Source organism: Oncorhynchus masou, chromosome 5, assembly GCF_036934945.1.
Source record: "Oncorhynchus masou masou isolate Uvic2021 chromosome 5, UVic_Omas_1.1, whole genome shotgun sequence".
NCBI lineage: Eukaryota > Metazoa > Chordata > Actinopteri > Salmoniformes > Salmonidae > Oncorhynchus > Oncorhynchus masou.
In genome coordinates, this window is record NC_088216.1 from 65,123,023 (window position 1) to 65,378,946 (window position 255,924).

The 255,924-nt window shown below is 43.3% G+C and overlaps 3 protein-coding genes and 1 pseudogene across 3 annotated transcripts; 1 reads left to right on the top strand and 3 right to left on the bottom strand.

Annotated features, from left to right (window-relative positions):
• Window positions 1-4,305: 4,305 nt before the first annotated feature.
• LOC135540104 (membrane-associated guanylate kinase, WW and PDZ domain-containing protein 3-like) lies at window positions 4,306-182,864 on the bottom strand. Its single transcript, XM_064966482.1, has 21 exons — window positions 181,872-182,864; window positions 67,645-67,761; window positions 53,001-53,120; window positions 40,797-41,003; window positions 38,317-38,485; window positions 36,801-36,880; window positions 28,737-28,794; window positions 27,264-27,370; window positions 24,824-25,015; window positions 19,238-19,855; window positions 10,224-10,255; window positions 9,479-9,641; window positions 9,144-9,238; window positions 8,820-9,012; window positions 8,497-8,682; window positions 8,065-8,250; window positions 7,821-7,917; window positions 7,512-7,620; window positions 7,112-7,249; window positions 6,817-6,955; window positions 4,306-6,207 (listed from the first exon to the last, which is right to left on the bottom strand). The coding sequence occupies exons 1-21, from the start codon at window positions 182,176-182,178 to the stop codon at window positions 5,171-5,173; spliced, it is 4,350 nt and encodes a 1,449-aa protein (XP_064822554.1). The 5' UTR covers window positions 182,179-182,864; the 3' UTR covers window positions 4,306-5,170.
• Window positions 182,865-185,425: 2,561 nt separating this feature from the next.
• LOC135540105 (leucine-rich repeats and immunoglobulin-like domains protein 2) lies at window positions 185,426-205,879 on the bottom strand (annotated as a pseudogene).
• A 7,301-nt stretch (window positions 205,880-213,180) lies between these two features.
• Window positions 213,181-223,467, top strand: LOC135540106 (protein-arginine deiminase type-2-like). The gene is made up of 16 exons (XM_064966484.1): window positions 213,181-213,457; window positions 214,530-214,698; window positions 215,258-215,327; window positions 215,497-215,558; window positions 215,963-216,080; window positions 216,428-216,580; window positions 216,736-216,926; window positions 217,034-217,137; window positions 217,342-217,453; window positions 217,693-217,800; window positions 217,907-218,058; window positions 218,515-218,662; window positions 218,914-219,007; window positions 221,951-222,030; window positions 222,139-222,267; window positions 222,487-223,467. The coding sequence occupies exons 1-16, from the start codon at window positions 213,363-213,365 to the stop codon at window positions 222,718-222,720; spliced, it is 2,019 nt and encodes a 672-aa protein (XP_064822556.1). The 5' UTR covers window positions 213,181-213,362; the 3' UTR covers window positions 222,721-223,467.
• Window positions 223,468-245,648: 22,181 nt separating this feature from the next.
• LOC135540107 (rap1 GTPase-activating protein 2-like) lies at window positions 245,649-250,625 on the bottom strand. The gene is made up of 3 exons (XM_064966485.1): window positions 250,353-250,625; window positions 249,880-250,009; window positions 245,649-246,884 (listed from the first exon to the last, which is right to left on the bottom strand). The coding sequence occupies exons 2-3, from the start codon at window positions 249,928-249,930 to the stop codon at window positions 246,708-246,710; spliced, it is 228 nt and encodes a 75-aa protein (XP_064822557.1). The 5' UTR covers window positions 249,931-250,009; window positions 250,353-250,625; the 3' UTR covers window positions 245,649-246,707.
• Window positions 250,626-255,924: the final 5,299 nt, after the last annotated feature.

Sequence of the window (255,924 nt, forward strand, 5' to 3'; positions counted from 1 at the left end):
ATGGCTCAGTATGACTACATACAGTATACATACAATATATATACAGTATATACATATATATATATATATATACACACTACCGTTCAAAAGTTTGGGGTCACTTAGAAATGTCCTTGTTTTTGAAAGAAAAACAAATTTTTTGTCCATTAAAATAACATCAAATTGATCAGAAATACAGTGTAGACATTGTTAATGTTGTAAATGACTATTGCAGCTGAAAATGGCTGGTTTTCTTTATGGAATATCTACATAGGTGTACAGAGGCCCATTATCAGCAACCATCACTCCTGTGTTCCAATGGCATGTTGCGTTAGCTAATCCAAGTTTATCATTTTAAAAGGCTAATTGATCATTAGAAAAACATTTAGCAATTATGTTAGCACAGCTGATTGTTCTAATTAAAGAAGCAATAAAACTGGCCTTCTTTAGACTAGTTGAGTATCTGGAGCATCAGCATTTGTGTGTTCGATTACAGGCTCAAAATGGCCAGAAACAAATAACTTTCTTCTGAAACGCATCCGTCTATTCTTGTTCTGAGAAATTAAGGCTATTCCATGCGAGAAATTGCTAAGAAACTGAAGATCTTGTACAACGCTGGGTACTACTCAAATCAAATCAAAGTTTATTTGTCATGTACGCCAAATACAACAGGTAGACCTTACAGTGAAATTCTTACTTACAGTCTCTAACCAATAGTGCAAAAAAGGTATTAGGTGAACAATATGTAAGTAAAGAAATAAAAACCACAGTAAAAAAGACAGTGAAAAACAGTAGCGAGGCTATAAAAGTAGCGAGGTTACATACAGACACCGGTTAGTCAGGCTGATTGAGGTAGTATGTACATAGATAGATGTAGATATGGTTAAAGTGACTATGCATATATGATGAACAGAGAGTAGCAGTAGCGTAAAGAGAGGTTGGCGGGTGGTGGGACACAATGCAGATAGCCCGGTTAGCCAATGTGCGGGTACACTGGTTGGTTTGGCCAATTGAGGTAGTATGTACATATGTACATGAATGTATAGTTAAAGTGGCTGTGCATATATGATAAACAGAGAGTAGCAGCAGCGTAAAAGAGGGGTTGGGGCGTGGGCACACAATGCAAATAGTCCGGGTAGCCATTTGATTACCTGTTCAGGAGTCTTATGGCTTGGGGGTAAAAACTGTTGAGAAGCCTTTTTGTCCTAGACTTGGTACTCCAGTACCGCTTGCCATGCGGTAGTGGAGAGAACAGTCTATGACTGGGGTCGCTGGGGACTTTGACAACTTTTAGGGCCTTCCTCTGACATCGCCTGGTGTAGAGGTCCTGGATAGCAGGCAGCTTAGCCCCAGTGATGTACTGAGCCGTACGCACTACCCTCTGTAGTGCCTTGCGGTCGGAGGCTGAGCAATTGCCATACGAGGCAGTGATGCAACCAGTCAGGATGCTCTCGATGTTGCAGCTGTAGAACCTTTTGAGAATCTCCGGACCCATGCCAAATCTTTTTAGTTTCCTGAGGGGAAATAGGCTATGTCGTGCCATCTTCACGACTGTTTTGGTGTGTTTGTACCATTCTAGTTTGTTGGTGACACTACAGCCCAGTCAATGAGAATGGGGGCGTACTCGGTCCTCCTTTTCCTGTACTCCACAATCATCTCCTTAGTCTTGGTTACGTTGAGGGAGAGGTTGTTATTCTGGCACCACCCGGCCAGGTCTCTGACCTCCTCCCTATAGGCTGTCTCGTCGTTGTCTGTGATCAGGCAGTTATCGTTGTCGGTGTCCCTTCATAGAACAGCGCAAACTGGCTCTAACCAGAATAGAAAGGAGTGGGAGGCCCCAGTGCACAACTGAGCAAGAAGACAAGTACATTAGAGTGTCTAGTTTGAGAAACAGATGCCTCACAAGTCCTCAACTGGCAGCTTCATTAAATAGTATCCGCAAAACACCAGTTTCAATGTCAACAGTGAAGAGGTGACTCCGGGATGCTGGCCTTCTAGGCAGAGTTGCAAAGAAAAAGCCATATCTCAGACTGGGCAAATTAAATACAAATAAAAGATTAAGAGGGGCAAAAGAACACAGACACTGGACAGAGAAACTCTCGAGTTTCAGAAGAAAGTTCTTTGTCTCTGGCCATTATCAGCCTGTAATCGAACCCACAAATGCTGATGCTCCAGATACTCAACGAGTCTGAAGAAGGCCAGTTTTATTGCTTCTTTAGTCAGAACAACAGTTTTCAGCTGTGCTAACATAATTGCAAAATGGTTTTCTAATGATCAATTAGCCTTTTAAATGATGAACTTAGATTAGCTAACACAACGGGCCACTGGAACACTGGAGTGATGGTTGCTGATAATGGGCCTCTGTACGCCTATGTAGATATTCCTTAAAAAATCTGCCGTTTCCAGCTACAAAAGTAATTTACAACATTAACCATGTCTACACTGTATTTCTGATCAATTTGATGTTATTTTATTGGACAAAAAAATTCTAAGTGACCTCAAACTTTTGAACGGTAGTGTGTATATATATATATATATATATATATATATATATATATATATATATATATATATATATATATATATATATATATATATATATATATATACACAGTACCAGTCAAAAGTTGACACACCTAGTAATTCAAGGGTTTTTCTTTATTTTGTACTGTTTTCTACATTGTAGAATATTAGTGAAGACATCAAAACTATTAAATTACACATGTGATAAACAAATGAAAATATATTTTATATTCTTCAAAGTAGCCACCCTTTGCCTTGATGACAGCTTTGCACACTCTTTGCATTCTCTGAACCAGCTTCACCTGGAATGCTTTTCCAACAGTCTTGAAGGAGTTCCCACATATTCTGAGCAATAGTTGGTTGCTTTTCCTTCCCTCTGCGGTCCAAATCATCCCAAACCATCTCAATTGGGTTGAGGTCAGGTGATTGTGGAGGCCAGGTCATCTGATGCAGCACTCCATCACTCTCCTTCTTGGTCAAATAGCCCTTACACAGGACGGAGGTGTGTTTGGTCATTTTCCTCTTGAAAAACAAATCATAGTCCCACTAAGTGCAAACCAGATGGGATGGTGCATTGCTGCAGAATGCTGTCATAGCCGTGCTGGTTAAGTTTGCCTTGAATTCTAAATAATTCACAGACAGTGTCACCAGCAAAGCACCCCCACACCATCACACCTCCTCCTCCATGCTTCATGGTGGTAACCAACACATGCGCAGATCATCTGTTCAACTACTCTGCGTCTTACAAAGACACGTGGTTGGAACCATAAATCTCTAATTTGGACTCATCAGACCAAAATAAAGATTTCCACTGGTCTAATGTCCATTACTTGTGTTTCTTTGCCCAAGCAAGTCTTTTCTTCTTATTGGTGTCCTTAAGTAGTGGTTTCTTTTCAGTAATTCAACCATGAAGGCCTGATTCACACAGTCTCCTCTGAACAGCTGATGTTGAGATGTGTCTGTTACTTGAACTCTGTGAAGCATTTATTTGGGCTGCAATCTGAGGTGCAGTCAACTCCAATTAACTTATCCTCTGCAGCAGAGGTAACTCTGGGTCTTCCTTTCCTGTGGCTGTCCTCACGAGAGCCAGTTTCATCATAGCGCTTAATGATTTTTGTGACTGCACTTTAAGAAACTTTCAAAGTTCTTGAAATTGTATTTATTTACCTTTATTTAACTAGGCAAGTCAGTTAAGAACAAATTCTTATTTTCAATGATGGCCTAGGAACAGTGGGTTAACTGCTTGTTCAGGGGCATGACAACAGATTTGTACCTTGTCAGCTCGGGCGTTTGAACTTGCAACCTTCCGGTTACTAGTCCAACGCTCTAACCACTAGGCTACCCTGCCACCCCATTGATGAGGTGTAGGAGGTCAACACACATCTTCATGTCTTCAAGCAATGATGGACTGTCATTTATCTTTGCTTATTTGAGCTGTTCTTATCATAATATGGACTTGGTCTTTTACCAAATAGGGGTATATTCTGTAAACCACCCCTACCTTGTCACAACAAAACTGATAGGCTCAAACGTATTAAGAAAGAAAGAAATTCCACAAATTATCTTTTTTTAAGGCACACCTGTTAATTGAAATGCATTCAAGGTGACTACCTCATGAAGCTGGTTGAGAGAATGTCAAGAGTGTGCAAAGCTGTCATCAAGGCAAAGGGTGCTAGTTTGAAGAATCTCAATTATAAAATACATTTTCAATTAACACTTTTTTGGTTACTACATGATTCCATATGTGTTATTTCATAGTTTTGATGTCTTAACTATTATTCTACAATGTATAAAATAGCAAAAATAGAGAAATACCCTTGAATGAGTAAGTGTGTCCAAACGTTTGACTGGTACTGTATATCTATATTAATCTATAATTTCAATAAATTACACATAGGTTATCATACACATGGTAAACAATATCTCAAACCACAAGTTTCTGGTCTTTTGTAATGATATATTTTGTATTCGCGAATCATGTCTATTGTCTTAGAACTGTCTAGAATCCTTCGTAAAGCTAATGCTTTCTGAATAAAGTCTGAAATCTCTACATGGTGTTAAGGTCAGAACTTCGGCATCAGTATTTTCACATCAGGTGAACGGATCATACTCAGTGGAGTGGTAAAGGCGTGCAATAAAATAAACGTACGGACTGCATGCAGTTGAGCAAATCCCTTGGGAAAAGAGTGCCATGTGAAAAGGCCAATCCCAAGGGGCTTGCTGTAGATACCCAACATGAAAATAAAACCTTTACTGACACCTTAACTTTGTGTGTGTTAAAGACCTTTCTGCTTGGTTGCATATGGGATAATAATTGCATTATAATGGGTGAAGTATGGTTAGTTTTCATTCCACAAGATGTCCAAGAATAGGCCCTAAACATTCCAAACATGCGTATGGCCCAGATCAGAGATGTCTGAAGCAGCACACGAGGCAGGAAGAGAGATGAGTGTTGGATTACACGCCATTCCTAATGTCAAAGGCCAATAGAGCTTAAAAAAGTCCTCTTCACGGACACAGATGGACATGACACATGGCCGATAAGGTTGCCTGCCATTCCTCGTCCATCCATCTCATTGGAGAAAGAAACAGACCAACAATATACAGCATGGTGTGGTACAGCTCAAGTCTGTGTATTATGTGTCCACACAGTGTTGTCCATACTGTATCAGTAAGGGGGATTACGCAGCACCTCAGCCTGGGAGAGGATTCTGGCTGAGCTGGGGACTTTCCAGGGGCCCGGGCTAATCTGACCCTTTTGGTTCAGAGTATCCTGCTGAATGGCATTTGGAGAGGCCTGTGTGTCTTTTATACTCTTTTCCTCTGTTGTAGAGGCCCCATAATATTTTCTAGTCTTTCCCTCTTTTAAGGAAGCCCCTATGTATTTTTTGCTTGTCTGTTCTTTGCGTTTTTCCTTTTCTCCATCTTGAGGTTTACTCTTCTCTAGAGTAACTTTCAGAATATCTCTCCATGCCCCTGTCTCCATAGGGGTTGGCATGTGATGTCCTGACTCTGTCCCCACTTTCTTTTCAATACTGACCTGGCCATGGGCAGCCTTGTTCTTTCCTGTTATCCCTTCTCTCTCCTGTGTGCTTTTCCTGCCCTTTGAATCTCCCCTTTTGCTGTTTTTGTTTTCATCAAAGGGCTCCTTGCTGGAAAGCTCCTTTGATGTGCTCTGCTGTACCTGCTGTTTCTTTACATGCAACTGGCTCGAGGCTTCCTGTCTTTTTCGAGAAGACTTCTTGGGGCTAGGTGACCAACTTCCTTTCTGGCAGTGGGACTTCCTGTTTTTGCTTGGCTCTGCTTCCTGTCCCTTCCTCTCAGATTTTTTGGGACTGTGCTCTTTGGCTTTAGAGAACGTTTCACCTGTTTTCTTTGGGCTGCTGGGCTCCTTGGAGTCTTTAGACCTGGTATGACCTGGTTTGACCTTATAGAGGTTGATCTGCTCAGGGGTGATGGGAGAGAGCATGTCAGCCTGCCTGTCTGCCCACTCTCCATTCCACTCCACTGAGCCAGTGCCCCTGCTGCACTGGGGGTGGAGCGTTCGGTGGGGCAGGGAGTTCCAGTCAGGGGTCTCACTGGTGAAAGAGGAGGAACCTGAGGTGAAGGTGCAGGTGGAGAATGGAGAAGCGAGAGGGGATGTCTCTGAGACAAGCGCCTCTCTAGGAAAGCTTGTGGATGAAGTGACAGTTGGATCCAATTTACCTAGAAGTAAAATAAGTGATTACACAGATGTAAAATATTTATAGAGTGGCTCACATATCCTTATGAAAATAACAAGTAACGTACAAGAGCAAAATTCAGATGAACTAGTTTAGACAGATGAAAGGAGGAATCAAGAAGTAAATGATAGGAATTACCAAGGTAAAAGAGGACAGGCCAGTAAAAACAGTGAAGTGGTTAGTGGTGGTGCTCGTTTGAGTAATAGCACACAGTAGAGGGGACGCAATCACCTGCAACAGGGGGAGGAGAGGAAGTGCCAAGAGTAAGCAGTTATATATAGACAGCAGAGGACTCCATTCATGAAACATCCCCAACACAGTTAGGCACTCAGTTTGGGGGACATTTCACATTAAGGGTACAGTACTTTAATTAACATAAATGAATGAAGTAGCCAACAGAGATAGCTAAATCATTAATTAATGTGTTTACAAGGCATTGCTGCGTCAGTTCATGTTAATTAGCGCACCCTTGTTAAATGCTAGTAACATGTTATAACTCGCCCAACAAACAAGGATATTCAAACACCCTGCATCTCATACCACAAAAAAGGTCAATATTATCTTCTAGATCTAGACTTCTGTGTGTACTTACTGTTGTCTTGTACCAGACCCTGCCCTGGCCTTAACAGGAGCAGCACTTTGCTGCCTCCAGCCTGGATCAGCTCAATGGCGCGGGTATGGGTGATCCCCTGGGTCGGCTCTCCATTGATCTCCACTACCTGATCCCCCACCTGCTCATACAGGCACAATCTAGATGATCAACTCCTCGATGGCAACAAAATATGTAATTAGTCATTTATAAGACATGACAGAAACTTGATATCATGAATAGTCTAGTAACAGTCATCTGTGTGGATGTTTCCTAAGGCACCGGGGGTCAGACTTACATGGATCCTGCTGTCCAGCAGGGCAGGCCCCTCCTCAGCCAGTCTCAGGATGTACAGGCCCATGTTGTACTCTGTCCCTCCCCTCAGACTGAAGCCAAAACCCCGGGACCCCCGGTCCAGCTCCACCGTGATACAGCCCTGCGTGGCGCATGCGTACACACACACATATGTACACACACACACACACGCAAGCATGCAAACACACACACTCACATGCACGTAAGCACATGCACTCACACACACGCACACAATATGAACACACACACAAGCACGTACACACACGTTATAACTTAAGTTATAACTTAGTGCAGTTTTTTCTGAGTCATATATTATTTGATTGATGGAAAATCTCTAAAACACCAGATTAAAACAATGACAGTAATAATGGTATGAGCCTTGCCTGTCTGGGGCCTGTAACACACATTGTTCCCTGTTCGCTCAGAGGCAGAGTTTTGTAGTCGGCCCAGGTGACTCCCTCCCTCTTCTCCTCCTCCAGATCTAGGTTATAACTAGAACAGACAACAGCATTCAGTAACACTATGTTATATCTTCAATAATGTACAGTAGTGTCTCCGCTGGGGGCACAGAGAACAAAGCAATTTTAATCATTAAGATGTTGTGTCAGACATAAGTCTCTGGGTTGTTCTGCTAAATGCTGAAGCAGGGGTTTAATCCGTGTCTTGGTGTAGTAGTGAGATCAGGACCTTACCGCTCGTCATGCATAGCTGACCTCTGACCCATAGCTCTGTGATGAGGGGCGGGGCTCTGCTTGGCTGAGCTGGCACCAGAGGGAGGGCCCTTGTATTCTGGAACAGACAAAATACAAGTCACAACATTATGATAACACAAACACAAAACAACCATCCCACACAGAGATCATTGGTATATGACTGAGAATACTAGGAAAACCAACACAGTCCCATCCCATGGGTGACACTTCTGGTGAAGCTTACCGTCCTCGGGAACCACAGTAAGGGTGACAGCATTGCCAGCATCCTTGATGAGCTGAACGATGTCATTGTGAGACAGCCCCACGATGGACCGCCCGTTGACCGCTGAGATGCGGTCGCCTACATTCAGCAGGCCACAGCGGTCAGTGGGGCTGCCTTCGATGATGCGTCCGATCTTATGAGGGATCACTGCAAACAGAGAGATATCTAATAATAGCACACCCATCCCACCTGATGGATTCAGTCAGAAATATACAAATGGTATTTAAGGGACTATATTACTCAATAGTAAAGAAGTAATAATCTTTTCACAGGAAGAACCTTCAAACTCTGTTCCTGGATAATTTGGGTGATGATGCTATAGAGGAGAGTGGTGTGTGTGTGGTTGTGTCTGGGATAAGCAGTGCTAATGTTGGACATCAGGTCCATTCTCACCCCCTAGCGGGGGCTTGCTCTTGGAGGTGAGGATGACGAAGCCGAAGCCCTCGCTGTCCTTGCGGTGGAGGGTGATGTCGAAGGACTCGTGGTCCAGCACACTGGGCATCTGGATACGAGGGAGTCTGGGGGAGCCGTTCACCAACACTGGAGGCATGTGGAGCCCTGCCTCCTCCTCAGTCATATCTGATTGAAAAATGCATGGAGAGTATAGACTGAAATCCAGTATCAAATACATAGATGGCGTGTGTGTACTGTATGCAAGTGTGTGTGTGTGTTAGAGATCAAGGTGTAGAGGTTCCAGGCAGTCAGTGAGTGCTCACCTCTGTAGATGACTTTCCGACGCACAGTCAGCATGACCTGACCATTGCGGGCAGCGTTAGTCATCAGGTCCAGAACCTGCTTGTGGGAACGGCCCTTGACCATGATTCCATCGATGCCTATGAGCTCATCACCAGCCCTCAGGCGTCCATCCTTCTCAGCTGCACCAAGGTGCACGATGGCACCAATATACACCTGTCAGAGAGAGTTACACTTTGAGTCAGAAACACTGTCCATAGAAGACACAGTAGGCAATAGGCTTTCCTGGGTGTTGAAAATTAACAAAGATAATCTAACAGGGAGGAAGTTCATACTTCGGTACTCACTGGCTGCTCTGGACCTTCTCCTCCCAGAACACGGAAGCCAAAGCCAGTCTCCTGGTCCCTCTTGATGAACACATCCAGGTCTTTGGTGTGAGGCTCTGTGGATAGGGGTTACTGTGGTTAGATAGGGTATCATCTGGTCAGCAGGGTGAACTCACAGGCTTATCTTCCAGCTCACATTGATACTGTATTCACAAATGTAGGATGACCCTTAACAGATGGTCACGAACTTACAAATGAAACACTGTAATCCATTACAGAGCTATGGATGGAATAACTGAGCATAGGAGTACTAGGCCTCCTCAGTCTGTATGTGTTGCTATAGTATGTGCACTCACGCTTGCTCTCCAGCAGGGCCTTGGACTTGAGGTACATCTCTGTGGCGTCTCGTTTGGGGGAGTTGTTGCGCAGGGTTGAAGTGTTGGAGTGGAAAGGGAGGGCCTGGGGGACAGAGTCTGTGACACAGTCCAGAGTCTCTGTGCTCGATGTCATTTCCTGCCTCTGATGGGGCCACAGGGCCACAGACAGCGCAATTAGAGCACATTAAAGACCACACAGTCTACGTACATCTCATTACCCAGACACATAGCACAGGATGTAATGGTGATTGAATACTAAAGGAACGAAAGGTCATTCCACCGCAGGCTCCCGCATTGCTTTCACATTACCACCGCAAGCTCAATAGTAAACCAAAGGCCGATGGAATTTTGAATGTAATTTACCATTCACAGGCTAAAAAAAGAGTTCCCTATGGCGCTGACAGGCCTATTCTGTTGAAAAGGCCAGCTTCATCTAAAGCTGTCATACTAATATACAATATTATCTAAATAGGCTATGTGCTTCATTACCATTAAAATCCCCAGACAAAAAAGGAATGCTGAATAGAAGTAATTAAGACAATTTTCAAAGCAAACATAATCAATATTCAAATGTATAGTTATCATTTAATCTGATGCATTGGGGCTTGCTGGTTAACTGCTTTCCACTCAAGGACAAAATACTTGAATAAGAAAATGGGGGATAAGCGTCTGGGCACACAATAGTAAAACACAGAGTATTATAGAAGTGTTTTCTTTTACTCACAGGTTTCAGGCTCTTCACAGGAGATGTCTGACCTGTGAAAAACACAAGGAAGAGTCATGGGAAGGTTTAAAAAAAAAATACTAATGAGACATCAACCAGTAGATGGCACTGTCAACCTAACAGAGAACGGGAGCAGTGAAGGAATAACAGTTTCAACAGTCTAGACTCAGGAGGTTTAAAACAGTGTTGTAGCCTAATCCATAAAGAAGTATGACATCACTGTGTTATTAAAGATAAATAGGAGATATGTACATTTGAGAGAGGGGACCTACATGAGAGAGGACTAGCATAGTGAGCGAGACAGAGAGAGACAGAGAGAGTCATGCATAAAATCCAATGAACAATAATGTTAACTGTACAGTACACACACATGTTTCATCTCTCACGCTCAGATTGTTCCCACTGTTAATATAGCTCCAGCATTAAATTGATTCACGAGCATGCACCTCTCTGGAAGCCTAAAGGGGATGACGGTTCAGTCTGAAAAGTGTGATAGGGTTTATGGACCCTGATGTAACCAGGAGATCTAGCTCAATTCTTTTGTTCCGATGTGAAGAATCTAACCCAAGGACTGTCATCAAGAACATACAGTGCCTTGCGAAAGTATTCGGCCCCCTTGAACTTTGCGACCTTTTGCCACATTTCAGGCTTCAAACATAAAGATATAAAACTGTATTTTTTTTGTGAAGAATCAACAACAAGTGGGACACAATCATGAAGTGGAACGACATTTATTGGATATTTCAAACTTTTTTAACAAATCAAAAACTGAAAAATTGGGCGTGCAAAATTATTCAGCCCCTTTACTTTCAGTGCAGCAAACTCTCTCCAGAAGTTCAGTGAGGATCTCTGAATGATCCAATGTTGACCTAAATGACTAATGATGATAAATACAATCCACCTGTGTGTAATCAAGTCTCCGTATAAATGCACCTGCACTGTGATAGTCTCAGAGGTCCGTTAAAAGCGCAGAGAGCATCATGAAGAACAAGGAACACACCAGGCAGGTCCGAGATACTGTTGTGAAGAAGTTTAAAGCCGGATTTGGATACAAAAAGATTTCCCAAGCATTAAACATCCCAAGGAGCACTGTGCAAGCGATAATATTGAAATGGAAGGAGTATCAGACCACTGCAAATCTACCAAGACCTGGCCGTCCCTCTAAACTTTCAGCTCATACAAGGAGAAGACTGATCAGAGATGCAGCCAAGAGGCCCATGATCACTCTGGATGAACTGCAGAGATCTACAGCTGAGGTGGGAGACTCTGTCCATAGGACAACAATCAGTCGTATATTGCACAAATCTGGCCTTTATGGAAGAGTGGCAAGAAGAAAGACATTCCTTAAAGATATCCATAAAAAGTGTTGTTTAAAGTTTGCCACAAGCCACCTGGGAGACACACCAAACATGTGGAAGAAGGTGCTCTGGTCAGATGAAACCAAAATGGAACTTTTTGGCAACAATGCAAAACGTTATGTTTGGCGTAAAAGCAACACAGCTCATCACCCTGACCACACCATCCCCACTGTCAAACATGGTGGTGACAGCATCATGGTTTGGGCCTGCTTTTCTTCAGCAGGGACAGGGAAGATGGTTAAAATTGATGGGAAGATGGATGGAGCCAAATACAGGACCATTCTGGAAGAAAACCTGATGGAGTCTGCAAAAGACCTGAGACTGGGACGGAGATTTGTCTTCCAACAAGACAATGATCCAAAACTTAAAGCAAAATCTACAATGGAATGGTTCAAAAATAAACATATCCAGGTGTTAGAATGGCCAAGTCAAAGTCCAGACCTGAATCCAATCGAGAATCTGTGGAAAGAACTGAAAACTGCTGTTCACAAATGCTCTCCATCCAACCTCACTGAGCTCGAGCTGTTTTGCAAGGAGGAATGGGAAAAAATTTCAGTCTCTCCATGTGCAAAACTGATAGAGACATACCCCAAGCGACTTACTGTTATGAACTTGAGTGAAGACCCAAACGCGATTTTAACAGAAAACAGAGTTCTTTAATAAAAAACAGGAATGGCATAAATCCTCTTCCAACGTAGTCAATGGAACAAAAGAACGTAGTATAATGCAGGTTGCACCTGCCATGCATGCAGACTCCGACAGGACAGGACAAGGTGGAAGCAAACGAGACGACAGCTTGCTTCTGGCATCAAAAAACACAAACAAGAATCAGACACTGAAAGTAGCAGGAACAGAGAAAGAAATAGAGACCTAATCAGAGGGGGAAGAGAGAACAGGTGGGGAAAGAGAGAATGAGCTAGTTAGGGCAGATGTAGAACAGCTGAGGAATGAGAGACAGAGAAGGTAACCTAAAAAGACCAGCAGAGAGAGAGAATGAAGAGAAAGGACAGGAACAGACATAACAAGACATGACAGTACCCCCCCACTCACCGAGCGCCTCCTGGCGCACTCGAGGAGGAAACCTGGCGGCAACGGAGGAAATCATCGATCAGCGAACGGTCCAGCACGTCCCGAGAGGGAACCCAACTCCTCTCCTCAGGACCGTACCCCTCCCAATCCACTAGGTACTGATGACCACGGCCCCGAGGGCGCATGTCCAAAATCTTACGAACCCTGTAGATGGGTGCGCCCTCGACAAGGATGGGGGTGGGAGGGACGAGCGGGGCGCGAAGAACGGGCTTAACACAGGAGACATGGAAGACCGGGTGAACGCGACGAAGATAGCTGGGGAGAAGAAGTCGCACTGCGACAGGATTAATGACCTGGGAAATACGGAACGGACCAATGAACCGCGGGGCCAACTTGCGAGAAGCTGTCTTAAGGGGAAGGTTCTGAGTGGAGAGCCATACTCTCTGACCGCAACAATATCTAGGACTCTTGGTCCTACGCTTATTAGCGGCCCTCACAGTCTGCGCCCTATTACGGCAAAGTGCCGACCTGACCCCCTTCCAGGTGCGCTCGCAACGCTGGACAAAAGCCTGAGCGGAGGGGACGCAGGACTCGGCGAGCTGAGATGAGAACAGCGGAGGCTGGTACCCGAGGCTACACTGAAAAGGGGATAGACCGGTAGCAGACGAGGGAAGCGAGTTGTGGGCGTACTCTGCCCAGGGGAGCTGTTCTGACCAAGACGCAGGGTTACGAAAAGAAAGACTGCGTAAAATGCGACCAACAGTCTGATTGGCCCGTTCGGCTTGACCGTTAGACTGGGGATGAAAGCCGGACGAGAGACTGACGGAAGCCCCAATCAAACGGCAAAACTCCCTCCAAAATTGAGACGTGAACTGCGGGCCTCTGTCGGAAACGACGTCAGACGGAAGGCCATGAATTCGGAAAACATTCTCGATAATGATCTGAGCCGTCTCCTTAGCAGAAGGGAGCTTATCGAGAGGAATGAAATGAGCCGCCTTAGAGAATCTATCGACAACCGTAAGAATAACTGTCTTCCCCGCTGATGAAGGCAGTCCGGTGATAAAATCTAAAGCGATGTGAGACCACGGTCGAGAGGGAATGGGAAGCGGTCTGAGACGGCCGGCAGGAGGAGAGTTCCCAGATTTAGTCTGCGCGCAGACCGAACAAGCGGCGACAAATCGACGCGCGTCACGTTCCCGAGTGGGCCACCAGAAACGCTGGCGAATGGAAGCGAGCGTACCCGAAGGCCGGGGTGGCCGGCTAACTTGGCAGAGTGGGCCCACTGAAGAACGGCCGGACGAGTAGGAACGGGAACGAACAGAAGGTTCCTAGGACAAGCTCGCGGCGACGGAGTGTGAGCGAGTGCTTGCTTTACCTGCCTCTCAATTCCCCAGACAGTCAACCCGACAACACGCCCCTCAGGGAGAATCCCATCGGGGTCGGTGGAGACCTCAGAAGAACTGAAGAGACGAGATAAAGCATCAGGTTTGGTGTTTTTTGAGCCCGGACGATAAGAAATAACAAACTCGAAACGAGCGAAAAACAGAGCCCAACGAGCCTGACGCGCATTAAGTCGTTTGGCTGAACGGATGTACTCAAGGTTCCTATGGTCAGTCCAAACGACAAAAGGAACGGTCGCCCCCTCCAACCACTGTCGCCATTCGCCTAGGGCTAAGCGGATGGCGAGCAGTTCGCGATTACCAACATCATAGTTACGTTCTGACGGCGATAAGCGATGAGAGAAAAACGCGCAAGGATGGACCTTGCCGTCAGAGAGAGCGCTGAGAAAGAATGGCTCCCACGCCCACCTCTGACGCGTCAACCTCAACAACAAACTGTCTAGAGATGTCAGGTGTAACAAGAATAGGTGCGGATGTAAAACGATTCTTAAGAAGATCAAAAGCTCCCTGGGCGGAAACGGACCACTTAAAGCACGTCTTAACAGAAGTAAGGGCTGTGAGAGGAGCTGCCACCTGACCGAAATTACGGATGAAACGACGGTAGAAATTAGCGAAGCCCAGAAAGCGCTGCAGCTCGACGCGTGACTTAGGAACGGGCCAATCAATGACAGCCTGGACCTTAGCGGGATCCATCTTAATGCCCTCAGCGGAAATAACGGAACCGAGAAAAGGGACAGAGGCGGCATGAAAAGTGCACTTCTCAGCCTTCACATAAAGACAGTTCTCCAAAAGGCGCTGGAGGACGCGTCGCACGTGCTGAACATGAATCGAGAGAGACGGTGAAAAAATCAGGATATCATCCATGTAAACGAAAACAAAAATGTTCAGCATGTCTCTCAGGACGTCGTTAACTAGTGCCTGAAAGACAGCTGGAGCGTTAACGAGGCCGAAAGGAAGAACCCGGTATTCAAAGTGCCCTAACGGAGTGTTAAACGCCGTCTTCCACTCGTCCCCCTCCCTGATGCGCACGAGATGGTAGGCGTTACGAAGGTCCAATTTGGTGAAAAACCTGGCTCCCTGCAGGATCTCGAAGGCTGAAGACATAAGAGGAAGCGGATAACGATTCTTAACTGTTATGTCATTCAGCCCTCGATAATCCACGCATGGGCGCAGGGACCCGTCCTTCTTCTGAACAAAAAAGAACCCCGCGCCGGCGGGGGAGGAGGAGGAGACTATGGTACCGGCGTCGAGCGAAACCGACAAATAATCCTCGAGAGCCTTACGTTCGGGAGCCGACAGAGAGTATAATCTACCCCGGGGGGAGTAGTTCCCGGAAGGAGATCAATACTACAGTCATACGACCGGTGTGGAGGGAGAGAAGTGGCCTTGGAACGACTGAACACCGTGCGCAGATCGTGATACTCCTCCGGCACCCCTGTCAAATCGCCAGGCTCCTCCTGTGAAGAAGAGACAGAGGAAACAGGAGGGATAGCAGACATTAAACAGGTTACATGACAAGAAACATTCCAGGATAGGATAGTATTACTAGACCAATTAATAGAAGGGTTATGGCGCACTAGCCAGGGATGACCCAAAACAACAGGTGTAAAAGGTGAACGAAAAATTAAAAAAGAAATGGTTTCGCTATGATTACCAGAGACAGTGAGGGTTAAAGGCAGCGTCTCACGCTGAATCTTGGGGAGAGAACTACCATCTAAAGCGAACAAGGCCCTGGGCTCCCCTAACTGTCTGAGAGGAATGTCATGTTCCCGAGCCCAGGTCTCGTCCATAAAACAGCCCTCCGCCCCAGAGTCTATCAAGGCACTGCAGGAAGCAGATGAACCGGGCCAGCGGAGATGGACCGGAAAGGTAGTGCGTGATCCAGAAGGAGAGGCCTGAGTAGTTGCGCTCACCAGTAGCCCTCCTCTTACTGATGAGCTCTGGCCTTTTACTGGACATGAGGTGACAAAATGACCAGCGGAGCCGCAGTAGAGACAGAGGCGATTGGTGATTCTCCGTTCCCTCTCCTTGGCCGAGATGCGAATACCCCCAGCTGCATAGGCTCAGCATCCGAGCCGGCGGAGGAGGGTGGCAGTGATGCGGCAGGTGGCAGTGATGTGGAGAGGGGAGCAACGGAGAACGTGAGCTCCTTTCCACGAGCTCGGCGACGAAGATCAAACCGTCGCTCTATGCGAATAGCGAGAGCTATTAAGGAGTCCAGACTGGAAGGAACCTCCCGGGAGAGGATCTCATCCTTAACCTCGACGTGGAGACCCTCCAGAAAACGAGCGAGCAAAGCCGGCTCGTTCCAGTCACTAGAGGCAGCGAGAGTGCGAAACTCAATAGAATAATCCGTTATGGATCGATTCCCCTGACATAGGGAAGACAGGGCCCTGGAAGCCTCCTCGCCAAAAACAGAACGGTCAAAAACCCGTATCATCTCCTCCTTAAAGTCCTGATACTGGTTAATACACTCAGCCCTCGCCTCCCAGACTGCCGTGCCCCACTCACGCGCCCGTCCGGTAAGGAGAGAAATGACGTAGGCGATGCGGGCTGCGCTCCTGGAGTAAGTGTTGGGCTGGAGAGAGAACACCACATCACACTGAGTGAGGAATGAGCGGCACTCAGTGGGCTCCCCAGAGTAACACGGCGGGTTGTTGATCCTGGGCTCCGGAGACTCGGAAACCCTGGAAGTGGGCGGTGGATCGAGGTGGAGTTGGTGAACCCGTCTTGTGAGGTCGGAGACTTGGACGGCCAGGGTCTCAACGGCATGTTGAGCAGCAGACAATTCCTCCTCGTGTCTGCCTAGCATCGCTCCCTGGATCTCGACGGCGGAGTGAAAAGGGTCCGGAGCCGCTGGGTCCATTCTTGGTCTGATTCTTCTGTTATGAACTTGAGTGAAGACCCAAACGCGGTTTTAACAGAAAACAGAGTTCTTTAATAAAAAACAGGAATGGCATAAATCCTCTTCCAACGTAGTCAATGGAACAAAAGAACGTAGTATAATGCAGGTTGCACCTGCCATGCATGCAGACTCCGACAGGACAGGACAAGGTGGAAGCAAACGAGACGACAGCTTGCTTCTGGCATCAAAAAACACAAACAAGAATCAGACACTGAAAGTAGCAGGAACAGAGAAAGAAATAGAGACCTAATCAGAGGGGGAAGAGAGAACAGGTGGGGAAAGAGAGAATGAGCTAGTTAGGGCAGATGTAGAACAGCTGAGGAATGAGAGACAGAGAAGGTAACCTAAAAAGACCAGCAGAGAGAGAGAATGAAGAGAAAGGACAGGAACAGACATAACAAGACATGACACTTACAGCTGTAATCGCAGCAAAATGTGGCGCTACAAAGTATTAACTTAAGGGGGCTGAATAATTTTGCACGCCCAATTTTTCAGTTTTTGATTTGTTAAAAAGGTTTTAAATATCCAATAAATCGTCGTTCCACTTCATGATTGTGTCCCACTTGTTGTTGATTCTTCACAAGAAATACAGTTTTATATCTTTATGTTTGAAGCCTGAAATGTGGCAAAAGGTCGCAAAGTTCAAGGGGGCCGAATACTTTCGCAAGGCACTGTATAAGATGATTAGATGAATTCAGTATCTTCAGTCGCTCTTTCAATTCAATTCAAAGGGCTTTATTGGCATGGGAAACATATTTTTACATTGCCAAAGCAAGTGAAATAGATAATAAACAAAAGTCAAATAAATAATACAAATTAACAGTAAACTTTACACACAAAAGTTCCAAAAGAATAAAGACATTTCAAAAAATTTTATTTTAAATTTATCTTTATTTCACCAGGCAAGTCAGTTAAGAACAAATTCTTATTTTCAATAATGGCCTAGGAACAAACAGTGGGTTAACTGCCTGTTCAGGGGCAGAATGACAGATTTGTACCTTGGGGTTTGAACTCGCAACCTTCCGGTTGCTAGTCCACTGCTCTAACCACTAGGCTACCCTGCCGCCCCAGTCTTATGTCTATATACAGTGTTGTAATGATGTGCAAATAGTTAAAAGTACAAAAGGGAAAATAAGTAAACATAAATATAGGTTGTATTTACAATGGTGTTTGTTCTTCACTGGTTGCCCTTTTCTTGTGGCAACAAGTCACACATGTTGCTGCTGTGATTGCACACTGTGGTATTTGACCCAATAGATATGTGAGTTTATTAAAAGTATGTGTCTATAATATGGTCATACATTGGCAGGAGGTTAGGATGTGCAGCTCAGTTTCCACCTCGTTTTGTGGGCAAGCCTGTCTTCTCTTGAGAGCCAGGTCTGCCTTTGGAGGCATTTCTCAATAGCAAGGCTATGCTAACTGAGTCTGTACATAGTCAAAGATTTCCTTAATTTTTGGTCAGTCACTGTGGTCAGGTATTGCTAGTTAGCAATTGCACTAACTCTAGTTAGCAACTTCCTTCAAACTGCACGCAGAGACATAAATATGTATCCACAAGTTCATCTGACTATGCGAAAGCAGAAAAAATACTTTATTGTCAAAATCCCTAAGTGTCCATTTAAAGGGCCAAGGATATAGAAGCATGCAAAAATTCTCCGTGCCTCCGATGATGATCAAAGCAAATCCAAGCTCATCGACTTGTGTACCATTTCCCCAGGGCGACTGGAGATGGATGTGTGAGATGTTTGAAGGGTGCTTTCCCCTCCCTCTCTCCCCAGGAGCAGAGCAGACAGAGGACCGTGCTTATGCAACTTCCCTTCCCAGGCCTGCAACAGACTGCAGTATGAATGCCTGACAGAGAGCCTTAGTAGAAGCTGTGAAGCAGCCTGAAGAGATACAGTATATATCCTGTAAAGGGAGATGTGGTAGAGATCTGTGCATACAGAGAGGTGTTTATGGGAATATGTGAAAGGTATATTTGACAGGAGAGTTGGGTTGCATAAGGTGACTCTACAATTGTCATTACTACGTGATAATTTATGCCAAAAAGGCAACAGTCCCTCATGTGTTCACCTATTGCAGACATAGTGACATCACCAAGATACCATACCATAGTGTGTGTACATGAGCGGTAGTTGATCCGATCTCTCATCTCCTAGTATCAGCACATTGACCTGACACACCAAGGACACTGAAGGTCACATTGAGAAATCACTGTATCACGCTAATGCTGCGGCAACAGTGATGTCGCAGCAGTAGGAACAGGCATAGTGTTGGTTTTAATGAACCACAAGGCAGTGTTAAGAAGACACTGTGACTCACCTCCTCTGAGCACCAGCACGTTGACCTCGCTCCCCACCTGTAGGTCTTTGAGGATGTCCACCACCTGGGCGTGGCTCAGAGTCTGAACATTCTGACGGTTGATCTCCTTGATCACGTCCCCTTTAAGCAGGCCGCGGCACCACTGGGCGTCTAGGATCATCTTCACCTTCTGGCCAAGGGGACAGTCTGCGATGGCAAAGCCAAACCCTCCCGGGCCCTTCACCAGGGGCACGCTCACCAGCTCGGGCTGCACCAGGCCTGTTCCCCCCTGCTCAGAGAGCCTCCCATTGGGCAGCGCGGCCACCATGGGCCGTCCACTGGCGTCGGTGGTGACGTAGTGGAGCTCCTGGGAGGAGCCGTGCAGCACGTCGCCCTTCACCAGCAGGGGCTGGCCATTGATGAGGGGCACGGCAGTCACCACCTCGCCCCCCTGCAGGGGCGGAGGAGGTGGGGGAGGGGGGTTCTCGGTGTCCTCCGCCACGTCTGGGGGCAGCGGGTAGCCACGGCACAGCACCATATCAACATACTGACTTACTGGGATGGACTGGAACATCTGCACCACCTCAGGGTGGGTCTTCCCCAGCACACATTTCCCGTTGATCTCCACGATCACATCGCCTGGCGGGGAAAACCACAGAGGGAGAGAAAGGAGAGGAGAGAAAGGAAGAAGAGAGAAGGGTTGGAGAGAGAAGAAACAAGCCAAAGCAAACAGTGGGAATATACAGACATATCCATGGGCAATGTAATGCTTTTTTATGGCAATATAATAGCTTGATAGCTAGATGAGTGTCCTGTTTGTGACGGACTGAATTGACCAGTTCGCTAAGCACAGCCCAGAATTGTGGGCAACCAATCGCAGAGCTCCAATGGATAGCAACTGTCGCCGAGTCCGAAACCTCCCACTGGCTCAAGCTTAAATTGCATGATAGCCAGTGAGGGCTTACCAAAAACTGTGTTTTATTCAAAATATAAATGTTTAAATGGCTAAATAATTTAACAGTGCACCAGGAGTACTTGCTATTGTGATTCCTGAAATGCAGAGCCTGTTGGAGTATTTTTCTAATCCAAAATTGTACTTTTGTTACATTGTTTGTTAGCTCAGCAGTTTAGCTAGCTCTCAGTCTCCTTAAAAAAATAGTCCTTTAGCAGACCCTCTTATCCAGAGTGACTTACAGGAGCAATTAGGGTTAAGTACTTTGCTCAAGGGTATATCAACCAAGTTTTCACCGAGTCGAACCAGCGACCTTTCGGTTACTGGCCCAACGCGCTTAACTACTAGAATACCTGCCGCCCATTGACCACCAAACGTTGCCAACACTAGCTAGCTAGCCACATAGCTAACTTGTTTTCTCAAAATGTATGTTAGCTAGCTAAGTTAGCAATGATGTGAATTCTCCCATCTGCTGTCAACCTCAGGATACATTTTGAGAATACTACAGTCAACTCCATCAGTGATTATAGCTTTGACTGCAAGCTGAGAGTGAATTCAGAGCCATTCGGTGGTAGCTACACTAGCTACAAACATAATTTTACCAGGTTTCTATATAGCAATTGTAATGACAGTCCACCACAACATACCCAAGAGTTTCCTGATTAGCAAGTGGAAGTATGTGTTTCATTTCCTTGTGTATTAGAAACACAGTTTGAGATCATTGTGATAGTTGCCACCCCATATTTTCTTCACGTTCATTCATCCTCCCATCTCTCCCAATCAGGGGTTTGGCTCAATTCAGAATTGAATTGAGAATGACTCAAATTTCTATTAAATTCTTGAATTTGAATTTAAGTAGGTAATAGGATACAGAAATGCAATTTGAATGAAAGGAAATGTAATATATAAACATATAACATATTGAATTCAGTGAAATTCAAATGCCTCTTCTATTCTATATTAGGTGTAGTCTATACAAATATTAAATCAAATTGTATTAGTCACATACATATATCGCGGGTGTAGTGAAATGCTTATGTCCCTATCGCCAACATTACAGCAATGCCTAACAATACCTAACAATACACGCAAATACCAGAAATCTAAAGAAAGGAATCAAGAAATATAGAAATATTAGAACGAGCAATGTCAGAGTCTGTGATATAAATATATATGTATATGATGGTGTGTATAGACATTATGGACAGTATATGTGTTCAGCATTAGTTATAGAGGATGAGCCTTGACAAGAATACAGTATATGCATATGAAGCGGGTAAAACAGTATGCAAACATTATTAAAGTGATCAGTGTTCAATGACAATGTACATAGGGCAGCAGTCTCTAAGATTCAGGTTTGACCGGGTTGTAGCCGGCTAGTAACAGTGACTAAAGTTCAGGGCAGTGTACTTGGGCGGAGGCCAGCTAGTAGTGACTATTTAACTGTCTGATGGCCTGGAAATAGAAGCTGTTTTTCAGTTTCTCGGTGCCAGCTTTGAATGACCAGTACTTTCTCTGCCTTCTAGATGGTAGCGGGTGAAGAGGCTGGTACTTGGGTGGCTGAGGTCCTTGATGGTCTCCTTGGCCTTCCTGTGACACCGGGTGCTGTAGATGTCCTGGAGAGCAGGCAGTGTGCTCCCGGTGATGCATTGGGCTGACCACACCACCCTCTGGAGGGCCCTGTGTTTTCCATACCAGACGGTGATACAGCCCGACAGGAAGCTCTCAATAGTATATCTGTAGAAGTTCGTGAGGGTTTCAAAGGCCAAGACAAATTTCTTCAGCCTCCTGAGGTTGAAGAGGCGCTATTGCTATTGTGCCTTCTTCACCACACTCTCTGTGTGGATGGACCATTTCAGGTTGTCAGTGATGTGCACACAGAGGAACTTGAAGCTTTTCAGCCTTTTCATTGCGGCCTGTTGATGTGGATCAAGCCATGCTCCCTCTGCTATATCCTGAAGGCCACGATCAGCTCCTTCATTTTGTTGACGTTGATGGAGAGGTTATTTTCCTGGCACCACTCCACCAGGGCCCTCACCTCCTCCCTTGTACATTAAACATATTGTACTGTAAAGATCTTGTACATAAAACATCAAACATGTTGTTATATCAAATACTGTTTACATTTTTGTATTAAATTAATGATCAAGGGAAACAACCTGTATGCTATTATATCTCATTTATCACTTACATTTTGTTTAAAATGGGGGAAGTACTACATTTCCCAGAGTGCACATTAGTTTAACCCTCAAGTTGACCCTGAGGCCGTCAAAACGAAGCCAAACAAATTAAATGATTGGTGGGACTGGAGCAGAATGTGGATTTCTGAGGAGGAATGAAGGTGGAAAAAGAGTAAGAATAGGTTGAAGAGAATGATTAAAGCAGAGGGTGAAGTTATGTTTGAGGAAGATGGCGATAAAAATGGAGATGGGCTGTCGAAGAAGATTGGTGTCAAGTGCAAACAAAGTGAGCCGAGCGCCAGACCGAGTTCTGGAGGTGAATTGGAAGTGAATGAGGGCTAGCTACGTGAGGTGGAAGGCGTGCTGAAGAGCTCGGAACCTGAGCCTGGCATTGATGGACGTGATAAAGTAGAATCTGGTCCAGTTGGAATGACATTTTTGGAGAAAATGGATTCTTGCCTTTTGGCAGATCCGTTTGTGGTTTCAGAGTGGGTGGGAAAGGAGTTGGCTGCAGTTGAATCAGTCAAAGTAACCTGTAGTGGACTTCTGATATTTGTTTGTGCTCCATGTCACACCACTTGGATTGAGATCTGTTTCTTGTTTTGTGCATAGGAATATGGCACCATTGAAAGGAGTGATTGAAGTTGAAGATTCCTGGTGTTTGTGATGCCCCCGCCGTTTGGTGCAACGCAGCAAGTAGTGAGCATGGTGAAACAGACTCACTGTCAGTCCTTCTGAATTTTTACCTATTAGAGTTTTTACCTGACAAAGTCATGTTTGGATATATCAGTTATCCTATTAGAGATTTTATACTGAATCCACTTCTCTGTTTCAGTTGCAATATTTATGGTCATGTTGCAGCAGTGTATAGGAGGGAGATTCCAAAATGTGGGAAGTGTGCAGGAGCGCATGGGACAGGGGACTGTGTCATTTCGATGGATACAATTATGTGTGTCAACTGTAGGTGTGCCCATGTTGCTGGGAATCGGAGGTGTCCGGTACAAGAGCGGCAGTTTGAGGTGGCCAGAGTAAGAATAGTGCAGAAGGTGTCGTATGCTGAGGCAGTGAAGAAAGTAGAGATGGATGGATGAAGGGTGAGGGGATCTGGAGAGGATCCCTGTGAGTAGTAGATCCGTGCCAGCACAGAGGGATAGGCCAATGACTGATATATGCTTCAGTAAGGTTGGATTCTTAGCATTCATAGCAATGGTTATCAACTGAGAACGTAAATCACAGTTGTGGTGGCAGCTGCAAAGTAGTATTTGGGTATACAAGATTTAACTTCAGAAGAGTTACAGGGTGTGTTGAGTGGTGATGTCCCGTCCTCGCTGGCAGGAGCAGATAGGGTCAAAGTAGTGGAATGGGATAGTGGGTTTTTAATTATTATTTAGTGGTATACATTTTGGTATCACAAATGTAACGTGATTGACTAAACACTACCGCACAATAGGTTGCGGCATGCACAAACAAAATGTACGAATGCCATGGTACCAAAGAAGAAGAAGAACTGATTGGTGGAAATACAAATGGCTATTCTAAGAACTAAGGTTAAGATAGTATATTAACATTGTTTCCAGAGAAAAGTGATATATTCTTTGGTATCTGGAAGTGTGACCTGTCAGATTCAATAAAATTCTCATATTTTATGACTGAGTGGAATTTCTTTGAATTGCACTGAATTAAATTCTACTTCCTGCCAATCAAACTAAAATTCTATATCATGTGGAGTGTGGTCAATTCAAATTTTAACTCATGAGTTGAATGGGAGTCAATTCCATAATTATTGAGCTCAACCTTGCTCCCCATCCCTTTCAAGGTCCTCCTTACCTTCTTCCTCCCTGCCTATTCCCTCTCTCCTCTGCTCCCTCTCTCCATTGTTCTAACAGACTTCAATTTGTGGTGCTTCTAGCCAGGCAAATCATTATTGGATGTAGGTGAGAGCTGTATCCTTTTACATCTCACCCTGACAGCTGGCTCAGAGAACAGCAACCGCCAGCCCCTCTCAGCTCACACAAGAAAAGCTGCTGAGGATGCAGAGCCCCAGACAGCATCAAAGCTAAAGGAAGATCAGAGTGTGCAACAAAGATACTGGGCTACACACAGAATGCACCATAACCTGTCTCTCTGACATAGCCGCGGAAAGTCGTTAGGGGTTGTGGGGGGAATGTTTGCAAAGTTCACTACTTTTGGGAAAAAAATTAAATTAAAAAGATGTATTAATAATAAAAACAAATATATATTTCAGGGGGTGCTACAGCACCCTCAGCAGCAATACTTCCAGCGGCAATGCTCTCTGCCTAAAATGATCACCTTGAACAGAATTTCTGCTCTCCCTTTCACTGTATCTCTTGGGGAAGTGTTAGGGTAAGTACAGCCCCTCTATAGGGACCAACCAGGTTTTTATTAAGTAGCTGCCTTTTGAGCTGGTAAAAGTGTGTGGCTCCGCACAGGGCAGTGCAGCAGTGTACTTCTCACCGGAGGAAATCTTGTTGTCATGGGCAGCAGGGCTGTCACTGAGGACGTTCTTCACCTGCAGGAACTCGTCATGGCGGTCGCCCCCTATGATGGTAAAGCCAAAGCCCTGGGAGCTTTTCCTCAGAGCAGTGTGGAACATCTCCCCCTGCAGCTGGGACGGGTCTGGGGTGAAGCCTGACGCACCCCCCTCACCTGCAACGTAAGTATGTCACAGTGGGAAAGTTAGAGGAAGTTGCATAACTAAATAAGGCATTAAAACATCAACATAGTAACAAAGTAACAACCTTAAGACCAATGTAGTCACAATAGTCACATTTGCTTTGACTAAAACACTGCCCTGTATGATAACTAAAACAGTAACAGACAAAAGATTATAGCGTTAGTAGCTACATTATTTGTCTGATGTTCATTGTGGGATTCATTAACATGCTGTGGATTCAAACAGTGACATAACACCTCTGGAATTGTTCAGTAGGCATGAGGCCCTTTCGCATTTTCTCCCTATAGAGCCAGTGAGTCAGAAAAATAAGTTTGGAACAACATAAGGTCATTGGCAGCATACATACGACAGTGGACACACAGTCCAGTAAATAACAGGCTGTCAGAGGTATTCTGCATTAAATGGGCCAGCTGAGCGTTTCCCTCTCTGGCTTTACTGTCCTATCAGCACTTTATAATAGAAGCATACCATCTTTTCTCTCTGCTTGACTGTCTCTACCTCTGTCCAGGCTAAGGTGGATTTGAGACACATTCCAGTCCTATATGATGTAGCAAAGCAGCCCTGTGCTGACTGTATGGTACTGTATGGCCCATAGAGACGTTGAGTGGAATAAAATACAGTGTGGATGGACTCTAGCTGTTGTGTTCAATGGATCAAGAGAATCTAATTTACATATTCACAGTCAAATTGCTTGTCGGGTAGGGTGTTTAGCGTGTTTATCCGACTGGATAAAAATATATATAATTACGTCCGCCCCACTTCTAAAACCAAAGTTGCGCCCCTGGGTCAATCCAAGCTGAGGTATGATGAAATGGTCTCCACTCAGCTCCCTTGGATGGTAGACACTGCAGATGAGCCTCTGTGTTGCATTAGATGCTCTGGGAATCTGTGGGCTTGGAGTATTGTAACTCGGGAACTCTAGCCTGAGGTGCAACTGCTGTTGTTTTGGGTACATCATAGCAACCGTCTGACAATAGTCTGGTGCAATCACAGGGTAGATGACTATCTCAGTCCCTCCCCACCTGGCTAGCAAGTAAGCTAGTTGAGAGATGGCCCTAAAGATGTGCTGTTCCAACAGCTGTCACGATTTCTAAGAGCCGCTCCCCTTCCCTCCCTCCTCTCAACCAACCCATATGTGTAAGCCTCGGCAGCAAAACATGACTGTCAATCTGTACTCCCCGCACTGTAATGTATTATACATCCACTGCAATGAAAGCATATTTAATTCATATGGTTTATTATGGCAGAAGAGTGGCTTGTCAGGGTGGGGCAGTGGTTAAGCTGTGCCACCAGAGACTCTGGGTTCGCGCCCAGGCTCTGTCGTAACCGGCCGCGATGGGGAGGTCCGTGGGGCGACGCACAATTTGCCTAGCGTCGTCCGCGTTAGGGAGGGTTTGGCCGGCAGGGAAATCCTTGTCTTATCGCGCACTAGCGACTCCTGTGGTGGGTCGGGTGCAATGTGCGCTAACCAAGGTTGCCAGGTGCACAGTGTTTCCTCCGACACATTGGTGCGGCTGGCTTCCGGGTTGGATGGCGCTGTGTTAAGAAGCAGTGCGGCTTGGTTGGGTTGTGTATCGGAGGACGCATGACTTTCAACCTTCGTCTCTCCCGAGCCCGTACGAGAGTTGTAGCGATGAGACAAGCTACTAAGCTACAAGTTACTAAAAAAAACAATTGGATACCATGAAATTGGGGAGAAAAAGGGGTAAAAAGAAAAAAAAAGAAGAGTGGCTTGTCCCCAACCCTGGTGTGTGGTGGAGAACTTGTCCTCAGAGTTGATCATACATGGCTAGCTGCAAACAGCTATTTATGCATGTTGACACTTGACATGACTCCCACAACCTTGAGCAAGGAGATGGCTGCTACATTTTTCAAACCGTTTTGACACAACACATAATTAATTGTACCTTTATTTAACTAGGCAAATCAGCTAAGAACAAATTCTTATATTCAATTATGGCCTAACTGCTTGTTCAGGGGCAGAATGACACATTTGTATCTTGGCAGCTAAGGGATTTGAACTTGCAATCTTCCGGTCACTAGTCCAACGCTCTAACCACTAGGATACCCTGCCGCCCCATTAATGAGGTGTAGGAGGTCAACACACAATCATGGCATTGTTGAGTGTGTTTTCAATCTGTCTGAATAACAGCCTTCTGAAAGCTATCCAGAGCTGAAGAAAGATGGAGGTAAAGAAAAAGTTAGGTGAGCAGTGTCTACCTGGAGGTGGTGGTGCCCCCTGCTGGATAGAGACAGTAGTCTCCTGGCTCAGCTTCCTCTTAGCCTCCAGGACTGGGTTCTCAAACTGGGTTCTCTGGTTGATGTGACTGAAACAGAAACAATCCATTGAATGATTTACATTTTTGACACCAATTTACGTACACAGACACATACAAGTTACACAGACACATACAAGTTACCATGAGGGGCGGCAGGGTAGCTTAGTGGTTAGAGTGTTGGACTAGTAACTGAAAGGTTGCAAGTTCAAATCCCCGAGCTGACAAGGTACAAATCTACAAAGCTTCAATGTTTTACACATAGTTAATTTTGAACTGAAACACTGGCAGCAATAAGTCCCCATCCATTTGTCTTTGACTCTCCTTGTAAAAACAAACATTTTGAGTTCTTCTCTCTCCCCCACGGCCTCTACTGAGGAAGGACTTTTCTACAATACCAGTAATAAAAGAAAGAGTTTCCTTTTCATCAAAACAGACTCCTTTACCTCTCCTAGCACCTCCTCCCCCTTCCTCATTGATAACTCTCACAACCCTCCTCCTCTCCCTACTGCTGCTATAATGGCTTGGTTTCAGAGATGTCCTGCTGGAGCTGGCTAGTACTGGCTAGTACACACACACACACACACGCACGCACGCACACACGCACACGCACACACACACACACACACACACACACCTGTGTTTTCACCTGGGTAAATGTCATGTTACCAACAGAGCTTTAGTTTAGCACCCACTGAAAAACCAATACAAGCCTTGATCATGGAATAGTACTGTTCTCAAAATGTCTAGTAACACTTTGTATTCCTGCTGTCTATATACACTGAGTGTACAAAACATTAAGAACACCTTCCTAATATCGAGTTGCACCCCCCCTCCTCCCCCTTTTGCTCTCCGAACAGCCTCAATTCGTCTGGGCATGGACTCTACGAGGTGTCGAAAGCGTTCCACAGGGATGCTGGCCCGTGTTGACTCCAATGCTTCCCATAGTTGTATCAAGTTGTCTGGATGTTCTTTGGATGGTGGACCTTTCTTGATACAAACAGGAAACTGTTGAGCATGAAAAACCCAGCAGCGTTGTAGTTTCTTGACACAAACCAGTACGCCTTGCATCTACTACCATACCCCATTCAAAGGCACTTAAATATGTTTTCTTGCCCATTCACCTTCTGAATGGCACGCACGCAATCCATGTATCAGATGTCTCAAGGCTTAAAGTCTCCTTCCCTTCATATACACTGATTAAAGTGGATTTAACAAGTGACATCAATAAGGGACCATGGCTTTCAGCTGGATTCACCTGCTCACTCTATTTCATGGAAAGAGCAAGTGTTCTTAATTTTTTGTACACTTAGTGTATAGTGTACCTATGGTTAGTTTTTGATCTATGGTATTGCTGGGGAATACGGGTTTGTGGTATAGTATCTCTCAGATGTACAGGCAGGCTGAACAGACTTACTCTACATAATATGTTCCATACTGTGGGTCCTCTATCTCCTCCCAGCCATACGGGAGCTCTGTGGATACAGGAAGAGACGCATTGTGTTCAAGTACTATCACACAAAACATGCAAATGTACAGCACTGGATAACAGGATAACAGGGCATAGTGATGAGAAGAGCCCAGCAGACACCAGACACAATGATTTGGTTGACATTTTGCAGTTTTCGCAGACAGGCAGCCTGGCTCTTCACGCAAGAGAGAGCTTTGGAGCTGCTTTTCAGAGGCAGCACACCAACTAGCATTCTGCCTGCCTTTAAAAATCCATTAGAAACAGCGGACCAGAGCCCTGTGTATCCCCAATACCCCCCACTCTCTCCCTGCACTTAGCCCACGTCACAGCCACACACCCTGGGAATGGACAGGCAAACGAGTGGGCACTCTTGGTACTCCTGGCACCCCTGGCATTCAAGTTAATCAGTCAAGCTGATTAACTCATTGTTGAATAAAAACTCAACATATACAGTGCCTTCAGAAAGTATTCATACCCCTTGACTTATTCCACATTTTGTTGCGTTACAGCCTGAATTCAAAATGGATCAAAGAATTTTTTTTCTCACCCATCTACACACAATACCCCACAATGACAAAGTGAAAACATGTTTTTAGAAATGTTTGCACATTTATTGATAATGAAATACAGAAATATTTACATAAGTATTCACACTATTGAGTCAATACTTTGTAGAAGCACCATTGGCAGCGATTACAGCTGTGAGTCTTAATGCATGCATCTCTTAAGAGCTTTCCACACCTGGATTGTGCAACATTTGCCCATTATTCTTTAAAAAATTCTTCAACCTCTGTCAAATTGGTTGTTGATCATTGCTAGACAACCATTTTCAGGTATTGGCATAGATTCTCAAATAGATTTAAGTCAAAACTTTAACTCGGCCACTGAGGAACATTCACTGTGTTCTTAGTAAGCAACCAAAGTGTAGATTTGGCCTTGTGTTTTAGGTTATTGTCCTGCTGAAAAGTTAATTAATCTCTCACTGTCTGGTGGAAAGCAGACTGAACCACCTGTACTTAGCTCCATTCCGTTTCTTTTTTTCATCCTGAAAAACTCCCCACTCCTTAACGATTCCAAGCATACCCATAACATGATGCATCCACCACTATTCTTGAAAATATGGAGAGTGGTATTCAGTAATGTGTTGTGTTGGATTTGCCCAACACATAACATTTTGTATTCAGGACAAAAAGTGAATTGAACTGAGTTAGGAAGGACGCCTGTATCTTTGTAGTGACTGGGTGTATTGATGCACCATCCAAAGTGTAATTAATAACTTCACCATGCTCAAAGGGATATCCAATGTCTGCTTGTTTTTATTCATACCCATCTACCAATATGTGCCCTTCTTTGCGAGGCATTGTATGTACTCCTGTGTTTCTACACCTGCATTGCTTGCTGTTTGGGGTTTTAGGCTGGGCTTCTGTATAGCACTTTGAGATATCAGCTGATGTACAAAGGGCTATATAAATACATTTGATTTGATTGGAAAACCTCTCTGGTCTTTGTGGTTGAATCTGTGTTTGAAGTTCACTGCCGGACTGAGGGACCTTACAGATAATTGTCTGTGTGGGGTACAGAGATGAGGTAGTCATTCAAAAATCATGTTAACCACTATTATTGCACACAGAATGAGTCTATGCAACTTATTATGTGACTTGTTAAGAAAATGTTTACCCCTAAACCTATTTAGGCTTGCCGTAACAAAGGGGTGGAATATTTATTGACTCAATACATTTCAGCTTTCATTTATGAATTAATTTGTTAACATTTCTAAAAACATAATTCCACTTGGACAGTATGGGTTATTGTGACACAAAATATAAATTTAATCCATTTCTATATACCACAACATAATGTGGAAAAAGTCAAGGGGTGTGAATACTTTCTGAAGGCACATGATCCTGAGCTGGGGGCATTTATTAAGGAAAGTATCATCATGTCAGAAGATGTTATACAATCCTGTCTGTATGGGAACGTAAAACTCATAGGCGTCTATCTCCTGTTTCTGTAGTGAGGCAGCTTGATGTATAAGTACACCCCCTGGACAGGAAGCATGCCCTACCCCCAATCTATCTCCTTAATGCTGAGTGCCAGGTCTTTGGTATGACTCAGCCAGGTATCAAACTCCCACCCTTCCAATCTCAGGGGCTGATGAGCATAGCCATGTGTAAAGCTCCATGTGTGTTCTGCAAGAACTTGATGTATGTATGGTCCATTTATACCCTACAGAGACAGAAGTTTCAGAGCGTAGCGCAGTGTCGCAATGCTGTTTTTCATCACAAAAGGGGTGGCTCGTTGTAGTGCGCTCCGACATTCAGTGTGCTCCCGTGCCACATGCAATTTGTAAAGCCTTGTTCACATTACCCATATGCACTCCGTTGCGGTGTGCCAGATGTCATGCATTTCAATGGTGACATCCACAACGGAGTGAAAACGCAAGCGTTAAAGGCTCCGTTGTGAGACGGACACCACATACTTTTGACTTTTTTCAAACTTTGAGGTCGACTTCAGTCCAGCCAGAGTCCGTTGAAGAACAGGAAGTTTCTAAAACAGTGAAGTAAGATGAGAATATGTAGTTTTCGGTGAAGGCTTTATGTGATAGTTAGCAACTTTTACCCATTCATATAAGTGAGTAGTAAACAGTATATTTTAATAGTAATGTTAGATCATACACAATGGCTTTTAGGTGGAGGTCGCTAGCTCCGATGGTATCTTAAACCTAGCCTAGCTTTTAGTTCTCTAGCTAGCTGCTCTACACTGCAAGCTAGCTTTACCCGCAATAAAGTTAGAGAATGAAGTTGAGGTTACTCAACAAAACATTTTATATATGCCTATATATACAATATATGTATCCTGTCTTGAATGAAAAGGTCATATTTTGCAATTTCCCGAGAGACATGCTCTCCATCTTGCGTTACAAACATTGGACTGGTCCATTCAGGACCAGGGAAAGACTGTGAAGATGACGTACAGCGTAATGAAATATGACGTGAACAGGGCATAACGCGCCATATCATTCCTATGAAGCTCGCTTGGTAATGAAGCTTGCTTGGTTCCTTGATCTGATCTATAGGCTCTATATCAAAATAGCCTACTTTGCATTGATAAGTAAATATAATTTCAGCAACTGTTCAAACAATAAACCAAACAACATTGTAGCCTTACTAGAATCCCCCCAAAGGTATTTTGTTTTGAAAAAAACAACAATTTATTCCAGGCTATTGGTGAAAACAGCGAAAGATGTGCAACCAAAACATGATGAGGTTCTATTTTTAGCTGATGGGAGTGAATACAGTCAAGCAGCATATCAAACTGGGATAACATTGTAGGTTAGGTTAAATAATATTTATCAGGGCATATTATTTAATTATAAATCTGATTATTTCACATCGAGAAGTGGGAAGCTGAAAGGCTAGCTAGCTTTCAGCTAAACAATAAACAAAACAACATTGTAGCCTTATTAGAAGAAAAACAAAACATGAGCTGGCGCACACCCAGAACATAGTTAGTGTGGGGGTGCTGACTAATGGCGAATAAACTATAAACAATCAAAATAAAGAAAGTAGCACTCTCCATGTATAATCTGCCAGCAATTTAATGGGTATTTACCAATGACTGTGCCTTCCTCAGGGTAATGTCATAAACACTTGAACCAGGTTATGTAGACATTAATGCAATTAGTGTAACCAATGACAGTGGTGAGGGGTGTGTCATAATGATTATGTTAATAAAAATGAATTAGTGAAACTGTTAACAAAATAGTATATGACATATTAAATATATTATGCTATTGTTATCATATAGAAACATAATGGAATATTGTACATCATAGGCTACCCATCACTAGTACCCTGGGGCGGCAGGGTAGCCTAGTGGTTAGAGCGTTGGACTAGTAACCTGACAAGGTACAAATCTGTCATTCCGCCCGTGAACAGGCAGTTAACCCACAGTTCCTAAGGCTGTCATTGAAAATAAGAATTTGTTCTTAACTGACTTGCCTGGTTAAATAAAGGTTTAAAAAATATATATATGTACAGTGGGGCAAAAAAGTATTTAGTCAGCCACCAATTGTGCAAGTTCTCCCACTGAAAAAGATGAGAGAGGACTGTAACTTTCATCATAGGTACACTTCAACTATGACAGACAAAATGAGAAAAAAAATCCAGAAAATCACATTGTAGGATTTTTAATGAATTTATTTGCAAATTATGGTGGAAAATAAGTATTTGGTCACCTACAAACAAGCAAGATTTCTGGCTCTCACAGACCTGTAACTTCTTCTTTAAGAGGCTCCTCTGTCCTCCACTCGTTACCTGTATTAATGGCAACTGTTTAAACTTGTTATCAGTATAAAAGACACCTGTCCACAACCTCAAACAGTCACACTCCAAACTCCACTCTGGCCAAGTCCAAAGAGCTGTCAAAGGACGCCAGAAACAAAATTGTGGACCTGCACCAGCCTGGGAAGACTGAATCTGCAATAGGTAAGCAGCTTGGTTTGAAGAAATCAACTGTGGGAGCAATTATTAGGAAATGGAAGACATACAAGACCACTGATAATCTCCCTCGATCTGGGGCTCCATGCAAGATCTCACCCCGTGGGGTCAAAATGATCACAAGAACGGTGAGCAAAAATCCCAGAACCACACGGGGGGACCTAGTGAATGACCTGCAGAGAGCTGGGACCAAAGTAACAAAGCCTACCATCAGTAACACACTACGCCGCCAGGGACTCAAATCCTGCAGTGCCAGACGTGTCCCCCTGCTTAAGCCAGTACATGTCCAGGCCCGTCTGAAGTTTGCTAGAGAGCATTTGGATGATCCAGAAGAAGATTGGGAGAATGTCATAAGGTCAGATGAAACCAAAATAGAACTTTTTGGTAAAAACTCAACTCGTCGTGTTTGGAGGACAAAGAATGCTGAGTTACATCCAAAGAACACCATACCTACTGTGAAGCATGGGGGTGGAAATATCATGCTTTGGGGCTGCAAAGGGACCAGGACGACTGATCCGTGTAAAGGAAAGAATGAAGGGGGCCATGTATCGTGAGATTTTGAGTGAAAACCTTCTTCCATCAGCAAGGGCATTGAAGATGAAACGTGGCTGGGTCTTTCAGCATGACAATGATCCCAAACACACCGCCCGGGCAACGAAGGAGTGGCTTCGTAAGAAGCATTTCAAGGTCCTGGAGTGGCCTAGCCAGTCTCCAGATCTCAACCCCATGGAAAATCTTTGGAGGGAGTTGAAAGTCCGTGTTGCCCAGCAACAGCCCCAAAACATCACTGCTCTAGAGGAGATCTGCATGGAGGAATGGGCCAAAATACCAGCAACAGTGTGTGAAAACCTTGTGAAGAGTTACAGAAAACATTTGACCTCTGTCATTGCCAACAAAGGGTATATAACAAAGTATTGAGATAAACTTTTGTTATTGACCAAATACTTATTTTCCACCATAATTTGCAAATAAATTCATAAAAAATCCTACAATGTGATTTTCTGGATTTTTTTCTCATTTTGTCTGTCATAGTTGAAGTGTACCTATGATGAAAATTACAGTCCAACCTAATTTTTTTAAGTGGGAGAACTTGCACAATTTGTGGCTGACTAAATACTGTTTTTGCACCACTGTATATTAGCGTCAACATACATTATTGTTTCATTCAATTTCACAATTTCGTATTTCATTTTTGTTACATGTAATATTGGTTCAACCTTAATATATAATGAACATCCTCAACAGGGGGAACATATTAGGTGTACGCTAACAAGCTGTAAAACTAATTTTTACACTTATAAGACTTGTTCATAAAGGAAAATGTGTTCATAAGAAGGGCCTGAGATCAAAGTCAATATTCAGACCATTAGGGGTCAATGTTTTTAGATAGGATATCCAGTAAGCCTCTCTTTGTAGTAGTGGGATCTCAATGTTACCTCCTCTCCTTGGTAGAGCAACATGCTCAATGCCTGTGTATTTGAGAGAGGAGATGGGATGGTTCGCTTCAACAAAGTGAGCTGCTACTGGATAGTCAATTTTCTAATAAATCAAATCAAATTTTATATGTCACATACACATGGTTGGCAGATGTTAATGCGAGTGCAGCGAAATGCTTGTGCTTCTAGTTCCGACAATGCAGTAATAACCAACGAGTAATCTAACCTAACAATTCCACAACTACTACCTTATACACACAATGGGATAAAGAATATGTACATAAAGATATATGAATGAGTGATGGTACAGAACGGCATAGGCAAGATGCAGTAGATGGTATTGACAACAGTATATACATATGAGATGAGTAATGTAGGGTATGTAAACATGTAAAAGTGGCATAGTTTAAAGTGGCTCGTGATACATGTGTTACATAAAGATGGCAAGATGCAGTAGACGGTATAGATTACAGTATATACATATGAGATGAGTAATGTAGGGTATGTAAACATTATATTAAGTGGCATTGTTTAAAGTGGCTAGTGATACATTTTTTACATCAATTTCCATTATCAACGTGGCTGGAGTTGAGTCAGTATGTTGGCAGCAGCCACTCAATGTTAGTGGTAGTTGTTTAACAGTCTGATGGCCTTGAGATAGAAGCTGTTTTTCAATCTCTCGGCCCCTGCTTTGATGCACCTGTACTGACCTCGCCTTCTGGATGAAAGCGGGGTGAACAGGCAGTGGCTCGGGTGGTTGTTGTCCTTGATGATCTTTATGGCCTTCCTGTGACATCGGGTGGTGTAGGTGTCCTGGAGGGCAGGTAGTTTGCCCCCGGTGATGCGTTGTGCAGACCACACTACCCTCTGAAGATCCTTACGGTTGTGGGCGGAGCAGTTGCCGTACCAGGCGGTGATACAGCCCGACAGGATGCTCTTGATTGTGCATCTGTAAAAGTTTGTGAGTGCTTTTGGTGACAAGCCAAATTTCTTCAGCCTCCTGAGGTTGAAGAGGCGCTGCTGCGCCTTCTTCACAACGCTGTCTGTGTGGATGGACCAATTCAGTTTGTCCGTGACGTGTACGCCGAGGAACTTAAAACTTACTACCCTCTCGCCTACTGTCCAGGCAATGTGGATAGGGGGGTGCTCCCTCTGCTGTTTCCTGAAGTCCACGATCATCTCCTTTGTTTTGTTGACGTTGAGTGTGTATGACCTGATTGAGCTGCGGTGTTAATAGAATCCCCTCAAAAGTTTTTTTGTTTCGAAGTGATAGCGTTATTCTAGGATATTTTGAAACATAAGAACAGATAGCCATGGGCATTAAAATTATGTTTCGCCCATAGACATTAAAAGCGCTGATGTCATCCAAGTGTTTCTATAAAAAAAAACTTCATGACACATGAAGCCGAAAGAACTTGAATTTGAAGCTCGCCATATTGTTGAATGGGACTGAATGGCAACAAAATAATGTTAAAGTGGCCGTAACTAGCAAAGGATCATAGTCGATGTTGTCGTTTTCATCCCTGAGGGAGTTAACCTTAATGTCTATGGCATGAGCCTCATTGTAGCCTGCCGGCCTGTGATTTGTCTGTGTCAGCACGTGGTCCTATGTGACAACAAATGTAGTAGTCAGAATGGATCACTATTTCATTAAATATCATGATTTGTAGAAAACTTTAAAATAATTAATCGTGGGGATTGAACTTGATCATAATAAACCAAATTTAGAGCCCAAAACAGCCTTTGGGGCAGTTAGCGATCGTCATTTACATAGGCTTTATAGGTCAAACCAGGGCTTTTGGCACCGCTAAGTCGCTAATCAGTAACCGACCAGCAGAGCTTGTGACTTCATGCTCCAGACTGGACACTGGGGGCCTGGTTTAGCCAACTTGCTTGCAAAGGAAGACAACAAGACAACAAGAGAGACTCTTCTTTAGCTTTCACCACAAATGAGAAGACAAGAAAACCTCTGTTACCCCATTGTGAATGTTGCTATTTGGGAGTCTGGACCGGCAAGGTATCATGTTACCAAAAGATCTATGCACATGAAGCTTGTAGAGGCCCAGAAGCCTTACCTCCATCCTCACACTTCTCTGGGGGCTTGGCCTTCTTGGCCAGGCGGGGGTCCAGCCAGGTGGTGGTCTTGCTGTTGTGACTGTTAAGGGCAGATAAGAGAAACATTCAGAAACCTGAGCCAGCTACTGACACTGGTATTTTCATGAGAGTAAAGGTAGACAGTCATGTACCCACCTACTCTATATTCTGTTATACTTTCTTTGAAAGCTACACAGGTCAATAACTGATTGACACATTTATACATCCTGCTATGCATTCAAATGAAGGAAAACTGAAACAGAGTATTCATTATGATATTGTGGCTGGAAGTAGATGCCGGCGACGTTCAGGCCCTACCTTACCAAGGCCCGATTGCTTCTGCCAAATTCAAGGCCCGGCCCTGTCCAAAACCCGAAATAACTTCCATCTTTAGTAAATTCATTAGCTGTTCTTCTCAGCCTATCACTTGGCGCTCTGAGTATCCATAGCAATAGCTCTACTTGGGCTGCTCATTGAATTTTTTAAAACTTTTATTTAACTAGGCAAGTCAGTTAAGAACAAATTCTTAGTTTCAATGACAGCCTAGGAACAGTGGGTTAACTGATTTGTACTTTGTCAGCTCGGGGATTTGAACTTGCAACCTTTTGGTTACTAGTCCAATGCTCTAACCACTATGCCCTAATGACAAGACATGAGAGAGCTGTTAGCTACTTTTCGTCACTCTAAACTCCAAAACTCAAGGAACACTATTATTTTCTGTGAAATAATCTCTCGGTCTTACATTTGACGAGGTTGAAGCACTTCTGACACCATGTTATGATCTTAGTCAGATACGACTGCACTGCTCAGCAGAGCATGAGCAAACGGCTCAGCTTCAAAATGTTAGTGATCAATTTAGTGATACCCGAGCCCTACCCATAGCTAGTTATTGATGGAAAAAACTGCCTTACCCGGCCCTAACACGTCGGGCTCGGTTCGGGTAACAGAGATCTAGCTGGAAGCCAAATCTGTTTACAAAGAACTCAAGGGCTTCTGAGAGCTATATATAGTAAATTGTTCCCAAAACACAGTATTGATTTGTCAGGAAGTTGTCTTGAAGAGAACCCATCAAATTCATTAGCTTTGACCTGAACCACTTTTGGAACAATCATGTAGGCTAGGGCTGTAAGTCAATATAAGTAGATTTTAAAGAGTTCCACACCAGTCCTAAATCCTCTGTCTGTTCGGCATGGCTTATGTAACACCTGTGCTATGTGCTTCACTAATCTAATCAACAATGTCATGATACTTTGCATGATGCTGATCAGATATAGTCATCCATGCATAACCTGTAATGTACATAACATTCCACATTCAGTCTCGAGTAGAAATGCATGTTCTGCATTTGAAACATATTAAGCTCATATTAATGAGCTTTGAACTCAGGAGTTATCTATGCGCGTACAGTGTCGTAGCACTGTGTAACCAACCAGGACTAAAATGCTGTCTCTTTGCCCTGTTCCTGAGTAGATATACAGGAGCTGGTGCAGTACTCACTCTATGAAGTAGACCATGCCCGTCTCGGTGTAGGCCATCTCCCAGTTGAGAGGCAGGGGTTCCAGGCTGTCATCGCCGGGCAGAGTGCTCCACATACGGAAGTCCATGGCTCTGCTGGACTGGGTGTAACTGGGCACCGCCTTCCTCCACGATGCCCCTTCTTTGTGCTCTGTAGCCCGAGAGAGAGAGAGAGAGAGAGAGAGAGAGGTTAGGTTAGGTTAGCCTGCATGGACACCTCCAGCCTCCCAGCATGCAGTGGAAGGGGGGAGGGTTTGATGTTGCTACAGGATTTGCATGCAAGAGATGGTGTGTTCTGTTCACCAATACTCTTTTTTTCATGTACGTGTGCATGTACGTGTGAGCGTATTTATGCATATGTGGTACCCTCCCCCTGGATGTAAATTATACAAGTAGCTGAGGTGGATTCATAGTAAATAAAAAAGGCCATTTGAAGCAATTTTGAAACAATAATACTGTCCCACTGCTATTTATGGTTATTTCTATGTTAATTAATTTAATGAGAACTGCAATAAAAGCACACCAATCAACTTAGCACCCAATTGGTCCTTGCAAACTTCGGGCCATAAAAAGCTGCTAATGGAGGGACTGTTTGTGTAATGCTAACCTCTGCACAAGCTTATTCTAGTTTATTCCCCAGAACTGATGCAGCTGATAAGCGTGTCAAATTTGTGCATGTGATTCTGTATTTCAGTAAATACTACACTACTGCATCCACGACTTGCTGATATTTACAACATATCCCCTATCTACTTGAAGAATGGGGAGGAACTTGCAAACTTCTCACACACACACAGTGGATGCTTTGACTTGCCTCATGTAAACATGCACAATGGGCAGCCTTGGGGCAGCTCCTTGTGGAGAGTTCAGAGGGCTGCGAGCCTGACAGCTCACACCATACTGACTGCCCTAGACCAGGGCTCTCCAACCCTGTTCCTGGAGAGCTACCCTCCTGTAGGTTTTCATTCCAACCCTAGTTGTAACTCACCTGATTCAGCTTCTCAACCAGTAAATTATTAGAATCAGGTGAACTAGATTAGGATTGGAGCGAAACCCTACAGGACGGTAGCTCTTCAGGAATAGGGTTTGAGAGCCCTGCACTAGACACATACAGGAAGTCAGCCAGAGGTCAGGGTTTGTCTTTCACAGAAAGACCAGGGAAGTTTGGGCATCACGCTTAATTTTTCCATGAACCTTCTGATCCGTTCATAACTGTTTCCATCTATGGTTGGTTTAGAATGAAAAGTTCCTAACACCCCCACATTGCTGCAGTACAGCAGACATGTGATTTATTTGACTTAGAAAGACTTGTTCTTGTCCATCTTGCATGCCTGATAATAAAACAGCAGCAGGCATACTGTAATCCATTTCTCTTAGAGTCAGGCTATCCTGGGCACATACTTTAATTTCTTATTTAAAAAATGTTGTTATTGTTTCTATTTTTTAAACTGCATTATTGGTTAGGGCTTGTAAGTGTAAGCATTTCACTGAACCTGTTGTATTCGGCGCATGTGACAAATAAAATGTGATTTGATTTTGACTGCTCCTTTGAGAGAGAGGTCCTGATTGATAACACACACGTGAGTCTCTGGTCTCTGGGTAAGAAGTCTGCTGCCTTCAAGGTAACCTGCACTCCAGTAGAAAGTGTTACTGATACTGAATGTGCTTGAGGCATAACCTTGAGATGGAGACTGCGGGAAGTGGCTGGCTATACAGACAGAGCATGACAGATAGCACAGACTGGGAGTAATGGGGAAGATGATCAGAGCTCCATCGGTCAATATATATAGAGCAGAAATGTATAGAGCAGAAATATATTATAGAGAAAAAAAATGATATTGTCCATAGCAGGGGTTGGAACAGGTTCAGGCAAAATAACGAAAAACTGGAAAATAACAAAAGAATTCTGTAGTGTTCCGGAACAGAATCGTTATTTTAAAATCTTGAGAATCGTTTAATACTGTTATTTTTTGTTCCAAAAATATTCAGAATATCTTGTATATATTTCTGCAATTCAGTGTAGTTCTGATGGTAATAATAGCCTAAACACATTCCAATTCATGTCAGGTAATAATGTTCAGCGCTTCATGCCAAGCCCCCTACATGTCCATCCCTCTTTCTCACTCTCTTCCCATCTCGCGCCTGCACTTGTATGACCAATCAAACATGTAAACAACTAGCTTCCCCATTCCGTAGCAAGTTTCTCTATCTACTGTAAATGTAAAAACTATTCTTTGTTTGTAGGTTCAGAACTCTATGCTGGTCGGAAACACAGGAATGGAACAAAGAAAATAGGGGTTCTGTTCGTAGCGGAACAATTGGAAAATAATTTGTGTTCCACCCCTGGTCCATAGTCATCATAATGTAGAGCTAAAAGTAGAACATGAGAGACAGATACTGGGAGAAATAGGAGGAAAGAGAGAAAGGGCAGGAGAGGGGTTTTGAGTATGAGATGTACTGACCTGGGAGGCCGTTGGCCAGAGGTGGCCTCTCATCATCGTCTTCTTCCTCAGGGACCACGCTGTCCTTCCTTTCCATCTTGCTGACTGACGTGGTGCGTTTTCGCTGGACCTCGTTGTCATAGTCCTCATCAAACAGCACCTGATCCACCAGGTCAGGCTGTACCAGGGTGGGCTCCGCTGGGGGCTTTGGGGTCCCATAGTAGTTACCTAGAGAGAGAGACAGAGACAGAGAGACAGAGAGATATATGAGTGTCTGACACGTTCCCTATTCTTAACCATACCTGTAGCTGGCATGGTAAGATGGTAGGATATTGCCATTTATTGTGCATTTAGGCTATCTGAAAAATAACTGGTTAAGTAAGGGGACCACAATCTTGGAATCACAGTACTGTAGCTTTCATGAGGCTTACACAAGTGTATGGTGGCAATTCCACCATCTTCAAACTCATTTTCATTATCTCCAGCACAACACCAGTGAAAATGTACATCTACATTTTACATCTACATTTGTGAAAATTGAGCTTTTCTACATTTTACATTTTTTTAACTGCCTAAAAATATTCTGTGAAGATAACAGAGCATCATTTGCTAATTTAGGTCACGGATGGATCAATCTCTGACTAGCTGCTGAACACTCTGGGTATCTAAATTTATGCAGAGAAAATATAATTATTCAACATTCATTAAGATAGTTGAACACCGCCATTCTTTTAGCTTTCATGAGGCTTACACAAGTGTATGAGATCCTTAAGAGCCTATAAGAATACCAATGTTTGGATAGTTACCACTTTGATACATTATGTAAATAATACTATTATTAGTATTATTATTATTATATTAAAATATATAATGTGCAAAAATATTCAAATATTCATTTTCATTTGCAGCATACAAACTTAAAGGGCAATTCCACCACTTTTCAACCTAATTTTCATTATCTCTAGCACAATACATATTTCTACAAATGTAGAAACACAGTACCAGTACCAGTCAAAAGTTTAGACACACCTACTCATTCAAGGGTTTTTCTTTATTTTTGCTATTTTCTACATTGTAGAATAATAGTGAAGACATCAAAACTATGACATAACACATAAGGAATAATGTAGTAACCAACTACAGTGTTAAACAAATCAAAATATATGTTATATTTGAAATTTTTCAAAGTAGCCATCCTTTGCCTTGATGACAGCTTAGCACACTCTTGGCATTTTCTCAACCAACTTCATGAGATAGTCACCTGGAATCCATTTAAATTAACAGGTGTGCCTTGCTAAAAGTTCATTTGTGGAATTTCCTTCCTTCTTATTGTGTTTGAGCCAATCAGCTGTGTTGTGACAAGGTAGGGTTGATATTCAGAAAATAGCATATTTGGTAAAATACCAAGTCTATGTTATGGCAAGAATAGGCAAAGAGAAATGACAGTCCATCATTACTTTAAGAAATGAAGGTCAGTAAATATAGAACATTTCAAGAACTTTGAAAGTTTGTTCAAGTGCAGTCGCAAAAACCATCAAGCGCTATGATGAAACTGGCTCTCATGTGGACCGCTACAGGAAAGGAAGACCCAGAGTTACCTCTGCTGCAGAGGATAAGTCCATTAGAGTTACCAGCCTCAGACATTGCAGCCCAAATAAATGCTTCACAGAGTTCAAGTAACAGACACATCTCAACATCAACTGTTCAGAGGAGACTGTGTAAAATCAGGCCTTCATGGTGAATTGCTGTGAAGAAACCACTACTAAAGGACACCAATAAGAAGAAGATACTTGTTTGGGCAAAGAAACATTAGCAATGGACATTAGATCTGTGTAAATTTGTCCTTTGGTCTAGAGTCCAAATTGGAGATTTCTGGTTCCAAACGCCGTGCCTTTGTGAGACGCAGAGTAGATGAACGGATGATCTCCACATGTGTGTTTCCCACTGTGATTTATTTAGAATTCATGGCACACTTAACCAGCATGGCTACCACAGCATTCTGCAGCGATAAGCCATCCTATCTGGTTTGCGCTTAGTGGGACCATTCTTTGCTTTTCAAGAGGACAATGACCCAACACACCTCCAGGCTGTGTGAGGGCTATTTGACCAAGAAGGAGAGAGATGGAGTGTTGCATCAGATGACCTGGCCTCCACAATCACCCGACCTCAACCCAATTGAGATGGTTTGGGATGAGTTTGGACCGCAGAGGGAAGGAAAAGCAGCCAACAAGTGCTCAGCATATGTGGGAACTCCTTCAAGACTGTTGGAAAAGCATTCCTTATTTAGCTGGTTGAGAGAATGCCAAGAGTGTGCAAAGCTGTCATAAAGGCAAAGGGTGGCTACTTTGAAGAATCTAAAATCTAAAATATATTTTAATTTGTTTAACACTTTTACTCCATGATTCCATATGTGTTATTTCATAGTTGATGCCTTCACTATTATTCTAAAATGTAGAAAATAGTCAAAATAAAGAAAAACCCTTGAATGAGTAGGTGTGTCCAAACTTTTGACTGGTACTGTATATCTATATTAGGCGCTTTTCCACGTTTTGTAGAAAAATATATAAAGTAAAACATTTATGCCTCAAAAATGAAAAAAATTGTGATTTTCAAACACTTTGAGATTCACAGTGACATGTAGATCAAGAAAATACCCTCCTTCTGCCTTGAAAATCATTGCAGGTTTTGAAAATCACAGTTTTTCTTACTTTTAATCCTACCCTGTGATGTCACAGAGAAGCACTTTATTCTTATCTTTTTAACCACAGATCATAGAAACACACTGTTTTCATATATGTCGACATTGGTATGGTGCTGGAGATAATTAATGAGGTTGAAAAGTGGCGGAGTTGTCCTTTAATATGATGAACAGGAATAACATTTACTCTCACGGGTGGCCAGAAAATAACTATATGTAAACTACGCCCCTGAAAATAACCCACGCCTCCTGAAAATAACCTAATTACATTAAAAATTACCCAGCTGCTGGGTCAAACCAGCATGAAAATGAATGGGCGCATTTGAGTGGTAAGGGTAAAACTAGACCAAAGTCTGGGTAATCCCACATTTGGGTAATCCCAACAACCCAACTGGATGGGTCAAAATAACCCAGTGTGTGTTCTGTCCAATATTTACCCAGCGTTGGGTTACCAAATAACCACATTTTTAACCCAGCATTTTTTTGGTGTAGTGTTCACATTTCATCTAAATGTTGTAGCTACATAAAAATATTAAATAAACAATTTATTTGGGAAATATCCCATCTTTGCTCTTTTCTTCATTAGAATCCTGATGATTTCAAGTTGTATTGGATTTGTTTTGATCTGTTAAGACATTGAATACATGTTGTTTAGTGTATTTGGAAATGTTTTGTATGTTTAGTTTACTCTGTGAGAAGCAAGTTCTTTTAATGTTATATGTGATTTGGTTTATGTAGATACAACATTTCAATGTTGTTTATACACAATGTTGCCAAAAACCTGATTTAATATCCATATTCATAATGAGTTTGCAGCATTTTTTTAGCAATCAGTAGAATGTTCACCACAAGTTTCTCAGAATTGCTTACCAGAAGTTTGCAAGTCTCCGCAAATTTGCCGCAACAGTTTGCCACAAAACTAAGTTGCATGTGAAAATATGATCTTGCTGTAAATTTGCATCAAATTGGGCCAAAGATTTGCCACAAATGTTTGTCAGAAGCCTGTCTCCCCACTCCCCACTAGGGATTTTTTCAGCAACCAATTGCACTGATCATTGAAAATAGCAATGAACTATCTATGAGAGTTTTTTCTCCTGATGAAGAAAAACCTTGTGACACAGCCTATAAATATTTTGTGAAGATAATAGAATGTAATCTGCTAATTCAGCTCATGGGATGATCAATCTCTGACTAGCTGTTGAACACTGTGTATAAAAATGAATGCACAGAAAATGTAATTATTCAACATTCATTAAGATATTTTTTAGATATTTTTTATGTGCACACTGATTTGATAGGCCAACAATATTTTATATGTACTTGTTTGCTAAACATGTGAATATGTTCATGGGAGTAATATTGAATTATATTTAGGCAATATTATATTTTAAGGTCAAATACTTATATTGCCTTACAAAAAGTACCAATTACACAGAGCCTATTCAGTGGAAACATGATTCATAAGCAGCTTAATTAAAGAACCGGGAAAAGATGCCACTGGGAAATAGGGTTTTCAGCAAAATAATTACCCTCTGTAAAATTGATCTCCTTTTCATTTGAACTGTGCTTATTCTCATCTTATAAACATTTTTATCTATCTCTCCACCTATTAAAATGTAAACATTGCAGGTACGTCCATTATAGAAGATATGCACAAACTCAAAACACAGCTTTATTAAGGTAACAAAGTGGAGAAATAGGACAAAGACTTAAAAAAAGCAAATGCAGCAAATACAACACAATGTCCCTGCCATTCATCAGCCAGATGCTGTAGCACGTTGATGAATTACTTTCAAAAACATATCTCTGGGTAAATGTGTGTCATAAATGTGAAGGATTGTGAAAGCGCCCAGTCAGGGGAGATTTCTGCTATAATTTGTTATTTTAAACTACGGGGAGGCCTCATAAACTGACAAGCATAGGGGTGGCTTGTTTGACATCACTTAAACATGGGAAATGCCAAGAGGTTGATGAGTCACTTACTATATAATTTCATATGTACACTCATACTGTATGTACTCACAGTTCTCATAGGAATCAGAATCATGAACACAGTGGGATTCCCTGGCCCAAGAACATTTGACAAGAATTTGAATTAGACAGACTCTCCCATTTCCTGGTAAAAGTTATGTCAGCAGCCCCAAACCATGTGCTTTGTTAATTTCTGGGCAGCTGTCCCTGTGCTGTGCTGCCTGACCCGACCTGAACCACACAGAAGAGCAGCGCCAGAGTGAGGGCTGAGCCCAGACGGACTCCCTCTCACAGCCTGGCACAGATGGCTGTGTCTGCTTGGCATGAAACCTGGGACCCTGTGGGCCACCCTGGCAAGAACTGCATCCCAGCAGCACCGCCTGGGAGAAGGAAGAGGCCTCAGCTCACTGGGCGGGGCAGGTCTGGCATTGCACTGGGTGAGTCTGTGTGACAAAGCCCCTCCTTAACTATGGGGGATACACAGTGCCTTGCAAAAGTATTCATCCCCCTTGGCGTTTTCTATTTTGTGGCATTACAATCTGTAATTTAAATGGATTTTTGTTCGGATTTCATGTGATGGACACAAGTGACATTTAAAAAATAAATTGTTTTAAAAAATAATAAAAATATAAAACGTAAAAGTGGTGTGTGCATATGTATTCATGCCCTTTGCTATGAAGCCCCTAAATAAGATCTGGTGCAACCAATCACCTTCAGAAGTCACATAATTAGTTAAAGAAAGTCCACCTGTGTGCAATCTAGGTGTCACATGATCTGTCACATGATCTCAGTATATATACACCACTTCTGAAAGGCTCCAGAGTCTGCAACACCACTAAGCAAGGGGCACCACCAAGCAAGCACCACCATGAAGATCAAGGAGCTCTCCAAACAGGTCAGGGACAAAGTTGTGGAGAAGTACAGATCAGGTTAAAAAAATATATATCAGAAACTTTGAACAGAGCGCCATTAAATCCATTATTAAAACATGGAAAGAATATGGCACCACAACAAACCTGCCAAGAGAGAGTCGCCCACCAAAACTCACAGACCAGGCAAGGAGGGCATTAATCAGAGAGGCAGAAAAGAGACCAAAGATAACCCAGAAGGAGCTGCAAACCTCCACAGTGGAGATTGGAGTATCTGTCGATAGGACCATTTTAAGCCGCATACTGCAGGGAGCTGGGCATTAAGGAAAAGTGGCCAGAAAAAAAGCCATTGCTTAAAGAACTGCCAAAGGGGGCGGAGTTAGCCTGCAGAGTTCTGTCATACTATCCAGGTCTGTGCCCAAAACAATTCAGCTTCTACATTTTAAAAATCCACCTTCTCACCCCAGCTGTGCCCTGGACACCATATGTGGAATGATTGCCCCCCCATCTATTGTCAGAGCTCATACTGTTAGGTGACCTAAATTGGGACATGCTTAACACCAGGGCCTTCCTACAATCTAAGATAGATGCCCTCAATCTCACACAAATTATCAATGAACCTACCAAGTACAACCCCAAATCCGTAAACACTGGCACCCTCATAGATATTCCTAACCAACCTGCCCTCTAAATACACCTCTGCTGTCTTCAACCAAGATGTCAGCGATCACTGCCTCATTGCCTGCATCCGTAATGGGTCTGCGGTCAAACGACCACCCCTCATCACTGTCAAACGCTCCCTAAAACACTTCAGCATTTTAAGCAGCCCTTTCTAATCGACCTGGCCCGGGTATCCTGGAAGAATATTGACATTCCGCCAGTAGAGGATGCCTGGTTTTTCTTTAAAAGTGCTTTCCTCACCATCTTCAATAAGCATGCTCCATTCAAAAAATTAGAACCAGGAACAGATATAGCCCTTGCTTCACTCCAGATCTGACTGCCCTTGACCAGTACAAAAACATCCTGTGGCGTACTGCATTAGCATCGAATAGCTCCCACGATATGAAACTTTTCAGGGAAGTTAGGAACCAATATAGACAGGCAGTTAGGAAAGCAAAGGCTGGCCTTTTCAAATGGAAATTTACATCCTGTATGTTACGTTCCCCAGTTTGTGTTGTAGTTTGTGTATTTGCATGTGTTTATTTCAGGAAATGGCTTCCTGAAATCCCTCAAGCAGTTGATTTAGCCATGGAGTCGACCATTGGAGAGCTGACCCCGCCCCCTCGTCAAGACGCAGCTGTCTCCAGTTACACATTCATTCTGAAGCTATATAAAAGCCAGTGTTCTGTTCAGGATGTTCTTTGCTGGAAGGTCATTGCAGAGAGTTTGAATGGGATAGAGAATCTTTGCTGAAAGAGGAGGCTGATGGCTAATTTACTAATTTACTATGTTAGTTGTTGGTATGTTCAGTGAGTTTGTTGCTCAGATAGAGCTTATTTGATGTCTTTTGTTTCTTAGTTTGTTTGAGAAATTATTTGTTCTCCTGTTTCATTTGTTCCCACGGGGGAAGGGGAAGGCACCTAGGGAGTGCTTAGGCAAGAGGCCCGCGGGCATACATATACCCGTACCTTATTCACTGTCTAGGCACACTAGGTAAGACCTGGGCGGACCACCCCTGTATTTTGGTTAGCGCACCAGGTGGTGCTAAATTAGGTAAGTATGGGTTAGGCAGGTAAGATAGGAGAGGGGGCTTTGAGATTTACTTTCTTTGCTTTGGTTCCGTCCAGCCCCTTTTTCCCATATTACCGTGTAAAGGAATAAAGTCCTTGTAAAAGATACCACATTCTGCCTGTTGTCATCCTTGCTTACGTCTACAGTCCATACCTTTTTCACTTCACCGAGAGTTTAGTTGTAGCAGGGTGTTGCGTTCCCTCTTCATAGAGGCGTGCGTAACACTGTAGCAAAAACTCCAAAAAGTTCTGGGACACTAAAGTCCATGGAGAACAAGAGTACCTCCTCCCAGCTGACCACTGCACTGAGGCTAGGAAACAGGCTTTGCGAGGCTAGGAATATCCGATAAATCCACGATAATTGAGAATTTCAATAAACATTTTTCTATGGCTGGCCATGTTCTCCACCTAGCTAGCCCTACTCCGGTCAACACCCATGCACCCCCCACAGCAACTTGCCCAAGCCTCTTCCATTTCTCCTTCACCCAAATCCAGATAGCCAATGTTCTGAAAGAGCTGCAAAATCTGGACCCCTACAAATCAGCCGGGCTAGACAATCTGGACCCTCTCTTATTAAATTATCTGCCGCAATTGTTGCAACCCCTAATTACTAGCCTGTTCAACCTCTCTTTCGTATCATCTGAGATCTCCAAAGATTGGAAATCTGCCAGAGTCATCCCCTTCTTCAAAGGGGGAGACACTCAAGGCCCAAACTGTTACAGACCTATATCTATCCTACCCTGCCTTTCTAAAGTCTTTGAAAGCCAAGTTAACTAACCTCCAGACGAGCTTCAATGCCATACAACTTTCCCTCCGTAGCCTCCAACTGCTCTTAAATGCAAGTAAAACTAACTGCATGCTCTTCAACCGACCCCTGCTTGCACCTGCTTGGACGGTTCTGACTTAGAATATGTGGACAACTACAAATGCCTAGGTGTCTGGTTAGATTGCAAACTCTACTTCCAGACTCACATTAAGTATCGCCAACCCAAAATTAAATATAGAATCGGCTTCCTATTTAGCAACAAAGCATCCTTCACTCATGCTGCCAAACAGTAAAACTGAATATCCTACCGATCCTTGACTTTGGCAATGTCCTTTACAAAATAGCCTCCAACACTCTACTCAGCAAATAGGATGTAGTCTTATCACAGTGCCATCCGTTTTGTCACCAACGCCCCATATACTACTCACCACTGTGACCTGTATGCTCTCGTTGGCTGGCCCTCGCTTCATATTCGTCGCCAAACCAACTGGCTCCAGGTCATCTACAAGTCTTTGCTAGGTAAGCCCCGCGTTATCTCAGCTCACAGGTCACCATAGCAGCACCCACCCATAGCACGCGCTCCAGCAGGTGTATTTCACTGGTCACCCCCAATGCCAATTCCTCATTTGGCTGCCTTTCTTTCCAGGTCTCTGCTGCCAATGACTGGAACAAATTGCAAAAATCACTGAAGCTGGAGACTCTTATCTCCCTCACTAACTTTAAGCACCAGCTGTCAGTGCAGCTCACAGATGACTGCATCTGTAAATAGCCCATCCAACTACCTCATCCCCATACTGTTATTTATTTTGTTGCTCCTTTGCAGCCCAGTATCTCTACTTGCACATTCATCTTCTGAACATCTATCACTCCAGTGTTTAATTGCTAAACTGTAATTATTTTTGCCACTACGGCCTATTTATTGCCTTACCTCCCTTATCTTACCTCATTTGCACACACTCTATATACAATTTCCTATTGTGTTATTTACTGTATGTTTGTTTATTCTGCTTTGCTTTATCTTGGCCAGGTCGCAGTTGTAAATGAGAACTTGTTCTCAACTGGCCTACCTGGTTAAATAAAGGTTAAATAAATGTTTTTTTAAAGAAACAAATAAGCAAATATGTTTGGTGGTTGCCAAAAGCCATGTGGGAGACTCTCCAAACATATGGAAGAAGGTACTCTGGTCAGATGAGTTTAAAATTAGCTTTTTGACCATCAAGGAAAACACTATGTCTGGCGCAAACCCGGCACGTCTCATCACCCACGAGAACACCATCCCCACAGTGAAGGGTGGTGGTGGCAGCATCATGCTGTGGGGATGTTTTTCATCGGCAGCGACTGAGAAAATGGTCAGAATTGAAGGAATGATGGCTGGAGCTAAATACAGGGAAATTCTTGAGGGAAACCTGTTTCAGTCTTCCAGAGATTTGAGACTGGGACGGAGGTTCACCTTCCAGCAGGACAATGACCCTAAGCGTACTGCTAAAGCAACACTTCAGTGTTTTAAGGGGAAACATTTAAAAGTCTTGGAATGGCGTAGTAAAAGCCCAGACCTCAATCCAATTGAGAATCTGTGGTATGACTTAAAGATTGCGCTTCACCAGCAGAACCCATCCAACTTGAAGGAGCTGGGGAAGTTTTGCCTTGAAGAATGCACAACTGTATTTGGGGAGTTTCTCCCATTCTTCTCTGCAGATCCTCTCAAGGTTTGTCAGGTTTGGTGGGGAGCATCGCAGCACAGCTATTTTCAGGTCTCTCAAGAGATGTTCGATAGGGTTCCTGTTCGGGCATTGGCTGGGCCACTCAAGGACATTCAGAGACTTGTCCCAACGCCACTACTGGATTGTCTTACCTGTGTGCTTAGGGTCGTTATCCTGTTGGAAGGTGAAACTTCTCCCCAGTCTGAGGTCCTGAGCGCTCTGGAGCATGTTCTCAACAAGGGTCTCTCTGTACCTTGCTCCATTCATCTCTCCCTCGATCCTGACGTGTCTTCCAGTCCCGGCCACAAAAACATATGCTGCCACCACCAGGCTTCACCTTAGGGATGGTGCCAGGATTCCTCCAGATGTGACGCTTGACATTCAGGCCAAAGAGTTCAATATTGGTTTCATCAGACCAGAGAATGCTGCTTCTCATTGTCTGAGAGTCATTTAGGTTCCTTTTGGCAAATTCCAAGCAGGCTGTCATGTGCCTTTTACTGAGGAATGACTTCTGTCTGGCTCTATCATAAAGGCCTGATTGGTGGAGTGCTGCAGATGTGGTTGTCATTCTGGAAGCTTCCAGAAGGACAACCATCTCTACAGAGGAACTCTGGAGCTCTGTAAGAGTGCCCATCAGGTTCTTGGTCACCTCCCTGACCGAGGCCCTTCTCCCCCGATTGCTCAGGTTGGCCAGCTCTAGGAAGAGCCTTGGTAGTTCCAAACTTCTTCCATTTAAGAATGATGGAGGCAACTGTGTTCTTGGGGACCGTCAAAGCTGCAGATATTTTTTGATACCCTTCCCCAGATCTGTGCCTCAACACAATCCTGTCTCGGAGCTCTACGAACAATTTTTTGTTCTGATATTCACTGTCAACTGTGGGACCTCATATAGACAGTTGTGTGCCTTTCCAAATCATGTGAAATCAATTGAATTGACCACATGTGGACTCCAATTAAGTTGTAGAAACAGGATGATCAATGGAAATGGGTGCACCTGAGCTCAATTTAAAGTCTCATATCAAAGGGTCTGAATACTTATGTAAATAAGGTATTTCTGTTTTGAATGTTTAATACATTTGCAAACAGTTCTAAAAACCTTACATTGTCATTATGGGGTATTGTGTATAGATTGATGGATAAAACAAATATTGATTCAATTTTAGAATAGGGCTGTAACATAACAAATTGTGGAAAAAGTCTGAATACTTTCCGAATGCACAGTATCTACCTCCATCACTCCAGTATCACTGCACATTGAAAATATCGTATTGGAACTGTATATTTCCTGTATATACTATACTTACTTACTTTATTGTGTATTTCAAATTTCTTATTTTACTTTTTTTCTAGTAATAATGTACATTATTGAGTTTTGAGTTGCGCATGAAACTTGAACTTGAAACTGTCAACAGTCAGGACCTGCCAGTGCCAAGCTCCTTCAGAGACCCTGTGCGTCTGGTTGGTAAGACTCTTACTTCAGATAAAAGACAATGGAGAGAAGGATATGTGATATGGGTCAATCACTAGACCAGAGGTGCTCCTCTAACATTCAAAGCCTGAGTCCATTCCATTCTGATTCAACAGCAGGCAGCTAGGATTTGGTGTATGAAAGACTGAGCTTAAAGAGAAGAGATGATCATGCTATTGCCATAATCATTGGACAACGTGAGAAAAATCCTCGGCTCCAATTCTTCATGACATAAATACTCTGAGACTATTCAACCCCATAATGCAGGGTGAGTACTTAATGTGCCATTGAAGTGCTATTAAAAAGTAAAACTGTAAAACTGATTCAACTCATTCAACTGTGAGTGACCACATACAATAGTAGGAAAACCCATAAACAGACATTCTTGTGTCAACACTGCAAATAAAATATATATGTATTTTACTATCTGCTGCTATAACATTTGCTATGTTTACATACAGGAGTTCACACCACAGCCAAGTTCAGCGTGTCATCACCAAGGCACAAACTAAACAGATTTTCCTTTATAAAGAGGGCACCTCTTTTGCTGGAGAGGATACCGCAAGGATGGGAGGCCATATAAAGACATCTGGTAGCTGCCAGTAGTTTTTGGAAGCATGCGACCTCATAGGTAGAGAGGGCCATAAATACATGAATAAACCATAGATAGCTTCTCCTCTGCCTCTGCAGTAGTGGAGTCAGCTGGCCAGACACAGGTCAGCAGGTTAAAACATCTATAGAGGATCTACTGAGGTTGGAGATCAGGTGGGGCAGCCTATCAGCACATTGCAGCTCTATAGATTAAAGGAGTTCTTAATGGAAAGAGCAGCTCAAGGGCTCTTGAGTATCCTCGCCTCCTTGTGATCGAAGGTTTCAGTTCTAACAAGCCTCTTAATAATGTTTGCTTGATAAATCTATTTAGCCTTGGCCAATGCAATTCACTCTTGGCAGCTGTAATTAATTCAACAACTGACTACTAAGTTTATTAATCAATTATTGAACGCTTCTTTAGTGAATCCTCACCATCGTAGGTTCCACTCTCAAGCAGAAGGCCACTCCCCTCCAGGATACGGAAGTCTCCCACACTGATGAAGTTGTAGTCCACACCCGGTACCTCCCTTTCTCTGGGCAGCCGCGTGGTGCCTGTTAATCACACAAACAAATACAAACATGAGCATATGAGAATGCAATAACAATTGAATATAGAATGAGCCCATGAACACTGATGCAAAGGGTAGGAAACATATGGAGGGAGGGCCTATTTCATGCTCACTGGTATCACAGATAGATCAAAGAAAAGGACATGGGGATTGTGTGATATTAGCATTAGGGGGTTCACAGCATTCTCTCATTAACAGGATGTCTGTTTCTGTCTTCTTATGCCAGCTTTAGTCCCTGAAAATGTCCCCCATAAGGCAATTACTGAGGGCACCGCTACATGCCAAGCCTCTATCTCACCTGCAGCATCATTTAGATGTCACACCAATATTGCTGCTACTGTAACCTTTCCATTGTCAACTTGTTAAGGGAAACATGAAGATGATCTGTGCTTTGCTTTGAGGGTGCTGAGTATCTACTTGGGAGCAGAGAGTCTTTGAGCACACTTTTAACTTTTTACCCCCAACACAGTCAATATAGTAATTCCATATGAATTTAATCACTTTCTCCTCCACCCATTTTAATTTGAATGAAATATTAAATACATGTTTGCTAATGGTAGAAGTGATGATACAGTTACTATTTGGACCTGAATGTCAAAACATTCAGGAGATGGAGGTGTTCAAAGTTGACCCATTTTGCATACTCCACCCTACCATCAGATATCCATGTCTTCATCAACTGTTGAGTTTGATATGATTTGAAAGTTTACAAAACAGGGTTGTCAATCTATTTAATGATTAATAAAAAAAATAATATATATATATATACACTAAAATAACACATCCTAGATCTGAATGAATGAAATATTCTTATTAAATACTTTTTTCTCTACATAGTTGAATGTGCTGACAACAAAATCACACACAAATTATCAATGGAAATCAAATGTATCAACCCATGGAGGTCTGGATTTGGAGTCACACTCAAAATTAAAGTGGAAAACCACACTACAGGCTGATCCAACTTTGATGTCATGTCCTTAAAACAAGTCAAATTGAGGCTCAGTAGTGTGTGTGGCCTCCACGTGCCTGTATGACCTCCCTACAATGCCTGGGCATGCTCCTGATGAGGTGGCGGATGGTCTCCTGAGGGATCTCCTCCCAGACCTGGACTAAAGCACCCGCCAACTCCTGGACAGTCTGTGGTGCAACATGGCGTTGGTGGATGGAGCGAGACATGATGTCCCAGATGTGCTCAATTGGATTCAGGTCTGGGGAAGGAGCGGGCCAGTCCATAGCATCAATGCCTTCCTCTTGCAGTGACTGCTGACACACTCCAGCCACATGAGGTCTAGCATTGTCTTGCATTAGGAGGAACCCAGGGCCAACCGCACCAGCGTATGGTCTCACAAGGGGTATGAGGATCTCATCTCGGTACCTAATCGCAGTCAGGCTACCTCTGGCGAGCACATGGAGGGCTGTGCGGCCCCCCAAAGAAATGCCACCCCACACCATGACTGACCCACCGCCAAACGGGTCATACTGGAGGATGTTGCAGGCAGCAGAACGTTCTCCACAGCGTCTCCAGATTCTGTCACGCCTGTCACGTGCTCAGTGTGAACCTGCTTTCATCTGTGAAGAGCACAGGGCGCCAGTGGCGAATTTGCCAATCTTGGTGTTCTCTGGCAAATGCCAAACATCCTGCATGGTGTTGGGCTGTAAGCACAACCCCCACCTGTGGACGTCAGGCCTTCATACCACCCTCATGGAGTCTGTTTCTGACCATTTGAGCAGACATATGCACATTTGTGGCCTGCTGGGGGTCATTTTGCAGGGCTCTGGCAGTGCTCCTCCTGCTACTCCTTGCACAAAGGCGGAGGTAGCGGTCCTGCTGCTGGGTTGTTGCCCTCCTACGGCCTCCTCCACGTCTCCTGATGTACTGGCCTGTCTCCTGGTAGCGCCTCCATGCGCTGGACACTACACTGACAGACACAGCAAACCTTCTTGCCACAGCTCGCATTGATGTGTCATCCTGGATGAGCTGCACTATGAGTGGGTTGTAGACTCCGTCTCATGCTACCACTAGAGTGAAAGCACCGCCAGCATTCAAAAGTGACCAAAACATCAGCCAGGAAGCATAGGAACTGAGAAGTGGTCTGTGGTCACCACCTGCAGAACCACTCCTTTATTGGGGGTGTCTTGCTAATTGTTGTCTATTCCATTTGCACAACAGCATGTGAAATTTATTGTCAATCAGTGTTGCTTCCTAAGTGGCAGTTTGATTTCACAGAAGTGTAATTGACTTGGAGTTACATTGTGTTGTTTAAGTGTTCTCTTTATTTTTATGAGCAGTGTATATACACAGTACCAGTCAAAAATTTGGACACCCCTACTCATTCACAGGTTTTTTCTTTATTTTTACTATTTTCTACTTTGTATTATAATAGTGAACACATCAAAACTATGAAATAACACATATGGAATCATCTAATAACCAAAACAGTTCTAAACAAACCAAAATAGATTTTAGATTCTTCAAAGTAGCCATCCTTTGTCTTGATGACAGCTTTGCGCACTCTTGGCAATCTCCCAACCAGCCAAATGAGCAATGCTTTTCCAACAGTCTTGAATGAGTTCCCACATATGCTGAGTACTTGTTGGCTGCTTTTCCTTCACTCTGTGGTCCAACTCATCCTAAACCATCTTAATTGGGTTGAGGTCAGGTGATTGTGGAGGCCAGGTCATCTGATGCAGCACTCCATCACTCTCCTTCTTGGTCAAATAGCCCTTACAGACTGGAGGTGTCCTTTTGTCCTGTTGAAAAACAAATGACAGACCCACTTAGCGCAAACACAATGGGATGGCGTATCGCTGCAGAATGTTGTGGTAGCCATGCTGGTTAAGTGTGCCTTGAATTCTAAATAAATCACTGACAGTGTCACCAGCAAAGCCCCCCCACACCATCACATGTCCTCCACCATGCTTCATGGTGGGAAGCACACATGCGAAGATCATCCATTCACCTACTCTGCGTCTCACAAAGGCATGAAGTTGGGACCAAAAATCTCAAATTTGGACACATCAGACCAAAGGACAGGTTTCCACCGGTTTAATGTCCATTGCTCGTGTTTCTTTGCCCAAACAAGTCTCTTCTTATTGGCGTCCTTTAGTAGTGGTTTCTTTGCAGCAATTCAACCATGAAGGCCTGATTCACGCAGTCTCTCTGAACAGTTGATGTTGAGATGTGTCTGTTACTTGAACTCTGTAAAGCATTTATTTGGGCTGCAATCTGAGGTGCAGTTAACTCTAATCGTCTACAGCAGAGGTAACTCTGGTTCTTCCTTTCCTGTGGCGGTCTTCACAAGAGCCAGTTTCATCATAGCGCTTGATGGTTTTTGCGACTACACTTTAAGAAACTTTGAAAGTTTTTGAAATGTTCTGTGTTGACTGACGTTCATGTCTTAAAGTAATTTTGAACTGTCGTTTCTCTTTGCTTATGGCTCCCAAGCTTGGGGCTCCCGAGTGGTGTAGTGGTCTAAGGCACTGCATCTCAGTGCAAGAGGCATCACTACAGACCCTGGTTCAATTCCAGGCTGTATCACAACCGGCCGTGATTGCGAGTCACATCGGTTGGCCGGGGTCGGCCGTCATTGTAAATAAGAATTTGTTCATAACTGACTCGCCTAGTTAAATGAAGGTTACGTTTTCTTTTTTTAACAAACATTTAGCTCTTCTTGCCGTAATAAGGACTTGGTCTTTTACCAAATAGGGCTATCTTCTGTATACCACCCATACCTTGTCACAACACAACTAATTGGCTCAAACACATTAATTTGTGAAATTTCTTTCCTTCTTAACTTTTAACAATGCACACCTGTTCATTGAAATCTATTCCAGGTGACAACCTCATGAAGCTGGTTGAGAGTATGCCAAGAGTGTGCAAAGCTGTCATCAAGGCAAAGGGTGGTTAAGAATCTCAAATATTACATATATTTGGATTTGTTTAACACTTTCTTGGTTACTACATGATTCCATATGTGTTATTTCATAGTTTGATGTCTTCACTATTATTCTATAATGTAGAAAATAGGAAAAAATAAATAAAGACCCTGGAATGAGTAGGTGTGTCCAAACTTTTGACTGGTACTGTATATACACTACTGTTCATAAGTTTGGGGTCACTTAGAAATGTCCTTCATTTTGAAGAAAAGCACATTTTTTGTCCATTAAAATAACATAAAATTGATCAGAAATACAGTGTAGACATTGTTGTAAATGTTGTAAATGACTATTGTAGCTGGAAACGGATGATTTTTTATGCAATATTTACATAGGCGTACAGAGGCCCATTATCAGCAACCACCACTCCGGTGTTCCAATGGCACGTTGTGATTGCTAATTCAAGTTGATAATTTTAAAAGGCTAGAAAACTCTTTTGCAATTTTGTTAGCACAGCTAAAAACTGTTGTTCTGATTGAAGAAGCAATAAAACTAGACTAGTTATGTAATCTGGAGCATCAGCATTTGTGGGTTCGTTTACAGGCTCAAAAAGGCCAGAAACAGAGAACTTTCTTCTGACACTCATCAGTCTGTTGAAGGCTATTCTATGTGTGAAAAATATATATGTCACGTTTTACGTCAATTATCAAAAAATGCATAAACTCCAATTTTTTCATGTTCATATACTATATTTTGTATCTTAGACCCTATTTTACATACTCTAAGGTGTTTGTGTTGTGCCCGCCATCTGTGGAGACACAGCATACAAACTGGGTGTCATAATTTGGCTAATATATTTACTAAAATGTGAATTATATTGAAATGTCTACTTTTAAATGGTACAACAAAGATGGTTGTAGATCCACACAACAGAGCATGCTAACTTATCCATTGTTCTAAATTAAACTGTCCATCTTCCATAGGAATAAATCACATAAATATAGATCATAGAATAATAGAATAGAATAAGACAATGGTGTACCAGCTATTGCAGTGGTCTGAAGGGATAGGTTCATTCTATGAATTATATTTCTATGATTGAAATGACACCCACCCTGTATTCAAGAGTATGCTGTGTCTCAACTGATGACGGGCAGGGTATGCAGATTGGGTCATGGGTCAGGTTATAGATTAGGTAAGGTTTAAATGATGAAGTCAATCTCAATGTGATTTGGATTTTAAATGATTAGCGCCTAGACTGGTGCAAGAAATATTTTGGACCAATCACACATGAAGCAATTACACAACAGCGCCTCTTCAACCTCAGGCGACGGAAGAAATTCGGCATGGGCCCTCAGATCCTCAAAAATTTCTACAGCTGCACTATCGAGAGCATCTTGACTGGCTGCATCACCGCCTGGTATGGCAACTGCACCGCCCTCAACTGCAAGGCTGTACAGAGGGTGGTGCAGATGGTCCAACACATCACTGGGGCATAGCTCCCTGCTCTCCAGTACATCTACACCAGGCGGTGTTTGAGGAAGGCCCGGAAGACCAGCAAGGACTCCAGTCACCTGAGCCATGGACTGTTCACTCTGTTACAATCTGGCAAGCGGTATCCGAGGAATGGGTCTCAGACCAACGGTAGAACACAATAAAATGTATGTTGTGGAGAACGTGGACAGAATCATGAAATCCAGACATTAGAATGGAATTTCAGCAATGTTAACAAAATTAAAACTTATTAGAAAGTGCATTAATTTGGCCAATATTATTATAAGACATGAACAAACTGCATCAGTGATCCATATTTTCCTTCAATTTCTGAAGAGGCAAAGGCATAGGAATGCCCCTGTCTGTGTGTGAGTGCTTGTCTGCCTTTTTGTGTACTCGTTAGTGACATTGCTAATGTAATGACAACAGACTTCTAGTAGAGGGAAAGGTCCCCAAAAACCTTATCAATTAAATGCTAACTACAAAGTAGCTATGCCTACCTGGCAGAATGATATCATGATTATTTTCATCAGTACAGTGGCCATTTGTTTTGCAAACACTGCAATCACATGAGCGCTACAGAATCATCGCTAACCAAACAACAATCTCTGGCTAGTGTGAAGTTGAATTAAGGGCCACTACACCTAAACCTCAAAAGGGGTCTCCTGATGTGGTTTAAGCATTGTTGAGCACTTAGAACATCCAAATGGTCTGTTTTTCTATTTAAAAAGTGTGATTTTCAGACCCAAAACCATGAACAACAAAACACAGAAAAACGAATTTGGGAAAGAAATAAACGGAATCAGGCAAAAAAGCATAACTGATTTTATATGGCCCTACAACATGCTCCGAGACAGCTTCTACAACCAGGACATCACTGCTGAACAGCTAACCCTATCTGTCTCCCTGCACAGACCTGCACCTTAGTGACTACTTGCACCTAAGAGACTATTTGCACTCTCTACACATCCAACCCTTACACACAAGCACACACACCAGAACCAGCCCCAAAACAAACACACAGAAACACACACACACCACAACCACCCATAAACACACAAACACAAATACAAACATACACACATACACACAGCAGAGGAGCTATTGTAATGGCCAGAGTGGAATAAATGGAATGGTATCAAATATATAGAAACCATGACTCTGACCCATTTATTCCATTACAATGAGCAGGACCTCCTATAGCTCCTCCCACCAGCCTCCACTGACACACACACACACACACACACACACACACACACACACACACACACACACACACACACACACACACACACACACACACACACACACACACACACACACACACACACACACATATATATCCACAGGCAACAATGCTGTTCTATTATACCTACAGTATCAGATTTCTATTCTGTTAGCAAGTGATAGCTAGTGATAGTGATTCACAAGCTCAACCTCTTTGAAATATCGGCAACACCTGGCATCGTTTGCCGGCCAGATTCAAAAACTTGAAAACCTTATTAGAAGAAAAAAAAGAGCTTGAAAACCCATTTTGATTTTTTCCTACAGTTTAGGGGGACCATAATTCATGATGGTTTTTATTTTAGTTAGCTTTGCAGTCAAATAAAATAGTTTCTGTATAGTTTTAGTTTTCTAAAACTGTTTTGTTAATTATTTTATATCAGTTTATAAAATAGTTTTTTCATGATTACTTTTCATTTTCATTTATTATAATAATCTTGATTCACATGGTCACGTTCATCTGAAGCAAGCACTTCTCCCTCAGCAGTGTAATTCTTGGCAATGTGTGTGTGTGTGTGCTCCTGTGTGTGTGTTTTGTACAGTATGTGTGTGTGAGAGAGATAATGAGAATGCATGAACATGTGTCTACCTTGGTCCCAAATTGGCACTCCATCAAGTCGTTCATAATCTCTCCCTTTCATATACTGCGGTCCTACTTTTTTAAGACCTGGCGAGCATCGATGCCACAGACACAGACAAAGAGTGACGCCTCAGCAGGGACATCAGAGGCGGTTTCACTCAGAAAAAGAGGACCAGAAATATAACATGGCCTTTTTTTACATTATTTCATCTTGGCACTTGAAAATTCCACTGGGATTCGTGTGTCAAATACAGAGGGGAAAAAGTATTACAAAAATGAGGAGCCTCAGTGCTTTTGTGGCCATAGCATTTACTTTGAAGAAGAGGAAATGGGTTAAAGATACATTTTTTATAAGTGTGCAGGAATTTAAAACAGCTTATTCAAGAACTGTCCCACTGGGCACACACTGGTTGACTGAACGTTCTTTCCACGTCATTTCAATTAAATTACATTGAACCAACGTGGAATAGATGCTGAATTGGCGTCTGTATCCAGTAGGGTATTACGTGAAAACACAAATTCAGGAAAATCATGTAATTCAAGGCCATGGCATGTCTCTTATAAAGATCTCAGAATAAAACATAATTTTGCATGGCACTGAACTATATTCATGCCAAAAACTAAACTCAATGGTATTATGTCACCAAGAGCACAATCAGCAGAGCCAGTTGTCTTTCGACAGCCTAACTGATGCCACACACTGGCGGGGTACAGTACTGCACTCCCCTCTCACCAAGTCTACATAAGCCAGCAGAAAAAGAGAGTGCAGTTGAAAGGGGGGCTCAGGAGGCTGTGTCTCCTCAGGGAAGGGAAGTCGTACTGGGACTGAGTGCGACCAAGGGCCCTTTTCCCTCTCGGAGACTGCCTCCCACCTTTGTCCTCTTATGAGCTCTTAAGAGCTTCCTGCTGCGCCTTTGTTATATTGGAGGATGTGGAGGCAGTCTGAGGTCCAATGAAGGAGACTCAGGGATTACCATGGCATGCGGTAAGGTCCTGTGAGCACTCTTTCTCTCTTTCTTTCTCCAACTCTCTCTCTCCCCTCTATCTCTCGCTCCCCTCCTGATTGTCCCATCTTTCATTGCCCTCACAGAGCCCATAATACTGCTGTGCCATGGTCACGCCAAGGGGAGTGGGTAATGTTTGGGTTTTATAACAGAGCATCATCTTTATTATCATCCCAAAGTGATAGAAAGCTAGCTCTCAAAAGCACAAGGACAGAGTAGCCTTCCAGGACTGTATACTACACAGATGCAAAGGACAGATAGATAGATGTTTCTGACCAACAGCACTTAGAGCTGTGGAACTAGGTCATTGGCACAGTGACATGGGAGCACACCACATTTACTACCATCCCATAAACCAACACAAAAGGTATGATGGTTTGTGTGGTAGCAGTGTATTCTTGATGCTGGAAGTATAGACATGAATAAAATGCATGTTTGAGTGAGGCTTGTTGATCTCTGACTTCTATTAATCTCAGCATATTGAATTAAAAAAGATTCAGAGTAAAATAGATAAAGAAAGAGGGGTAGAGAGGGAGTGAAATAAAGAGATATGGAAGTCATGAATGTCAGAAACAGAGAGAAGGAAAAGGGTTAAAAGACAGAGAGAGTGATGGAGAGTCATTCAGTCTTTCTGTCTCAGTCACTCTAGTCACTCACTCATTAAGACAGCAATTCACAGAGGGAATTATGGATTCACAGTCATGCAGTGAGGCCAGAGTAGCCGATGGATGGTGGATTGCAGCTCTTAACTGTAGGACTGGGAGAAATATAAAAAAGATACTGTAAACATGTGAAGGAAGACGAGTAGATCCCTGAAATAGACATTTCATTTTGCAATTAACGATTGTCGCCATCCGCTAATCTAGCCATGATATGAGTTCTTAGGAGCTACTGTATGTCCATCCCCTGAGAGATCTGGTAGGTTAGCCTCTGTAGATAACACACCAAATCAAATCAAATTTTATTTGTCACATACACATGGTTAGCAGATGCGAGTGCGAGTGTAGCGAAACGCTTGTTCTTCTAGTTCCGACAATGCAGTAATAACCAACAAGTAATCTAACTAACAATTCCTAAACTACTGTCTTATACACAGTGTAAGGGGATAAAGTATATGTACATAAGGATATATGAATGAGTGATGGTACAGAGCAGCATAGGCAAGATACAGTAGATGGTATCGAGTACAGTATATACATATGAGATGAGTATGTAAACAAAGTGGCATAGTTAAAGTGGCTAGTGATACATGTATTACATAAGGATGCAGTCGATGATATAGAGTACAGTATATACGTATGCATATGAGATGAATAATGTAGGGTAAGTAACATTATATAAGGTAGCATTGTTTAAAGTGGCTAGTGATATATTTACATCATTTCCCATCAATTCCCATTATTAAAGTGGCTGGAGTTGAGTCAGTGTCAGTGTGTTGGCAGCAGCCACTCAATGTTAGTGGTGGCTGTTTAACAGTCTGATGGCCTTGAGATAGAAGCTGTTTTTTAGTCTCTCGGGTCCCAGCTTTGATGCACCTGTACTGACCTCGCCTTCTGGATGATAGCGGGGTGAACAGGCAGTGGCTCGGGTGGTTGATGTCCTTGATGATCTTTATGGCCTTCCTGTAACATCGGGTGGTGTAGGTGTCCTGGAGGGCAGGTAGTTTGCCCCCGATGATGCGTTGTGCAGACCTCACTACCCTCTGGAGAGCCTTACGGTTGAGGGCGGAGCAGTTGCCGTACCAGGCGGTGATACAGCCCGCCAGGATGCTCTCGATTGTGCATCTGTAGAAGTTTGTGAGTGCTTTTGGTGACAAGCCGAATTTCTTCAGCCTCCTGAGGTTGAAGAGGCGCTGCTGCGCCTTTTTCACGATGCTGTCTGTGTGAGTGGACCAATTCAGTTTGTCTGTGATGTGTACGCCGAGGAACTTAAAACTTGCTACCCTCTCCACTACTGTTCCATCGATGTGGATAGGGGGGTGTTCCCTCTGCTGTTTCCTGAAGTCCACAATCATCTCCTTAGTTTTGTTGACGTTGAGTGTGAGGTTATTTTCCTGACACCACACTCCGAGGGCCCTCACCTCCTCCCTGTAGGCCGTCTCGTCGTTGTTGGTAATCAAGCCTACCACTGTTGTGTCGTCCGCAAACTTGATGATTGAGTTGGAGGCGAGCGTGGCCACGCAGTCGTGGGTGAACAGGGAGTACAGGAGAGGGCTCAGAAAGCACCCTTGTGGGGCCCCAGTGTTGAGGATCAGCGGGGAGGAGATGTTGTTACCTACCCTCACCACCTGGGGGCGGCCGGTCAGGAAGTCCAGTACCCAGTTGCACAGGGCGGGGTCGAGACCCAGGGTCTCGAGCTTGATGACGAGCTTGGAGGGTACTATGGTGTTGAATGCCGAGCTGTAGTCGATGAACAGCATTCTCACATAGGTATTCCTCTTGTCCAGATGGGTTAGGGCAGTGTGCAGTGTGGTTGAGATTGCATTGTCTGTGGACCTATTTGGGCGGTAAGCAAATTGGAGTGGGTCTAGGGTGTCAGGTAGGGTGGAGGTGATATGGTCCTTGACTAGTCTCTCAAAGCACTTCATGATGACGGAAGTGAGTGCTACGGGGCCGTAGTCGTTTAGCTCAGTTACCTTAGCTTTCTTGGGAACAGGAACAATGGTGGCCCTCTTGAAGCATGTGTGAACAGCAGACTGGTATAGGGATTGATTGAATATGTCCGTAAACACACCAGCCAGCTGGTCTGCGAATGCTCTGAGGGCGCGGCTGGGGATGCCGTCTGGGCCTGCAGCCTTGCGAGGGTTAACACGTTTAAATGTTTTACTCACCTCGGCTGCAGTGAATGAGAGACCGCATTTTTCCGTTGCAGGCCGTGTCAGTGGCACTGTATTGTCCTCAAAGCGGGCAAAAAAGTTATTTAGTCTGCCTGGGAGCAAGACATCCTGGTCCGTGACTGGGCTGGATTTCTTCCTGTAGTCCGTGATTGACTGTAGACCCTGCCACATGCCTCTTGTGTCTGAGCCGTTGAATTGAGATTCTACTTTGTCTCTGTACTGATGCTTAGCTTGTTTGATAGCCTTGCGGAGGGAATAGCTGCACTGTTTGTACTCGGTCATGTTACCAGACACCTTGCCCTGATTAAAAGCAGTGGTTCGCTCTTTCAGTTTCACGCGAATGCTGCCATCAATCCACGGTTTCTGGTTAGGGAATGTTTTAATCGTTGCTATGGGAACGACATCTTCAACGCACGTTCTAATGAACTCGCACACCGAATCAGCGTATTCGTCAATGTTGTTATTTGACGCAATACAGAGAGAGACACAGTGAATTCTATTACAGCACAACATAAAACATTCAGCACTAATAGAATGATGCACTTACTAACTCAACCTTTAAAGTGAGAAAGAACAGTTTTCACTCTGCCAGGTAAAGTAAGAAAGACGAAGTAAGTATTCAAACTAGGAGCACAGACTGGAGAAACTGTCAGGCACAAACAGGTGTACAGTGCCTTGCAAAAGTATTAATTCCCCTTGGCGTTTTTTCCTATTTTGTTGGTAACATGTAATGGACATACACAAAATAGTCCAAATTGGTGAAGTGAAATGAAAAAAAAGTACTTATTTCAAAAAAGAAAAGGACCAGGAACTTTGAACATCCCACAGGGCACCATTAAATTCATTATTAAGAATATGGCAACACAACAAACCTGCCAAGAGAGGGCCGCCCACCAAATATCACGGACCAGGCAAGGAGGGCATTAATCAGAGAGGCAACAAAGAGACCAAAGATAACCCTGAAGGAGCTGAAAACCTCCACAGCGGAGATTGGAATATCTGTCCATAGGACCACTTTAAGCTGTACAATCCACAGAGCTGGGCTTTACAGAAGAATGGCCAGAAAAAAGCATTGCATAAAGAAAGAAAGAATGGCATGTGAGACTCTCAAAGCATATGGAAGAAGGTACTCTGGTCAGATAAGACAAAAATGTAGCTTTTTGGCCATCAAAGAAACCGCTATGTCTGGCGTAAGTCCAACACCTATCATCACCCCATGAACACCATCCCCACAGTGAAGCATTGTGGTGGCAGCATCGTGCTGTGGGTTTTTCATCGGCAAGGACTGGGAAACTGGTCAGAATTGAAGGAATGATGGATGTTGCTAAATATAGGGAAATTCTTGAGGGAAACCTGTTTCAATCTTCCAGAGATTTGAGACTGGGACGGAGGTTCACCTTTCAGCAAGACAATGACCCTAAGCATACTGCTAATGCAACACTTGAGTGATTTAAGGGGAAACATTTAAATGTCTTGAAATGGCCTAGTCAAAGCTGAGACCTCAATCCGATTGAGAATCTGTGGTATGACTTAAAGATTGCTATACACCAGCGGAACCCTTTCAACTTGAAGGAGCTGGAGCAGTTTTGCCTTGAAGAATGGGCAAAAATCCCTGTGGCGAGATGTGCCAAGCTTATAGAGACATATCCCAAGAGACGTTTAGCTGTAATTGCTGCAAAAGGTGGCTCTACAAAGTATTCACTTTGGAGGGGGGTGAATAGTTATGCACGCTCAAGTTTTCTGTTTAAAAAAAAATCTTATTTCTTGTTTGTTTCACAATAAAACATATTTTGCATCTTCAAAGTGGTAGGCATGTTGTGTAAATCAAATGATACAAACCCCACAAAAATTACTATTTTAATTCCAGGTTGTAAGGCAACAAAATAAGAAAAATGTCAAGGGGGGTGAATACTTTTGCAAGCCACTGTACTTACGTTGACTGTCCAAGAAAAGGCAGAAATCTTCAACTCACATATGATCGAAAGTGGTTGAGAGAAGGGATTGATTGATAGTGGGAAAAATATTCCTCCTTTGCAAAAATATAAATATACATGAGAGGTAAGTGGCTTACTTCTCATAAAAAATGTCCCACTTCTGCCTACAATTCCCCACTCTACAAGACAGAGTATCTTCCAGCCCTGTGGGGGAGAGCAGGGAGCCTATCGCTGTGTTTGTGACAGTGCCATGCAGAAACTGTCTGTCATAACCGGAGGAACAGTGGGACTGTGCATGACTAAAACCTGAACTATGCTCAAACATGTTGCTGTTCTTATTAGAGATGGTCCTTCTTTGGGAAAAATGAAATGGTAAATATTATGCTCGAAATGTTGTCACATAATGTGTGTTAATAATGACATAATTACTACATCATTTGGAGATAAGGTCTCTGTTCTCCATGAATGTTCATCCTGTCTTCTATCAGAACCGCATTCCTTTCCTACTCTTAGCACACATCTATTATAACCATTGAGGAGAGGATAGCACCTCTATATCTATTCTTAACTGAAGGCTCTAACGGTCATTCAGACTAAAGTTAATGCAAATTGGAAGTAATTCTCATTGAAAGCAATTCAGATTGAAGGTAATTCAGATTGAAAGTAATTCAGATTGAAGGTCATTCAGATTGAAGGTCATTCAGATTGAAGGTCATTCAGATTGAATGTAATTAGGGTTGAACGTAATTTGCAGATTGATTGTTTCAATAACACACATCTTGCACCACTCAGAGTAAAAGCTTTCGTATAAAATACCACAATCACAGTCGCAATTTGGAGCAACGTCTGGGTTTATGAGGATTTCTTAGCTTTTGCTGTCATGGTGAGCTTTAGGTGTGTGTGCGAGACCTGGCTCGGTGAAGTGTGTTGTGTGAGGTGTGGTGTGAGGGGTGGTGTTAGGGGTGTTGTTAGGCGTCCGTGTGAGGGGTGGTGTTAGGGGTCCGTGTGAGGAGTGGTGTGAGGGTTGGTGTGAGGGGTGGTGTGAGGGGTGGTGTGAGGGGTGTTGTTAGGCGTCCGTGTGAGGGGTGGTGTTAGGGGTCCGTGTGAGGAGGGTGGTGTGAGGGTTGGTGTGAGGGGTGGTGTGAGGGGTGGTGTTAGGGGTCCGTGTGAGGAGTGGTGTGAGGGTTGGTGTGAGGGGTGGTGTGAGGGGTGGTGTGAGGGGTAGTGTTAGGGGTCCGTGTGAGGAGTGGTGTGAGGGTTGGTGTGAGGGGTGGTGTGAGGGGTGGTGTGAGGGGTGGTGTTAGGGGTCCGTGTGAGGAGTGGTGTGAGGGTTGGTGTGAGGGGTGGTGTGAGGGGTGCCTCTTAAATGTCACCCTATCCCCTCTAGTGCATTACATTTGACCATGGTCTGCATAGGGCTCTGGTCAAAAGTAGTGCACTAGGAGATAGGGTACCATTTCACATGCAGCCTAGGAGCAGAGGTTGAGGAGACTTACAGGGGATGGTGCGCAGGTAGAGGTTGTCTCGGATGATCTGCTGCAGCTTGTGATCCAACGAGCCCTTCTGGAACTGCAGGCTTAGGTAGTGGCGCAGGTCTGTGTTCAGAACCTTCCCTGAGCAGACAGAGACACACAGTGTTATTACAGGGCCAGTGTACTAGAGTTACAGTGTCTAGAGGTTAGAGGTCAAACAAGAGGTTATAGGTCTAACAATGTGCCTTCCCTTTCCATCCGTCACTCCTGTGAAGACACCTCATCTACACAATAAAACTGACAATATGACAATATATAATATGCATACAATGATAGACACTCACCGCAACAATGACAACCAAGCATAGGCCAAAAGCTTATATTCCAAAGGAACTGTGAAGTCTCAATGCAAAAATTTGAGTGAGAGGTTTTTACAGAAAACTCTCAGGAGCATCTCCTAACCAACCCCCCAATGACTTTGTAAAAACAGAGGAAGTTCACAAAGTTTGAGAGGAGACAGGAACTTGAGAGTCATCCTGTGAAAGCAGGTGAAGGTTTGCTGAGAGTCGGAAAAGATGAAGAGGAGAAAGAAAAGAAAGAGTGGAGAGAGAAGGAAGAGACCAGATCTTCAGGGTCTTGGATGTGAGCCTAGTCCCCTGGCTGACAGTGGGGGGAAAAGTGGCTTTGAAATGGCTCGACTGGCGCTGAGCTTCAGTAATCATCATGTTCCCTCTCTCTCCTCTCTACTCTCTGCCGGGCGGACAAAACTCTGCTTAACACAACTCTGTATGCATGGCTATGAATACTAATACATCCTCTCAGAAGGGAACAGCCCCCTACAGTATATCTAGCTGGTGATACAATGGGGATGCAGCGTAGGGTGTAATATACTGAACAAAAATAAAACATGTATTTTTACATGCGCCGAATACAACAAGTAGATCTTACAGTGAAATACTTACTTACAGTGGCTTTCAAAAGTATTCACCTTGTCATGACGCTAGTCCTTTCAGTGATTTGGCTAGCAGAGATGTGAACAACCCCCCCCCCCCCCCTCTCCTGTTGGGAGGGGAGGAGGGGGGCAGTTTTACGGCCTTACAACCACGTCGTAAATACCACAGAGACTCTCCCTGACCATGCAGTTGAGAGAGAGTTTCACAGTAAGACAAAGGGATTCCCCCGTCCAATTCTACTAAGTCCCGGAATTTGAGAATTGAACAATACTCCTATTTTTGAGAATGTGTAAACAGTCGGTAGAGAAGCCAACTACGACCCGGTCCGTTTTGTTTGTGTTTGAAAGACAATACAGCCACATTATCCTAACTCTGTTCATACAGGTCCCTCAGTTATGAGGGTTGCATCTAATTATTGTATAAAATGAATGAGTAAAGATGAAACTATTTGCGAAATGATGTAATGTGATGTTAACTTTTAAAATAAGAAAATTGTCTTCCCTGTAAAGTTTAACTAAGTCAGTAGCAACACCCAAGCAAATAGGCATTGGTTGGAAATTATGAACCAACCCATTTTCTACATTTATATAAGAGCCCCCGTGACCCAATTCATGTTGAACTAAGCAAACCCCCGCGTGAGTTGCGGTGGCAAAAAGTTGAATATCCACTCTGCATAACAAAAAGTCAAACAAGTTCTGAATACCGTGAGGATTTGTCCTCACGTTTAAAAGGGCTAATTCTAATGTCAACCATACAGGCCAGGAAACATGGAAGCTTGCTCTCCACGTGAAATGGTATGAACTCTGAACTATTGATCACTCAAGAAGAAGTGAGTCCTAGATGATAGCCTTACAGACTGCAGCTGGAAAGGTAACAAATCTAGTACAAGAACACTGACCGACGTGGACAAATCTCCAGAGTGAGATGAACCTCTCAGACCATGTGAACTTCTCACACAACAATCCACAAAGGACAGGGCAACATCAACAGGGCAAACCAGAGCATCACATCACCAGCTTCACGTAAATACAATGCATTGCTTTTCCGAATGAGCGATCATTAGTGGCATATGTGTTTATGTGAGAATAGCTTCCCAGGTCCGGTAAAGACCAATGTTCCTTAGTCTTCCTTCCAAAACCCTCTTCACTTCTCTCTGAATCTAGTGTTATAACCAAACTGTTTTTGTTTAGTCCACTAGGGATGGTATAATGTTATTATATATTGTATATTCTGTAATTGTTTAATTAGCTAGTAAATAAATAACTGAGCCAATTGGTGTATGGATGATTAATAGGAAAGGCTGGGTTCGTGCAGAACCAATAATTTACAACATTCAGATGAGACTGACAAAGGTAATAATAATAATTAATTAATAGAAGACTAATTGATCAGATATTAAAGAATCTGAAGAGTTATATTCAGAAAATTCTAACTTTGTAATATGAACATGTTCCGTGGTGCCCTGGACTTCCTAGTTAATTACATTTACATGATTAGTTTAATAATATAATAATAAATACAGAGAATTGATTTGATAAAATAACAGTCTTCACCTTTAATGATACTAAAGACACGACAACCCCCCTTGGCATTTTTCCTATTTTGTTGTCATACAACCTCATCATTTGACTTACATAACATACCTTCCAATTTGAGATGCAAAATATGTTTTATTGTGAAACAAACAAGAGAAAAAAAACTTGAGCATGCATAACTATTCAAACCCCTCCAAAGTCAATACTTTGTAGAGACACCTTTTGCAGCAATTATGTCTCCATAAGCTTGGCACATCTAACCACTGGGATTTTTGCCCATTCTTCAAGGCAAAACTTCTCCAGCTCCTTCAAGTTGGATGGGTTCCGCTGGTGTACAGCAATCTTTAAGTGATTCCGCAGATTCTCAATTGGATTGAGGTCTGGGCTTTGACTAGGCCATTCCAAGACATTTAAATGTTTCCCATTAAACCACTCAAGTGTTGCTTCAGCAGTATGCTTAGGGTCATTGTCCTGCTGGAAGGTGAACCTCTGAAACAGGTTTCCCTCAAGAATTTCCCTGTATTTAGCACCATCATGCCTTCAATTCTGACCAGTTTCCCAGTCCTTGCCGATGAAAAACATCCCCACAGCATGATGCTGCCATGGGTGATCTCGGGGTGATGAGAGTTGTTGGGTTTACGCCAGACATAGCATTTTCCTTGATGGCCAAAAAGCTCATTTTAGTCTCACTTGACCATTACCTTGTTCCATATGTTTGAAGAGTCTCCCATATGCATTTTGGCAAAGCACCAATGTTTTTGCTTATTTTTTTCTTTAAGCAATGGCTTTTTTCTGGCCACTCTTCGTAAAGCCCAGCTCTGTGGAGTGTACAGCTTACTGATAGAGACATACCCCAAGCGACTTACAGCTGTAATCGCAGCAAAAGGTGGCGCTACAAAGTATTAACTTAAGGGGGCTGAATAATTTTGCACGCCCAATTTTTCAGTTTTTGATTTGTTAAAAAAGTTTGAAATATCCAATAAATGTCGTTCCACTTCATGATTGTGTCCCACTTGTTGTTGATTCTTCACAAAAAAATACAGTTTTATATCTTTATGTTTGAAGCCTGAAATGTTGCAAAAGGTCGCAACGTTCAAGGGGGCCGAATACTTTCGCAAGGCACTGTATATACAGGGTGTACCGGTATAGAGTCAATGTGTGGGGGCACAGGATAGTCGAGGTAATTGAGGTAATATTTACATGTAATATTGTTTAAGTGTCTATGCATTGCTAATAAACAGAGAGCAGCAGCAGCGTAAAAATGGGGCGGGAGTCAATGCAAATAGCCTGGGTAGCCATTTGATTAGCTGTTCAGAAGATGTATGGCTTAGGGGTAGAAGCAATTTAGAAGCCTCTTGGCACTACGGTTGCAGTGCGGTAACAGGGAGAACAGTCTTTAACTAGGGTGGCTGGAGTCTTTGGCAATTTTTAGGGCCTTCCTCTGACTCTGCCTGGTATAGAAGTCCTGGATGGCAGGAAGCTTGGCCCCAGTGATGTACTGGGCCGTATGCACTACACTCTGTAGTGCCTTGCGGTTGGAGGCCGTGTAGTTGCCATACCAGGCAGTGATGCAACCAGTCTGGATACTCTCGATGGTGCAGCTGTAGAACCTTTTGAGGATCTGAGGACCCATGCCAAATCTTTTCAGTCTCCTGAGGGGGAATAGGCATTGTCGTACCCTATTCACGACTGTATTGGTGTGTTTGGGCCATGATAGTTTGTTGGTGATGTGGACACCAAGGAACTTGAAGCTCTCAACCTGATCCACTATGCCCCGTCGATGAGAATGGGGGCGGGGTTGGTCCTCCTTTTCCTGTTGTCCACAATCATCTCCACATTGAGGGAGAGGTTGTTGTCCTGGCACTACACGGCCAGGTCTCTGACCTCCGTCTGTAGCCATGAAGTGCTTTGAAAGGCTGGTCATGGCTCACATCAACACCATTATCCCAGAAACCTTAGACCCACTCCAATTTGCATACAGGGACTATGCTGGTCTGCTTGAAACATTTTGTTATTATAGACTCGGTCAGGTAGAGGTTGAAAATGTCAGTGAAGACACTTGCCAGTTGGTCAGCGCATGCTCGGAGTACACATCCTGGTAAACCATCTGGCCCTGTGTCCTTGTGAATGTTGACCTGTTTATATGTTTATATTCTGAATGTGTTACAATCCTATTTTATTGAAAGGCTCATGGTGCTGGCACGCAAGCACACATGCACTCACATGTACCCACACACATGCACACACACACAACCATGTCACCAACCCCGTGGCTGTACAGTGCTGTCTTTGTGTCAGAAGGTGTTGTTGAGGTTGTCACATCAGAGATGAGTCTCATTCCTCCTCTTTACAGATAACATTGTATTAGCTTTCCTCTCTTCAGGTGGAGACTCAATGGCCTCCACTGTACCCAGTCAGCCCTGTATGCTGTATGCTGTATGTATGTCTAGAGACTGCAGTCAGCCAGAGAGAGAAAGAACTTCACCTCACATTCTTCATTCTACCAGCTCTCTCTCAGTGTACTCTTCTTTACACCCCCCCCCCCAGCCCCATGCCTCTCTGTACTGCCAAAGTACCTATCCATTTCCTCCATTTATCTGCAGTGACTCTTTCCATTACCGTACATGCTATTGGAAGCAACAAGGGGAACCAGAATCCTTTCCAGGTATTTCAATCAGGGCATGATTCATAAAGATAGATTCCTTTGATTAAGAGCTTTTCAGTCAGTCTCTATTTTTGTACCTATTTATTACACTACCTTTTCATCCTCAAATTCGTTAGAGATGAATGAGTCACTCACAAGTGGAAGGTCACCCACAGGAATTATTCAATATCTCTTTGGAGTTTTCTTTAGCATCAGCAAACAAGTAATCCTCTGTAGAGCCTGTAGCATCTCAGGGCAGATACCAGCAGAGAGGCGGAGCAGACGGAGCCGAGTCAGGCGCCCCTGGTGAGGTGCTTGACTCAGAGCCTCCACACTTACACTAACACCTTGCTACTGAGGGAAGAACATGCTCGCAAGCACACACACAGACACCCACACAGAACACACACACAGCAGCATCTGACTGACATCATGCAGAGAAGAGCAGGGCTGAGGAATGTAGAGCTGGCACTGGGTAAAGGAGAGACAGATATCACAGTCACCTAATTGGTCTGTTTCCAAAAGACACAGCTATGCAGCTTATGGTGACTTGTTGTTCTGTTCCACAACTCTCGTATGTGCATGTGGAATTCCGCAGGGAGGTAATTTATTCTGTTATCTGAATGCCACAAAATGAAGATTCCCCTAAAACAACAGGTTTTGTACCAGACCGCAACATACCAAGGCATCTTCTCTATTTGGCCGAAAGTCTTTTCCTAGATAAGTCCCAAATTTGTGTAATACAGAGGACATGCACATCCATTCCCTTCCTCCATATGGCTGAGTTGTTTGCTGGCCCCAAGGCGTTTACTAGCATAGCAGTGGGTGTATGCTCAATGAGTGTATGCTCTAGCTCTATGCCACAACACGGTGAGGCCCAATCACAACACTACATCATGTGATTAATGGCAGGCTGTTGGTGTCCTGTTCATCATGGCTTCATATTCCTCTCTCTCTCTCTCTGTAGGTGCAATGCGGGTCAAGCTGCAACTCAGACAGTAAACGGTGTCTGGATTGAGCCTGTGTAGGAGTAGGAAAGGCTATCGTCTCACTTCAGCCCTGTAAATTAATTCTCTACACTTATATAACTAGCACTTTGTGTAGGCTTCAGCAGCTGCAACTGTCTAATTGAGTACAAGGCCCTAGAATAGAGCCTCAACCTAGCAGTATTTGCAGAGCTTGCTGAAGCAGGCTCACATGGTCACAGCTGCACCCATATTAAAGTTAACCAACCATAAGCTACCTCCATACCTCCCCCTGCAGAGCCAAAGAGCAACGGAGAGGAGGGATGACCTTCCTCCTCTCAGGTTCATGATTAGCAGCAGTCAGCAGAACAGTGACTGTAATGAGGATCCCAGCATCCGTGAGGGGGCGAGAGGGAGGAGAGGGTTACCCTCAGGACACTGACTCATGGTGTCGCTCTCTCTCACTCTTTATCACATTTCCCCCCTCTAACTTCTGTTCTAGTTTGCTCTCCTTCTTCCTCTCAGTCATTCTGCATCTCTTCATTGTCCATCTCTCTGTCTCCCGGCTGTAGGCGGTCCCTTCTTGTTATATAATTTGTGGGTCCGTGGTGTCTGATACAGCTGGAGAGTAAAACACACACACCTACACCATCTCAGTGAGGAGCCTCATTTAGCATCTAGCTCAGATTAACAGAGGAATCAGTATGACTACACACATGTGAATGGAGCACATTTATCCACCCAATACACTACAGTGTAACATACTGGCCCATTTCTCTCTCTCACACACACACACACACAGACAAACATGCACGTACGTACGCACATACTCATATTACCGCAGCACTCTGCTGGAGAGAGACAGATGTGAATTTCATAGTTCTATCCAAAAACAAGTGTGACTCAAGTAGACTGTGTTGTTCAATATGGTTCAGAAAAGGCCTTCGTCCTAATCCCAGGCCTGTTGTCAACTCATGTCTCCGTAAAAGTGAAGTCATGTTTCTGTGAAGCAAGAACACGGCCAGATGTACTCCATAATTGAAAAGGAAAAAAAGAGAAAAGAAATGAGGGAAAGCAAACCGGCATAGAGAACAGGAGAGAGAAGCACAGTGATGATGCACAACCCTGCCACTTTCCCTGACTTCAGGTGACACATCGTCAGGCAGAGTCACCTCTTCTCCAAGCATACCCCTTTCTAACCACAACACATACCACAACAGAGAGAACATAACGTAACACTCACATCAGGAAGTAATCAATCTAGCCGGCAGCCGCAGGAAGAGAATATGATTGAATCAGAAAGCATTTACAGGGCTGTTTATTTGTTGCTATTATACTGAGTGTCTAAATCAAAACACTAAAAGGCCTTAATTTGCAATCACTTCAACTGCATCTCATTAGCTTTGGCACATATTGACTAAAACAGCAAAAGATAATAATGAGAATAATGTGGTTGAGTCAATCAATCAGTACCATCTCCTGCTGGCTGGCTGGCTGGCTGGGTTCAGCATTAGTGCTGTCATCCGCTAGTGAATGATGAGGGAAATGTGGGATTATATCACAGTCATCATCCTCAATGGCCTCAGATATGAGCCTGACTACAACGTGCTTATTAACTGCGTGCCATTGTGACGGGGGAACTAAAGGCCAATGAGAGAAGATGGATCCTGGTCTGAGGCATGACTGACTGACTGAAGAAACTCCAATTATCATCGTAGCCGTTGCTGTTACGATCATATCTGCTGCAGTCACTGTTTTGTGGCAGGCAGCCCTTGAGTGATGCACAGGCTCCCTTTCCTCCGTGAACTCTCCACTCACTCACTCACTCACTCACCACTCACTCACTCACTCACTCACTCACTCACTCACTCACTCACATTGTGAGAACACATCCCTTCCAAGGCTACTGATCTATGTCAAGGTTTCGACTGAAGGAGCTAATTTCTAAATTAATTCATGTGCGTGCTTCTCGACATTTAGATGAGACTGAAACAAGAGTAAAGGATCTGTGCAGCAAAATAAGTGTCTGCTGCTACTCTCTCTGTTTGACCACAGGCCACTGCTCCTCTGTCGTTTGTCAGCGTCTTGTTGCGGGAGAATGGCATTGTTTGTGAGCCTCTTGAAGTGATAGGTTATCGTCCCCCAATGCTTTGCATTTCATTGTTGAGTGAGCAAAAAGCATCTCGAGGCCTAGCGGCCATCTTCAGGAGAGTGAGGGATTGTTGTGAGAGCTCGACTCCACTGCTCCACCTCTCAGTCTCCTCACAACATAATGTTGTGTTGCTTGGTGCAGAGATCCTTTGTTTGGCTGTAGCGCTAACTTGAAATGAAGTTCAATCTGAATGAGACCATGAAGAGTCAGATAAGACCATTCCTAAAATGTCTACTCTTTGGCTGTGGACACTCCTAATGTTCATCTCATCTTAATGCCTATCCAAATCCTATTATCCAAGATTGATCAAAAATCTGTTTTGAAACGATACTGGTAAATGGTAAACGATACTGGTAAATGAAACAAGTAAATGGTTTAGGACTTTACAAGACATGAATATATACCTTCACATTCATTAGGTGTTAAACCTGGCCTCTCCTGCTGTTACTGTAGGAGAGGAAGGAGAAAGGATGGTGTTGTGTGCCAGGTTAATAAGACAGCAGATAAATAGCACAGGGATGTTTGCAGCAGCCTAGCTCTCACCTGCCCATCCCCATCATAAGGCCTTATTGGGGGAACTAAGCTGGTTAGCTAAACCCATAGGGAAACATTTGGACTGGAAACAGAGAATGCACATCTCTAATTGGCTGGGTGCTGGGCCATCCACTACTGCTGCAGACATCTTAGACACCACGGCAGGAGCGGGATAACGAGCTCTGTGAACCACAGTCAGGCCTAGAAAAGCACTTGGACATGTAAAAAGAGTCAAAATATAACTGTATAGGAGCTGTACTTGATTCACTAACCATAGCACAGCAAATTAGTGCAGAAGGATGTGGTGGTTGCAGAGATATGATTGCAACATGGCTGCTCTGCTGGTTGTGTGGCTTGCGGGCAGGCAGAGGAAGGCCGTGGTACACAGCTGGGGATAGCCCTTTAAGAGAGAAATGCTCCTCTAAGCCACTTCTCTCCAACACCACCTCAGCTCAGAGATGTACCTTAGACCTGCAGAGAGAGTCCCTAGGCAGACCCCTAATCCTGTGGCGCTGTAAAGTGTAAGGTGGTTATCATGGCCACACTCAGAGGCACTCAACTGATACTCAACACATGACAGAAAAGGGATTTCATGTTTCCAATGAGGAGCTGAGGAAAATCAATCATGTGCTCCGACGGCCGGGGACGAGGGCCTGCCTGCCACCCAGCTCACTGCTGAGGGAGCTCTGCCAAGTGTGCTGACACTTACAAGCCTGGAAGTGGATGGGAAAGCACTGACGGCTTGTCTCTACAGTATATGTCTGTTTCTTAGTGAGCTCTTGGCCCTACTGGACCCTGTCAATTGTAATAGACAAAACGCAGAGATAGAAAAGGTGCTGACTGTCTCCTGGGGTCATCTCTGTATGACTCGTATGAAAACCTGGCTCAAAGGTTCAACTGGAAGGCCAGGTTTTTGCCATTGCCTTTGTAAAGGTGGTGAGTAAAGAGTGGTGAGTAAAGAGAGGTGAGTAAAGAGTGGTGAGTAAAGAGTGGTGAGTAAAGAGAGGTGAGTAAAGAGTGGTGAGTAAAGAGTGGTGAGTAAAGAGAGGTGAGTAAAGAGAGGTGAGTAAAGAGTGGTGAGTAAAGAGTGGTGAGTAAAGAGTGGTGAGTAAAGAGTGGTGAGTAAAGAGAGGTGAGTAAAGAGTGGTGAGTAAAGAGTGGTGAGTAAAGAGAGGTGAGTAAAGAGAGGTGAGTAAAGAGAGGTGAGTAAAGAGTGGTGAGTAAAGAGTGGTGAGTAAAGAGTGGTGAGTAAAGAGAGGTGAGTAAAGAGTGGTGAGTAAAGAGAGGTGAGTAAAGAGAGGTGAGTAAAGAGTGGTGAGTAAAGAGTGGTGAGTAAAGAGTGGTGAGTAAAGAGAAGTGAGTAAAGAGTGGTGAGTAAAGAGAAGTGAGTAAAGAGTGGTGAGTAAAGAGAGGTGAGTAAAGAGTGGTGAGTAAAGAGTGGTGAGTAAAGAGTGGTGAGTAAAGAGAAGTGAGTAAAGAGTGGTGAGTAAAGAGAAGTGAGTAAAGAGTGGATGTGTTGTATGATAAATGGGAGAGAATACTGAGAGGAAGAGAGATGTACCCAGAGACACCAGAGATGGAAACTTCCCTCCCGAGGACTACAAATGTTTCCACATGGGCCACTGCACACACAGATACGCACGCACACATGCACAAACACGCCTGTGTACACACACACACACACATGCATGCATACACTCTCAAATACACACACACCAGGTTTTGGCAAATGAGGTTTCAGGGTTGGTTCCACCGCAAGCTCCACTTTGACCACCAGAAGGATGCCCACAGCTTATAGGGAAGCCTTGCGCTTAGAGCGTTGGGCCAGTAACTGAAAGGTTGCCAGTTTGAATCCCTGAGCCGATAAGGTAAAAAGTCTGCCAATGTGCCCCTGAGCAAGGCACTTAACTCTAATGTCTCAGGGGTCGCCGTTGATATTGGCAGACCCTGGCCGTGACCCCACTATATGAGGGTGTCTCAGGGATAGATGAGATATGCAAAAAAACACATTTCCAATTCACATGTGTATTAATACACACTTGTACATGTGTGAAATAGGACAAATATAAGTCCCCAACAAATTATTACAAACAAACATACACACAGTCTGCAGCTGTGATCTGCCATGTAGAAAGAATATGTTTTCAAAACCTATGAAAACCTGATCTGCTGTAAACATTAAGAAGAATTCAATTTCTGTCTCCCATTTTCATGTGGCCAAATTCATAGGGCCTGCTAATTCTCTGAGGGGAAATCGATGATGGATGCATAGTCGATAGAGACATATTCAGGTGCGGGCCATTGAAGGGAGATGGAACAAGCTCTTTCTGCAGACACATTATGCAACAGACATCTCCTCTGGTATTCTTAGAGCAGTTGACTTGAAAATGCATTTCAGTAGGAATGTCTGCTGAGCAAGTGCATGATGTAACGTGATGAATCCCTGGAGACATGAGGGATGAGATGGAAAGTTGGACATTTATGAAAATGCACGCTTCTCTCTCAGGCTCTTCTGCATGCGCTGATGCAGAGGACATGCCTCTCTCTCCTCACTCCCCTCACTACAAGGGCCTCCAACCTTCTACTACCATACACAGACAGGGGATGAAACAAGGAGTGTTGGCAGCCGTTATCCTAATACTCATGAGGGGGATGACACTACGAGTGCTGCTGGGGAGTAATTGCTCCGCCATAGTAATTATCAGGCATAAACACAACTGACTGCTTGGCCCTTCAGAAGAACCACCAGCTGTAATTATTTCAATTGAAAGGGAAGTTTTGATTTCCTTCTATGAAACTACTGAACAGGACTTTAGGTTTTCACTAATGTAATGAAAGGATTTTACTATTTAATACAGCCTCTGCAACCGTATGCTCTGCCATGGCACAGATGAGCTGGCTTCAGATCAGAGAGAGAGAGAGAGAGAGGAGGAGGAGCAGGAGGAAGGAGGGTGAGAGAGTATGAGAGAAAGAAAGAGAGAGAAAGAGAAGGGGAAGAGCAGGGGAATGATGATGAGGAGGGACAGTGTTTATCTTGATCATCTCAAGGTTAAGTTAAGTATCCTATCTGTAAAGCTTCATTGGGCATGTCCTCCCTTTATGGGCCATAACACCTATAAACCCCCCACATCCCATAGCACCCCCACCCCCACCCCCCCACAGTGCTAATCAGACTGTAACAGGACAGCCTATCATATCCATAGATGAATACTAATAAGTACAGAACATAGCAGTCAGACAGTGTGCAGAACCTAAAATACATGCACCATACATCAGAGACCACAGCAATCTAATGGACAGTCAATATACAAGACAATATGTGACGAAAAGTATTTGATCAACTGACAGCTTTTTTCTATTACAGCTGCAAATCAGTTTGACATCACTATAGACAACACTGCCACTCACTCTTAGCTTGGTCTTCCCCTGGTGTGCAAAGGGAGCATACATACAATACATCACACCCAATGAACATAATCAATTAAAACCTGTTATTAGCATGCTAGGAACAGTTATTTAAGAATCAAGTATGAGTGAACTTTCCTCCAGACCATGCAGCTCCACAACATAATCCTTGCAGCTCCACAACAATTCACACAGGATTAGCACCCGAGGGAGCCTGGCTGTGAAGAGTGAAGAGGGACGGGTGCAGAGAAAGGGAGTTGAGAGGGAATGCAGTGGAAGAGAGGTAGAGATGACATGGGTGGTGGGTGGGGAAGTGGTCTGAGGGACCCTATGGGGGATGAGAGAGGGAAGTGAGGCCCTAATCAACACATAGCGGGCTATGGAATAGGAGAAGAGACAAGAAGAGACGTGTAATGTTTACAAAATGTACAGCTGTATGTGTAAATAACATATTCACATTGGTGATGTCACAAATCCCGCCGAAGGTGGTTCCTCTTCCTGTTCGGGCGGCGCTCGTCTTCGCTGGTCTACTAGCTGCCACTGATCCCCTTTTCTGTTTCAGTTAGTTTTGTCTGATTTGTTACACCGGTTTCTTGTTTGGGTTTTGATTTGGGCTATTTAAACCAGGTATGCCCGCCTGTTATTGTGCAGGCTTGTTTTTCTGTTCATGTGGTGTGTATTCTCGTGGACTATTTTCTCCGGACTGTTTGGTCCTGCTTTTGGGCTGGTTTAAGTGATGCACCTTAGTGTTTGGCGTTACCGTTACTTGTTGTTCTGGATTAAAAGATCACGATTGAACTACCTCTGCTCTCTGCGCCTGACTCCTCCACCCACTACTCCTAGAAGCCGTGACAGGTGACTTGCAGGCATGAATAAATGATTCAAATATTTGGCAGATGTTATCGCGGGTGTAGTGAAATGCTTATGTTCCTAGCTCCAACAGTGCAGTAATACCTAACAATACACACAAATCTCCAAAAGAAAAATAAAGGAACTAAGAAATATAGAAATATTTGAACGAGCAATGAGTCCGGAATATAAAATGATATATGCAGTGCATTCAGACAGTATTCAGACCTCTTTATCCACATTTGGTTACGTTACAGCCTTATTCTAAAATGTATTAAATAGTTTTTTCCCCTCTAGTCTCCCAGTCCCTGCCGCTGAAAAACATCCCCACAGCATGATGCTGCCGCCACCATGCTTCATTGTAGGGATGGTGCCAGGTTTCCTTCTCCCCAGATTGCTGTTTGGCCTGGCGGCCAGCTTTAGGAAGAGTCTTGGTGGTTCCAAACTTGTTCCGTTTAAGAATGATGGAGGCCATTGTGTTCTTGGGGACCTTCAATGATGCAGAAATGTTTTGGTACTCTTCAACAGATCTGTTCTTCGACACAATTCGGTCTTTCTGAGCTTTACGGACAATTCCTTCGACCTCATGGCTAGGCTTTTGTTCTGGCATGCACTGTCAACTGTGGGATCTTATATAGACAGATGTGTGCCTTTCCAAATCATGCCCAATTAATTGAATTTACCACATGTGGACTTCAATCAATTTGTAGAAACATCAAAAACATGATCAATGGAAACAAGATGCACCTGAGCTCAATTTCGAGTCTCATAGCAAAGGGTATGAATACTTATGTAAATAAGGGATTTCAGTTTTGTAAAACCTGTTTGCACTGTGTCATTATGGGGTATTGTGTGTAGATTGATGAGGAAAATAATGAATTTAGCATAACAAAATGTGGAAAAAGTAAAAGGGTCTGAATACTTTCCGAATGCACTGTATATGTGTATGATGGTGTGTATAGACATTATGGACAGTATATAAATAGAAAAGGTGTGTATAGAAGTAGTTATATAGGATGAACCATGACTAGAATACAGTATATACATATAATGTGGGTAAAAAAAATGTGTAAACATTATTAAAGTGACCACTGTTCAATGACTATGTACATAGGGCAGGAGTCTCTAAGGTACAGGATTGAGTACCGGGTGGTAGCCGGCTAGTAACAGTGACTAAAGTTCAGGGCAGGGTACTGGGCAGAGGACGGCTAGTGGTGACTATTTAACAGTCTGATGGCCTGGAGATTGAATCAGTTTTTCAGTCTCTTGGTCCCAGCTTTGATGTATCTGTACTTGCTCCGCCTTCTAGATGGTAGAGGGGTGAACAGGTCATGGCTCGGGTGGCTGAGGTCCTTGATGATCTTCTTGACCTTCCTGTGACACCGGGTGCTGTAGATATCCTGGAGGGCAGGCAGTGTGCCCCCGGTGATGCGTTGGGCTAACCACACCACCCTCTGGAGAGACCTGCAATTGTAGACGGTGGAGTTGTTGTACCAGGTGGTGATATAGGCCAACAGGATGCTCTCAATGGTGCATCTGTAGAAGTTTGTGAGGGTCTTAGGGGCCAAGCCATATTTCTTCAACCTCCTGAGGTTGAAGAGGAGCTGTCGCACGTTCATCACCACACTGTCTGTGTGGCTGGACCATTTCAGGTTGTCAGTGATGACCACGCCGAGGAACTTGAAGATTATCACTCTCTCCACTGTGGCCCCATGGATGAGGGCGTGCTCCCTCTGCTGTCTCCTGTCCACGATCAGTTCCTTTGTTTTGTTGACGTTGAGGGAAAGGTTATTTTCTTGGCACCACTCCATCAGGGCCCTCACCTCAACTTTGTAGGCTCTCTCGTCGTTGCTAGCAATCAGGTCTACCACTGTTGTGTCATCTGATGATTGAGTTGGAGATGTGCGTGGCCACACAGTCATGGGTGAACAGAGAGTACAGGAGGAGGCTGAGCATGTACCTTTTGGGGTTTCAGTGTTGAGGATCAGCGTAGCAGAGGTGTTGTTGCATACCTTTACCACTTGGGATCGGCCCGTCAGTAAGTCCAGGACCCAGTTGCACAGTGTGGGGTTGAGACCCAGGGCCTCAAGGTTATTAATGAGCTTGTAGGGTACTATGGTGTTGAATGCTGAGCTGTAGTCAATGAGCAGCATTCCTACATAGGTATTCCTCTTGTCCAGATGGGATAGGGCAGTGTGCAGTGTAATGGCGATTACGTCATCTGTGTATCTGTTGGGGTGGTATGCAAATTATAGTGGGCCTAGGGCAGTGGAGGCTGCTGAGGGGAGGACAGCTTATAGTAATGGCTGGAACGGGGTGAATGGAATGGCATCAAACACATGGAAACCATTTGTTTGATGTATTTAATACCATTCCACGTATTCCTCTCCAGCCATTACCATGAGTCCGTCCTACCCAATTAGGGTGCCAACAACCTCTTATGTCAGGTAAGCTGGAAGTGATGATCCTTAACTAGCTTCTCAAAGCACTTAATGATGACAGAAGTGAGTGCAACGGGGCAATAGTCATTTCGTTCAATTACTTTCACATTCTTGGGTACACAAACAATGGCAAGTGGGGACAACAGACTGGGATAGGGAGAGATTGAATATATCCGTAAAACACTTAAGCCAGCTGGTCTGCACATGCTCTGAGGATACACAAATTCTCTGATGCTCATGCTCTGATTCACACGAGTCATTCTGTGTATCTGGACTACAGATATGAAGATGGGTAGTGTTGCCTACAGTATGCGATTGCAGTAGAGTTTTTCTACGTAGAGAATTAGAAAGTGTGATAACTGATTACTCTATTTACAGTATGCAAGCATTCCTTAATTACAGTCAATTATATCTGTCGCTTGCGGCTCAGCTCTAGAAGGCATATAACTCAACTTCCTATTTAAAGCAGCCAAGCAGAGGTGTGATACTGCCAATGGGGGTGTGCTGGGTTGGCTGGGGCTGGCTGCGCCGGGTTCTGGAGCCTTTGATTAAAGCCCTCCATCCCTAGCCTAATGTCCTGCCTGCCTTCCCCTGAATTATTCACTGGCTTTGTGGAGAGGGCTGGGGTGTGTGTACTGCATGCTACAAGCCTGCTAAGTGTGTTAGCCAAAAAACATAATGCAATAAAGCTCAGCCATGCATAATGGATGGGATCCCAGGACCGCCACCCGCCATGGGAATCCAGAATTAGAGATGAGGGATCAGGAGAGCTCAACGGCAATGTCACCAAAACATTGGTCTCCTATGTCGCCCTCGTTCTCCGTCCATCCATCTCTCCCTTCCCCCCTAAAACACAGTTTAAAATGCTCCATCATTGGACAGTGATTTGTCAAAGTCAGCATAGTTTTTCTTCTTTGCCTTCCTCACAACCACTATCTATAAGTGCACAGGGCCAAAGCACTTCTGTGGGGGTCAGAGGTGAAGGGTGTGTGTTTGTGTTTCTTCACCATATAGCATGAGGAGGCTACGGTAATGAGCCCTACTCTCATGTCAGGGGGGCAGCATCCTCAGCTGTTCCTCACATAAAGGAAATGAGCCTTCTGACACACAGACAAATAAATCACCTCACAGCGTAACCTAACAGTGGCTCCCTCTCCCACAATCACTAATTCACACTCTCTGTGTCTCAGACATCACTGGTATTAATGTACTCTAGCTGAGGAACGCTCAACACCATTCCCTTATATCGAGGTGGAGTTGAATATTGATAATTGGTCATACGATTTTCTATTAACAACAGTGAGTCACCATCAGTCGTAAAAATGTGTAAAAAATGTAATTCTGAAAACGCTTACGTGTACCTATGTTTGTCCTGTACAACTGTGGCCCTTCTGCGGGGTGCTGAAATTCAGATTTTGATAAAAACTTGTATTGAATACAACCACTGACTTTTTACTTAAGTCCGAGATCTGTATATAAGCTTAGGTCCAAAATAAGCCCATAGAAAACCATTGGGTTATTTTTGACAGATTTTGGCGAGAGTGAAACCTCTCGCTTCGCCTCTTCCTCTCTGTTTGTGTTGCTCAAAGTTTTTATTAAAAGTATGAATTTCCGCACCACGCACGTGGAAGGACCGCAGTTGTACAGGACAAACGAACGTGCCTTGCAAAAGTATTCAGTCCCCTTGGATTTCTTCATATTTTATTATGTTACAAAGTGTGATTAGCATTTATTTAATTGTCACTTTTTATCAACAGTCTACTGAAAATACTCTGTCAAAGTGGAAGAAAAGTGGAAGAAAAAAACATTTTAAAAATGAATACAAATTTGACAATGAAAACATTATCATGGCATAAGTATTCAGCCCCTTTATTTAGGCAAACCTAAATCACATAATAAGTTACATGGACTCACTCTGTGTGAAAATGGGATAGGACAGTGTGCATGATAGGAGTTTACATGATTTTTAAATGATTAACCCTTTCTCTGTCCCCCATAAATACAATATCTGTAAGGTTCCTCAGTCAGTTATTGAATTTCAAGCACAGATTCAACTACAAACACCAGGGAGCTTTTCAAAAGCCTCATAAAGAAGGGGAGTGATTGGTAACAATATCAAATCCGACATTGAATATATCTTTAAGCATGGTCAAGTCAATAATTATGTCACGCCCTGGTCGTAGTATATTGTGTTTGTCTTCGTTTATTTGGTCAGGCCAGGGTGTGGCATGGGCTTTTTGTATGTGGTGTGTTTGTATTGGGATTGTAGCTTAGTGGGGTGTTCTAGTTAAGTCTATGGCTGTCTGAAGTGGTTCTCAATCAGAGGCAGGTGTTTATCGTTGTCTCTGATTGGGAACCATATTTAGGCAGCCATATTCTTTGAGTGTTTTGTGGGTTATTGTCCTTAGTGTCCTGATGTCCTTGGGCTGTGTTTAGGTACACCAGTATAGGCTGTTTCGGTTTTTGTTACGTTTATTGTTTTGTAGTGTTTGTATTTAGATTTGTGTTGCTTCAGTTTAATAAACATGGATCGTAATCTACACGCCGCATTTTGGTATCGACTCTCCTTCCCACCCAGAAAGCCTAAACAAATTATGCTGTGGATTATGCATTAAACCACCCAGACACATTACAGATAGTCATCCTTCTGAACTGAGCTGCAGCATAGTAAAGAAACTGATAAGGGATGTTACCATGAGGCCATTGGTGATTTTAAAACAGTTACAGAGTTCAATGGCTGTGATGGGAGAAAACTGAGGATGGATGAACAACATTGTTGTGACTCCACAATAATGACCTAAATGACAGAGTGAATAAAATAATACAAATATTACAAAACATATATCTTGTATGCAACAAGGCACTAAATTAATATTGCAAAAAGAAACACAGCAAAGGAATACACTATTTTAGCCAAAATGCAAAGCCTTATTTTGGGGTCAAATCCAACACTACGCTTCACTGAGTAACTGCCTCCTTATTTTCAAGCACGGTGGTGGCTGCATCATGGTATGGTGGTGGCTGCATCATGGTATGGTGGTGGCTGCATCATGGTGTGGGTAAGGTGTTCGGGATTTAAAAACAATGGGATGGAGCTAAGCACAGGCAAAATCTTAGAGGAAAACCTACCTCAGTCTGCTTTACACCAGACACTGGGAGAGGAATTCACCTTTCAGCAGGACAATAACCTACAACAAAAGGCCAAATCTACACTGGAGTTGCTTACCAAGAAGACAGTGAATGTTCCTCAATTGCCTTGAAAATCTATCGAAAGACTTGACAGAACTTGAATAACTCTGAAAATAATAATGGGCTAATATTACACAACCCAGGTGTGTAAAGGTCTTAGAGACTTACCCAAGGTGTTTCGAACATGTATGGACTCAGGGAGATGAATACTTATGCATCGACTATATATTAGTTATATAATTTCTATATTTAACAAATCTTTTTTTTTCAATCTTCCACTTTGACATTTTTTGTGTACTGACATTTTTTTCAATTAAATCTATTTTAATCCCACTTTGTAATATTTTCGCAAGGCAAGGTAGGTACAGGTGAGCGTTTTTAGGATGACCATTTTTATGAGTTTCAACTGATGGCGGTGACTCAATGTTGTTGCTAGCAAATCGCGTGACCTGTTATCAATACTCAACTCCACCTCGATATAAGAGAACGGAGATGAGCGTTCCTCAACTAGCATTATTGTAGGTTAGAGGACTACTAAACATAGACACATTTAAGGGCAATGGACAGGAACATGGGATTGGTAGGAGAGCATTACATCTCCCAATCAATGTGCGGCTAGTGGAACAGCTCCATCAGCAATTCATTTAGTCTGGCAGCTGCCAGAGAGATGGCAGTGTTGCTGTGAATGCGGGGCCTGTAGGAGCTGACCACCCAGACTGGGGAATATGTTTTATATGCTGTGCCAGGGAGAGCTGTTAGTGAAATGACCAACAAAATCAAGGCCACTGTTGAGGATCCTGAATACATCCCTAGTAAGTCACAAAGAACTGTGAAATACTGGTATGTGTATGACAGTATCCAGACACGGACTGGAATAGAAGTATGCACAGGTACACTATGTAAATATTGAATAAACTAATGTAAAGCCTAGCAGAATGTTACTGAGCATGCATGAGCCCTTTTTATTCCTTCTCAGATCTTCTTTTACATTACCATTTATGAACAAACACATATAAAAACATGTTACAAATAATTTAGAGATTATAGAACAACTCACAATGACAAAATCCATAATAATAATAATAATAATACCTGGGAATTATATAGTGCTTTTCAAGGACAAAACTAAACGTTAGACTAAACAAAAACAGGAATAAAGAGAGGCAAGGTGGTGAAGGGTTTTGTAGGTCAGAAGGAGAATCTTGTAATCAATGTGTTGGGAGACAGGGACCCAGTGGAGTCCACAGAGGACAGGGGTGATGTGCTGCCAGGACAGTGTTGGCGAGGAGTTGGGCTTTTAACCATTTGGAGCTTATGGAGAGCGCTTGAGTTGATGCCGGAGAGTAGTGAGTTGCAGTAGTCAAGACAGGAGAAGATGAATGCATGTTTGAGGGTTTCAGCGGCAGGGCGGGAGAGGGAGGATCTGACTTTGGCAATGTTGCAGAGCTGGAAGAATGAGGATTTGACAGTCTGTCTTATGTGGTGGTTAAAGGAGAGGGTGTAGTCCAGGATGATGCCACGTATGTGTGTAATACTGCAAACTACAACTACAGATGTGTTAGAGTCATCATGGCTAAAACTCTGTCGGGCTTGGAAGATTCTTAACTGACTGAATTATGTTCCCCTGCAACCCAGACATCTTCCAGTACTTAGTCTGACAATGCTCTGCTAAGGAGTGTAGCTGTTGGCATAATATAGTACATTAGCCTTTCACTATACTGTAACTGGCTGGATGCAGAAACTACTTCCCTGGGAATATCCCATCCTCTACACTCAACTGCATCCAAATGTCTCATCTATTCATTTAAAGAGAGCTAACTAAAGAGGGTCCCAGACTTTTAATGGCTGCCTCACTAATAATTTCAGCATAATAACATAATTTATCTGGTCCCAGATAAAACATAAGAAGGCAATTATTCAACACAAAGGAAGTAAAGCTTTAAATAAATATCCCAAACCCCTCCTGTGTATTTGTCAGAAGTATAAATAAAAGGGAAAATTGGCAGCCGACGCATGTTCCCCAGCAGGGTTTGAGACAATACAACGCTGTCGAAACAAGAGGAAGCGAGTACACATTGAGCAACAGTTTATGATAAAAAGAAAAGTAAGAAATCAACTGTCAACATGCGTGTTGAGAAGAAAACAAGCGGAGGATCAATGGTAGATGAAGGGGCATCCGCGTTAGGCCTGCTGTGGTGATACTGGCAGACAGATGGGGTGCTATGAACGTCTGCCGCTAACGCTTGTGGACACCACTGTGACGCCAGTCTGGAGCCGAGGGGCATCCCAGTCACACAGCAACATGGCGGAGTGTGTGAGCGTTTGTGTGTACATTATGTGTGTGTGATTATGTGTGTGTGTGTATGTGGGTGTGCATGCATGCCTGTGTGTCCGCATGGGGGAGTCATGGCCTGTCACATCCTGTCTGAACAAAGACCCAGCACCCTGAGGAAAACAGCCCCGGGGAAACAACCAGGTCATGGATTAGCAAACATTTATCCACCCTGCTGCCCTATCACCAAGCTGATTGGAATAAAACATGGAACAGAGCATTTCATTGGTACTCTATGGTTATCTGTTATTTTTCCACATTTAAAGAAGTTGACATTCAGGCTGACATCATTTCAGAAGTGAATTCAAATGAAAGGGTATTGGGTAGAAGATTTTTTGAAATTATAAGATAATTTCACCATCTCCGTTTCTGGCTGGGGGACAGGTGCAGCGGTCAAACCAATTGGCCTGTGATAATTAAGGTACGATACACTCTTGACCCTCCAGCCTGGAGAAAAACAAAGGCCCAGTGAGGTTGTCATCCTGGCATTGTCTACTGTGCTCATTAAAAGGCTCTGTCTGGTCAACAAGACAATGATTGGTAGAACAGACAGGCAGGGTGAATAAGCGGGAGAGATAGAGAGAGAGAGACATGAGAAAGGGAGAGATAATGCATATCAATACATGTGATACATCCCATGTACATTGTAAAAGAGATAACAATCCTTTGCATGAACAACTTACATTTTTACAAATATGAATGGTTAATTACGGAAAGTAAGATCTGCAAGATTTGTAATATGTTTTTAATAGCTATACATAATGCAAAACGAGGATGGAAATGCTTTTGGCGGTTGATCTGCCTCTGTTCTGTGGGTGGCACTGTGTGCACTTATAGAAGGATGGGTCCCAGTATTTTGGGGATCCGGGGGGAGGTTTACTGAGTAGCAATGCAAATATCATGGTATATGGACACTCAATCACTATGGTCCTTTTAATGGTGAGTTTATAAATATATATTATGATAAATAGATTTTAAACTTGTATTTCAATATGGTAAACAAGCTATAATTGTATGTGCCTTTAGAGGCCATGCAATTCAGTACTCATCTCTAAAACAAAAGCAATTTAAGTCAAAAGAAGGTGTAACAGAACATATAGATAGCAATAAAAAAAACGGTACCATAGAGGCTCAGAATACGTTAGAGGAAAAACAAAAGGAAATGGAGGAATTCAAGAAAGATCCAGTGTAATATATTATTATAATAAAGACAACTGGATGGAATATGGGGAAAAATGCACCAAATTATTATTATTATTTTTTTTTTTCAACATAGAAATGCTACCAAAAATAATTTACTATAACTTGTCACAAATGGCGGAGTCACCCATGATTCACCAAACAATATTTTGAAAGAGTAAGTAAAGTACTTTAAGCACATGATTTTGTTTTCAGTCTCCTCCATCTCCACTAACCAAAGCTAATTGTATGGATTTCTGATATTGCTACTACGCAAGTAACCATTTAGGCCATACCGTTTACAACTTCTGTAGAGACCCATCCACTTAGCAAAATATTGATATATAAAATTAATATTGATATCTGTGGTCGTAACATGATTTTGTGTCATACCACACAGACTCACTATACACATATGCTTTGTTTGTAAATCATGTCTGAGTGTTGGAGTGTGCCCCTGGCTATACGTAAAAATAAATCAATATAAATATTCTATATATATATACAGTGCCTTGCGAAAGTATTCGGCCCCCTTGAACTTTGCGACCTTTTGCCACATTTCAGGCTTCAAACATAAAGATATAAAACTGTATTTTTTGTGAAGAATCAACAACGAGTGGGACACAATCATGAAGTGGAACGACATTTATTGGATATTTCAAACTTTTTTAACAAATCAAAAACTGAAAAATTGGGCATGCAAAATTATTCAGCCCCTTTACTTTCAGTGCAGCAAACTCTCTCCAGAAGTTCAATGAGGATCTCTGAATGATGCAATGTTGACCTAAATGACTAATGATGATAAATACAATCCACCTGTGTGTAATCAAGTCTCCGTATAAATGCACCTGCACTGTGATAGTCTCAGAGGTCCGTTAAAAGCGCAGAGAGCATCATGAAGAACAAGGAACACACCAGGCAGGTCCGAGATACTGTTGTTAAGAAGTTTAAAGCCCAAGCTTTAAACATCCCAAGGAGCACTGTGCAAGCGATAATATTGAAATGGAAGGAGTATCAGACCACTGCAAATCTACCAAGACCTGGCCGTCCCTCTAAACTTTCAGCTCATACAAGGAGAAGACTGATCAGAGATGCAGCCAAGACATTTACATTTAAGTCATTTAGCAGACGCTCTTATCCAGAGCGACTTACAAATTGGTGAATTCACCTTCTGACATCCAGTGGAACAGCCACTTTACAATAGTGCATCTAAATCATTAAGGGGGGGGGGGGGGTGGTGAGAAGGATTACTTATCCTATCCTAGGTATTCCTTGAAGAGGTGGGGTTTCAGGTGTCTCCGGAAGGTGGTGATTGAGGCCCATGATCACTCTGGATGAACTGCAGAGATCTACAGCTGAGGTGGGAGACTCTGTCAATAGGACATCAATCAGTCGTATATTGCACAAATCTGGCCTTTATGGAAGAGTGGCAAGAAGAAAGCCATTTCTTCAAGATATTCATAAAAAGTGTTGTTTAAAGTTTGCCACAAGCCACCTGGGAGACACACCAAACATGTGGAAGAAGGTGCTCTGGTCAGATGAAACCAAAATTGAACTTTTTGGCAACAATGCAAAACGTTATGTTTGGCGACACAGCTCATCACCCTGAACACACCATACCCACTGTCAAACATGGTGGTGGCAGCATCATGGTTTGGGCCTGCTTTTCTTCAGCAGGGACAGCGAAGATGGTTATAATTGATGGGAAGATGGATGGAGCCAAATACAGGACCATTCTGGAAGAAAACCTGATGGAGTCTGCAAAAGACCTGAGACTGGGACGGAGATTTGTCTTCCAACAAGACAATGATCCAAAACATAAAGCAAAATCTACAATGGAATGGTTCAAAAATAAACATATCCAGGTGTTAAAATGGCCAAGTCAAAGTCCAGACCTGAATCCAATCGAGAATCTGTGGAAAGAACTGAAAACTGCTGTTCACAAATGCTCTCCATCCAACCTCACTGAGCTCGAGCTGTTTTGCCAGGAGGAATGGGGAAAAATGTCAGTCTTTCGATGTGCAAAACTGATAGAGACATACCCCAAGTGACTTACAGCTGTAATCGCAGCAAAAGGTGGCGCTACAAAGTATTAACTTAAGGGGGCTGAATAATTTTGCACGCCCAATTTTTCAGTTTTTGATTTGTTAAAAAAGTTTGAAATATCCAATAAATGTTGTTCCACTTCATGATTGTGTCCCACTTGTTGTTGATTCTTCACAAAAAAACACAGTTTTATATCTTTATGTTTGAAGCCTGAAATGTGGCAAAAGGTCGCAACGTTCAAGGGGGCTGAATACTTTCGCAAGGCACTGTATATACACTGCTCAAAAAAATAAAGGGAACACTTAAACAACACAATGTAACTCCAAGTCAATCACACTTCTGTGAAATCAAACTGTCCACTTAGGAAGCAACACTGATTGACAATAAATTGCACATGCTGTTGTGCAAATGGAATGGACAACAGGTGGAAATTATAGGCAATTAGCAAGACACCCCCAATAAAGGAGTGGTTCTGCAGGTGGTGACCACAGACTCAGTTCCTATGCTTCCTGGCTGATGTTTTGGTCACTTTTGAATGCTGGCGGTGCTTTCACTCTAGTGGTAGCATGATACGGAGTCTACAACCCACACAAGTGGCTCAGGTAGTGCAGCTCATCCAGAATGGCACATCAATGCCAACTGTGGCAAGAAGGTTTGCTGTGTCTATCAGCGTAGTGTCCAGAGCATGGAGGCGCTAACAGGAGACAGGCCAGTACATCAGGAGACGTGGAGGAAGCCGTAGGAGGGCAACAACCCAGCAGCAAGACCGCTACCTCCGCCTTTGTGCAAGGAGGAGCAGGAGGAGCACGGCCAGAGCCCTGCAAAATGACCCCCAGCAGGCCACAAATGTGCATGAGTCTGCTCAAACGTTCAGAAACAGACTCCATGAGGGTGGTATGAGGGCCCGACGTCCACAGGTGGGGGTTGAGTTTACAGCCCAACACTGTGCAGGACGTTTGGCATTTGCCAGAGAACACCAAGATTGGCAAATTCGCCACTGGCGCCCTGTGCTCTTCACAGATGAAAGCAGGTTCACACAGAGCACATGTGACAGACGTGACAGAGTCTGGAGACGCCGTGGAGAACGTTCTACTGCCTGCCACATCCTCCAGCATGACTGGTTTGGCGGTGGCTCAGTCATGGTGTGGGGTGGCATTTCTTTGGGGGGCCGCACAGCCCTCCATGTGCTCGCCAGAGGTAGCCTGACTGGCATTAGGTACTGAGATGACATCCTCAAACCCCTTGTGAGACCATATGCTGGTGCGGTTGGCCCTGGGTTCCTCCTAATGCAAGACAATGCTAGACCTCATGTGGCTGGAGTGTGTCTGCAGTTCCTGCAAGAGGAAGGCATTGATGCTATGGACTGGCCCGCTCATTCCCTAGACCTGAATCCAATTGAGCACATCTGGGACATCATGTCTCGCTCCATCCACCACAGACTGTCCAGGAGTTGGCGGATGCTTTAGTCCAGGTCTGGGAGGAGATCCCTCAGGAGACCATCCGCAACCTCCTCAGGAGCATGCCTAGGCGTTGTAAGGTCATACAGTCACGTAGAGGCCACACATACTACTGAGCCTCATTTTGACTTGTTTTAAGGACATTACATCAAAGTTGGATCAGCCTGTAGTGTGGTTTTCCACTTTAATTTTGAGTGTGACTCCAAATTTGATTTCCATTGATAATTTTTGTGTGATTTTGTTGTCAGCACATTCAACTATGTAAAGAAAAAAGTATTTAATAAGAATATTTCATTCATTCAGATCTAGGATGTGTTATTTTAGTGTTCCCTTTATTTTTTGAGCAGTGTATATACACACAGTACTGTTCAAAGGTTTTAGGCAGGTGTCACCTGAGTAGTTAGTTTTTGTTATTTTCCTGACACCACATTCCGAGGGCCCTCACCTCCTCCCTGTAGGCTGTCGCATCGTTGTTGGTAATCAACCCTAACACTATAGTGTCGTCTGCAAACTTGATGATTGAGTTGGAGGCATGCATGGCCACGCAGTTGTGGGTGAACAGGGAGAACACGAGGGGGCTGAGAACGCACCCTTGTGGGGATCAGTTTTGAGGATCAGCGTCGTGGAGATTTTGTTTCCTATCTTCACCACATGGGGGCGACCTGTCAGGAAGTGCAGGACCCAGTTGCACAGGGCGGGGTCGAGACCCGTGGTCTCAAGCTTAATGATGAGTTTGAAGGGTACTATGATGTTGAATGCTGAGCTGTAGTCAATGAACAGCATTCTACATAGGTACTCCTCTTGTCCAGATGGGATAGTGCATCAGTAAGGGATCATAGCGTTCACCTGGATTCACTTGGTTAGTCTATGTCATGGAAATAGCATGTGTTCCTAATGTTTTGTACGCAGTGTATGTATCTTCTCTGGATTAGTATTCCTTACAGTTCCAAGACAACATCCATCATCATGTTCTCCATCATCATCTGTGACAGCAGAATACATCTCTCTGGTCTCTAGCTCTGAACCATGGAGTGAGTCTTTGGCAGAAAACTACATTCTGGGAGCCCCCTCACACCTGTACTGCACTAACGCAAAATGAGCACCACCTTCCACAAGGATGCTGGCCCATGATGAACCCAATGCTTCCTCCAGTTGTGTCAAGTTGGCTGGATGTCCTTTGGGTGGTGGACCCAAATGAGTATCACCTCCACTGATTAATCAGATTCATGTAGATTACTGTAATTTACTACAATAAATACTTCCCCCACCTATAGGAAATAAATCCTATGTTAGGAAGATATAGGATTGTCATTTCTCTGTGGTTACCTTCCCGCCTGGGGGTTTACACATCATTGCACCACTCCAAATGTTTGGACAGCAGTATCAGTGTGGGGCTCAGAGGGGAGCGGGTGAAAGTGTGACTTTTGACGCCCCCACAGGACCACCCACTCCAGACTCACGTTGCTCCGGCATAGCCAAGGCTATTCACAGGAGATACCACTGAGAGGCAAGAGATAGCAGCAGGGCATTCACACACAGGCACACACACAGACTCCTCTGGCATCTGCCAAAACGCCTGGCGTTTTAGGGAGTGAAGCTGTAGAGAGGGCATGCCAGCACTTATCAGCTGCTGTCAGACACGTATCAGGCTCCACCCCCTTCCCGCCCCTTCTGTCACCCACCGCCTTCCGCCAATAACACCCCTATGGTGTGTCTGCTAGGGGTCGACGATTATGATTTTTCAACGCCGATACCGATACCGATTATTGGATAAAAATCTATTTTGCCACAAATAAATAATGAAACATGTTCAATTTGGTTTAGATAATGCAAAAACAAAGTGTTGGAGAAGTAGAAGTGCAATATATGCCATGTAAAAAACGTTTGAGTTCCTTGCTCAGAACATGAGAACTATGAAAGTTGGTGGTTCCTTTTAACATGAGACTTCAATATTCAATATTCCTTTTAACATGAGACTTCAATATTCAATATTGCCTGCTAACCTGGATTTCTTTTAGCTAAATATGCAGGTTTAAAAAGATATACTTCTGTGTATTGATTTTAAGAAAGGCATTGGTGTTTATGGTTAGGTACAGTCGTCCAATGACTGTGCTTTTTTCGCAAATGTGCTTTTGTTAAATCATCCCCCAGCGTTGCATCTATTACATGCAACGCAGGACACGCTAGATAAACGAGTAATATCATCAACCATGTGTAGTTATGACTAGTGATTATGATTGATTGATTGTTTTTTATAAGACAAGTTTAATGCTAGCTAGCAACTTACCTTGGCTTCTACTGCATTTGTAGGCTCCTCGTGGAATGCAATGAGAGGCAGGTGGTTAGAGCGTTGGACTAGTTAACTGTAAGGTTGCAAGATTGTATCCCCTGAACTGACAAGGTGAAAATCTGTCATTCTGCCCCTGAAAAAGGCAGTTAACCCAACGTTCCTAGGCCATCATTGAAAATAAGAATGTTCTTAACTGACTTGCCTAGTTAAATAAAAGTATTATTTTTTTATAAATAAAATTGGCAAAATCGGCGCCCAAAAATACCGATTCATAACAATCGGAAAAACTTGAAATCGGCCCTAATTAATCGGCCATTCCGATTAATCGGTCGACCTCTAGTGTCTGCTACTGCACCTCTCATGGTAACGCATGCAGATGGGGACAGATGTGTTGTTTCACAGGGACTGGTGGAGCTTCACCAAGCAATATACTGCTGGAGCATCTGGACTTGATATGACACCCTAAGAAGCATCACAGTAATTATCACAACATCCACCATGTCTAAACACCATGCAGCTAACCCAAACACAGAGGACTGTACTGCAGCAGTGCACTGCACTTAACCACAGCTGTTTACGTGCACCCTGTCTACTCCTCCTCCCCCCTTCCTCCTCCTCCTACTCTCCCCCTACCTGTCACTTCCTCCCTTTCTCCTCCTTCCTCTCTCCTCCCCCTGTCTCCCCCTCACGTTGATCCCAGCCAGAAAAACATGGAAATGTTTGATATTTTTCCTCTCCGGCCAAACAGAACCCACTGTATCACCAACACCACCATCCCTCCATCTCTATAGCCCTTTACTTCCCTCCATTACACTAATAAGGCTAATCACCCCTCAGGCTTGTGCAGCCCTGGGCTGGGAGAACATGTCAGAAAGGGAAGATCAATGGACCACATCAAAGGCTGGAGCTGCACACAAACCGCCCCTTGCAAGGCTCTGAAGATAAGGCTGCTCTCTTCATTTTTCATGAGCTTATCCGGAAGCGCTGTTCTGTTCCTTGCCTGTGGATGGAGTGGAGCCTGCCTGTTTTATTGAGCAGGGGGCTGCAGCCCAGTCATACAGCATGAGAGTATACACGCACATGAACACAAGTAAAATTTGCTTGGTTGCTACACACCCACATGCAGATGCATTTAGTGCACACAGACACACACGCACATACACACAAACACTCAGGAAGTAAAATAAGCAAAGGCTGAATAATATTATGACAGGGGAAACTAAATAATGTAAGGTGAGGGTCTGTTTCTCAGAGTGCATGTGATTTCTGCCCTAGAACATTGGGTGCCAGTATACTAATTTATACTTGTCTAATCTTCAGAACACTGAATAGATGTTATACTCTGAGTCGGTATTCATGTCATAAAATAAGGAATTCCCCTTTACCACGCCCACAAATTGGGGAAAACAAACATTCTTTCCCATTTAATCCCATTGTACAGGGGCCAATTTCGTAGTCGATTTTTTGTTATACAGAAATAACAAAACATGCCGAAAAGCTGCTGTGTTGTTCAAAGATCCGGACCTATGGTTCGCAATTGTCCCATGTAGGGAAATACAGCCTGCGAGAAGAACCCTGTGGCTTCAGGCTACTCGATGTGGAGAGTGAGAAATTGTGGGGACAGGTAAGACATTTAACTCGTTTAGTATAGTCCGTTTGTAACTTCATTCACTACTTGTAGCTTTATAGTCCGTTTGTTTGTGTTGTTGGTCTTGGCTGGCTTAATATTTCTGGTTGGTAGCTAGCTAGCACTCACGTGGCTAACGATACTGCCGTCATGAAAAGGGGGATGAGGGAAGCTCTACAATATTATGTTTTTCTAAGCAGTTAGAACGCTTGGGAGCACGCAATGTTGAAAACTAATATTTTGACATGTTGTACTTTTTAAAAATGTAGTTGTGTAATTGACTGAAACAACCATACAACAAAATAATTACATTTGAAAAAGTCAAATTTTTGCTGGGAGACAATTGGGTGACCAAGGTAACCAACATTTTGCTTTCACCACAGGCGTGCGGGGCCGCAACATTGTATTTAATACCGACTGGAACTATGATACATTCTGAGAAGTGACCCCTTTTCACATATTACACCTTGGTCAAATTTGGCCAATGTGGAAGATCTACATCTTGTGTATTAGCTGAAAAAGGTCAAGCTGCGGACCTCAACAACGTAAAGAAGCATCTCATTAGAAGGAGCCATGGAGCTACTGTAGGGTGTGTTTCACCACCAGACTGCAAAACATGTCTCTTCAACACAGCTATAAATCTGCCTTAAGTCTCAGTCTAAATATATCACCATGCTGTGAATGGAACATACCACCACCACTGGTAGGAGGGGGACACTTTAACTAATGGAATACCCAGAGGAATGAGTGGCGTTTGATATCCACATCGCACCTTATTCGCAAGCAGATGGTTTTCTGATGATAGAGGAAACAAATATTTACTTTAACCAGCAAATTACATTTTGTGACATTTTTCATATGTCTGAGGGAAATGTCATGAACTGCAGCAAATAGTTGCATACAGATTTGATGAACAAATATTGACAGAAAAGATCATTAAAAGTAACTGAGAAAGGCAGATTTTCTAGATTGTTTTATACCTGTTCTAAAATTAATACTAGCTGGCATTTATAACACCCACAGTGGACCTAACAGAACACCAGTATGTAAATGCAGCAGATCCCAAATCTCCCTATGTCCATTATATGATGTCAATCAAACTCCTTGTGCAGCTGAATCAGTGACAGATACTAAACAGCTGTCCGTCCCTGTTAGGCTCAAACTATAGGACTAAATGGTGTTGTGTCAGATGGGTCAGGTGGAAAAATGAAATATATCTTTGTCTGACTTTTTATCTGTTGGATGTCAAGTCCTCATCTCCACTGATTTTCACATGAACTCGTCCGCGTGCACACATGCACACACACACACACACACACACCACACACATGCACACACACACACACACACACACACACACACACACACACACACACACACACACACCCACACACAGTGAAGAGCAGCCCTTCTGAAGACTTTACTATACTGTGTTCCTCATTAGTGGGGAGGCAGGGTACCCTAGTGGTTAGAGCGTTGGACTGGTAACTGGAAGGTTGCAAGTTCAAACCCCTGAGCTGACAAGGTACAAATCTGTCATTCCGCCCCTGAACCCATTGTTCCTAGGCTGTCATTGAAAATAAGAATTTGTTCTTAACTGACTTGCCTTGTTAAATAAAGGTAGAAATAAAACTGCCCAAGTTCCATAACTATAAAATGTACACTCTCTCACTCTGATGCTTTCACACAAACAACCCTGTATCTCTCTGATCTCTATCATCTTTTTATGTGAATATAGAGCCTGTCAAACAGAGCTTCCTTACCATATAGCCAAAGTCCCTTGTGGATCCTCCAAACCCGTGTGTTGAAATGTAAATGAATCCGGACCATCGCTCTGGAAAGGGGCCTGACTGATTTACTGAATACACAGGCCAAAAACACCCAGATTTTTACTTTCACCAGCACACACACATTGTTCACTCTAAAAGCTGTTTCACCAAGCCATTCATGCATTGTGCTTTTTGTAGTTGTCAAAAAACACATTTCCTGTTGTGAGGATGAAATCCAAGCTCATTTTATGTGATGTAAGTTGAATGTGAATCCACTAATTCACGCACTTGATGCATGGCCTACTTACAGTGCCTTGCAAAAGTATGCATCCCCTTGGCGTTTCTCCTATTTTGTTGCATTGCAACCTGTAATTTAAATGGATTTTTATTTGGATTTCATGTAATGGACATACACAAAATAGTCCAAATTGGTGAAGTGAAATTTAAAATCCCCCAAAATCAAAAAATCCCCCCCCCCCAAAAAAAAAGGTAAAACAGAAAAGTGGTATGTGCATACGTATTCACCTCCCTTTGCTATGAAGCCCCTAAATAAGATCTTTACCTCTAGAAGTCACATACTTAGTTAAATAAAGTCCACATGTGTGCAATCTAAGTGTCACATGATCTCAGTATATATATACACCTGTTCTGAAAGGCCCCAGAGTCTGCAACACCACTAAGCAAGGGGCACCACCAACCAAGTGGCATCATGAAGACCAAGGAGCACTCCAAATAGGTCAGTGACAAAGTTGTGGAGAAGCACAGATCAGGGTTGAGTTAAAAATATATAAAAAACTTTGAGCATCCCACAGAGCACCATTAAATCCACTATTAAAAAAATGGAAAGAATATGGCACCACAGCAAACCTGCCAAGAGAGGGCCACCCAATAAAACTCACAGACCAGGCAAGAAGAGCATTAATCAGAGAGGCAGCAAAGAGACCAAAGATAACCTCCACGGCGGAGATTGGAATATCTGTCCATAGGACCACTTTAACCCATACACTCTACAGAGCTGGGCTTTACGGAAGAGTGGCCAGAAAAAAAGCCATTGCTTAAAGAAAAAAATAAGAAAAAACGTTTGGTGTTCGCCTAAAGGCATGTGGAAGACTCTCCAAACATATGGAAGAAGGTACTCTGGTCAGATGAGACTAAAATTGAGCTTTTTGACAATCAAGGAAAATGCTATATCTGGCGCAAGCCCAATACCTCTCATCACCACAAGAACACCATCCCCACAGTGAAGCATTGTGGCATTGCGGCAAGGACTGGGAAACTGGTCAGAATTGAAGGAATGATGGATGTTGCTAAATACAGGGAAATTCTTGAGGGAACCCTGTTTCAGTCTTCCAAAGATTTTAGACCGGGTCCAGCAGGACAATGACCCTAAGCATACTGCTGAAGCAACACTTTAAGGGGAAACACTTAAATGTCTTGAAATGGTCTAGTAAAAGCTCAGACCTCAATCCAATTGAGAATCTGTGGAATGACGTAAAGATTGCTGTACACCAGAGGAACCCATCCAACTTGAAGGAGCTGGAGCAGTTATGCCTTGAAGAATGGGCAAAAATCCCAGTGGCTAGATGTGCCAAGCTTACCGAGACATATCCCAAGAGACTTGCAGCTGTAATTGCTGCAAAAGGTGGTTCTACAATGTATTGACTTTGGAGGGGGGTGAATAGTTATGCATGCTCAAGTTCAGTTTTTTTGTCTTATTAATTGTTTGTTTCACAAAAAAACATATTTTGCATTTTCAAAGTCTTTTGTAAATCAAATGATACAAACCCCACAAAAATCTATTTTAATTCCAGGTTATAAGGCAACAAAATAAGAAAAATGCCAAGGGTGGTGAATACTTTTGCAAACCACTGTAAGCCATACACACATGCACTCAAATACACATGCACGCATACAGACACACGACTCAAACTACAGTGTGGTGTGGTGACCAATTTATGTCAGCCTACACAGCACATTTGCGGGTGTTACAATCTCGGTGTTGAGGTAAAAAGTGTTATCTGAGGGTTGATTCCACTGGGGTTAACACCAGTGGGATTGAAATTGACACCACCTGCAGTGAATAAATGAAGTGTTATTTGAATCACAGTGGAATCACCACCGCGTGGTGTTGTTACTCAACTGTTCATTTCAGTTAAGGGCAATCTCCCTCCGTTTTTTGTGTGTCCATAAAATGTCTGCTCCGAATTAATATTAAACTATGTCTGCAGAAAGAATAGAGTGCCAATTATGACATGATACACTGACTTTGAAAAAAATCTATTTTTTTTAATTGTGAAGTGGATTTACAATGATATACCACACATATACACTTATATTACACAAAGAAAAATAACAAACTTTTCTAAATGAATCCAATCTGTAAGTGGTTGGACTTATTTCATCCGTTATTGAGATTGATGTTCCAGTTTACATACCTTAGGTTGTCAAATTTAACAACATTCTCAACCTTGGAAATAATTTTAACTATAGTTGAGGGTGATATAAAGTTCCAATTGTTGGAACATCTTAACTCTGGCTGGATTCCAAAGGGAATTATTTAACACTTTGCAAACCAGCATAATCAATCAAATTCAATAACATTTATTTATGAAGCCCCTTTTACATCAGATGTCACAAACTGCTCATACAGAATCCAGACTAAAACCCCAAAGAGCAAGCAATGCAGATGTAGAAGCATGGTGGCTAGGAAAAACTCCCCAGAAAGGTGGGGGAAAAAACGTTTTAAGGATCGGCGTCCCATCAACGGGACAGTTGTAAATCATGTAGCGAGTTACGTCAAGATCGCAGATTTTAGAGAAACAACAAATGTTGGTACACATAAGTGTCTTATATTGGCTGAAAGCTTAAATTATTGTTAATATAACTGCACTGTCCAATTTACAGTAACTATTACAGCTCCGAACAACAAAACACTTTTTTCACCACGATAGGTTTGATAAATTCACCTCTGAATGTGAAATGTGTACTTACATTCTGAAATCTTGCTCTGATTTATCATCCAAAGAGTCCCAGAGATAACATGAAGTGTCATTTTGTTAGATAAAATCCTTTTTCGTATCCTAAAAAGGTCCATATAGCATGCACTATCGATTTTGTATTTCCACTCGTTCAACTTGCAAAGAAAGGAATCTGGGAAAATCTCACCCTAAAAGTTGTTTGAAAGAGTCAAATCACATGTGTATGTATTCCTCGGAGATCCTAGAAGGTAATAAGACTTCACTATATCATTTAGGGGTGTAGTATATCCTAGAGGACACCATATTTGGTCAGAGAGCGACACCCTCATGGCACGCCGATGACACGGGCGGTCATCACTTGAATGACTGTATCTTTGCACCAATCTGGGTGAAAGCTAGCTAGCTAGCCAATGAGCTGGGATTTACGGGAGTATCCGGAAACCATGTATAAGTTGTAAAATGTAGCTACTAACCTTGTACGACAGCATGCCTTTTCAATTTGGACAAAAATTATGAGTATATTAAGTTGCGAAATTATGAAAACTGGTTGTTTGCAAATGTTGAACTTATAATATGGCTACTAATACTTGGAGTCCAAAATGTTTCCTTTCAAATGGTACCAAGAATATGCATATCCTTACTTCAGGGCCTGAGCTACAGGCAGTTAGATTTGGGTATTTCATTTAGGCAAAAAAAAAAAGAAGTTTAAGGAACCAGGCTCTGAGGGGTGGCCAGTCCTCTTCATAATGGGACTTGCAATTGTGACCTGTAAACCAGGAGTTTCAGACCATTGTTTTAGGGCAAAACTAAGCTGTCAAAAGTATGAAATTGTCCAAAAAAAGTAATGTATTGTAATAAATAATTACATTTGTATGATAAAATATTTACCTAGGCACTCACTTGGTGAAGGCTACAGGACTGAAAGACAATTATGCAACAATTATGTCTCTGTCACTTGCAAACACCGTCATGGGTGATACTGTTACCTATAAAATTCACTCGAAAAGCAATTTAAGTTGTGATTTTTAACACCCATTGTGTTAGCAACCCAACACTCTTGGGGTGTTAGTTTAACACTATTTGAGATGATCACGTATCATTTCTAAGAAAGTATACAATATAACATTGTGGGTGTTACAATCCGATCACAAATTTGCTGTGTAAAGTGGATTACTCTTTCCATCTGTCAGAGGAGAGAATCCAGCAGGATAACTAGATCCTTGTAGTACCAGAGAGAGCTCTCCTGGGACACTTTCACACTGGGCTGCCATAGGCACATTCTTCTCAGCCAAACACTCATCTGTGTACTACCTACTCTCCTCAGCACCAATCAACCTTTTTTTTGTTCTAATTTATTTTACCCCCTTTTTCTCCCCAATTGGTAGTTACAGTCTTGTCCCATCGCTGCAACTCCCGTATGGACTCGGGAAGGTTTATGAGCCATGCATCCTCTGAAACACAACCCGCCAAGCCGCACTGCTTCTTGACACATTGCTCACTTAACCTGCACCAATGTGTCAGAGGAAACACCATACAGCTGGTGACCGAAGTCAGCGTGCATGTGCACGGCCCAACACAAGGAGCGCGATGAGACAAGGACATCATGGCCGGCCAAACCCTCCCCTAACCAGGACAACGCTGGGCCAATTGTGTGCCGCCTCATGGGTCTCCCGGTCGAGGCCGGATGCGACGCAGTCTGTAGTGACGCCTTAAACCACTGCGTCACTCGGGAGGCCCAGCACCAACCAACTTACAAATGACTCCCGAGTGCACTTTGAAAACCTGCTAGAAATTCTGCAACATGCCATGATAAATGTTCCTGTATAGCATCTCCTTCAATAAATAACAAATGAAATTGGTACTTAAATGCTCAGGTTATTTCTCTAAATCAAAAGATCTATTTCTAAGTGTTAATCGGAGCAGAGTCAGGTTGAGAGCCATGTTGGTGTGTATGTTATGGAATGTGACTGTTTACATACACCTGAAACCTGGAACTGGCCTTAGCATAGGGAAGGGGTGTGAGTGAGCATGTTCACATGCACAAGTCTGTGTGTATGAGACTGAAATATGCACCTCGTTCCTCTCCATGATTGCAGCCCCTACCACTTCGCTCTCCTCTACTCTCTCATTTCCCTCTTCTCTACCTCTCTACTTGTCAATGCCGCGCTCTCTCTCTCTACCTCAGTTTAGCACTCTCTCTCTACCTCATTTTATCTCTCTTTCTCTACCTCATTTCATCTCTCTTTCTCTACCTCATTTTATCTCTTTTCTCTACCTCTCTACCTCTGTTTTTCTCTCTCTCTCACTTCCTCACTCTATGAACTGTGACACTACTCATCCAGAAGCTCTATTCCCCAACTGCCAGCCCCATGTCGGCTGCCTCCCGCTTGCCATTTCTTAACTGTGGACTTCATTACCTGTTCATTACCTGTCATTTACCCAAATGTCTATCATGCTGAGGGAATAACAGGTGGAAAAATGACAGGCAATTATTGATAATTGGGAATGTGAATGTCAGCATCGCAGCGGCAAAATAAAATGTAAAAAAAAGCTTCCATAACTTAAACATGGTGTTCTTATGCATTTACTGTGCATAGCACTGGGGGGAGGGGGAATACAAGGTGAAGGTCAGCAAACATCTGTTTTGGCAGCAATTTCCTTAGAATCCTCCTCCTTCCAACACTCTGATAATGTTATCCAATGACCGTAGGCTGAGCATAAATAGACATGGATTGTACTGTTGTTGTGACAGATGAGCAGTGTTGGTCAGATCTCCAGTGTAGAGAGCCTCGGGTGATAGTGACAATGCCGTAGCTCTCACCCCTGTGCCCACTCTGTGGTAGTGGTCCAGTGGCGGGTTAGACCCGGCTGTCTTCGGGGTGACTAGTGCATTTCTATGGTCTGATTCATCATTTCTGATGGATATGTTCAATTTCAAAATTCAAAGCTATTGCTTTTTGCCACGTCTATGTATTCCAAATTGCATCAACTAGAAATGTGTATGTATACATTGGTTTATGTTTGTTTGGTGTTTGTGTGAATGTGTGTGTGTACTGTACGATGAGTGTGTCAACCATACTGCTTAGATTGTCTTTCTCCACCCCTCTATCCATGCCCATGGCAGTCACAGGCCCCTTCTCTACCTGTCCCTGGAGACAGTACCTCCAACAGAACCATGTCCCTGCCATGCTGTCTGCTGTTACAGTCACAGAGCCATATGACAGCTCTGCCTGCCACCTCACCACCTCACCAACTCCTGGTGACTTTGATCAACTCCATCTCTTTGTGTCGATGCCTCACCCCTCCAGGTTGTCTACCAGGACTAATCCTGGCCATCTGGAGACTTAAGATGATGGATTCACAAGCCTTTGGCTCAGGCTATAGACACGAAATCACGTCAGTATTGTCACAGGAGCCACTGAGATTCCAGTTTTGCTAAGCTCCTCAGAGTACTTTTTATTGAGATGTTAGCTGGAAACCTGGATCCCTTTCAGGCAAAGTAAGGGTGCATTGAGAGAACAAGCTTTGTTTCAGATCTGAATCAGTTTGCTTCATTTGAGGAAAAGCGTGAACAGCGTAGGCTAGTGCTGCACAAACAAAGGATGTGCCAGTTACCAAAGGATGTGCCAGTTGTCTGTTAACTTATGAAACATAAATGAATGACGACTGTAGTTGTTGCACACCCCCGATGTTTCCACTCAAAGAGAATTCTGAGTAGTTAAAAACTTTAAGTAGGTCAGGTTTGTGAGGAGAATATGAGTCTGAGTTGAACTTGAAGCCATGTTGTGAGCAGCAGAGGCATATTGATTGTCAACTTCCTTCTATGTCACTTCACATTGAATCGCCAGTGGTAAGCATGGAAAGGTCAGACAGTATGTGTGTGAATGATTTAACAAACTTGAAGGGCAGCAAGAGCCAGACAAGATGAGAGCTACCTTTCTTCAAGAACACAGGTTCAGAGTTCTCAAAGCAGAAAAGGCCCTTCAGCCTTAGTCTATGCACTCCCAGAGAAACCCTGGGGACTTAGATGTTATTGGTTGAGGTGCAGGGAAGCCCCTACACAGCCTTAAAGTGTTATTTCCCTTAACCTGGTTAATTCCATCATGACAGATTGCCGCAATGAAAATGGTATCTAACATTTATAAGGGAGTAGCAAGCCCTACCAACCTCTGCTGCCTATAAGCGGCTGTACTGTGCTTTGGTAGAACTGCATTCCGACTGGGCAAACATTGATTGAATCAAAGTGGTTTCCCACGCCATTTCCATGAAATTACGTTGAATCAATGTGGAGTAGATGTTGAATTGACGTCTGTGCCCAGTGGGTTGGCTGTGGTTGATGGAGGAGGTCTTTTAATAAGTCCACCTGACTACATTTGACCTTTGACCATCAAGACCACAGTAGGGCATCCTCAGTGACATCATCTACTGCCTTGAGGTGCTCTGCGCTGGATATCCAATCAGCGCTGTTCATCTGTTCATCTGTTCATCTGGCTCTCTCATGCCGTCCCTGAGGGGGTGCGTCACCTGAGTGGGTTGATTCACTGATGTGGTCATCCTGTCTGGGTTGGCGCCCCCCTTGGGTGACATCCGTGGCGGAGATCTTTGCGGGATATACTCAATCAGGATGGTAAGTTGGTGGTTGAAGATATCCCTCCAGTGGTGTGGGGGCTGTGCTTTGGCATAGTGGGTGGGGTTATATCCTTCCTGTTTGGCCCTGTCCGGGGGTGTCCTCGGGTGGGGCCTGTTCCTGTCTCAGCCTCCAGTATTTATGCAGTAGTTTATGTGTCGGGGCTGGGGTCATACTTCTCCTGTCCAATTCGGTGTCCTGTGTGAATCTAAGTGTGCGTTCTCTAATTCTCTCCTTCTCTCTCTCGGAGGACCTGAGCAGGACCATGCCCCAGGACTACCTGACATGATGACTCCTTGCTGTCCCCAGTCCACCTGGCCGTTGCTGCTCCAGTTTCAACTGAACCGCGGCCCTAGGACCATGCCCCAGGACTACTTGACATGATGACTCCTTGCTGTCCCCAGTCCACCTGGCCGTGCTGCTGCTCCAGTTTCAACTGTTCTGCCTTATTATTATTCGACCATGCTGGTCATTTATGAACATTTGAACATCTTGGCCATGTTCTGTTATAATCTCTACCCGGCACAGCCAGAAGAGGACTGGCCACCCCACATAGCCTGGTTCCTCTCTAGGTTTCTTCCTAGGTTTTGGCTTTTCTAGGGAGTTTTTCCTAGCCACCGTGCTTCTACACCTGCATTGCTTGCTGTTTGGGGTTTTAGGCTGGGTTTCTGTACAGCACTTTGAGATATCAGCTGATGTACGAAGGGCTATATAAATAAATTTGATTTGATTTGATTTGATTTACAACCAGAGACATGGATTAATACATGGTGGCTCTGGTTCCAACCACGGTCCATGTCTATTCATGGCATATTAATGATGTCTGATCAGTTACATCATAGGCTTCTTCTGAGAGACAGAGGGGCGAGTAAAGGGGAGAGGGGGAGGGTTGATGACTGGGTTCCTGAAGAGAACGCCCCGGCTTGTTCCCTCACGCTCACTGCTTTTCGTTCAAAGTGCAGCTCAAGGCCTCTACTCCCTGTCCGTCCGTAGCACAGAACAGAGCAGGATGTTAAAGCTCTTAAAACACTGACGTTTGCTACTCGCTCCACTGATGAGAAAGATTTCCTGCACTGTCCCTGGAAGGAGAGGGGGAGGAAAAAGGAGAGAGGAAGATGTGGATAGAGCTCGCGTGAGGCCTTTGAGGGAGAGATGCAGAGAGGCAGATAGTTGCGTGTGTGAGAGAGAGGGAGAGTGAGCGAGAGTGAGGGAGAGAGGCCCAGAGTGACAGAGTGAGTGAGCAAGAGACAGAAAGAGAGAGAGGCAAAGCGAGAACCGTGCTGATCCGACCCCAGCTCCACTGCAACAGATAGATCTCTATTTTAAAACGACGCTGCAGGACGTCTAGTTAGGAAGCAGGCAGCAGCAACATCTCAGTGGCCCTGCTGAATATTCATACTGACTGATTAATTCCGTAGGAGTTGTCTGTCTGACATGTTCCAACGGCTATCCAACCCTATCCTGTGAATAGGCTGAGCAGCTGAATGGATCTGTTGCTGGGCTTACTGCATAAGGGAGAGAAGTGATCATGCTAAACCAATTTCCACATTCATAACAACAAAAAGGGTATTTTCATATAATACATATTTTTTAAATGTAACCTTTACTTAACTAGGCAAGTCATGTAAGGACAAAGTCTTATTTACAATCACGGCCTACCCCGGCCGAACACGGACGACACTGGGCCAATTGTGCGCCGCTGTATGGCACTCCCAATCACGATACAGCCTGTATCCGAATTTGGGACTGTAATGACGCCTCTTGCACTGAGATGCAGTGCCTTAGACCACTGCGCCACTCGGGAGCTCTACTTAAAAGCCAGATCAGTGATTATTGCAAAACAAGCAGGTTAAACTATTGTGATACAATAGTACAATTATTAGTGGGTCTTATGGTTGTGGAAGGCTTATATTTAGCTTAAGTATATTTTCACAATCTCTGAATTCATTAGATTATTGCTGACTGTTTGAAATGGAGTGCATTTTACCTTTAATTGTACAACAAAGCTTATTGAGAGAAAACATATTAAATCATTGAGATACTGTACATTCATGGGTTGCACTGCCGTCACTCTGTAGACGTAGTTCCCATTGTTATCAACGTTCTACAGATGCCGCAGCATATTGATGTCCAACTGATGTTTGATGTTCAGTCTTTCTGAACGGGAGCTAATAACTGTTTTGTCAAAATTACACTAGTGGCCTGGAAATACGATGACATTTCTAAAGTAGACAAATAATTTGTAGAAAACAACATTGGCATAAATAGGATGTCATCAAGTTTACTTTAGACAGATGACAATGTTGCCAAGAGCTAGCAAAGTTTGTCAGAAATAGCAAGCAATGCTAACGTTTGCTAGCTAAAACGTCAGTGCTCTTAGCTAGCTAACTAAAGTTATACTGCATCTAAAGTCAATCTGGTGACATCACAATGATGACAAAAGCTTGTCCTACTAATTATTTGCCTAATTTTGAAATGTCAGTGTTTCCAAGCCACAGCAATGCACTTTAGATGAAATCTTCATCAGCACCTATTGAGACTGCATTGAGTAGAATGCTCTGCTGGGCATCAGTCCTAAAACGAACGTTCAAAACAACATTTTGATGAATCATGCATCCATGAATATGATGAATCGCCCATAAGCTTTAATTTTTTTTTTTTACAAAATTAAAAAGATTTTTAGCCCATATCGCCCAGGCCTAGCAGAGATCCAATAACTTTTTCACCATGTTGCTGCATTTGTTTGTCTGTGTTTGCATGTTCCCGTGCTTCTTGGATTGATTCCAAAGAAGCTTGTGTTTGAACACAGTGTGAGCATCTTGGAGCGGAGGCTGATGCAGTTACCCTATGAGCCAGGGGCCGTCATTCCATACCAGTGTCATGTGGCACATTAACATCCTGCTGGTACTAGCAGCCTGCCAGGCAGACCCTCAAAGTGGAACCTTGGAATGCCAGCCAGTTGACTGATGTGCTGTTGTTTCAGCCATGCTATCTCTGGCACTCCTCACACACTGCTCTATTGTCACTCTGCTCGGCTCCTACAGATAGCAATCTCACCTCACAAACCAGAGAGAGATAGGGTATGCTAAGCAGTGGGGCTTTATATAAGCCTCCCTGGGGTGGGGGGAAGGGGGGGCATTTTTCCATCCAAAAAAGTAAACTATTGTTATGCTTTGTCACATGGGATCAGCAGAGAGACAGAGTGACACTGAAGGAGTAGAAGAGGGAGAAGAGAGAGCAAGAGAGCGAGAAAGGAGAGATGTCACTAAGGACACAGAGTGAGTGACAAAACCTTATTGAATTTGTTTGTCTTGCTCAACGGTTGAGATGAATCTCATTTCTTGTGGCTGACAGCTAGGGACAAGCACATCAAAGAAGGGCATCACACAGACAAATGTATTTTCCTTTAATAATGAATACAAGGAAGGTTGCCCTAAGGAAACCAAACAGTGATAACATGTCTATCCCAGGGAACAGGGCACATGGAGGCTCTACACAAAGATACCCCATTATCCTGGAAGCATGCACTAAAAATAGGCCTCCCACTGACAAACCATTAGTGGAGTAGGATGAGGAAGTGGAATGGAGGACAGGGAAATCAACCAGGGATCTTCAAAGAAATTCATGGTGCACAATGCACATCACTACCAGGAAATTCTAATGTTGCATAGGCAAAATCGAACGGTGATAGGTTGATCCAACTGGTCATACGCCTTATAATTCTTTGTCTGATGTAGACTGTAAGGATGTAACGATTCACCGATACACATCGGTCTCCAATTCAAATGTTTAAGATGCGAGTGCATCGCCGTGGACCCCAAACCGATCCAAATGCCGTAGCAGTGCGTGGGTAAAATCAATGGGGAAGTCAAGCCAGGAGTATTATATATATTTTTACATCTTATGTTGAGATAATTGCATTGTTTGCTCTATAACCCGTTAGAAATGCATGTATACGTCATCGTGATAGCCGATATAAGGCCGATAAGGCAAAAGAGAAGTGGCACAAATTGGCAGAATACATTCAACCACACATGTGTGTATCATCACAGTTAAAACCGGAGACCAACATCTGTCCTGTTAAAGTCCACAAAGAAAATATTGCATGTAAAAAACAGTTACATGATCTACACAGCATGATCGAATGCAAGTCAAAGTTGGTAAAATTCCCCATGGTTTGCTCAATTGTAATAATGTCATAACAAAAAAAAATTGAAACAGCAAGATTAAAATAGTCTAATGGGCAACACAACTGTAATGCACTTCAACTTTGATATGTTGTAGGCTAACTATAGGGAGAAGACACCGGAATACTGTTGTTAACAAGTGGGTAACACCCAAGATGTGCACTCCTCTCATGCGGAGGCAGCATTTCAATGAGCACATTCACACTAACTCTTCACAATAATATATGCAACAATAAACATGTTGATAATATATGCCCACAGCCCACAAGATATTACCATTTTGCGGCGAAGATGGAAGCAAACATGAAATAAACCGAACAAAAAAAAGGAATAACATGTTACGCACATTGTAAACATTTCAGCGTTGATCATCTTACGACGAATATGAGAACTTAAACCACTGCATTTTTATTTTCGTCACTATGGAGAGTTGTATCCCGTTGAGTCATGCAACAGCACCTCTTCAACCTCAGGAGGCTGAAGAAATTCAACTTGGTCCCTAAAATAAAGTGGAGACAGTACAGGTACATCAGTACAGGTGCATCAAAGTGGGGACTGAGAGACTGAACATCTGCTTCTGGTTCCAGGCCATCAAATGGTTAAATAGTCATCACTAGCCAGCCTCCGCCCAGTACCCTGCCCTGAAATGTAGTCACTGTTACTAGCTGGCAACTAACCGGGACTCAACCCTGCTCCTTAGAGACTGCTGCCCTATGTACTGTGGCGTACAGCAGGGTCAGCCACTGGGGGAGACTCGTCGAGGCCTGGTGACAGATGGTGTATACATCACGAGGCGATGGCTCCATCTGCTGGACGTGCCAGATCTCGACGGGTTCTCCAGCCAGGACTAATTGGGGCTGATTGGGTGTTGGTGAGTAATCAAGGGTTGATTGCTCACCAGCTGTGCAAGGCCCATAAAGCTGCCTGAAGGGCAGCACACAAGGGAGAGTGGGGGAAGAAAGGATTCCCGTATAGTTGAGGACGGTTACAGAGGTAAGAGAAGTCAGTGCAGTTTTGAACCCCACATGATACAGCACGAACCGGAGCCCAGAAGTCGGTATCCTGGAGATGCTCTTATGGGGGAGACCTATCCTTTTCGATGTATTATTTAAATAAACACCTTTGAAACCGAGCTAATCCTACTCTGTCCGTGTCTGATCTGTGTAAACGTCTTGACCAAACCCTCTGGTCTGCCACAAGTGGTGGAGAATGCGGGCACTCTAACGTGGTCAGCTCAGGGTTGACGTTTACACAGCCTCAGCATGGAGGAGTTGATAGCTCAGTTTATCCGAGCCCAAGAAGCACAACAAGAATGAACGCTGGAGGAACAAGAACTACAAAACATCCCGTCTCGTTGAGGAAATCATGAAGCTGCAAGGAGGAGCGTCTCCTGAATCACATCCCAACCAGTTTTTAATCAAGCTAACGGAAGATGATTACATCGAAACATACCTCTGTACGTTTGAACAGACATCGCTACGGGAAGGATGGCCAAGGCCGAAGTGGGCAAGTCTGCTGGCCCCGTTCCTCTCTGCGAATGCCCAAAAGGCATATTGGGATCTGAATGACGAACAGGCGGCTAACTACGACGGACTTAAATGGGAGATACTCAGCCGCTACGGGTACAGCCTGGCCCATTGGGCTCAACAGTTCCACGACTGGAGGTTCGTACCCACGCATCCCCCCCGAGCCCAGATGAGTGACCTACTGGGCATCACCAGGGAGTGGATCCTAACGGACGTATCCACCCTCTCCATCCTAGACAAAGTGGTCCTGGATCGCTTCCTATGGGCACTACCCCACAACATGAAGAGGGCAGCAAGTCTATGCATGCCCCAGACCTTGGAGGGCCTCCTAGAAGCAGTGGAGACGCATCAGAACACTCAGGCCCTGCTGAGTAGGAGCTGTGCCGAGTCAGCGACCCGTGCGAGGAGTCGGAAGGACAGCTCCACTGCTGTGGACCCTGAACCGACAGTCGACAGGGCCAAAGGACAGCAAACCCCTGGAGAGATGGCTGGTGTAGGGCCAACCCGCCACCGATGACCCCAGGTAGATGGAGACCAAAGGAGGTGTTTTGAGTGTGGAGCCCAGGGAAACATTGCCTGGAATTGTCCGGCTCGAGGGGAGTTGATGCCATCAGCAAGCCCCGGTGGCTAGGTGGGTCACGCAGGGAACTACGTCACCTCCTGTTGGTACACCACGAATCAACTGCACCCATGGTCCCTGTGAAGGTTGACGGACACGACACGGAAGCTCTATTGGACTCCAGAATAATGTTAACCCTCGTAACCACGAGCCTACTGAACCAGGAGATCAAATGTGGTAGGGAAATGTCTGTTTCCTGTGTTCACGGTGACACAAATCGGTATCCAACTGTATGGGCCAACATCGTGACGCCACAAGGCGGGTGCAGGACCAGAGTTGCCGGTACCTCTCCTAGTGGCTCGAGATTGTCCGAGGCCCTGTGGGGGCACGAGCTGAAGAAGAAGGTACGAGCCGGCCAAAGACGACAGTGAGGACGACCCATTGCCTGTGCGACCTGGAAGCAAACGGTGAACCAAACTGTTTCTATGGGTCCAGAGTTGGAGGGGGTGCCGGAACCCAACCCCCATCGGGAACCATGGGAGGAAGAGCCCAGCTTCCCCCTCCTCGATTTCGAGGGGCCAGTCAAGACACCCCCATTTCCAGATCAAGAATAACCTTTTGTATCAGGTGTCGCGCCAACAGGGGGAACTTTGAGAGGTGTTGCTGTTGCCCCAACGGTACGTGGGAACCGTTCTTCAGCTGGCCCACACCCACCTGTTGGGGGCGCACCTGGGAATGGAGAAGACCCGGGAATGGATCGCTGCCCGGCTCCACTGGTCTGGGATGAGGAGGGCCGTGGAAGACTACTGTTGCAGCTGCCCAGGGTGTCAAATGACTGCCCCAAAGGCACACTTCCGAAACCCAAGGGTCCCCCTACCAATCATCGGGTGCCCTTTGAACGCATTGCCATGGACATAGTGGGACCCCTGATAAAAAAAGCATGAAGACACAGGTACATCCTGGTAATAGTAGACTATGCCACCCGGTATCCCAAGGCAATTCCCCTATGGGCAGCGGTATCCAAGGGAATCACCCAGGAGCTGTTCCACCTTTTAGCTGGGTTGGCATCCTGAACGAGACCCTGACAGATCAATGAACTGAGTTTATGTCCTGCCTAATGAAAGATTTTTGTGCCCTCCTGCAGATCAAGCAGATCCGGACCTCCATATTTCACCCGCAGACGGATGGGCTCATCGAGCGGTTCAATAAAATGCTCAAGCAAATGCTGTGGAAGGTCATCGAACAGGACGAGAAGAACTGGGACCAGCCACTACCCCACCTAATTTTCTCAATACAAGAAGTACCCCAGTCCTCCACAGGGTTTTCCCCTTTCAAATTCCTCTACGGGAGGAGGCCACGCGGCCTATCAGACCTCGCCAAGGAGGTGTGGGAATCCCAACTGACCCCATTACGCAGCGTGGAAGAGACGATGAGGGAGCGGATGATAGCCATATGGCCAGTCGTGAGGGAACATATGAAAAAGGCCCAAAGCGTCCCAGCCCAGATCTACAATCGGGGATACCAGCCCCGAGAATTCCAGGTGGGAGACAGGGTGTTGGTCTTAATCCCCACGGCCGAAAATAAGTTCCTGGCAGCATGGCACGGGCCCTACGAGGTGATCAAGAAGCTGGGACCTGTCAATTACCGCGTACGGCAACCGGGAAGACGGAAACCTTAACAGATTTACCACGTGAACCTATTGAAGAAGTGGCACGAGAGGACAGCCTTGGTCGTGTTATGGTCAGGACCCAGGACGCCAACGATACCAGTGGTGGTCCCGAGCAATGAGGACCTGGACCCGGCCCAGAAGGAAGAGCTCAGGGAGCTTGTCGATCAGAACACGGCGGTGTTCTCTGAGAAGCCGGGCAGCACGACCGTTATTGAACACCACATCTGTACCCGGCCCAGGGAAACGGTACGAAAGAAGCCATATCGGATTCTGGAGGCCCAAAGAAAGGCAGTGAAACAGGAAGTGGAGGCTATGCTGAGGATGGGGGTCATTGAAGAGTCTCTCAGTCCATGGTGCAGCCCCATAATGTTGGTGCCCAAACCAAACTGTGCCTCCGCTTCTGTAAACATTTCCAGGGTGTGAACGACATATGCTTATTCGACCCCTAACCCATGCCGAGGGTGGACGAGCTCATCGACCGATTAGGAAAGGCCCGGTACATCAGCACCCTTGACCTTGATATTGGCAGGTACTGTTGGCACCCTCCTCCCGAGAGAAGACGGCGTTCTCGATCACACGACGGTTTGTATCAGTACCGGGAGCTCCCATTCGGTCTCCATGGAGCCCCGCCCACCTTCCAGCGACTGATGAACAGAGTGCTTCGACTCCGCCAACAGTACCCAGTGGCATATTTGGATGATATCATCATCCACAGCCAAGGTTGGGAAGAGCACCTGACACGCCTCCAGGCGGTGCTGGAAGCGCTCTGACAAGCCAGGTTGACCGCGAACTCCAAGAACTGCAAACTAGGTTTCGAGGAGGTGGAGTACCTGGGGTATTTGATCGGACGGGGGAATGACAAACCCAGGAGAGGAAGGTTCATGCAGTACGTGACAGGCCGTTTGACGCACCAAGACACAGGTCAAGTCCTTCCTGGGACTGGCCGGATACTCTAGCCGGTTTATCCCCAACTTTGCGGCTATAGCTTACCCCCTCACCGATCTAACCAGGGCCCGCCTCCCGAAAACAGTGAGATGGACGGACGAGACAGAAGCGGCGTTCAGCCGTCTGAAGGAAACATTGTGCTCTTATCCAATTCTCATAACGCCTGGTTTCCAGGTGCCGATGGTGGTCCAAATGGATGCATGTGATACGGGACTAGGGGCTGTTCTGTCCCAGATACACGAGGGGGAGGAGTACACCCTCATGTACATCAGCCGAAAGCTGATACCTAGAGAACAGAAGTACTCTATTGTTGAGAATGAGTGTCTAGCGGTGAAGTGGGCGCTAAACACTCTCAAGTCTTACCTATTAGGTACCCACTTCACCCTGGTCACGGATCATGCTCCCCTGGTCTGGATGGCCAGGGGAAAGGACACAAATGATAGGGTCACCAGGTGGTTCTTGTCCCTTCAACGCTTCTCTTTTTTCTGTTGTGCACAGGTCAGGGGTGAAGCATAGAAACGAGGATGCCCTATCGAGAAGGGAGACATATGTCGCACTGATAACAGTCCCTCCCCGACAGAGCTAAGGGGGTGTGGCAAACAGCAGGTCAGCCACCAGGGGGAGACTCGTCGAGGCCTGGTGACAGACAGTGGAAACATCACGAGGCGATGGCTCCATCTGCTGGACGTGCCAGATCTTGACGGATTCTCCAGCCTGGACTAATTGGGGCTGATTGGGAGTTGGTGAGTAATCAAGGGCTGATTGCTCACCAGCTGTATAAGGCCCAGAAAGCTGCCAAAAGGGCAGCACACAAGGGAGAGTGGGGGAAGAAAGGATTCCCGTATAGTTGGGGACAGTTACAGAGGTAAGAGGAGTGAGTGCAGTTTTGATCCCGACAGGATACAGCAAGACCCGAAGCCCAGAAGACGGTATCCTGGAGAGGGTCTCATGGGGGAGACCTATCCTTTTCTTTTTGAATTATTATTTAAATTAACACCCTTGAAACCGAGCTAATCCTACTCTGTCCGTGTCTGATCTGTGTAAACGTCTTGACCAAACCCCCTGGTCTGCCACAGTAAATATATAGTCCTTGAACACGGGTTACTTTAATAATGTTTACATGCTTTTTTACCCACTGTATACTGTATTCTAGTCAAGGCTCATCCTACATAACTACTGCTGTACACACCTTTTCTATTCAAATATTTTTATTTGAATGTATTGTTTTGTATTGTTACGTATTACTGCATTGTCGGAGCTACACCCGTGGTAACATCGTCAAAATATATGTACGTGCTCAATACAATTTTATTTGACCCCTGTATCATATCGGAGCCCATGTATCTAGATAAGTATCAAATAGTCTTGAAAGGAAAAGACGCACATACTTCTTTCTACTTGCACTCTACAATACATACCAATGTAGACGTTACAGTAACGTGATTGCAGTAGAAAGAGGCTGTCTACATTATCTATACAAAAGGTCTGCATAGATGGAGGCTGTCCTCTTCATCTGAGCAAAAAGCCTGTGCACCTCTGGCTATTGTGTCCATACAGACCCTAGAGGCGCTGTGGACATTGCAATATCATAGGTGGTGAGGTATAAAAGCTCCAGGCAGCATGAGAATGTTACATCTGTGTCTGCAAGCAAGCAGCAGTGTACTTTCTAGTTTAGATTTTTTTCCTAAAGGCCTTAAGCCAAACCTAACCGAACAACACCTGTTGCGCCACCCAAGCTACAGTACCTCTGAGGCCACATCAGAGGATCACCAAAGATCTGTGGTACATTTTCATTCTGCTACTCTCCTCCTGTGGTGGTAAAAATCACAGCTGCATGCATTGTTGTAAAGTACCTAATTATGGTGGACGGTCTGTTCTGAAAGGCCTTTTTCCATTTGGGCTTTTCTCCAGGACCAGCTCATATTGCGCTAATAATGATGACAACTGTGAAATATTCTTCAGCCAAAACTGAAACACTGCTTAATCTCTGCCAAACATGTCATTTGTCTGTTGCTTCATGGACCAACAAATCCACTGAGTCACAATAACTCCATGCATGGGCCCAGATATTAACCACCCTTTATTGCAAACAATTCAAGCTGTGGTCTAAAGCAGAGGCCCTCAGGCTGCTGGTCTCATGGGAGGTGAACACACTCTGAGAGGTTTGTTTTTATGAAGCTTACGCAGGCTCTTACAGAGAAGCTCTTTGTCCCATGGTCAAATACTGTTAAAACCTACTACTACTATTACACCGGGTAGACTTCTCTCACAAGTAGAGGCTTACAGTTTTCAGACTAAGAATTGTGTGTGTGTGTGTGTGTGTGTGTGTGTGTGTGTGTGTGTGTGTGTGGGCAGTTGTAAACAAAGACACTGTGTAAACATTGATATGGTAGGTTGCTTCCCCTAAATTCAGTAAATACCTATGAAACAGGACATGGGGAAGTTGGGTCTGAGGAACACTTTGTCAAAAGGCTGGGAAAAACTTGAAAAAACAACTACAGATGACACGGTTTGCTAAATGCCAACCATTGGCTCAAACAGTGTTTATTTGGGTTTAATAATGTTTGAAGACAAGTGGCAGAAGCTTGAAAATATTTAGGGGTAACAACTGGCTGCCTCAATAAGCACAGTTAGTTTGCTGCTCCATGGCAGGGAAAGCAGATTGTTGATTTATGTAGAGTCCTCAACAACAAGCAGCAGCAGAAACCATGTGGACCTTGGTTCTGCCAAGGAAAGCATGAATTTAATTAATTCCCATCTTACAAGGTGTGCATATGCTGGGAGTACTGTAATGAAACCCTAATGCCATCAGCAAATTGGTCTGACATGCTGCTAAAACAGATGCCTGCCGGTGTGCTCATATAGCACTTAGGGAGGGAGCCAGCCAGGCAACCAAGCAGCTAAATTGCAGAGTTAAGGTATGATGCATGCTCAGAGATATGGTCTAACAGAGAAGTCCCATGCTGGGTAATTAAGCGCTTATAGCTGTGTGTGGCTCTGGAAACACTGAAGCAGACAGGACTTTGGCCTTCACACCTGACTAGGGTAAAGGGCCGGCGAAGGGCTCCACTTCCTTTCCTTCCCAAAGGTCCATCAAATATTTCATTTCATCCTCCCTTGAAATTCAATACGTGTCATGGTTTTCTTGTGTCGAAGGAGAGGCAGACCAAAACGCAGCGTGGTTATTATTCATGGTTCTTTAATAAAGAAACTATACATGAATAGACTAACAAAACCAAGAAATGTGAAAAACCAAAACAGCCCTATCTGGTGCAAACACAGAGACAGGAACAATCACCCACAAAACCCAACAGGCTACCTAAATATGGTTCCCAATCAGAGACAATGACTAACACCTGCCTCTGATTGAGAACCTGTTAAGGGAATTTTTATCAATGATGACTAATTATGTATACATTTCAATCAGGACTAACTAGTCCAAATGCTATTATGTACTGTACATATATGAATGTTCTCTTCTTGCTCCCATTCCCAATTGTATATAATATAGTCAGGAGTTTAGAACAGTGCCTTGGTACAAATGAATGAACTATCTCTAGACTGTCTAGAATGCTATCTACACTGATTGGCTGACCTTGGCTACAGGCAAGGAGGGAAGGCTCGAGAACTATAGGACCTCTCTACCGGTGTCATGAAGAGATAGAACATTTAGGAAACGCTGACGTCATTTTCAGTTTATAACCTGTGGAAAAATGTGTATATACCAGTACTCTCTTGAATTAAACGCTGTTACCTGACTTTTAAGACCGGGGCTCTGTCCATTCTTATAAAAATATTGGGTCTTAGAATCCCTTCGAATGCATTGACAGAGTATTTAATTCTGATTGGGAAACAATACAGAGGAATTTAGAATTCCTTTAACAGAACCATATCAGGCCAAACACAGAAACAGACAAACTAGACACACAACATATAATGCCCCCTCAGATCACACCCTGACCAAAGAAAACATAGAAACATACAAAGCAAACTATGGTCAGGGTGTGACAATACGTGAAGGTGTGTTCTCTGACCAGTCCTTCAATAACGGTGCCTTTTGTTTTTCTATCATGATTTTTTTTTAAACCAAATGTTTTATTCATTTTGTAATTTTCTTTGTTGGGGGGGGGGTTACATGTACAGGTACAATATATAATATATACAGTACATTTTGTGGGCTGCCATGCAAAAAGAAAACAAAATAAGTAAAAAGTATTGAATCATTTTGATTTGGATATATGTTGCCTACATCACCAACCCCAATAATGGTGCCATTCCTTAAGTAAAGCAATTTTCAGAAAGGAAATCATAGAGTGGATGTAATAAACGTATGTAAGTCTGACAATGGCCTGCTGATGGCAATTGCCAGATTACTCTGCTGCCCATGCTGAATCCCAACCAAGAGAAAGACTGCTGATGCCAATACTCCAGCCACTTCTGTGTTCTCTCCAGGAAAGGCAATACAATAAGAATAGGGCAAAACAAATGCAATACAGTTAAAGCTTCCTTTAAATGACTTGCATGATATTACATAACACTCCAAATGATGTTTTGCTATTTCATATTCAGCAAATGAATACTTGAAAATACTAGCATAAAAGAAAAGAACATTTGCATTTATGGATATTTATGCAATGCTTCATATGGAACACAGATTACTAACTTCTGTCTAACTGTTGGAGAAAAACAGAACACTGGGTGATTTGTCTTACCTTTCTCCCCTAGGCTGTTCTATGCCAATTACCACTGGCAGCATTCAATTCTGCACTGGGTTAATTTGAACCATCTCATATTCATGAGTGTTGGCCAAGTGTTTCATTATTGTCGCTATGACTGCATTCATCACAGCCTCCGTGCCTACCTCCACAGTGATTAACGTAGCACCACAACAGTTTACCCCCAAAAAAGATTCAATTTCAGAATCTGGCAATAACAGGGTAATTGGTGTGATGGAGAGAGACGAGATAACAGAATAAAAGAAAAGAAGGAGAAGCAGGGAACTGGCAGAGAGCTGGGAGAGATATTTGCCCAAGGTCATGAAGTCTCTTTCTCTGTTCCTCTCGGTCTCTCTCCCTCTTTCTCAAACAGAAAAGTATTACCCCAGAGAGATGAAACACTGAGCCTCTATCATCGGCTTTGTTTCACATTTGCATTTTGAGTAGCCTGGGTTTCCATGGGGATGTCGTTGGGGTTGTGAATGGGGATAGGAGGATGAGAAGTGGGTTAATAAAAGGAGTAGGGGGGTCTTTGATCTGACACCTGAGGCTGTCCGCCTTCATCTCTGATGAGGTTAGATGAGTCACGTTTTCGACTGACGACAGGCGGATTGAAGGTTAATGAAGCGTCTCAGTGTTGGTGTGCCTGGCATGCTGACAGTAGAGGTGTCACACAGCTTTAGGGTCACAATCATAATAATCATACTGATCCTGTAAGGTGGCACTCGTCTCTTAGCACCTTCCCTCTCCCTTCCCCTCACTGTAAAACAAATATAGTTGTTTCAACAAAACCTTAGGAAATAAATGGTTCCACAGCATTTTCAGTGTTACCTGAAAAAGAAATAGGAGTATTTATGTTTTTAATGAAGTCCTTTTGTGGGGGAAAAAAATAATTCTGATTGGCTGGGCCTGGCTCTTCAGTGGGTGGGCCTATACCCTCCAAGGCCCACCCATGGCTGCACCTGCCCAGTCACATGAAATCCATAGTTTAGGGCCTAATGCATTGATTTCCTAATATGAACTGTAACTCAGTAAAATTGTTGCATGTTGCAATACAATGTTTCAATTTACATATTTGACACACATTGACATACATCATTATATTGTGCAAGTTCATTTATACAGTAATTCATATTCAACATGTCCTCAACTGGGATTTGAATTCACAATATCTTGGTTCACAGCATTCCAATTTTCCTGCTACTCCACCATGTAAATCAAAGTAAATCTCAGTTCTGTTAAAAAATGCACTCAAGAAAAACAGAGTAACATTAAAGCAGAGTAATATGCCCCACCAACAATAGACAACTATACAGAAAGACCTAAAATTGCTTAAATAAGTAAATCCAATCAATGATGAGAGAATAGTCAGATTAATTTTTAATTGAAACAGACATGGTGGTGTAGCAGGAAGATCGGAGTGCAATAGACCAAAATGTTGTGAGTTCAAATCTCAGGTGAGGACAATAATTACTGTACAAATGAACTTGAAGATGCAGAATGTAATCAAGTGTGTGAAATATTTAAGTGCAAAACATTGTGTGTGTAACCAGTTGCACAGCCTTTTTTTGATAATCATTTATTGTTGAATTAACATACAGTATGAGATAAGTTCAGCAAACACATTTTAAATTGATTTCATTTTGCCAAAGTTATCAAGTTTGGGACAATCCAGGTACTGACTCCACTGATACTCAGGTGTTGAGTTATTATTATTATTTTTTTTTGTGCTGTTCTTAATTTTTTTGTACCAGAATGTATCTGCCATCATTTCCTATGACCAACAAGAGCTGCTGGACATCAGAACAGCGATCACTAACCTCGATTTGGATGAAGGTTTGTACTTCAGCTAGTCTTAGACGCAGAACATACTGCTCACCCTGGACCGGGCCCTAATCCCAGAGACATGGAAAATAAAGAAGGTGGCGTAAGAGAGGCCGACATGTGGACACCCTGACGAAACCCTGGCGAACGTACAATCACTGGAGCACAAACTGGACGAGCTCCGTTCGAGACCATCCTATCAAAGGGACCTGAACAACTTATGTCCTATGTTTCATGGAGTCGTGGCTGAACAAGGAAGTTAACATATATACACTACCGTTTAAAAGTTTGGGGCCACTTAGACATTTCCTTGTTTTTGAAAGAAAAGCAATTATTTTCTATCAAAATAACATCAAATTTATCAGATATATAGTGTAGACACTGTTAATGTTGTAAATGACTATGGTAGCTGGACACAGCTGATTTTTAATGGAATATCTACATAGGCATACAGAGGACAATGGTAAAGGAGGAGTAAAGGTGATCTAGAGTTCTTTCACCTCGAGTTGCACCCATGACATGCTGGTAGAAATGAGGTACAACGGATTCAGGAGCGCCGCCTCTGTATAACATTTTCATGTTTGCTTATGGCCCTATACAGCTCGTTGAGTGCAGTCTAAGTGCCAGCATCGGTAGTAAATAGACAGCTACAAAAAATATAGATTAAAATTATCTTGATAAATAGTATGTTCAGCTTATCATGAGGTATTCTAACTCAGGCTAGCAGAACCTCAAGACTTCCTTAATATTAGAGATTGTTAACAAAGAGACACACACCTCCTTCCTTGAGCTTAACTGATGCTGCAGTTCTGTCTTGCCGATGTATAGAAAAATCACCTAGATGTACACTACCATTCAAAAGCTTGGGGACACTTAGAAATGTCCTTGCTTCTGAAAAGCATCCGCACAGCATGATGCTGCCACCACCATGCTTCACCGTAGGGATGGTGCCAGGTTTCCTCCAGACCGGATGCTTGACATTCAGGCCAAAGAGTTCAATCTTGGTTTCATCAGACCAGAGAATCTTGTTAGATGGTTGTCCTTTTGGAAGATTCTCCCATCTCCACAGAGGAACTTTGGAGCTCCATCAGAGTGACCATCAGATTCTAGGGCACATCCCTGACCAAGGCCCTTCTCCCCCGATTGCTCAGTTTGGCCAGGTGACCAGCTCTAGGAAGAGTCTTGAAGGTTCCAAGCTTCTTCAATTTAAGAATGATGGAGGCCACTGTGTTTTAGGGACCTTCAATGCTGCAGAAATGTTTTGGTACCCTTCCCCCTGTGCCTCGACACAATCCTGTCTTGGAGCTTTACGGACATTTCCTTCGACATCATGGCTTGGTTTTTGCTCTGATATGCACTATCAACTGTGGGACCTTATATACACAGGTGTGCTTTGAAAGGCTGGTTATGGCTCACATCAACACCATTATCCCAGACACCATGGACCCCCTCAAATTCACATACCGCCCCAACAGGTCCACAGGTGACGCAAGCTCTATTGCACTTCACACTGCGTTTTCCCAACTCGACTAGAGGAACACCTATGTGTGAATATTGTTCATTGACTACAGGTCAGCATTCAACACCATAGTGCCCTCCAAGCTCATCACTAGGGTAGTGCGTACAGCCCAGTACAACACTGGGGCCGAGCTCCCTGCCATCCAGGCCCTCTATACCTAAAAATTGACAAAGACTCCCACCACCCAAGTCATAGACCGTTCTCTGCTACTGCACGGCAAGCATTACCGATGCACCAAGTCTGGAACCAACAGGACACTGAACAGCTTCAACCCCTAAGCCATAAGTCTGCTAAATAGTTAGTCCAGTACCTATTTGGTTAATTATTTAACTGTTTGCATTGACCCTTTTTGCACTAACTGTTTTGTCTCATCACATAAGCTGCTGCTACTGGTTATTATGTGTCACTTTATTCCTAGTTATATGTACATACAGTATCTAACTCAATTACCTCGTACCACTGCACATCGACTCGCCTGTGTATATAACCAAGTTATCATTACACATTGTGTATTTATTACTACTTTTACAATTACGCGTTTTACTTTTCTAGTATTTCTCTATTTTCTGGGAATGGCCCATAAGTAAGCATTTCACTGTTAGTCTGGACCTGTTGTTGAAGCATGTGACAAATAAAATTGTATTTTATTTCATTTCCTTTAAAGAAGCAGGAGTGAGAGGCATTAGATCAGGAGCCAAAGCCATCTCACTGGGGAAGTGGTGTTGACACATACCTTAATAGCCTCAGCACTGCTTTGTGAGACCTGCTGGCTGGGTAGATGATGAGAGATGATGAATGTTTGTTTTTTTATGACACTGCAATAACTTAAGGTGTCAGGGTTCTGCAAGGGAGCTTTAGTGAAATAGGATGAGAATTAGGCACTGTATCTTACGATGATTGGGGGAGACAGATCTCGAAGGTGGCAATTGAACAGTATGCTCTCTGGAAAACACATTCATTAATATTTGAAATGAGAACCAAGGACATGGGTTGGAGGGGATGATCCAACACATTAAGTCTAAACTATGTGACAGTGTCACGCCCTGACCTTAGAGAGCCATTTTATTCCTCTATTTGGTTAGGTCAGGGTGTGATTTGGGTGGGCATTCTGTTTTCTAGTTCTTTGTTTTTGGCCGAGTGTGGTTCCCAATCAGAGGCAGCTGTCTATCGTTGTCTCTGATTGGGAATCATACTTAGGCAGCCTTTTTCACACCTAATGTTGTGGGTAATTATTTATTTTCTGTGTGTGTTCGTGTGCGCCACGGTTGCGTCATGTTCGGTTTCTGTTTACCTGTATTTTTGTGAAGGTTTCACTTTTTTAAAGATGTGGAATTACATGCATGCTGCGCCTTGGCTCATCTATGACAGGGAGTTTGAAGACAGTGAACATGACAGACAGGAAATTAAGATGGTTGGTGATCTTAGATCTCAGACCCCTAATACAGCACTAATAAAACTATTATTACCTATCACTGTCTGAAATCCTACAAAATGGGTTTGGCCTTCAGAAACATTATCATAAAATCTTTATCTAATGTAAGAAAAATACATTTTATTTTCCACCACACAAAGAAATAATGAAATCCCTATGAAAAGTTCCAGCCAAAACATATTACAGTAAATGGACCTCTATGGGCTTTTAAGAATACTTTAAAAACACATCTGTGAAGCTCTAAGAGTAACCGTTGGATGGCCTTCTCTTGTCTCAACTCATTTCCAAGAATCTGCATTGTTTATCAGCCACACTCTGGTCTCTCACAGTTGTGCCCAATGGCAAAGCTTGCAGCTTGCATGAATGAAGGGCAATGACTTTAGTTATTTTGCAATACATTTCAATGTTGTGTTCAAATACAGTACAGTACAGACAATGAAAACTGACCAACTCACTCCCCAGTATGCATTACATTTCCCGAGACATTGTGTCCTCCAGGCCAATGGGATCCTTTGGATGACTTTCCACTGAACAGCTACAGATGTTGAATCTTAATATGACCCATTTTGTCTCAGGAAGAGAATAATCCTGCAGCAGGAGGATTTTAATAAATATTTTAAATGTATAAATTGCCGCCAGGGGGCAGCTGGAAGCGGTGTTTGTAGGCTATACAATGCAATACCGTACCTAAGGGGCCATGGTTTGGGGAAGGCTCTACAAACCAACAGACCTTATACCATCAAGAATCATCAAGTACTGTATTCTCACGGCTAGATAGAGCATTGTGAACAGTTGAGTGCAGTGGTCTGAGCAGCATGCTTTGGCTCCTAGCATCACGAGTTCAAGCCCAGTGCTGGGCAATCATTTTGAAACTAATGTTGGTGTACCATACAGAATGTTATTATTTTATTAATTTCCTATTTATGTTATCCAACAGTGTCTGGTATGGTCAATTATTATCAAGATTGGGGGTAAAATAACCCTGGGCTGTCCATATTTGAAATGTGTAACTACATCAAGTCAATCAGGGGATTTGTTATTTGTGCCAGAAGAGTGTGGGCCGGGATTCAAACTGCTAGACCACCACCGACCTTAGGATACAAGTGTCTAGTGTATGTCATAGCCTAGTGGAGACTAATATGTACAGTATCTTGTGTTATTAAGCTATATAAAATGATGATTGTGGATGTGCATGCCTGCATTTCAGATACATTTTTGCAGATATGAATGTTGCAGTAATATGACCTAGGCCTAGCGTTTGAAAGAGAGAGAATATAATTTTGATAGCAAGCCCTGATCCCAATGACTCGACTGCCCCCGCACGGAAAAATGCTCATTTTCAGCCACGCACAAGGCTCATTTGAATTTTCTGATGCAAAAGAGTGATCAACATCTATATCACAACAGGGACTAAGTGAGTCCTTCGGTCTCCCGGTATCCAGCCATCGTGCTTTGCCTGTGTGTAATGAGATTATGGCCAGCTCCTGACAAATCTACTCTGGAACAGATGAGACCAATTAGTCTGTTGTCTGCCCCAAAGAGAGACTGAGGCTGCTACTCTAAAGTGATTACTTGAGTACAGTCTACTACACACCCTATAACAAAAGTCTTCAAATAAAGAGAGTGCCTGTTTGTATCAAATTGATGGGAAAGCTTCTTATCATGGCCAAGGTTAAAGAATTTAAAAAATATATAAAGAAATCTGCAAATAATATATCAGAGGACAACAATGTATTCTCTGACAAAGGGCCCAACCTCTGTGAAACTTTGACACCTCGAGTCTATTTCTCTCTCTTTCGATCCAGTGACAGTGATCTTGTCAGCGGACAAGCACACCCATGGCTGTCTCCCTGAGGCCAGTGCTACAGTAGGCAAGAGGTACAGCATAGGACCCGGTCCGTCAGTCTATGAGCTAATTAGCCTCTGCACTTTTGTCTTCTTCACTTTAACCTTTGCAGGCACCAGCGATCAATTCTGTAATTGTAAAAGTTTTAGGGCCCCGATCCCAGGTAAGTGCTTCTTTCGAAAGTCTCTTAAAACGTCTGTGTTCCAAAGCCCCTTGGTCTAGCCCCTCTCTGAGAGGGGTTGTTAAAGATTTGGGGTGTTGAGACAGACACACATAGATGGGCTTTGGGATATAATAAAAACTCAATGTGAACTATAAAACCAAATCATTCGGAGTCCATGAGAGGTTCTCACTACACCCTCTAACCCCATTACAGAATCATGATCCATATCTCCAGTTGTAATAAACATTTGTATTGCTCTGGCAGGCCTCTGGAAGACACATGAAACATAAAGGGGCTGTTGCTCTTCAAATAACTAGACGTTCAGTGTACTGGGTATCATGGTGAGAATCAATAGTAGAGTGAACAAGTGTAGAGTTTGTAGGAGATTACTTATTCCCCTAATTCATCAATCAATCTATTCAATCCCCAGGAGAGCTGCGGTCCACAGCTTCACAGTCGTTCTACAGCAAACTCCAGCAGGGGCGGGTAACAAGCAGAGCTTGTGTTCCAAATCCCCATGCCTCCAAGAAGATATGCTTCCCTGGTGTGTACAGTTGAAGTCGGAAGTTTGCATACACTTTGGTTGGAGTCATTAAAACTAGTTTTTCAACCACTCCACAAGTTTCTTGTTAACAAACTATAGTTTTGGCAAGTCGGTTAGGACATCAACGTTGTGCATGACACAAGTAATTTTTCCAACAATAGTTTAATGACAGATGATTTCACTTATAATTCACTGTATCACAATTCCAGGGGAATAGAAGTTTACATACACTAAGTTGACTGTGCCTTTAAACAGCTTGGAAAATTCCAGAAAATTATGTCATGGCTTTAGAAGCTTCTGATAGGCTAATTGACATAATTTGAGTCAATTGGAGGTGTACCTGTGGATGTATTTCAAAGCCTACCTTCAAATTCAGTGTCTCTTTGCTTGACATCATGGGAAAATCAAAAGAAATCGGCCAAGACCTCAGAAAAAGAATTGTAGACCTTCACAAGTCTGGTTCATCCTTGGAAGCAATTTCCAAATGCCTGAATGTACCACGTTCATCTGTACAAACTATAGTATGCAAGCAAAAACACCATGGGACCAAGTAACCGTCATACCGCTCAGGAAGGAGACACGATCTGTCTCCTAGAGATGAACGTACTTTGGTGGAAAAAGTGCAAATCAATCCCAGAACAGCAAAGGATCTTGTGAAGATGGTGGAGGAAACAGGTGCAAAATATCTATATCCACAGGAAAGCGAGTCCTATATCGACATAACCTGAAAGGCCAGTCAGCAAGGAAGAAGCCACTGCTCCAAAACCGCCATAAAAAAGCCAGACTATGGTTTGCAACTGCACATGGGGACGAAGATGGTACTTTTGGAGAAATGTCCTCTGGTCTGATGAAACAAAAATAGAACTGTTTGGCCATAACGACCATCGTTATTTTTGGAGGAAAAATTGGGGGCTTGCAAGCCGAAGAACACCATCCCAACCATGAAGCACGGGGTGGCAGCATCATGTTGTGGGGGTGCCTTGCTGCACCATGAGGAAGGAACATTCTGTGGATATATTGAAGCAACATCTCAAGACGTCAAAACGTTCAAGCTTGGTCGCAAATGGGTCTTCCAAATGGACAATGACCCCAAGCATACTTCCAAAGTTGTGGCAAAATGGCTTAAGGACAACAAAGTCAAGGTATTGGAGTGGCCATCAAAACCCTGACTTCAACCCCATAGAAAATTTGTGGGCAGAACTGAAAAAGCGTGTGCGAGCAAGGAGGCCTAAAAACTTGTCTTAGTTACACCAGCTGTCAGGAGGACTGGGCCAAAATTCATCCAACTTATTGTGGGAAGGTTGTGGAAGGCTACCAAAAACATTTGACCCAAGTTAAACAATTTGAAGGCAATGCTACCAAATACTAATTGAGTGTATGTAAACTTCTGACCCACTGGGAATGTGATGGAACAAATAAAACCTGAAATAAATCATTCTTTCTACAATTATTCTGACATTTCACATTCTTAGGGATAGGCGTCCCGCTAGTGGGACACCAGCCGACAACATCCGGTGAAATTGGAGGTGCGTAATTCAAATAAATAATCGTAATAAACGTTCCTGATCACACAAGGGTCTAATAATTTAAGAGCTTAAATTCTTGTTAATCTAAATGTTGTTCAATTTCAAAAAGGCTTTACGGTGAAAGCATACCAGGCGATTGTCTGAGGACGGCGCCCCATGTCAACATATTTTTCCACCAGCACAGGCGTCATAAAATCACAAATTGCAATTAAATAAATCACTTACTTTTGAAGATCTTCCACTGTTTGCAATCCGAAGGGTCCCAGCTACAACATGAATGGTCGCTTTGTTAGATAAAATATTTCTTTATATGCCAAAAAGTCAGTTTAGTTGGCACCATCGATTTCAGTAAACCGCTCGTTCAACATGCAGACAGAGTCCAAAAAGCTACCTCTAAACTTCGTCCAAACAAGCCAAACCCAAGTTTCTATTTTATCCTCAGTTTTATATGGAAAGTAGTATGTTCAATATGAAAGGAAAATTAATAAGCACTCCCTCTCCCTCACGCGCCGAAAGACAAATTGTTCAGATAGTCTCCTAACCAAAACTCCAAATACTTTTTTGTTTTTCAAAAAACAAGCCTGAAACCTTGAATAAAGACTTAACATCTATTGGAAGCCATAGGAATTGCAATCTGGCAGACAGATTTACATAGAAACAATAGGTATCCATCCATAATAAGAGCCTGGGACCTCAAAAAAACAAAAATCTGATTGGATTTTCTTAAGATTTTTGCCTGCCATATCAATTCTGTTATAGTCTCTCAGACATTATTTTAAACAGTTTTGGAAACTTTAAAGTGTTTTCTATCCAATGTTCCCAATTATATGCATATCCTGGCTTCTGGGCCTGAGTAACAGGCAGTTTACTTTGGGCACGTCAGTCAGGCGGGAATTCAGGAAACAAGACCCTATCCCTACCACGAAATCCCTAGTTTGAATCTGTTTACTGGGCCAGCCCCCTAGCAATTCGAGTTCCAGCCAATTTGCTTTACCCCTCGCAATTTGAGTTACAGCTAGCAGGATGTACATAGAGCGAGACATCAGAGCACATCAGAGCGAGAGAAAGAACAATGATGTGGTGCACATATCTGCACATACTGTATGTGACGTAGTATGCAATTTCCGGGGACCACTATAGGCTCTTGAGCACTACTTTCAGAACTCCTTGCTAAAAAGTATACCAAACAGAATCTCTTTAAAGGAATAAAGCACTTTAAATTCCACAAATGCACCTTTAGCTTCACAAAAAGGACATTACCAGATAATACCAACATTATTGGTTTCCTTACAGTATGTTTGGTAGCCAGATAGTGTTTGTTTTTACCACCACTGATCAATAATTCTTAATGGTCTCATTAATCCTCATTAGGGACAGGTTGACTTCATTTAGACTACCATCAATTTATAAAGAGGGATGACTTACTATTAGGATAAATTGGCTTCCAGGTCTCCCCATGGACTGAATTGAACCAGCACCATGTTGTCATCGATAGAGAAGTAAACAGATTGATTTTGCGTTCAAGCACTTCAGGAGAGAAAGCCCTCATGAGAGTGCAACACAAATCACGTTATTCTCCACACACTCAAAGACTGCTACCGAGCCAAGCTCACTATGCAAATGGACAACATCACTTACACTCTCTACAATGGCTGCTTTCAGCAGTAGCAGTGTGTGTGTGTGTGCAGACAGCATAGGCTACACAGAGATTCCAAAATACATAAGAGATGCATCTCTTTTTACTATCATAAAACCCATTCAAACCAATTCGGTACAAAGTCGTGCAACAATCACAGCCATGCCCCAGATCTATTCAGGGAGGTATATGGGAACACAGATTTGAGTGGAGCAATGTAACGGCATGGGAAAAGGGACCAGAGAAAAGCAGACAACTTCAAAGTAACAGTGTGAGCCGGTAGCTCAAAGAGAACTGATCTTACGCGATGTGAAATCTACAGTAGGATCTCAACATTCAGAAGCAGCTCGATATAAGCTCTTTAACATAAGGTTACATATCATATTTCTCTATAAAACTTTTCAGAGATTTATATGGAAACTATTTCAGCTGACATTGGTTGGAAAAAAGGTGTTTGTGGTTTGAACATGTACGTTTGTGCCATTTGGCCTGCATTTACTATGTTTGAGTGCTGATGCATCTGTCCATCATATGGTGTTACAACACCCATGACAATTCCCCTTAAACTGTGGCCTACGTCACAGAGCCATCATCTCTACTATTGCCCATGACCTAGCCCTTCCCTGGAGTCCATGTGAACGTCTGCACCAGAATGGCTGTCCCATTTCCCCTGTCCTCCCACAGGTATGGATACAGGAGTGTACATGTCCTGGCCCATGACACACCTCCAATCTGGAAAGACAGGCTTTTAACAGAAACTAGACACATTTAGAGCCTCCCTTCCACTAAAGCAACACAGACGGACGAGCATAGCCAGTTCTCCTCAGCCCTTTGAATCTGTCCAGCTCTTCAGTAAATAATGGCCTATTTATCTAGCCATCGCTTTATCCTCTAGCTCTCTGGACCCTGCCATCAGCCGGCCCTCCCCCTCCCAACGCACACAAATGCACGAAATGTACATGTAAAACACAATGTTCTATTCAATTCCATCAGTGTGCTCACAACAGAAGAGGGAAGAAGGAGTTCTCTTTTTTACAGGCAACGCTTGAATGATCAACCTTATGACTCAAGGGTTTGTGGTTAAGACACAGACATACCTTGGCACATTCCCCCAGGGCCTAAACAGGAGGAGGAAATAAATGTGTGTGGCACAGGGAAGAAAACAGACTGGAGAAAGAGAGTGAGAGAAAGGAGGAAAGGAGAGAAAGGGAGAAGGAAAAACGGAGATAGGGGGCACTTGGCGCGGAATTGCTTCACTGCCTCTGCGGCCTGCCACCTCGCATCACGGAGCAGGGGCTGACAGACGAATGCAGGAGTGGCCCAATAATAGAAACCGTTTGGCCAGGAATAAACCCCTGGATTGGAAAGGAGCATATACACATCTAGGAAGAGCACTGTGGATGGGAGAAATAGGACAGTCATTCACATTCCTAAGAGCCCATACACTAAACAATGGCACAAGGTTTACATGATCTCTCCTCCGCCTTCCTCTCATCTCCCCTCGCTGTCGTGCCACAATGGGTCCATGGACGCTCACAGAGCAGCGCTAACACCATGTGACCTGTTCTCATATGCTCGCTATTCCCTTTCTTTACGCTATCCCTCTGCCGTCATTCACCTCTGAAATGTCGCCAGAAGATAGTAGTCTTGACCAAATTCTATGTGCCATTGTCTCAAAGTTCATATGCGGCTAGCTGGCCACTTGCACAAACAACGTTCTGCCATGAGGAAGAGAATCTGAACAGAGAGTGTGGTGTGTGTTGGGTTTTTCAGGCTGAGCTAATGTACACTACCGTTTAAAAGTTTGGGGTCACTTAGAAATATCCTTGTTTTTTAAAGAAAATACAATTTTTTCTTTGCAGAGTTGCAAAGAAAAAACATATCTCAGACTGGCCAATAAAAATAAAAGATTAAGATAGGCAAAAGAACACAGACACTGAACAGAGGAACTCTGCCTAGAAGGCCAGCATCCCGGAGTCACCTCTTCACTGTTGACGTTGAGACTGGTGTTTTGCGGATACTATTTAATGAAGCTGCCAGTTTAGGACTTGTGAGGCATCTGTTCTCAAACTAGACTAATGTACCTGTCCTCTTGCTCAGTTGTGCACCAGGGCCTCCCACTCTTCTTTCTATTCTGGTTAGAGCCAGTTTGCGCTGTTCTGTGAAGGGAGTAGTACACAGCATTGTACCAGATCTTTAGTTTGTTTTGCAATTTCTTGCATGGAATAGCCTTCATTTCTCAGAACAAGAATAGGCTGATGTGTTTCAGAAGAAAGTTATTTGTTTCTGGCCATTTTGAGCCTGTAATCAAACGCACAAATGCTGATGCTCAAGTACTCAACTAGTCAAAAGAAGGCCAGTTTTAGTGCTTCTTTAATCAGGACAACAGTTTTCAGCTGTGCTAACATAATTGCAGAAGAGTTTTCTTATGATCAATTCGCCTTTTAAAATTATTAACTTGGATTAGCTAACACAACTTGCCATTGGTTGCTGATAATGGGCATCTGTTCGCTTATGTAGATATTCCCTTAAATCAGCCGTTTCCAGCTACAATAGTCATTTACAACATTAACAATGTCTACACTGGGCCTCTCGGGTGGTGCAGTGGTCTATGGCACTGCATCACAGTGGAGGCCCATGGGGCTGCACACAATTGGCCCAGCGTCATCTGGGTTAGGGAGGGTTTGGCCAACAGGGATATCCTTGTCTCATCGCGCACTAGTGACTCCTGTGTCGGGCCGGGCACAGCGCACGCTGACCAAGTCACCAGGTGTACGGGCTTCCAGGTTGGATGTGCATTGTGTCAAGAAGCAGTGCGGCTAGGTTGAGTTGTTTTTCGGAGGACGCATGGCTCTCGACCCTTGCCTCTCCCGAGTCTGTACGGGAGTTGCATTGATGAGACAAGACTGTAACGACTACCAATTGGATACCACCAAATTGGGGAGAAAAAAGGGGTAAAATAAAAAAATTCTACACTATTTCTGATCAATTTGATGGCATTTTAAATGGACAAAACATTAGCTGTTCTTTCAAAAAGAAGGACATTTCTAAGTTACCCCAAACTTTTGAACGGTAGTGTACATTCAACTCAGGTAGAGTACAATAAGGCTACTGGGATGTCTTCCATGTCTCAATAATAGTCAGAGTAAAATGAGTGATACGAGAAAAAAAATCAAATCCAGCTTTATCACTCCTCCAATGCCTTTTCAGTTCAGACAAAGACATCCATGACACACTGAAATTCAGTCCAGGAATATGACAAAAACATAAGCATTACAGAAAAGAATAGACCTCTCTACTCATAACAAGCACCGACAGTATGTTTTGGGGAACATTTTATGTTCATAATTGTCATAGAGTGCCACATTACAACTGGGAGAATATTATGGGAAAGCAGCTGTGGATGGATTTGGTATAGACAGGGCATAAGAGTTCAGATGAGGCTAGAATGTTTTCTATCAGGCTGGGTGGATGTGAATACCAATGGGTTTAATCATAAGCTTAGGAAACAGGATCATCAACTCAAGCGGTGCACTGTGCATGCCCATCGCCTGCTGCCTAGCAGGGAGGGGGTGTTTAAACACTGGTGACAAACACACTGAGCAAAACATTTGTTCTGTTTCATACCTATCTGGTGTTCAACCACGCTCTGGAATGCAATCATAACTATTAGGGCTGGGAATTGACATGGACATCACATCATCACGATAGGCAAGGTGCCGATACGATATGCATTCCGAATCTATGCACAGCGATTCAATACTGTTATTTTATTGGAATTCGATGCTCATCATATGTCTGCTGCAGTGGGAGAAGAGAGAGCCATGAGAAAATGATTTCTGATCAGTCATGGAAATCAAAGTGCTGAAAACAAATGGTCTCCCTATCTAAAAAGAAGATGGAAAACAAGTTGTGGGAAATTGTCTGAGTTTTGGTGCAGGTATAGTCAACTAGCCCAAAAATAATATAGCGATATTGTCAAAATTATACATTGTCAAAAATAATAACTATGGATTATCACTAATAACAATGCATTGTAAAAAATTACAACACCCCTGTCCCGCTAATTCAAGAATGTGTTCTCATGTGTTCTCATCTTTCAGAGGTACATTTAGAGATCTAAATGGTGATATGGAAAGCAGGCAAGGTAACCAGTACAGATATCCAACTGATGTGAATGTACTGGAATCAGCTGTCTATATTTGCATTGACAAATAACCATGAGCTACGCTATAAAAAATAAAGTGGTGATCCTAACTGACCTAAGACGGGGAATTTTTACTTGGATTAAATGTCAGGAATTGTGAAAAACTGAGTTTAAATTTATTTGGCTAAGGTGTATGTAAACTTCAACTAATATACACACACACACACACACACTACCGGTCAAAAGTTTTAGAACACCTACTCATTCAAGGGCAGGCAAAGGACAGGTCAAGGTCAGGCAGAGGTCAGTAATCCAGGGCAGAGTCTCAAAGGTACAGAGCCTCAGGCAGGGTCAGGGGCAGGCAGAGGTTAGTAATCCAGGGCAGAGTCTCAAAGGTACAGAGCCTCAGGCAGGGTCAGGGGCAGGCAGAGGTTAGTAATCCAGGGCAGTGGCAAAAGGTACAGAGCCTCAGGCAGGGGCAGGCAGAGGTCAGTAATCCAGGGCAGTGGCAAAAGGTACAGAACGGCAGTCAGGGAAGGCAGAATGATCAAAACCGGGAAAACTATAAAACAGGAGCTCAAGGAAACAGGAGTAAGAAAAACACACTGGTAAGCTTGACAAGATGACCTGGAAACAGACAAGCAGAGAACACAGGTGTAATTGCACAGGGGATAATGGGGAAGATAGACGACACCTGGAGGGGGGTGGAAACAATCACAAAGACAGGTGAAACAGATTAGGGTGACACCTTCATGTCTTAAAGTAATGATGGACTGTCATTTATCTTTGCTTATTTGAGCTGTTCTTATCATAATATGGACTTGGTCTTTTACCAAATAGGGGTATATTCTGTATACCCCCCTACCTTGTTACAAAGAAACTGATTGGCTCAAATGCATTAAGAAGGAAAGAAATTCCACAAATTAACTTTTAAGAAGGCACACCTGTTAATTGAAATGGATTCCAGGTGACTACGTCATGAGAGGTTGGGAGAAGGCCAAGAGTGTGCAAAGCTGTTATCAAGGCAAAGGTTGGCTATTTGAAGAATCTCAAATATAAAATATATTATATATGTAGTAACCAAATATATATATATATGGTTACTACATGATTCCATATGTGTTGTTTCATTGTTTTGATGTCTTCACTATTATTCTACAATGTAAAAAATAGTAAAAATAAAGAAAAACCCTTGAATGAGTAGGTGTTTGAAAACTTTTTACCAGTAATGTAAATTATTATTATTAATATTTTTTTTAACAAAAAGTATCGATATAATATCGTCCAAAAATAATGTATAGATTTTTTTGCCCCGTCGCTAGTGGCTTTACTCTGATGTCGAGGAGTTAAGTAGCCATATCAGTTAGGAAAAGCCTAAGCTGCATTCCCATATTCCGTCATCTATCTAACCTCTGCAGTGCCACACATCCCAGCAGCAGCCTGTGTAATCTACTCATTTCTCATGCAGGTCACACTGCAGCGCCCAGTCAGCCTGCCTGCCTATCTGGCTCAGCCCCCGCTCCACTCTCAGGTAGCTAGAGCATGCATGGCTAAGAGTAGGATAGCTTTTCGTCTCTCTGGAACAGTAAGTGCTGTCTGTGTGGGCAGGGGAGGAGGTGACATAGCCGACTCCACTGTGAAGTGTGAGTGAGATAAAACCCTGCTCTAATACTTTATCAATCAGACACAGAGTAAGCCCAGAGCTGTTAACACTGGAGAGGCAGGCATTACAGGCAGATAGATCCACATGGTGCTCAGAGAGACACAGAAATAGTCATGGTGCTCAGAGCAAAAAACTGACTGCCCAGTCAGTGGGATACTCGCTCTCCATAACTCCAGTCCCTTACATACATTTGAAGTTGGAAGCTTACAAACACCTTAGCAAAATACGTTTAAACTCAGTTTTACAATTCCTGACATTTAATCCTAGTAAACAATTCCCTGTTTTAGGTCAGTTAGGATCACCACATTATTTTAAGAAGTTTTAGATATGACAGTAATTCTGCCCATAGATTATGCATGTACAGTTGAGGTATGAAGTTTACATACACTTAGGTTGGAGTCATTAAAAATCATTTTTCAACCACTCCGCAAATTTCTTGTTAACAAACTATAGTTTTGGCAAGTTGGTTAGGACATCTACTTCATGCATGACACAAGTCATTTTTCCAACAATAGTTTACAGACAGATTATTTCACTTATAATTCACTGTATCACAATTCCAGTGGGTCAGAAGCTTACATACACTAGTTGACTGTGCCTTTAAACAGCTTGAAAAATTCCAGAAAATGATGTCATGGCTTTCGAAGCTTCTGATAGGCTAATTGACATCATTTGAGTTGATTGTATGTGTACCTGTGGATGTATTTCAAGGCCTACCTTCAAACTCAGTGCTTCTTTGCTTGACATCATGGGAAAATCAAAAGAAATCAGCCAAGACCTCAGAAAAGAAATTGTAGACCTCCAAGTCTTGTTCATTCTTGGGAGCAAGAATGGTCTGGTGTGGTCTGGTCTGATGAAACAAAAAATAGAACTGTTTGGCCATAATGACCATCGTTATGTTTGGAGAAAAAAAGGATGCTTGCAAGCCAAAAAACACCATCCCAACTGTGAAGCACAGGGATGACAGCATCATGTTGTGTGGGTGCTTTGCTGCAGGAAGGACTGGTGCACTTCACAAAATCGATGTCATCATGACGAAGGAACATTCTGTGGATATATTGAAGCAACATCTCAAGACATCAGTCAGGAAGATCAAGCTTGGTCGCAAATGGGTCTTCCAAATGGACAATGACCCCAAGCATACTTCCAAAGTTGTTGAAAAATGGCTTAAGGACAACAAAGTCAAGGTATTGGAATGGCCATCACAAAGCCCTGACCTCAATACCATAGAAAATATATACAAATCTGACTTAGTTGACTTAGACTTAATTGCACCAGCTGTCAGGAGGAATGGGTCAACATTCACCCAACTTATTGTGGGAAGCTTGTGGAAGGCTACCAGAAACATTTGACCCAAGTTAAACAATTTAAAGGTAATGCTACCAAATACTAATTGAGTATGTACACTTCTGACCCACTGTTAATGTGATGAAATAAATAAAAGCTCAAATCACTCTACTATTCTGACATTTCACATTCATAAAATAAAGTGGTGATCCTAACTGACCTAAGACGGGACATTTTTACTAGGATTAAATGTCAGAAAAACTGAGTTTAAATGTATTTGGCTAAGGTGTATGTAAACATCTGACTTGAACTGTATGAACTTCACATTGACACATCCAGCCCAAAGCAGGAGGTTGATAAAAATATTACTAGTTGCCAAAGTTCCAGAGCATGTCTTTGTGTTACCAGTTAGCAGTCTCATTTTGATCACTGGGACCTTGGTTACATCTTAGGGGGTTTTGATCTGTGGCAAATAGATTTCCAAGGAATGATTTCCAACTCAAAGTGAAATAATTAAGCTGACATTCCCTCCCCAATGCAATTAACAATGAATGCAGTACAATCTGTGACCTGTTTGATTCCATGGGTATGTTTCTTATTACTTGTCCATGATGCATAGCAGTTTCTAATGCAGCGAGGCAGCAGCATGTCACACTGAGGGATATGTTTAGTTCAGTGCAATCTGCCCATGAGACATATCTGGTTCAATGATCTGGTGTTGTATGCTCGGCATGCTTGTGTACAAATTAGCCTGCTGTCAGATATGTGAGCTGCTCTGAATTGCATTAGCGTGTGTATTCATTAACTTGTCAATTCGAGTGTGTGTGGGAGAAAATTGTGTGTCTATATTTAGTTGTTTGTTAAATAATGTATTCTTATGATTTGCTTGTAATGTGTACTGTAGATCTTTCTTTTCTATTTTATTTAACCCTTATTTTACCATGTAAATTGAATGATAACACATTGTAATTTACAGCAGCGGCCTGGGGAATAGTTACGGGGGGGATGATCGACATCTAGCGGTTCCCTACACACCACTCAACAAGTGGGCATGGTAAAGTTAACAGCTTCAGAGGGAAGGGATGTACTTTTATGGGTGAACATTATACTTCAAGTAACAATTTTAGGGAGGATAATGTTCAACCACCTGGGGCCTTACTAATCTAATACGGAAGCTAAAGTAGTACAGGCAGTATGAGCACTCTTTGGAAATATTGCAAAAATGTTTGTTAATCATGTTTTCTACAGAGACCGTCAGTACTGTAAGGTGCCAAAATGCAGCAGAATCTGACTTTTAAGCCCAGGCTCACACTCCATATGTGTTCCACTTTGCTTTTCAATTTCCACATGAGAACCATGGATATTGTAAACCAATTATAAGCTCATTAGTGATTAGCATAATATATTGTTGCTTGGTAGGGTGTGCATGTCCAATTCATTTTCAGTTATTTTGAATATCTTGTGAAAATGTGTTGACCGTGCACTGACAATGAACTTGTTACTTTTCCAATGCGGATTATTTTTGCCTATTTGCTTGATCATAAAATAAAAACTATTAAATTGAATACAGGGTTAACTGAATGACAGAGACAGAATACAATCTGGAATTTTATTGAATAGTTTGGGGTAGGCCTTGTCTCCGAGGAATGCTCCTCCGAGCCAGATGCTGATGACAGGTTGCCAAGGTCCCCCCCCCATGCTGATCATGGATCATTATAACCACTACAATACTGATGAGTGAAATAGAAAGCGATGTGAATTGTGTTTACTAGATTAATAAAAGTGAGTCATTCAGACCAGCCTTCCTGATTGAACTTTCGTAAACGACATTTACATTTTTTTAAATGACCTCATTAGTAACCATGTAGCGGGAGTGACTATGGACGACAGGTAACTAAGCGCTGTAAGAGATACAGGAAGTGGAAGGTACTACTCTACTGCGTCTGGCTCAGTCTGCCTGTAATGTCTGTGTCTAGAGTCATTGGCCCGCCCTCTAACTGTCCTGAGACCCTCTGTCCAGCCCCAGAGCCTCAGTAGTTACAGCTAAACACCTGTCACATCTGCTCTCTGACCTTTGTCATTGGCGGCGGGGGGGCTTTTGATAGGTCACGTCCTGTCAAGTTAACATCAGCGCAGGAGCACACGCAGGAAAGAACCAACCCTCGATTCCCTGGTTGACACAGTGAGGAAGAGGAATCACCAGTCTGGAGAGTTAAGCACAGGAGATTAGAGCTGGATTTAAGGACTGGGCCTGATTACTGCTGGGGGTTTAGGAAGTGTGTTGTGAAAATAAACACCCTGCTTGTTGTGCAGCTTAAAGGACATAAGGATATTTAAGGGTATAATCGTGTAAGCTCTCAATAGCCTGATACCACCCCAGAGTGGCTAGTAAGTTACTGCCGTAATGCCAGGAGGAGATTTGCAGGCCATCGTTTCAGTGTACCGCTTTCATTGGAAGCGATTGCTCTGCCAATGCTTCACACGTGGGGAAAGCTAAATGGTCGTGTGTGTGGTGTTAAATATCCTAACTCTCCAGAGAAGAGCATCAGAATGTTTGCAGCAAAGAATCCAGAGCTCAAAGCCAAATAAGAAGGGAAAAAGCAGCAGGAGAAATGGGCCAACCACATTATTGTCCAAGAACAGGGTGTGTAAACCACTGAAGAGCAGAAAAACATTACTAATTTTCCTGTGTGAGGACAGATATTGTTCTGTTTCTAGTCTGTTCTGCTGCTCTATGGCTGCAGCCATTGTTTGCAGGAGTAATTGGAAGTGTATAAACTGTTAGATTGTTGATATGTTTGTAGGGAATGCATACTCTCATAGCGTCCTTGGTAGCATATCTAACCAGCCTCTCTTGTGCTGGTACCATGTGGCTGCCATACAGCTTCGACCTGTGCAACCTACAGTGGAATCTATACATGTGCATGATGAGACAAGCTCAGTAGCAGAGGAGAATAGCTTTTATGGCAGGGAATTGCAAGGGACTTCACAATACAATATTGTTACAATACTTAGGTGCCAATATGATAATTATTGCGATTCTCACTATTCTGCGATTTCATGTTTCAAACAGATTGCACACTAAACACTGAGTGTACAAAACATTATGAACCCCTGCTTTTTCCATGACATAGGTGTAAGCTGTGAACCTTTATTGATATTACCTGTTAAATCCACTTCAATCCGTATAGATGAACGGGAGGAGACAGGTTAAAGAAGGATTTTTAAGCTTTGAGACAATTGAGACATCGATTGCCATTCATAGTGAATGTGCAAGACAAACTATTTAAGTGCCTCTGAACGGGGTATGATAGGTGTTAGGCGCACCGGTTTGTGTCAAGAACTGCAACACTGTCTGGTTTTTCACCCTCAACACTTCCCGGGGGTACAAAGAATGGTCCACCACCCAAAGGACATCCAGCTAATTTGACACAACTGTGGGAGGCACTGGGGTCAACATGCGCCAGTATCCCTATGGAACGCTTCGACACCTTGTAGAGGCCATGCCCCGATGAATTGAGACTGTTCTGAGGGCATAAAGGGGGGTCTGAATGGCAATATGTCCTTCACATGGTCTGAATGGCAATATGTCCTTCACATGGTCTGAATGGCAATATGTCCTTCACATGGTCTGAATGGCAATATGCCTTCACATGGTCTGAATGGCAATATGTCCTTCACATGGTCTGAATGGCAATATGTCCTTCACATGGTCTGAATGGCAATATGTCCTTCACATGGTCTGAATGGCAATATGTTCTTCACATGGTCTGAATGGCAATATGTCCTTCACATGGTCTGAATGGCAATATGTCCTTCACATGGTCTGAATGGCAATATGTCCTTCACATGGTCTGAATGGCAATATGTCCTTCACATGGTCTGAATGGCAATAAGTCCTTCACATGGTCTGAATAGCAATATGTCCTTCACATGGTCTGAATGGCAATATGTCCTTCACATGGTCTGAATTGCAATATGTCCTTCACATGGTCTGAATGGCAATATGTCCTTCACATGGTCTGAATGGCAATATGTCCTTCACATGGTCTGAATGGCAATATGTCCTTCACATGGTCTGAATGGCAATATGTCCTTCAAGTCAGAGATTTTGCTGATGGTATTTTGTCACTCACATAAGAGAGACAGACCATGACCAAACATACCAACAAATACCATCAGCAAAACGTAAATAATATTTATAGGGCGCTATATCTATGATGGGTTTATTTGCTGGTTAACAGTGATCAAGAGTAATAACTGAATGGCATCCATCTCTACCAGCTATCAGTCTTGCAGCCAAGATCCATGCAATGAGCAAGTCCTCCGCTTTCTCTCTGTTTGCCGTACTGGTGTGTGTCACTTGTCTGTTTGCCGTACTGGTGTGTGTCACTTGTCTGTTTGCCGTACTGGTGTGTGTCACTTGTGTGTTTGCCATACTGGTGTGTGTCACTTGTGTGTTTGCCGTTTCACTGGCTGTGCTTGTTTCGGGGGGCAATCCCACTGTAGCTCATAGAAAACACTAAGTAAATCCCCGTCAAGAATAGAGTGACGGAAACCCTGCTAGCCTGTAGTTTCAAATGGAGGTCGCTAACAAACATTTTCAACACTGCAGGAGCTGTTTATTTTGCTTTATTACAATGTGGACCGTCCAGACTTTCAATGTAACAATTGTTTGCTTGCAGAGAACTACAGGGTGAAGTGGGTACTCTTCGCAAACAAGTAGCTAATGTACACAAGCTACTGCGGACTCAAAGTTTGCCTAAATTTCCCTTTGTCTTCTACTCCAGTAGCTGGACACCGCTCTGGCCTGGTGGGAGTGTCATCGCCGTGTCGTGCTTTGCAGGATTCCCTCCCCGAAGGGGTCTCCCCCTATCCCTGGAGAATGGAGTTAGTAGGATGACCCTGGGATGTTCCTATACTTGACCCTACCAACCAGTCATGGAGGCACGTCACTCGCAGTGGAAGTCAAAAGCAGTGGCCTTTGGCAAAAGCGGCCTCTCTGGTGGTGGGAAGCCTGGACCAGATACAGATTTCAAAACGCTTCGCCGCACTGGATCCAGACGTTCAGGCGCCTTCGTCCTCTGTTCTGTTTCCCTGTCTGGTGGCTTCTACGTGAATGAGGCTTTGTTGGCTATGGGAGGTTCAAACCGGGTGCCAAGAGTTGCGGACGTGCGAGATTCCGCCTCTCACAAGTCCTCAACGGGTCTCCCGAATCATGAGAGCCTGCCACACACACACTATATGATACATTTATTAAACATAAGAATGAGTGAGTTTGTCACAACGTGACTCATGGGAAGTGACAAAGACCCTCTTATAGGACCAGGACACAAAATAATATAATAATCAATCATTTCTCTTCATTTAACCGTCTTACATATAACACCTTATTTGTTCATCGAAAATTGTGAATAACTCACCACAGGTTAATGAGAAGGGTGTGTTTGAAAGGATGCACATAACTCTGCAATGTTTGCTTGTATTGGAGAGTCTCAGTCTTAAATCATTTTCCACACACAGTATGTGCCTGTATTTAGTTTTTATGCTAGTGAGGACCGAGAATCCACTCTCACATAGGTACGTGGTTGCAAAGGGAATCGGTATCTTAACAGCGCGATTTGCCAAGACAGGATACTCTGAGTGCAGCCCAATCCAGAACTCTGGCAGTGGCTTCTGATTAAATTTAATTCACAGAACCGCTTGCTGCAATTTTGATGAGGCTCTCTTGTTTAGATATCGGTAAGTGGACTGGAGGCAGGGCATGAAAGGGATAACAAATCCAGTTGTTTGTGTCATCAGTTTCGGGAAAGTACCTTCATAATTGTGCACCCAACTCACTCAGGTGTTTTGCTATATCACATTTGACATTATCTGCAAGCTTGTTCATTTGCTCACAAAAAAATCAAATAATTACGGAAAGGCCTGTGCGTTGTCCATGTTAATGCAGACAGACAAGAGCTCCAACTTCTTAATCAAAGCCTCAAATTTGTCCCGCACATTGAATATAGTTGCGGAGAGTCCCTGTAATCCTAGATTCAGATCATTCAGGTTAGGGGGAAAAACATCACCCAGATAGGCAAGTCGTGTGAGAAACTTGTCATCATGCAAACGGTCAGACAAGTGAAAATTATGGTCAGTAAAGAAAACTTTAAGCTTGTCTCTCAGTTAAAACAAATGCGTCAATACTTTTCCACTTGACAACAGCGCACTTCTGTATATTGTAAAAGTGTTACATGGTCACTGCCCATAATCATTGCATAGTGCAGAAAATACAGAAGAATTCAGGGTCCTTTTCACTGTAGTGTCCAAAACATATTTCTAGCTGAAAGGCATCCCTTGGCAGCAAGAGCCTCTCAGTGGATGCTGCAGTGTACCCAAGTTGCGTCGGGAGCATCTGCTTGCACGAGCGTTAACACTCCACTATGTCTCCCTGTCATGGTTTTTGCGCCATCAGTACAGATACAGTTGAAGTCGGAAGTTTACATACACCTTAGCCAAATAAATTTAAACTCAGTTTTTCACAATTCCTGACATTTAATCCTAGTAAAAATGCCCTGTCTTAGGTCAGTTAGGATCACCACTTTATTTTAAGAATGTGAAATGTCAGAGTAATAGTAGAGTGATTTAATTCAGCTTTTATTTCTTTCATCACATTCCCAGTGGGTGAGAAGTTCACATACACTCAATTAGTATTTGGTAGCATTGCCTTTAACTTGTTTAACTTGGTCAAACGTTTTGGGTAGCCTTCCACAAGATTCCCACAATAAGTTGGGTGAATTTTGGCCCATTCCTCCTGACAGAGCTGGTGTAACGGAGTCAGGTTTGTAGGCCTCCTTGCTCGCACACGCTTTTTCAGTTCTGCCCACAAATTTTCTATAGAAATAAGGTCAGGGCTTTGTGATGGCCATTCCAATACCTTGACTTTGTTGTCCTTGAGCCATTTTGCCACAACTTTGGAAGTATGCTTGGGGTCAATGTTCATTTGGAAGACCCATTTGCGACAAAGCTTTAACTTCCTGACTGATGTCTACATGTTGCTTCAATATATCCACATAATGTTCCATCCTCATGATGCCATCTATTTTGAGAGCGCATCAGTCCCCCCTGCAGCAAAGCAACCCCACAACATGATGCTGCCACCCCTGTGCTTCACGTTTGGGATGCTGTTCTTCGGCTTGCAAGCCTCCACCTTTTTCCTCCAAACATAACAATGTTCATTATGGCCAAACAGTTCTATTTTTGTTTCATCAGACCAGAGGACATTTCTCCAAAAAGTATGATCTTTGTCCCTATTATGAAGTTGCAAAAATGTAGTCTGGCTTTTTTAAGGCTGTTTTGGAGCAGTGGCTTCTTACTTGCTGAGCGGCCTTTCAGGTTATGTCGATATAGGACTCGTTTTACTGTGGATATACAGTGCCTTGCGAAAGTATTCGGCCCACCTTGAACTATGCAACCTTTTGCCACATTTCAGGCTTCAAACAAAGATATAAAACTGTATATTTTTGTGAAGAATCAACAACAAGTGGGACACAATCATGAAGTGGAACGACATTTATTGGATATTTCAAACTTTGTTAACAAATCAAAAACTGAAAAATTGGGTGTGCAAAATTATTCAGCCCCTTTCCTTTCAGTGCAGCAAACTCTCTCCAGAAGTTCAGTGAGGATCTCTGAATGATCCAATGTTGACCTAAATGACTAATGATGATAAATACAATCAACCTGTGTGTAATCAAGTCTCCGTAAAAATGCACCTGCACTATGATAGTCTCAGAGGTCCGTTAAAAGCGCAGAGAGCATCATGAAGAACAAGGAACACACCAGGCAGGTCCAAGATACTGTTGTGAAGAAGTTTAAAGCCGGATTTGGATACAAAAAGATTTCCCAAGCTTTAAAACATCCCAAGGAGCACTGTGCAAGCGATAATATTGAAATGGAAGGAGTATCAGACCACTGCAAATCTACCAAGACCTGGTCGTCCCTCTAAACTTTCAGCTCATACAAGGAGAAGACTGATCAGAGATGCAGCCAAGAGGCCCATGATCACTCTGGATGAACTGCAGAGATCTACAGCTGAGGTGGGAGTCTCTGTCCATAGGACAACAATCAGTCGTATATTGCATAAATCTGGCCTTTATGGAAGAGTGGCAAGAAGAAAGCCATTTCTTAAAGATATCCATAAAAAGTGTTGTTTAAAGTTTGCCACAAGCCACCTGGGAGACACACCAAACATGTGGAAGAAGGTGCTCTGGTCAGATGAAACCAAAATGGAACTTTTTGGCAACAATGCAAAACGTTATGTTTGGCGTAAAAGCAACACAGCTCATCACCCTGACCACACCATCCCCACTGTCAAACATGGTGGTGGCAGCATCATGGTTTGGGCCTGCTTTTCTTCAGCAGGGACAGGGAAGATGGTTAAAATTGATGGGAAGATGGATGGAGCCAAATACAGGACCATTCTGGAAGAAAACCTGATGGAGTCTGCAAAAGACCTGAGACTGGGACGGAGATTTGTCTTCCAACAAGACAATGATCCAAAACATAAAGCAAAATCTACAATGGAATGGTTCAAAAATAAACATATCTAGGTGTTAGAATGGCCAAGTCAAAGTCCAGACCTGAATCCAATCGAGAATCTGTGGAAAGAACTGAAAACTGCTGTTCACAAATGCTCACCATCCAACCTCACTGAGCTCGAGCTGTTTTGCAAGGAGAAATGGGAAAAAAATGTCAGTCTCTCCATGTGCAAAACTGATAGAGACATACCCCAAGCGACTTACAGCTGTAATCACAGCAAAAGGTGGCGCTACAAAGTATTAACTTAAGGGGGCTGAATAATTTTGCACGCCCAATTTTTCAGCTTTTGATTTGTTAAAAAAGTTTGAAATATCCAATAAATGTCGTTCCACTTCATGATTGTGTCCCACTTGTTGTTGATTCTTCACAAAAAAATACAGTTTTATATCTTTATGTTTGAAGCCTGAAATGTGGCAAAAGGTCGCAAAGTTCAAGGGGGCCGAATACTTTAGCAAGGCACTGTAGATACTTTTGTACCCGTTTCCTCCAGCATCTTCACAACGTCCTTTGATGTTGTTCTGGGATTCAGTTGCACATTTTGTGCCAAAGTACGTTCATCTCCAGGAGTCAGAACGCGTCTTCTTGAGCGGTATGACGGCTGCGTGGTCCTATGGTGTTTATACTTGTGTACTATTGTTTGTACAGATGAAGGTGGTACCTTCAGGCATTTGGAAATTGCTCCCAAGGATGAACGAGACTACATTTTTTTAATTTGGCTGATTACTTTTGATTTTTCCCGTGATGTCAAGCAAAGAGGCACTGAGTTTGAAGGTAGGCCTTGAAATACATCCACAGGTACATCTCCAATCAAATAATCTGTCCGTAAACAATTGTTGGAAAAATTACTTGTCATTCACAAAGTAGATGTCCTAACCGACTTGCCAAAAGTTTGTTAACAACAAATTTGTGGAGTGGTTGAAAAACGAGTTTTAATGACTCCAACCTAAATACCTTTTTCTTTACATAGTTGAATGTGTTGACAACAAAATCAAAACAAAAATTATAAATGGAAATCAAATTTATCAACCCATGGAGGTCTGGATTTGGAGTCACACTCAAAATTAAAGTGGAAAACCACACTACAGGCTGATCCAACTTTGATGTCATGTCCTTAAAACAAGTCAAATTGAGGCTCAGTAGTGTGTGTGGCCTCCACGTGCCTGTATGACCTCCCTACAACGTCTGGGCATGCTCCTGATGAGGTGGCGGATGGTGTCCTGAGGGATCTCCTCCCAGACCTGGACTAAAGCATCCGCCAACTCCTGGACAGTCTGTGGATTGTGCAAGACATGATGTCCCAGATGTGCTCAATTGGATTCAGGTCTGGGGAACGGGTGGGCCAGTCCATAGCATCAATGCCTTCCTCTTGCAGGAACTGCTGACACACTCCAGTCACTTGAGGTCTAGCATTGTCTTGCATTAGGAGGAACCCAGGGCCAACCGCACCAGAATATGGTCTCACAAGGCGTCTGAGGATCTCATCTCGGTACCTAATGGCAGTCAGGCTACCTCTGGCGAGCACATGGAGGGCTGTGCGGCCCCCCAAAGAAATGCCACCCCACACCATGACTGATCCACCACCAAACCTGTCATGCTGGAGGATGTTGCAGGCAGCAGAATGTTCTCCACGGCGTCTCCAGAGTGTCACGTCTGTCACATGTGCTCAGTGTGAACCTGCTTTCATCTGTGAAGAGCACAAGGCGCCAGTGGCGAATTTGCCAATCTTGGTGTTCTCTGGCAAATGCCAAACGTCCTGCACGGTGTTGAGCTGTAAGCACAACCCCCACCTATGGACATCGGGCCCTCATACCACCCTCATGGAGTCTGTTTCTGACCGTTTGAGCAGACACATGCACATTTGTGGCCTGCTGGAGGTCATTTTGCAAGGCTCTGGCAGTGCTCCTCCTTGCACAAAGGCAGAGGTAGCGGTCCTGCTGCTGGGTTGTTGCACTCCTACGGCCTCCTCCACGTCTCCTGATGTACTGGCCTGTCTCCTGGTAGCGCCTCCACACTATGCTGACAGACACAGCAAATCTTCTTGCCACAGCTCACATTGATGTGCCATCCTGGATGAGCTGCACTACCTGAGCCACTTGTGTGGGTTGTAGACTCCATCTCGTGCTACCACTAGAGTGAAAGCACCGCCGGCATTCAAAAGTGACCAAAAAGATGTATACTTCCGGCGCCGACAGACATGGCCGCCTCGCTTCGCGTTCCTAGGAAACTATGCAGTTTTTTGTTTTTTTACGTGTTATTTCTTACATCAGTACCCCAGGTCATCTTAGATTTCATTACATACATTCGAGAAGAACTACTGTATATAAGATCAGCGTCAACTCACCATCAGTACGACCAAGAATATGTTTTTCGCGACGCGGATCCTGTGTTCTGCCTTACAAACAGGACAACGGAATGGATCGCATGCAGCGACCCAAAAAAATGACTCCGAAAAAGAGGGAAACGAGGCGGTCTTCTGGTCAGACTACGGAGACGGGCACATCGTGCCCCACTTCCTAGCATTCTTCTTGCCAATGTCCAGTCTCTTGACAACAAGGTTGATGAAATCCGAGCAAGGGTAGCATTCCAGAGGGACATCAGAGACTGTAACGTTCTGTGCTTCACGGAAACATGGCTGACTGGAGAGACGCTATCCGATGCGGTGCAGCCAACGGGTTTCTCCACGCATCGCGCCGACAGAAACAAACACCTTTCTGGTAAGAAGAGGGGTGGGGGTGTATGCCTTATGGCTAACGAGGCATGGTGCGATGAAAGAAACATACAGGAACTCAAATCCTTCTGTTCACCTGATTTTAGAATTCCTCACAATCAAATGTAGACCGCATTATCTACCAAGAGAATTCTCTTCGATTATAATCACAGCCGTATATATCCCCCCCCCCCCCCAAGCAGACACATCGATGGCTCTGAACGAACTTTATTTAACTCTTTGCAAACTGGAAACCATTTATCCAGAGGCTGCATTCATTGTTGCTGGGGATTTTAACAAGGCTAATCTGAAAACAAGACTCCCTAAATTTTATCAACATATCGATTGCGCAACCAGGGGTGGAAAAACCTTGGATCACTGTTACTCTAACTTCCGCGACGCATATAAGGCCCTGCCCCGCCCCCCTTTCGGAAAAGCTGACCACGACTCCATTTTGCTGATACCTGCCTACAGACAAAAACTAAAAAAAGAAGCTCCCACGCTGAGGTCTGTCCAATGCTGGTCCGACCAAGCTGATTCCACACTCCAAGACTACTTCCATCACGTGGACTGGGACATGTTTCGTATTGCGTCAGATAACAACATTGACGAATACGCTGATTCGGTGTGCGAGTTCATTAGAACGTGCGTTGAAGATGTCGTTCCCATAGCAACGATTAAAACATTCCCTAACCAGAAACCGAGGATTGATGGCAGCATTCGCATGAAAAATAAAACGCGAACCACTGCTTTCAATCAGGGCAAGGTGTCTGGTAACATGACTGAATTACAAACAGTGCAGCTATTCCCTCCGTAAGGCTATCAAACAAGCTAAGCGTCAGTACAGAGACAAAGTAGGATCTCAATTCAACGGCTCAGACACAAGAGGCATGTGGCAGGGTCTACAGTCAATCACGGACTACAGGAAGAAATCCAGCCCAGTCACAGACCAGGATGTCTTGCTCCCAGGCAGACTAAATAACTTTTTTGCCCGCGTTGAGGACAATACAGTGCCACTGACACGGCCTGCAACGGAAACATGCGGTCTCTCCTTCACTGCAGCCGAGGTGAGTAAAACATTTAAACGTGTTAACCCTCACAGGGCTGCAGGCCCAGACGGCATCCCCAGCCGCGCCCTCAGAGCATGCGCAGACCAGCTGGCTGGTGTGTTTACGGACATATTCAATCAATCCCTATACCAGTCTGCTGTTCCCACATGCTTCAAGAGGGCCACCATTGTTCCTGTTCCCAAGAAAGTTAAGGTAACTGAGCTAAACGACTACCGCCCGTAGCACTCACTTCCGTCATCATGAAGTGCTTTGAGAGACTAGTCAAGGACCATATCACCTCCACCCTACCTGACACCCTAGACCCACTCCAATTTGCTTACCGCCCAAATAGGTCCACAGACGACGCAAACTCAACAGCACTGCACACTGCCCTAACCCACCTGGACAAGAGGAATACCTATGTGAGAATGCTGTTCATCGACTACAGCTCAGCATTCAACACCATAGTACCCTCCAAGCTCGTCATCAAGCTCGAGACCCTGGGTCTCAACCCCGCCCTGTGCAACTGGGTACTGGACTTCCTGACGGGCCACCCCCAGGTGGTCAGGGTAGGTAACAACATCTCCTCCCCGCTGATCCTCAACACTGGGGCCCCACAAGGGTGCGTTCTGAGCCCTCTCCTGTACTCCCTGTTCACCCACGACTGCGTGGCCACGCACGCCTCCAACTCAATCATCAAGTTTGCGGACGACACAACAGTGGTAGGCTTGATTACCAACAACGACGAGACGGCCTAAAGGGAGGAGGTGAGGGCCCTCGGAGTGTGGTGTCAGGAAAATAACCTCGCACTCAACGTCAACAAAACTAAGGAGATGATTGTGGACTTCAGGAAACAGCAGAGGGAACACCCCCCTATCCACATCGATGGAGCAGTAGTGGAGAGTAGCAAGTTTTAAGTTCCTCGGCATACACATCACAGACAAACTGAATTGGTCCACTCACACAGACAGCATCGTGAAGAAGGCGCAGCAGCGCCTCTTCAACCCAGGAGGCTGAAGAAATTCGGCTTGTCACCAAAAGCACTCGCAAACTTCTATAGATGCACAATCGAGAGCATCCTGGCGGGCTGTATCACCGCCTGGTACAGCAACTGCTCCGCCCTCAACCGTAAGGCTCTCCAGAGGGTAGTGAGGTCTGCACAACGCATCACCGGGGGCAAACTACCTGCCCTCCAGGACACCTACACCACCCGATGTTACAGGAAGGCCATAAAGATCATCAAGGACATCAACCACCCGAGCCACTGCCTGTTCACCCCGCTATCATCCAGAAGGCGAGGTCAGTACAGGTGCATCAAAGCTGGGACCGAGAGACTGAAAAACAGCTTCTATCTCAAGGCCATCAGACTGTTAAACAGCCACCACTAACATTGAGTGGCTGCTGCCAACACACTGACACTGACTCAACTCCAGCCACTTTAATAATGGGAATTGATGGGAAATGATGGAAATATATCCCTAGCCACTTTAAACAATGCTACCTTATATAATGTTACTTACCCTACATTATTCATCTCATATGCATACGTATATACTGTACTCTATATCATCGACTGCATCCTTATGTAATACATGTATCACTAGCCACTTTAACTATGCCACTTTGTTTACATACTCATCTCATATGTATATACTGTACTCGATACCATCTACTGTATCTTGCCTATGCTGCTCTGTACCATCACTCATTCATATATCCTTATGTACATATACTTTATCCCCTTACACTGTGTATTAGACAGTAGTTTAGGAATTGTTAGTTAGATTACTTGTTGGTTATTACTGCATTGTCGGAACTAGAAGCACAAGCATTTCGCTACACTCACATTAACATCTGCTAACCATGTGTATGTGACAAATAAAATTTGATTTGATTTGATTTGAAAACATCAGCCAGGAAGCATAGGAACTGAGAAGTGGTCTGTGGTCACCACCTGCAGAACCACTCCTTTATTGGGGGTGTCTTGCTAATTGCCTATAATTTCCACTTGTTGTCTATTCCATTTGCACAACAGCATGTGCAATTTATTGTCAATCAGTGTTGCTTCCTAAGTGGACAGTTTGATTTCACAGATGTGTGATTGACTTGTAGTTACATTGTGTTGTTTAAGTGTTCCCTTTATTTTTTTGAGCAGTGTATATATTTTTAAATGCGAATCACATTTTTATTGGGCGTTCCCCAGATGGCATTGCGCGTACCCCAGTTTGGGAATACCTGCTCTACAGGAATGACAGAGTCAATCCAAATAATCTTAGCTCCTGGACATTTCAAGGCTGCATTGAGACAATGAGTTATCTGTTTCACCTCTCCTTGTTCTTATCTCCACCCACCTCCAGGTGTCACCCTTCTTCCCAATTATCCCCTGTGTATTTATACCTGTGTTCTGTCTGTCTGTTGCCAGTTCGTCTTTTTCGTTCAAGCTAACCAGTGTTTTTCCTGTCAGCTCCTATCATTTCCCAGCCTCTCTTTCCTCGTCCTCCTGATTTTTGACCTTTGCATGTCCTGACCCTGTACCCGCCTGCCTGATCTCTCTACCTGAAACTGAGCCTGCCTGCCGTCCTGAACCTTGGCTCCACCTCTGGATTACTGAACTCTGCCTGTCTCTGACCCGGAGTCTGCCTGCCATCCTGTACCTTTGCCTCACCCTGGATCTTCGACCCCTGCCTGCCTTGACCTGTCTTTGCCTGCCCTTTGCTACAATAAACTTTGTTACTTCGACAGTCTGCATCTGAGTCTTACGTTGATTCCTGATAGTTCGAACATGGCCCTTACTGACCCAACAGACTTGGACCAGCTCTGCTACGCCATCTCCTCCCAAGGCGCCACCATTGGTGGCACGAGGAGTTGCTTCACGGTATGATGGAGGGGTTCCAGGCCACAGCCGAATGTCATGACCAAGCATTGGACATTTTGCGGGACCAAGTCCGTGGGTTGCCTATTAGGCAGCCAACCACAATGGTAACCTTCCAGCCCCTCTGTAACCCGGCTGGCAGTAGTGCCATCACACTGGTTTCCAGAACCTGCCGGGTCTTTCTCTCCCAACGCTCCCTCATTTTCGAGCTGCAGCCTTCTTTGTTCCCCTCGGGGGCACTCGAAGATGGCGTATATTATTACGCTGATGTCCTGGAGGGTACTCGCCTGGGCCACAGCAGTGTGGGAGCAACAATCAACCGTGAGTGAGTACACTGGTGTGTCTGAGAGATAATTGTTCTTCTCCCCTTACTCACCACCCTGCTGTGGGGCAACCAGTCCAAATCTCTCCAGGTACTCATTGACTCGGGGGCTGATATGAGTCTCATGGATGTTACCCTGGTGTCCGAGCTGGGTATCTCCACTCAACCCCTCTCCTTTCCCATGGGTGTTAGAGTGCTGGACGGGCGCTCTATATGCCGGGTCACGTACCAGACTACCCCCGTCAGCCTACGGGTGTCGGGGAACCACAAAGAGGCTATCCAATTCCTGCTGGTTGAGTCTCCACAGGCGCCCGTGCTATTGGGATTCTCTTGACTCCAGAGACACAATCCCTCCTTTGACTAGGCTACTGGTGCCATCATGGGCTGGAGCCCATCCTGCCACACTCATTGCCTGACTGTCTTTGCCTGCCCCTGTTGCTACAATAAACTTTGTTACTTCGAAGTCTGTATCTGGGTCTTACCTTGATTCCTGATAATCAGTGACCCAAGCACTGCTCAGATAGAGACACTATGGTAGGGATTGAGTTGTCATAGTGCTGCTGCAAATGTACTTAGTCCCAGGGGAGTTGGCATAATGTAAGTAACCTAATTTATGTCCTTTTAACTCCCCTGAATGCCTCTGTCAATCCTACAGCTATTGTATGCAGTAATCATGCACCTATGAACCCGAGTTATACTGTTAGCACTGAGGGAGTTTTCTCTGGTAGGAAGTCCAGTAGGAAGTGCAGCTCACCCTGCACTATCAGCTCAAACATAAATATCACTGTCATGTTTACCTCTAAGCCTCCCAGTAAAGCAATAAAAACAATCAAGTATCCCAGAAAAGTGTTAACAATAGCCCACATTAACATATGTAGCCTAAGAACCTAGGTTCATGAAATCGATAACTTGCTAGTAACAGAACATTCACATACCATCTCAGAAAATCACTTAGATAATACCTTTAATGATACAGTAGTAACAATACATGGTTTCAATATCTTCAGAAGAGACATGAATGTCAATGGTGGAGCTTAGAGAGGATCATGTCAAATGCCATTGAACTAAAATGGCTACAGGTTCACATGTTTTAACCTTGTCAGTATCTGGATAGTATGTGTGAAATGCTTGATAATGTATGTGATATCAACAGAGGTATATTTTTTGGGTGACCTAAATATTGACTGGTTTTCATCAAGCTGCCCTCTCAAGGAAAAAGGTTAAAACTGTAACCAGTGCCTGCAACCTGGTTCAGATTATCAGTTAACCTACCAGTGTATTTACAAACTGCACAGGAATGAAATAATCCTCATGTATGGATCACATCTTTACTAATGCTGCAGAAAACTGTTCTAAAGCAGTATCCAAATCCATCAAATGTAGTGATCATAATATAGTAGCCATATCTAGGAAAACCAAAGTTCCAAAGGCTGGGCCTAATATAGTGTATAAGAGGTCAAACAAGAAGTTTTGTAGTGATTTCTATGTTGAAGATCTAAATAATATTTGCTTGTCTGTGGTGTGTAATGAGGAGCAACCAGACGCTGCACTTGAGATTTATGAAATTGCTTTTTCCAGTTCCTAATAAGCATGCACCCTGTAAGAAAATCTAAACTGAAATCACTGTGAATTGATGAGGAATTAAAAAATTGTATGGATGAGAGGGATGAGGCAAAAGGAATGAGTCTGGCCAATTGGCAAACAAGTCAGCAAATAAGTCTGGCCAATTGGCAAACATACTGTAAATTGAGAAATCATGTGACTAAACTTAACAAAAAAAAATAAACTGTACTATGAAAGAAATATAAATTATATAAAAAATATATAGTAAAAAGCTTTGGAGCACCTTAAATTTAATTCATTGAATCAGATGGCTCATTCATCACAAAACCCACTGATTTTGCCAACTACTTTAATGATTTTTTCATTTGCACGAAAATGTAGGCATGACATGCCAACAACAAATTCTGAACCTACACATCCATGCATAACTAACAAAATGATGAAAGACAAGCATTGTAATTTTGAATTTCGTAAAGTGAGCATGGAAGGGGTGAAAAAAGTATTGTCTATCAACAATGACAAGCCATCTGGGTCTGACAACTTGAGTGGAAAATTACTGAGGATGATAGTGGACGATATTGCAATCTCTTCAGTCTAAGCCAACAGGAAAGTGTGTGCCCTCAGGCCTGGAGGGAAGCAAAAGTCAACCCAAACAGCCGACCAATCAGCCTGTTACCAACCCTTAGTAAACGTTTGGGAAAAAATGGTGTTTGACTAGGTACAATGCTATTTCACAGTAAACAGATTTTCAGCACGCTTATAGAGAAGGGCATTCAACATGGTGTGGCTGTTGAACAAGTTGAGAAGACTAAAATCTAAGGTAACACCAAGTCATTTAAACTGTCATGGTCAAAACATACAAAGATTAAATAGTTGTAAAGATGGGGGATGTTTGTCCGTAATAAAGAGATGCTCGTCACGTCTGCTCCCGCTCTTCCTCCCTGGCGCTCGAGGGCGCCAGGCTGCCCTGCATCACCCACTCCTGCCATCATCAATTATGCACACCTGCCTTCCCTCGTCACGCGCATCAGCGATATTGGATTCACCTGGACTCACTCATCACCTGTTTATTACCTCCCCTATATTTGTCAGTTCCCCTGCTCTGTTACCTGCTGATGCATTGTTTTTTGTCTGTATTACTCGTTTGCTGACGCTGTTCCTGTCTTGTTCCATGTCCGTTATTATTAAATGTTTGACTCTCCGTACCTGCTTCATCTCTCCAGCGTCATTCCATGTGACAGCTCTGATTTTTTGACACCACACAAAGCAAGTCCTGCACGCTCTAGTTTACCTTATCTTGTCCAGTCATATGGTAAAGTGCTGCAAAGAAAGACCTAGTTAAACTGCAGCTGGACAAGGAACAGAGTGGCACGTCTTGCTCTTCAATGCAACCAGAGGGCTACTTTTAATACTATGCATGTAAGTCTCTTTTGGCTAAAGAGTTGAAGAAAGACTGACTGCATCACTTCTTGTTTTTATAGGACACGTGTTGGAAATTCCAAATTGTTTGCACAGTCAACACACACACACACAGCACTGACACATACCCTTACTCCAACAGACATGTCACCAGGGGTCTTTTCACAGTCCCCAGATCCAGGAGAAATGAAAGGAAACATCCAGTATTATACAGAGCCATGAGTGCATGGAACACCCATTCATCTCATATGAACAGCAAACCTCGTTCAAAAAACAAATACAGCAACATCTCGCGGCACAACGCCTCTCCCCCATGTGGCCTACTTGTTGTGTGTATGTACTTATATGCATGTGTAACTGATAGATGCGCACACACACGCACATTACATGTTAATGTTTTCAAATGCATGAAAATTGTAACTTATTTTGTCTATAATGTGTTTCTCGTTATGTGTTGGATCCCAGAAAGACTAGCTGTCGCCATTGGCGTCGGCTAATGGGGGATCCTAATAAATCAAATCAAATGACCTGCCACTGACTCTGAGCAAAGTCTATATGTCTATGTATGCTGATGACTGAACACTGTACATGTCAGCTACTACCGCAAGTGAAATCACTGGAACACTTCCACTAAATCATGTAATTAATAATGTGGAAATTGAGCAAGTTGAGGAGACTAAACTGCTTGGAGTAACCCTGGATTTTAAACTGTCATGGTCAAAACATATTGATACAACAGTAGCTAAGGTGGGGAAAGTCCATAATAAAGCATTGCTCTGCTTTCTTAACAGCACTATTAACAAGGCAGGTCCTACAGGCCCTAGTTCTGTCTCACCTGGACTACTGTCTACTCGTGTGGTCAGGTGCCACAAAGAGGGACTTTGGAAAATTACAGCACGGCTGGCCCTTAAATATACACAGAGAGATATAACATTAATAATATGCATGTCAATCTTTCCTGGCTCAAAGTATAGGAGAGATTAACTTCATCAAATCAAATGTATTTGTCATGTGACGAAAACAACAGGTGCAGACCTTACCGTGAAATGCTTACTTACAAGCACTTAACCAACAATGTAGTTTAGAAAATATTTACTAAATAAACTCAAGTAAAAAAAAATAAAAGAGCAACAATAAAACAACAATAACGAGGCTATATACAGGGGTACCGGTACCAAGTCAGTGTGTGGGGGGTACAGGTGAGTCGAGGTAATTGAGGTAATATGTACATGTAAAGTGATTATGCATAGATAATAAACAGAGAGTAGCAATGCGAATAGTCTGGGTAGCCATTTGATTAGCTGTTCAGCAGTCTTATGACTTAGGGGTAGAAGCTGCCAATAAGCCTTTTGGACATAGACTTGGCGCTCCGGTACTGCTTGGGAGGCGCACAGTACTACATAGAGCCATGACTACATGGAACTCTATTCCACATCAGATAACTGATGCAAGCAGTAGAATCAGATGTAAAAAACAGATAAAAATACACCTTATGGAACAGAGGAGACTGTGAAGACACACACACACACACGCACACACGATAACATACTTACGATGCACATACGTACACATGGATTTTGTGTTGTAGATATGTCGTAGTAGAGTAGTGGCCTGAGGGCACAAACTTAATGTTGTGAAATGTAATGTCATGTTTTTAATTGTATATAACTAACTGCCTTAATTTTGCTGGACCCCTTGGCAGCAGCTAATGGGGATACATAAATACAATACAATAACCGAAAGGTCGCTGGTTAAAACCCCAGAGCCGACAAGGTGAAAACGGCAGAGGCACTTAACCCGAATTGCTCCCGTGAATCGCTCTGGATAGGAATGTCTGCTAAATGACTCAAATGGAAATGGAAAAGTATTCAACCATGAATACCACTATAACGACGAGATATATACATTAGTACTATGCTGTTTCTGCTTCAGGTCCAGACGGTTTTCATCAAACACCATTCTCCCTTGTCAGCAACATAAAAGCATGATGTGGAATCAGACTATTTGCATGCCACAGAGGTGTGATGGCAGGGCCAGTGACAGTGTGCAAATGCTGCTCTCCTAAAGTCCCATAATCCCTGGGCCTATCCAGGCCTGTCACTGAGGCTGTCACACATAGCCAGGGTCCTATCACGGCCCATAGTTATTTTATTCATCACTAGCCCCATGCCATCATGCCTCTCACTCCTGCCTTCCAGCAGCATGGGAATGAGGTCACTACCACAGTGAGATTGAGATTGTTCCCCTCTACCTGAGCAACAAGGATTTAAATCTAGTCATTCTAGGCATACAATGCAACACCATTGATTGATTCTCACTTCCATTTACAAGTGCAGGAGAAAGCAATAAAGCTCACTTCATGACTCACATCGGTGGGATGGTTCAGGTCGACATGTCCAACCAATAGCACTGTATTCACAATGGACTGATATTGAAGGAATAATGACGGCTGCATCATATAAGCAGCCTTGTAACTATAATAAACAGTTATTTCAGGTTTATTCATTGTTCAAATTTTATGCAAACAGCACAGTAAATGCACTTCCATTATCCTCTCATAACCAGTACTGCAGGCATTGTTTCAGTGGCATCATTCATTTCCAACATAACATGAACATCCTCCTCAAGTGGACAGTAAATCACATGCAGCTGTGCCGTGTCAAGCCTGGGTGTATGGTGTGTGATATGGATGTTGTCTTGACAGACCGCCATCTGCAGAACGTCCCCTTCACATGATGGGAGCCAAGCAGCAGAAACAGCAGTCATGCAGTTCAACCAGGGAGAAAAGAGTACAGTAACAATGCGCATGCCCCGCCCACCTGATGTTCTGTCTTTTTCAGCCATCTACTTGCTCTGTTTCAGAGGTGCATAATCAACTTGTCAATTAAATCTCGCCAGATTGATTGCTTTCCGTTTACTCCTGCGACTCTTTCATACTCTTGCTTGTGCCTGTTCTATTTTCCCGTTATCGTTATCGTTTGATCAGTGGGGAACCATGAGGGCCTTCTAGGCCTTAAGGCATAAGAATTTAAAAAAATATATATATATACATTATTTTCTAGTTAATCTTTACACATTTTTTTGTGATCTTGTGATTTCATCTCTTCAGTTTGTGTTGGAAAGAGAAGAGTTATGACTGAAGATAATTTTTCTTTGTTGGTCTCTGTGTAGAAAAAACATTCAGAATCTGGGCAGAAGAATTTGGGAATGACAGTGAAATTAACTAATCATATATTGACTTGCAATGGGTAGGGCCGGATAAAAGAAAAAATGATGTGTCTAGGCGGTTTTTTTAAGAGCGTGAACAAGCGTGCTCATGGTGTCATAGCTCGTCAAATTAGAAAGCAAGTCTATTTAGCTATGCTGGTAAAATAAGCAGATCAATTGCGTGGGTCGTTTGTAGAGAATTAGGAATTGTTATGATCTAATGATGCTAAGTAGACTAAAAGATGTAGTTTCAAATGTATTGGGCTGTAAGCTATCAGTCAAAAAGGCTACATATTTGACAACAATTTCAGCCTACCTGTGTTGATTTAGATTATAGGGGTATAGCCTAGGCAGGCTACGGCTAGAAAACTTGAGGACTCCGATTTCAAGACAGAATACTGTTTATGTAAAAGAACAAGACTTTGTTGTTTATAAATGACTCGGGTTTATTAGCTACAACTTCCTCATGAGCTAGCAAAGCAACTGTTTAGCACAGGTACGGTGGCTCCCGTAGAACAAGGTGAGTCAAAAGGAACTCACAACAATAACTCTCAGGGGCTACATAGTAAACATAACTGTTTATTATGGATTTTCATGACAATTACATTGGCATGTGTATACAATTGAGGCTCGCTACTTTCGCACGCCATTGATGGGCGTCTCTCTTGTAATTTCGGTTAAAGCCTAGACAGGTCACTACTGAGAGCAAATAATCAGTGGCGCAAGAAATAGTTTTTGAATGCTAACGCTAGTAATGTCTGCTAGCTGGTGTTGCAGTAGTGTGGCAATGACGAAGGAGGCTGCAGCAGCTCTTATCAAGAATAACTTTTAAACTTTACAAATTATCATCAGCTGGTCAGTCACATTTTTTTTGTTGCAGCTCGGTTGATGTTAGCTATCTCTTTGAAAATAATGCCTGTGAAACAGTATTGCATTTAAACTTTATTTCACCGGTTAGTGTGATGAACGTGATTTAAATACATTTGCAATGGGATGTAATAGCTGGTTTATTAATTTCATTTTGGAAATGAAATGGCTGTGTTTTGTATTGTTATGATTTCATGAGGCCTATTGGAGTGAATTGGTTGCTTATTGTTTAACATTATTTGATGGCGTGTGTGACTACTGACGCCTGTCTATCAGCCATGTCTATCTGTTTGACCAAAACTGTCTCTTTGCTAGGTAAAGCCCGCCATATCTCAGCTCACGAGTTACTATAGCAGCACCCACCCGTAGCATGTGCTCCAGCAGGTATATTTCAGTGGTCATCCCCAAAGCCAATTCCTGCTTTGGCCGCCTTTCCATCCAGTTCTCTGCTGCCAATGACTGGAACGATTTGCAAACATCACTGAAGCTGGAGACTCATATCTCCCTCACTAACTTTAAGCATCAGCTGTCAGACCAGCTTACAGATAGATCATTGCACCTCTACATAGCCCATCTGTAAATAGCCCACACAACTACCTCATCCCCATATTGTTATTGTCTTTTTGCTGCTCCTTTCCACCCCAGTATCTCTACTTGCACATTCATCTTCTGGAAATCTATCACTCCAGTGTTTAATTGCTAATTTGTAATTATTTCGCCACCTCCCTAATCTTATTTCATTTGCACACACTGTATCTAGACTTTTCTATTGTGTTATTGACTGTACGTTTCTTTATTCCATGTGTAACTGTGTTTGTGTCGCACTGCTTTGCTTTAACTTGGGCAGGGCGCAGTTGTAAATGAGAACTTGTTCTCAACTGGCCTACCTGGTTAAACATTTTTTTTAAATATAATAATTATTCCAGCTGATTCATGATTTCGACTGGCTGAGAAAAGCTGTCTGCCTGTCTGTCTCGTCCCAACACCTTCATTACTATGGGACTGCTGGAGATCAATTTTCAATATTGAAACAATGTTGCAAATCTCTGAGAGACAGACCGCAAGGTTTATACAAATTTTCGCTGTTGAAAACCATATTCTAGTCTAAAAGAAATGAGAGATAATGTCTAGATGCTTTTAATAGTGGAGATAAAGTTTATAAATGGTCTGGCTGGGCTGATGAGACAGTGGATAGCGCAGTCAGATGGAACAGAGTAAATAGGCATTTTAACTTAATAGCTGTAGCTGGTGGTAACTTGTGAAATAGACACCAGCTGGAATGCGGTTTTAACCAATCAGCATCCAGGATTATACCCACCCATTGTATAATGTGCTATAATAATTCTGTCAATATCTGATGGATTATAGAGAATCAAGAAGGTTGGAGAACCTTCGTCCATTGTCCAACTGTTGCATTTCAATGATCTTTGCTAGAGGACAGCCAGGCTAATGAACAGCGCAGAGGCGGCAGGTAGCCTAGTGTTTAGAGTGTTGGGCCAGTAACTGAAAGGTTGCTAGATCGAATCCCAGAGCTGAGGAGGTAAAAATCTTGTTCTGCCCCTGAACAAGGCAGTTAACCCACTGTTCCTATGCCGTCATTATAAATAGGAATTTGTTCTTAACTGACTTGCCTAGTTAAAATTCAAATAAATAAATAAAACATGTCAAAAGACAAAATCATTATCTGTAATGAGCCTGTGGAGACCATAATGCTGCACCACCTGCACAACGCAACTACTGTACACAACCCCCTGCTGTATAGAGAGAGAGACATGCACAAACACACATCCACTGGGCCTGTCAAACAGGTCAGATCTAAATCCCCTCTTTTCTCAGCTCAGAACACACTCTGCCAGGGGCAGCATCACTTATGAATATTCATATAGTCATTCTCTCAAGAAGATCACAACCTGACATGACGTGAGATGTTTTATGGCAGAGAGAGGAGGGGTGGTGTGTGAACGTTAACACATTTATGGGTTGCTTACTGCATATCACTATGCATTACACAATACAAAATGCTATAAAACCAAGCTCGTCTCATCTCTCAACCTCTAAAAATGTGCTCCATCACCGAGTCAGTACCGCTATACGAACCTGTTTATAGACAGATCGCAGCCAGAGATGGCTCCACTTTGGTGCTATTGCATGTAGCTGAACTGCTCAACATAGGTTACAAGCATATGGGGCAGATTAACATCAAATCAAATGTTATTGTTCACATACAAATGTTTAGCAGATGTTATTACAAGTGTAGTGAAATGTTGTGCTTCTAGTTCCGACAGTGTAGCAATATCTAATAACTACTCTAACTAACAATTTCACAACAAAGACCTAATACACACACATCTAATTAAAGGAATGGAATAAGAATATATACATATACAGTAAATATATGGATGAGCAACGTCAGAGTGGCATATGCAAGATGCAATAGATGGTATAAAATACAGTATACACATACGAGATGAGCCATGCAATATATGGAAACATGATTAAAGTGCCATTTTTATAGTTGCTCGTGATCCATTTATTAAAGTGGCCAATGATTTCAGGTCTATGTAGGCAGCAGCCCCGCATTGTTAGTGATGGCTGTTTAACAGTCTGATGGCCTTGAGATTGAAAAATCGCTTCTGTGTCTCGGTCCCAGCTTTGATGTACCTGTACTGACCTGGTTAAATAAAAGGTAATACTAAATATTTGTGGACCTCGACTATGATTGGACTACTCCTATCTGGGACATGTTAAACTCCATTACGCATTACTCTAAAATAGGGACAATCATGATTTTGCTTTGCCCTGCCTATGGGTTGCTCAGTCTAAAGCAGTGGTACTCATTGCGCGGCCCTCAGGCTGAGCCCTTAATTTGTGGTTTGTTGTGATTTTCCATTCATAATACATGACAATGACACAATTTAAATTCAATGTGTTTAATGCAGGTGTGAATCACTTCATTGAATATATCTATTGTTCCTTGGATGGCAGAATAGCACAGCTGTTGAACAGAAAGGCCGAAATAGAAAGCAACTGCTCAGCTACCGACACATTTTTATTTTTTAACTAGGCAGGTCAGTTAATAACAAATTCTTATTGACAACGACGTCCTACCCCGACCAAACGACACTGGGCCAATTGTGCGCCGCCCTATGGGACTCCCAATCACAGCCTGATGCGATGCAGCCTGGATTCATACCAGGTACTGCAGTGACACCTCTTGCACTGAGATGCAGTGTCTTAGACCACTGTACCACTCAGGAGTACATATCAGTTTGCTACTAGCTAATTTTGCAGTCTGGTCGACATGGTTCGAGTTATTGTAAAAAATCCAATAAAATCTATTGACAATGGAATTGAGGGGGAAGAGCTGGAGAACAACGTGACAGCTATGAACGAACAACTACCGGAGCACCAGGAATATCAGGAAGATGGCAGCGGGGAAATGTAGTCAGCTAACGTAGCTAAGAGAAGGATACGGTCGATTCAAGAAGGACACAGAAAGTTCCAAGAGAAATTAACAGACAACTATTTTTTTGTACTGCATGATGGGACTAGCTCACTTCGTCTTATTTGCCAGGAGGCAGTCAATTGTTTTAATTAAACAAGCAAATTTAGAGCAGTCACACCATGCCCACTTTGGAGAAAAAATGTCCGCCACAAAGCAACCTCAGAAACAACAAAATAGCGCAACTCAAAAGGACAACAAATGATGGACAGATCTAGCATGGTTGAAGAGAAAACAACAGAGGCAACATATGAGATTGCTTGGATACTTGAGAGAAACATGATGCATTCGCAGATGCGGAGATTGTCAAATATAGTTTTTGGGCCTCAGCCGAAATATTGTATGCTGATTTCACAAACAAGGAAGCTATTTTAAAGCAAATTAAAACCTCTACGGGATCGGTGTCCCCCCATGGGACGGTTGAGCTAACGTGCGCTAATATGATTAGCATGACGTTTTAAGTAATAAGAATATTTCCCAGGAAAAAGCTTAAATTCTTGTTAATCTAACTGCACTGTCCAATTTACAGTAGCTATTAGTTGGTGAAAGAATACCATGCTATTGTTTGAGGAGAGTGCACAGTTATGAACTTGAAAATGTATTAATAAACCAATTAGGCATATTTGGCCAGTCTTTTTGAACAGAAACGCAATGGATAGTTGGATCAGTCTAAAACCTTGCACATACACTGCTGCCTACTAATGGCCAAAATCTAAATTGCACCTAAGCTGGAAATATACATTATGGCATTTCTCTTGCATTTCAAAGATGGAACAAAAAATATGCATGTTTTTTCTTTGTATTATTTTTTACCAGATCCAATGTGTTCTTTTCTCCTATATTAAATTCACATTTCCACAAACTTCTAAGGTGTTTCCTTTCCAATAATATCAAGAATATGCATATCCCTGCTTCAGGTCCTGAGCTACAGGCAGTTAGATTTCGGTATGTCATTTCAGGCAAAACATTTTTTAAAAGGGTCCGATCCTTAAGAGGTCTTAAGGGACTGCAACTCTCAGACTCAAAACAAGACATTGGTAAGCAACTGATTACTGACATATCCGTGGTGCCGTGTTTTAGTATTGCGCTTGATGATGTAAATGACACTGCCCAATTATATGTTTGGGTCCGCTTCCCTCAAATTGTTGCTGATAACAATATTGACTGGTCAAATCTGGCATCTGTGTGCACTGACAGCGCCCCAAACATGCAAGGGAAGGAGAAGGGACTCATAGGCCTGATGAAAGAGAGGATATTCCCACATTTGCTACGTTTAATTATATAATTCATCAACAAGCACTTGTGGCTAAACTCAAAGACTGTGACTTACAGAAAGTGATGCAGCAAGTCATGCGCGTGGTCAACATTATTATTGCGAGGGCACTGAATCACCGGCAATTCCGACAGTTGCTGGAATAATACCAGACAGAATACTGTGCCTTGATATTCCACAATGAGGTGAGATGGCTGTCTCGTGGCAGAATTTTGAAAAGATTTCTCTCCTTCCTCAGATTCATGAATTTGTTGCAAGCAAAGACATCGAGGAGCCAGAGCTGGATGATCCACAGTGGATATTAAAGCTTTTAACTGACATCACCTGCCACCTGAACACGGTGAATCTCCAGCTCCAAGGGGCAAATAAAACTCTGAGCAAAATGCTGCGTGTGGTCACAGCATTTCAAAATAAAATCACCACACTGTTCATACCTGACAGACAGTTTGTTAATTTGTGCATGTGTGTGTGTGTGTGTGTGTGTGTTGGAAGAGTTGAAGTTGGAGTCAAAATTCAAGGAGTTTTTAAATGTTTATTTTATCCCCTTTTCTCTCCAATCTCATGGTATTAGTTTGTGAAAGAATAACAGTGTAGTTACTATCTTGTCTCATCGCTAAAACTCCTGTACGGGCTTGCGAGAGACGAAGGTCGAAAGCCATGCGTCCTCCGAAACACAACCCAACCAAGCCGCACTTTCAGATGGTTCTTAACACAGCACGCATCCAACTCGGAAGCCAGCCGCACCAATGTGTCAGAGGAAACACCGTACACCTAGCGACCTAGCGCGCACTGCGCCCGGCCCGCCACAGGAGTCGCTGGTGCGCGATGAGACAAGGATATCCCTACCGGCCAAACCCTCCCTAACCCGAGCGACGCTAGGCCAATTGTGCGTCGCCCCACGGACCTCCCGGTCTCTGGTGGCACAACCCTAGACCACTGCGCCACCCGGGAGGCCGAGTACAAGAAGGTTTTAAATTTCATTGAGAACCTCTCATGTGCCAGTGTCATCTCTGACACAAGTCATCACAGCCCTCTATCCTGACCTTGCTGGAATAGAGAGTGAGATAGTGGAGCTGCAGGCAAATTACACAGGTGAACTAAGATCAGGTTTTACACATTTCTGGAGCCTTGTGTCAGACAGAGTATCCACTTCTGAAGGTGATTGTGGAGGCCAGGACATCTGATGCAACACTCCATCGCTCTCCTTCTTGGTCAAATAGCCCTTACACAGCCTGTAGGTGTGTTAGGTCATTGTCCTGTTGAAAAACAAATGATAGTTCCACTAAGCGCAAACCAGGTGGGATGGTGTATCACTGCAGAATGCTGTGGTAGGCATGCTGGTTCAGTGTAGAGGTAACTCTGGGTTTTCCTTTCCTGTGGCAGTCCTCATGAGATTCAGTTTCATCATAGCGCTTGGTGGTTTTTGCAACTGCACTTGAAGAAACTTTCAAAGTTCTTGAAGTGTTCCGTATTGACTGACCTTCATGTCTTAAAGTAATGTGCAGGGGCACCGGTCAGTTGATCAGCTCCAACACATTAAGAAGGAAAGAATTTCCACAAATGAACTTTTAACAAGGCACACATGTTAATTGAAATGCATTCCAGGTGACTACCTCATGAAGCTTGTTGAGAGAATGCCAAGGGTGTGCAAAGCTTTCAAGGTTTAACACTTTGTTTTGGTTACTACATGATTCCATATGTGTTATTTTATAGTTTTGATTTCTTCACTATTATTCTACAATGTAGAAAATTGTAAAAATCAAGAAAAACCCTTGAATGAGTAGGTTTGTCCAAACTTTTGACTTGTACTGTATATACATGTACTTAATAGTAAGTGTTGACCGTAACAACAGAGTTGGCGATTTCATCTTAAATCATCCCTAAATCCCCTTGTGACAGGGAGTGGCAATTGAATGCAAGCGTCAGAAAAAAAATGCTACCTCTCGATCTATGGGTAACAGGGTTAAATGTGTTTTGCTCGACCTTTTGAGAAAATGGCGCAAAATAATAATAAAGCAATAGTTTCACCATTTTAAAACAAGAGTTCAGTTCATGTAACAGGGTTGACCTTAAAATGAGGGAATGAATCACTAATCATATGAGAGAAATAATGATCTTCAGAAATGACTGTCAAAGCAACAAAATAACTAGGGCTTTGCAATGGAAACTTTGAGATTTTATTTCATTAAGTGGGTTGAAATCTTCCTAGAAGTTACACTGAATTGTGGCACTTTAGCAAGCCTTTATTCATTTAATAATAGAGGCTTTTAAAATGCAAATATTGGTTCACAATTTCTATCTAGAATATCGAAGGCACTCTTTTTGTAGAACGACCCAGCTGGAGAGAGCGTGTTGAGCTGAGCTAGCCACTCCCAAACTATGCCACCGCTGCTGAGATCCTATTGATCTCACTTGCAATGAGAACTCTGACGTCATAGAGGTAGAGAGCTTAGTGGGCTAGATATGTACATCAGTCAACGTGATGTGAAAAGCATATTGAGGTCCTGCAGGCCCAGTACAGTTATATGCACCTTCATCAAGCTTCACACATCTGATAGAGCTTGTCTTGTGATTATGGTTGCAAAGGGAGTGTATATTACTGGAAACTTTTGAAATTTACCAGTAAACTACCAGCATTTTGGTAACTTTCAAGGTATTTTGGGACTTTTATAAAATGACATTAGTGGCCTTCTTGGGTACTTCAGATTATCACAGGTGTCTATAATCTCTGGTGCTCTGTGTGGCCTTATCACATTTAAAATATAAAATCATTAAATAAGATTTTAATACACAAAAAAGAATGACAAAGCTGTAACACATTATTCTAAATATAAACCATCAACTTTGTGAATACCATTGGTGTTTAAATACATTAAATTATATATGAATAAATGTTTTAAGTTATTCTAGTATAAATTGCCAAAGTTACCTTAGATTGCCATAGATTACCTGTTTTAATGACCAAAATTACATAAGAACTTTTGGTAAATTACCCGTAGCTCTGCAACCCTAGCTGTGTTCCTAGCAGCAGGCGCTGATGATGATTACAATGGGTCCCAGTATGTGGATCTAATCTTCTACAAATAGCATGTTTGAAGCACTTTGTCACATTGTTATTCAGAGACTACTACCAGCAGGCCCCTAACACTGTAATCACCAACATCCGTGCCACAGAGGGACATGTGAGCCTGTCAAGAACTAAGAAGGTTGCTGCTGCTGCCGCAATGCTAGAGCATGACAATAAGTTGTGCAAGTGTTTCTCCATGCCCGAAGTGTCCCAATCTGATCAACCTTTCCTCATGAATTACTCTCTCTTTATTTATCTTTCTTTATTTCTCTCACACACAGTCTCTCTCACTCACTCACTCACTCTCACTCACTCACTCACTCACTCACTCACTCACTCACTCACACACTCACTCACTCACACACTCACACACTTGCCCCCCCCCCCTATTTGCCTTATTCTTGTAGAATAAACTGCACACCAGCAACCAGTTGTTCAGGAAAAGTTGTGGTTGCTATCTGAACGAGGGGAAGGCGAAGTAATGATCACTGAATGTGTGGGCAATGTTCTTCCCCAGAAGCATGACAGTCTTCTGTAGTCTACTTCAATCACCAAGGACACCCATTCACACAAAATACCTTTCTTTAAACATCCTGCTCACTTCCTGTTTTTACTTATTTTACCATCTGCGACCAGAGCCTTAGGCTGCCGCTAGGCACTCACTATTGGCTTGCCTCACACAGCTAGCCTACATCCCCGTTCTTCCCAGAACACTCCCCTCTCATCAGACATCATCTAAACATCTCAGTTTACAACACAACCCAGTCTCGCATGCAATGGTCTGTGTATGTCGTGGCGGGGAAGAGTAAGACGGTACAACAAAAACAAACAAGCATGAAGTCTATTCCAACCCTACTAGTGCTCAATAATTCATTTAGGAGAGGCAGCTACTCTGTGGACCCCCTGTGTGTGTGTGTGGTGCATACTGGTGGTATTACAGTACATTGCGGTCCCTAGTGCTGTCTAATTAGTCCCACCATAATCAAATTGGTGTTGCTCTCACTCTCCAGCATCGCCTTGGAATAGAAACCCTGGGGAAAAGGAGGCTTATAGTCTGTGAAGATAGGGTGACGGCTGAAGCTTCTACGTTAGGATTGGATGACGGCTGAAGCTTCTACGTTAGGATTGGATGACGGCTGGAGGTTCTGTGTTAGGATTGGATGATGGCTGGAGGTTCTACGTTAGGATTGGATGATGGCTGGAGCTTCTACGTTAGGATTGGATGATGGCTGGAGCTTCTACGTTAGGATTGGATGATGGCTGGAGCTTCTACGTTAGGATTGAATGATGGCTGGAGCTTCTACGTTAGGATTGGATGATGGCTGGAGCTTCTACGTTAGGATTGGATGATGGCTGGAGCTTCTACGTTAGGATTGGATGATGGCTGAAGCTTCTACGTTAGGATTGGATGATGGCTGGAGCTCCTGGGTGGGATTGGCTTATAGTTATAGCTTCTGTGTGAAGATTTGACGGTGACTGATGGCTTGATCCACAGTGTGTGTAGATTTACTGGAGCTGCTCCTATATGGAACTGGTTGTATTCTTAATCACTGAAATAGAACAAAGGAAGATTTTACAATATTACAGGAACAATGCAGCCTCCATAGAGGCATAATTTGTTCATCTTTATTTGATGTAAGATTTAATTGGTTATGGATTGGCTGATGGCATAATTGGCCTGTCAAGCATCCTGTCAGCAGCCATGTGCAAGGATATATAGTAAGGTGCTGGGGCTGCTGGGATATCACAGTCCTCCAGTGCCTGGGGAATCACATGTAACAGTGATGACATTCATAAGTCACAATGTCACTGTTTTAATGAGCAATGAGAGAGAGGATGGAGGAGGAGGGGGGGTCACAGATGAATAGGATATACCAACAACATAATCTCACAAATCCCTGCTCTATTAGATGAAGGCATTATGGGAAATTGCATGATCACCCTATGCAATGAAATCCCTCCCAGTGAGAGCACCTTTTCTTTGTATTGTTCTGCTTCACATTGTCACATGAACTAACAATGTTTGATAGTGTGAGTACATTTGATCTGATTTCAGACCAAGAGTCCTGTGTCTGTTTGCCCTCTGACTCTCTCTATGCGATGGCTCACTCTCTCCCTCAATCTCAATTTTTTTGGAAGGTCCTCTCTCTGCTTCTCTCTCTGTCTTTCTCAGTCAGCATAGATGACATAGCTAATAGCTGCTGTATTTTCCATTTTGATTGATTCTACATGTCACGGACTGTGATGTATAACCACACTGCTTTGTCCTGCAGCAGTGCATCTGGTTCTAATGGAATAATTTACTGAAATATCACCATCATTCATCCTGTATTTTAGAATAAACATAACATAATAAAGTGTAGTCACCAGGGTTGGTCCTTATCGGGTTGGGTTGAGTGATGGGTCTGCGTCACTGGTTTTGAGTGATTCCTCACGAAACAGGACTAAAGAATACCATTATTTGGGGGATCTTCACAAAATATTATCCATAGAATGGTCCATTGGAGGAAGGATTGTTCACATACAGTATATTTGACATTTGTTGAAAAATATTAACATGAATATTGAAAGATCATCATTTTTGATTTGGTTAGTTTTTCAATATATTGTTGAACATAATATACTCCTGAAATAATATCAAAGTTCCAGTTCCAGAGTGGGATCTCTGCACCTTGTTGAGTTATGATCCAATTTGTAAGCATTACCAACAGACTGAATGTGAAAATGGATTCAAAATGGTTGCCCGCTACTGGTGATTTGCAGGATGTGAAATGATAGAAGTTAAAGGAGCGCTGTGATTGGTTACATTGCCTACTATGCCAATTTCTCTGTATGAAATGGTGCAGAACTTTAAAACTGGCAGAGATCGCACTCTGTAACTTTGATATATCCATAAAGTATATTATGTTCTACTAATATATAGAAACATTTTCCAAATCAAACATGACATTTTTTCAATACTCATGTTAATATTTTTCAATATTCATAAATTGATGTAAACAATTATAATATTGAAATAAAAGTACTACTCATATTACAGGCAAACAGTAAAGCTTGATATGACACATTTTTGCTTTGTAGCACCTACAGATGAAATATTGTGGAGTCTTATCGGAGGCCCAGGTATGGCCAAAAATGTCATATGCCAAGTTTGATTAATTATTTCTCAATTATAATTTTAGATACAAATTGCGATGTCAACTATCATTCTTCCAAAGGACCATTCTATGGATAAAAATGTTTGGGCACCTCTCTGACTGTTTCTCTACAGTCACTGACCCAAACACTCCCATCATGAAGGACATTATCTTTATTCAACAATGAGCTCCAGCCACTTTAGGAACAACTGTCATTGATTCTCCCCTTAAGCATGGGCCAGAGATGTGAGATGTCACTATAGCCACCACTGACTAACTACCCAGACCAGAGTGTCACTTTTAATCCAGCAGCATTTATTATTATGTCCCCTCCCCATTGGTGTTCATCCACTGGAAGATGAACTCAGGCCACCTTTAAATCGCTCCAAGGTAATGGCCTGGACATTACTGTGCTCTTTTAAAGGAATATAGCCACTAGCTTAGTTTTTTGACTTTGGCCAATTGATAGTCCGTTATAAACATCAGCCATGGAGAGATTTCGTGTGTGTGTGTGTGTGTGTGTGTGTGTGTGTGTGTGTGAAGCTTGTGATGGGAAACCTGCCAGTGATACAGCTCAGTGTGGCGATGATGATAGGAGGGGGCAAGGGAGGGAGATGGCTCTCTCAGGATTAGTGCCAGGGCAGTGTTCATGTGTGTGTGTGTGTGTGTGTATCCAGGCAGGCAGTACACACATTGGGGAGAGTTGCATTGCAACTCGCGTTAGCACAATGAGTACTTAGCACCTCTCAATAGAGTGCCGGCCATAATTTGCAAACTGATTCTACATGTAGAAATCAGAGAAAATGCCAGGTGTCAGACACCTACCGTCAGCAAGCGAACGAAGAGCGAACAAATGGCAAATGAACGGTAGGCTGTCGTCCAGAGCGATGTGTTTTCTCTATTACTGGCCGCGTGCCAATGAGACCATACATGGCCAAGGCAGCGGCAGAGCCTCAGACTGACTGAAGAGTCCTTTACAGGATGACATGAACTCCCAAAGCCTCACATCCAGGAGCACTGGGGTTTTCTCTTACTCCCATATTCAACAACATTCTGCTGTCCTCATGCCTCTCTTCAAAGGACAGTGTTGGATACTCCAGCTCGATTCGTTCTCTGTACTTTGGGCTTTTCACAGTATACTTTAGACCGGTGTTACTCACAATGTTTTTGTAAGGGGGCCACTTTGGGTTGAGACAATCATTTGTAAGAGAAATAAAGAAAGATAAATAAAGAGAGAGTAATTCATGAGGAAAGGTTGATCAGATTGGGACACTTCGGGCATGGAGAAACACTTGCACAACTTATAGTCATGCTCTAGCATTGCGGCAGCAGCAGCAACCTTCTTAGTTCTTGACAGGCTAACATGTCCCTCTGTGGCACGGATGTTGGTGATTACAGTGTTAGGGGCCTGCTGGTAGTAGTCTCTGAATAACAATGTGACAAAGTGCTTCAAACATGCTATTTGTAGAAGATTAGATCCACATACTGGGACCCATTGTAATCATCATCAGCGCCTGCTGCTAGGAACACAGCTAGGGTTGCAGAGCTACGGGTAATTTACCAAAAGTTCTTATGTAATTTTGGTCATTAAAACAGGTAATCTATGGCAATCTAAGGTAACTTTGGCAATTTATAACTAGAATAACTTAAAACATTTATTCATATATAATTTAATGTATTTAAACACCAATGGTATTCACAAAGTTGATGGTTTATATTTAGAATAATGTGTTACAGCTTTGTCATTCTTTTTTGTGTATTAAAATCTTATTTAATGATTTTATATTTTAAATGTGATAAGGCCACACAGAGCACCAGAGATTATAGACACCTGTGATAATCTGAAGTACCCAAGAAGGCCACTAATGTCATTTTATAAAAGTCCCAAAATACCTTGAAAGTTACCAAAATGCTGGTAGTTTACTGGTAAATTTCAAAAGTTTCCAGTAATATACACTCCCTTTGCAACCATAATCACAAGACAAGCTCTATCAGATGTGTGAAGCTTGATGAAGGTGCATATAACTGTAATGGGCCTGCAGGACCTCAATATGCTTTTCACATCACGTTGACTGATGTACATATCTAGCCCACTAAGCTCTCTACCTCTATGACGTCAGAGTTCTCATTGCAAGTGAGATCAATAGGATCTCAGCAGCGGTGGCATAGTTTGGGAGTGGCTAGCTCAGCTCAACACGCTCTCTCCAGCTGGGTCGTTCTACAAAAAGAGTGCCTTCGATATTCTAGATAGAAATTGTGAACCAATATTTGCATTTTAAAAGCCTCTATTATTAAATGAATAAAGGCTTGCTAAAGTGCCACAATTCAGTGTAACTTCTAGGAAGATTTCAACCCACTTAATGAAATAAAATCTCAAAGTTTCCATTGCAAAGCCCTAGTTATTTTGTTGCTTTGACAGTCATTTCTGAAGATCATTATTTCTCTCATATGATTAGTGATTCATTCCCTCATTTTAAGGTCAACCCTGTTACATGAACTGAACTCTTGTTTTAAAATGGTGAAACTATTGCTTTATTATTATTTTGCGCCATTTTCTCAAAAGGTCGAGCAAAACACATTTAACCCTGTTACCCATAGATCGAGAGGTAGCATTTTTTTTCTGACGCTTGCATTCAATTGCCACTCCCTGTCACAAGGGGATTTAGGGATGATTTAAGATGAAATCGCCAACTCTGTTGTTACGGTCAACACTTACTATTAAGTACATGTATATACAGTACAAGTCAAAAGTTTGGACAAACCTACTCATTCAAGGGTTTTTCATGATTTTTACAATTTTCTACATTGTAGAATAATAGTGAAGAAATCAAAACTATAAAATAACACATATGGAATCATGTAGTAACCAAAACAAAGTGTTAAACCTTGAAAGCTTTGCACACCCTTGGCATTCTCTCAACAAGCTTCATGGGGTAGTCACCTGGAATGCATTTCAATTAACATGTGTGCCTTGTTAAAAGTTCATTTGTGGAATTTCTTTCCTTCTTAATGCGTTGGAGCTGATCAACTGACCGGTGCCCCTGCACATTACTTTAAGACATGAAGGTCAGTCAATACGGAAAACTTCAAGAACTTTGAAAGTTTCTTCAAGTGCAGTTGCAAAAACCACCAAGCGCTATGATGAAACTGAATCTCATGAGGACTGCCACAGGAAAGGAAAACCCAGAGTTACCTCTACTGCAGAAGATACGTTCATTAGAGTTACCCGTCTCTGAAATTGCAGCCCAAATAAATGCTTCGCAGAGTTCAAGTAACAGACACATCTCAACATCAACTTTTCAGAGGAGACTGCGTGAATCAGGCCTTCATTGTCAAATTGCTGCAAAGAAACCACTTCTAAAGGACACCAATAATAAGAAGAGACTTGCTTGGGCCAAGAAACTCGAGCAATGGACATTAGACCGGTGGAAATCTGTCCTTTGGTCTGATGAGTCCAAATTTGAGATTTTTGGATCTAACCACTGTGTCTTTGTGAGACGCAGAGTAGGTGAACAGATGACCTCCGCATTTGTGGTTCCCACCGTGAAGCATGGAGGTGGTGTGATGGTGCTTTGTGGGTGACACTGTCAGTGATTTATTTAGAATTCAAGGCACACTGAACCAGCATGCCTACCACAGCATTCTGCAGTGATACACCATCCCACCTGGTTTGCGCTTAGTGGAACTATCATTTGTTTTTCAACAGGACAATGACCTAACACACCTACAGGCTGTGTAAGGGCTATTTGACCAAGAAGGAGAGCGATGGAGTGTTGCATCAGATGTCCTGGCCTCCACAATCACCCGACCTCAACCCAATTGAGATGGTTTGGGATGAGTTGGACCGCAGAGTGAAGAAAAAGCGGCCAACAATTGCTCAGAATATGTGGGAACTCTTTCAATATTGTTGGAAAAGCATTCCAGGTGAAGCTGGTTGAGAGAATGCCAAGAGTGTGCAAAGTTGTCATCAAAGCAAAGGGTGGCTACTTTGAAAAATCTAAAATATATTTTGATTTGTTTAACACTTTTTTGGTTACTACATGATTCCATATGTGTTATTCCATAGTTTTGATGTCTTCACTATTATTCTACAAAGTAGAAAATAGTACAAATATAGAAAAACACTTGAATAAATAGGTGTGTTCAAACTTTTGACTGGCACTGTGTTTATTTTTTAATTCTTGAGATGGGAAAATGTGTTTTTTTGTGAAGTTGAACATGTGCTCTTTATGACAGAATGCTAAGGCACCAAGTTGGTGGAACGACCCAGCTAAAGCAGAAGCCAGATGTGTTCCTGACCAGAGGGCCTCTCAGCTTGTGTTCCTCTCCATTTTTTTTAGGCAAATGACCAACACGAATCCCATTCCAATGACAGGTCTTGCTTTATCAAGACTCTAGAGCCACTTTCAGATAGATATGGAGTTATCCATTAACGTGATTAACCCACGCCCACCCTCTCCATCGGATACCATTACAAGGTGGAGAACAGGATCCACTCACATTGCTGTAATCAGCAGGTAATGTGAAATATGGTGGTGTGTGTGAGAGACAAGGCTGTGAGAGCCAGGCTGCTCCACTGCCTTCCGTCCACTCATTAGAGGGACCCACTGTAGACAAATACAGCATGCATACCATTACAGAGATGTGGTTGGTCACATCTAAGACCGCTAAAAAATACAGTATTGCATTAAGTCAATAGCCAGGGCCATGGTGTCTCATTTGGGCACATAAAGGCTTTGAAATTGAGTGAATGTGGTCTTCAGGGCATGACACCTATAGGTGTGATTAGGGACTGAAAGACTATAAAATAGTTATTTTATAGGAGTAAATTGTATATTTTCTGCAGTGATTATATGTAGGTGATATGCAGCAACACTGAACAGAGGAGGTAATGCAGTGTAGTACACTCACCATCTCTCAACATTTCCATCATGAATTCTAATCCCTAGGTGGAACCTGCAGAAACATACATTTATTAAAGCAAACGTTTCATGATACATGCATATTTCTGTAGCTTTTAATAAAAGCATTCCTCAGTTTAATCACATTCTCTATTGAATAAAATGCACAGGTGCCACAAGTTCTTGCCTTTGGCTCTATGTGCCACCATCATTAAATTTGCAGATGACAACAGTGGTAGGCAACAACCTCTCCCTCAATGTGATCAAGACTAAGGAGACGATGGTGAACTACAGGAAAAGGAGGACTGAGCACGCCACCATTCTCATCGACTGGGCTGTAGTGGAGCAGGTTGAGAGCTTCAAGTTCTTTGGTGTCCACATCACCAACAAACTAACATGGTCCAAGCACACCAAGACAGTCGTAAAGAGAGCACGACAAAACCTATTCCCCCGCAGGAGATTGAAAAAAATGTGGCACGAGTCCTCAGATCCTCAAAAAGTTATACAGCTGCACCATCGAGAGCATGCTGACTGGTTGCATCTCTGCCTGGTACAGCAACTGCTTGGCCTCCGACCGCAAGGCACTACAGAGGGTAGTGCGTACGGACCAGTACATCACTGGGGCCAAGCTTCCTGCCATCCAGAACCTCTATACCAGGCGGTGTCAGAGGAAGGCCCTAGGAATTGTCAGAGATTCCAGCCACCAAATTCATAGACTGTTCGCTCTACTACCGCACGGCAAGAGATACTGGAGCGCCAAGTCTAGGTCCAAGAGGCTTCTAAACAGCTTCTCCCCCAAGCCATAAGACTATTGAACATCTAATCAAATGGCTATCCAGACTATTTGCATTGCCCTCCCCCCTTTTTAACACTGCTGCTACTCTGTTATTATCTATGCATAGTCACTTTAATAACGCTACCTACATGTATATATTACCTCAACTAACCGGTGCCCCTGCACATCGACTCTGTACCGGTACCCCCTGTATATAGCCTCGCTATTGTGAATTTTACTGTTGCTCTTTAATTATTTGTTACTTTAATTTCTTATTTTTCTTAAAACTGCATTGTTGGTTAAGGGCTTGTACGTAAGCATTTCACTCTAAGGTCTACACCTGTTGTATTCGGCGCATGTAACAAATACAATTTGATTTGATCTACCAATGCTTTCCAGCACAGCTATGCCTTTAGATTTAAAACTTCTCAAACAGCCTAATTCCCACAATGTGATTAATACTGCGGTTATACTACACTCCCAACTCCTCCTCCTAGCTCTTCCTTTCAGCTGTCAGCAGATACAGGAAGTCCACCAGCTCCATGGTCCAGGGGAAAGAGAGCAGAGGACCTGGCAACAGCAGCAGTACAACATCTGGTGGACCAAGCTCTGTCAGCTTCATCCCCTCACACTCTGCTCTCCCCTCTCCCGCCAGCCATTAGCACTATATCACAGCTTATCTTCCTGGCCCATCGCCATTACGTACCGCACCGCCTCCATCAGCATGGAGACAGAAACACCTGCTGCCTCAATTATGCAAAAGGTGTGAATTAAACATGAGCTTACCGCACAGGAAACACTGTGTGCACACACGTGTGTTCATCCACGTGCGCAAAGACACACACACACAAACTATTACAGCATAGAATCAAATACTGATCATACAAAAAGCTGTTCGTTACAGGCGTTTCTATGTGAGATTTGACCATTGTAGCAACAAACATTGCTAAGGAGGAGTCTCTGCAAGACAGTATAAGCCCTCACTGTCACCCGTCATATAGACATTCACGGAATAATAAAGTTAGCTCAGGCCGTTGTTGCTGCTGGTGATGATGATGAAAGTAGAAGGTGATGAGGAATATTGCCATCACTACCAACTTAAGAACAAAAACAGCATAGTGTGGGAGTTGAACCTCGAGCCAAAGGCTGAGCTGATTCCTTCTCTCTACCATGCCCTTTATTTATCAACCTTGGTAAGTGGGGCATAGTGTGTGGTGTGAGGAGCTCTGGGGGCATGCATTGGAGGACACACACAAACTCTCACTCTCCCACACACAGCTGATGTTCAGTGCTACTGGCCTGGAGGCCAAAGAATCAGACGCTGCTGATGCAACCTTTTGCACAGTCTCAGTTGTTGTTTAAGTATTTCAATTCAAATACACAGCACCCCTTCCCCTATACCAGATAAACAGCCAGCCAACCATCCAGCCTGGCTGACATCGGAAGCCCGTAGAGTTCATACAGACTGCAGAAACCCGGGATCTATTAGGCCCATAAGATAGGAATTGATTAAACCGGCTTATAGCCCTTAAAGCTGGAATCCATAGATGATACATCCATTTTTGGACTTCCCAATTAATGATATACCCTACCCCATCGAAGTGGTACACTACAAAGCAAGCTAGATCTACTCCGGCTTTAATAAAGTTAGCCAGCTTCAGTTAGCTTCACATTCCATGTCAGGCTTCATCCGTACTACGCCGGTGGATACCACTTGTTGGCCTGCCACAGACTCTTGGAGGCTTGTAACTGCAAGTGCATGTCGCACATGGCTAGTTGAACACCTAACTCTTCAGAGACAATGCTGAAACATCAGTTTGAGTAAAAGGCAGAACAAAAACACAATAAATAAAAATAAATACACGAGAAAGTAAGAAGCTATAAATACACAGTTGAAGTCAGAAGTTTACATAAACTAGTTTTAATGACTCCAACCACTACACAAATTTCTTGTTAACAAACTATGGCAAGTCGGTTAGGACATGCTCTTTACGTATGTAGGTAAAAAGCATGTCCTAACCGACTCTGTTTATCATAAATTATATCCTTACCACTATACATAGCTACCTCTATCACTCCAGTATCCCTGTATATTGTAAATATGGTATTTGACGTGTGTGTGTGTGTGTACACACACAGGCACACACACACACACTTAAAATACCATATTTACAATATACAGGGATACTGGAGTGATAGCGGTAGCTATGTATAGTGGTAAGGATATAATTTATGATAAACAGAGTAGCAGCCGCGTAAATGATGGTACCAGTAATCCATGGGCGAATCAGTGCCACATTTTCATTTGTGACAAAATCAAATAAGTTTATCTTGCAAATTCAGCAGGCTATGGTGTGAAATAGGCTTTTATAAGTGTAGTCTTTATTTTATTACTTATCATTAATGCAGTCTTTGGTGTGCTTATCAATGCACAATCACATTTTTCCAACTCCTATTGCTTCGTCTGTGGAACAGCTTGATATGTTCTAGCCATAGACATACACTATTTATGCAAAAGTATGTGGCCACCCCTTCAAATTAGTGGATATTTCAGCCACACCCATAGCTGACGGGTGTTTAAACATCAAGCACACAGCCATGCAATCAAAGACAAACATTGGCAGTAGAATGGCCTGACTGGCCTGGCGCTACAAAGTACTAACTTAAGGGGGCTGAATAATTTTGCACGCCCAATTTTTCAGTTTTTGATTTGTTAAAAAAGTTTGAAATATCCAATAAATGTCGTTCCACTTCATGATTGTGTCCCACTTGTTGTCGATTCTTCACAAAAAAATACAGTTTTATATCTTTATGTTTGAAGCCTGAAATGTGGCAAAAGGTCGCAAAGTTCAAGGGGGCCGAATACTTTCGCAAGGCACTGTAAGTCCCGACAGCAATGCTCCAACATTAGTGGAAAGCCTTCTTAGAAGAGTGGAGGCTGTTATAGCAGGAAAGTGGGACCAATTTCATATGAATGCCCATGATTTTGGAATGAGACGTTCGATGAGCAGGTGGCAACATACTTTTGGTCATGTATAATGCATAGAAGGGTTTTGGAACCTCTAACCCTGGCAATTTGACTGTTAAATCTACAATATGGAACTTTTTGGGTGATCTGACCAAATTCACATAGGAAATGGGAGTTATAGATCTGTCACTCTCATTGAAAGCAAGTCTAAGAAGTGGTAGATGTGTTCTATGTGCACCATTTCTATGCTTCACATTTTTAAGTTTATTTTTTTGTGTCTTCTACTTTTGTTTTCATACAACAGCTTCAAACAGCTGAACATGTTTTTGAAAATGTGGTTATGGAAAATATATTCCACAGTGGTTTAGATGGTAAAATGACTGCCTGTTTTGTCACAAACTGAAATTAGGCAAAGTATTAGAATTTTTGCAACCAGGAAATGGAGGAGCGATTTCTGCAGTGCACCTTTAAACAACTCATGCGTACGATAGCAATGGCTGCCAGGCTTGAACTGAATGGGAACTGCCATCTATTAATTATAGGTCTATGGTTGGTTGCAGCTGTCAGCCAGCCTTTAGCAAATTTCGAAATACAAAATCAGGCAAAAAATTTACAATATGGAGACTAAATGCTGTCTTTAACTAAATGTATAATGTATTACAAAAAAATATACTACACAAAAAAACATTGGATTCATAAAATAATTAAACAGTCGTATTCCTCAAATAAAAGGGGGTGATGACACAATCTTTGCAAGATGGAGGGTATCTGATTTCTTTGGTCATCAACTCGGGGCTCAGACAATTAATTTAGGATAAATGGAGTTAGCCTGCCATGCAGCAGGTTAGTTCTGAAGGATTCGTTGCCATAGAAATTTACCTGGCTAAAAGGTGAGCCACTTTTGTGGTACAGGTTGTCTCGAGTTGACCCCAGAGTTGACCAAAGTTACCTAGCTAAGTCCTCAAACCTGATTCATAGTATAGGGCTCTGAACTCAAAATAAAAGCTTGTTTACATCAATGACTGTAAGCAAATTTAATATAAACAAACCTGTATAGCCTCAAAACACAGTTAAAACTATAATGTTGATATCGTGGATTTTCAGTCCTTGCATCCATAGCTCTGTCTATGAATTTGACAGTGGTTACATTTACTGTTGTTTTATTTCTTTACCTACCTATTGTTCACCTAATACCTTTTTTGCACTATTGGTTAGAGCCTGTAAGTAAGCATTTCACTGTCAGATCTACACCTGTTGTATTCAGCGCACGTGACAAATACACTTTGATTTGATTTGATTCTCCAGGCACATCCCTCAGCTTTTTACCAACACACAGGCCGGGTGGCCACTTTGTTATTGCTTCAATAAAAGGAGTCTTGCTAGAGGTAGGGGTCCATGTCTGTACAGTGGGGTTAAATGACTTGCCATGCCACTCACAACACAACCAGCAATGTGAGAGGCATTGGCATTTATCAATATCAGAAAGCAGACTTGACCAACGCTCAAAGCCAAATGGCATATGTGACGAGCCCCAGTAAGGGATGGACATTGCCTCCTCTGTATGACAGTGTAATCACTCCAAGAAATATGTAGGAATAATAAAAGCGCACGTTATTTCACATTGAATTATAGCTAGAACAACCGGTATAATTACCGGACACCGCAAGTATGCCAATTTGTTATCCGAGACAAAAAAATAAAGTGATATAATAAATGGTAAATACCACCATAAAATATGTACTTAATTATAAAAAATAATTACACACAATTATTCAACTGGAAATGTTAGTTGGTTGACTACTCTGGCATAGAGCATATGTAGGCTAATGTAGTGAGGCCACTTTTGTATATCAAATACTTGAAGTAAAAGAGGACGCACCTGGTTTGACGGTCTTCAAACGAATGGGCTCCCGAAAGTGCCGAATGACAGCATGCGTGTCGCGGTTTGTAAGTCCACTGACTGGTGTTCCGTTGATCTCCAACAAAACGTCACCGAAATAGGGCATTGTACCGACGTGGCACAACATCACATCCAACTTCATCTGGCCCAGGTAAGGGAACTCTCCGTGTTCAGCACCCCCCAGCACCTCCACCACATTGCCGAATTCTCCGAGGCTTCCCCATGACACTGCACACTCCTGCACCTTGCTGGACCAATGTTTCTTCTTTTTCAGCGTTCTGGACATACTGTATATTTTTGATGTGGTTCGTCACTGAACTGAAAGGGTATCTTTGGATTTGCTTTGTTTCACAAGCACTAATGCAGGAGAAAAATATGGGCGAACAGAGATTTCTGATATTGAGTTATTCACTGGATCTGGTCGGAGTTTAATTTCTCTGTTATAATTGAGAATTCACTTTTTCCCGGGTAATGTGTAAATACATGTTCTATTGTCCAAGAAACCACAGTAATGCTGGAGTAGCATGACTTCCAATAAAATTCACTATTCGGGCAACATGAGCTGGCTATTCCACTGAAAATACGTCCGTAATATTGCAAAACTCCCAATGGTCTTTGTGCGTAAAACAGTAAATAAGACAGCAATACAGTGACTGCATAAATGCATCAATGTGTTTCAGCCTCTCCATCACCTTATCATAGGTTGGTTCTTCTTATTCTCCTAAACCTTTGGATGGAAGTTGTCAAAACAAGGTATCCACTCACCTCACCATAGACTGCGTGAGAGACAAATCTTCTCGGAGATTTGGGACATCGGAAGCCGTATATTTAGTGCGTCAACGAGAGTGCCTTTAAACCTGTGACAGAAAACTGCTGGTGTCGTTATCACAGCATTCACTTAATGGTCATTTATTCTCGTTCTAGGTCGTAGTTCGCATCCCACACATTTTGATGATGACAAGCGCGACTGCATCCCTGGCCACAGGTTAAACACACCTGGCACAGTAGCAGCGCCAAGCAAAATGCGCGAATCCCGGAACGCCCATTTATGCAGATGTCATTGCGCTCCGCTCAAATCAACAACCTTTTACACGGGCTCCATCCCTCGGTGTATAGTAGCAGAATGAACACTAAAAAATATTGCATACACATTATAGTGGGTCACTTTAGCAGTCTTGTATAATAGTAGGCTAGATAACGCAACGGTAAAGTGGTGTATAACTGTATAAATGTTTTGCCAATACATAAGATGGCATATGTCAGCAAAACAATCAGACAAAACTGCACAAATAAATCAGTGTTATAAACTAATAACTTAGTTTGTATAAACTACGTATAACCCCTTTATACATCCTTAAGTTTTAGCAAAAAATATAATTACATTTTGTATTCTTGCTCTCAATACAGACAAGGCCTACACTTATTGCATGGCAGAATTATTTGGGGGGAGGTTGAATCCTGTAATGGATAATAGGGAACTAAATACGGGCTACACAGTTGCTGTTAAAATTCATACAATTTTGGACACAAATTGCTTATAATCCTAGTGTGTATTATTCCCTGCCCCCACAGTGCCACCCTCTGACTATTATATATATCACTTCAACCCAGCAGAAGTGGAAAAGTAAGGCACATTCATTCAATTAAAAACATATTGTTATAAAGTAAAATAGTTTAATCAGACCATATTGCCATTACTCTCTTCCCTGTGATACATATTTATTTGCTAAACTGACAGGGACAGTCTGATTCAACAACAATGGGCCTAAATCAACCTCAACAAATTGCTAGCATTATGTGATAGTTAACTCACTTTGTAGTGGCAGAGAAGTCAAGAAATGTCAAATAAATCCAGACACACAGATATTTATTAACTTACTCTCTGCAGGGCAGCCTATACGGTGTCACGTTCCAAAGTGCTTGCTTCTGCATACCAGACATTATCTGGATGAAACATACCAAACACACATCTCACGATTGGACATCGTATTTAATAATTAGTTGACTGGTGGAGGGTGGTGAGCAGCACTGTCATGATGATGCCTTCGGTGAGGTGTAGGAATTGACTCACTTTCACCTAGTTCTGTTCTACACACCCTGAAAAGCAAAGACTCAATGATTAGTCAAACTGATACTTCTCTGCATACTCTGTTAAACAGCAGCAATATATGCACCTAATAGTGTTGGTGTGGGAGGAAAAGGCAAACTTTTTAAGACCAAGATCCGTGAAAATATGATTACCTTTTAAGGTTGGCATGACTATTGACCTTTTTTTTTTCTTACTTCTTCAAAGCCATTTTAAATTTTAAACCACATATGGCCAGAATGATCACATTTGTGATCATTTTAATGATAGCTACATATCAAGAAACAAAAATGTTTTTAGTTTTTTTTTTTACAGAATATACAACTAGTCAAGATACAAAAACTTTGATAACAAAGAAAACAAGCAGCATTTTAAATATTGCTAGAGCATTACTGATGAACTTTGGTATAAAGTGAAGAAAAAAAACAAGATAGTGAGCAATACAAAGCAAAGATAAAGATGGGTTGGTAAAAAATAAAATAAAGTTTGCTTTAAACACAAATGCATGTCATGTGGACATAGTTGAGCTCCCATTAGAAAAAAAACACAGTCACTATACAAATCCATATATACACACTGAACAAAAATAACCACAACATGTAAAGTGTTATGTTTCATGGGCTGAAATAGAAGATCCCAGAAATTTCCCAAATGCACAAAAAGCATATTTCTCTCATTCTGTGCACAAATTTGTTTACATCCCGGTTAGTGAGCATTTATTCTTTGCCAAGATAATCCATCCACTTGACAGGTGTGGCAGGTCAATAAGCTGATTAAATAGCATGATTACACAGGTGCACCTTGTGCTGGGGACAATAAAGGCCACTAAAATGTTCAGTTGTGTCACAACACAATGCCACAGATGTCTCAATGAGTGAGCGTGCAATTGGCATGTTGACTACAGGAATGTCCAACAGAGCAGTTGCCAGATAATTTCTAAAGCATAAGATGCCTCCAAAGTCACTTTAGAGAATTTAGCAGTACTTTCAACCGGCCCCACAACCGCAGACCATGTGTAACCATGCCAGCCCAGGACCTCCACATCTGGCTGATTGGCTGGGCCTGGCTCCCCAGTGGGTGGGCTTATGCTCTCACAGGCCCACCCATAGCTGCACCCCTGCCCAGTCATGTGAAATTCTTCAATTAGGGCCTAGATAACTTATTTCAATTGACTGATTTCCTTCTATGAACTGTTACCTACTAAAATCATTGAAATTGTTGCATGTTGCTTTTATATTTTTGTTCAATATAAAATCCAACATTCAGTAGAGCAAATCCACTATGGACTCAGATTAGAGAACTGTTTCTACCGGATACATGGAGTGCGCAAAAAAATTATACAAATCAAATTTAAAAAGTGATTAAGCTATCGGCAAAAATTACTACCTTGAATTGAAATGTAATGAAATCTGTGTATTAGCTCTATTCATGCCAATATTGAATCCAGTGGCATGGGGTTGGAATGATTTATTTTGGTATACAAGGGATGACCTGGTTTATAGAACTTCAAAACCATGGACTTTTGAAAAGCCACAACAAAAATCAATTGTGTACAAGAATCATGTGCAAATTTGTTAAGTCACGTACCACAGAGACAAATAACATTTTGAGACCAACTGCAACATTGACAAAAGGAGTCCTTTTTGATCAAACTCAAAATATGAAAATGTACCAGATGCATTATCAAGCAAAAAGTCACACGGAATGTCTTATCAAAAAGTTACGATTTTAGCATGAATGCATTGTGTAACTAAGAAACAATCCTACATGGAAATGTATAACTGTCAATATGGCAGAGGTAGGAATAAAAGCATAGTAGTTGACATACACGTAAAAGTGAAAGTGTACACGAGAGAGAAGAAATGCAATCATGTTTGGCTGAATCGGAAGTGCAATAATTGTGAGATTTAAAAAAATGTGAAAAAGAATGACTAAAGGACAGATTCAACCAAACCTGTCAGGGCAATCTTCATGTAGTATCTTTGTTTGTATAGCCTTTACACATCTACATCTTATTCTGAAGTATCTATGTTCCATTGCCAAAATGATTATTTTATGTGAGCAAAGGAAACAGGTGTGATTTAAATGAAAGACAACCCTTAAACATCTTGGTTTTAGCTAGATTAAATTTGTACCAACATTTTGGGCCAAATCCTGACTTGAGATCTACATGCTTTCCACAATGTTGATGAAATCTACCATCTCAAGTTAGGAATCACCCTGGATTGACTACAAAAATTCTGACATACACACAAAAAAACAAATCTAACTTACTGCAGGTTAGGACTAAAATAATTCCAACTACCTTCTTAGAATTTGAGGGACATAGTTGTGAACAGACATAAACGTTTAAATCCATACAATACATTCTTCACAGTACCAAGGTTAAATCTGTCCAGTATTGATGAAATTGGGGGTAAAGGCATATATTATCCATTAGCAATCTAAAATGGCATACCCACTGCATAATAAAACACACCACGTATGAGGTAAGTGCCTGTAAAATAAGCTTTTGAGAGGAAATGATCAGTGCATATAAGTGATTAGAAACCATAGGGTTACCCGATGGAGGGTTACTGAGAATGCCTGTTGAAAACCATCTGAAAGATGGCCATTAAAGAGGCCACCTGAACCATGATTATCAAAATAATGTGCAATACCGAATATTTTCTTTGCTTCGATAGTGTGTTTACATACAACAACAAAAAACATGAGTAACTATCGGTACGACTGCCTCTTTGACCCAAGGCAAAACAATCTTAGCTTAAGAGACATAGATAATAGGTGAAAATTATATCTCACACACATCTAGTGTCATTGTCTCTGGGTTTGCATAATAGTAGACGATGACAGTCAATACGGATAGCTAGAGGGGGGGATTCATTCAGTGATCCTATAGGTATGTACCACTCACTGCTGAACAAGAAACAACTGGGGTCTCTTTGACCCCTCTAGTCCTGGACAGGAGGAAGCTATGTCCTGGACTTGTAACTTAAATCACTAAGGCTGTCCAACAAGACTGCACCAAAAATGTGGCACCTGCAAGCAGAAAGCACAATAACTGGGGCATCCATCAACACTGCTGCCATTCCACCTTCCAGACAGTACGTCATGAGAGCACGTTCAAATGTGTGACATCTTAAAACTCAAAAAGGCAGCATCCAACATGACTCTTTGACACAAACATTCATAGCTTCCTCTAGAATGAGAAGGAGGAAGGGGGGGTGGGGGGGGGGGGGGTGGAGGGAATCAGGGGGCGTTATTCACCTGTTCAGTTCTCAAGCCCTAGATATGGTCCTTTTTCAAAATCATAGTAGCAAATAGTCTCTGCGTGACTGAAATCATCTAAATATACAAGAAAGCATTTTTGGCAGAGTGGTTTGGCAGAGCTTTATGTGGGGGCTTGGATGTGCTCCTGAGACGTAGTCCTATAAGAGGCACTTCTGTGGTACTGTGTGCTCTGGGGAAGAGAGAGCTCCACCTCCACACTCCTCCCCTCCCTCAGCAACTGAAGATGCATAGGGAGTTGTGTGCACAGTCACTGGCTGCTGTGACAGACCTGGTCGTGGCACTGTAGACAAGTCCTCCCCTTTGCCCCAAAACGACCTGGGGGGGACATCTGCAGAGACTAAACAGACATCAAATTAAAAAATGTAATTGTATTTGTCTGATGTGCCAAATACAACAGGCCTTACAGTGAAATGCTTACATTGGTCAACAGAAAGGATACGCATCCATAAAGAGGAGCTCATAGACGAACATGTCGGTGTCTGAAAGTCTGCGAGCTCACGGTTTAGAATTCATGGGTCAGTTCGTTGTCAGTTCACTGTATGTCTGAGGTCACTGTTAGATAGCAGGTCTGTGAGATCACTTTCCAAACATATCTCTGTGAGCTCACTGTTGACATGCATGCCACTAAGGTCTGTCAGACAGTCTGTAGCTGATCTCTCACCGGTGCTATAGTGTTGTTCCGGGGGCCAGAGGGCTTTGCTCAGCCTCTTGGTGAGGAAGACTGAGAAGTTGTGGCTGGTGAGGAAGACAGGAGTCCTGGTTGTTGATGAGGCTCTCCAGGGCTGTGTCCTCATGCTGGCCTCTCTGCTCCCCATAGGGCTCCTTGGGAAGGTGGGCCATGATGCCAGAGAGACCCTTGTCCAGTGGGTCATCCTCGGCCAGGTAGGCGTAGTACTCCCGGGTCCGAGAGTACATGTTAGCGTTGTCGTAGCAGTCCGAGCAGATGACCAGCGGCCCTGCAGCACCTGTTGAGGACAATCTATTTCATCAAACTCTTGCTCTATAACAAACCCAACTATCTGATGGAGACATAGACCTTTCAGCAAAGCCTTTCAACAAACTGATGAAAAAGCCATTTAAGAGGATACATACAAGAGATGAATAAGTTGTTTGTTGGTTCTCATAACTAAACCGACCTGTCGACACCACAGCCAGTCCCTCACGGGGCTGCCCAGGATGGAAGATGCTTTGTCCCATGAACAGAGAGCCCACGCGGCAGTGCAGCATCCCGTTGGCCTCGGTGTCCACCTCGCTGCCTGTGTCACTGTAGCACACACCTGGACAACACACAAACATGATGGTGACTCGCGCCACCTCCTTTTCACTGGTCAGGTGCAATGGTTGACCCGTCATTTAAAATTCAGAATAAGTTCAAGTTAGTTGGGAACAGATCTATGAACTGATATATAAATACAATAATTGACATCAATCCATTCGTTTCAATATAAGCTATTACATAAAATACTTGCTAAAAAGAAGAATGCTCAATATATAAGTCATTGGACAGTCAGCCTTGTGCAGACTCTGCCATGACGAAACAGAGTCAATAGATAATCTTTTCTGTCCATCGGTGGTTCGCTTTTGGAGTCAGGTCCAGGAAAGGTTGTAACGTCATAATGTCAGGGTTCAGGTGGACCTGCAAACTGTATTGTTAACCACGATCAGTCAATGGGAAATATCGTTATACTCTTGGGTAAAGTACTGATTTTTAGGGCAATATTGGTAGAAAGAGGAAATTAGGAATACATGCATATTTAACTACATGAAGTAATGTCCGTTAGTTTACTCCAATCAGGGTAGAGATGGTCGGGTTGGGCGAAAAAAAAAAAAAGTATATATATATATTTTTTATCATCACAAAAATAAAAGGGGGATTAGAAATGATGCAAACAATTAAATTGATAACCCAAAATCCATCTGCAATTTTAAGCTGATCTACCCCCTAAAAAAATATCAGAATAACAGTCGGACTGAGTACAAAAACAGATAATTACATTGTAATGTCCACAGATGAAAGGGCCACAGATGAAGGAGATGGATGGTGAATCTGGGAAGTAAGTATAGTTAAAGTTACCATCAGTTCCCTTGTGGACGTAGCCTGTTCCCTTGTGGACGTAGCCTGTTCCCTTGTGGACGTAGCCTGTTCCCTTGTGGACGTAGCCTGTTCCCTTGTGGACGTAGCCTGTTCCCTTGTGGACGTAGCCATTGGACAGTGGTGGCATGAGCTGCTGGTGGCTCCCTGCTTCAGAGTTGCTGTATCCCTCCTGAGGCTCAGACAGCGTTCCCTGAGAGGACAGGTAGCTGGGGATGTCTACTGGCAGGTTCATCTCATCCGAGTTGGTGACGCTGTAGTCCTCGCTCTTCCTTCGCATGTGGTAGATGACGATGACCCAGACCAGCGAGGTGCCCACCACGCAGCAGACCACCACGATGCCCACCGTGTTCCAGCTATCCCGGTCGTAGCCGCCCGCAGTGTCGCAGTTGGGAGACACGCTGAGGTAGATGTGGCCGCGCTCCGTGCCCAGCGTGTTGGACATGATGCACGTGTACTTCCCTGTGTCCGCCGACCCCGCGTCCACGATGATGAGGAGCTGGTTGGTGGCGGCAAAGAAGTGTCACTCGGTGAGGACCAGGGGCCAGTCATCCTTGGTCCAGTTGAGGCGGGGTGCTGGGCTTCCGCGTGCGATACACTGGAGCACTGCCGTCTCCCCACGAGCTACCGTCCTGTCCTCCAGGGGACGCATGAAGGATGGAGTTTCTGGGAGGAGAGCGATTTACATTTAACATAAAGTAGTTCACATTCAATGATCATTTATCAAATTATAAACAGATGTGATTCATAAAGAAACACTAAGGTCAGTAAACTATGCCGGGCAGGTAAGAATGAAGCTCACCTAGCACAGTGGGTGTAGCATTGGCAGGCATGCTCCCTGCAGCGTTCTGGGCTGTGCAGCTGTACACTCCCATATCCTCTGTCTTTACATTGGCAATGAAGAAGATGTCATCGTCTGGCATGACGTGCATCATTCTCTCCCGGGCAGCAGGGAAGTCTGTGCCCCCGTCTTTCTGCCAGGCGATCTGGGGTGATGGGTGACCCTCGGCAGCACACTCCAGCCTGGCCATGGTGCCCGTGCGGATGGTCAGGTCCATCGGAGTCTTCAGAAAGGACGGCAACCTGAGGGAGAGGGGAAATGAAAATAAAGAAGTTAAGAAATGGTTGAAGACAGCTTTCAATAGATGTCTATCAAAACAACCATGCATGCTCGAACTTCAACAGTTAAATGCCAAGGAACAAGTCAGATATTAGTCAGTAAAAACTCTTCAGGAGAGAAAACCAAAAGTCTCTTCACCATTGACTGTGAGCTTGGCCCTGTTAGTTAGAGCCAAAGTGGTTTGAGACAACACACTGGTAGCATCCCTCGTCTGTGAAGTTGAGGAGATACAGCACAGTGGTGTAGAACAGCTTTCCCTCCTGGTAGCGGGGGCAAATTCTACACCTCTGCATCGTACAGCACCTCGCCGTCCTTCCTCCAGGCCGTGGCCATGGGGGAGTCACTGCTGCTGGATGCCAGGCAGCTCAGAGTCACATTGGTCCCACGCAGGGCGGTGGCGGTCTCAGGGTGGTCAGTGATCCGGGGCTTTGGGAAGTCATCTGTGGGAAATAGTGGACAGAGGGGGCCATGATATTAAATAAATAAGTTATGGGATAATTGTTCCAGTACGTGAGATCTGGTCCAGACTAGATAAAGCAGGGTAGGTAGCTAGGTGACTGACCACAGACCAGCTCCTCCAGGCGGACAGACAGGACGCTACGGCCCAGCAGGCTGGCAGGGTGAGCACACATAGCGTAGACAGACTGCAGGAAACGGTTGTCAATCAACCATGGGCCCAGCCACTGCAGTTGGCAGTCACACAGCAGGCTGCTAGTGTTCAGAAAACTGAGGACAGGACACAGTCATAATATCGCATTATTCCATCATTCTTGAATTTGTGAATGTATTCTATATAGAAAATATAGTAAAATCTGCCACAAGGACTCCCAAGACACCACCTCAGAAATTAGTACTTCTTACTCACAACACTTTTAAATTCATGTGAGACAACGAATCAAGGTGGATGGACATGATCCCATTCTTGCTCAGGTCCCTGTTGGTGAAAATTAATATGAATGAAGTGCTGCATTAGCACCATGACACTATCAAAGTAGCATCTTATGATACAAGCACAATAAAACAGATGCACTGGGGTAATCAGAAACATCTATCTCGGTTTTGAAGTGTTAGCTGCTGAATTGTCTTAATGGAGACCAACCATCCCTCAGAGTGGCTTGGCTATGGAGGTACTTACAAGTGCTCTAGTTCCTCCAGACTCTCAAAGGCTTCCTTTGTGATAGATTTAATATTGTTCTGCTGTAGAATCATGGGGAATAAACAGATTAAATATGCCAACAAATATTCTGCCAATATCAGTATCCATAGCAACAAAAGTAATATATTATGCAGAACACCCTTACAATGTGTTCAGCTTCTTCATTCCAACAAACACACCAATGGAATCCTCAATGGCCCAAGAGATCTCATTATTCCGTATGTCTCTGAAACGCAAACAGAAATGTAAGAAAAAAAAATATTTTCCCCAGAATAAGAAGCACAAAGATCACCCTGATCTGCATTGCTTGGTGACAACAATACAAGACAGATAGAAGTTATTTTCTGCTCCGGTTGTCCAAACCAATTTGATTCATTTGGCAAATGTGAAGTGGCATACTTTCCAGAGTGTCATAGCTCAGTGCTATCAGGGATACACGCTGCACCGGCAGAATAGAACAGCACACTCCGTTATGGGAGTGTGATGAGGGGGGCAGTCTGTGCATATTCGTAAACAACAGCTGGTGCAAGAAATCTAAGGAAGTCTCTAGATTTTGCTCGCCTGAAGTAGAGTATATTGTGATAAATTGCAGGCCACACTACTTACCTAGAGTTCTCAGCTATACTTTGTGGCTGTTCATTTACCACCACAGACAGATGCTGGCACTAAGACCACACTCAGTCAGCTGTATAAGGAAATAAGCAAACAGGAAATTACTCACCCAGAGGCGCTCCTAGTGGCAGGAGACTTTAATGTAGGGAAACTTAAACCAGTTCTACCAAATCTCTATCAACATGTTAAATATGTAACCAGAGGGGGAAAAAAAATCTAGATCACCTGTACTCCACACACAGAGACGCATACAAAGCTCTCCCTCGCCCTCCATTTGGTAAATACAAAAATCTATCCTCCCGATTCCTGCTTACAAGCAAAAATTAAAGCAGGAAGCACCAGTGACTCGGTCTATAAAAAAAATGTCAGATGAAGCAGATGCTAAACTACAGGACTGCTTTGCTATCAGACTGGAACATGTTCCGGGATTCTTCAGATGACATTGAGGAATACACCACATCAGTCACTGGCTTTATCAATAAGTGCATTGAGGACGTTGTCCCCACAGTGACTGTACGTTCATAACCCAACCAGAAGCCATGGATTACAGGCAACATTCGCACTGAGCTAAAGGGTAGAGCTGCCGCTTTCAAGGTGCGGGACTCTAACCCGGGAGCTTACAAGAAATCCCTCTATGCCCTGCGACCCACCATCAAACAGGCAAAGCATCAATACAGGACTAAGATTGAGTCATACATCACCGGCTCCGACGCTCGCTTATGTGGCAGGGCTCGCAAACTATTACAGACTACAAAGACTACAAATTTTCAACATGTCCCTGATTGAGTCTAATACCAACATGCTTCAAGCAGACCACCATAGTCCCTGTGCCCAAGAACAGAAAGGCAACCTGCCTAAATGACTACAGACCCGTAGCACTCACGTCTGTAGCCATGAAGTGCTTTGAAAGGCTGGTAATGGCTCACATCAACACCATTATCCCAGAAACCCTAGACCCACTACAATTTGCATACCGCCCAAACAGATCCACAGATGATGCAATCTCTATTGCACTCCACACTGCCCTTTCCCACCTGGACAAAAGGAACACCTATGTGAGAATGCTGTTCATTAACTACAGCTCAACGTTCAACACCATAGTACCATCAAACTCATCACCAAGCTAAGGAACCTGGGACTAAACACCTCCCTCTGCAACTGGATCCTGGACTTCCTGACAGGCCGCCCCCAGGTGGTGAGGGTAGGTAGCAACACATCTGCCATGCTGATCCTCAACACTGGAGCTCACCAAGGGTGCGTGCTCAGTCCCCTCCTGTACTCCCTATTCACCCACGGCTGCATGGCCAGGCACGACACCAACATTACGTTTGCTGACGACACAACAGTGGTAGGCATGATCACCGACGAGACAGCCTATAGGGAGGTCAGAGACCTGACCGGGTGGTGCCAGAATAACAACCTATCCCTCAACGTAACCAAGACTAAAGAGATGATTGTGGCCTACAGAAAAAGAGGCACAGAGGACGTCCCCATTCTCATCGACGGGGCTATAGTGGAGCAGGTTGAGAGCTTCAAATTCCTTGGTGTCCACTCAGGACACCCTCAGGAAACTAAAAAGATTTGGCATGGGTCGAGATCCTCAAAAGGTTCTACAGCTGCAACGTCGAGAGCATCCTGACCAGTTGCATCACTGCCTGGTACGGCAATTGCTTGGCTTCCGACCGCAAGGCACTTCAGAGGGTAGTGCGTACGGCCCAGTACATCACTGTGGCTAAGCTGCCTGCCATCCAGGACCTCTACACCAGGTGGTGTCAGAGAAAGGCCCTAAAAATTGTCAGACCCCAGCCACCCCAGTCATAGACTGTTCTCTCTACTACTGCATGGCAAGCGGTACCGGAGTGCCAAGTCTAGGACAAAAAGGCTTCAACAGTTTTTACCCCAAAGCCATAAGACTCCTGAACAGGTAACCAAATGGTTACCCGGACTATTTGCATTGTCTGCCCCCCCCAACCCCTCTTTTACGCTGCTGCTACTCTCTGTTTATCTTATATGCATAGTCAGTCACTATATATTCATGTACATACTACCTAAATTGGCCCGACCAACCAGTGCTCCCGCACATTGGTTACCGGGCTATCTGCATTGTGTCCCACCACCCGCCAACCCCTCTTTTTATGCTTCTGCTACTCTCTGTTCATCATATATGCACAGTCACTTTAACGATACCTACATGTACATACTACCTCAATAAGCCTGACTAACAGGTGTCTGTATATAGCCTTGCTACTCTTTTTTCAAATGTCTTTTTACTGTTGTTTTATTTCTTTACTTACCTACACACATACATACCTTTTTTTCCCGCACCATTGGTTAGAGCCTGTAAGTAATCATTTCACTGTAAGGTCTACACCTGTTGTATTCGGCGTACTTGACAAATAAACTTTGATTTGCCCTGCAGTTCTGATGTTAATTGGCTGTGTTTAGCATTGAACGGTTAATGGTCCTTCTAAACCCACAGAGGGCTTGTGTTCACAGGACGGGTCATGGGTGCTTTTGTTTCTCTTTGCTCATGCCTGGGTGGATCTCAAAGGGCCTTCTCTCTAATTCCCCCTGCTATGGACAGCCCAGGGATGTGTGCTGACCCAGAGCCCTGACCTCTCTCTTTGTGCAGCTCAATGCCTTCTTGGAACTCAGCATGTCAATGAATGTGTTAGTGCCCCCTCCTCCACTTCCCAGAGGGATTTTGGATGAGAAGGTAGTATTTTGTTAATTGAGCCTTTCTGGTATTCTTCATGCCTCAGAGGTCTTAAACGCTAAATTATGTGAATGGGGGTTTCTATACTACATGTTCTCGTCGTCATGTCTTTACATAAATGTTCTACATACTATACTGCAGTTTAGTGGTCTACCATACAACAATGTAATAGAGTACCAGTACACTAGGGTACTACTAATTCAACAAAACAAAGACACGACCAATCTGATATATTAAAAAACAAAAAAAGGTTTTAATAGAGTGGTGTGAGGTCCTTACAGTGAGCGCAGATTGGCCAGACTGCTGAAAACTCCCTCTCCCAGGTGGCTGATGGTATTATCTCCTAGGTTCAGGTTCTCCAGAAGGCCCAGTCCAATGAATGCGGTCTCCTCCAACCGGGTGAGGTGGTTGAAGGACAGATCGCTAAGGAGGACATCCCCAAGAGACAAGCTTGGACAATGGTCTTCGGCAATCATACTGTACTAAAACATATTGGCCCCTTAAGAATGAGCTGAAATCCATGTGTTAACATAAACATAAATGATCTGCAATACACCCTCCCCAAGTCCCAAATAGATACTGGTCTTTCAGCTTGATAAAGGGGTAACAATAAACCCTAACGCACTCCCGTCTCCAACAGTGGGAGAAAAGTGGGGTTTGGGTTAGAAAGAACTCACAGCTCCTCCAGCTTTTGGCAGAACTCCCAGGCATCTGGTCGGATGATGCCGATGCTGTTCTGGTTGACCCGCAGAACATGCAGCATGTGTAGGCCATACAGCCAGCCTTTGTTGATCTCCGTCAAATTGTTGTGCTCCAGCTCTCTTAGAAAACATACAATTATTTTGTGCCCAATAGAAATGAATTGTAAATAATGTAGTGTAATTTGAGTCACTTTTACCTTAATGTGGATACTACCATGATTACGGATAGTCCTGAATGAAATCGGGAATAATGTGTGAGAAAGTTACCAGATCACAAATATTATACCCCAAAGACATGCTAACCGCTCACCTTTACAATAACAGGCGAAGTTAGTATTTTTTAGGGGGGGTGGGTGCATCTAACTTTCTCACTCATTATTTACGATTCATTCAGGACTATCCGTAATCATTGTAGCATCCACATTAATTTGGAAATGTTTAGAAACAGAATATATTCTTATTAACAAAATGTAACACATTATTTACCATTAATTTCTACTGGACACAAAATAATCTGAAACACAACCAAAACAAACAGCAAATGTATCCAACAAGTTTGTAGTGTCACAAGATTTATGTAATCATTACGTTCTAGGAATATGGGACCAAATACGAAACTTCAAACATTTGTGGTCCCTTAAATGGGAGGACTATGTATAAACAGTGCTGTAATTTCTAAACTGTTCACCGGATATGGATGAAAATACCCTAAAAGTAAACCTGACAGTCTGCTCTTTAACCTCAGTCATTGTATCAAAGTGCTGGAGTCAAAACAAAAGTTTCACTGTCTGAATACTTGGTTGGACGATGTCTGGAATGCACATCATCCCATCCAAACATTTTTGATATACGATTGTATCGTCAATTTTTATTTTATGGGGTGCATTGTTGTGTTGCCTAGCAACACAATAACCAATCTGTAATGCAACCTGTGTCAAGCATAAACCTCTGCTCATTAGACTACATTGTGGAAATCATCATACCAATAGTGTATTTTCTTGTGTGCAAATAATTAAATAAATATAAACCAATCAATATGGTGATATGTGGTACCGATCACTTTGAATGGTGATTTGGAACCAAAAGTTGTAGGCCTACAGTGTGATACGAGATCCCTTTCATTGGTGATTTCAGACTATTTCAACTGAGATAGAGTACACTTTTTCACCATAGCAGATGTTGCTGGAAAGTCTTCTGGCGAGAGCTAGGGAAACAGTCACTCAGTGAGCAACAGCAGGCTAGCACAGGAGGAGATGATGACATACTGGCATGGTGGAGAAAAAAAAAAAAAAAAAAAAAAAGAGTTGACTTCCACTCTTGGACACCGTCGCCCTAAAATACCTCTGCATCTGTGCAAAAAAGCGTTCCGTCTTAACGTGTTTTCAGTGGGCCTATAGCATGTAATATTGTTACTCCACAATCTATTAATGCCAGAAAAAGTGAACAGGCTTGTGTTCCTTGCCAGAAACATTTAAAGGTTAATGTATAATGAAAAGAAAAACAGTCTGGAAGGTTCTTCATTGCACTTTTTATTTGTTTAATTTCCAAAGCCTTATTTTAAATAAATGTAGCCTAGATTAGAATATCTGTTGTATACCTTACACTTTTTTGCACTGTAATTTGTGGTTAATTTATAACTTTTTGTTTACTTCATTTATTGTAATTTGTAGCCCATCCAAATGTGGGTTATTCTTTTTATAAGCGGCATTTATGGTTCCTGCTTATCCAAAGCTCTGCTGTGGGAGCTTATGTAATGAGCGCCACTGGTGATCAGCTCACTGGTCACCATAGCAACACCCACCTGTAGCACCCGCTCCAGCAGGTATATTTCACTGGTCATCCCCAAAGCAAACACTTCCTTTGGCCGCCTTAACTTCCAGTTCTCTACTGCCAATGACTGGAACAAATTGCAAAAATCACTGAAGCCTTATATCTCCCTCTCTAACTTTAAGCATCAGCTGTCAGAGCAGCTTACCGATCACTGTACCTGTACGCAGCCAATCTGTAAATAGCACACCCAACTACCTCATCCCCATATTGTTACTTATCCTCTTGCACCCCAGTATATCTACTTGCACATTATCATCTGCACAGTTATCACTCCAGTATTAATGCTAAATTGTAATTATTTTACCTCCATGGCCAATTTATTGCCTTAAGTCCTTACATTTGCACACACTTTACATAGATTTTTCTATTGTGTTATTGACTGTACGTTTGTTTATGTGTAACTCTGTGTTGATGTTTTTGTCGCACTGCTTTACTTAATCTTGGCCAGGTCGCAGTTGGACTTGTCGCAAATGGCCTACCTGGTTAAATAAAGGTGAAATAAAAAAAATGCCCATTCATATCCTTGAATTGCGCAATAAACACCTCAGTGCTTGAGGCGTCACTACAGACACCCTGGTTCAATTCCAGGCTGCATCACAATCGGCTGTGATTGGGAGTCCCATAGGGTGGCTTTTTTTTCAAAAATAATATAAATATCTGTTTAGAAGTTTAACTTGTACAAGTTACATTTACTTCACATTTTATTGAAATTTACATGTTTTATTTTGTGTAGGCCTATATTATTGGCTGTTTGGTTTGCAAGAATTTTCTGTCGGCACACAATTTATTTTTCCTACAGCTTTGGTCAGGTGGAGGCCAGAAACGTATAAAGTTTGTTTAAACTTCCCATTCGATTATTCTAACTTGCAATTGTTGATTCTCTCCCTCATTATTACCATACTATGTTTTTATTTAGGCTCATCACAAACATTTCTGAGATAGAACTCTTTTACTGGGCTCCTAGATTCATTTGAATGTAGATCATGAAATATATGCGTAGACCAACAAGTCGTATTCAAATAAAATAGGGATTGAGAGAAAAAAGGGAAATTAAGCTCATACAACAAGCCAGACAAAGTCGTGTCTGCGGTAAAAGGCCCATGATCATCCGACATTGGCAAGGTGAGCGAGATAAATGTTCTGACATTTTGCACACTCTCCACCCCATCTACAATATACATACATTGTAGGCCTACTCTTGCATTATGTTAAATAGTAAGCTAAGTCTACCTACATATTTATTGAAAAAGGCTATGACAAATAGGAATAGGTAGGTCATTTGGCTGTGAACTGCACTGTTGTGCTCTGCACGACTACTGTGGTACCAGTCATGTTCAAATATGTAAGAAAAAGTTAGAATATATAAAAACTATCGTCCGTCACATCATGTTGTCGTCGACAATGTCTGTTAAACATAGTTGATTTCCGATTGTATCGTAATATCAACCAACCCTTAGAGCTCATTATCTCATCGGTGTCGTTTCTAATTCGAGCAAATGAAGCATAGTGGGCAGAACAAGCAAGGAGGTGGGCATAACCAAGTACAATCTAGCGAGAAAGTATTGGCGTTTGTAACACTCCTAAACAATGCAAATGTTTTTTACTTTGGCAAAGGGGCAAGTCTACTAAACTTAGTGCACTCTGTTCGTAACATTGGAGTTTTGGGAAAGAAAACTGAATTGGGAGCAAACGTTTCAAAATGAGAAAATTTGCAGAATGTCAGCCAAGTATTATCTAGCTCCATATTCATATTCACTGGACTTCCTCTTATCACCATATTTGATGAACAGATGCTTCAGATTTATACATCCTTTGAGACATCTGGCTCCTCCTATCTGTGCAAATACTGTACTGATCTTTCTTATAAAAGACGAAAGGGCAGAAGAACTCACAGCTCCTCCATGTTGTTGAGCCCAAAGAAAGCACCGTCCATCTGCTTTGTGATGCCATTCCGCTGCATCTTCAGTGATTTCAGTAAGTCCATCCCTTTGAAGGTCAGGCTGTCCACCACCTTGATATTGTTACGCTTTAATTCCTTAGGGAAAAAAAAAATCAGAATCAGGCAGTTTAGAATAAGTTGTTTCAACTACTATAAAACAGTACTACATACTGAATCTGTGAAATCTAAAAATGCACAATCACGAGTGCAAATTGTTTAAAGAAAATACATTTAACTAAAGACAGTCCCTCATACAAAAGTATCGAACACATTCAAAAGCTTAACATATGTAGACTAAATCATGTAAGAAACCTACCATCTAGCGAGGGTCTGGTAATTAGGTTTGCACACTGCTCATCATTGCTATGGAAATACACTGCTCAAAAAAATAAAGGGAACACTAAAATAACACATCCAAGATCTGAATGAATGAAATATTCTTATTAAATAGTTTTTTCCTTACATAGTTGAATGTGCTGACAAAAAGATCACACAAAAAGTATCAAATGGAAATCAAATTTATCAACCCATGGAGGTCTGGATTTGGAGTCACACTCAAAATTAAAGTGGAAAACCACACTACAGGCTGATATAACTGATGTAATGTCCTTAAAACAAGTCAAAATGAGGCTCAGTAGTGTGTGTGGCCTCCACATGCCTGTATGCCCTACCTGCAATGCCATGGCATGCTCCTGATGAGGTGGCGGATGGTCTCCTGAGGGATCTCCTCTCAGACCTGGACTAAAGCATCCGTCAACTCCTGGGCAGTCTGTGGTGCAACGTGGCGTTGGTGGATGGAGCGAGACATGATGTCCCAGATGTGCTCAATTGGATTCACGTCTGGGGAAGGAGCGGGCCAGTCCATAGCATCAATGCCTTCCTTTTGCAGGAACTGCTGACACACTCCAGCCACATGAGGTCTAGCATGGTCTTGCATTAGGAGGAATCCAGGGCCAACCGCACCAGCATATGGTCTCACAAGGGGTCTGAGGATCTCATCTCGGTACCTAATGGCAGTCAGGCTACCTAAGGCGAGCACATGGGGGGCTGTGCGGCCCCCCAAAGAAATGCCACCCCACACCATGACTGACCCACCGCCAAACCAGTCATGCTGGAGGATGTTGCAGGCAGCAGAACGTTCTCCACGGCGTCTCCAGACTCTGTCACATGTGCTAAGTGTGAACCTGCTTTCATCTGTGAAGAGCACAGGGCGCCAGTGGCGAATTTGCCAATCTTGGTGTTCTCTGGCAAATGCCAAACGTCCAGCACGGTGTTGGGCTGTAAGCACAACCCCCACCTGTGGACGTTGGGCCCTCATACCACCCTCATGGAGTCTGTTTCTGACCGTTTAAGCAGACACACACACATTTGTGGCCTGCAGGAGGTCATTTTGCAGGGCTCTGGCAGTGCTCCTCCCGCTCCTACTTGCACAAAGGCGGAGGTAGCTGTCCCGCTGCTGGATTGTTGCCCTCCTACGGCCTCCTCCACGTCTCCTGATGTACTGGCCTGTCTCCTGGTAGCGCCTCCATGCTCTGGACACTACGCTGACAGACACAGCAAACCTTCTTGCCACAGCTCGCATTGATGTGCCATCCTGGATGAGCTGCACTACTTGAGCCACTTGTGTGGGTTGTAGACTCCATCTCATGCTACCACTAGAGTGAAAGTGGTCTGTGTTCACCACCTGCAGAACAACTCCTTTATTGGCGGTGTCTTGCTAATTGCCTATAATTTCCAACTGTTGTCTATTCCATTTGCACAACAACATGTGAAATGTATTGTCAATCAGTGTTGCTTCCTTGTGGACAGTTTGATTTCACAGAAGTGTGATTGACTTGGAGTTACATTGTGTTGTTTAAGTGTTCCCTTTATTTTTTTGAGCAGTGTAGTTTGACTGAAGCAGAACATTGACTTACAGGAACTGCAGCTGGGGAAGCCTGAACACTTTGTATGGTAGCAGTGTTATTCTGTTCCAGTTTAGCATCAGAACCAGCAGGGAGCTGGATATGTTGTCAAAGCAGCCAGGTTCAAGGACACTGATCTTGTTATTGCTTAAATTCCTGGGAGATAGAGATGCAGAAACATTCAATCAGGAAGGGCACTCAGTTTACTTTTACATTACACCTGCATGTATACATTCCAAACATTTTAAGGTCTTTATTTTGGATGAAAAAGTCACATTAATAAGACAATAACAAGTAAAGTAGAACTCACCCTTTTGGTTGTAGCTGAAACAACCATCTCCTCCCTCCTTAGAAGTTGTCTACTATAGTTGGAAATAAATGCCACAGGCAGGACTCACAAGTATTTCAGCTGCATGGTTGGGAAGGCTCCAGCCTTGATCTCTGAGATGGAGTTGGATGACAGGTCAAGTGTCTCCAAGGAGATGTATGGATGCAGCTGATGCATCCACAGCTCCGAGATCCGGTTGTGGACCCTGGGCACAATGAGCAGTAATGTACATAATAATCAACATTGATCTACATAAATACACCATCAATGTGTATTTATGCCCAAACCATGGCATAAAGAATGCAGCGTAAGACAGAAGTCCCCTGGCCGGTGATTCCTTTCTTCTAAAACTTCCCAATTGCATAGTGATGGGAAGTTCAGCTCTTTTTACTGACTTATCAACTCATTCAGTCAAAATAACAAACCTTTCAACTCATTTTATTCATTTGAGTCAGTCATGCCCATAGCATGCGAACAATGAACTGACAACTCGAACTCGTGTCATAATTCTACAAGCCTCTCATTCACCATAGGGGACTTATTGCAGCTGTCATTCGTGACAGACGCGTAAAACATGTGCTTTAAACAACATACATTTGTTGATAGGCATGCAAACAAATAAGATTATTCCTTGATACATTAGAAACGAGGTTGAGACCAGTTGTGATTGCAACTGGACTAGGTTGTGAACGACTCTTGGCGGAATGCATTGCTTGACTGAGATGAGGGTGATAAGAACAATGCCATTGGCGAACTGCAGCCCTCCAAATAATTCCTTCCAAAGTTTGTTGAGCAGAGGCTGTGTATGTTTTGGTTTTACAAAGCTGTGTCCAAAACCTTTAATTAATTGCATTCATTCTTGCACCATGCAATTAATTGTCAGTTCTAAACATGCATTTTTCTTCTCTATGCTCATGATCTATACTGAACAAAAATATAAATGCAACATGCAATCATTTCACAGTTCATATAAGGAAATCAGTCAACTTAAATGAATGTATTAGGCCCTAATCTACGGATTTCACATGACTGGGCAGGGGCGCAGCCATTGGTGGGCCTGGCTCACTAATCAGAACGAGCTTCTCCCCACAAAGGCGCTTTATTACAGACAGAAATTCTCCTCAGTTTCATCAGCTGCCGGGTCTCAGACGATCCCGTAGGTGAAGAAGCTGGATGTGGAGGTCCTGGGCTGGCGTGGTAACACGTGGCCTGCGGTTGTGAGGCCGGTTGGACGTAGTGCCAGATTCTCTAAAACAATGTTGGAGGTGGCTTATGGTAAAGTATTTAACATTCAATTATCTGGCAACAGCTCTAGTGGAGATTCTGCAGTTAGCATGCCAATTGCACACTCCCTCAAAATTTGAGACATCGGTGGCATTGTGTTGTTTGACAAAACTGCACATTTTGTCCCCTGCACAAGGTGTACCTGTGTAATGATCATGCTGTCGAATCAGCTTCTTGATATGCCACACCTGTCAGGTGGGTGGATTACTTTGTCAAAGGAGAAATGCTCACCAACAGGGATGTAAACAAATGTGTGCACCAAATATTGGAGAAATAAGCTTTTGTGCGTATGAAATATAAGACCCCAAAAATGTTTCAGTTCATGAAAAATGGGACCAACAATTTACATGTTTCGTTTATATTTTTGTTCAGTATATCTTCCTTCGAGCATATGGCAGACAGTTGGTGGTCGAAACAAGTCTCTGGAGACGCTGAGCCGGAGAAGCGTGTATTAATCCTGCTGTAGGACTCATTGTGGCCAGCACTTGCAGGTCAAACAAACTACTTCAATGAAGGAGTTGCTCAAAAAAACAAATCATGACTCAGTAAAAAGAGTAGTTTCTGAACTGCACATTACTACTATGGCAAGCATACTACGACAGGACACCTAGGAATCACATCACACAACTTACAGAGTAGGAGAAAATTGTTTTGACTTACAATGAGAGTGTTGTGATGTTTGGGGTAACTTCTCCAAGGTATGGAACAGTTGTCAGATCATTATGATTCATAGTGCTGAAAAAGATTCCATTAGTTATTACAGAGAATTCAATGGACATCTTTCAGTGGACCTTGCAGCTGCTTTGGCATCTTTCCAAGAAAAACTCAAATGATCTTCGTAGGCTAGATTGTAGCAACCGCATGATGAGAGTAGTGAAATTGAGTGTCATGAAGTAGCCTAATTCTATTGATGGTACATTGAGCTGGGAAAATGGAATATGAAAGACAGGCACTTACCACCACTGATCTGGATGAATCATTCAATACCGCCTATGCACACACTTGCCTGCATCTAGTTGATCTAGGGTGTAATTATTAGTCCAAACAGTTATAGTTTATATTGGACAAATTCAGGTATGTTTATCCCTGTTTCATTCTGTTTGCTTCCGTTTAAGAAACATTTTAAGAGAATCTGCGTAATTAATACCTGAACACCCTGATCACACAAACACAGTTCACTTCCATAGCAGCCACATACAAACAGCATGATCACTTTGCTAGTTGTATAATTCATTCGACATCTACGTGCTCTCCTCCTCTCACCATTCCCTTTCGCTTGTGGACTTCAGTGCACAACACAGCTGTCTGTGACCAGGCGAAAAAACCTTTCCAAGCCAAAACGTTATACCCACCCTAACGGCTAAACACAGTCTACATCATCATATTAGCTTACGTCATAACCAACATAACTACTAGAACTAATGTGTTAGTAAACCCGCTACAATCATGCAGTACAGTTTACAGCAGCAAGCAGTTTATACCTGCGGGCCCGGTGCCAATACATTTATAAAACCAAAAGTTTACCTTGACTTGGAAGAGTTCCGGTGCTGGATAGCTTTGGCCAGCTAGCTAACATAGCACCCCTCTCTGTTTGGGTAGGCTAAACGAGCTAGCTGCTTTCGCTAAGTAAGTTAATTAAATACAAAATATAGCTAGTGCTCTCTTCCTCTTACTTCTTCATTTTTTAAAATAAATTAATTTGTTACAAACTGTTCAACTATTGTCTCTCTGAGTCAACTTACTCACCACATTTTATGCAGTGCAGTGCTAGCTAACTTTAGCTTATGCTTTCAGTACTAGACTCAAAATCTGATCATTTGAGAGGACAACATGTCAGTTCATGCTACAAGAGCTCTGATAGGTTCGAGCCGGACGTCATCATAGTTAATGTATAAGCCTTTGGGTGAGAGTATGAACCATGAGTCTCAAGTTTTGTATTGAAGTCAATGTACCCAGAGGATGGAAACTAGCGGCCCCCTGCATACACCATTGTGCTATCCCAGAGTGTGTTTTAAATCAATTATTTGGTGACATTCATATATTTTGTATCGTTTTCTGTTTCACGGTTTTAATTTTTCTGAAATTTACTTAGGATGGTCCTCCCCCTACTCCTCTGAGGAGCCTCCACTGATCCACATATATATCTAGCTAAATAACTTGACATATAACGTTAGACCTCGCTAGCAAACCAACTTGTAGCTTGAGGAGCCACTGCAGCTTGTAAACAAAGGTGCTAGCTTGTATAAGCTAGCTAATATTGGCCTACTTACAGACGAGTTATCCCATGAGGTGGATTCAGGGGGGCGCTGACAACTTTTTCCTATTGCAATCCAGGATTTGGATTTCGTCTGACCCCCTTGGACAAGAGCAGGGCAGGAATCCAGTGCCCAGCAGGCATTCAAACTCAACAACATAAGAGCCGGGGGGTTGGGCCAGCCTTCCGCCATTTTAAAAGTCTAACTATCAATACGTGGCTAGTTAGCTTCTGACAATTATAAAATGTCTAGCCGACAACACCAACCGATTCATATAACTTCATATTAATAAAATAAACCCCCTCTTTCACATGAGTCGCATAACATTGCGAAAGCTTTTCTTCCAACTTGCCCATGGCAGCCCAAAACGGATTTTTCCTCCTTTCCCTTAGAATTTCCTTCCGCTTCCAATCTCATCACAAATCCCAAAATAAGTGGCTAGCAGCTAGCATTCTTGACGTAAACCTGCATGTCGATGTTTCCACGGACCAAGTTCATTTGACTTCATATCAAACAGATGTGGATCGTACAAAGTGTTCTGACTAAACATATGAATTATCTAGCTACCAAAGTATGATTATTCCGAAATATGTTTCGAAGGAACAACAATAAGCCATAAAATATAGTGAATCCTGCCTCTTTAGAGCATGTTTACAGCTGTCCTATTGGTCAGTATGCATGCTTCTTAATTATTTTCTCTTAACTGATTCGATTTTCAATAATAAATAGGTAGGTACTGGTTGAGAGAACGTCAAAAGCTCTCCTTTTATATAAAAAAAAGAGCTCATGTCATGCATACATTTATTTTTGATGTTTTACAAAAGTAGAAGTTGTAGACCAGTCTGGGTTTATCTATATTATTATCCCGATAATAATTCAAATTTAATGGGCCTGGCCACACTCAGTTGCAAAACGTTATCGAACGTTGCAGATAGCAAACCATGACTAGAGCATTAGTGATTCCTTATTTGCAATGTGGTTTTAGAGCATTTAGTATTATTCTGTATGTACATTCGATACACCACATTTAGTGTGTTACCTTTGGTATGGTATGTATTTCACATTTTAGTCATTTGGCAGATGCTTTTATCCAGAGCGAGTGTATACATGTGTCAATTTCTTATATTTTAGGATTTGCAATTCGTACAACATGTTAAGAATTTGTTGTGGCTAACGTTAGCTAGCTCTCGGGGTTAGGGTTAGCTAACATGCTAAGTAATTGCAAAGTTGCTAATTAGCATGAGGTTTGAACATGCTACCTTTGGGTTACTAGACAGGTATTATAGACCCTACCTACATACCTTTCATGTTTGCCTTAATAAGTAACATATCTTATCTAACCATACCAAACTAATTTGAGAGTCCTGGATTTACGTTTGCTATGTTATGTCTCGTCTATGAAACCAGCCTATTATTATACATGTCAAAGAGGGATGTTTGTGTAAAGGACATCACGCTGCTTTGCTTAGCAAGTTACACTTCCTCCCGATTCGGCCCATATCTGGCATGAACTCGGGACATCTTAACCTTGGACAAACAGCTTCCTGTTTGAAGCTTGCTCTGCCCCCTTCTATGTCAAGTGATGTGATTTGTATTATGTGGTTTCTCTGCGAAAGCTTAGAAACAATAGTTTAAATTGTCTTTTGTCAGACTAAGAAATAAACGTTCAAGGATTAAACTGTCCCAATTTATATGATGTCCCACTCTTTTCGAATTCACTGTTTTGGTTTCCTTACCCTGTAAGCAGTCTATGGACTCGGTATGACAGCAATCCATGCTTTGCTTTTGTTTACCTAGCCATTGTTTCAAATGCTACCATTTTATCACTCGCGGCACAAATCCAATGCAAACCAATGGTACCTATATTAGCATTTCCACGCTTCATGTCCAAATCAGCTATGATGAATGAGAAAGTTTCATATGCACAAATATTATACCCCCAAGACATGCTAACCTCTCACCATTACAATAACAGGGGAAGCTAGCATTGAACAGGCAGTTAACCCACTGTTCCTAGGCCGTCATTGAAAATAAGATTTTTTTCTTAACTGACTTGCCTAATAAAATAAAGGTAAAAAAACAGGTTAATATGCCCCACCAACATTAGACAAACTGTAATATCTTATGTTTCATGGAGTAGTGGCTGAACGACGACATGGATTACATACAGCTGGCGGGGTTTTCAGTCCATCGGCAAGATAGAACAGCTGCCTCCGGTGAGACAAGGGGTGGCGGTCTGTGTCTATTTTTAAATAACAGCTGGTGCACAAAATCTAATATTAAGGACATTTTGAGGTTTTGCTCACTTAAGGTAGAGTATCTAATGATAAGCTGAAGACCACACTATTTAAGAAGAGAGTTTTCATCAATATTTTTCATAGCTGTCTATTTACCACCACAAACTAATTCTAGCACTAAGACCGCACTCAACGAGATGTATAGGGCCATAAGCAAACAGGAAAATGCTAATTCAGAGGTGGCGCTCCTAGTGGCCGGGGACATTAATGCAGGGACATTTAAATCAGTTTTACCTCATTTCTAACAGCATATTAAAAGGTGCAACCAGAGGAAAAAAACTCTAGACCACCTTTACTCTACACACAGACGCGTACAGAGCTCTCCCTCGCTCGCCATTTGGCAAATCTGACCATAACTTTATCCTCCTGATTCCTGCTTAAGCAGGGAGTACCAGTGACTCGCTCAATGAGGAAGTGGTCAGAGGACACAGATGCTAAGCTACAGGACTGTTTTGCTAGCACAGACTAGAATATGTTCCGGGATTCTTCTGATGGAGTTGAGGAATACACCACATCAGTCACTGGCTACATCAATAAGTGCATCGATGACATTGTCCCCAAAGTGACCGTACGTACCCCAACCAGAAGTCATGGATTACAGGCAACATCCGCACTGAGCTAAAGGGTAGAGCTGCCGCTTTCAAGGAGCGGGACTCTAACCCGCTGTGCCCTCTAACAAACCATCAAACAGGCAAAGCGTCAATACAGGACTACAGTTGAATCGTAATACACCAGCTCCGAATCTTATCGGATGTGGCTGGGCTTGCAAACTATTAGGGACTACAAAGGGAAGCACAGCCACAATCTGCCCAGTGACACAAGCCTACCAGACAAGCTAAATAACTTCTATGCTCGCTTTGAGGCAAGCAACACTGAATCATGCATGAGAGCATCAGCTGTTCTGGATGACTGTGTGATCACGCTGTCCGTAGCCGATGTGAGTAAAACCTTTAAACAGGTCAACATTCACAAGGCAGATGGGCCAGATGGATTACCAGGAGGTGTGTACTCCGAGCAAGCGCTGACCAACTGGCAGGTGTCTGCACTGACATGTTCAACCTGTCCCTGACCGAGTCTGTAATACCAACATGTTTCAAGCAGACCACCATTGTCCCTTTGCCCAGGAACACTAAGGTAACCTGCCTAAATGACTACTGACCCGTAGCACTCACATCTGTAGCCATGAAATGCTTTGAAAGGCTGGTCATGGCTCACATCAATACCATTATCCCAGAAATGGTAGACCCACTCCAATTTGAATACCGCCCCGACAGATCCACAGATGATGCAATTTATTTTGCACTCCACACTGCACTTTCCCACATGGACAAAAGGAACACCGACTAGAGAATGCTGTTCATTGACTACAGCTCAGCATTCAACACCATAGTGCCCTCAAAGCTCATCACTAAGCTAAGGACCCTGGGACTAAACACCTCCCTCTGCAACTGGATCCTGGACTTTCTGACGGGCCGCTCCCAGGTGGTAAGGGTAGGTAACAACACATCTGCCATGCTGATCCTCAACACAGAGGCTCCTCAGGGATTGTGCTCAGTCCTTTCCTGTACTCCCTGTTCACCCATGACTGCATGGCCAAGCAAGACTCCAACAGTATCATCAAGTTTGACGACGGCACAACATCACTGACAACCTCACCCTCAACGTGATCAAGACAAAGGAGATGATTGTGGACTACAGAAAAAAGAGGACCGAGCACACTCCCATTCGCATCGACGGGGCTCTAGTGGAGCAGGTTGAGAGCTTCAAGTTCATTAGTGACCAAGACACCAACAAAATATCATGGTCCAAACACACCAAGACAGTCATGAAGGGGGCACGTCATAACCTATTCCGCCTCAGCAGACTGAAAATATTTGGAAAAGACCTACAGCTGCACCATCGAGAATATCCTGACTTTGTTGCATCACTGCCTGGTATGGCAACTTCTCGGCCTCCGACCGTAAGGTACTACAGAGAGTAGTGTGTACAGCCTAGTAGATCACTGGGGCCAAGCTTCCTGCCATCCAGGACCTCTATACCAGGCAATGTCAGAGGAAGGCCCATAAAATTGCCAAGGACTCCAGCCACCCTAATCATAGACTGTTCTCTCTGCTACCGCACAGCAAGCGGTACTGGAGCACCAAGTCTAGTTTAAAGGCTTCTTAACAGCTTCTACCCCCAAGACATAAGACTCTTGAACAGTTAATCAAATGGCTACCCGGACTATTTCCGTTGTCCCCACCCAATCCCCCATTTTTACGCTGCTGCTATTCTCTGTTTATTATCCATGCATAGTCACTTTCCACTACCTACATGTACATATTACCTCAATTACCTCGATTAACCGGTGCCCCTGTACATTGACTCTGTACCGTAACCCCCTGTATATAGCCTCGCTACTGTTATTTTATTTTTGCTCCTTAATTATTTGTTATATATATGTATATATGTATTTTCTTAACTACATTGTTGGTTAAGGGTTTGTATGTAAGCATGTCACTGTTCTATTCGGAGCATATGACAAATCAAATTAGATTTGATTTATACAGGAAGCCCTTAAATTGCTGAATTAAGTAAATCAGCGATTAATGATGAGAGTATATGATCAATGAATCTCAAATCAATGATGAGAGCATAGTCAGATTAACTGATACCTGATTTGGGAGGATGGGCTCGTGGTAATGGCTGAAGCGTACTCAGTGGAATGGTATCAAATACATCAAACACATGGTTTGAACAGATGGAACATGCATGTAACATTGGTGTGGGTTAACCTCTACTGAATGTTTTTTAAGCGTCCCTTCAACGGGAGAGTTGTTTCTGAATATGCTATAACGTTTTAAACAACAACCAATTTTCAGGTACATATACATGTCTTATATGGGCAGTTTTTACCCCCCTCAATCAATACACAATATCCCATCATGACAAAGCAAAAACTGTTTCAACATTTTTGCTAATTTGTTAAATATAAAAAATTGAAATATCAAATTTCCATAAGTATTCAGACCCTTTACTCAGTACTTTGTTGAAGCACCTTTGGCAGCGATTACAGCCTCTAGTCTTCTTGGGCATGACGCAACAAGCTTGGCACACCTGTATTTGGGGAGTTTCTCCCATTCTTCTTCCTCTCAAGCTCTGTGAGGTTGGATGGGGAGCATTGCTGCACAGCTATTTTCAGGTCTCTCAAGAGATGTTAGATCGAGTTCAAGTCCCGTCTCTGGCTAGGCCTCAAGGACATTCAGAGACTTGTCCCAAAGCCACTCCTGCGTTGTCTTGGCTGTGTGCTTTGGGTTGTTGTCCTGTTGGAAGGTGAAGCTTCGCCCCAGTCTGAGGTCCTGAGCGTTCTGGAGCAGGTTTTCATCAAGGATCTCTGTAATTTACTCCATTCATCTTTGTCTTCATTGTGACTAGTCTCTGAGTCCCTGCCGCTGAAAAACATTCCCACAGCATGGTGCTGCCACCACCATGCTTCACCGTAGGGATGGTGACAGGTTTCCTCCAGACGTGATGCTTGGCATTCAGGCAAAATAGTTAAATCTTGGTTTCATCAGACCAGAGAATTTTGTTTCTCATGGTCTGAGTCTTTAGGTGCCTTTTGGCAAACTCCAAGCTTGCTTTCATGTGCCTTTTACTGATGAGTGGCTTCCGTTTGGCCACTCAACCAAAGGCCTAATTGGTGGAGTGCTGCAGAGATGGTTGTCCTTCTGGAAGGTTCTCCCATCTCCACAGAGGGACTGGAGCTCTGTCAGTGACCATCGGGTTCTTGGTCACCTCCCTGACCAATGCCCTTCTCCCATGATTGCGCACTTTGGCTGGGCAGCCAGCTCTAGGATGAGTCTTGGTGGTTCCAAACTTCTTCCATTTAAGAATGGTGGAGGTCACTGTGTTCTTGGGGACCTTCCATGCTGCAGACATTTTTTGTTACCATTTTCCAGATCTGTGCCTGGACACAATCCTGACTTGGCGTTCTTGAGGACAATTCCTTTGACCTCATGGCTTGTTTTTTGCTCTGACATGCACTGTCAACTGTGTGACTTTATATAGACAGGTGTGTGCCTCTCCAATGTCCAATCAATTGAATTCACCACAGGTGGACTACAGTAAAATTGTAGAAACAACTTAAGGATGATGAATGGAAACAGGATGCACCTAAGCTCAATTTCGAGTCTCATAGCAATTGGTCTCAATACTTATGAAAATAAGGTATTTCTGTTTTTAGTTTTTAATAAATTTGCAAACATTTCTAAAAACGTGTTTTTGCTGTGTCATATCTCATTCCATCATTCTGCTCCTCTACAATGTACTGTATCACCATAGATGTTTCACAGGAACAAGTTTCTATGACCAGTTACCCTAATCTCCTTCAGCACCTTAATAAGAGAAAAGCAACCGACATGCCAGTACCGTATCAACAGACATCTCGACATTGAGAAAACTTTGAGGGCTCTTTATGTTGTTGGCACGGTGTTGAAAGTGAACCTAAACAGGTGAGTGTATCTATGCTAGGCAACTGGACCAATAGATGTCTTCAGGTGGTAGTAGGCTGTTGTTATTGACTACACCATAGCCAACACGGTAGCGTGAAAATACTATATTTTTACAAAGAAAAATACTTTTTTATGTCAATACATTGTTTCACCTGTTATGTACTGCTAGATAAACTATTTGGGGATTATCTATTATCAGTAGCCTACCCAGCTAGTACATTTGGTTTCTTGTAAGTTGTGAGAACATACGTTTTTGTTCATAAGATTCCTGACGGTTAAAACTGAATGTTTTTTAAGCGTTAAAAGAATGGAAATGAACATTTTGCATGTTCTAAGAACATACATTTTTAAGTTGAAGGGAGGTTCTGAGAAAGTTTTTCTATGGTTCCCTAAAAGTTTTCCTATGCGGTTTTATTAACATTCTGAGAACGGAAATTCCAGGTTATTTGAAGGTAAATAAATAAAGTTACGAGAACATGTTTCAATAAGGCTGCTAACTTAATTTGTGTTAACTGTTTTGAACTACAAGCACAGATGGAAATCCATAGCTCCAGGATGGAGCTAGCATGCTATGTTTTTTTTATTACTCAAACAAAGCTGTTCATTTTTGTCTATTCAAAGAAAACAAGCACTCATTAATACCAGCTGTGGCTAATTAGTGGGCGTGGCCAAAACACCTGAACACACTTAACAAGATAGAGGGAAAAAATAGTTTTGTTGATGCTGAGAACTGATTGTGTAATGTTTTCTGGGGGTTTTTCATGGAAATTTTTCTTAATGGTCTAAGAACATGACTTTAAATATAACCACGAGGAAACCTGTAGAAAACATTATGCTGAAGTACTGAAATTCCCACAGAACGTTGTTTCTTAACATTATCGGCCAAATTTGACAACATTACTTTAAAAAGAACCATGAGATAACCGGTAGGACATGTTATGGGAAGGTTGACCATGACCATACGACAACCACGCCTCGCCACGCTCTAAGAATTATATGGTTCTCATGATGTTATAGGCTAGCTGGGTAATTTGTCCCCGGTTTGGAGGCACACAATACTGAATAACCCTATTGCTTTATTTCATTTGTTAAGGCGGATACAATGTTGCACCTCTGTCATGTCGTGTTGCGGACAGGGGCTGGCTGAATACATACAGTTACAGTAACTGCGCGAGACCATTTGTAACCAATCATCAGATGACGCGAGACATTCACCTGCGTTATAATCAGCTGGTCACTCGAGCCAGCCCAGCAGCATGTAGTTACTTCCTGCCAATACTGTATATCAGGCTGAAGGAATTGCGGTACAATTCTATTTTATCATAGCTAACAGCAAACAAATAATTTTGACGCTGCCGCAGGGAAAGTCATGATCATCCACCCTCGGACACTGAGAATTGAGTATGGAAAAACGACCAAAGTCATGTGCGTGGTTGGCACGGAACTTACTGTAAACATAGACAGGTAACGTTAGGCTCGTTCTCCAAGACATCAAGTATGGGTCGTCATTTATAGATTAATTTATTAGAAATATAATTAAATATTTACTAATGTCATGCATTGGTAAGGACGGTTGATTAACATTAATCTCAGTTATTATTAAAATGAAAATGGGACACTAGACAATTGATCTAATGTAAAGGGGTGTGGTGCTGTTAACATTAAAACTATAGACTAGTAATTTAAATCACATGTCAAGTATTCAAGTAGTATTTTTCTCTCACACATATTAATAATTGAATATATTAATTTAATTGCTTTATAATCTTATTCCACTTGTAAGTCCTGCGGTGATAATATATTTTTAAATGATTGATTACATCCACTGACTATTTTGTTGTCGTTTTACTACTTGGATATTCCAACTGCAAAAGGAGTTGGAGGATCATGCCCCGATATTGGGCTGAAAGGACTGTTTGTGATTGGCATTTGTATTCAGCGGAGGAGTCAGACCTCTTGTTCTTAGCAGAGGGAGTCTGCAACAGTCACTTCTTTCTGCGAGTCAACAGACTCTCGTTTGTTGTCCTTACAAGCTGTCAATTCATATGACTCCAGTGCAACAAAATTCGATGGATTATAATCAGTTCCTATGATTTCCAAGTTAGATAGAAAACCAGGGCTTAGCCTGGACTCCAGGTGTTAGGTTTTGCAGCTAAGCTTAATGTTTATAAACTGTCATACTGAGTATAACAACTTGGGATGTTGGTTGATACTTTGACATATAAGTACAATCCTTTTTGCCAGTATTCTTATGTAGGTTGATAGTCCAGTATTTCTCCCTCTTTGGTACGTTACTCATTGTAGAGGCATGTTGAAGACATCATACCTCTCTGATTACTTTAGCAATGTAACTTTAGAACTAGCACTGCCACCTGTTGCTTCTGGAAATAGGGGATAATGAACGGCACTCATGGATGGTGCTCTACTGCAGTATAGGTATGTCCTCTTGTGTTTACTCTGTTATTGCTATAGATTTGTATAAGAAAAGTATCAGTGTGTGATGTGTAACTGTCACATGTATTTATTGTTCCCCAAGGAGTGCCCCTCCTACCTCCAAGTACTTCTCTGTGCAATGTAGTCCCAGAGTGCAGTACAGGATCACCCCACCCCCACCAGAGAGTGGGACCCTCCCCACCTCTCTCAATTGTAATACAATGCTTCTATTCACCATGGACACTGCCAGCGAAGTGGGAAATGATAGCAAGGTAAATAAAGTAGGCCACTCCCACAGCCATGATAGCACTTTTTTTTCTAAGTGTAGCTATCTAGAACCTAAAAGGGGTCTTTGATTGTCCCCAAAGGGGAACCCTTTGAATAACCATTTTTGAACCCTGAGACTTCAGTATGTTAAATCTTATTAATATAATCCTGAGTTGAATATTTCCTATCGGGACTGAACACCCTACAGTGAATTATGTTAATAAGAAAAACAAATCAAGTACTTGCTGCTCCTACGCGTCTTAAGAGTGGCGAGCCAAACCACACTGAAATAATGCAAATGTGGCACTCTCAACCTGATACCAGAGAGATGTCACACAGTGGAAAGTGATGTGGTTAATCACAGTGCCAGTTCTATTGATAAGGAATTGAAGGAGACTTAGTCAGTTCCAGAATGAGCCAGTTGTTTAGATTCTCCTCTGAAATTATGTACTGTACATATCTGGATGTGAATATATCATAGAAGACCCCATCAAAACACAACCACTGCTTAGTCACCAGTGTTCTAGATGTTTAACTTTGTAAACGTTGTCCTTTGTTGTGCAGCTATCGGTCATGTATTATGGAGAGAAGACGGAGGTGTTAGGGAAAGCTGTCGTTCACCTCACCGCTGTTGGTATGTTGTGTTATGCTTAGGACAGGAGAGCACACCCATATAAACTACCACACTCCCCCACTTTCAAAGCATACCTTTGTGAATGTCATTTGTACATTTTGATATTTCACTTGAGACCCCAAAGCAGCTCATGAGCTTCAGTGACGCCCAGGGTCTCTCTGTCTTGTAGAGATTTCTCTGGATGTAGATGCTGATCGAGATGGCCAGGTGGAGAGGAACAACCCCAACAAGGTGGGTTATGTCTGCTGGGTCCGTCCAGGCAGGTCTTTTTCAGCTCAGAGGTCACCATCTTTGTTTCTTAACACAGCAGGGTACATAAGGAGACGTTCTAACATGAATAGGCATGTCAGAAGACTAGTGTTCATTCTGTTTTCCAAAACACAAAGGAAGATTGCCAAGGCACTTCTAGGAAATTATCTGTCAACTCAAACAGGGCACAGCCTTCCACTGATATTAATAGGTTCATCAAAATACTGTTCATACTATATTCCTGGAAGTGGGAAATTATTTTGAACGTTGTGCTTTTCCACTCAGCTGTAAGTCTAATCTTACCTCATGCTAACACATTGGGAAAAGCTAATTCGTCAGGGCAGTGTTAGTTCTTGTCGCTGAATAACGAGTGTTCATCTCTACAGGGATCCTGGATGTGGGGGCCTAATGGCCATGGTGCCATCCTACTGGTCAACTGTGACTCAGAACACACCTATGGGAAGAGGCGGGACAGTGAGCGTGCTGAGGTCAGCAGGGTCTCAGGTATATAACAGCCAAGTCATCCTGGCCCACTGAGCTGACCGGCTGACAGTGCTGCAGGCATTGCAATAAATCAAAATTTTAAAGGCTGCAGGTCTGTGTTGTGTGTATAGTCAGCAGAGAGGAGCAGTAGAGATGTGTGTATTTGTGTTAGCTAAACACAAAATGCCTGAGCTAGGGGTATGTCTGGTGTGGTTTGATGGTTCCTTCATGACCACTATCCTCCTAGGATAAGTAGTTGTATTACACACTGTCATACCTATGTTGTCATTGAGATGAGGTCACATTGATTACGACATTGATGGGTTGACACTTGATGTACAATAATGTCAGTATTTGTGAAATGTCAGATCTGAAAGACATGTCCCCAATGGTGCTGCGGACCAGTGGCCCTGCCAAGCTCCCAGAGGGCTACAAGCTGACCATGCACATCTCCCAGGGGGATGCAGAGAGTGTCAGGGTCTTCAGAACCAGGTCCACAGCAGGCATGCACCAAACACTGAGTGAGTCAAGGACATTTTGTCCAGTCAGCTCTTTTATGTGTTCTTGTGGCTGTCCATGCATGTATAATGTGTATACAATAGGGTTTTAATGCTGCGTATGCATATAAATGGAGATACATTTGATCCTCATTATAAAACATGATTTACTGATGCAGAAAACCTGTTCTACAAGAGCTTTGTGAAGGACTACCCACTGGTGCTGGGCAGTGAGGATTTGTCCAAGGAGGTCCAGTACCTCGGGGGAAACGCTGAGATGAATTTCTACGTTGAGGGCCTGAGATTCCCTGACAAAGACTTTGAGGGCCTCATCAGCATCAGCCTCAGCCTGCTGGAGCCCAGCTCTCCGGTACATTGTATCTATTTCACTGTTCCTAGTATAAAACTTCAAAGGGTATATACTGTACCTCTGTCGTGGAATCTATCATTCATGTTTTTGTTCCGTTATTTTGCCAGGGCTTCCCTGAGACGCCCATCTTTACAGACAGGGTGGTGTTCCGTGTGGCTCCCTGGATCATGACACCAAACACACTCAACCCTCTGGAGGTCTTTGTCTGCAGGTGAGCGATGATGAAGAAGAAAATTATGATGATCAAATCACATTTTATTTGTCACATACACATGGTTAGCAGATGTTAATGCGAGTGTAGCGAAATGCTTGTGCTTCTTGTTCCGACAGTCCTGGCATTGATGTTGATGGAAATAATGATGGCGCTGTCTGTAAACTTATTCCGACAACTGTTTCTGTGCATTTGGTTACCCAGCACATCTGATAACTACCAGTTCCTAAAGGGAATGAGGAGGCTGGTGGAGAACAGTGGGTACAAGCTGAAGGTTTGTCATGAGTACATGAACAGAGGAGACCGCTGGATGCAGGTAAGCAGTGAGATTCAGCTCCTAGGCTATCATGCACTTTTGTGCATTTGAACTTTTTTCAATTCCAACCTTTTTTAAACACCATTTATTTCACATCCTTTTACATCAATGTAAATCATTGTCAGTCTTGTCTCTCGGTTTCAGCTAAAAGAAATCAGAACATAGACCAGTGTCTTTGTTTCTAACTGCATGAAAAATATAGAAATATAATAGACATGTAAAGAAGGTTTCTCTCTCAGGATGAGATAGAGTTTGGCTACATTGACTCTCCTCACCAACGTTTCCCTGTTGTGCTGGACTCCCCCCGAGACGGAGAACTACAGGATTTCCCTTATGATGTGCTACTGGTAAGAAAAGGCATTCACCACACCTGCAGTTAAAATGTTCTTATTTCCATACTGTGAGGGATGTGGTGGAACTCTTTCTCAACCTCTCTCTGCCTGGTGCCCTCAGGGCCCAGACTTTGGCTATGTGACGAGGACAGCATATGATGAGGAAGTGAGCAGCCTGGACTCGTTTGGTAACCTGGAAGTTAGCCCTCCAGTTATTGTCAATGGAAAAATCTACCCTCTGGGCAGGATCATAATTGGAGTGGCTTTCCCCACGTGAGTGTACCTTAGCCAGGGGTTAGTTGCTTCAACGGAAGAGAATCTGGTTCTTAGATCCCAATATTTGCCGTTATTCGAAAGTTTATTTATTAATTAAATAACCTTGATGCTACTTCCATCTATAATCTCTTGCTAATGTTTAATTCATATTTGGAACAAAGAGATGGGCTCCCAAGTGGTGCAGCGGTCTAAGGCACTGCATCTCAGTGCTGGAGGCGTCACTACAGACACCCTGGTTCGAATGCAGGCTGTATTGTAACCGGCAGTGATTGGGAGTCTAATAGGGCGGTGCACAATTTGACCAGCGTTGTCCGGGTTTGGCTGGTGTAGGCCGTCATTGTAAATAAGAATTTGTTCTTAACTGACTTGCCTAGTTAAATAAAGGATAATTTAAAAAAATGTTAAATAAAAAATGTCTGTGAGCAGTGGTGATAAGGCTGTTTAACTTTTCAGGGCAACCAAGGGCCGCAACATGACCAAAGTAGTGCAAGACTTCCTTTGGGCACAGAAAGTCCAGGAGCCCATTGCACTGTTCTCTGATTGGCTTCTGGTTGGGCATGTGGATGAATTCATGACTTTTGTCCCAGCTCCTGACAAAAAGGTAAAACAATATTGTCAAGGAAAGTATAGTTGCCCGTTCCATTAGAACATGTGAGTAAATACACTGTGTTCTTTAATATAGAATAGAAATGATGGCGAGCAAAGAATTGTTAATGCCGTCCATTTGCACAAAGTATTTAGACATGACGCAGGTTGTGGCTGCCATGTGGTTTATGTAATAATGTAAAGCTGTCAGGAAGTCAAATGAAGCGCACAGCCAATGTTGTCTTTGTCCTCTGTTTCTCTGTGTAGGGATTCCGGCTGCTGCTCGCCAGCCCCGACGCAGGCTACAAACTATTCAGAGGCTTACAGAACGACGGGCATGGACAAGCCAAAATGTTTGACGGTAGGCCTTCAGTTAGGCGACTAATTTCACTGTCTCAGTGTGTATCACTGTAGTTATAATTGTACCAGTGGAGGCTCCTCAGAGGAGGAAGCGGAGGACCATCCTCAGTGAATTTCATAAGAATGGTAAAACGTTGAAAACGTTATCCTTGTTAGATAACTATACTAGATATATTCACGTCACCTAAAATTGATTAAAACACACTGTTTTGCAATGAAGGTCTCAGTAGCCTCAACAACACTGTGTAGGGTAGCACCATGGTGTAGCCGGGGACAGCTAGCTTCTGTCCTCTGTGTCGTGACTAATGACAGCCATTTGTAGAATAATTGCCAACTATGTTTAATTATTACTCGCTTTAAATTCATCATTTAACAATTAACTAATTAGGAATTTGGGGTACCACGGGAACAGTTGTTGACCTAGTTATTATCTTCCGACTTACACTCTAAAGATGATCTAAATATCTATAACAGTCAGTTATTAATTATTACATTCTGAACATCTCATAATCCTTGGATATCTGCACGCACCCTAACCTAAGTGATGAATCAATACACAAATTGGTTTAATTATTTATTTACTAACTAATTAAATAATCACACAGAATACGTAAACACACACAGCGTAGGTTATTGATTACATGCATAAAAGAATGAAAACAGGTTCCTAGTGGACTAACAAAAGCATGACCGTTTGGTTACGCAATGGAAAGGGGAGGGTTATGTGAGTCAACTTCTCCTACAGTGGGGCAAAAAAGTATTTAGTCAGCCACCAATTGTGCAAGTTCTCCATTTAAAAAGATGAGAGAGGCCTGTAATTTTCATCATAGGTTCACTTTAACTATGACAGACAAAATGAGGGAAAAAAATCCAGAAAATCACATTGTAGGATTTTTAATGCATTTATTTGCAAATTATGGTGGAAAATAAGTATTTGGTCACCTGAAGAGGTTTAACAAGAAATTTGGAGTGGTTGAAAAACGAGTTTTAATGACTCCAACCTAAGTTTATGTAAAACTCTAACTTCAACTGTATATATTTATGCGTAGATGTCTTTCTCTGTTGAAACCACTCGATCTGTCTATCGGAAGCGGTTTGATTGAAGTCTCTGGTTGTTCACCAGGGGTCACAATGTCCTTCTTAGTTGTAGGCTTCTTCTGTTCTGTAGTATTCATTAGAGTAGATACTACAGGTGTACCACAGTGTTCAGAGGGATCTGTCTTCCCTCATCTTTGGTCAAATGTTCTAGACTACTTGACATGCACAGCTGTAGACGGTGCATGTTTTGGTCTGGTTTACAAAGTTTCTCATCATTTTAGCGTGTGGACTGCGGCCTCACGTTCTCTGGTCTCAATGGTTGATTATTCAGGGTACAGCTAGGACCACTTAACATGTTTTTTGACACATGTTAACACATGTTTTGGTCTAATGTAAATTTCGTCAGCAAATCCTTTTCAGCACTCTGGTCTTAGGGGCTTTCCAACATGCCGACACAATGTCTGTGCTCACATGGGCATAGTTACTGACTGGGCCCAGGTTTATATGAAAAGCCATTATCCCGTTTCGAAGGCTAAAATCAAAGTTATATAATTTCAAAAATTGTTTCATATTTAATCATATAATTTTTACATTTAGATGTAAATCTGATATATACAGTGTGCAAGCTCTTAAAGTTACAATGTTTCCGTTATAACGTCTTTCTGATCATTTTAATCACACCACAAAATGGACATTAATATTCCATCTCACATCATTCCCAACATTCTTTATTAGAAATACTTGTTTCATTATCCACTTATGGATGTTGGAGTTTTGGTGGCAAAGTCTCAATGTGTAACAAATTATTTTCACCATTCATACTGTAGGGCAAGAGAGAGAAAGTGTACGACCTGCTGTTAAGTCATAAAACCGGCCCAACTCCCACCTCAGGTGGGAGAGAGTGGGGTCTGGCTATGTGGGGGGGGAGTGGGATCTGTCAGCTATGTGCAGAGCTGATCTGGCACCTTTGATCCTCACCAAGGAGAGAGCGTCATGAAGTCTGGGTACATTGACTTCAATACAAAACCTTGGAAGCTCATGTTTCTCACCCCCTTCCATAGACTTGCACAGTAATTCTGACAACTTCATCCAACCTATCAGAGCTCTTGCAGCATGAACTGACATGTTGTCCACGGACTCAAAGGATCATAGAATCAATCTAGTACTGAATGCATAAGCTACAGCTAGCTAGCACTGCAGTGCATAAAATGTGGTGAGTAGTTGACTCGGTTATGATATGAAGGTTTGGCTTGGAAAGGTTTTTTCGCCTGATCACAGATAGCTGATGTGTTGTGCACTGAAGTCTACAAGTGAAGGGAAATTGTGAGAGGAGGAGCGCGTGTAGATGCGAGAAGTAATTATACAAAGATCAAAGGGATCATGCTGTTTGTATGTGGCTGCTAGGAAAGTGAACTGTGTTTGTGTGTGATCAGGGGTATATTCATTCAGCTGATTCTGCAAAATGTTACTTAAATTATATGAAACGGGGACAAACATACTTCAATTTGTCTAATAGAAACTCTCGCTTGCATCTGTTAGACTAATGATTACACCCTCAATCAGCTAGATACAGGCAAGAGTGTGCAACATGATATTGAATGTGGCAATGTTCGTTACTTTGATTACACAAATTTCTCTTGACCTGTGCACCTACTTTCATAGGCAAGGTTGTAGCATCCTCGATGGTTATAGAGAAAATTTTAGTATCATGTAGTAGCCTAAACCTATCGCTGTAACATTTGGCTGGGTGACTGGAATATGAATGACAGTCATCCAATATGCTGTAATAGAAATAAGGCCACCCCCTAAAAAAAAAGAATTGTCCTCCCTCATCTTACATGTCACCGACCACCCCTGAACTGTGTGTGTTAATAATCAACACCGACTTCCTTCCCGATCCTAACAGGTCTTGGAGCAGAAGAAGAGATTACGGTAGATGAGATTTTGAGTGATGACAAACTTGGGGCAGAAAACAACTATGTCCAGGTGAGGGAAACTAAACGCCAGATAACTAGTTACTCAGATAGGCTAGAAGAGGATTGCAGTGCTTGGTGAAATAACCATGTAGATGTTGTGGCTGCTGCCGTCCCACAGAGCTGTATAGACTGGAACAGGGATGTCCTTAAGAGGGAGCTGGGTTTAGACGACGATGATATCATTGATCTGCCCATCCTTTTCCATGTGATGGAGGAGAACAGGGCAGTGGCCTATTACCCAGACATGGTGAGCAGATGCAAGTTCTACACTAGAACACCTCCAAACCAAAAGTACCTATTTGTTATACATTTTACATTACATAATGGCAACTCAAAAATGCTGCCAAATCATTTTAGACATTTTGTGATGATTTTCTACATGTGATTAGGAAGTATGCTCAAATCATCTACTACCCAAGTAACGCAAGAAGCAAATCCTAATTGAGGCATATGTCTCTACCTCCAGGTGAACATGATTGTGTTGGGGAAGAACCTGGGCATCCCTAAACCATTTGGGCCCAAGGTGGACGGCCGCTGTGCCCTGGAGGCAGAGATGACCTCCCTCATGGAGGGCCTGGGACTCCGCTGCACATACATTGATGACTTTGCCTCCTACCACAAACTGCTGGGAGAGGTTCACTGTGGCTCTAACGTTCGCAGGGAACCCTTCTCCTTCAAGTGGTGGAACCTGGAGATGTGAGGGATTTGGGGCAAGGAATGGTTGTAGTTAGAAAGAGGGAATAAGGCTTGACTTAAACAGCAGCAACATTTGCCAGCAGCAGTCATCTGCAAACAACAGTAGTCCTTGTACTGTATTACCCCTTTGTCTTTATTAAACATGTATTTGCCTTTTTTTACAAAAGGGTGAAAAACTTTCAGATTTAACAAGGGCTTTAAGGAGCTTATCAACGAGAACAGAAATGCAATCATCTGAATTAAGCACATTGTTGGCTGAATCTGTTGTTTGAATTGTCTGCGTGCTCAATCCAAGTGTTGTATTTACAGGTACTAAAACCAGTACAGATTAACAGGACCACAGAGAAATGTGCAAGTGTAATTTGGAGCCTTGAAGACTTGAGAGTTTTAATACATTTTAATACATTTATTTTAAGCTTTGAGATTAAAATATATTTTGAATTTCAGTGCCTGGAATGCACACTATGACTCCAAAGGCTCTCTTAACCTGATGTAACTTCCAATCACATTTCAATTAATAGTATTTTGTTGAATCATAATCTTTAGAATGGTGTTTGATAATAATACATGATTAAATAAATGTCAGACTAACTGTATTTTGATGTAGTGTTCCTTACTTACACAGAGATCCTTCAGATTCAACAAAGATTTCAAAATAATTGTAAAAGAAGGTTTATGCACAACTGACAAAGTGCAACTAAATTCCATATTGGTTCTTGTTCATTTAATTGAAATAAAGTAATGGAAACTATGCCTTCATATCAGGTCTTTTCATTATATAAATCTGAGATGAGGGAAAATGTCTCTAATCAGGAAATGTAAAACATTACAAGATACAAAGGTTCCATTCATTGAGAGCAGATGTCTACAAATGAATACATATATCTGTTTAGTTTTACATTCAAACCAGTTGGTGATAGATTCCAGTTGGCGGTATCCACCATGGGATAGATTCCTTATATGAAGGGGGATACCCTCCTACAATGCAGCTTAACACAATCATTAAAAAGGCCACTTCAAGACTTGTCACAGTGTAATTATTTTTAAAAACTAAGATTTTCAAATGATCAGCAATTAATTTAAAATGTAGTGCCGGTTTCCACATTACACTTGTATCGCCATATTTCTCTATCGAAACTGATGTAAAGAAATAATGACTCTTTATCTGTCTGCTTTTCTAGAGAAGTTGGACTGGTTTGAAGAAACACTCTATTTCCTGCGTGGTACTGTACAGTTGACATGGTTTTGCAAGCAGATTTACACCATTCACCATGCATACACATCCAAACACATACTTTAAATCAAACTAGAGGTTTTAAAAAATAAACTGAAGACAGTAGTCACTGGACAATAGCTTGGCTTTGGAGGCTGTGTGCTTTGGTTAGGTCACCTTGGAGGAATGTCTGACTGTGTGGTACTATCTACAGTATGGGACAGTGATGAAGACTGATGAGTAATTTAGTTTGGACACTAGACCTTATCAGTAATTCAATACTTCATGTTTTTGTCCCTCAGCTTATAGGGGCAATCTGTGATTGCTACATCAATATTTGGACTGTTAAATTAATACTATATATCCATTGATTCTTGAAGAATTTAACTTATACATGCCTCATGAACTTAGTTGTCGTTCTCCCTCCAAACCCAAAACATATTTTTGTTTTACTCATTTGCTTGTTAACAAGGTAACTGTAAACAAACACTATATAGCCTCAACATGGTTAAAAGTATAATTTTGCTATCATTGATGTGTCACGCCCTGACCTGAGTATTCTTTGTTTTCTTTATATATTTTGGTTAGGTCAGGGTGTGACATGGAGGATGTATGTGTTTTTGTACTGTCTATGGGTTTGGGAACCATATTTAGGCAGCCATCTTCTTTGGGTATTTCGTGGGTCATTGTCTATGTGATGTTGCATGTTTGCACTCAGTGTTTATAGCGGTCACGGTCGTTTTGATATTCTGTTTTATTTGTTTAGTGTACTTCGTGTTATTTTCGTCTTACATTAAAAGAATGGATTCATATCACGCTGCGCTTTGGTCTCCTCACTACGACGTTCGTGACCGGATGGTCAGTCCTTGCATCCATAGCTCTGTCTAGGAATTTGAGAGTGGTTACTTTTCGCCAACCCCATCACTCAGCTGGTTATCGAAAAAGTGGTGGGGTAAAGACTTTGTTATTGTTTGAACTGCAGATTACCCCTTTAAATGCCCTGAAACACGTTGACTATAAATATGGAGTCAGTAAAATATTGTCCATTCATCAACATAAACTGTGAACTGCAATTGTACAGTTTGTCAGGGGAAATGAATAATGGAATCAAAACCAGCAGCAGCATGATGATAAAAGTACCTTCTATCAAAAACATGTAACATTTACTAAAAATTTCTAGTCAACATCCACCATTACACTCTTAATTGACCATTAATAAAACACAAGGCTTGGTGTGACATCAAAGGATCCTGGACACCAAGAATAACAAATGTACAGCATCATTGTGGGATGTGAGGTTGATGGGAGCAATAATGTAAGTTATTCCAACAATGACAACACCCTCTTATCCTCCTTATGCATTCCTCTTGAGCCTAACAGAAAACTTCCCCTAATGCATGATCAACGGATCTCCTGCAACACTAATCTGTCTAATGCTTAAAATCCATCCCTCACTCCACCTGAGAAACAAAACAAAGCCATAGAGAGGACAAGGGAGAGTATACTATGAGTTACTACATGAACAGATTCAGATTTCACAGAGCTCACGGAGCAGAAATATATGCAGGCTACGCCAGACAACAGCCAGAAGCGATACTGTGTGAGTGGCTTCCTTTTGGGAATGGGTGCTGTCCACTCCTCTCCTTCACCTCTCTAGGCATGCTAGTAGTCAGTCACATAGAGTTGGGATGAGGGAAGGCTGTAAGTGCATGTCCATGGACCTGGCTGTTCAGACTGGACTGTTGTGGAACACACGTGTGCTTGCTTCATCTCCTGCAGGGGGTGCCTCTTATGGGAATGCTGTGGGAGGAGGAGTGACTGGGGTCAGACACTGTCTTTACTACTACAGGTCACACACAAACATCCAAATACAGATATAGTTAACACATGGTCAGTAAGCTATATCTACTGAGTTGAACAACTACAGGTATCTGCTAATGGACATCCATGTACTGATCAGGGGGGAGAGGCTAACAGTTCTGGACACAGACACAGAAAGAGAATAACAAGGTTAACAAATACCACAATTACTGAACAACAAGAGGAAAAGTTTAGGGCATTTATAAGCAGATTTATGTATGTAATAAGACTTAAGATTTCCTGGGGTAACAGTGTAAGAAATAATACATAAAAAAAATGAAATACTGCATTGTTTCCTAAGAAAGCAAAGTAAGGCGACCATCTCTGTCGGCGCAACGTCAACTTACCAACATTACGATCAAGAATACGACTTTCCCAAAGTGGATCCTCTGTTTGGACCACCACCCAGGACAATTACATTTACATTTAAGTCATTTAGCAGACGCTCTTATCCAGAGCGACTTACAAATTGGTGAATTCACCTTCTGACATCCAGTGGAACAGCCACTTTACAATAGTGCATCTAAATCATTAAGGGGGGGGGTGAGAAGGATTACTTATCCTATCCTAGGTATTCCTTGAAGAGGTGGGGTTTCAGGTGTCTCCGGAAGGTGGTGATTGACTCCGCTGTCCTGGCGTCGTGAGGGAGTTTGTTCCACCATTGGGGGGCCAGAGCAGCGAACAGTTTTGACTGGGCTGAGCGGGAACTGTACTTCCTCAGTGGTAGGGAGGCGAGCAGGCCAGAGGTGGATGAACGCAGTGCCCTTGTTTGGGTGTAGGGCCTGATCAGAGCCTGGAGGTACTGCGGTGCAGCTCCGTAGGCAAGCACCATGGTCTTGTAGCGGAAGCGAGCTTCAACTGGAAGCCAGTGGAGAGAGCGGAGGAGCGGGGTGACGGAGAGAACTTGGGAAGGTTGAACACCAGACGGGCTGCGGCGTTCTGGATGAGTTGTAGGGGTTTAATGGCACAGGCAGGGAGCCCAGCCAACAGCGGTTGCAGTAATCCAGACGGGAGATGACAAGTGCCTGGATTAGGACCTGCGCCGCTTCCTGTGTGAGGCAGGGTCGTACTCTGCGGATGTTGTAGAGCATGAACCTACAGGAACGGGCCACCGCCATGATGTTGGTTGAGAACGACAGGGTGTTGTCCAGGATCACGCCAAGGTTCTTAGCGCTCTGGGAGGAGGAAACAATGGAGTTGTCAACCGTGATGGCGAGATCATGGAACGGGCAGTCCTTCCCCGGGAGGAAGAGCAGCTCCGTCTTGCCGAGTTCAGCTTGAGGTGGTGATCCATCATCCACACTGATATGTCTGCCAGACATGCAGAGATGCGATTCGCCACCTGGTCATCAGAAGGGGGAAAGGAGAAGATTAATTGTGTGTCGTCTGCATAGCAATGATAGGAGAGACCATGTGAGGTTATGACAGAGCCAAGTGACTTGGTGTATAGCGAGAATAGGAGAGGGCCTAGAACAGAGCCCTGGGGGACACCAGTGGTGAGAGCGCGTGGCGAGGAGACAGATTCTGCCACCTGGTAGGAGCGACCTGTCAGGTAGGATGCAATCCAAGCGTGGGCCGCGCGGAGATGCCCAACTCGGAGAGGGTGGAGAGAAGGATCTGATGGTTCACAGTATCAAGGCAGCCGATAGGTCTAGAAGGATGAGAGCAGAGGAGAGAGAGTTAGCTTTAGCAGTGCGGAGCGCCTCCGTGATACAGAGAAGAGCAGTCTCAGTTGAATGACTAGTCTTGAAACCTGACTGATTTGGATCAAGAAGGTCATTCTGAGAGAGATAGCGGGAGAGCTGGCCAAGGACGGCACGTTCAAGAGTTTTGGAGAGAAAAGAAAGAAGGGATACTGGTCTGTAGTTGTTGACATCGGAGGGATCGAGTGTAGGTTTTTTCAGAAGGTGCAACTCTCGCTCTCTTGAAGACGGAAGGGACGTAGCCAGCGGTCAGGGATGAGTTGATGAGCGAGGTGAGGTAAGGGAGAAGGTCTCCGGAAATGGTCTGGAGAAGAGAGGAGGGGATGGGGTCAAGCGGGCAGGTTGTTGGGCGGCCGGCCGTCACAAGAAGCGAGATTTCATCTGGAGAGAGAGGGAGAAAGAGGTCAGAGCACAGGGTAGGGCAGTGTGAGCAGAACCAGCGGTGTCGTTTGACTTAGCAAACGAGGATCGGATGTCGTCGACCTTCTTTTCAAAATGGTTGACGAAGTCATCTGCAGAGAGGAGGAGGGGGGGAGGGGGAGGAGGATTCAGGAGGGAGGAGAAGGTGGCAAAGAGCTTCCTAGGGTTAGAGGCAGATGCTTGGAATTTAGAGTGGTAGAAAGTGGCTTTAGCAGCAGAGACAGAGGAGGAAAATGTAGAGAAGAGGGAGTGAAAGGATGCCAGGTCCGCGGGGAGGCGAGTTTTCCTCCATTTCCGCTCGGCTGCCCGGAGCTCTGTTCTGTGAGCTCGCAATGAGTCAAGCCACGGAGCGGGAGGGGAGGACCGAGCCGGCCTGGAGGATAGGGGACATAGAGAGTCAAAGGATGCAGAAAGGGAAGAGAGGAGGGTTGAGGAGGCAGAATCAGGAGATAGGTTGGAGAAGGTATGAGCAGAGGGAAGAGATGATAGGATGGAAGAGGAGAGAGTAGCGGGGAGAGAGAGCGAAGGTTGGGACGGCGCGATACCATCCGAGTAGGGGCAGTGTGGAAGTGTTGGATGAGAGCGAGAGGGAAAAGGATACAAGGTAGTGGTCGGAGACTTGGAGGGAGTTGCAATGAGGTTAGTGGAAGAACAGCATCTAGTAAAGATGAGGTCGAGCGTATTGCCTGCCTTGTGAGTAGGGGGGAAGGTGAGAGGGTGAGGTCAAAAGAGGAGAGGAGTGGAAAGAAGGAGGCAGAGAGGAATGAGTCAAAGGTAGACGTGGGGAGGTTAAAGTCGCCCAGGACTGTGAGAGGTGAGCCGTCCTCAGGAAAGGAGCTTATCAAGGCATCAAGCTCATTGATGAACTCTCCGAGGAACCTGGAGGGCGATAAATGATAAGGATGTTAAGCTTGAAAGGGCTGGTAACTGTGACAGCATGGAATTCAAAGGAGGCGATAGACAGATGGGTAAGGGGAGAGAGAGAGAATGACCACTTGGGAGAGATGAGGATCCCGGTGCCACCACCCCGCTGACCAGAAGCTCTCGGGGTGTGCGAGAACACGTGGGCGGACGAAGAGAGAGCAGTAGGAGTAGCAGTGTTATCTGTGGTGATCCATGTTTCCGTCAGTGCCAAGAAGTCGAGGGACTGGAGGAGGCATAGGCTGAGATGAACTCTGCCTTGTTGGCCGCAGATCGGCAGTTCCAGAGGCTACCGGAGACCTGGAACTCCACGTGGGTCGTGCGCTGGGACCACCAGATTAGGGTGGCCGCGGCCACGCGGTGTGGAGCGTTTGTATGGTCTGTGCAGAGAGGAGAGAACAGGGATAGATAGACACATAGTTGACAGGCTACAGAAGAGGCTACGCTAATGCAAAGGAGATTGAATGACAAGTGGACTACACGTCCGAATGTTCAGAAAGTTAAGCTTACGTAGCAAGAATCTTATTGACTAAAATGATTGAAATGATACAGTACTGCTGGAGTAGGCTAGCTGGCAGTGGCTGCGTTGTTGACTTTGTAGGCTAGCTGGTAGTGGCTGCGATGTTGACACTACACTAATCAAGTCGTTCCGTCGAGTGTAATAGTTTCTACAGTGCTGCTATTCGGGGCAAGCTGGCTAGCTAGCAGTGTTGATTGCGTTCACGTTAAAAGAACGACAATAGCTGGCTAGCTAACCTAGAAAATCGCTCTAGGCTACACAATTGTCTTAGATACAAAGACGGCTATGTAGCTAGCTAGCTACGATCAAACAAATCAATTCGTTGTACTGTAATAGTTTCTACAGTGCTGCTATTCGGGGGCTAGCTGGCTAGCTAGCAGTGTTGATTGCGTTACGTTACGTTAAATGAACGACAATAGCTGGCTAGCTAACCTAGAAAATCGCTCTAGACTACACAATTGTCTTAGACGTTAGCTGGATTAGATCCCAGTAGGATTGGATCCCAGTAGGCGACCTAAAACAATGGTGTCGCAGAAGTGCCAGACAGAGCGGTCTTCTGGTCAGGCTCCGTAGACGGGCACATCGCTCACCGCTCCCGAGTATACTACTCGCCAATGTCCAGTCTCTTGACAACAAGGTAGATGAAATTCAAGCAAGGGCTGCCTTCCAGAGAGAAGGCTCCTGAAATAACTTCATTGCACTCAATGTAAACTGGAAACCACATATCCCGAGGCATGTATTGCAGCTGGGGATTTTAACAAAGCTAATCTGAAATCAAAGTTCTCTAAATTTTATCAGCATATCGAAAGCGCGACCCGGGCTGGCAGCATTCTGGATCATTGCTACTCTAACTTCAGCGACAAATACAAAGCCCTCCTCCGGCAAATCTGACCATGACTCCATTTTGTTGCTCCCAGCCTATAGACAGAAACTAAAATAGGAAACACCCGTGCTCAGGTCTGTTCAAAGCTGGTCCGACCAATCTGAATTCCACGCTTCAAGATTGCTCCGATCACGTGGACTGGGAGATGTTCCGGATAGCCTCAGACAACAACATTGATGTATACGCTGATTCAGTGAGTAAATTTATTAGCAAGTTCATCGGTGATGTTGTACCCACGGTGACTATTAAAACCTTCCCCAAGCACCGTGGATTGATGCAGCATTCGTGCAAAACTTAAAGTGCAAACCACTGCTTTAAATCATGGCAAGGTGACCGGAAACATGACTGAATACAAACAGTGTAGCTATTCCCTCTGCAAAGCAATCAAACAAGCTAAGCCTCAGTATAGAGACAAAGTAAAGTCTCAATTCAATGGCTCAAACACGAGACGTATGTGGCAGTCAATCACTGATTATAAAAAGAAAACCAGCCCCGTCGCGGACACCTACGTCTTGCTCCCAGACAAACTAAACAACTTCTTTGCTCGCTTTGAGGACAGTACAGTGCCGCTGACACGGCCCGCTACCAAAATCTGGGGGCTCTCCTTCACCGCAACCAACATGAGTGAAACAGTTAAACATGTTAACCCTCGCAAGGCTGCTTGCCCAGATGGCATCTCTAGACATGTCCTCAGAGCATGCGCAGACCAGCTGGCTGGTGTGTTTACGAACATTCAATCAACCCCTATCCCAGTCTGCTGTTCTCACATGCTTCAAGAGGGCCACCATTATTCCTGTTCCCAAGAAAGCTAAGGTAACTGAGCTAAACGACTATCGCCCCGTAGCACTTACTTCCGTCATCAGGAAGTGCTTTGAGAGACCAGTCAAAGATCATATCACCTCCACCCTACCTGACACCCTAGACCCACTCCAATTTGCTTACCGCTCCAATAGGTCCACGGATGACGCAATCACACTGCACACTGCCCTAACCCATCTGGACAAGAGGAATACCTATGTAAGATTGCTGTTCATCGATTACAGCTCAGCATTTAACACTATAGTACCCTCCAAACTCGTCATTGAGCTCGATTAAGGTCTCGACCTCACCCTGTGCAACTGGGTCCTGTACTTTCCGACGGGCCGCCCCCAGGTGGTGAGGGTAGGAAACATCATGTCCACCCCACTGATACTCAAAACTGGGGCCCCACAAGGGTGTGTTCTCAGCCCTCTCCTGTACTCTCTGTTCACCCATAACTGCGTGGCCATGCATGCCTACTTCAATCATTAAGTTTGCAGACGACACTACAATCATAGGCTTGATTACCAACAACGATGAGACGGCCTACGGGGAGGAGGTGAGGGCCCTCGGAGTGTGGTGTCAGGAAAATAACCTCACACTCAACGTCAACAAAACAAAGGAGATGATCGTGGACTTCAGGAAACAGCAGAAGGAGCACCCCCCTATCCATATCGACGGGACAGTAGTGGAGAAGGTGATTGATTGAAGTAGGCGAGATCATCAAGGACAACAACCACCCGAGCCACTGTCTGTTCGCCCGCTATCATGCAGAAGGCGAGGTCAGTACAGGTCATCAAAGCTGGGACCGAGTGACTGAAAAACAGTTTCTATCTCAAGGCCATCAGACAGTTAAACATCCATCACTATTATTGAGTGGCTGCTGTCAACATACTGACTCAAATCTCTAGCCACTTTAATAATAAAAAATTGGATGCAATAAATGTATCACTCGTCACTTTAAATAATTCCACTTTATAGAATGTTTACATACCCTACATTACTCATCTAATATGTATATACTGTACTCTGTACCATCTACTGCATCTTGCCGATGCCGCACTGTCATTGCTCATCCATATATTTATATGTACATATTCTTATTCATTCATTTACACTTGTGTGTATAAGGTAGTTGTGAAATTGTTAGATTACTTGTTGGATATTACTGCACGGCCGGAACTAGAAGCACAAGCATTTTGCTACACTCGCATTAACATCAGCTAACCATGTGTATGTGACCAATACAATTTGATTTGATTTGATACAAATGGTTATACAGTACCTGTGCAGTTGGGGCTGTTTTGAGCCCCACAATATTTGCAAAATAAATTAATATATATATGTATTTTTTTCTGGGCTGCCTCTTATGCATGTTATTTTGGCATTAATACGGGTCACATACCAGATTGCAAACAATGTAAAAAAAAAAATATCATTCAGTTAATAAAGCTGCGCACACATTACCTATTTTTTGTTTTCTTGAGTAAGTCAGCTCCGAAATGTATATGCAGGTGTTTCAGCCTAGCTCAGTGCTTTCTATGGTGGTGGGGCGAGCCAGTAGAAAATAGGAGCATTGCGTTGTGATTGGCTCAGTGTTATGTCACTCATAGGGACAGTACGTCAAGTTTAACTCCTTAGTAAGAATAGACATCCAAAATGTCAGCCCTTTGGGTCCTGCCATAGTGTTATATTACAAGTGTCCTTCCAAGAAGGCTCAAAGTCACAGATAAAATGACGTCAAATAACGTTATATACTGTAGCTTTGATTGGACTGATCATGTCAACATCTTACTTTCAAAGTCTTAGTTAGCAGTCATTATCGTGAATCAAGTCGACAATCTACTGGCAAATAATTTTTAATCCTTGTCATATGAAGAGAAATAATGAAGAGAAATTATAGATAAAACGTATCGGTGCTCATCGGCCATTGGACATAAAATTGGAAATTGCAAATTCAGCAATGAGTCGTTTGGAAGGAATCAGTGGCCAACTGCAAACATTGCAAGGCAACCACTAACGTTAGCCAGGGATTCAATGGAGTGGCTGTGTGTTTTTTATTCCGAATTCCCACCATAAATCCAGAGAATGCCAAAATTTGATAAATCAAATTTGCCATTAATGGACCGCCACAATGTCTTGTATGCTGCTGCATAAATGATGTAATATGCAAGGGAGATATGTATACCGTAGCTAAGAAAGTAATACTAAGCACATGTTGTGTAATAAGCTGTTAGTAGCCCATGTGCCTCACCCTAATAATTTGGTCTATTTTCACCAAAGCAGTATTGTAAGGTATTGTTCGTGGCCGGTGTGTGCTTGTTTTGTACAGCTTTGACAGTGCTACTGATAGTAGTGGTGGTGCTTGGCTTGCACGTGAACATTCAGCATATGTAACAGTATAACTTTAGACCGTCCCCTCACCCATACCCGGGCGCGAACCAGCGACCCTCTGCACACATCAACAACAGTCATCCACGAAGCATCATTACCCATCGCTCCACAAAAGCCACGGCCCTTGCAGCGCAAGGGGAACCACTACTTCAAGGTCTCAGAGCAAGTGACGTCACTGACTGAAACGCTAATTAGCGCGCACCACTGCTAACTAGCTAGCCGTTTCACATACACAGCATTATTTAATAGAATTGTGTTATTTGACGTGTCAAATTAAAAGCTTATTTAACGCATCAAATAGTGTTATATGACGTGTATCTCTGACACACAAAGACCCAAACGGCGTTCATTGTGCCCCACCCTAATAATTTGGTATATTTTCACCTCTTAATTCCGCCTAGTGTCCTAACTTGGTTGTGCAAATGTAGCCTATAATCTGTTTTAGAGAAATGTAATCATTGAAAATTGTAAGAGCTTTCATTGTTTTTTTATATGCCCTCTTTATTTATCCTACGTTTCTGACTTGTTGTACAGGGAGCAGAGGTGGGACCAAGTCATTGTTTTACAAGTCACAAGTAAGTCTCGAGTCTTAGCACTCAAGCCCCAAGTAAAGACCGTCAAGTATCAAGTCAAGTCTTAAGTCCTAAACTTTGAGTTGAGTACTAAACAAGTCATAATGTGCTCTTCATTAAATGTAATACCATTTCATATTTTTAACAAGAGTAATAGTCTAATACATTTACGCAAATCATGAATGCTTTTAAAAATATCTATATCATTATTACTTTCCAAATAAACGTTATATTTCCATGGAAATACATGGGTAGTTGTAACGGTTTTCTTGCACTGAAGGGGAGGAGGACCAAAATGCAGCGTGGTTACTATTCATGGTTCTTTAATAAAACAACTACACATGAACAAACTAAGGTGGCAGATGGTCTCCTGAGGGATCTCCTCCCAGACCTGGACTAAAGCATCCGCCAACTCCTGGACAGTCTGTGGTGCAACGTGGCGTTGGTGGATGGAGCGAGACATGATGTCCCAGATGTGCTCAATTGGATTCAGGTCTGGGGAAGGAGCGGGCCAGTCCATAGCATCAATGCCTTCCTCTTGCAGGAACTGCTGACACACTCCAGCCACATGAGGTCTAGCATTGTCTTGCATTAGGAGGAACCCAGGGCCAACCACACCAGCATATGGTCTCACAAGGGGTCTGAGGATCTCATCTCGGTACCTAATGGAAGTCAGGCTACCTCTGGGGAGCACATGGAGGGCTGTGCGGCCCCCCAAAGAAATGCCACCCCGCACCATGACTGACCCACCGCCAAACCAGTCATGCTGGAGGATGTTGCAGGCAGCAGAACGTTCTCCACGGCGTCTCCAGACTCTGTCACGTCTGTCACATGTGCACAGTGTGAACCTACTTTCATCTGTGTAGAGCACAGGGCGCCAGTGGCGAATTTGCCAATCTTGGTGTTCTCTAGCAAATGCCAAACGTCCAGCACGGTGTTGGGCTGTAATCACAACCCCCACCTGTGGATGTCGGGCCCTCATACCACCCCCATGGAGTCTGTTTCTGACCGTTTGAGCAGACACATGCACATTTGTGGCCTGCTGGAGGTCATTTTGCAGGGCTCTGGCAGTGCTCCTCCTGCTCCTCCTTGCTCAATGGCGGAGGTAGCGGTCCTGCTGCTGGGTTGTTACCCTCCTACGGCCTCCTCCACGTCTCCTGATGTACTGGCCTGTCTTCTGGTAGCGCCTCCATGCTCTGGACACTACACCGACAGACACAGCCAACCTTCTTGCCACAGCTCGCATTGATGTCCCATCCTGGATGAGCTGCACTACCTGAGCCACTTGTGTGGGTTGTAGACTCCATCTCATGCTACCACTAGAGAGAAAGCACCGCCAGCATTCAAAAGTGACCAAAACATCAGCCAGGAAGCATAGGAACTGAGAAGTGGTCTGTGGTCACCACCTGCAGAACCACTCCTTTATTGGGGGTGTCTTGCTAAATGCCTATAATTTCCACCTGTTGTCTATTCCATTTGCACAACAGCATGTGAAATTTATTGTCAATCAGTGTTGCTTCCTAAGTGGACAGTTTGATTTCACAGAAGTGGGATTGACTTGTAGTTACATTGTGTTGTTTAAGTGTTCCCTTTATTTTTTTGAGCAGTGTATATAGCCGTCGGCAATATTAGCCACAACTTACTGTTCTTTGTCCAGCTTCAAATGTCGAACAAAGTTGGAAATTGTTGCGCCTCCGTCTTTAACTTTCTTCCCGCATGTTTGCAAGTTGCAATCCATTTTTTGTTGATACATCATCTTTCCAAAGGCTCCATCTGGATTTACCCGCTGACGTTCCTCTGCACTGCCACGCACAACTTTTTCTCAGCTGGTACAATTTGATTGTCTGCTGTCCGATTCAAACTGTAATCCATTAAATGAAGAGTTGATGCGCTGCACACTTTTTTAAATAGCATCCTTTTTAATATTTGGGATGGGGAGGTTTATATCAAGTCAGGTCGAGTCATAAGGCTCAAGTCCAAGTCAAGTCACGAGTCATTGGTGTTAAAGTCAAGTTGCAAGTCATCATATTTGTGACTCGAGTCTGTTTCACCTCTGACAGGGAGTACACTGTATGAACGGCCCATGTTCTGAATTCTGTCGCTGTACATTTCAAAAGTGTTGAACAAATAGTTATATTGACTACGTCCATCGTCGCTCGCTCATTAATGTCTTAATCGAAATGACAGATTGCCCCTTATACGCTTGTCGTCCCCTTATGCCATAGTTTATACATCTCAACTGTCAGTAGAAACCACAGTTGTTTAAGGAAGTCAGCCGTATCAGCTATGTTTTTTAAAGGCAGAAATGAGGCTGAATGAACTGTTTCGCTAACAGACAAGGCTCCGCTGATAGCCAGGTGTAGCTGTGGTAAGGTGCAGGGACTACTGTTGGGGCTCTGCTGTTGGGACAGCTTTATGTAGGCCCGAACAGTTTGTGGCCACCGTTTGTCACCGTAATAGTGCAATTAATGTATCGTTTAGTATTGTGTTGTGTATTGGCTTTGCTGGCATGCATCCCACTTTTTTATTTTGCCCCACCAAGATCTACATGCAAAAATCGCCACTGCTGTATGTAAGCAGAATGAAATCTGTCTTCCAATGTACACAGCTAGTACAGTGAACGAGCAGAGATGTTACAGAGGATCTGATTATTAAATTAGTAAAACCGATCTCACCGATGATGACTTATCCTGTGACCGCTCTGTCTTGTCTCAGATCTCCGCCTTTTTGAGCTCTAGCCCTTTGCACCCCTCAGCCTCCTGGGGCCATGCAGGTGCTGTCAGGGGGGTAGACAATGGGCCATCGTAACAAACAAACTCAACTTTTGGTACCTTAAGACATTGTGTCAAGCCCTGATCTGTTTCACCTGTTCCTGTTCCTGTGATTGTCTCCACCCCCTCCAGGTGTCGCTGATTTTCCCCAGTGAGTGTTTCCTGTCTCTCTGTGCCAGTTCGTCTTGTATGTTTTTTTCAAGTCAACCAGCGTTTTTCCTGTTCTCCTGCTTTTTGCTATTCTCCTTTTTCTAGTCCTCCCGGTTTTGACCCTTGCCTGTTTCTGGACTCTGTACCCGCCTGCCTGACCATTCTGCCTGCATTGACCACGAGCCTGTCTGCCACTCTGTACCTCCTGGACTCTGATCTGGTTTTGACATTTTGCTGTCCACGACCATTCCCTTGCCTACTCCTTTTGGATTAATAAACATTGTAAGACTCCAACCATCTGCCTCCTCTGTCTGCATCTGGGTCTCCCCTTGTGTCATGATAGTACGAACTGGACATGACAGACTCAGCAGACTTGGACCAGCTCCGCCACACTGTCTCCCTGCAGGGAGCCACCAATGGGAGACATGAGGAGTTGTTACAGGGCCTTTTGGAAGGGCTCAGTTCCTTGATGGAACGCCACGACCATGGGTTAACTTCTTCGGGCTAGGGGGCAGTATTCGGAGGCTTGGATGAATGAGGTGCCCAAAGTATACTGCCTGTTACTCAGGCCCACAAGATAGGCTATTGAATAGAATACACTCTAAAGTTTCCAAAACTGTTAAAATAATGTCTGTGAGTATAACAGAACTGATATAGCAGGCAAAGACCCGAGGAGAATCCATCCATTTTTGGGAGGGGAGGTGACACCATTTAAAATGCCTTTCTATGGGGAAATCAATGGAGTACCTCCCAGATTGCAGTTCCTAGGGCTTCCAGTAGATGTCAACAGTCTTTAGAAAGAGTTTCAGGATTGTTTTTTGTGGCTCCCATTTTGGCTGTAGTTTTGTGGCGCGTGTGGATGAGGGGGCGCACTTCATTATTTATCTCCGGTAATGAACATACTATTCTCTGTCTTAAATTTGATCATTTATTTACATATTAGGGTACCAGAGGATTGATTAGAAACTCTGTTTGACTTGTTTGGACAAAGTTTATTGGTAACCTTTGGGGTTCATTCTTATGCATTTTGAACGAGGAAAACCGGTGGATTACTGAGTCAAGCGTGCCAAATAAACTGACTTTTTGGGGATATAAAGAAGGACTTTATAAAACAAAATTTCCATTTGTGATGTAGCTGGGACCCTTTGGATTGCAAATAGTGGATGATCTTCAGATGTAAGGGATTTATTTTATCGCTATTTCTGACTTTCGTGACGCCTCTGCTTGCTTGAAAATGTTTGTTATGCTTTTGTATGGGGGGCGTTGTCCTCAGATAATTACATGGTATGCTTTCACCATAACTACACCACCTCGGGGTCGGTTCTATTCTCTGTCCGGACCAGAGACAAAAACTATGGAGGAGTACATAGAGGAGTCTCTGCCAGCGCAGGTTTTTTCTTTGTGGAAAAGAAGGACAAGACCCTGCGTCCATGCATTGACTACCGGGAACATAATGACATTACTTTAAAAAATTAGTTATCCCCTACCTCTCCTCTCCTCAGCGTTTGAACCTGTCCATGGAGCCACCATGTTTTCCAAGTTGGACCTTCGGAAAGCCTACCACCTGGTTCGGATTTGCGAGGGGGATGAGTGGAAGACAGCCTTCAACACAGCCAGTGGACATTATGAGTACCAGGTCATGCCATTTGGACTCACAAACGACCCCGCTGTTTTCCAGGCTTAGGTCAATGATTCTTAGAGAAAGGCTAAACCGGTTAGTGTTCGTGTACCTTGACAATATCCGGTTCTTTTCCCAATCTGCACAAGAACATGTTCTTCATGTCAGACAGGTCCTTCAGTGCCTCTGAGAGAACAAACTTTTCATGAAAGCCGAGAAGTATGAGTTCCACCATTCTACAATCATCTTTCTGGGATATGGGGGCAATGTTCAGATGGATCCTCGAAAAGTGAAAGCAGTGGTGGATTGGCCTCAACCAACGTCCAGGGTACAGTTGCAATGGTTTCTTGGTTTTCCAAACTTATACCGCATTTTCATTCGAGACTACAACACCCTGGCTGCCCCCTTCACGACACTCACCTCGCCCAAGGTACTGTTCAAATGGTCTCCAGCTGTCAACAAAGCCTTTGTGGACCTGAAGCATCGGTTCACAACAGCTCCCATCCTCATCCATCCGGACCCCTCGCGTCAACTTGTGGTGGAAATTGATGCTTCGGATGTTGGAGTGGGAGCCATCCTGTCCCAGCGATCTGCCCAGAACCAAAAGCTTCGTCCCTGTGCCTTCCTGTCCCATCGTCTCAATCCTGCAGAGAGGAACTATGATGTAGGCAATCAAGAACTCCTGGCAGTTAAGATGGCATTGGAAGAGTGGAGACACTGGCTGGAAGGAGCAGAACAGCCATTCTTGGTCTGGACCGACCATAAAAACATGGAATATCTCTGTACAGCCAAGTGCCTCAACTCCAGGCAAGCCAGGTGGGTCCTCTTGTTTAACAGATTCAACTTCACCATTTCCTACTGCCCAGGATAAAAAAAAGGCGAAACCTGACGCTCTCTCCCGCCTATACAGTTCCTTTGCCACACCCTCGACCTCCAAAACCATTCACCCTACCTCATGCCTTGCTGCCACTGTGGATTGGGGTATTGAGAACCTGGTTTGCGAGGTGCAATGCTCCCAGCCTGGACCTGAAGGGGGCCCAGCTAAACGGCTGTTTGTCCCTAACCCATTCCGGTCCTGGGTCCTGGAATGGGCTCATTCCTCCAGGCTGACCTGTCATCCAGGGTCCCGTCGCACACTAGCCTTCCTCCGACAATGTTTCTGGTGGCCCACAATGGTTCCTAACATCTCTGCCTTCGTCGCCGTATGCAATGTGTGTTCTCAGAACAAGACTCTACGGCAAGCTCCTTCTGGCCTCCTTCATCCAGTCCCTCATCGTCCCTGGTCTCACAAATCTCTGGTCTTTGTCACTGGGTTCCCTCTGTCTGATGGCAACACTGTCATTCTGAAGGTCGTCGATTGGTTCTCCAAGGCCACCTATTTCATCCCTCTCCCCAAACTAGCTTCTGCCAAGGAGACGGCCCAGCTTATGGTGCAGCATGTCTTCCGGATCCATGGGCTCCGGGTTGACATGGTCTCCGATCGGGGTCCTCAGTTTTCGTCTCAGTTCTGGAAGGCATTCTGCACCCTTATGGGGTCGTCGGAGATCCTGTCATCTGGATTCCATCCTCAAACCAATGGTCAGTCGTAGCGAACCAACCAAGATCTGGAAACCACCTTGAGATGCCTGGTCTCAACCAACCCCACTACCTGGAGCCGTCAACTGGTCTGGGTGGAGTATGCTTGGAACACCCTTCCCTGTTCTGCCACGGGACTCTCCTCTTTCGAGTGCTCCATGCGGTATCAGCCTCCACTCTTCCCTGAACAAGAGCAGGAGGTCAGCGTACCCTCAGCCCAGATGTTTGTCCGCCGCTGTCGACGTACCTGGAGAAAAGCCAGGGAAACTATTCTCAAAACCAACTCCAGGTATCGCCGACAAGCGGACCGTTGCAGGACCTCAGTTCCCCACTATCGCATTGGGCAGAGGGTATGGCTTTCCACTCGGGACCTGCACCTGCGGTTAGAGTCCCATAAACTGTCTCCCAGGTTCATTGGTCCTTTTTCCATCTCCAGAGTCCTGAGTTCCACTGCTGTCAGTCTTGGGTTACTCCATACCCTCCGTATCCATCCTACTTTCCATGTGTCCAGAATTAAGCCTGTCTCACTGTCCTTTGTCTTCTGTTTCCAGGCCCATCCCGCCCCCCCGGGTAATCGATAGCCAGGCAGTGTATACAGTGAGACGCCTCCTGAAGGTTCGACCACGGGGCAGGGGTTTCCAGTACCCAGTTGACTGGGAGGTTTATGGCCCAGAGGAGAGTTGCTGGGTTCCTGCTAAAGACATCTTGGACCCGGCCCTCATCGCCAATTTCCACCGCCGACACCCCGGTCAATCAGGTATGTGCCCAGGTACGATGCCAGGTGGCGTCCCGGGGTGGGGTACTGTCACGCTCTGTTCTGTTTCACCTGTTCCTGTGATTGTCTCCACCCCCTCCAGGTGTCACTGATTTTCCCCAGTGTATTTATCCCTGTGTTTCTTGTCTCTCTGTGACAGTTTGTCTTGTATGTTTTTTCCAAGTCAGTCAACCAGCATTTTTATTGAAACAACTCACATGGAGAGCTGATCTGGCGTGTGGCACTAGTACTGCTCACACTATCCTCTACCCAGGAGATGTACGCAAATGAGTCCCTCTTGTGTGGTGTTCCAGAAAAGGACAGGCTCTCCTGTAACAAACAAAAACACAACAGAAATGGTCAGGATCTTTAGCTTTTTGTTCATGTGATGGTGTGCTGTATGTTAGTGATTGAGGGTCAAAAAAGAGGGGTACCAGTCCTGTGTCGTACTCCTTGATGCCCTTGTTATTGTGTTCAAGGAGCGGGACAGGTCCTGGGCCTCAGGGATAGACGGGGCCCTGCAACACATGGCCAAGCTACACACCTGGGTCACTCTGAAGAGGGCACAACAAAGCCTATACCCCCTCAGGAAACTAAAAATATTTGGCATGGGTCTTGAGATCCTCAAAAGATTCTACAGCTGCAACATCGAGAGCATCATGACTGGTTGCATCACTGCCTGGTACGGCAATTGCTCAGCCTCCGACCTCAAGACACTACAGAGGGCAGTGCGTACGGCCCAGTACATCACTAAGCTAAGCTGCCTGCCATCCAGGACCTCTACACCAGGTGGTGTCAGAGAAAGGCCCTAAAAGTTGTCAATGACCCCAGCCACCCCAGTCATAGACTGTTCTCTCTACTACCGCATGGCAATCGGTACCGGAGTGCCAAGTCTAGGACAAAAAGGCTTCTTAACAGTTTTTACCCCCAAGCCATAAGACTCCTGAACAGGTAATCAAATGGCTACCCAGACTATTTGCATTGTGTGCCCCCCAACCCCTCTTTTTACGCTGCTGCTACTCTCTGTTTATCATATATGCATAGTCACTTTAACTTTACATTCATGTACATACTACCTCAATTGGGCCGACCAACCAGTGCTCCCGCACATTGGCTAACCGGGCTATCTGCATTGTGTCCCACCCACCACCCGCCAACCCCTCCTTTACGCTACTGCTACTCTCTGTTCATCATATATGCAAAGTCACTTTATCTAGATGTACATACTACATACTAACCGGGCTGAGTTACTGGCTTACTAGGGCTCTTTCATACCGTCCCTAGGACTGGTGCGTCACTTGAGTGGGTTGAGTCACTGATGTGATCTTCCTGTCTGGGTTGGCGCCCCCCCTTGGGTTGTGCCGTGGCGGAGATCTATGTGGGCTATACTCTGTCTTGTCTCAGGATGGTAAGTTGGTGGTTGAGGATATCCCTCTAGTGGTGTGGGGTCTGTGCTTTGGCAAAGTGGGTGGGCTTATATCCTTCCTGTTTGGCCCTGTCCGGGGGTGTCATCGGATGGGGCCACAGTGTCTCCTGACCCCTCCTGTCTCAGCCAGTATTTATGCTGCAGTAGTTTATGTGTCAGGGGGCTAGGGTCAGTTTGTTATATCTGGAGTACCTATCCAGTGTCCTGTGTGAATTTTAAGTATGCTCTCTCTAATTTTCTCTTTTTCTCTTTCTTTCTCTCTCTCGGAGGACCTGAGCCCTAGGACCATGCCCCAGGACTACCTGACATGATGACTCCTTGCTGTCCCCAGTCCACCTGGCCGTGCTGCTGCTCCAGTTTCAACTGTTCTGCCTGTGATTATTATTTGACCATGCGGGTCATTTATGAACATTTGAACATCTTGGCCATGTTCTGTTATAATCTCCACCCGGCACAGCCAGAAGAGGACTGGCCACCCCACATAGCCTGGTTCCTCTCTAGGTTTCTTCCTAGGTTTTGGCCTTTCTAGGGAGTTTTTCCTAGCCACCGTGCTTCTACACCTGCATTGCTTGCTGTTTGGGGTTTTAGGCTGGGTTTCTGTACATCACTTTGAGATATCAGCTGATGTACGAAGGGCTATGTAAATACATTTGATTTGATTCATTCCACCGATTCAGTTGAAAAACGTTTCTTAAACGGAAGCAAATGAAACAGGGATAAAAATACCTGAATTTGTCCAATATGAACTCTTGTTTGCAACTGTTGGACTAATGATTACACCCTAGATAAGCTAGATGCAGGCAAGAGTGTGCAAGGTGGTATTGAATGTGTCAATGTCTGTCCATGTGTCACCACACATTTTTTTTAACCTGTGTGCACCTATGTTGTAAACTTTCATTCACAAGCTAGGTTGCAGCAACCTCATGATGGATATAGGGGAAATTAGAGTCGGTGACAACTTAGGCGTCTTAGATGATAACCAACTTTAGCTAAACACAACAATGCGTTTTGCAATTACTTTATCATGTTAGCTAGCCATACTCTAACCCTAACCTTAACATATCCCTAACCCTTCACCTAGCCCTAACCTTAAACTACCCCTAACCCTAACATTATCCTACGAGCTAACATTAGCCACTAATGTTAATGCAACAGCGACACTTCTGTAAAACGCAATGAAGTGACAGCTGGATGCCATTCAGAGTGACTTGTTGTATTGGACCATACTTCTGGTATGTTTCATTTCTCCATCTCATTCTATGCTTTCTCTCTGACACTCCCCATTTTCCTCTTTCTTCTCCATGTATCCCTCCTCTCACCTCCTCTCCTGCACCTCCTGGATGTTCTCAATCCCGATGGCGCTGCTCCGTCTGGCACTGAAGGACCCAGGGTTCTTCCTGTTGGGGCTCTTCCCCGGAATGATCAGAGACTGGGGAGGAGTGGCAAGGTTAGTCAGCCACATTACTATATTCCTCTAGCATGACTTATATAGTAAAAGACAGTGGCTACTGTAGGGCTATAATACACAACTTGGTCTGCTTTACAGTCAGTGAAAACATGAACTCCATTCAAATAGGCATTTGTTGATTGGCATTTGTTGAATGTCATTGAGATTCTGCAGCACAATGACTCAAATGCCTTCCGTATTTGCAGTGGTGGGCCGTCAGGGCCAACAAGGCCTTCTCTGCTGGCCTAAACATCATCAGAATATAATTTTTTTTGAATGTATTTTCCCACAAATATGTATTAAATTATTCCCCAGAGTAAGAGTTACACTCTTCATTTCATAGCGTTCCTCTTGGTTGCACTGCTTCCAGCCCCAGGTTGAGATTTGGATGGCTGGTCTTTATGTTAGATATTTTATCCAATCATATATTCAGCCATCATGTGTTGCCAGGGGTCTAAAATCTGCCCTCAGGCCTTCAGAATCAACAGTGCGGGCGCTTGTTGCTTAAAGTGAATGGAAATTAAAATTTAGTGTCAACCAATCAGCTTTAGAGTTGGCTATTGTACGCCTGCTGGCTGGCTCCAGTGTTGCACAGGAGCCAGCTAGCAGGCGTAGTCCCTGCACGTCTTTTGATTGGATTACCAATATTGAGAGGCAGGTCCTATATGGGCAGGTCTCAGAACTAGGAAACTGAAATTGATCAACAAATTACTACTAAGCTGTTTTTCCAACCCACAATGGCGGAAGGAGAAGATATCGATTTGGTCAAGGATATAATTATAACGGCATTCTCAAGACAAACCTTTCAAGAAAAGTTAGACATTGTCTGGAGAGGTAGACGCCGACGCTACAAAGCCAAAGCTCCAAAGACAGGCTCCGAGAAGCACTGCAAACTGTACTGCTGGGAATGCCTATTATTTGCAAGTGATCGATTTGGTGTTTGGAGCCACACTGGCTTTGCAAACCTGAGTTGTCTAACCAAGGCAGCAACGAGACACCAAAGTACGGCTGGGCACTTACAAACAATGGTGCTTTTGAAAACTTTTGGGGACACCCGAGTGGATCTACAGCTCAACGAACAAGCGCGCAGGGCAACGAAGCTGCACAATGAAAAGGTATTGTACTCTTCCCCTGCAATTCTCTGAATAAAAATGTCAATTTCAAGGTGACGCAACGCCTGGTTATACTGCGTATCTGTCTAAATGTAGTGTCTAGAGCCATGGCATCATAATGATGGTAATAAGAGGTGGATTAATTTGGGTGGGACTGTGTAGGACTTCACTGAAGGCCCAGGCCCCAGAACCACGGCACGCTACTGCGTATTTGATACTTGCTATCTACAACAGATGAGAAACATTATGGGGGAACTAAAATGAAACGACAGTGGCTTGTTGGTGAAAGACTATTTGAGCATGTTGTATGAGTGAAAGAGAGGAATTGAGACACAAAGGAAGGTAATAAACCAGTAATTATTCTCACAGACGTGTCTATTTTTGTGACGGATACTCTTCATAAAATCTTTTTAAATAAATTATAGCTTTCTTACAACCCAGTGGTTTTACACCGCATTTGACTGGTAGAAAATGATTGCTTTATAAATGGCTATAAAACTATTGGTTTCAGCAAAAAGCAACGGTAATTGAATCTTGTAAAGAAACTTAGAACCACAAAGTAGGCAAAGGAAATAGCACATTTGAAGGGAGATTTGATACATGAACTTCTTCTGCTGTTCCTATCCCTAGGCACTGCTGCGACACCTACTGGGATTTTCCCTGGGACAAGTAATTACTGAACCACACAGGGGAGGGGGAAGCAGAGAAAGAGAAAGGGATAAAGAGAAAGAGAGTAGAAGATACAATAATACACCATTTAAACAGCAAGGTACAAATTAGAATGTGAGCTCACAGTACACCATATTTTACCTTTATTTTACTAGGCAAGTCAGTTAAGAACAAATTCTTATTTTCAATGGCGGCCTAGGAACAGTGGGTTAACTGCCTGTTCAGGGGCAGAATGACAGATTTGTATCTTGTCAGCTCGGGGATTTGAACTAGTCCAACGCTCTAACCACTAGGCTACCCTGCCGCCCCATACAGAAGACAGGAGACATATTGAGCACATATTTAAAGGCCATTCACATTGAAAGCTGGACTAAAGTAAGAGACCACAGAGTGTGGAAGGAAATTGAATAAGATACAGCTTATGGGCAGAATAGCCTGTGTAGCTTGGTCTCACTCTTCTTTCCTTGACAATGAACAAACACAAGGAGGAGTTTGTCAAATCACAAAGTGGACTTGTTTAAATAGGTAGATGAGAAGTAGAGAGATGGAGAGGAGGGACTGGCACAATCCAAAGACTTAGCATGTGAGAATGTAGGAAAAGGTCATTAGTAAACCAACAGTGAACCAACAGCTATTTCTTTGAATTGCATGCCAGAGTACTGTAAAATGACACAAAGTGGAAAAAGATGCATGCATACACTTCTTATCTCGACAACTGCCTGCCATGTACAGCTCCATGCCAGACTGGCTTCCTGCAGCGCCCATTTAACACACATGACAGCACGGTAACAAGGGAGGGCAAGGTAACACTCATGACAGCAAGGTAACAGGGGAGTCATGACATGAAAATAAACATTACTGTAAAATAAACAGTGGTTCATTTGAAAATGGCATGGAAAAACAAAACTCATGGAAAATTGTAAACTATCTCTCACTGTCACAAGGAGGAAGAGAGGTATAATGTATCCAAATGACAACAGCCCATATGCCATCACTAAATTACATAACACTGACTAGCCTCTATAAATATTTATGAGGCAGGTAATTGGCAGGAACAAGCAGGACAGTTAGTTCCAGTCAGTTACTGATTGATATCTAATAAGGAATATGCAGGTTGCCTTGGGCCGAGTCTCTATGTATTGAAATAGGAGGCGTGAACAGGTTTATAGACTGTGAGGAGTCCAACTATCCCTCGGCTAACAGTAACTTGTATGTGACGTTGTCTGAGCAGGCATTCTCCACCTGCACCACCACATAGGCATGCAGGAAGTTGGAGGCTATCATGTCTGGCACAAAGGGTGTGTTTTCCTCCTGAAACAAGATGGCCACGATGTTGTTGCCTGTGTGCCTCTTCCTCTGCAGCTGCAAACACAAGAGCACAAACAACATTGTCACCATTACGGACATAAACCTTAACACTACATTTAGGTCAGCCAAGAATACCTATATACACTGAACAAAAATATAAACGCAACATGTAAAGTGTTGGTCCCATGTTTCATGAGCTGAAATAAAAATCTCAGAAATGTTCCATAGGCACAAAAAGGTTATTTCTCTCTAAACTGGAGCATACAATTAATTTTCGGCCAATATATTTTTTTTACCTTTATTTAACGAGGCAAGTCAGTTAAGAATAAATTCTTATTTTCAATGACAGCCTAGGAACAGTGGGTTCACTTTTGTTCAAGGGCAGAACGACAGATTTGTGCCTTGTCAGCTCGGGGGTTTGAACTTGCAAACTTCTGGTTACTAGTCCAACACTCTAACCACTAGGCTACCCTGCCGCCCCAAGATGATCCATACCCCTGACAGGTGTGGGATATCAAGAAGCTGAGTAAACAGCATGATCATCACACATGTGCATCATGTGCTGTGGACAATAAAAGGCCACACAAATGTGCAGTTTTGTCACATAACAGAATGCCTCAGATGTCTCAAGTTTTGAGGGAGCGTGCAATTGGCTTGCTGACTGCAGGAATGTCCACCAGATTTGTTGCCAGAGAATTTAATGTTTGTTTCTCTACCATAAGTTGCCTCCAACATTGTTTTAGAGGATTCGTCAGTACGTCCAAACGGCCTCACAACCACGGACCACGTTTATGGCGTTGTGTGGGTGAGCGGTTTGCTGATGTCAATGTTGTGAACACATTTCCCCATAGTGGCGGTGGAGTTATTGTTTGGGCAGGCATAAGCTACACATACACATCGAGGTGTACGAAAGTGTGTTCCAGTTCCCTCCAATATCCAGGAACTTCGCACATCCATTGCAGAGGAGAAGGCCACAATCTATTTTTGTTCAGTAGAGATGTATTAATTAGGCCAATACTCCACTAAATGCATAGTTTACTACAGAAACTATTTGTGATTACTAATTGTAAGTATGAAACATCTCTCTACAAGCACGTTTCATAAAACAGTGGAGGTCATGTGATGCATATTGAAAGGCATAGGGCGGCCTATAACCCATTCAGTGATTGGAGACTGAAAAAGACAGGACCTTTTTCCCTGTACTGTGATTATAGGCCTCTGCAGCTTAGCTTCCTGCTCCCTAACATGTGTTGACTCACTGATCAGTCACCAGTTTCCATGTTATTCTGCACACCATTGTCAACCTGGGGGAATTATTCTACACAGCAGGACCACATGACACCTGTCGATGAATGACATTTACTGCAGGGCAAAGTACTGTCATCAAATAGCACAGATCATATTGATTGTATGAATAAAACATTAAGGCAAATATTTATTTTCAGGACTTTATGGATATTTCTTCTCTTATTAGATGCTGAATTGCTTTATAGTCTGTCACGCCCTGATCTGTTTCACCTGGCTTTGTGATTGTCTCCACGCCCCTCCAGGTGACGCCCATCTTCCCCATGTCCCCTGTATTTATACCTGTGTTCTCTGTTTGTCTATTGCCAGTTCGTCTTCTTTGTCAAGCTTACCAGCGTTTGTCCTGTCAGCTCCTGTCTTTTCCCAGCCTCTCTTTTTCTCGCCTTCCTGGTTTTTGACCCTTGCCTGTCCTGAACCCGCCCGCCTGACCACTCCGCCTGCCTGCCGTCCTGTACCTTTGCCCCTATCTGGATTTCCGACCTCTGCCTGACCTGACCCCAAACCTGCCTGCCGTCCTGTACCTTTGCCCCTATCTGGATTTCCGACCTCTGCCTGACCTGACCCCAAACCTGCCTGCCGTCCTGTACCTTTGCCTCTATTGTTGTAATAAACATTGTGACTTCGACACGGTCTGCATCTGGGTCTTATCTTATCCTGATATAGTCATGTATTTTGGAGTTTTACACATGATAACAATAAACCATTTGTTTCAAGCTCTGAGGAAATAAGGAAGAGTTGTTATTGTCATAGAGGCTTTATCTATTTAATAATCTCATAAAAAAATTAAGTGAGAGACTCAGGACTGATCACCTGACAAGGCATATGTAAGGCTCAAACAAGCAACTTTTATACAGTGGTAGAATTATGCTGAGCAGCGTTCTTGTGTTGCATGGTTGGTCTGGCTCATGGGCAGTAGGCGCTCTTGTTGTTGACATTCAATAATGAACTCAACACAGGCTCAATGCCAGGTCAGCCTCAGCTTTAGACTGCAAGTTGTTTTCCTTCCTCTTCCTCTCAACACATTGTGTCCATTCATCTTTGCCTTTATGTCATTGGTGTCACAGTGAATCTCTGATCGTCTTAGCCTACAAGGGTATCTTCTGTGTCTTTACTTGTGTCTGTCTGTCCACGTAGCTGAGATCTTCTGCTCATTCATCTCTTGAGAATAAGAGTCTCATTGGGATGGTTCCCCCAGTGGGGCAGGTGAGGTAGCTGAGGTCATTCAAAGCAGCAGGAGAAAGCATCAAGCCACCAAACTGTGTCCTCAAATTAGAAACTACATGTTGTTTATAGGATAGGATAAAGTAATCCTTCTCACCCCCCCCCCCCCTTAAATGTTTTAGATGCACTATTGTAAAGTGGCTGTTCCACTGGATGTCATAAGGTGAATTCACCAATTTGTAAGTCGCTCTGGATAAGAGCGTCTGCCAAATGACTTAAATGTAAATGTAAATGTAATGTTTATCTTCATGGAAGTGGCAACTTGTCATAAGAAATATCCCTTTTAGGTCAAAGCAGACAGGTTCACTGAGCACACCAACAGGAGAAAAGAATAACAGTGAAAATAATAACAGTTTTGTTCATGGTGGCTAGCCCCTGGGGATTTTCCCCCTCAGACTTTACAAACCGGTACTGATTATACAGTGATGTTTCTTGATTGAAAGGAAGTAGATATACTATACATCCAAACTAGCTACTGACAGACATAATGACAGACAGGACAGAGCCTGACTGAGCTAGTAACCTGCTGGGAGTCTCCCTCTGTGTATGGCAGCTTGGTGGACACGTGGAACATGATCTCCTTGTTGTGAAAGTTAGTGTAGACAGACTCTGTTCCTGTCTGGCCGTGGGTGACGTCCAGTCCTCCTCTGATCCTGTAGAACCAGAGTGTGAACCAGACCATTACATCCCCAACAGCAGTAGCAGGTCGTCTCAGACTCAGTGCAACCAGCCAGTGCATCCACACCACTCTGTCTCATCCATCATAGAGTGAATGCCAAGGGAAGTTATCCCCTTCCACTCAATCATGATGTCCGTATCACTCAGAATATTATATTGCTCTAAATCGAGAGAATCAGAGCAGATCTACCATAATAAACAAGGCTTTAGATGTCTGAAGTGTCATCATTCAGGGAGTCATGTCAAAGTCAACTGTAATCGAGAGACATGACCAGTCTTTCATCTGCCATGTCAATACCATTCTAAGGCCACGCTTACCCTTTAAAGTCATGGAGCTCAATCTTGTCCCCCAGAACTCCACAAAAGCAGGACTCTCGTCGCTGTTCCCAAATAGCTCCTCTTCGGTGGTCTGCAGGGAGAAATACAAAGCCGTGGAGAGGAAGTATTACATCTGATCTCAACAGGAAATCAATCAGGCCTCCTCTGAGTTCCACAGGAGGAAGCAAAGCAAATCCTCTTAGTTAGGGAAGGAGAGAGAAGCTCACACACCTAAACACTGAGAATGACTAAACTGGCTAAACTCTGAGAATGGCTAAGCTGGAGTCTTATGATGACCAGGAAGTAGCACAGTCATAATAATACTCCAAATATGGGAATAACCAACTGTTATAAATGTATATGACTTTATATGATTTTACCACCACAGGCTATATACCACTCACCTGGCCAAACTTCCGATAAATGACTCCAAACTTGAAATTGATGCTGATGACATGCTCATCAACGGTAACAATGAGTCTTTAGGCCTTTACCAAATATAGGACAAAACACACATCACGACAAGAGTGACACCACAACAGTACATAAAGAGAGACCTAAGACAACAACACAGCATGGCAGCAACACATGACAACACAGCATGGTAGCAATACCACATGACAACAACATGGTAGCAACACACAACATGGTACAACCATTATTGGGCACTGACAACAGCACAAAGGCCTTCTTAGGGCTAGGCTCCTTTTTTCTCCACTTCCTGCCTGAATGATGTGCCCAAAGTAAACTGCCTGTAGCTCAGGCCCTGAAGTCAGGATATCATATAATTGGTACGATTGGAAAGAAAAAACTTTGACGTTTGTAGAAATGTTAAAATAATATAGGAGGATACAACAGAATAGATATGGTAGGAGAAAATCCAAAGAAAAAACAACCAGATTTGTTTTGAAAAAAATGCAAGAGAAAGGTCATATTGAAAATTGGATGCAATTCCTATGGCTTCCACAGGGTGTCAGCGGTCTATGTTCAAGGTTTCTGGCTTGTAACTTAAAAAATGAATAAGAAATAACAGTTTTAGTAGAGGGACAGTCTTGGAAAGTTGTGTTTGCGCTTGCCATGAAGACATTACGCACCTGCTAATGAACATACTTTTTCCATACTTTTTCCCGAAATAAATATTAAAGTTTTATTACATTTTGGGGCATCTGAGGAGTCAATGGAAACATATTTTGACTTGTTGAAACAAGGTTTAGGGGTACATTTTCAAATTCCTTTCTCTGCAAGTTGAACGAGTGGATTAATCAAATTGATGGTGCCAACTAAACTGACTTTTTGGGATATAAAGAATGATTTTATCTAACAAAACGACACTAAATGTTATAGCTGGGACCCTTTGGATGACAAATCACAGGACGATTTTCAAAAAGTAAATGAATATTTAATCGTTATATGTGAATGTATGAAACCTGTGCAGGTGGAAAAATATGTTGATGTGGGGCACTGCCCTCAAACAATCGCATTGCATGTTTTTGCTGTAATAGCTACTGTAAATCGGACAGTGCAGTTAGATTAACAAGAATTTCATCTTTCAGCTGATACAAGACACTTATACGTACCTAAATGTTTAAAATCCATAATTGTTATGATTATTTATTTGAATTGCACGCCCTCCAGTTTCTCCGGACGTTGTCCCGCTAGTGTGACACCGATACTTAAGAAGGGACAATAATACATCACACGAAGCAGCCACAACAGTCAATCAGAGTGTCAATGATTGAGTCTTGAATGAAGAGGTGGAGATAAAACTGTCCAGTTTGAGTGTTTTTTGCAGCTTGTTGCAGTCGCTAGCTGCAGTGAACTGAAAAGAGGAGTGACCCAGGGATGTGTGTGCTTTGGGGACTTTTAACTGAATTTGACTGGCAGTACAAATGTTGTATGTGGAGGATGAGGGCTGCAGTAGGTATCTCAGGTAGGGGGAGTGAGGCCTACGAGGGTTTTATGAATAAGCATCAACCAGTGGGTCTTGCGATGGGTATACAGAGATGACCAGTTTACAGAGGAGTATAGAACGCAGTGATGTGTTCTATGAGGAGCATTAGTGGCAAATCTGATAGCCACTCAAGAGCACCCTTACCTGACGATCTATAAATTACGTCTCCATAATATAGCATGGGTCGGCTGGTCATCTGAATCAGAGTTTGGCAGCTGGGGTGAAATAGGAACGATTACGATAGAGGAAACCAATTCTAGATTTAACCTTAGCCTGCAGCTTTGATATGTGCTGAGAGAAGGACCATTTAGCCTGACTCCCAAGTACTTGTATGAGGTCACTACCTCAAGCTATAAACCTTCAGAGGTAGTAATCACACCGGTGGCGAGAGGGGCATTCTTCTTACCAAACCACATGCCATTTGTTTGGAGGTGTTTCTGAACAAGGTTATAAGGGCAGAGAAATCTTGTTGGACACTAAGAAAGCTTTGTTGTAGAGCGTTTAGCACAAAATCCGGAGAGGGTCCAGCTGAGTATAAGACTGTATCATCAAGCATATAAATGGATGAGAGCGCTTCCTATTGCCTGAGCTATGTTGTTGATGTAAATAGAGAAGAGCTTGGGGCCTAGGATCGAGCCATGGGGTACTCCCTTGGTGACAGGCAGTGGCTGAGACAGCAGATGTTCTGACTGTATACACTGCACTTTTTGAGAGAGGTAGTTAGCAAACCAGGTCAAAGACCCTTCAGAGACACCAATACTCCTCAGCCGGCCCACAAGAATGGAATGGTCTACCTTATCAAAAACTTTGGCCTAAGTCAGTGAAAGTAGCAGCACAACATTGCTTAGAATCAAGAACAATGGTGCCATCATTTAGGACCTTTAAGGTTGTAGTGACACATTGATAACCTGAGCCAAAACCAGATTGCATACCAGAGAGAATATTATAGACATCAAGAAAGCAGATTATTGACAACACTTTTGATAAACAGGGAAACATAGAAATTGGCCTATAACAGTTAAGATCAGCTTGATCGTTTAAATAAAGGATGCACCATGCCAAGCAATGGGAACCCTCCCCAGAGGGAGGTCATAATTGGGTATTTTGTAAAAAGGTCAGAGATAGGCTTGGCAATGATAGGGGCTGCAACCTTAAAGAAGAAAGGATCCCAAATGTGTTTTTGGGGTCAATTGAAGGAGCTCCTTTAGCACCTCAGACTCAGTGACTACCTGCATGGAGAAACGTTGTAGCGGGCAGGGGGAAAAGAGGCCGGAGCATTGGGGCTAGTCTCATTAGAAGGGGTGGGAGATGAGGAAATGTTGGACGGGCAATGAGGCATGGCTGACTTAATGAAGTGGTGATTAAAGAGCTCTGCCATGTGCTCTTTATCAGTAACAACCACATCATCTACATTAAGGGACATGGGCAGCTGTGAGGAGGAGGTTTTATTCTCCAGGTCTTAAACCATTTCCCAGAACATCTTGGGGTTAGACCCACAGAGAGAGATCTGCTCCTTAAAGTAACTAACTTTGGCCTTCTGGATAGAATGAGTGCACTTATTTCTAATTTGCCTAAACGAGAGCCAGTCAGCCTGAGTATGCATGTGCCGAGCCTTTCGCCAAATGGAATTCTTGAGATGGAGAAACTCGAACAAGGGGCTGAACCTGTTTTTAATTCTAATTTTCTTTATGGGTGCATGTTTGTTAACAATACCACTTAAATTATCAAAAAAGAAGGCCCAAGCATCTTCGACAGAGAGGATCAAGCTGATTCTATACCAATTTACAGAGACCAGGTTATAAATGAAGGCTTGCTCATAAATGTTTGCAAGCATCTATGACAAATCAGGACATGTCGTTTCACTGAGCAGCCATTACGGCTGTAAAAAAAGTGATCACTAAGGTCATTACAGAAAACACCAGACTGATACCTAACAGGATTGTTTTTGAGGATAACATCAAGGAGAGTAGCCTTTTCAGGGTGTTTGCAGTATTACCTTGAGTGATTAATAATAATCTGCTCTATCCTTATCTCAGTGCGGATGTTGCCTGTAATCCATGGTTTCTGGTTAGAATATGTACGTATGGTCCAGGTGAAGGAACAATTAATGGTGCCATGAAGGTCCAGAATCCTAGGCTCTATACAGAGGCCTGTACCTAATGTCTATCCACCGCATAGCTTTTAGGGCAGAGATTGATTTGTAGGACATACAGTTGAAGTCGGAAGTTTACATACACTTAGGTTGGAGTCATTAAAGCTCGTTTTTCAACCACACCACAAATTTGTTGTTAACAAACTATAGTTTTGGCAAGTCACTTAGGACATCTACTTTGTGCATGACACAAGTGATTTTTCCAACAATTGTTTACAGACAGATTATTTCACTCGTAATTCACTGTATCACAATTCCAGTGGGTCAGAAGTGTATATACACTAAGTTGACTGTGCCTTTATACAGCTTGGAAAATTCCAGAAAATGATGTCATGGCTTTAGAAGCTTCTGATAGGCTAATTGACATCATTTGAGTCAATTGGAGGTGTACCTGTGAATGTATTCAAGGCCTATCTTCAAACTCAGTGCCCCCTTGCTTGACATCATGGGAATATCAAAATAAATCAGCCAAGACCTCAGAAAAACAATTGTAGACCTCCACAAGTCTGGTTCATCCTTGGGAGCAATTTCCAAATGCCTGAAGGTACCAGGTTCATCTGTACAAACAATAGTATGAAATATACTTGCGTACTATTGTTTGTACAGATGAATATGGTACCTTCACCATGGGACCACGCAGCCGTCATACCGCTCAGGAAAGAGACGCGTTCTGTCTTCTACAGATGAACGTACTTTGGTGCGAAAAGTGCAAATCAATCCCGGAATAACAGCAAAGGACCTTGTGAAGATGCTGGAGGAAACAGGTACAAAAGACTATGGTTTGCAACTGCACATGGGGATAAAGATCATACCTTTTGGAGAAATGTCCTCTGGTCTGATGAAACAAAAATAGAATTGTTAGGCCATAATGACCATCGTTATGTTCGCAGGAAAAAGGGGGATGCTTGCAAGCCAAAGAACACCATCCCAACCATGAAGCATGGGAGTGGCAGCATCATGTTGCACTTCACAAAATAGATGGCTTCATGAGGCAGGAAAATTATGTGGATATATTGAAGCAACATCTCAAGACATCAGTCAGGAAGTTAAAGCTTGGTCGCAGATGGGTTTTCCAATGAACAATGACTCCAAGCATACTTCCAAAGTTGTGGCAAAATGGCTTAGGGACAACAAAGTCAAGCTATTGGAGTGGCCATCACATTTGTGGGCAGAACTGAAAAAGCATGTGCGAGCAAGGAGACCTACAAACCTGACTCAGTTACACCAGCTCTGCCAGGAGGAATGGGCCAAAAGCTTGTGGAAATCTACCCAAAAAGTTTGACCCAAGTTAAACAATTTAAAGGCAATGCTACCAAATACTAATTGAGTGTATGTAAACTTCTGACCCACTGGGAATGTGATGAAAGAAGTAAAAGCTGAAATAAATAATTCTCTCCACTATTATTCTGACATTTCACATTTTTAAAATAAAGTGGAGATCCTAACTGAGCTAAGACAGGGAATGTTTA

Coding starts and splice junctions, on each gene's coding strand:
- LOC135540107 (XM_064966485.1), bottom strand. CDS start 249,930: ATGTTCCACGTGTCCACCAAGCTGCCATACACAGAGGGAGACTCCCAG. Junction 246,885..249,879: donor CAGAGGGAGACTCCCAGCAG/GTTACTAGCTCA, acceptor TTGTGTTTGCAG/CTGCAGAGGAAGAGGCACAC.
- LOC135540104 (XM_064966482.1), bottom strand. CDS start 182,178: ATGTCCAGAACGCTGAAAAAGAAGAAACATTGGTCCAGCAAGGTGCAG. Junction 9,642..10,223: donor CTGTGAAGAGCCTGAAACCT/GTGAGTAAAAGA, acceptor TGGCCCCATCAG/AGGCAGGAAATGACATCGAG. Junction 7,621..7,820: donor TCAGCTATGCATGACGAGCG/GTAAGGTCCTGA, acceptor TGTCTGTTCTAG/TTATAACCTAGATCTGGAGG.
- LOC135540106 (XM_064966484.1), top strand. CDS start 213,363: ATGATCATCCACCCTCGGACACTGAGAATTGAGTATGGAAAAACGACC. Junction 214,699..215,257: donor AAGTGGGAAATGATAGCAAG/GTAAATAAAGTA, acceptor TTTGTTGTGCAG/CTATCGGTCATGTATTATGG. Junction 217,801..217,906: donor TCCCTTATGATGTGCTACTG/GTAAGAAAAGGC, acceptor TGGTGCCCTCAG/GGCCCAGACTTTGGCTATGT.